The sequence below is a fragment of the Podarcis liolepis genome (assembly GCF_965112155.1).
Source record: "Podarcis liolepis genome assembly, chromosome: 4".
In the NCBI taxonomy this organism is placed as follows: domain Eukaryota; kingdom Metazoa; phylum Chordata; class Lepidosauria; order Squamata; family Lacertidae; genus Podarcis; species Podarcis liolepis.
Window position 1 is genome coordinate 99322976 of NC_139558.1, and position 259729 is coordinate 99582704.

The following is a 259729-nucleotide window of genomic DNA, read 5'->3' on the forward strand; positions in this document are numbered from 1 at the left end:
AGCTCACTCTGTCGCAGGGATTCAAACCGCCGACCTTCTGATCGGCAAGTCCTAGGCTCAGTGGTTTAACCAACAGCGCCACCCGCGTCCCTTGTTAATAAAATTAAGTACTAGCAAAATGTTTGTCGTTATAGTGGGGTGAGTGTGCGTGTGCACATATAGGGATGATTTGTATAGCTGATAGGACAAGATCTCGGTTGAGCAAGATCTCCGAATGGAAAACCTGGGAAGCATAGAAAAGGGCTGGAAAAGAGCTCAAATCAAGAGCTCCAGCAGATATAATCAAGCCTGAAAGGCATTAAGTGAAGACAAATGAAGATTGTAAACTGGACTGAAGGGCAGACAGAGCGCTTAGGAGGGAAAGCACATAAACAGTGTTTCCCTTTTAACAAGCTCATCATCTCCAGCCACCCAGCATTTTATGAAAGAAGATCAAAAATCCAGCCATGATTGTAGCATTTTTTAAAATGAGTCAGAAACAATTGTTAGGCTGAAGGATACACTCAGGCTGCCTAAGCAGGGTGCCTCTGCAATTGTGGCCATTTCAGGGCTTACCTGCATTTCCAAGACTGATTAGAGTGGATGAAATTTTGCTATGCTTGAGCCGAAATACTGCAGGGAGTCAGAACAGGGACAATTTTCTATAACATCCTGGGTTGTTGCCTAAGAGATGTTTTGTGTTCTCGGACAACAGCAATTATTCCTCACTGGGATTTCTCAATTGTCGGAAAAGTATAGAGGGCCATCAATGCTGTTCTCTCTTTTGGGGGAGGGGGGCATACCAACCATTATATATTTCACACACAAAAAAGTTCATTACAGGCAGTTTTTCTTTTTAGATGTACTTTAGTCAAAGCTCAATCCGACAAGTGACACAGCAGCATTTGAATAAAGAAACTGACAGGTGCATTATTCAGCCTCACTAGAGAAAAATAATCAAATAGACATTTCACATCATAACTATGCTGTTGCTCAGATTTAACATTTAAGCTATTCCCAAGAGCTATTTCTTAGCAAATTAGTAACAAATTATTCATCGAACGAAATCTCCCTCTTCGAATCTGCTTACTCCAGTATTATTATTTGGGGGGGAATACATGGTCCAGGGTTCAAATCCCTACTCAGCTATGAAGCTCACTGGGTTACGCTGGGCCAGTCACTGTCTTGGCTATCCTACCTCAGAGGGTTGTTGTGGTGATATAATGGGGAGGTGGAGAAGCATGTTCACCACCTTGAGCTCCTTGGAGGAAAAAGTGGAATGTCAATGTAAAAATAAAATAAACTGCCATCTGGATTCTCCCCTCAATGTCCATGGTATGGGTTTGCTTTAATTTCTTCCTCCCTTTCTCGTGTGCCCATTCTTTTAAATGGAAACTGGTGAAAAAGCAGTATGTAAATGTGACAAACATATACATTAATACGGTAACCCTACCTCTATTATTTTGATGATTGCAGCTCAAGCCTATGAACACAGTCTGGGTGGAATCCAATGTATGGAAGTGAGAGCTGGACCATAAAGAAGGCTGATCGCCAAAGAATTGATGCTTTTGAATTATGCTTTTGAATCAGGGAAGTTTTTAATGTATGATATTTTAGTGTTTTTGGGTTTCTATGGAAGCCGCCCAGAGTGGCTGGGGAAACCCAGCCAGATGGGCGGGGTACAAATAATAAATTATTATTATTATTATTATTATTATTATTATTATTATTATTATGGTGCTGGAGGAGACTCTTGAGAGTCCCATGGACTGCAAGAAGATCAAACCTGTCCATTCTTAAGGAAATCACCCTTGAGTGCTCACTGGAAGGACAGATCGTGAAGCTGAGGCTCCAATACTTTGGCCACCTCATGAGAAGAGAAGTCTCCCTGGAAAAGACCCTGATGCTGGGAAAGATGGAGGGCACAAGGAGAAGGGGACGACAGAGGACGAGGTGGTTGGACAGTGTTCTCGAAGCTACAAACCTGAGTTTGACCAAACTGCAGGAGGCAGTGGAAGACAGGAGTGCCTGGCGTGCTCTGGTCCAGGGGGTCACAAAGAGTCGGACACGACTAAACAACTAAACAACAACAACTACGCCTGAAGTTTCGACAGTGCAAGGATTTCTGCTTTCACAAAGGAGTGTTTCCCCCGACCCCCAGCATGCACCCAAAATCTGTTCTGGAGCAGATCTGGGGAAGGCATTGGGGAAGAAGGGTAAAATCCCAGTGCACAATGACGGGACACAGCAGAGTACCCTCTGCTACAGGTGCAACCTACTAAAATCAGTTAGCTATCCTGACAGTTAATCTGCTAGAGGCTAGAGTATGAACAGCCTTGCAGGATCAGGGCCAAGAGGCATACTACAAAAGCAGGTGAATCATAATGTCCAAGGTCTATACCAGGGGTCAGCAAACTTTTTCAGCAGGAGGCTGGTCCACTGTCCCTTGTGGGGGGCCGGACTATATTTTGAAGAGAGAAAAAATGAACGAACTCCTATGCCCCACAAATAACCCAGAGATGCATTTTAAATAAAAGGACACAATCTACTCATGTAAAAACACGCCGATTCCCGGACCGTCTGCGGGCCGGATTTAGAAGGCGACTGGGCCGGATCCGGCCCCTGGGCCTTAGTTTGCCTACCCATGGTCTATACAGAGGGTCACGGTCCTCAAATGTGGTCCTTCTATTCACTATCACATAGGGAACAGCTTGGGATTGTTTCTTGGCATTCAGAAAATATGAAAGGCTGACTACACCACCAAAGACCAGAAAGAGCTGGAGCCTCGCGGATGCAAGCAGAGAAAGCGGAGCAGTAAAGGAGGCTGGAGGTCCCAGCTACTGCTAGCTGGCAGAATTTATACTATCAACAGCTAATACCAGCCAGGAAGGAGTGAATTGTTTCCAGGTGCAAAATGAAGCACAAAAACCCCCAGTCAATTATTTAGCAGTCTGCTATAGGGTAACTGCTTAGCACTGCACAAAGGCTACTGAACCAGATAACCTGGGTTCAAGATGTAATACCCAACCATACCCCCTTCCCAATAGTATTGTGATCGTAAGTCATGTTATCACCAGGAATAAATTCCATTGATTCAAACAGGAGTTAAAAGTAATTATGTAGATTAGCAGTGGATTGCCAATCAACAATTAATATTATTTATTGAGGGATTAACACGGAGTTATTAAGCTTATCTGCATTCCGGAAAATTGTTTACAAACATTAAATGTTATTTCTCTATGAATTCATTAGTAACTGAAATACATGTTCCAACACCTGTAAGTAGTTAATATGTATAATTTAATAAACCAGGCAGATATTGGAAAAAAGGTGGCAATTGGGAAAAAAATTTAAATGGCCAAGATGTGATTTGATGGCAGAATGATTTTTGGTCTGCAGCCTGTATTCTGCCTCATTATACTCCCCTCTGGCTCTAACCAGACTATAATCAGCAGCCACTTCACAGTTAACATTTCATCACCAAATAACACTGTTGATTCAATCAAGCCCAGCAAAATGTTTCCCTTAAGATGCTTTCATCATCTGCATTTCTTGAAGAAATGCCCTTCCTTTCACCATCGCAACTTCTCAGTGAGAACAAATACTCTGCTGCATCTGAAATCATATTTTGATTAAAACATAAATGGAACCAATTGCCTTTCCCCCTCGTTGGCTAACACAACATGCCTTTGTCTGAAGGAAGGCAGGGAGACAGATGAGAGGAAAAACTCAACCTGCTCATTTTTCCACATTTGACAGTTTTCAGCACAAACTGAATTCCTTCTGGATGAAATTCAATCAACAGGAAATACAAGCTATAACCTGAATGCTTATCACCAAACAGGGCAGGGGAGGGAGGAACTGCTAGAGCAGAAAAGCCTTTCAGCAATGAATAGGGGGTTTTTTTGCCGTATTTCATGACTGTTTACAAAGAAGGATGAACACAGGACTACTTTCACCTCAACACTATTAATCAGCAATATAATGATAAACTTAATTGCCCTTATTATTGCTGTCCTAATAAATGAACTCTTGCAGCAATCTCTTTAAATATAAAAAGCCTTTTATCCCCATTCCAGCCTGTATTCATGATAGAAAATTAATGCAGCCGAACATTTCTCAGTCTTGCAATATATCTGCTTTCAGCCCACGGATGTTACATGATGACATTTTCAATCACATCAAATCCAAAGCTTGGGTTCCAGCACATCATTAAAGACAAGGCAGAAACTATACTCATTCCCCACTACATAGGGTTACACAACACCCATCCATTTGCTTTTCCCAGTACGTACAAGGGCAGCCCTAGTTACATTTTAGGCAAATATACTGATGCCGATTTTTATTTTATGTGGTCACTACCATCCACACAATGTCCAAAGTGATTTACATGCAAAAAAAGGAACCTTGCAGAACACACACATTCCCCGGTTTCTCTAAAAGAATCCTTCTGCACAGCCCCAGAGTAACTTCCAAGAGTTGCCCTTTGCAAAGCTCAGAGGAGGTAAAAGGTTCAGAGTATTTGCCATTCAGGAACTGCAGTGATGCTAAGCAAGTATATGTGTGCTCTTAATTCTCCTTCCAGCTCCCCAGAGGAGGGGAGGCAAATTAGAATCCCAGGTCTTACCTTCCCCACGCTCTTGCAAAATGCAGCGTTCCTCTGTCTAAAATGTGCATGTAACTCCCACAGCACCTCATCACAGATCAGTCTGGCATAGTACACGTAGGAGTCATTCTCTAAGTGTGCACATTCCAATACTCTGCATTGAACATTCATGACGCTTAAGAGGTGCTATGCTTATGAAACATTGCTGCAGAAGCTCAGCTGAGGAAGCATATATTTAGGCTGCAATCCTATGCACGCTTAGCTGACAGCAAGTCCCACCAAACTCAAGGGGCACTTTTGAGCGGGCATGGGCAAAATTACACTGCACTGATCACTATTCAGCTGGATGTATGCCATCTTTACATGCTCCCTATTTTCACAGCCATTCCTGTAATTTGGTCCTCTCCCTACTGGTACTGCCAACCTCGCTCCAAAAGGCATTCTTCACAGTGCTAGAAACTGAATGGCACCTTAAACCTAGGATATGGGCACTGCAATGGAGTGTCTATGCATGCTTTTTTATAACAAGAATACAAAGCTGAAAATGAATGAACTGCAGCTAAAATCTTATGTTCATTTTTCACATGGTCGAGTCCTCCCCCTGCCCATCCCCCTAATGAGGGTCCCTTCTCCAGTCTTCAGAGAGTGGCTGGATGTGGGGAGGCAGGAAAAGGTCCTCCTTTTCTTCCAGAAATGGCAGTTTCAGTCTGAAATCTTAGGCTCAGTACTGCGCCCAGAGCTCAGAAACTGCTTGCATTAATGAAATTCCCTGTCGCAAGGCGCACCTAGAACAATGGGAGTTTCGAACGCCAATTTCTCTCAATCTCTTCCCCAAATATTAACCTTTGATATCCATGCTGAGTATGAACAAGTTTAGATAACCCATCCCAGACCCCTCCCATCAAGATGTTATCGCGCTACCCTCACCTGCCTGTTACCTATCTCACTATCAGCAATACCCCAATTTACCCTCACCATACTCCCTTTGCCTAAACCATCATATTAAACAACTGCTTCATTAAGACAGAAAACATGATGTGCCCATTCAGTTCTCTCCCAGGGGCCAATGTTTTTATGCCACACCCCTCGTGCCTATACTAGTGCCATGATCAAGTTCACTCATGGCACCATGCTGGAATTCTTTCGAAACTTCTTGCTGGCATGCCGGCTTGCAAGCCCTAATTCCCATGCACTCCTTTCATATCCTCACTCTGGCTTTTGGTGTATTCCCCTCATCCACCCCCAAAGCATGCTGTTCGATCCCTTCACAATTTCCACCACGGTGTTTCATGGTCCATCCTGCTAAGCCCCTTGAAAGATTCCCCATTTCATGCTATGGCCCTGTACTAATCCACAGTGTTCTAAAGCCATCTACTTTAAAGCCTTTATGGACAATGCATCACCATCTTGCTTTTCCTCCATAACGCCCAACAAGCACCCAGAAATTATCCCATATCCATTTAATTATCCCTTTTGTCTCACCCACAAACACATTTCCCCTTCCCAAACACAGGGCTTTTGTGATACCCCTGTACCAGCACACCGCATTCCCACTCCTGCTACGCTCCTTTGCCCCTGCTACACCAGATATCAGTGTCTTGTGTCAATGCCAGGCCAATGCCCTTTACCATCTCCCATTGCCTCAATGCCGGTTGCCATCATTTGCCTCGTCCCAACCCTTAACTCTAACAGGGACTTCCTCTGTCCCTATCACAGGCACACCAATGCCACCTGTTAAAGCCATCTTGCCCATGGGATACTGCCACTCTCTAAGACAACCAGCCTGTGGAAGTGCCAGATTCCAAACATCTTGCCAAACCCTGTATCACCTCTACATCAACCCCCCCAACCCCCACTGAGATCAGTATTCTTTTACTGTCCTGCCCCTACCCAATCCTAACATGCTATGTCCCCCAATGCTTACTGTAAAGTCCTTTTGACATTTCCATCCTTTTTAAATTTATACATATCCTGATTCTCCTCCTCCTCAAGGAACTCAAGGCACAGTTCTCCCTGCCATCTCAACCCTGTGAAGCTGGCCTAAGGTCATGCAGTGAGTTTCGTGGCTAATCAGGGGTCTGAACCTGGGGCCTCTCTGGTTCTCAGTCAACCATTCTGGATTTTCCCATTGCGCCGCCGCCGCCGCCCCAGAACACACAGAAGGACTCACAAACTTAATCTGCATGTTCCACACCACACTGAGGCATAGCTGTCAACCTTCCCTTTTTTTGCGGGAAATTCCTTTATTCCAGCGCCGTTTCCCGCTGCTGTCCCGGATTGTTAGATATCCCATAGACTGTCCCCGGGACAGGTGAGACTGCTGATCCCTTATTTTCAAATCTGAAAGTTGACAGCTATGCACTGATCCATCAACACACAAATGATCCCCGACACACTCCTGACAATTTCCCCCACCCTTCATGCCACTAGAGGTCAGGGGTCCCAATGCAGAGCCACAAACCCTGTCCTCACAAAGCACGGCATCTGTTTCCCAGATCCCCCGGCTAAAATATTTTTAAAGGGTGTATACAAATTAATAAGAGTACACAATCTCTCTCTCTCTCTCTCAAACACACACAGACACACACAGATATATATATATACACACATACATACATAACATGCATGCGCATGCACAAATTGCCTCTGCTCTCCCCCCCCCCACCTAAAAAAACAATCCTTTAACCTTAACAAAGCAAGCACTCTGGGGCAGCCCCTCCTCAGTGATTCTGGACCGCCCCCCAAAAAACCTGCCTTGAGCCCTCTCTTGAGCATACCCCCCCACACATTTCACATACACACCACCAGCATCCTCAGCATCCCCCTAAACATGCCAATACCCTGAGACTGCAGGCCAGAAATAATAAAACCACTAACAAGCCCGACCCCACATTAACTTCCCAGACACACACACCCCACCCCCCACGACTGCAGGAACTTGGCGGAGGGGGGCACAAAAAAGGGAGAGAAAACGGAGGAGACCCCTTACACTTGACCCTGCTAGGGTTTCCCCTCTCTCCCACACTCTCTGAGGCTAAGGGGGCGACAGATAGATAGATATAGATGTAATATTATGTATATATATATATTATACATATTTAATATATTTTCACATTAAATCTGTCTGTCTGTCTATCTCCCATCTTTTCCCCTGACGGAACTAAAGGTGGCTATGAGGGTGTCTCAAGGGGGTGGTTACAGAGGGGGTCCATGGGGGGATATCAAGGGGGGTTACCAAGGGGGTCTATAGGGGAATATCAAGGGGGGGTTACCGAGGAGGTCTATGGGGGGTTATTGAGGGGATCTATGGGGGAATATCAAGGGGGGGTTACCGAGGAGGTCTCAGGGGGGGGGTTATTGAGGAGGTATATGGAGGTATATCAAGGGGGGTTATTGAGGGGGTATATGGGGGTATATCAAGGGGTGTTATTGAGGGGGTATATGGGGGTATATCAAGGGGGGTTACCGAGGAGGTCTATGGGGGTTATTGAGGGGGTACATGAGGGATATCAAGGGGGGTTATTGAGGGGGTATATCAAGGAGGGTTACGGAGGGGGTCTATGGGGATCTATCATGGAGGCTCTGAGGGGGGACTATGGGGGGTCATCGAGGGGGCCTATGAGGGAGGCTGAGGGGGGTCTATGGGGGATATCGAGGGGGGTTATGAAGGGGTCTATGAGGCTCTATGAGGGAGGCTCTGGGGGGGTCCATCGAGGGGGTCTATGGGGGATATCGAGGGGGGTTACCGAGGGGCCCATGGGGGGCTATGAGGGGGTTTCGAGGGGCTCCCCCCAGCGAAGGGGGGAGGGGAACTCGACGGCGCGTGCGGGGGAGGCTGTTGTTGTTGCTGAGGGCTTTTCTGGCGGGGGGGTGTCCCCCTCCCCCCTCGCTCCCCCTTTCCCACCTGCGGGTCTGGGAGCTGGGGTCCTCCTCGTCCTCGTCGCCTCCGGCTTCTCCTCGTCGGCGGGGCTCCGGGGCTCCAGCCTCTCCCCTCGCGTAGCAGCAGCAGCAGCAGCGTCCTCCGGCGGCGGCGGCGTCGAGGGGGGAGCAGGAGGCCTCTGCGAGGGAGCCAAGGACGCGGAGCTTTGTGGGCGAGCGGCGGGCGAGCGGGGCTGTGAGGGAGCGCAGCGCCGAGGATCCTGGCTGAGGCGGGCGAGGGAGGGAGGGAGGAGGGAGCCGGAGAGGGAGGAGGGGGCGGGGGCAGCGCCAGCCGGCAGAACCGTTACGGGAGCCGGGAGGGCGGCGAGACTACAGATCCCGGCATGCCCCGCGCGCACAGGGATCAGCCCTCGCCGCGGGGCATCTCGGGGGTTGTAGTCGCCGAGGAGTCTCCTCCTCTTAGACTTCGGCGGAAAGGGGCCCGCGGGGCATGCTGGGAGTTGTAGTAGGCTAAGCACAGATTATTAATAGCTGCTGGGAGAGCTAATAAAACGGAGCTCCATCGCCGGTGATGGCGATCGCCGTCATTATAGGTTTTCCTGGGCGGCTTAAAATGTGAAAAGCACAACGTCGTTGTGGTTGTTGTTTAGAAAATGAGCAAGGAAAGGCAGCCAGAAACTTCTTTGCGCGGAGGCTCCGTGAAATGGTTTGAAGTCGAGATTTAAAACGCAGTTAAAAGGCTACTTGAATCATAAAAAAGGGTATTCACTCGGCGCTAAAAAGACCGGAGAGACGCACACAGAGAGAGATGCACTTGCCAGTCTCCACGCCGCACCATTGCACATTTATCCATATTTTTATCATTATTATACATCTTTTACATCTCTATGGTGCTCATTAATTAAGCCTTATTTGGCTTTTAGGAAGTGCTATTGGAAAATATTGTTCGTATTTATATGAATTGATAAAGGACGTTACTTTTATTGTTTTCTGTGCAGATCGCTTATTAATTATTATTATTATTATTATTATTATTATCATCATCATTATTATATAAGCGAAACGTGTCATCTGAGCGGTTGATTTGTTCTCTCCCTGCCGCTTTTCAGACCGAAGGCTCCACAGTTCGGCTCAAAGCATGCAATGAGAACCATTCTATAATATTAATAATCGCAGGATGCAATGCAAATAATAATAACAATAATATTAATAATAAAGTGGCTGCCTGGTCGCGTGGAAGCTAAGGACGGGTTATTCGAGCCTTGCGAAGTGGGTACGGTAAACAACGTCTGGAAAAAATAATAATTGCTGTGGAGGCGAGACCTGGGAAAAGGTTAGGCGGAAAACTATTCACCTTTTAATGTTCCAGGAGCTGAAAACGCCTTGCGGGGAGAGAAATGAACTTGCGCGGAGGCTCCATCGTTTGGGACCTGCTGCAAACATTGCCAAAACGATGCCCCTGCGCGGCTCTGGAGGAATAAATAAGACATTGTTCTTTCCCGGCAGCGGAGCCGAGCCGAGCTGCCCTCCTTGCAACTTGCGAGCATTGCTGTAAGCATCTCAAAATGAGCACTGAAGTGCAATAAAATGGACCGGCTGCAGAGGCTGCAAGCGAGAGACCCAATGTGGTCTCAGGCGCTTTCCCACGAGCAGAGCCCGATGGGAGATGTAGTTGGAATAATCCACCCATTTTCCTAGTTTAAGGTTTCCTCATATGCTGGGTAATGTAGTCTCTCATCTGCTTGGGTGGCTGATGGACAAAGAATATAGGCGGCAGCAAGGAGCAAAGGATGTCAGATCGCGGAGGAGATGGGGGGGAAGAGAGTCTTGTTAACCCTAACGGGTTAGTTGCTGCAAGAGTTTTTTCTATGGGGAAGAATATATTTATTTTGCAAGATGCGTTCAGGGTTGCTCTCAGCTGATACATGCATTCTGGCAGGGCGGGGGGGGGGGAGAACTGCAAGCAGTGAATGGCTAATGAAAACAAAAACAAAAAATCAGTTTCCTGACTGGTGAACGTGTTCGAGTCTTTCAGCAGAAACACCAAGGTCAGTGCTGGTTTTTCGTGTAAGCTAAACAAGCTATAGCTTAGGGCCCCACTCTCTTGGGGGCCCCCCAAAAAATTAAAGGGTGAAAAAACTGGATGTACATTTCCAAAATATAAGATAAAAAACTAATATGTACAATAAAACCTACATGCAGCAACAGTGTTTTGTGTTGTGTAGGCTCCTATGATGTAAGTCATGGTCCCCACCTGCTAGCCTGCTCCCTAAAATATCACTGGTTTGCTCATTTCTATATATAGGGTGCCTACATTCTGCATGGGACCCGGGTGGCGCTGTGGGTTAAACCACAGAGCCTCTTGGGCTTGCCAGTCAGAAGGTCGGCAGTTCAAATCCCTGCAACGGGGTGAGCTCCCGTTGCTCGGTCCCTGATCCTGCCAACCTAGCAATTTGAAAGCACGTCATGTGCAAGTAGATAAATAGGTACTGCTCTGGCAGGAAGGTAAACGGTGTTTCCGTGCGCTGCTCTGGTTCGCCAGAAGCGTCATGCTGGCCATATGACCTGGAAGCTGTCTGTGGACAAACACCAGCTCCCTCGGCCAGTAAAGCGAGATGAGCACTGCAACCCCAGAGTCGTCTGCGACTGGACCTGATGGTCAGGGATAACTTTACCTTTACCTTTTTACATTCTGCATGGACTGCTTGCATGGCATCATATGCAGATGTCGTTAGATACCTATTAAATTACCATCTAGCATATATTCCACACAAAAAACAGCGACCATTTGTTGTTGACAAAGGACAGCTAGTCATATAAAGGGCCCCATTACCTTCAGTAGCTTAGGGCCTCATCAAACCTAAATCTGGCCCTGACCAAGGAATTGTGGAACCTTAAACCTTACTAGCGTATACAAGGTATTTGTGGACTACAGCCTGCTGAAGGGGGTTCAAAGCTCACAAGGCTGACTGCCAGTTCCAGTCCACCTGCTCCTTAAGGACAAATGATTGATAATTTGTTGAAAATATTTCTGCATTATACTGCTGTCCATATGTATGGGGTGTTAGGGGAGGTGTAGTACCTCTGATGGAAGACACATTGTGCTCCTTCTGGGGTTTGCCACTCAGCTCTCACCTGTGGCTCCTGGAAGCTGCCAACATGTGGCCACACTTTGAGAAAGGCTTTGACTGGACAGCTAAACCAGGTGAGGGTAGCCAATTCATCTCAAACCTTCTGTGAGTTAAGGACTCCCCCTGCATGTGAAGTCAAGCTCCAGTGGATGGAGCGGATGAGACCTAGAGTGGGTTCAATGGTCAAGGAGACAGTTTCTGTGCTTGCTATGGATAATAATATAGAGGTACCTTTGTGGTACCTCTGGAGAGTCCCATGGACTGCAAGAAGATCAAACCTCTCCATTCTGAAGGAAATCAGCCCTGAGGGCTCACTGGAAGGACAGATCCTGAAGCTGAGGCTCCAAGACTTTGGCCACCTCATGAGAAGAGAAGACTCCCTGGAAAAGACCCTGATGTTGGGAAAGATGGAGGGCCCAAGGAGAAGGGGACGACAGAGGACGAGATGGTGGGACAGTGTTCTCGAAGCTACCAACATGAGTTTGACCAAACTGCGGGAGGCAGTGGAAGACAGGAGTGCCTGGCGTGCTCTGGTCCAGGGGGTCACGAAGAGTCTGACACAACTAAACAACAACATCTCTGGTTGCGAACGGGATCCATTCTGGAGGCCTGTTCGCAACATGAAAAGCCCGCAACCTGAAACGCTGTATCTGCACAGGTGCGTGGCGCAATTTGGTGCTCGTGCGCATGTGGGAAGCATGATTTATCGCTTCTGCACATGCGTGAGTGGCAAAACCCGGAAGTAACCCTTTCTGGTACTTACGGGTCTCCACGGGACGCAACCTGAAAAAACGTAACTTAAAGCAAACGTAACATGAGGTATGACTGTAATAATAATAATAATAATAATAATAATAATAATAATAATAATACTTATACCCCACCCATCTGGCCGGGTCTCCCCAGCCACTCTGGGCGGCTCCCAACAGAATATTAGAAACACGATAAAGCAACAAACATTAAAAACTTCCCTAAGCAGATGTTTTCTAAAAGTCAGGTAGTTGTTTATTTCCTTGACATCTGATGGGAGGGCGTTCCACACTACCTAGAAGGCCCTTCTTCAGATTCTGATGGTGGTGAACCCTCCTTCATTTGCTGTTTTTAAGCAGAGGCCTTCTGTCCGGGATTCTTTAGCTGTGATTCCTGCATCACAGGGGGCTGGACTAGAGAACCTTTGAGGTTCCTTCCAACTATGCAATTCTGTGATTCTCAGATCTCTTTGCCCTGTCTATCCAGCACCCTGTGCAATAGAGAGGGTGGTGGCAGGGAGACACGTGACTCTCGCAGATCAGATCCCCTTCTCCTAATACAAATATTTACTGCTAAGAAACCCGCTACCAGCGAAGAGCCATGCCTCCAGGGGCGCTTTCCCTGGCAAAGACACAGAGGACGATCAGCAGTCATTTAAGTGCGCCACGCTGTGGCTCGTAGCCTCCAAGAATGTTCCCCCCCCCTTTGTGTGAATTTTTTATAAAGCAACAGGCATGCAATATTTAAATGAAACCCTGCGGGAGCCATTACTTGCTGAACAAAACAAGAGCAAGCCCGGTTCATTTTGGGCACAAACATCTGCTGCTTGCATCCACTCCTCAAACAGAGAAGAGCAGGAGGATTTGCCGATGGGAAGGAGGGAGTTGCGCCTGGACAGAACGGTTGGAGCAACAAGCTTTCCGCCCTTGGTGATGTTTTCCACGGTGCGTTGCTGTGGATTAGTTCACCACAGCTATTCTTCAGATTGCGTATGTGCGACAGGAGTCCTTTTTACGGTGCATTTGTGATGATTCGTGCTCATGATGTTGCCAGGGCAGTTATATATAGCCAAACCAACAAATTCAAATGACAATTATTATTCCTATTTTATTTTATTTTATTTTTTATTGAGTTTACAGTCATACCTCATGTTACGTCCACTTCATGTTACCTTCTTTCTTTCTTTTTTTAAAATGATATTTATTACTTTTTCAACATTTTCAACACAACACTACAAACAAAGAAGAAAAGAGAAAAAACAATACAAATACAATACAAGAACGCTACATGGACTAACAAAACAAAACAAAAACCAACAAAAACAATTTAAAAACACCTCAAACATTTTCAATATCTTATATTTCATTCACTTATTTCCAGCGACCTCCTCACACCTCCCTTTTTGTATTCCACTTCTGTTAATTGTTTCAGCAATTCCTTTCCATCTTACTCTGTTTTCTATCCTATAATTATCTTAACACATTCTTGCCTTATTTTTCCTTTAATTTTCTATTAATCTATTTATACTTAATTCCTTATGACATTTCTACTAAAGCCATATAACTTCATTCCAACATTTTTCTAACATTCCTTAATTTTACAATATTTCTATAAATAGTCTTTAAACTTTTTCCAATCTTCTTCCACTGACTCTTCTCCCTGGTCTCGGATCTTGCCAGTCATTTCCGCCAATTCCATATAGTCGTCTGCCATTGTCCAACACTTCAGTGTTTTCAAGAAGCAGCCATTCTCTCAACCAGCAAAAAGCAGATGGTTCATGTTACCTTCTTTCAGGTTATGTCCTGCGGCGACCCAGAAGTACAGGAAAGGGTTACTTCCAGGTTTGCCACATGCGCAGAAGCACAAAATGATGTCATGCGCAGAAGTGGCAAATCGCAACCCGAACATGCACAGATGTGCCGCTGCAGGTTGCGCTCTTTTCATGTTGCGAATGGGCCTCCAGAACAGATCCTGTTTGCAACCAGAGGTACCACTGTATATTCCCGCTTGGACTACTGCAACACGCTCTACGTGGGGCTACCTTTGAAGGTGACCCAGAAACTACAACTAATCCAGAATGCGGCAGCTAGACTGGTGGCTGGGAGTGGCCACCGAGACTACATAACACCGGTCCTGAAAGACCTACATTGGCTCCCAGTATGTTTCTGAGCATAATTCAAAGTGTTGGTGCTGACCTTGAAAGCCCTAAATGGCCTTGGCCCAGTTTTCCTGAAGGAGCGTCTCTACCCCCATCGTTCGGCCCGGACACTGAGGTCCAGCTCCGAGGGCCTTCTGGCGGTTCCCTCCCTGTGAGAAGTGAGGTTACAGGGAACCAGGCAGAGGGCCTTCTCAGTGGTGGCGCCCGCCCTGTAGAATGCCCTCCCATCAGATGTCGAAGAAATAAACAACTATCAGACTTTTGGAAGGCATTTGAAGGCAACCCTGTTTAGGGAAGCTTTTAATATTTGATGAATTGTTTTAATATTCTGTTGGAAGCCACACAGAGTGGCTGGGGAAACCCAGCCAGATGGGCGGGGTGTAAATTTTTTTTGATTATTATTATTTTTATTATTATTATCATTATTATATATTATTATTATTCCGCCTTATACCTGGAGGTCCCAGGGCGTTTCACATAAAAGATCACAACATCAAACAATAACCCAATAACACTCCCCGCCCAGAAAAGAACTGCATTTTAAAAAGGCATAGGATGTCAATAAGATCAACCAAAGGCCTGGTTAAAAAAGAACATTTTTGCTTGGCACCTAAAGGTATGTAATGAAGGTGAGAGCATTCCACAGACGGGGAGCCACCGCAGAGAAGGCCCCGTTCTCGTGTTGCCACCCTCTGGACCTTTCAAGGAGGAGGCACACGAAGGAGGACCTCAGAAGGTGATCTCAGGGTCTGGGGAGGTTCATCTGGAAAGAGGCGGTCTTTGAGGTATTGCGGTCCTGAGCCGTTTAAGGCTTTATAGGTTAAAACCTATAATCTGCACCAGCTGAAGTTTCCGAACCGTCTTCGGAGGCAGCCCTACGTAGAACGCAAGAAAGCAGATTCTAGCTAAACACCTGGAAGAACTTTCTGAGGGAAAAGTCGTTCGAGGGTGGAATGGGCTCCCTCAGCAGGTGGTAGCCTCTCCTTCCTTGGAGGTTTCAAAACAGAGGTTGGATGGCCCTCTGTCAGGGATTTTAAAGCTGAGATTCCTGCGTCGCAGAGCGTGAAAGAGTTGGCTTCTTAGGCGACTTGTTCGCGCAAGGTGTTAAAAAACAGATGCTCAAAAAGTGAAGGGAGATGGACTCATCATAGGTGAGCTCCAGGTTGCCCATCTCCCCTCAGCAAAGCAGCATGAGTTTCATTTCGGCACATTCTGGTTATCTCCCGCTTGGACTACTGCAACACGCTCTGCGTGGGGCTACCTTTGAAGGTGACTCGGAAATTACAACTAATCCAGAATGCAGCAGCTAGACTGGTGACTGGGAGCGGGGCTTATTGCTGTAGATCAGGGGTCAGCAAACTTTTTCAGCAGGGGGCCGGTCCCCTGTCCCTCAGACCTTGTGGGGGGCCGGACTATATTTTGAAGAAGAAAAAATGCCCCACAAATAACCCAGAGATGCATTTTAAATAAAAGCGCACATTCTACTCATGTAAAAACACGCTGATTCCTGGACTGTCCGCGGGCCAGATTGAGAAGGTGACTGGGCTGGATCCGTCCCCCAGGCCTTAGTTTGCCTCCCCATGTTGTAGATCCACTGATCTCAGGTTAACCCTTTGAAGCACACAAAAGCTTTGTTGGAACGCCTCTGAACACGTCATATGCATATGCTCCCAGTCAAGTATTTTTATTATTAAGTGAGAGGCTGCAAAGTCATCTGAAGTGTTTTCCTCTTCTGGCTTCCCTTCCTGTGTTAATTGTCTCCGGAATATATTTTCTGAGCTGCTCCGACTGTGTTCTCTGTGTGCTCTAATAAGCCCAATAAATAAATAAATGCTAATAGCGGCCTTGGAAAAAAAAAAGATTGCCTGCACAAACATCCCTAAATGTGAATGCAAATTTATTTAGATGCTAACATCAAACGACCATTTAGATACACCAGAAATGGCAGTGCGCTTGTTTCAAGCTATTAGCAGCTTTGCTGATGTGAAAACACCAGCCTTTGGAGAGAAAAAATGTGATTTATGCACAAAGAGGGCTTCATAAAATATGGAACGCTTGATCATTTCATTAGGGATATAGTAAGAGTGATACCGGCTCCTGAACCCTCTGATTTAAAACATTATTGCCCTTTTTCAAACGTGCCCTTTTGAGGCAAGTGCCCATTGGTCCATAAATTCCACCTTCTCTTGGACGAAACTGATATTTTGTTTTAGATCCCTGATTACGGTCTGGTTTCTGGCCGGTCCTACTCTGCAAGCACTGACCTCAGCAGAGGCAAGGCCACAGCGAGATGCCTGCTCTGCGACCGACAGGACGGACCATATTAAATCAATTTCATTGGCTTGCAACACGAAATGGCTCAGGGTATCATATTTTTACCCGGAAAGCCCGAAATGACCTGGGATCAGGGTATCTCAAACAGCTTCATGGACCTGCATTCCTGAGGCTCTCCTCATTTCACCTTCGCCAACAGAAGTGGGGACTGAGGGTGAAATATACCCGGAGTTGAGTGTTGATTTCATGCTCTTTCTTTGAGCTCATGGTAAACAGGGAGTGAGTTCTTTCTCCCAAAACCGCTGGCTATATATACATTTTTTACACAATAGGTCCCGTGTGATTGGCTGATTCAACTCCCCTCCTGAAGCCTGATTGGACTGTTCCTGCAGGCCATTCAGGTTGCTGATTCACTTCCTCCTGGAGCCTGTTTGACTGTGGAATGGCTTCCCTCTGGAGATGCTGGACTCTCCTTCCTTGGAGGTTTCTAAGCAGAGATCGGATGGCCATCTGTTGTGGATGCTTTAGCTGAGATTCCAGCATTGCTGGGGGTTGGACTAGATGACCGTTGAACCCCTTACAACTCTAAGATTCTAGAAACCCCTAATTTTCTTTAAATATATAGATATATGAGGGCACCAACATATTTTCACTGCTTAGGGCCTTAATCCGGCCACTGCCTGTTGCCAGAAACCCACCCCATGCATGCGTATTCTTATCATTTTCAAAGCTTCATCCTCACCGTCGGGCAATTTTTGGAATTTTTGATGATTTTCCATAAAAGAAGTTAGGTGACTCTGAGTTTGTGTTTTTATCTATTAATTATATTCATATGTATTTATTACTTTTTCCAATGTGTTTAGCTGCTTCTATCCCAAATATAGGCCGCCTTGAGTCCCTGTCAGGGAGAAAAGCAGGATATACACTATTATTATTATTATTATTATTATTATTATTATTATTATTATTATTATTATGTGCTCTTGCCCATGCTCCTGTGCTCCCCCAAACTGTGCACCAGTGAAGGTTGCTGTGATCACAGAGTCAGAGAATGGTAGAGCTGGAAGGGGGTCATCTAGTCTGCCGGGGGGGGGCATCCCTTGGCCTAGGGCTTTATTGCAGAGGGAGGGAGGAATTCTGCTTCCTCCTATATTCAGAACTTTTGCACTTGCATTAAGAGATTTTTCCATATTGTCTCTTGAAGAAAGGAATTGATGGTCGGTTTTGTGCAGAAGTTAGTTTGCTCCTCCTCAGCTCTGTAACTTAAGAGGAATACAGTGGTACCTTGGTTTGCAACCGTTTTGGATTACAATCTCGTCAAACCCTGAAGTGTGTGTCCCTTTTTTGGGATTACTACCCATTTTTTTGGGATTACAACCAATTTTTGGGGGGAGGCCCCATTGGTGAAAGCGCACCTTGGGTTACAACCTGTTTTGGTTTACAGTGGTACCTCGGGTTAAGTACTTAATTCGTTCTGGAGGTCTGTTCTTAACCTGAAACTGTTCTTAACCTGAAGCACCTCTCTAGCTAATGGGGCCTCCTGCTGCTGCTGTGCCGCTGGAGCCCAATTTCTGTTCTTATCCTGAAGCAAAGTTCTTAACCTAAAGCACTATTTCTGGGTTAGCGGAGTGTGTAACCTGAAGCGTATGTAACCCGAGGTACCACTGTACAACTGGACCTCCGGAACAGATCATGGTTGTAAACCAAGGTATCGCTGTACCAGTTACAGATGCTTCGGGTTGCGCAAATTCAAGTTGCGCACCGCGCCAAACCCGGAACTACCAGAACAGGTTTGGGCACATGCGCAGAAGCTTCAAATCGCAACCCGTGCATGCGCAGACATGGCGCTGCAGGTTGCAAACGCTGTGGGTTGCAAACGTGATTCCCGAACAGATCACATTTGAAACCGTATTCCTAGGAAGCTGCCTCGGACACAGCCAGTCCTGTGACCCATCTACCTGCGCCTGCACTGACCCGCAACAGCTCTCCAAGGTTTCAGACGGGGGGGGGCATTCCCAGCCCCCCCGGAGATGCCGCCCAGGACGGAAGACCTGCATGCAAAGCACATGGTCCAATCCTGCGCTATGGAGACCCCTGGCCTGCCTGGGAGGATGTGGGGATGGTCTCCCTTTGGGAATGGGTCTGCAGGAGGAAGGATGTGAGAGGAAGATGGAGCCCAGCTGCAGGAGGAACAGCAGGGGCCTCCGAGTTCTGAAGGAGGAGCATCACCTCTCGGGAGGGGCCAGGTAGGAGGGGGTTGCCACGGTGACAAGGACCCGCCCTCCTTTGTGACCTCTCTTGCTTCTCCCTTAAAAGCCACCGACTTGCAGGTGGCCATTGTGGGTTAGGAGTGAGGCGAGTGGAGGAGAGAGGAGTTGGTGGTGGTTGGCAGATTAGGAGAGCTGTTGAGTTGATTATTTTCTCAGTTTCTTATTTTGATTTCATTTATTTGATTGATTTGATTCATTTTGATTTATTATTTTAGTTTTTTGTTTTAACACTTAAATTTTAATTTTTTGTTCTTTATTTTAATATTTTTTATTTCACATGTTTATGTTGTGCACATTTGTGCACATTTTGTATATATTTGGTATACATTTTGTACATAGAGGAGTAGTAAGGGCTAGGTGTCGGGTTGGGGTTAGGCTTAGGCTTAGGGCTGGGGTTGGGGCCAGAGTTAGGCTTAGATGGGCATTTTAGATAGCTAGTTTAGAGAGGAGGGTGGGTTTTTTCCTGGACAAAATGGGCAGGCTGTAAGTAGGATTCCTCCCCTTTCTCTTGGTCTCCTGGGGGGGGGGGTGAGTCCTGGGGTCCCCTGCACAGTCTTGGCTCTCTGGAAATTGACCCGGCCCGTCTTCTCCAGAGAGCTCAGCTCCTCCACACTCTTTCCCTGCCTTCCCCATTTCTCTCCCCTCTCATCCTCCACTTTTATTCGGTCATTCCTAGCCCACTTTCCGCCCAGGGGCTCAAAGTGGCCTTCACGGTTCTCCCTGCCACCAATTTTTATCTTCCCAGCAGCCCTGCAAAGTTGGCTATGCTGGCCCAAGGTCCACCAGGGAGCTTCATGGCTCAGTGGGGATTCGAACCCTGCTCTCCCCAGTTCCTCCTAGTCCAGCCCTCCAACCACTACACCTCTCCCTGGCTCCATCTTGCATCTCTCCAGCTGCCCAATGCCATTGGCCTTGTCCCTATTCCTGGGGGTCTCTCTGGTTCCAAGGAAGACTCCACCACCTTCCTCTCTTTGCCCCCCACACAGACACAAACACACCCCACCCACTGGGGCTCCTGAGTCGCGCTCTCCCTGCTGCTGCTCCTCTTAATAATAATAATAATAATAATAATAATAATAATAATAATAATTTATTATTTATATCCTGCCCATCTGACTGGGTTTTCCCAGCCACTCTGCACGGCTTCCAACAGAATATTAAAATACAACAGTCTATTAAACATTAAAAGCTTCCCTAAACAGGGCTGCCTTCAGATGTCTTCTAAAAGTCTGGTAGTTGTTTTTCTCTTTGACATCTGGTGGGAGGGCGTTCCACAGGGCGGGTGCCACCACCGAGAAGGCCCTCTGCCTGGTTCCCTGTAACCTGGCTTCTCGCAGCGAGGAAACCGCCAGAAGGCCCTCAGAGGCAGCGTCTAACCCCTTCCCTCTCTTTCTCCAGCATCGTGAGTCCAACTCCCTGAAATGCAAGAATCTTGGACTACAACTCCCATCAGCAGAGCTGGAAACTAGCATCCAGAACATCTGGAGGGTACCAGGCTGAGAAAGGCTAAGCTGTGCGAAGGCAGGGGTCAGCAACATGCAGCCCATGGGCCGGATGTGGCCCCCCAAGATTGTTTTACCAGCCCACGAGCTGCCTGCAAACCAAGCCGCCCGCTCAGCAAGTCCTCCGTGCGCTGCGCTAAAGTAGCGCATCGCAGCGCGGGGACTCGCATAGTGGCGCCGGAAATGGCGTCTGCGCATGCACAGATACCAGAAATGGCGTCTGCGCATGTCCAGACGCCGAAAATTGCTGCTGCACAGGCGCAATTTTCAGCGTCTGGGCATGCACAGAAGCGATTTCTGGCATCATGCTGCGCCAGTCCAGCCCACAATCTCCGTGGGAGTGATCCTGCCTGTCAGATGCTGTTGTGGTTGCTGGAGAGCAAACAGGCGAGACTCCAACCTGTCTTTTCCAGGCGTTATTATCAATACAAACTATTTACAGTGCAGAGCATCGCAAGTCCATGCCTGCTCAGTCGCTAGCAGAATCTGGGTGTGGCCGGTCTTTGTTCCTCCCCCAGCATAACAATTGTCTGACCCCCATCCTTCTCCTCCCCTCTCTGCGCCCAGACCTCCTGCGCAGAGTGGGCGCTGGCAAAGGGGGACTTCCCTGAGGAGATTTCACCCCTCCCATACCCAAGAATCTCCTGATCATCTCCTGATGGTCTCTGCTGACTCTCCAGAGAGAAGGAGGCGTGTCCTGCCTATCTACTTATTCTGCCCAGCAACATATCAGTGTGTGTGTGTGAGTGAGAGACAGTCAGTCAGTGTATCGGAGAAAGTGAGAGTGTTAGAGATTCTAGAGATAAGATTGCTGCTAAGTGCAGCTGCAGACTCTCAGTGTAGCATTGATTTATGCTTAGAATATTCAGCTCTGTATATAGTTTTGTATCATAGTTGTAGTTACAGAATAAAAGGAAGATATTCTACAGAGCTTCTCTCCGAGTGGTTTATACTCTGCAAGACTCTGCAAAACTCTGCTGCGCAACGACTGTATTACTGAGACAGTGAATCCGGTGCTCTCAGCTCTAAGCTGTGAGTCCACAGCACTGTGACCGTTTCCTGTGAGAAGGAGGTCTCTGGCGGTGCTACCCAGCTCGCCTAGCCCAGTCGGGGTTGAGGTGCATGAGTCCAGTTGGTGCACTGGCTCTAGGGCGATGCTGACATTCCCTCCTCTCTGGTTTGCATAGGTTCAGTGTTGGGGGTCTCCCTAGCACCCCCTGGTTGCTGCACCTCCTCTCCACTAGAGGTGGGGCTTTCCTCCTCGCCAGAGGAGGAACAGCTTCCCAAGATCTTCCGAGGCTCCCTGTAACACAACTGCCCTTCCACCTCTCTCCTCTGAGCTGATGGCAGTTCCCTGACACTGCCCATGGCCGGTAAAGCTTGTGGCCCCTTTGCTAAGGCAACAACTTATTGCAGCGCTTAAGCAAAACCTGCAATTCTGGCAGAGGAAGGACGGTTGAGAATAATTGGACCCAACCGCAGAGCCCACATCCCTGCTGAGTTTTGAGCTAATAGTCAGCAGATAGCCTGGAGCGGATAAAAAACCCTGCTAAAACTTCTGCACTCCTTGCCTAAGGGAGTGACTTTAATTATTGTTATAAATTCGCTTTAAGGGTGGGGAGGGGAGCTCAGCACTTCGCTTAATTCCAAGCCGTGCAAAAGGCTGGCATGTTTAGAGGCTTGCCCGCCATCCCTCAGCAGAAGATAACACACACACACGCATCCCGCTTTGTAATCAACTGGTTATGTCGCAGGGTTAACCTAATTCCTTCTGAAGATTTCACTTGGCAAGTCCCGTCAGCGCACAAAATGGGTGGGGGGAAGCTTTAGACAGCGAGACTGCTTGCCTGGAATAGAGGGCTTAAGTATTTAAGAGTTGCCAAGTGGTTATTAAACAACTTTATTATCAAGCCAGGCTTTGATTGACTATAAATAATTCCACCAGGGGATTCATTTTTAAGGCTTGGAGTCATAAGCACCCGTGTGTGGGTGGGTGTTTACTGTATGCTTGTGAAACATGGACCACTTATAAACGCCTTCTCCAACTCCTCGAAAGATTCCATCAACTGTGTCTCCAAAAAAAATTGACACATCACTTGGGAAGACAGGCGAACTAATGCCAGTGTACTGGAAGAAGCAAAGATCACCAGTGCTGAAGCAATGGTTCTTCAACATCAACTTCGTTGGACTGGTCATGTTGTGCGGATGCCTGATGATCGTCTTCCAAAGCAACTACTCTATTCCGAACTTAAAAATGGGAAGCGTAATGCTGGTGGTCAACAAAATATGTTTAAAGACTCTCTTGTAAGGCAAATCTTTAAAAATGTAGTATAAACACTGACAACTGGGCATGTTTAGCCTGGAGAAGAGGAGGTTAAGGGGTGATATGATAGCCATGTTCAAATATATGAAAGGATGTCACATAGAGGAGGGAGAAAGGTTGTTTTCTGCTGCTCCAGAGAAGCGGACACGGAGCAATGGATCCAAACTACAAGAAAGAAGATTCCACCTAAACATTAGGAAGAACTTCCTGACAGTAAGAGCTGTTTGACAGTGGAATTTGCTGCCAAGGAGGGTGGTGGAGTCTCCTTCTTTGGAGGTCTTTAAGCAGAGGCTTGACAACCATATGTCAGGAGTGCTCTGATGGTGTTTTCTGCTTGGCAGGGGGTTGGACTCGATGGCCCTTGTGGTCTCTTCCAACTCTATGATTCTAACTGGGAAACACTGGCCTGTGAGCGCTCCAGTTGGAGAACAGCCTTTCCCAAAGGTGTCATGGACTTTGAAGACACTCAGGATGCAAGGGAGAAACGTGCTAAAAGGAAGGCACGCTTGGCAAATCCACACCGTGATCAACTCCCGCCTGGAAATCTATGTCCCCACTGTAGAAGGACGTGTGGATCCAGAATTGGCCTCCACAGTCACTTGCGGACTCACTGTTAAGATCACATTCATGGAAGACAATCTTACTCAACTACGAGGGATCGCCAAAGAAGAATGTTCTTAGGAAGAATGTTCCTGAAGAGGAATCTGACGCCTCATCCCTGACACCAGGTTCCTGGGATGAGCTTCTCATACCTCCCAGCTGTTATTTATCAATCTCTTGCTGGCCTGAGCAGTTGGCTGGTATCTTTGGTCCTGTCCTGGTGGGCAAGATGGACCCAAAAGTATAGAAATCTCACTGCTGGCCTGAAATTCTAATGCTTACAGCATTAGGATGAATAACTTTCAGGCTGTCTCCTGAGCATGACAGTGAGCTATGACAGAGCATAAACTGAGCTGACAAGGTGGGAACTAAAAATAGCTGCAGTGCATTGCTGGGACAGACATATTGTCAAGAACATGGAGTCATTGTAGTGTAGAATTGTTGAGCTGGAAGGGATCCCAGGGTCATCTAGTCCAACCCCCTGCAATGCAGGAATCTCAACTAAAGCATTCAAGACCCAACCTTTTCTTAGAAACCTCCAAGGAAGGAGAGTCCACCACCTCTCATGGGAATTTGCTCCACCACAAACAGCTCTTACCATCAGAAAGTTCTTCCTGGTGTTTCGTCGGAATCTCCTTTCTTGTAACTTGAAGCCATGGGTTCGAGTCCTGCCCTCCAGAGCAGGAGAAAACAAGCTTGCTCCATCCCCCATGTGACAGCCCTTGAGATACTTGAAGATGGTGATTATATCTCCTCTCAGTCTCCTCTTTTCCAGGCTGAACATACCCAGCTCCTTCAACCGTTCCTCATCAGGCTTGGCTTCCAGACCCTGGGTCATCTTGGTCGCCGTCCTCTGCACACGTTCCTGCTTGTCAACATCCTTCTTAAATTATGGGGTGCCCATAACTGGACAAAGAACTCCTGCTGCATCACATTGTTGACTCATGTGAACCGTGTGGTCTACTAAGATCCCCTCCAGTGGCTCTCAACCTGTGGGTCCCCAGATGTTGTTGGACTACAACTCCCATCATCCCTGACCACTGGTCATGCTGGCTAGGAATGATGGGAGTTGTAGTCCAACAACATCTGGGGACCCACAGGTTGAGAAACACTGCCCTAGACCCTTTTCACATGTAATTAAAAATGTCCTAGAACATCAATGCATGAATATTAAACATTTGTTGCAACATCAAATGTGAGATAATTACTCTTCTTCTTCTTCTTCTTCTTCTTCTTCCAAGAACTACCCAGAATCCTCATTTAGGCTTCAAGTCATTGTGTCAGCTTTGTAAATCAACTTTTGCTCCGCAGCTCCTTCTTTCCAGCTTAAACTTTAATCATTACCACTCTTACTCTTCTCCCTATGCTAGCAAGGGGCTCTACAATCAGAGAAGGTCTGGGAATACTGAAATCTCCCTTCATTGGACACCCAAGTAAGCTGAATCCTGGACAATTCTGTATTAACTATTTATTTGTGCTTTTATCTTGTGTTTTTATCTTGTGAACTGCCCTGAGATCGTTTGAGCAGTATATAAATCTAATAAATCTAATAAACATAGGTATTGCCCTACTGTCTTGTACATGTTCTCTCTAAAGCATTGGTTGTGCATGACCAGAGATTGCAAACACTGCTGCTTGTGTTAGAGCCTATGTGTTAGAACAAGGGTGGCCAAAATGGTGCTTTTCAGGTGCTATTGGTCTGAAATAGCAATCAGTCCCAGCCAACATGGCCAATGGTCAAAGGAGTTTGTTACAGATTGCATCTGTCAGGCAATTTGCCCAAGAGATGCTCATAAACCTCCTCCTCCTCCTCCTCCTCCTCCTCCTCCTTCTTTGGCGATCACTCGTAGCCAAGTAAGATTGTCTTCCATAAACACAGTTTTAACAATGAGCCCATAAGTGACTGTGGAGGCCAATTCTGGATCCACACGTCCTTCCACAGCGGGGACATTGGTTTCCGGGCGGGAGTTGCTCACGATGTGGATTTGCCAAGCGTGCCTTCCTCTTAGCACATTTCTCCCTTTTGTCCTGAGTTCGAGTGTCTTCAAAGCCCATGACATCTTTGGTAAAGGCTGTTCTCCAATTGGAGCGCTCACAAGCGAGTGTTTCCCACTTGCTGGTGTTTCTATTACATTTTTTTAGATTTGCCTTGAGAGAGTCTTTAAACCTCTTTTGTTGACCACCAGCATTACGCTTTCCATTTTTCAGTTCGGAATAGAGTAGTTGCTTTGGAAGACGATAACTGGGCATCTGCACAACATGACCAATCCAACGAAGTTGATGTTGAAGTCCAACAGTTAAACACAAAGAACCTGCCTCGCTTTATTGGTGGTGGATTCTCAGACGGCTCAGCAATGGAAGTCGTGTGCAACGCTCCCTAAAGAGGAATGTTTCTTCAGTGATGGGATATAGCCTTGTCTGAACATCTTTCACAATGCAGAGGATTAGTCAGAGGTGAAACAAAGAAAGAGCAGTTCCAGGAAGTGTTTTGTTATTATTATTTCCCCTTTTAAAAAAGGACTAAAAAATGATCAGCCCTCCAAACACCTGTGACTCACTTTGGAGGGGCTGCACAGATGCATAAAAATCAAAAAATTGGTAACGACTCTTCTAAGATCATTTAAACCAGCCATAGGCAAACTCCGGCCCTCCAGATGTTTTGGAACTACAATTCCCATCATCCCTAGCTAACAGGACCAGCAATCAGGAGTGATGGGAATTGTAGTCCGAAAACATCTGGAGGGCCGGAATTTGCCTATGCCTGATTTAATCATTTGCTGCAAGCTCGCCTGACTCTGTAGAATGCATTATATAATGTGTGTCTGTAACTAGGTTGTGTTATGCATGTTTACTCAAAGTTGTTTTGTTTTTTAATTTGTTTTTTTTAAAGCCTGCTAGACTCCAGGATGCCTGTCCAAATCAGACACGTCCTGATTTTCAGGTGTAAAAAAGGCGTGGGGGGGGGGGATTTTGCCGAATCTGCAGAATGTCAGGGGGAACCCGACTGCGTATCAACGTGGTGGGAAAAGCACTGGGAAGCTCAACAACTTTGTGGGCGTCAGGAATTTTACTTTTTGAAATATGGCAAGCCTACCCCTGACCGATCAGAAGGTTGGCGGTTCGAATCCCCGTGGCGGGGTGAGCTCCCGTTGCTCAGTCCCTGCTCCTGCGAACCTAGCAGTTTGAAAGCACACCAGTGCAAGTAGATAAATAGGTACCACTGCAGCGGGAAGGTAAACGGCGTTTCCGTGCGCTGCTCTGGTTTCACCAGAAGCGGCTTAGTCATGCTGGCCACATGACCCGGAAGCTGTATGCCGGCTCCCTCGGCCAATAAAGCGAGATGAGCGCCGCAACCCCAGAGTCGGTCACAACTGGACCTAATGGTCAGGGGTCCCTTTGCCTTTACCTATCCCTGACCGTGGGCCTTGTTTGCTGGGGCTGATGGCAGTTGGAGTCCATTAAACCTCCAGAGGGCCAGAAGTCCCCTGCCCCTGAGTTAAATCTTATTTTTAAAGCAAAAGGGCCACAGACGTTGGGACTGAGCTCTATTATTTGAGCTGCAGCAACAGTGGCCGCCTGTTTGTTAACTGAGCCCTGGGAGAAGCCTCTTCTGCTGTTCCGCTAGCAAGACAAACAGGCCTTTGAAACAACCAGAGAGCAGGATGGACATTAGCATCCACGCTGAGCAGCCAAAGTAAACGGCGAGCTCATTGTAAAATATGATTGCAGATAGAATCACAGTTGGAAGGGACCACGAGGGGCATCTAAGTCCAGCCCCCTGCAATGCAGGAATCTTTTGCCCAACACAGGGATCAAACCCACGGCCCTGACACCAGGAGTTTCGTGCTCTACCTACTGAACTATCAGGGGTTGCTGTAAGGAACCCCTGTAAGGGAATAAAGTTACCCATGACCGTTGGGTCCAATCATGGCCGACTCTGGGGTTGCGGCGCTCATCTCGCTTTATTGGCCAAGGGAGCCAGCGTACAGCTTCCGGTCATGTGGCCAGCATGACTAAGCCGCTTCTGGCGAACCAGAGCAGTGCACGGAAACTCCGTTTACCTTCCTGCTGGAGTGGTACCTATTTATCTACTTGCACTTTGACGTGCTTTCGAACTGCTAGGTGGGCAGGAGCGGGGACTGAGCAACGGGAGCTCACCCCATCGCAGGGATTCGAACCGCTGACCTTCTGATCAGCAAGCAGTGGTTTAGACCACAGCGCCACCCGTGTCCCTTGTAAGGTTGAAGTTATTGGTGAATTTCTGACCAGAGCTGAGTCTTGATACTCCACCTTCCTGCATGGAAGCCTTCTTCCGATGATTTCCAACTTTCTGACTCTTGCCTGCAGCTGCATCTTTACCAGACAGACAGTGTGGCATAACGGTTTGAGTGCTGGACTGCGACTTGGGAGACCAGAATTTGACCACCGGAGATCAGGCATGAAGCTTGCTGGGTGACCTTGGGCCAGTCCCTATCTCTTGACCCAAACTACCTCCCCAGGTTGTTGTGAAGGTAAAATGGGGAAGGGGAGAAGCACATGCAACACCTTGGAAGGGAAAGGTGATATATCGATGTAAAAAATACAAATGCAATCAACCACGGCTTGAACTTCAGGCATCAGCAGCTGATCCTGCTGATCTCCCATGTCGTTAAATAAGTTGGAGTTCTTGTTATTAAACATACAGTGGTGCCCCGCAAGACGAATGCCTTGCAACACGGAAAACTCGCTAGACGAAAGAGTTTTCCGTTTTGGAGGTGCTTCGCAAAACGAATCTCCTATGGGCTTGCTTCCTAAGACGACAATGTCTTGCGAGTTCCTGCTGGTTTTTTCCCCTCCCCCCTCCCTTTTTCTAAGCCGCTAAGCCGCTTATCAGCTGATCCGATCAGCAGATAAGCCGCTAAAAGCCGCTAATAGCGCTAATCCGCTAATCCGTCAATGGGCTTGCTTCGCAAGACGAAAAAACCGCTAGACGAAGAGAATCACAGAACGGATTCTTTTCGTCTTGCGAGGCACCACTGTACCAAGAAAAAAGCACACCAAGAACTCTGGCCAATATAAGTTTCAATAGTGGGAGTGGTCCCTACTCGCAAATCAATAGTCAATTGTAACAAAAACTAATCCATTCAAATGCATGTATTCTGACAAGGATTACAAACTCAAATAGAGATTACAAACCCAAACTCATAAGAATATGTATAATACAATAATTCGTTACAGTATTAAAGCTAAGAGTTTGTGAGTAGAGATAAGTTCATGTTAGTCCATGGTCAGTTTTGACGTAAAGATCTTAGTTTCAATCACTGACCAGAAGTCAGAAGTCAATTATAGATCAGAAACCAGGACAGGGCCCTGTTTCGATGTATTCACCTTCATCAGCTGGAAGTATCAAACATTACATGAAAATACATTTAAATTCTAAATTATCATAAAGTATAAAACAGTCGTGCAAAATGTTGCCTGCTGATTTCTGCTGATCAAGCGGCGTAGCAGCCACAAGAGAGGACAGGATGGACGCAGACACCCCCCACCCCCGACAGCTGGTCATCGTGGACTTCCTTCCAAATTCCTAATATGTCCGCAATGCCTGTAGCTAATTGGTAGGACGGTGAACGAACACCATCCGTGCTCGGAGGTAATTCTCCCCAGTTGTTTTCAGCAGCAAAACTCCTGTGCTGGCCCCGGGGGTAACCCACGAAACGCAGTCCAGGTCTGGTCCAGAATCCGAAGGTTCCGCTGGCAGTCAGTCCGACAGGGTCAAGGCAGGACATGAGGCAGGAAACCAGGCAAGGACAGGTACAGGATCTCAGACAGGATCTAGCATACAGCAATGTTGCTCCTGCAACCTGGGGCAGGGTCCGACAGCCTTTTATCTTTGTCAGGGTAGCAGCCGGTCCTGATCCTCCGGCGACTCACCTCCCTGTTTCGCCCGACGGCGAGCACTCCTCCTGCGAGTACTCAGGTCTCTCCTTCTCTCAGACCTCAGTCTGGGCAGCTCGGGAGACGTCGGTGGGTTACTAGACCCAGGGGCCGCCTCAGCCTCCCCTGACCCAACTGGTAGTGGAGCAGCTGTAAGTGGTGGCCCAGCTGAAGGCAACGAGGTAATGCCCGCATCTGGAGCCAGGGCAGGCTCAGGCCCCTGACTCGGCCCAGCTGGTGTTTGTTGCAGGGGAACCTGTGCAGGCTGGGACTCTTCAGGATCAGGCCCCAGACTTGGTTCAGGTGATGCCTGAGGCAAAGGATCCGTTGCAGACTGAGACTTCTCTGGTTCCGAGCCCAAGTCCCAGGCCATCACAACTCCAATGGAAACAATTGCACACCCGGTTTCTCACACAGCTTGGTGCAACGGCGCTCTTGAAGATTCCTCTTCCCAGCTGCCCCTGTGCTCTTCCTCCTTGTAAAATGAGCCTTGATATCAACAAACTCGTTTTCTTCACGACGTCAGAACCGTTTGGATGCAGATTGCAGCTCTGGGGGAGAGCGCAGATTCCCCAGTGTCTCATTCATGCGCATGGTAAATAAGCAGATGGCATCAGTGTCTGTCCGTGGAAAGGCATGAGCAACACTGTAGTAAATTCTCCCTGTTCAATCTTTGCTCTTGAACGAAGGGGGATCTGTTTTTTCCCCACATCCCGGAGGGAGAAACAGGTCAATCTCTTGGCTGGGCAAGGAACAGGCCAGGTAACCACAGGTTATTGATCAGTTCCTGGGCGCAATTCAAAGTGCTAGTTAGGTCCAGACTATCCACAAGACCATAGTTTCTCACAGGAATTTGCCCAGGCTCTGAGGTCTTCAGGGAAGGCCTTTCTTTCATCCTCACAGGGACGCAGGACAGGGCCTTCTCGGTGGTGGCTGCTCCCAGACAACTTTGGAATTCCCTCCCTAGAGAAGCCAGACCTGCTCCCTCTTTGTGGTCCTTCCACCAGCAGGTGGAGACTCTCTTATCCCAAGAGGCCTTTGGGAACTGGCTCCCCCCCCTCTTTTTTTTAAAGGGCTTTAAATAGTACTGTGCTGTTTTCATCACCTATATTTCAATAGGCTGGGTTTTTTAAATATTATTAAATATTATTTTTATATTATTTTAATTCCATTAGAGTTCAATTACTTTTAAACGACTGTTTTTAGCGAGCCGGGGTGAGCAGTGGTGAAAACAACTTGGGGCGCCTCCTCCCGAGGAGACGCATGCCTGGCACACGCCTGGTTGTCGTGGCCCCGAGGCAGAGGAAAGATGCCTTCGTCTGCTTTATCGTGTTTTCCTGTTTTGCCAAAGCCTTACGTAAGGAGGGACAGAAGAGTGTGGGTCTTGGTGGGCTTCTCTTTTGGCACGGTCAGTGCCTCATGTCCTTTCTCTAAGCCAGAGGGCGGCGTGGAGGGGGGGGCGCAAGTCACCGGAGCATCATTTGAGCAGCCGATGTGCTGAAGCGCCACTAAAAATAGAGCAAAATGAGAAACATGCTGCGGGGAACAGATGGGAGCATCGCTGCTGCACACACTTCCAGCTGCTTCAACTGCACCTGCCCAGGCTGCGGATGCATCCTGCATTTAAAGTGCATCTCCTCCCCATCAAGAACCCCGGGAACCGTAGTTCACCCCCTAGGAGAACTACAATTCCCAGCACCTTTAAAAAATCTATAGTTTCCAGGGTTCTCTATGGGGGTGGGGTGTGCGAGGTGTCCTTTAAATGTGTGGCGTGGACACAGCTTGTGGGTCTTTCCTGTCTAAAACCTGCTACTCAGCCAACAAAAGAACAAAGTCCCACTCGGACTGGAAGATTGGAATGCCCAGTGCTTTTTTCTGGGGGGGGGACGCAGGGGGAAGCATTTGTTGTTGTTTAGTCGTTTAGTCGTGTCCGCCTCTTCGTGACCCCCTGGACCAGAGCACGCCAGGCACTCCTGTCTTCCACTGCCTCCCGCAGTTTGGTCAAACTCATGCTGGTCGCTTCGAGAACACTGTCCAACCATCTCGTCCTCTGTCGTCCCCTTCTCCTTGTGCCCTCCATCTTTCCCAACATCAGGGTCTTTTCCAGGGAGTCTTCTCTTCTCATGAGGCGGCCAAAGTACAGTCATGCCTTGGGTTACAGACGCTTCAGGTTGTGTTTTTTCATGTTACGGACGCTCCAAAACTCGGAAGTACCAGAACGGGTTACTTCCGGGTTTTGGTGGTCACGCATGCACAGAGGTGCTAAATTGCTCTTTGCGCATGCGCAGAAGCGCCGAATCACAACCCGTGTGTGCGCAGATGCACTGCTGCGGGTTGCGAATGTGCATCTCACATGGATCACGTTTGCAACCAGAGCGTCCACTGTACTGGAGCCTCAGCTTCAGGATCTGTCCTTCCTAGTGAGCACTCAGGGCTGATTTCCTTGGATAGGTTTGATCTTACCGTCCATGGGACTCTCAAGAGTCTCCTCCAGCACCAAACCCCTAAACATTTTGTGAATCTTTGTACAGTGGTACCTCGGGTTAAGTACTTAATTTGTTCCGGAGGTCCGTACTTAACCTGAAACTGTTCTTAACCTGAAGCACTATTTTTGGGTTAGCGGAGTCTGTAACCTGAAGCGTATGTAACCTGAAGCGTATGTAACACGTGGTACCACTGTACTTTTGTCCATTTACTGTATTTATTTTCCCCCGATTTGAACTATAAAACTCTGATTTTCTTGGGTCAAGATGACGACGGAGAGGAGATCTAGCTCCCCAGTTTTCTGTTTTCTCCAAGGCTGCGGACCCTAGATGCCCGTATACCTGGGGGTCAGCCCCATGCGAAAGCAATGGGGCTGATTTCTGAGTAGGCACCAGAGAGCATTAATGACCTTCCTCCCCTTTGCAACGGATGCACAACGAAACAGTGGGAGTCAGGTGAGGGGGGCCTTGGGGAGGGGGAGGCGAGCATCTCCTCCTCCTCTTGCATCCTGGGAGCTGAAGTCCATCCCGGGCTAAGCTGCCCAGTGCAAACTACGACTCCCAGAATTCTGTGCAAAGAGAGAGAGAGAGAAAGAGAGCTGGCGTTTGAAGGGAGGGTGTTGTGTTTCCATCTGCCAGAGGTTTGATGTGGCTGCCCGGCGAGTCCCGGGAAAGGTGGCAGCGCGCGGCGGGGGCTCTCTAGGTAAAAAGCAGGGTGAGGTGGGTGGGTGGGGAAGAGAGGACTTGGACCTGATGGGCTGGGCGAGGGATGGTGCAAAGGGGTGGCGCGTGGCGGAGTTTCTTTGCGCGCAAGAAGGCAGGCAGGCGCGGGCGCACCTGGCCATCGCGTGCGCATCTTTGCAACCCCGGGAGAGGCGGCGCAGCTTCTTATTTGCAACGGATCCACCAGGTGGGAAGGGAGGAGAGAGAGAGAGGCGACAAGGCAGCCCTGTAGCCACCCGCCCCGATCCCAGGCTTGGTGTGGGAAGGAGGGAGCGGAGCTGATCCACCTTACCCAGCCCCAAGGCGCATCCATCCCCTTCGTTCAGGAGAAATGTGAGTGATCTGAGCGGTCCAGCAAGCGGGTGTAACCGAACCCTGGTCCAGGCAACGTCAGAGCGCGGCGACCCGGGTTCATTTTGAGTTCTCTTTCCTCTGCCGGAGGTGGAATCGCAAATAGAGTTTGGGTCCAGTTTCAAGCTCCAGATTAGCGGAGCAGATTTGTGCGGGCAGAGACGGGAACGCAGAGATAAACTTTGGGGATCCTTTCCCATCCGGCTTTGGGTTTCTCCTGCCGCCACTGGAAAAAAAATATATCTCCTCTCTTCTCCACATTTATCCCTCGCCTTGCAGGCTTCATCCAGCCAGGTAGATCCGAGGCAGGTTTACCTGGGGGGAAGCGCCAGATGAGGCTTGCTCCCTTATAAGTGTATATTGGGCGACAGCCTCAATGGTACTTTTTTGTAGTATTTTTGTTGCCCTGTTTGAACGAAACTCCTGGACTTTTCACCGCTCGTTTTTATCTTCATTATTTCATAGACTAAAAACAGATTTTTTTGTTATTCTTAAAAATTGTTTAATTTCGGATTCCATGTGCTTCCATGTGCTCCTATGATTCTGCAGACCCGAATCTTCCTTCCCCTTTCTGCTCTGGGTTCCTGGCCACCCACCCCGTTCATTGATTGATTGATTGATTGATTGATTGATTGCATTTATATCCCCTCTGATTGGCTACAAGGAACTCCAGGTGGCCTACAGGGTTCTTCTCTCCCCCCTCCCCCCTTATTATTACTGTTTCAAATATTATTATTTTTTTGAAAGATTTCCCATAAGAAACAAGAGTACATTCGGTGTCTCTGTTTTCAAATTGTAGAGTCTTTCATAAAGGTCAATTACAGTCAATATGAGGCATTTTTTGTTGTTGTAAGCAATGTGGGGTTGAGGGGGGGCGAGAAGGGGGGAGAGAGAAGGGGAAGGAGGATTGTCGTGAGAGATGGCAGTGGCTGGGTCCAGGCTCACCCAGCGAAAGGTTCGTGGCTGAGTGGGGGGATTTGAACCCTTATCTCTCCCAGGTCCAAATCCAACTCTAACCATTATACCACATTTCCCCCAACCCCCTTGCCTGGCCGCTTTGTGGCGCCATGCTTATATTCCCCACCGTCTTGATTCCATTTCTGTACTTCTGCCAAGTTCTGCGCTCTGTGTGTCTGCGCAAATTAGTGAAATCATATGCTTTCAAGCCGTGTGGGTTTGTTTATGTGGCAGAACCCGGAATGGGTGGGTGTTTATACTCTCTGTTTCCCCCCAACCTGGTTTTCATTGTGAGCCTGACTGCACAGTGAAGGGGTGTTTTGCAACAGCTCAGCAGCAGAAAGGAGCCGGGACGTTTAGAAAGCAGTTTAAAGCAGCCTTCTCCAACCCAGGTGTTTTGGACTACAATTCCCACCAGCCCCGCTAGGGGTGGAATGATGGGAATTGTAGTCCAGAACAGCTGGAGGGCCCCAGGTTTGGGGAGGCTGCTTGGAAGCGATGCCCTGCGCTCCAGGTATGTTCTAGAGAGCTTCAGTTAAAGATAGAAGCAAAATGCTAATCTCTAAATCCCGCAGAGGGAAAAGGCGCCGCAGCCTCCCCTCCCCACCCTTTTGTAATTTACATAACAGAGATAATTCGAGAGGAGAATTAAAAAAAGATCTGGTTAGCCGCACACTCTGTGCCTTTATTTAGAAGTCCAGTGACCCCAATTGCCGCTCTCCTCCCTCCTCTCCACCCCACGGTTGGAAAATTCCCACTAGCAGAAAAAAACAAGTTGTTTTCTCGGACAGGAGAGAGAGGAGTGAAGGTGATCTGATGTTACATCCTGATAGTTCTGCATTCCTAACTCCTGCCTTTCCTCTCCTTCTTAAGTTCTTCTCCTCCTGGGATAGATCAGCCTGGAGATCGCTGCAGAAATGGCCCTGCTGAAATGCGGTTGGCTCTGGAGACAGAGTAAGTCTTAGCCTGGGAATTTACGACTATATAATAGCCCCTTTCTTCTTCCGAAGAGAGGCGGGCAAGCTTCTGGGACTGCTGCCTTTGCTGGGTTCATGATGGGGTGCTTGAGAGACCAGTTATGTCTTGGGATTCCTTGCACAGTTCGAACCCCGAGCCCCGAATCAGTACACAGCCCGTTTGTGTCTGCTTGGGAGCAGGGACTTACTCCCAGGTAAGCTTGCAAAAGATTGTGAAAAACCAGCTAGAGATGGACAAAGCTGTCTGCTTCCCAGACACAGCTGGCTGACTACTGTCAAAAATGGGAAGGTGAACCAGGTACGGTCCAGAAAGGCTCTTTTCATACTCTTATCATGTTTTTCATATTCTGTTGGGTGGGGTATAAATAAATAAATTATTATTATTATTATTATTATTATTATTATTATTATTATTATTATTATATCTTAGGGCATTTGGTACCAGAAGCAGAAACTCCATCAGCACTCCCCCAAAGGTGGTGGAATGCAACAATCCCTTTAACAATGTTCACTTTGCTTTGCTGTAATGATATTCCAACTGCCCAATGGTAGGACAGGCCCAGAAAATCCCTGACCACTGGTCCTGTTAGCTAGGGATGATGGGAGTTGTAGTCCCAAAACATCTGGAGGACCGAGTTTGGGAGTTCCTGTTTTACATGGTCTTAAAACACTGACAGTCCATATTGATTCTCCACAGGCAGTTTTGTGAGGTTGGTGGGAGAGCTTCTTCCCTTATGTATAAAAAGAAGGGAGACCAGGTTTAATCAGAGGCATTTTCCTTTGTCGGCGTGTCTACTTAGGAGCAAGTCCTGTTGCATTTGGGACGTGGGTGGCGCTGTGGGTTAAACCACTGAGCCTAGGGCTTGCCGATCAGAAGGTCGGTGATTCGAATCCCCGTGACGGGGTGAGCTCCCGTTGCTCTGTCCCAGCTCCTGCCAACCTAGCAGTTCGAAAGCACATCAAAGTGCAAGTAGATAAATAGGTACCACTCCGGCGGGAAGGTAAACGGCGTTTCCGTGCGCTGCTCTGGTTCACCAGAAGCGGCTTAGTCATGCTGGCCACATGACCCGGAAACTGTCTTTTGGCTCCCTCTGTTTTATTGGCTCCCTCAGCCAATAAAGCGAGATGAGTGCCGCAACCCCAGAGTCGGACACAACTGGACCTAATGGTCAGGGGTCCCTTTACTTTTACCTGTTACATTCACTGGGGCTTCCTCCCAGGTAAAGGGGGTCAGGATCGGAACCTTACTTGTTTGCTCGCTTCCGTCCTGCTTCTCTGCCCAGGCAGTTTGCCACTATTAAATAAAAAAAATAATGGGGGAAACCAATAAGAAGTTACAGCAGGCAAAGTAATAATGAATTTGATGCAGCCTCTTGACATTGCAAGACTCTGACCCCCATGAGCTCCAGCTAGCAGCCAGGGAAGATGTCAGTTATATTCCATTTTGGCTACACTCGTTCCAAAAGCAAAGGTCTCCCCCTTTCCCTCGCTTGGCCTCCTCCTCTCCTCCTGTTTACTTGGAAGCAAGGCCCGTTGCTTTCGACAGAAGGTGGGCTGAGGACTGTAGCCTAGGCAACATTTTGTTCCAAACCGCTCTGCTCAAGGCAATCATCCACCTGAATAACTGCTGAAGCCACCCAGGCAGAAGAAACCTCTCCTCGCTCTCTGCGCTGCCGTCCGTCCCCTTGAAGTTGGACCACCTGTTCCTGCTCGCTGTCTCCAGAGAGATGCACGAGTGAGAGCAAACACATGGGGTCCCCTCTCCTCTCGTCCTCCAGAACCTTCCTCGGGGTCCTTGTTCGACGCCTGCTCTTCTCTAATGCAGAGAGACGCGGGTGGCGCTGTGGTCTAAACCACTGAGCCTCTTGAGCTTGCCGATCAGAAGGTCGGCGGTTCGAATCCCCGCGACGGAGTGAGCTCCCGTTGCTCTGTCCCAGCTCCTGCCAAACTAGCAGTTCGAAAGCACACCAGCGCAAGTAGATAAATAGGTACCGCTCCAGCGGGAAGGTAAACGGCGTTTTCGTGCACTCTGGTTTCCATTGTGGTGTCCCGTTGCGCCAGAAGCAGTTTAGTCCTGCTGGCCGCATGACCCGAAAGCTGTACGTCGGCTCCCTCGGCCAATAAAGCGAGATGAGTGCCGCAACCCCAGAATCGGTCACGACTGGACCTAATAGTCAGGGGTCCCTTTACCTTTACCTGTCAGCCACAGGATAGCGCCTGACGTCTCCCCCATCTGGAAGCGCAGGCCTGGAGAGCCTGGTGTTATGTACTGAAGTTCTCACCCTGGGCCAGCAGGGGGAATACGGTAGATAGTTCAGGTCCACATATGCAAATAAGGGATTGAAAGTGACGTTCAGTGATAGGATAGTTACAGAAAATGGTTACTGTTGCATTGCAGTGGAGCTCTATATAAGCAGGCAGGCTGAACCCTTCAGTTCTTTTCTGGCCTGTGAATAAACAAGAGTTGTTTGAAGAATCGCTGTGTCGTCTGATATGTTCACCCACAACTTAACACCTTGGATCTCGACTGTTTTCGCACACTAATACCCCGTCCTGTAGAATTCCATCAGTTATATTTTATCTGCACGTTCGGAATTAATTTCTGGGACCGAAATGCTTTTTCTGGGCGGCCTTGAGCAGGAGAAAAAGAGGTCAGAATAGGCCAATAGATACATAGACAGTCCCTCGATCAAGCAAGTTTTCTCCTTTGAGAGAATTCCCCACCCCACCCGACCCCATTGTATGACACCCTCAGTGGGGTCTCCTAAAACCCGAGAGAGGCGAGATGTGGAAAAGGGCCTGATTCTGTGTGATGATATTGTTGTTGTTGTTGTTACAGTGGTACCTCAGGTTAAGTACTTAATTCGTTCTGGAGGTCCATTCTTAACCTGAAACTGTTCTTAACCTGAAGCACCACTTTGGCTAATGGGGCCTCCTGCTGCCGCCACGCCACCAGAGCACAATTTCTGTTCTCATCCTGAAGCAAAGTTCTTAACCTGAAGCACTATTTCTGGGTTAGCGGAGTCTGTAACCTGAAGCATATGTAACCTGAAGCGTATGTAACCTGAGGTAACACTGTAATATTATTATTATTTATGAATTTATATACCGTCCTATACCCAGAGGTCTCAGGGCGGTTCACAGAATAAAATCAAAATATAAAACCACAAAATACATAATCAAAATAAAAGCAATAGCCTCCCCACCCCCGCCGACATTTTGATGTAACATCAGTGTTGTATATCTGCAATGTCTGCCTGTCCCTTGTTACTGTGATTCACACATTTATTCTGGGAATCTTCTTGGGATCAGGAACTGTTCTCCCAAACGAGTAAGATCCCGTGCTCCTTTGTGGTCGAGCAAGGGCTGGCTTCTCCATCCTGCTTCCTGGTCAGGCAGTGTGGAGACATGTGTGGTTAACAGTCGTAGAATCGTGGAATTGTTGGAAAGGGACCCAAGGGTCATCTAGTCCAACCCACTGCAAGGCAGGAATCACAACTAAAGCATCCCTGACACGATGCCATCCAACCTCTGCTTAAAAACCTCCCAGGAATGAGAGTTTACCCCCTTCCTTCGCATCTGCTCACGAGAGCAACTTTTTCATTCTTTCTCAAAACACCATGAGGACTAGATTCATGCCTGGAGGAGAAAAGCTTGAAATAATTTGTCAGTTGTAAGGCTTGCTGATGCACTGAATACAGTCGTATCTTTGTTTTTGAACAGCTTAGTTCTCAAATGTTTTGGCTCCCGGACGCTGCAAGCCCGGAAGTGACTGTTCCAGTTGGCAAAGTATTTTGGGCCTTCTGCGGCTTCTGATTGGCGGCAGGAGTTTCATGCAGCCAATCAGAAGCCACGCTTTGGTTTCCTAACGTTTTGGAAGTTGAATGGGCTTCCAGAACGGATTCCGTTTGACTTCCAAGGTACGACCGTATTCAGGTATTATGTTGGGGTGTTATCCAGAGTAGGAACCCTGGGTAGGTGAACAAGGCAGGAGATTATTAATAGATTATATGGTGCGCTGCTCTAAAAATGGTGGGTTCCTTTTTCCTTAAAATTAATCGTTTGAAAAGGGACACGGAACAACTCAAAATCACATGCATGTTGTTCGGAAGAATTGTACACTTTACACGTTCATACTGCATATTTAAAGCACTGTGTCGTGCCGTCTCCCAGAGACTTCTGGGAGCTGTAGTTTGTTAATGATGCAGAGATAATAATAATAATAATAATAATAATAATAATAATAATAATAATTCATTTATACCCCGCCCATCTGGCTGGGTTTCCCCAGCCACTCTGGGCGGCTCCCAACAAAATATTAACAAAATATTAAAAATACAATAAAACATCAAATATTAAAAACTTCCCTAAACAGGTCTGCCTTCAGATGCCTTCTAAAAGGAATTGGGAGTGGCCGCTGAGACCACATAACACCGGTCCTGAGAGATCTGCATTGGCTTCCAGTACATTTCCGAGCACAATTTAAAGTGTTGGTGCTGACCTTTAAAGCCCTAAACGGCCTCGGTCCTGTATACCTGAAGGAGCGTCTCCACCCCCATCGTTCAGCCCGGACATTGAGGTCCAGCTCACAGGGCCTTCTGGCAGTTGCCTCATTGCAAGAAGTGAGGTTACAGGGAACCAGGCAGAGGGCCTTCTCGGTAGTGGCACCTGCCCTGTGGAACTCCCTCCCATCAGATGTCAAAGAAATAAGCAGCTATCTTATCTTTAAAAGACATCTGAAGGCAGCCCTGTTCAGGGAAGTTTTTAATATTTAATGCTGTACTGTTTTTAACACTTGATTGGGAGCCGCCCAGAGTGGCTGGGGAAACTCAGCCAGATGGGCGGGGTATAAATAATAAATTATTATTATTATAAATTATTATATATGTTAGGAGTCTCCTGTTCGCCTCGCAGAGCTACCATTCCCAGAGTTATATTTTGGAAGAGAGATGGGTTGTTAAACCACCCTGGGAATTTCACCACTTCAAGGCTTCCTCTGCTCCCAAATCCCTTTGGTGCTTTAGTCATCCTACCTGCAGCTGCCCACAAAAGCAAAATATAAACTGTATTTCTGTCTCTTTTTTTTCCAAAAAGGCAAGCAAAAGTTTCCCATCACTCCCTGCCCCTCAGCGAAACCAGCTTCTTTTCTCGTGTCAAATGCTTTTAGTAGACATTTGATCCCGGAGCCTCTTTGTTTATATATATAAAAAAGCAGAACAGAAATCCAGCCGACGGGGCAGAATACGAGAGGAATATGGCTGGGAAACAGAGTCAGCAAACTGCGGAGGGCATCAGAGCCCCACAGGAAGCAAGGCAGCCTTTCTCTGTGGATCGTGCCCCTGGCTTTGGCTTGGGGACAGCTTTTCATCGCTTTTTCTGGCTCCAGAGCTGGGCGAGGGATATGTAAATAGAGAGGCGCATTGACCTCGGCACTTCAAGAAGGGCTGGCAGAAAAACGAGGCATTATATTTGCATACTGCTATATCATCTCCACTTTTTTCGTCTCCGTAGTCACCTTTCTCCACCCTTCCCCCTCTCTCTCTCTTTCTCTTTTTTCCCCTTCACAATAATATTTATTATTTTTCATACAAAAGCATAACAAAAGCGAGAATAAACAGTAATAAAAGAAAAAGAATAAGGAAAAGAAAAAATATGAAACATAAAATACTTCAAATTTCCCATATATCACCACATAAACTAAAACTTGATTGAAATCCATCTTCATAAACATATTACTTGACTTCCTCTAATCTCTTCCATCTGAATTTCTTAGTAATTAAATGTAGCAGTTTCCAATATCGTTATTTCATAAAACCGTATTACAGTCATAATCAAATTTCCTAACTTTTCTTATCGTGCATTTTCTTATTTATTTATTTAATCCTAATTTAATCCTATGCCTAATTAGTTCTTTCAAGTAGTTACATATCTTTAATATTACAATATTTATTCAAATAGTATTTAAATTTCTTCCAATCTTCTTGGTGTTCCTCTTCTTTCTGGTCGCGGATTCTCCTGGTGAGATCAGCCAGCTTCATAAACTCCACCATCTTCATCTGCCGTTCTTCTACCATTGGTTGTTCTTGTGTTTTCCATTTTTTTGGCTAGTAAAATCCCTGCTGCAGTTGTTGTTATGTACTGAAGTTCTCACCCTGGGCCAGCAGGAGGATACTGTAGATAGTTATGCAAATAAGGGATCCAATGTGACGTTCAGTGATTGGATAGTTTTAGAAAGTTGTTACAGTAACGTTGTACTGGAGCTCTATATAAGCAGGCTGGCTGAGCCCTTCAGTTCAGTTCTGTCCTGGCCTGTGAATAAACAAGAGCTGTTTGAAGAATCGCTATGTCGTCTTATATGTTCACCCACAACTTAACAGTTGTGGCATACAAAAATGCTTTTACATCTTTTTTGGGCAATTCAGAACCTCTCTCTCTCTCTCTTTCTTTCTCTCTCTCTTTCCTCCCTCCACAGGCTCCATCCTGAGACGCTGGAAAAGGAACTGGTTCGTCTTGTGGGTCGACGGCACCCTCGTCTACTACCACGACGACACCGGACGCGATATGGACGGCCGGATCAACATCAAGTTCAACTGCCGGGACGTCCGGACGGGCCGCGAGTGCCGCGGTGAGTGTTCGCTCGTCACTTGTGAACCGCGCCGACGCGCGTGATCCCGCAGGAACAGAGAGCACTGGTGTTTTTCTGACGCCGGGATGGAAACCGCCTGGGGAGCCGCCGTCTATTTTTCCCTTAAACAAGTTGCTAGTTCTTAAGACTGCATCTGTTTGTTCCTTGTGTTTATATCCCACTTTCCCCTTAACCCAGCAAGGAGCTTAAAGCCGTGTGCTTGTCTCTCCCCCCTCCTCATTGAATCCCCACTGTGAGGGAGTTTGGGCTGAGAGGCAGCGACTGGTACAAGGTTGCCGGTGAGCTTCGTGGCTAAGTGAGAATTCGATCCCTGGTCTCCCTCTGGTCCTAGTCCAGCACTCTAACTGCTACACCACACCGGGTTTTCGACTGTGCAAAGGGGCTGAAAAATAGGGCTGAACTGAATTGCTTCCCACTTGCACCAAGCCTTGATGATGATGATTTATTATTTTATCATTTTTATTATTTTCTTCTTGGTTTCCCCAGCCACTCTGGGCAGCTTCCGACAGATACAGAAGCATAACAAAACACCAGACTTTAAAAACTTCCCTATACTGGGCTTCCTTCAGATGCCTTCTAAAAGTTGTAGACTTATTTATCTCCTTGACATCTGATGAGAGGCCTTCAGACTATCACAGAGGTATATTGGATCTCATTGCATATGTTTATAGTAAGCCGGTTTGCCAACATACTTAATATTTTTCATCATCTGTTCCAAGAGACCACGTTACAAACCCTTCTCGGAGTCCTTCCGTTGAATTGCCTGCCTTCCCTTTGCCTCTGGGGACCCACCTGATATTTACAAAACAGCTCTGGTTACATAAAAGAGGCTCAGAGGCACATTCTCTGCGGCAAAACATCCTCGGGGGATGGTGCTGTGTTGCAGCAGAGAGACGGTGGCTGGGAGGGATGCTTCACCCTTCCCCTGCTGGCTGCTTTCCCCCATAAACCCCTCCTCTTGTTAATAATAATAATAATAATAATAATAATAATAATAATAATAATTTATTATTTATACCCCACCCATCTGGCTGAGTTTCCCCAGCCACTCTGGGCGGCTCCCAATCAAGTGTTAAAAACAATACAGCAATTAAATATTAAAAAACTTCCCTAAACAGGCCTGCCATCAGATGTCTTCTAAAAGTCTGGTAGTTGTTTTTCTCTTTGACTTCTGGTGGGAGGGCGTTCCACAGGGCGGACACCACCACCGAGAAGGCCCTCTGCCTGGTTCCCTGTAGCTTGGCTTCTCGCAGTGAGGGAACCACCAGAAGGCCCTCAGCGCTGGACCTCAGTGTCTCGGTAGAACAATGGGGGTGGAAATGCTATATATTGGCCGAGGCCGTTTAGGGCTTTCAAGGTCAGCACCAAGACTTTGAATTGTGCTCGGAAACATACTGGGAGCCAGTGTAGGTCTTTCAAAACCAGTGTTATATGGTCTCAGCGGCCGCCGAGGTCTGTGTCAGCATCAGGCATCCTTCCTACGTTTATTTTTTGACTTGTCATTCCTGCCTAGGGGCAGGTGGTGTTCAGAGGAAGGCTTGGAGAGATGGAAAGGTGCAGGAAACATAGGGTTGTCTACAGCAGTGGTCCCCAAACTCTTGGCTCCACAAACTCATCCCCAGGGCCCGCTACCCTGTTTAAAAAGCATAATTCAGAACAGCGGCCTGCACGACCCACTAAGAAAGACGATGCTATGATGAAATTCAAAGCGGGTGGAAGTTCTGCGTTCTCTTGTTTCAAATGGATAAACAAAATTCCAGTTCTTGCATGATATTCCTTGTTGCCCTTCATAGCCAAGGAAGCAACGTCCCTCATCACCTTGCGAATCTGTGGATACTCCTTCCTTGGAGGTTTTTAAGCAGAGTTTGGGTGACCATCTGTCATGGATGCTGCAGCTGAGATTTCTGTCCCAGGTCCCTTCCAAATGTACAGTTCTGTGATTCAGTGAATTGCTGTTGTTGTTTAGTCGTGTCTGACTCTTCGTGACCCCATGGACCAGAGCATGCCAGGCACTCCTTTCTTCCACTGCCTCCCACAGTTTGGTCAAACTCAGGCTGGTAGCTTCGAGAACACTGTCCCACCATCTCGTCCTCTGTCGCCCCCTTCTCCTTGTGCCCTCCATCTTTCCCAACATCAGGGTCTTTTCCAGGGAGTCTTCTCTTCTCATGAGGTGGCCAAAGTCTTGGAGCCTCAGCTTCACGATCTGTCCTTCCAGTGAGCACTCAGGGCTGATTTCCTTCAGAATGGAGAGGTTTGATCTTCTTGCAGTCCATGGGACTCTCAAGAGTCTCCTCCAGCACCAGAATTCAAAAGCATCCATTCTTCGGCGATCAGCCTTCTTTATGGTCCAGCTCTCACTTCCATACATCACTACTGGGAAAACCAGGGCTTTAACTATACGGACCATTGTCAGCAAGGTAATGTCTCTGCTTTTAAAGATACTATCTAAGTTGGTCATTGCTTTTCTCCCAAGAAGCAGGAGTCTTTTAATTTCGTGATTGCTGTCACCATCTGCAGTGATCATGGAGCCCAAAGAATTAATTGCACATTTTTTCAAAACCCCATTTGAAAATGTTAGTTTAATCAATTCAGCTTAACTGATCCAGTTGTACCAGCTTTCCTCCCTGGGGCAGAAGCAACATTCCTCCCTCTGCCCTCTTCCTGTCTCTCCTCCCTCTGTTGGCATGTTTTTGCTCTTGCACTGCTTGGTACCACAGTGCTGAGTCACACAGAGCATTCTTTCGCAGACAATGGATGGAAAGAAACAGCCCAAACAAAGGGCTGGTTCATGCAGCTCCATGCCTCTCCTTGCTGAGTCTTCCAGCAGCAAAAAATTAAAATTAAAAATTGCAACGCTCTGCAGTTGCCCAAGCTGCCTGCCAGTTTGCAGCTCACTCCCTGCAGGGGATTCCGGGATATTGATGCATAATGTTCAATAAACTTTAAGTGACCTGTTCATCTCATTTTTCCTCCCTGGCTACAGCTGGGGCTGAAAGGGAACTCGCCGCTCTTCCAGCCTGAACGCTTGAAAAAGTCAAATTCCTCTTCCCAAAATGTGACTTTTAAAAAACAACAACTTTATTACATTTTTGAAATTTACAAAGAATAAAAAAAATAAAGTGATCCTAAATCACATATTCTGAGATAAGGAAAAAAAATTAGTGCAAAATACAGAATAGAAATGTATAAAGATCTAAGGCAGTGTTTCCCAACCGGTGTTCCGCGGCACACTAGTGTGCCGCGAGAGATTGCCTGGTGTGCCGTGGGAGGGAGGCGGGCGAGGCGGGCGGCGAGAGGCGGGCGGCGGCGGCGAGGATCCGCGTCGAGCCGGGGCGGCTCCGCGGTGGTGGTGCCGAGGTTTCTCTCTCCATTCTCCCCTCACACACACACACAGGAAATAACACAGGATCAGCTGACAGGACCCGGCCAATGGGGCGGCGGCGGGGCAGCGCGCGCAAAAGGGAGGAGCGCGAGACAGCGGACGAGGAGGAGGCCGGCATGTCCGGGCAGCAGCAGCAACAACAGCAGCAGCAACTCCCGGCGACGGCTCCTCAAGCCCCGGGCAACCCTACTCACTCACCAGCCTCGGCCGCCCTCTTGCTCCACCCGCCGCCGCCTCCCCCGCCACCGCCGGCCACCTCGGCCCCGCCGCCGCCCCCTCCTCCGCCCGCTATCGCCGCCGCCTCAGCTGCCCCCCCCCCGCCGCTGCGGCTGCGCTCCACTCACTGCTCGCAGGAGGAGCAGCCGCTGCAGCAGCGCCGACGCTGTGTGTGTAAGCAGAAGCAGGGATGGTTTGTGCTGCTGGAGTGGCTTCTCCTGCTTTTGCAAAGCAGCGCAGGCGGAAAAAGGGGAGCGAGAGGCTGGGCAGCGGGCGAGGCAGCGGGAAGTGTGTGTGAGCGAGGCGCCGCCGTTGCGAAGCATGTTGTTTACATGCCAAGGGGTGCCTTGTGGAAACAGGGTGGCGAGGGAGCGCGCAGGAGAGGCAGCAGCAGCGCAAGGCTGACATAGGCTGAGTCAGCAAAGTTGGGGGCTTGGAGCAGGGATGGGGTTGGGGGGTGAGAAAGAGGCATGCGGAAAAGGAGCCACGGGGGGGGGGCAGCACAAGTGTGTGAGTGTGAGAGAGGAAGTGTTGGAAATAGTGAACCTTTAACAGCGCCTGGGGCAGTGCAAGTGTGTGCGTGGGAGCCACTAGGGAAAATTGATAGTGCAAGACAAACAGGCTGTGTGCTTGAAGCAGGGCAGGTGTGAGTGTGTGTGTGTGTGTGAGAGAGAGAGAGAGAGAAATGAGATGGGACACTACAAATATGTGTGTCTCTATGTTGTGAAATGAAAGCATAATCAATGCACATGCATGCTCTCGCTCTCTTTCTCACACAGACACACATAGAGCATGTGTGTTGAAACTGGCAAAGAGGATGTGAAAAGAGGGAGAGAGGAATTTTGTGTGTGAGAGACAGCAAGTGCATGGGTGCGAGTGCGAGTGCTTAAAAAAAAATGTTAAAAGATAGTTGCATGCCTGACGCCAGATGTGTGAGGGGGTCGCTCTGTGTCCCCAGGATGCTTTGGGGGAGGAAGCCATGTTGCTTTACATGTATGGTACACAGAGCCTCAGTCGCTAAACCTAACCTACTTCAAGGGCAGGCTGTGTGCGTGGGAGAACCATGCATGCCAACTTGAAGTGCTTGGGAGGATAAATAACTAACTAGAGGGGAGCAAGGGAGAAACACCATATAGTGATTAAAAAACAACAACACATGGAGATTGTGAATACATGTAGACACCAATTTCTTTCCATACATCCAGTGGCGTAGCGCCACCGACGCGTGGCCGGGCACAGGCAGCCTCCGCACCCCGACACCGACGCCATCCCCTCGGCCCAGCCACAGGCGGTGGCTGCTTCTGCCGACTGGGAGGGAGGAGAGCTCCGAGGGGCCTCGCCGCGCCCTGCGCTCCCCAAAACCCTCCGAGAGGAAGCCGGCGGGCGTGCGAGGGTCTCCCAGCGGAAGGGGGCGCCGCTGGCTCCGGCTCTCAGCGCAAGTCTCAGCCACAGGGGTGGGGGGAGGACGGAGCACAGCTGGAAGCCCCCGGACCGGCCGGGAGGAGGAGAGGCGCTCGCCAAGCCCGGATCTGGAGCTCCACCTACAGCCCAAGGAGAGGAGGGGGCGGGGAGGCGCCCGAGGGGAGGGGGCTTCGGCTGCTTCGGCCCGCGGGGGCTCCGCAAATAATAAATTTAATAAATTCATGCTGAGCCTTTGGGGGGGGGTCCTTGGCTCCTTCGCTCGCCCCCAGCCCCAGTGGCGTAGCGTGGGGGTGCAGGGGGACCCGGGCGCAACATCTGGGGGGCGCACGCTCGCACTCAAGTGCTAAAATCTACGGGTTAGGGGGCGCAAATTACTTGCCTTGCCCCGGCTGCTGACAACCCACGCTACGCCACTGCTTGGAGGTTCCCCGGCAAGGGGGAGGGAAAAAATTTGAAACTTACACTTTCGTGCGTCCCTCCCGGGGTGACGCTGAGCGCTGACGTCACAGGGCTGTAATGGTGGTGTGCCTCGAGATTTTTTTCATCAAACAAGTGTGCCTTTGCCCAAAAAAGGTTGGGAAACACTGATCTAAGGTAAACAGGACAACAATGAAAAGGAAAATAATACAAAAAATATTAATAAAAAAGAAAAGAAAGGAAAGGAAAAATAAAAACTCAACAAAAAAATCAAAACAAAACAGAAAAATATTTATCAAAAACAACATTATTTAAAGTGTACAAACCATAACTTAAATATTCTATACACAAAATCCTAAAAAGAAATTACCTTCATACTGGTTTGAGTCCCTTATAAATTTGTTGACTTCCCTCTATCTCTTTGCAGTTTCAACTCAACTATTACATTTAAATTAGCTGTATTTAATTGTTTGTCTGGACAGGATGAAAAAAATTTCCTCTTCCCAAAATTTGAGAGTCTTTTTGTCCCAACACCATTCTCAAATCTGTTTGATTCAGAATCATTTTTCATGCATGAAATTGGAATGCCTTTGAATTGCTTTATTGTTCTTGGTTTTCCCATGAAGTTGCTTCAAGGTATTTCATGGGAAGCGGAATAAAATCGATTCAGCACCTCGTTTCTTACATTTATATCCCACCTTTCCTCCCAGGATCTCAGAGTCGGGGACATAATTTTTCTCCCTTCCGTTTTATTCTCACAACAACCCTTTGAGGTAGGTCAGGCTGAACGAGGCCGTGACTGGCCCAGGGTCACCCAGCGAGGTTTGTTGCTTGAGTGGGGATTCGAACCCTCCTCTTCCAAGTCTTAGTCCACTGCTCTCTTTCGGAGGAAGAGAGGAGAACTAGCCCTGAAGAAGAGTTTGGATTTGATATCCCACCTTTCACTCCCTTTAAGGAGTCTCAAAGCGGCTAACATTCTCCTTTCCCTTCCTCCCCCACAACAAACACTCTGTGAGGTGAGTGGGGCTGAGAGACTTCAGAGAAGTGTGACTGGCCCAAGGTCACCCAGCAGCTGCATGTGGAGGAGCGAGGAAGCGAACCCGGTTCACCAGATTACAAGTCCACCGCTCTTAACCACTACACCACACTGGCTCCCTGCTGTACATCGGGGAGGGCTGTGTGGAGAGAGCCTCTTCCTTTAAATTCCTAGGAGTTTATCTTAGTGAAGACCTTACTTGGAAAATAAATACAACCCAAGTGGTTAAGAAAGCCCAACAGAGACTCCATCTCCTCAGAGTACAGTCATACCTCGGGTTGAAGTAGCTTTGGGATAAGTATTTTCAGGTTGCGCGCTGTGGCGACCAGGAAGTAATGGAGCTCGTTACTTCTGGGTTTCGCCGCTCGCGCATGCGCAGACAGTAAAAATGATGTCACGCGCATACGCAGAAGCAGTGAATCATGACCTGCACATGCGCAGACACGCGGACGTGGGTTGTGTTCACTTCTGGATGCAAACGGGGCTCCGGAACGGATCCCGTTCGCATCCAGAGGTACCACTGTATTGCGGAAGAATGATGTCAATCAACATTTGATGATCTCCTTCTACCGGTCCACAGTAGAAAGTGTCCTTTCCTACTGCGTCACGGTGTGGTACCCTGGTTTGACATCAACGGATAGGAAGTGCCTACAGAGGGTGGTGAATACAGCACAAGATATTATGGGCTGTCCGGTGAATCCACTGGATGAAATAGCGGAAGAACGTTGCCTCAGGAGAGAGAGGAAATTTCTCAGGGATGATTCACACCCTGGCCGGCACTTTCTTGATTTCCTGCCCTCGGGCAGAAGACATAGAAACATGATTAGTCGCCCCAACAGGGTAAAGAACAGCTTCTATCCGTGGGCTGTCAGGATGCTGAATGAAAAGATAACAACAGGGCAACTGACTTTGGGGTTTGGTGGGTGTGTATCAGTAAATGAGGGGAATTAAGTCTAAGAGAGCTGGGTGGGGGGTGCTCGTGTAATCTCACTGTATACAAGTTGTACAAGTGACAATGAAGTAAAGGTAAAGGGACCCCTGACCATTAGGTCTAGTCGTGACCGATTCTGGGGTTGCGGCACTCATCTCGCTTTACTGGCTGAGGGAGTCGGCGTACAGCTTCCGGGTCATGTGGCCAGCAGGACTAAGCCACTTCTGGTGAACCAGAGCAGCACACGGAAACGCCGTTTACTTTCCCGCCGGAGCAGTGCCTATTTATTTACTTGCACTTTGACGTTCTTTCGAACTGCTAGGTTGGCAGGAGCAGGGACCGAGCAACGGGAGCTCACCCCGTCGCGGGGATTCAAACTGCCGACCTTCTGATCGGCAAGTCCTAGGCTCTGTGGTTTAACCCACAGCGCCACCCGCGTCCCGGCAATCAAGCATTTCAATTCAATTCTAACCATCAGGGACAGGGGGATAGCAAAAGCCCAACAGAAATCTCTGAGGCAGAATTTCCCCCTCCCTTCACCCCACTGTGACCTCCAAGCGCAAAGAAGATTTGCTTCCAAGCCCAGCTCAGGTCAGGGACAGACAAGTTTGCTCTCTGCGTTTTTGACTCGAGGCTGGATTTCCTACTGACGTCAAGCAGAGAATTTGGGGCAGCTGAGACCCAGCCAAGTGTATCAGACCTCTGTCCTGGTGCAGTAGCCTCCCTCCCAAGCACCACATATGGAGCTGGTTGCGGAGATTTTCAAAACGGCAGTCTTGCCTAGTGGCAAGGATACTCTCATCACAGGTTTAAGGGCAGGGCCCCAATAACTGGAAATAGATATGGGGGCTAATTCGCCTGGGTCTAATTAAAGCTTTGTCAATTACACGCCCCGGAAGGTTTCACAGTCAGGCAGAGAAATCCAGAGACATCCTTGCCAAATCTTGGAAGTTCTTTAACCTTAATAATTTAGATCGCTGGTATCCAAGGGTTTGGCAAATTGCCCTTCTTGAAAAGAGATTTCGTATGCTAAATGTCTCTAAAGGGCAGAGCTCAAACAACCCCTTTTTTAAAAAAAAATGGCATGGTTTTATTTCTTATGCAAATATTGAGGCATGTGTTTCCTTCAGTGCTATCAGCCTATGCAAATGGTTGGCTCCTTAAGGACTACATAGAACCTTTAGCTTCAGGAACGATGGAACCTATGGATGGAGAATATTTTCATTTTTGCAAATCTTTATGATTTGAAATGGGAATCTCTGTTACGAGTAAATACTTTTCGATCCCTTTTGGAGCTGTGCTGCTTCTTTGTCCTTTTGTCCTTCCAGGCTGTGACACTTTACGGTTTTGAATTTTGATTCCCTGTTTTCTTTCTTTCTGCTAAGTTTGCACTTTTCTTTTTATAACAAATCAATGCTTTTTATTTTTTTCCTGATCCGTTCTTTCCCATGCCAAGAATGGAACTTGGATGGAGTTTTTTTGGGGGGGGACACTGTCCTCTCTCTCTCGTCTGGTCTCTTCTGAACGCTGCCCCATCTCCTGAGTGTCTCTGGGATCCTTGCCAGATCTTGCACCGCCGTTAGTTTTGTTGTGGTTTCAGCAGGAGCCACCAAGTCGGCAGCTTCTCCCCAAGGTCCCAATTACTCCGTCGGTTGCAGCAGCTAATCTGACATGCAGAGGCATTCGGCTCGCTCGACTGCGTGCGGCTGATTCCTTGCTTTGCCACAGACTTTCCCTTCCAAATCGGCATGTTTTTTGGTTCTCCAGCAGCGGGAAGCCTTGGGCTGATTCTGGGGCTATCCGGCGAGTTTTTGGGCGAAATGAGCTGCGGGAGCTTCCTTGCGCAACCCACCTTTGAGGCTTTGAGAATTCCTGCTTTCCTTTATTTATATATATTTTTATTAATTTTTTTAACATATCATTTCCTTTTTAAAAAAATGAATTAGTTTTTTTAACATATCATTTCCAACAATCATTGAACATAACTTCTTATCTTATACAATATTTTAGACTTCTGTCAACACCTCTGATGATTTCCTGTTTTTATCACTTATTTTGCATTTCTTAATTTATCTATTACTAATTATTATTATTAATTTATCTATTATCATTAACTAATAATTCTCCTCATAGTCTTTCTTGCAATATTTCATACGATCCTCCTTACAAAACCTCTTGCAGTCCTACTAGCGTAATCTGTTCATTACTATTACTTTTCAAATAGTTCGTATATTTACTCCAGTCTTCTAAGAATCTCTGATCCCGCAGGTTTTGAATCCTTCCTGTTAATTTATCCAATTCTGCATAGTCCATCAATTTCATCTGCCATTCTTCTTTCGTCGGTAATTCTTCTTGCTTCCATTTCTGTGCCAATAACATTCTTGCTGCCGTTGTTGCATATAAAAACAATTTGCTATCCTGTCTCTTAATGTCCTCCCCTACAATGCCAAGTAAAAATTCCTGCTTTCCTTTAAAAGGAAAAGAAGTTCTCCAACTGCAGCGCTCGCAGGCCAGTGTTTCCCGTTTGTCAGTGCTTATACTCCATTTTTTAGATTTGCCTTGAGAGAGTCTTTGAACCTCTTTTGTTGACCACCAGCATTACGCTTTCCATGTTTAAGTTTGGAATAGAGCAGTTGCTTTGGAAGACGATCATCAGGCATCCGCACAACATGACCAGTCCAACGAAGTTGATGTTGAAGAATCATTGCTTCAAACCTGGTGATCTTTGCTTCTTCCAGTACCCTGCCATTAGTTCGCCTGTCTTGTTGATCCATCTAGCTCAGTATTGTCTACACTGGCAGGCAGCATCAGAACATAAGAAAAGCCTACCAGGTCAGGGAAAATGATGCTGTCACACTAAAAGATCTGTCTCTCTCTCTCTCTCTCTCTCTCTCTCTCTCTCTCTCCCCCCCCCCTAGATGTGCCCTTTTAGTATAGTGTACGGTATTCAAAAATCGTGTTCCCTTTGTATTTATGGCAGTCCTGTGTCGAACATCTTTGGAAGTTGCTTTGTAAAAAGCGATGGATGAAAAGCTAAACGATAGGAAAGGTAGCATACAGGCATCCCAGCTGCCTCTTAACGGTCCATAGATGGGGCCTTGGACGGATCCGGACCCTGTAATAGCAAGGGGCCAATCTCTCCAATCTCTGCGCTTCAGCCCATCTGTGGGAAGACCATTTGACTACCAAGCACATTGAGTGTGGTTTTGTGGGAAACTGAATTCTGAGGGGTTTTTAAAAAAACAGAACAAGAGGGATAATAACTCCTTGATTAATTACAAGGTCCTTTGAACCTGATCCCAGGCAAAGTAATGGGAAATTAATAAAGATATTCTGACCAGGCGTTTTAATCAACACGTTGAACGCAGTTTAATGAACACGATTAGAGCAAAACGTCTCATCTATTATTTTATTAAATAAAGACCACGTTTAGTGTAGTTTCTGGTTTCCGTCTTCCCTGCCCAAGGGGTGGGTGAGCTTGTATAGAATCCACAGGCTTTGGGCAAGGGGGGTCCTGGGAGTGGGAGTGGGAAGGGGTCCCGTAAAGGATGCTGCCTGGCACCAAGGTCAGGATGGCATCTCTCCCTCCTCCCCCCCCCCCGATTCCAGGGACAGAAGCCGAGCAAGGCTGGCAGTCGAATGTTCCTCCAGCTTCCTCTGGATGTGGGTTGCGCTGTGGTCTAAACCTCTGAGCCTCTTGGGCTTGCTGATCAGAAGGTTGGTGAGCTGCCGTTGCTCTGTCCCTGCTCCTGCCAACCTAGCAGTTCGAAAGCACACCAGTGTGAGTAGATAAATAGGTACCGCTGCGGCAGGAAGGTAAACGGCGTTTCCGTGCGCTCTGGCTTCCGTCATGGTGTCCCATTGCACCAGAAGCCGTTTAGTCCTGCTGGCCACATGACCCGGAAGAACTGTCTGTGGACAAACACCAGCTCCCTCGGCCTGAAAGCAAGATGAGCGCCACAACCCCAGAGTCGCCTTTGACTGGACTTCACTGTCCAGGGGTCCTTTACCAGCTTCCTCCAGTTCACCAGTTGGGGCTTGCAGCTGGAACCTTCTGCAAGCCAAACAGCTGCTGTTCCACTGAGCTCCTCTCCACCCAGTAGTCTACTATGTCTTGGTGCACAGCTGCTTTTCCTGCTGTGTCGCTTGAAAACTTTTTCCGAGAAGTATCCACGCTCACTCTGCAGACCTTCTGAATGCAAAGCAGGGGAGCAGACGTTCATTTCTGACGCCTTCATCGTCTGAACCTACTTTCTTTCCTAATTCGTTTATTTGGTTTTCAAATCAAAGTTTTACTTTGTGTAAAATAGGAAAATTTGATAAAACGGACAGTAAGTCAGACAACAGGGAGAAACTTTAGGCAAGTGCAAATTTAAGGAATTTAATCAGGGGACGCAATGGGTGGATCGGAGGTCAAGTTAAATTGAATCACAAAAAGCAAGTATCAGTTAAGGAATGAAAGATTGTATACTTTTATTTTTAGCTTAATGTCAGTTGATCATCTTTGTTATGTTATGCAATTTTCAATCAATAAAGCATTTATTTTTTAAAAATCAAAGTTTTACAATCACATATCCAATAGATAACATAGAAACTAGATTCCAAGGAATCTCCTGGACTTCCCTCCTCCCCTTTGTGGGTCCTTTTTTGAATCATTTCCTCCTGCATCTTTTATAATAATCCAAATCTTTCCATCTCCATTATGTCCAAAATTCACCATTAAACTACAAGTGTTATTCTGGTCCTGCTAACAGTTTACAATGGTTTTTAAGATAAATTATAAATTTTTCCCATTCCTTATTGAAATTTTGGTCTTCTTGATTTCTGATTCTTCCTGTCATTTGAGCCATTTCGGCATAAATCCATCTGCCATTCTTCTCTGTGTAGGAATATTTATCTTCTTTCCATCTCTGGGCCAATAACATCCATGCAGCTGTGGTCGCATACATAAATATTTTTTTCTGCTCTCTTGGGGTTTCGGCATCTAGAATTCCTTTTTTAAAAAAAGATTTGGTTTTTTAATGAAAAAGTTGTGCATTTTAAACATTTCCCCCCCAACTAATCCCCCCCCCTTTTGTCTGCCTCTCCTTTGGCTTTCCAGACATCCCTCCTCCTGAAGGCAGAACCCGCGAGTGTCTGATGTGCATCGTGCAAAGAGACGGCTCCAAAACGATGCTGTGTGCCGAAAGCGAGGACGACGCTGTGTAAGTTGCTGCAATAACAATCCCATTTTACAGGTGGACAATTGAGGCCAAGACTTGCCCATAGCTGCTCAGTTTAATATGAGTTAGTATTAAATATTCTGCATTTCATATAGTTGTTATTGTTATGAATTGTCCCCCCCCCTTCGCCCCAAGGTTCCCAGGTGGGTTCCAGCATTAAAAAAAAATTAAAACAACTTGCGGCCGTGAAAATAAAGTGCGTCCTTACAGCACACACCTCAAGCCCCTTCACCATCCTCTGAAAAAATACAATGAAGGTGCCAGGTGTATCCCTGTGAGGAGTTGCACGGCTTAGGGGCTGCCACAGAGAAGGCCATGTCCCCCTGGGCTACTGTCAGGAGTTCAGCCTACACTCGAGTAGGACCCTGGCAGAGACACATGCCCAACTGGCATGTTCTCTTGCTCCTGGTCGATCGTTCGGGAGCTTCAAAAGCTTTCTCCTGTCCGAACATCACAGCGACCGATGCCAACAGACACCAGCACACTTAGGGATCCGCAGAGTCTTCGCAGTTTGCGTGACAGAGCTCAGCATTTTGGCTAATCTACTTTATTTACATATAAACACACACGGAACACTGCAACATGGCTCCCTCTCTCTCTAACATCAGACAGCAAAGAAAAAAAGAATAAAGGACAATAGTCCCACTTCATGGAACACAGTAACATAAACATCCTCTCTCCGTCACTTCCCACTCTGTGGAGTCAAAACACATACCGTCGTGTGATAGACAAAAATCCCATGACTGCAATCATGGAGCAGGAATTCTAACATCCTCCCCCAAGCCTCTGAGGGCACAGGAACTACCAAGAAGATGATCCCAGCACCTGAGAGGATCTGTAGGGAAGGAATCAAAGAATTGTAGAATAGGAAGGGACCTTAGGGTCATCTAGTCCAACCCCCTGAAATGCAGGAATCTCAGCGAAAAAGTCCATGGCAGGAGGAAGAGGCCTTTCAGATATTTGCAGCCTGGGTCAATTAGGACTTCAAACACCAATGTGAGCCCCTGGAATTGGACCTGGAAACGAGCCAACGACCAATACAGATTAAGAACTTAATTAATTCTGGAGGTCTGTTCTTAACCTGAAACTGTTTTTAACCTGAGGTACCACTTTATAGCTAGTGGGGCCTCCCGCTGCCGCCTCACGATTTCTGTTCTCATCCTGAAGCAAAGTTCTTAACCCGAGGTACTATTTCTGGGTTAGCAGAGTCTGTAACCTGAAGAGTCTGTAACCTGAAGAGTCTGTAACCCGAGGTACCACTGTACGTATTAATTAATACTGTTAAATATGGGAGCTAAGAAGGGGGAAATGGGTCTGCAGCCCTCTTTCCTCCACAATGTCCCGTGACTCTGGTTCCACGATCTGTAAAATGGGAACAGACGGGCTCGACTGTCAAAACAATCGCCGGCCACTGAACCCTGAGAAAACTGCTGGAAAGGGCTTCCCTGGGATGAAGTGAGGCTGTAGCATTGGAGCTGGGACTACAAATCCCACGATTCCTGACCATTGGCTGGGCTTTTTGCAGGGGCTGCTGGGAGCTGGAACCCAGGGCACTGGGGAGGGGAGAGATGCCCCAGTTCTCTGCCCCTGAGCTTTTGGAGCATCATTTCCTTCCTTCATAGCTGTCAACTGTCCCTTATTTGGCGGGAAAGTTCCTTATCCCAGCGCTGTGTCCCGCTGCTGTCCCTTATTGATGATGCCCCTTAAATTTCCCGGGTTTCAAAGGAAGCAGCTCCTCTCCCTCCCTCCCTGCCGGCCAGGGAGGAGGGAGGCTCCAACTGTGTTGCTTGGCTGCGTTGCTCACCCAATAAGGAGTCTAAGAATGACTGGGGGTGGAGCTTGCATGCCTTGTGCCAATCAAATCGGCTGCATTGCCTGGGGACTTGCCTTTGCTCAGCGCTTCCCAGCGGAGAGGTGACGGTGGTTTTCCTTGCTGCATCCCCTTTGGCGGGTTGCTGCGCTGTGGGAACCACCGCTTGAGGCTTCGTTTGGCTGCTGGCTGGACTTTCTGCCTTTGGCTCGGGAGCTGGTTGACTAAAAACCCTTATTTTGGCTGCTGATCCCTTATTTTCGAGGCTACTGGTCTCTTATTTTCAAATCTGTAACTTGACAGCTATGCCTTCCTTCCTTCCTGTCTCTGAGACCCAGCCGACTAAAGGTTTGCCACCAGACCTTGTTAATGATGTTTACTCTTGATCCCGGTGCTGCTGCCTCCAGGCCTCGGGGGAGCACTGTTTGGAAACAAACCGGCTTCCTCCGGGGATCTGGTAGCTCTTGAAAGATTTCCACCTCCTCGCATCACCTGCTGTGTTTACAAACTGCGTTTCTCCCAGGCTCCCCTGGCAACAGACCGGTTGGAAATATTCCCCCTCAGATTCATGCAGTGTACGGAAGCCAGGTGTGCAAGCTGTTCACACTTAAAGCATGCCGAGGGTCCTGGGTTCAAGTCCTGACATTTCCAGGGGAGACTTTTGAGGCCCTGGAGAGCTGTTGGCAGTCATTGTAGACAATACTCAGCTAGGTGGATCTCCTGTAATCCTTGTGATCACTGTAGGGCCAGATGAAGCCTATGGGGTCCAGCTGTGGTAGAGGTGGGGTGGTGTACGCAGGGGTCAGCAAACCTTTTCAGCAGGGGGCCGGTCCACTGTCCCTCAGACCCTGGGGAGGGCGGACTATATTTTTTTGGGGGGGAAGAACAAATTCCTATGCCCCATAAATAACCCAGAGATGCATTTTAGATAAAAGCACACATTCTACTCATGTAAAAACACCAGGCAGGCCCCACAAATAATCCAGAGTTGCATGTTAAATAAAAGGGCACATTCTACTCATGTAAAAACACGCTGATCCCCGGACCGTACACAGGCCGGATTGAGAAGGTGATTGGGCTGGATCTGGCCCCCGGGCCTTAGTTTGCCTACCCATGGTCTATACAGAGGGTCGGACTAGGAGCTGGTGGAGACCAGGGTTCAAACAGGTTGGAGAGTTGGGCCCAGGCTAACAAAATGAATTTCAGTAGGGACAGATGTAAGGTTCTGCCCTGAGACAGGAAGAAGCAGATTCCAAAATATATGATGGGGGACATCTGGCTACTAGCAGTACCTCGGGTTAAGAACTTAATTTGTTCCGGAGGTCCGTTCTTAACCTGAAACTGTTCTTAACCTGAAGCACCACTTTAGATAATGGGGCTTCCCACTGCCAGAGCGCGATTTCTGTTCTCATCCTGAAGCAAAGTTCTTAACCCAAAGTTCTATTTCTGGGTTAGCGGAGTCTGTAACCTGAAGAGTCTGTAACCTGAAACGCCTGTAACCCAAGGTACCACTGTACATGTGAAAGGGATCTAGGGGTCTTGGTGGACCATAAGCTTAGCATGAATCAACAGTGTGATGCAGCAGCAAAAAAGGCTAATGCTATTCTAGGTAAAGGTAAAGGGACCCCTGACCATTAGGTCCAGTCGTGACTGACTCTGGGGTTGCGGCGCTCATCTCGCTTTATTGGCCGAAGGAGCCGGCGTTTGTCTGCAGACAGCTTCCGGGTCATGTGGCCAGCAGGACTAAGCCGCTTCAGGCGAACCAGAGCAGTGCACGGAAACGCCGTTTACCTTCCCACCAGAGTGGTACCTATTTATCTACTTGCACTTTGATGTGCTTTCAAACTGCTAGGTTGGCAGGAGCAGGGACTGAGGAAGGGGAGCTCACCCCATTGCGGGGAATTGAACCGCCGACCTTCTGATTGGCAAGCCCTAGGCCCTGTGGTGTAGACCACAGCACCACCCGCGTCCCTAATGCTATTCTAGGCTGCATCAAAAGAAGTCTAGTGTCCAGATCAAGGGAAGTAATAGTCCCACTCTATTCTGCCTCGGGCAGACCACACGTGGAATGCTGTGTCCAGTTCTGGGCAATACAATTTAAGAAGGATATTGACAAGCTGGAATGTGTGCAACCAAGATGATCCTGAGTCTGGTAACTTGAAGGAGCTGGGTATGTTGAGCCTGGAAAAGAGGAGACCGAGAGGAGATAGGAGAGCCGTCTTCAAATATCTAAAGGGCTGTCACATGGAAGAGCGAACAAGCTTGTTTTCTCCTGCTCTGGAGGGCAGGACTCGAACCCGTGGCTTCAAGTCACAAGAAAGGCAATTCAGACTAAACATGAGGAAGAGCTCTCTGATGGAAAGAGCTGTTTAACAGAAGAATGGACCCCCTCAGGAGGTTGGGGGCTCTCCTAAGAGGTTTTTAGGCAGAGGTTGGATGGACACCTAACATGTATGATCTAGTTGAGATTCCTGCATTGCAGTGGGTTGGACTAGATGACCCCGAGGTCCCTTCCAACTCTGCAATTCTGTGAAACCCATGGAGCTCTCTGGGCGACATTGGGCCAGCCCTTACCTTCTCAGCCCTAACCTGGCTCACAGTGTTGTTGTGAGCATTAGATGAGGAGGGATTGAACCACGTTCACCACCTTTGAGCTCTTAGGAAGGAAGAGTTGGGTTGTAAATTCAAAAAGTTCAAGTCATCTCTGTGCTGGAGAGACATTAGTAACCCAATGTCCATCTGGGCTGTGACCAAAGGCCACCCGTTATTTCCCAGCTGCTTAGCAGAGCAGCTTGGGCAGATAATTAAAGATGACTTGAAGACGTCAAAGGCCGCAGAGGTCAGAGAAGGGCCAGAAGAACCCCAGCTTAGCTGGGGCGGGGTCATTTGCTGAAGTGATGCTCCCCCTTCAAAATCCAATTAGAAAAATCCCTGGCCAGTGAAGGCAGTAAGAATGTTATTGGCACAAAAAGGGAAGCAAGAAGAATTACCGACAAAAGAAGAATGGCCGATGAAATGGATGGACTATGCAGAACTGAACAAATTAACAGGAAGGATTCGAAACCTGCGGGACCAGAGATTCTTAGAAGATTGGAGTAAATATACGAACTATTTGAAAAGTAATTGTAATGAACAGATTACGCTAGTAGGATTGCGAGAAGTTTTGTAAGGATGATTATTTGAAATATTGCAAGAAAGACTATGAGGAGAATGATTAGTTAATGATAATTAAGAGTAACAGAGAAATTAAGAAATGCAGAAGAAGTGATAAAGAACGGAAAATCATCAGAGGTGTTGACAGAAGTCTAAAATATTGTATAAGTTAAGAAGTTATGTTATATGATTGTTGGAAATGGTATGTTAAAAAAACCAATTAAATGTATAAAAAAAAAAGTATAAAAAAATAGAAAAGAAAAGAAAAATCTCTGGCCAGGAGCTGCAGCCTCGGTGACTCCTCTAGAGTAGTCGCCAGGTGGCATCATCAGGGTGAAGTCTAGTGGCACAGAATCATAGAACTAGATTCAGGTAGGTAGCCGTATTGGTCTGACGCAGTCGAAATAAATTTTAAAAATTTAAAAATTGTCCAGTAGCACCTTAGAGACCGGCTATGTTTGTTCTGGGTATCTGAAGAAGTGTGCTTGCACACAAAAGCTTTTACCCAGAACAAACTCAGTTGGTCTCTAAGGTGCTACTGGACAATTTTTTTATATAGAATAATAGAACTGTAGCGTTGGAAGGGACCCCAGAGGTTCTCTAGTCCAGCCCCTTGCAATGCAGGAATCTCAACTAAGGCATCCATGACAGATGGCCGTCCAATCGCTCAGAGGCCTCTGCAAGGTCTTGCAAGACTCTCACGAGAACTTAACAGAACAGGGAAGTCTGCCAGTAGGGTGTGGAGTGGGCAGCCTGCAAGGTGGGGTTGTGTGTGAAAATTCACACACAAGGGTTGTTGAGCTTTCACAAAATCTGGAAGAAAAAACAATAGTTTGGGGCCAAAGTTGTTGAGCTTCGAAGAAGAAGAAGAAGAAGAAGAAGAAGAAGAAGAAGAAGAAAAAGAAAAAGAAGAAGCAGCAGCAAAAGGAAATTCGCCAGAATCTACACTACTGACATGGGTTGCCACATCCTGATTTTCCCGGACGTTACAGTGATTTTCACCCAGACACTGTTTCCGATGGCCAAATCCCACCTATGTCTGGCAATTCTACTGCAATAATAATAATAGTAATAATAATAGTTTATTATTTATACTCCGCTAAAGTGAGGAGGAATTAAAGAACCTTTTAGTGAGGGTGAAAGAGGAGAGCGCAAAATATGGTCTGAAGCTCAACATAAAAAAACGAAGATCATGGCCACTGGGCCCATCACCTCCTGGCAAATAGAAGGGGAAGAAATGGAGGCAGTGAGAGATTTTACTTTCTTGGGCTCCATGATCACTGCAGATGGCGACAGCAGTCACGAAATTAAAAGACTCCTGCTTCTTGGGAGAAAAGCAATGACAAACCTAGACAGCATCTTAAAAAGCAGAGACATCACCTTGCCGACAAATGTCTGTATAGTTAAAGCCATGGTTTTCCCAGTAGTGATGTATGGAAGTGAGAGCTGGACCATAAAGAAGGCTGATCGCCGAAGAATTGGTGCTTTTGAATTCTGGTGCTGGAGGAGACTCTTGAGAGTCCCATGGACTGCAAGAAGATCAAACTGATCCATCCTGAAGGAAATCGGCCCTGAGTGCTCACTGGAAGGACAGATCCTGAAGCTGAGGCTCCAAGACTTTGGCCACCTCATGAGAAGAGAAGACTCCCTGGAAAAGACCTTGATGTTGGGAAAGATGGAGGGCACAAGGAGAAGGGGACGGCAGAGGACAAGATGGTTGGACAGTGTTCTCAAAGCTACCAGCCTGAGTTTGACCAAACTGCGGGAGGCAGTGGAAGACAGGAGTGCCTGGCGTGCTCTGGTCCAGGGGGTCACGAAGAGGCGGACACGACTAAACGACTAAACAACAACAACACTCTACCCATCTGGCTGGGTTTCCCCAGCCACTCTGGGTGACTCCCAACAGAACATTAAAAACACGATAAAACATCAAACATTGAAAACTTCCCTGAACAGGGCTGCCTTCAGATGTCTTCTAAAAGTCAAATGGTTGTTTATTTCCTTGACATCTGATTAGGGCGTTCCACAGGGCGGGCGCCACCACCGAGAAGGCAGCACCTTCCTGTTTTGCCTCAGACAGCGAAAGAGGGCGGTCTGTAATGCAGAACATCCGAAGGGCGTCAGGTTTGCAAAAACAGCTATGGAGGCTCCTCTAGGTCTTGCTGCTGGGCCGAACGGCTGCTTTTCTGCTCCAAGCTGGGCAAGCGGAAGGAAAACAGGCCTCCTTTTGTGTCTCCCAGATCTGCAGAGCCCATGCAGCCACGCGGGAGGGACTCTGAATTTCTGCCTGGAATTTCTGTATGTGCGCCTTCCTCCCAGCAGAGGGGGAAATGGAGAAGTCCTGAGGACCCTGAAAGTCGTGGGTGCGGCTGCTGGACCTGCACATTCCAGGCAGAGCATGGGACAGAGTCACCCGGGTGGGTGAAGGTCGCAATTTGCCTTTGCGAAAAAATGCGCTCATTGTGATCTGCGGGTCTGCAGAAGTTATGGGCACAAACTTCTTATGAGAAGTTTCTTTAGCGATCCCTTGTAGCAAGTAAGATTGTCTTCCATAAGCACAGTTTTAACAATGGGTCCGTAAGTGACTGTGGAGGCCAATTCTGGATCCACACGTCCTTCCACAGTGGGGACATAGGTTTCTGGCGGGAGTTGATCACGGGGTGGATTTGCCAAGCGTCCCTTCCTCTTAGCATGTTTCTCCCTTGCGTCCTGAGTTCGAGTGTCTTCAAAGCCCACGACACCTTTGGTAAAGGCTATTCTCCAACTGGAGCACTCGCAGGCCAGTGTTTCCCAGTTGTCAGTGTTTATAGTACATTTTTAAAGATTTGCCTTGAGACAGTCTTTAAACCTTTTTTGTTGACCACCAGCATTACGCTTTCCATTTTTAAGTTCGTAATAGAGCAGTTGCTTTGGAAGACGATAATCAGGCATCCGCACAACATGACCAGTCCAACGAAGTTGAAGAATCATTGCTTCGACACTGGTGATCTTTGCTTCTTCCAGTACACTGGCATTAGTTTGCCTGTCTTCCCAAGTGATGCATAAAATTTCGGAGACACCGTTGATGGAATCTTTTGAGGAGCTGGAGATGGCGTTTATAAGTGGTCCATGTTTCACAGGCATACAAATAAGAGAAGCTATAGCTTGCGGCTGAGTGTGCATTCATAATAATTGCACCAGGCAAGCTCAGAATTTGGAGGCTGCGATCGGGTTCCAGCATCCTGGAAACATCCGTTAGCGTTTGTTTTCTCATGAAATCAAGTTTCTAGTCCTTTACAGAAGCCACAATAGGCTTAGAAGTCAGGAGGAAATGCAGAAGTAAGAGGAGGCAGATGAGCAGGTCTGAGAGTCATGGCAAGAGGGTACAGTGGTACCTCAGGTTACATACGCTTCAGGTTACATACGCTTCAGGGTACAGACTCCGCTAACCCAGAAATAGTGCTTCAGGTTAAGAACTTTGCTTCAGGATGAGAACAGAAATTGTGCTTTGGCGGTGCGGCAGCAGCAGGAGGCCCTATTAGCTAAAGTGGTACCTCAGGTTAAGAACAGTTTCAGGTTAACAACGGACCTCTGGAACGAATTAAGTTCTTAACCTGAGGTACCACAGTACTGTATAACTGCATGCCACAAGCATGAATATAGTCACACAGCATATTTGGGCTGCAAAATTTGCATTTTTCTTCCCCAGAGTACAACACAGACTGGGCTGTTGCCAGCAGTAACCACCCTCCAGATTTTGTTGGTAGACTCCGAATCCCATGTGGCCCAGGCAGCAGGTCCAATAGTGAGGGATGATGGGAGTTGTGATGCCACAACATCTTCAGGGCATTCCATTTGTCTCCCATCCCTGGGCTACACAGTGTTATCAAAGGGAGGGGTCCTACGGACCACTGAGTATTGCTGAACTACAACTCCCATCATCCCTCACCTCAGTCTTGCTAGCTGAGGCGGATGGTTTCTGGAGTGCAACAACTGGTGTTGCAGTTACCTGAGCACAGGTAGCTGTAGCCAGGCTCTCTCTCTCTCTGCCCAGATGGCCTCCTTCAATAGGGACGAAGATAACGCGTTTGTGTGTCTGTACTGTATGTGCACACACACAAAGACACACACAAATTAATAGCTCCACCACAGCAGCTCGAATGGTGTTTGCCCAAAAAGTGGAAAGAAGAATCTGCCCCAAATACAGAGGACCAGCAGCAAAAGTTTCGCAGAAATGGCGAAACTTACGGGAAGATTAAGAAATCAATAAGATAATTTTTTTAAAAATTAAAACAAAAGCAAGAGTGGGGGTTTGGTTATTGAATGTTTAAAGAACTATTGCAAACAACTTAAAACATTAGCAGGACCACTGTAAACACGTGCAAAGGGCCATGTTGAAATGGCGACTTCAAGAGATGAATTATAGTTAGGTTTTGATGTTGGAGGTGCAGGAAAAAGAAGAGACAGCTTATGTAACTGCCGAAGGAGGGAAGTTGATAGCAAAATTAAATGTGTAAAAAGAATGTCTGATGTATTCTGCAAAATGTGAAAATAAAATTTATTAAAAAATGAAGTACCATATTTTTCACCCCATAGGGTGCACCGGCCCATGGGGCGCACCTAGTTTTTTTTGGGGGGGAATAAAGGGGAAAAAATTATTCCCCCCCCCGGCCCGAGCTTCCCCAGCCCCCAGAACAGGCTGCTATCCACAAGCATAGGGAGCCCGGCGGGAAGTCGCGCCAGTCTCCCCAGGCTTGCGGATATCTGCCCGAAGTTGCACAGTTCTCCCACGGCTTGCTGAAAGCTGCGCGAAGCCCGAAGCCTGCAGGCAGCTCTCCGCAAGCCGTGGGAGAGCTGTGCAACTTCACGCCGGGCTCCCACGGCTTGCGGATAGCTTCCTGAAGCCTGGAGAGCGAGAGGGCTTCAGCGAAAGCCTGCATTCGCCCCATAGGACGCACACACATTTCCTCTTCATTTTTGGAGGGGGAAAAGTGCGTCCTATAGGGCGAAAAATTCGGTAGATAACTACAAAAGGGACTCCTAATTTAAACACAATCAAAATCCAGTAATATAGCTGCAAGTGTTATTCATGTTTCCCATGGTTTCTTTTTGCAGCAGTTGGGTGGGAGGGGAACTTGGGGAAAAGGGGGAAGGACTTTTTAAATTGTCCATCTCTGCTGGTGACACTTTGCTTTAATTGCGGCCTCTCTCTTTTTCTTGACAGAGCTTGGAAGATAGCGATTCTGGAGGCCAAAGCTACTCAGGTGAGTCTGCCTTGCGTTCCTTGTCCGGTTTTCTGCCCGGATTGTGAACCGTTCCTGCCCCTTTAAATGCTCCTTATGGGCAAGAGCCCTGCAAGTCTGAGATTCTTCAGGTTTCTAGTTCTCATTGCTTCCCTGAAAATGCGGGAGAATGAAAAAGAACAGAGTGCTGGACTATATGGCCCATTGTGTTGAATAAATGCTCTATGGTAATTTATGGACCTAATAGGTATCTAAAGCCATTTGCACATAACAAAATATGTATTTTATCAAAGTAGTTGTGGAACTGAAATACAATTAGGAAGAGGTATTTCAATAAAAAAAGTTAAAGGACCCCTGACAGTTAAGTCCAGTCAGAGACGACTCTAGGGTTGCGGCGCTCATCTCGCTTTACAGGCCGAGGGAGCTGGCGTTTGTCCGCAGACAGTTTTTCCAGGTCATGTGGCCAGCATGACTAAGCCGCTTCTGGCGAACCAGAGCAGCGCACGGAAACACTGTTTACCTTCCCGCTGGAGTGGTACCTATTTATCTACTCGCACTGGCGTGCTTTCGAACTGCTAGGTTAGCAGAAGCTTGGATTAAGCAACGGGAGCTCACCCCGTCGCGGGGATTCGAACCGCCAACCTTCTGATCAGCAAGCCCTAGGCTCAGTGATTTAGACCACACCGCCACCCGCGTCCACGAGTATATCAAAAGTTAAATACAATTAAGAAGTATATTAAAAGTTAAATTATTATTAAGCTCTAACGTAAAATGATTTTTTTATTCATAAACTTTTTTATTTATCACAAACTTAATAATGCAAACACATTGGCATTTGGCAATAACAAAAGTTCCTTCAGAAACACAATTTACAAAGACTTATAATCTAGCCTCTAGAAACTTGTTATAACGTGAAATAATAATAGGTGTAAATATATCATGCAAACTACTAATAATTATAAATAGCAGACTGTAGGCACCCTATATGTAGAAAGGAGCAAACTGGTGATATTTTAGGGAGCAGGCTAGCAGGCGGGGCCCATGACTTACATCATAGGAGCCTACACAACACAAAACACTGTTGCTGCATGTAGGTTTTATTTTATTTGTTTTTTATCTTTTGTATTTTGGAAATGTACACCCAGTGGGTTTTTTTCCTTTAATTTTTTGGGGGGCCCCCGAGAGAGTGGGGCCCTAAGCTATAGCTTGTTTAGCTTATACGTGAATCCGGTGCTGTTCCCATGGGGCAAGAGGCAGGGAAAAGTAATTCGCACATTAAACCGATTCGCCAGTCGCCTGGTTGCCACGTCTTCCTGCTCCAAGTGGCTTTGCTCTGGAGCCACGCGGCTCAATTCCTCTCCTGCTGAGGCAACTCTATTTTTAGCCGAGCCTTCCCCCAATTTCCCGGCCTGGCCAGCCACACAGATCAATAAGCGCAATCAGGCTGGCGATCGATGGCTCTGACGCCGCAGGAGGGCTTCGAGTGCTCCGGACTGAACTCGGAAGTCTCCGGCCATTGGGATCCAAAGACTTGGCGAGCTGTTCAGGATCTGGATGGGAAAGCGCCCCCCCCCATCTTCTGCATTGCTCCCCTCCGTCGACAGACTGCTGCCCCTCTCTCCTTTGGGGTCTGGGTGAGCATCTCTCCTTCACAGCTGCCAGCTGTGTTCACATCTTGCAGGAGGTCTTCCCTTCAAATCCACGTTCTTCCCCCCCCCCCCCACATAGCTGCTCCATCAACAACTTAGCAAAGGGAAACGAGCAGCAGACCCAACCAGTTAAAAAAATCAGAATGAAAATGGGTTTCCGCTGGCATACGCAAGAGAAGGACCAGGCAGGCCTCCCTGAGCAGGGAATTCCACAGATGAGGGGCCACCACCATGAAGGCCCAGTTTCCGGCTGCCACCCAAGGCACCTCAAAATGCCAGGGGCACTTTGAGCCAATCTGGGTGCAGAGGGCGGTTGCTATGGGGAGCTGCCTCCTGCCCCCCCCCCCCCGGTTTCCGGCTCAGGTTTTTCAGCTCTGGCTGCCAACGTTCTCGTTTCTCGCTTTCTCCAGGTGCACCTGTACGACCCGTACGACGACTATTACCAGACGGTTCCCCTCGACTCCCACCAGGCAATGTACGTCAGCTCCGATTACTACGGCACCCAGTATGGAGGTATGTGTTCATCCATCAACGTCCCTTTTCACCTCCCCCCTGGGCCAGTTCAGGTTTGCTCAGCTGGGGGCTGTTTTCAAGCCCTCCCCCAAGGCTGGGTGGCGATGGGCCTCTTTGTGACGTTTTAGGCGCTGCAGCAGAGGGCCAAACATTGGAGCTGGTCAGACGGGATGCAGCGATGGGTGTCACAGATACGACGCTTCGAGGCTGTTGTTGCACACCAGCCCAGTCTCCCAAAGGTTCAAGACTCCAGGGGTTCTGGGCTTTGAGGAGAAGACAGACTATCTCCCTGCTTGCTGTCTGTTGGCCAGCAGATTAAGACTTTTCTTGTTGAAACAGGGTTTAAGGAACTGACTGCTTTTATGAAGGGCTCGTGCCATGCTGTTATTGTGATTATTTGCATCAGAGATAGATAGCTAGATGATAGATAGATAAATAGAGAGGTAGATCATCTATCTATCATAATCAATAAGAAACAATTAGAGATAGATAGATAGATAGATAGATAGATAGATAGATAGATAGATAGATAGATAGATAGATATAGATGATAGATAGTGTAGTTTTAATTATATCATCTATCTCTAATTGTTTCTTATTGATTATGATAGATAGATATAGAATTAAAACTGCACTATCTATCTATCATCTATGTATCATCTATATCTATCTATCATAATCAATAAGAAACAATTAGAGATAGATGATAATTATAATTAAAACTGCACTATCATCCATCTATCGATCTATCATTGGTCAATCCATCTATCTCTAATTGTTTCTTATTGATTATGATAGATAGATGATAGATAGATAGATAGATAGATAGATAGATAGATGATAGAAAGATAGATAGATGATAGATATAGAATTAAAACTGCTCCATCTATGTATCATCTATATCTGTCTTTTGGGGGGGGGATATAAATAATAAAATCATTAAATTGTAGAGTTGGAAGGGAACCAAAAGGGTCATCTACTGTTAATCTCTGCAATGCAGAAATCTTTTACCCAATGTGGGGCTTGAACTCACAACCCTGAAATTGAGAGTCTCACGCTCTTACTGACTGAGCGATCCCCTTTCACATCAACTTTTCATTTGAGCTTAAACATCCTTGTCCTCAAAAGCCAGACCAGCTTACTTACCCCTTCCCAAGCCAGGTCCAAATTCTCCCTGCAAGTCTGCTGCCTCTGACAGTGGAGGTGGACCATAGCCTCAATTGCCCTCCACTCCGCGCATTCGTCTAATGCAAGTTATTAGCCATCACTGCCTCTTGTGGAAGGGAGTTCCGTAGTTTCACCACGCAATGTACTGCAATGTACTGCGAGATACAGAACACCCAGAACTAAAAGGATAGCCAGGTGAAGATGACAGATTTTGCAGAACTTGCCAAATTGACAGGGAGGATCCGGGACCAAGAATACAAGAGATACAAAAACAATTCGAGTAAATTTATCAAATCAAATAGAAGGGAAAGAAATGGAGGCAGTGAGAGATTTTACTTTCTTGAGCTCCACGATCACTGCAGATGGTGACAGCAGCCACGATATTAAAAGATGCCTGCTTCTTGGGAGAAAAGCAATGACAAACCTAGTCAGCATCTTAAAAAGCAGAGACATCACCTTGCCAACAAAGGTCCGTGTAGTTAAAGCTATGGTTTTCCCAGTAGTGATGTATGGAAGTGAGAGCTGGACCATCAAGAAGGCTGATCGTCGAAGAATGGATGCTTTTGAATTATGGTGCTGGAGGAGACTCTTGAGAGTCCCATGGACTGCAAGAAGATCAAACCTCTTCATTCTGAAGGAAATCAGCCCTGAGTGCTCACTGGAAGGACAGATCCTGAAGCTGAGGCTCCAAGACTTTGGCCACCTCATGAGAAGAGAAGACTCCCTGGAAAAGACCCTGATGTTGGGGAAAAAGTTTGGGCAGCCCTGATGTAACCATTGCTGGCTTAGGAACATCCTGAAGTGTAGGGTGACCTCTGGTGCGAATTTCTCTGTATTGCACAAAAAGCAGAAGAGACTGCATTGTTCAAAAGTCAGGCACTACCAACCAAAATTTCACAAAACATTGAAAAGCCTTCTGATTGCTGCATGTGGGTTTTATTTTATTTGTTTTTTATCTTATATTTTGGAAATGTACACTCAGTGGGGGTTTTTTCGTTTACATTTTTTGGGGGCCCCCAAGAGAATGGGGCCCTAAGCTATAGCTTGTTTATTTAGCTCAGGGGTCAGCAAACTTTTTCAGCAGCGGGCTGGTCCACTGTCCCTCAGACCTTGTGGGGGGCAGGACTATATTTTCGGGGGGGGGGGATGAACGAATTCCTATGCTCCACGAATAACCCAGAGATGCCTTTTAAATAAAAACACACATTCTACTCATGTAAAAACACCAGGCAGGCCCCACAAATAACCCAGAGATGCATTTTAAATAAAAGGACACATTCTACTCATGTAAAAACACACTAATAATTTATAATAATAATAATAATAATAATAATTTATTATTTATACCCCGCCCATCTGGCTGGGGTTCCCCAGCCACTCTGGGCAGCTTCTAACAAAACACTAAAATACAATAACCTATTAAACATTAAAAGCTTCCCTAAACAGGGCTGCCTTCAGATGTCTTCTAAAAGTTTGGTAGTTATTTTTCTCTTTGACATCTGGTGGGAGGGCGTTCCACAGGGCGGGGGCCACAACCGAGAAGGCCCTCTGCCTGGTTCCCTGTAACTTGGCTTCTCGCAGCGAGGGAACCGCCAGAAGACCCTCAGATCTGGACCTCAGTGTCTGGGCTGAACGATGGGGGTGGAGACGCTCCTTCAGGTCTACTGGGCTGAGGCCATTTAGGGCTTTCAAGGTCAGCACCAACACTTTGAATTGTGCTCGGAAACGTACTGGGAGCCAGTGTAGGTCTTTCAAGACTGGTGTTATATTCCCAGACAGTCCATGGGCTGGATTCAGAAGGCAATTGGGCCAGATCCGGCCCCCGGGCCTTAGTTTGCCTACCCATGGTTTAGCTTATACGTAAATCCGTCACTGGCCGTGTTTCCCGCGTACATCGCTTACTGCATCTGTTCCTTTTCCTCTCTCCGCAGCACCCGGAACGACCCACGTCATTTTCCGCGAGGATCCGTACCGCGTCTCCGGAGACCAGATGGCCTTGGGCCTGCTGGCGGGGGCCGCCTCGGGGGCCGCCCTGGGCTCGTTCATGTGGATGCCCTGTTGGTTCTGAGCCCCCTCTTCCGCAGACCCAGCCCAGACGCTCAGCTAAGACGCCGCTGCGATTCCCCACTGGAGAGGGAGGGCCAAAGGGGGACCTGCTTTGTAGGGGGGAGTCAGGGGTGGGCAGAAGCAAAATCGGGATCCCCCCCGAAAATCTCTGGGCCGTTTGCGGGAGGCTGGCGGCCGTCCCTTATCACTAAATCGTCTTAACAAAAGAGTTAGCACCAGAAAGGCTTCTTTCGTCGCAAGGAAGCCATTAGCATCCCTGATGTGCAGGTAAGCCCAGGGGGGCATGGCGGGCAGTAGGCCCTGCCCAGTCCCAGCCGCCATTCTTCACCTAGCCCCGCCCCCTGTGCCGCCATTTTGCACTTCGCCCCGCCCACCCGAGCCACCAGTTTGTCTCTGCTCTAACAAACCATAGCTAGCAAATATAATCAGAAATGGATCCTACCAGCCTGGTTATCTGCCCACACCTGATGTCGACTCCGGGTGATATTTGCTTCTGCCGTCAATCACAAGAGCAGCTTTCTCCACTGTTACACCCTCCCCTCCGCATTTCGCTTTGCTAGGCATCCTCCAGCTCGGCTTACTCAAATCGGTCTTTGTGTATTTTGGGGGCGTAGCTGCCTGCTACGTTGTCCTGCCTCCCCAAACAACACCTCAGTTTTGTGTTGTTTTTCCTGGCACCCTGGAAATTGCAGATGATTTCCCAGCTGCAAGAGGGCGCTTGTAGAAAAGGGCAGATTACACAAACACACCCTCCAGTGCCCAGAGGCTACAAACTTTTCCCACTGTTCTTTCTCTGCATTTTGACGCTTCCACGGCAGGCCGGAATCCAGCAGGTCAAGCCTTTCCGCAACAATGGGGAGCGGCTGCACCTGCTGAAATACTGCGTCTCCAAGGCACAGAGCCCTGCGGGGAAGGAAGCCGCAAACCTCCAGGTTACAGATGTCAGCTTTCAGCTTGACCTTATTTATTCCGGTGAAACGAGCTCCTGGGGGGCTCGTTTCAGATTGCTGGTTGTTGTAAAGGTGGGTTTCCATCTCTCCCAGACACTTGGAGGTGTTGGGGCTACTCTCACTGGGATCTGGCCTTGGGACTCTGGCTGATTTCTGGGATGGCAGCCGTTTTTAAGATGCCTGGCAACGGAGCAGCTGTAGCTCAGTGTACGCAGAAGGTCCCCGGTTCAGTTCCCAATGGCATCTTCAGGTTTCTGCCATAAATCCAGCAGGGCTGCTGCCTGCCCGTGTAGGCAGCACTGAGCTCAATGAACCAATGGTCTGGCTCCGTAGGAGGCGGACTTCCTAGCTTCCTAATAAAGAGTCATAGGACGCTTTTGAAAACTGCCCAATTTATTATGGCACAAGCTTTTCATGCAAAGAAGTCTAGTCCGTGGAAGCGTCCCACTGAGTTCAAAGGGGGCTGGTGTCCCCGATATGTCTTGCTTTTGCAGGTTACAGTGGTGGGTTTGTGCTTTTTGGTTTATAGAAGTGTAAACCACTATGCACGCAGTTAAGACGGTGGAATTCCTTGCCACAGGAGCCAGCGATGGATGGCCACCAGCTTGGCTTTGACAGGGGACCAGGCAAACGCATGGAGGATAAGGCTGTGCTTAAGCCCTGCTCTGAACGCCAGTTGCTTGTGGGCTGCTTTCCCATCAGGCCATCTTCTTGGCCGCTGTGAGACCGAGGTGCTGGCTAGACAAGCCTTTGGCCTGATCCCTAGAATCATAAGAGAGTTGGAAGGGTCATCTGGTCCCTGCTGGAATTGCAGCAGGACGCTCCTCGCGCCCTTTGCCCATTTGGCGTGAATTTTTTCCAGGTCACCCCGCCAGATGGTTGCCCAGCCTGAGCGTGGACAACTCGGAAGCAATAGTTTAAAAGCTGCAATCTGCGTGTAGAGGAGTGCTGTGTGTAGAGGAGTGCTGAGAAGGAACAGCGTCAGAGAGACCCCCCAGGTTGCCCCTAATAACACCCTGCCCTAGAGCAGTAGCTTGGCAAGGCCAAGTGGCAGAAATGCTTGTGTTTTAGCAAGTGAAAGGTAGATTTTGTGAGGTTGCTAGCCACAAGGCCCAGCCCTTGAACAAATGCTTAAAATAAAAACAGGTGAAAGCAGTAGATGCAAGCTCTCTCAAGTGCCACAATACTAAAATCGCAGCAATCTTTTTTTCTTGGCCGTTTCAGAACTTGCCCTCTCTGCAACTTGAAAGCACAATTATGTGACCAAACCACAACCGATTGCACTTCACAGCTAACAACGCAAATATACAGCCTCTCTCCTTCTTTTTTGACTGTTTATTTCCTTTCCAAAGTTATTTATTGACCATTCCACCACCCCCGCCCCAGAAATTCCCCAAGCAGCATACAAAATTAAAGAAAAATAATCTCCCCTCCTTATGGATCGATAACATTACTGTCATTAAAACAGTCCAAACGGGCGAGGGGGGTGACTGTAGGGACTCTGCACACTTAGCCGCAGCAACATTACAGAGACCACAGCGGTGGCTGGTTCCTTTGGGCACAGGGAACGTTGCCCGCCAACCTCAGACTACACTCTGCCAGCCTCCGCTGCTTGCTTCCTTTATTACAACTATTCCAGGGGGTTGCACTGCCAGCCAACTTCCTTCCCCCTCCATAGTCTCAGCTTTGAACTCAGCAAGGAAGCTGGGGAATATGTGATGTCTGCTCTGGCGCCACCTACTGTTCAGCTCCCTGCCTTGTGCCCTACCGGTTGACACTACTCCCAGAATCCCAGAACTGTAGAGTTGGAAGGGAGTCATCTAGTGCAATGCAGGGATCCTAAGTGGGAGGCTTCTTATCAAAGATGGAAGTGGGGTCTGGGAGCATCGCTTGTGGTCCTGCTGTGCATCCCTAGGAGGTGAGCATTCACCAGGGCGCACACTCCCGTTCTGCTTCCGCTCCCGTTCATTGTAGTAGCTCAAAAGTTCTCTTGGGGCCGTTCTCACATTCTGGAGGCAGAACTGCAGGTTGCATCTAGTTCCAGGATTCCATAAGCACACATTGCACCAACTGACAAAGCAGAATGTGAGAACGCTGCAAAACAAGACATTTAGACTTCCAGCTGCTCAGATGCAAATCGGAGGTGCCCCGTAGCCAAGGCTAAATGTTTTAATTTAAATCTCTCTGGGTTGTATTCCATAATTTCTTCCTGCATGATGGAACATTCCCCTCTCCCCCCCCCTTCTGTACACACCCCCTAAATCTCTGGCAGAGTTTTAGGGATGGCGCACAGAGCACTGGCGCAGGGGAGAGGAAACATTCTTGTACGAATGCAAAAAGTCTGATTACTGCCCCGTTTCGTTACCCTGCGTAATAAATATGGTTTACGTGATTCTCTGTGGGTGACTCTTAAGCAGATTAGTCAGAGTGGGGAAAGACTCCCTCCCCAATATGCTTTAACACCCGGGGGTGGGCATTATTTCTGGCTTGTGGGATGCAGTGCGGTTTGCGCAATGTGCAAAGAATCGTGGAACGAGCCGTTTGTGTTTAGTTCTGCCTTTTCTGAGGGGCTTTGGCCTGTCCTGTCAGGCCTTTCTCATTAGTTAAAGGCCATTTCAAACGAGAGTCAGGTATTTTTGTACTTGGGTACACTGTCATGTTCACAGATCGCGCCTCTTTTAAAAAGAAAACAGCCCGGAATAAATCCATGCACACTTCACCTCTGGATTTGCAGGAAAGTGCGCTGTACCTAAGCACCAAAATATCTCTCGTCGGTGAGAGTGCAGCAGCCGAGGGGTCAGTGAAGCTGTTAGCCGCTGCCGGGAGGGGGGTGCCCTTCAGGGCCCTGCGGTCCTCGGCTGGGAAATGGGGGTGTCTGGAGCCCCTCACTATCCACAGCACAAGCAAGACCTCGCTTAGGCTCGCTTCACACACCACACATTTCAGTGTTGCTCCTGTGTCAGTTTGCAGTTTGGTTCTGTCAAGTGTTGTTCAAAGCACTAATAGTTATGTATATTTTTTGGTGGGGGGGGGGAAATAAAAGCTATTTACGAATAATAAAAGTTGCTATTCACTGCACCAAAGTCTTTGTTTCCTTTGTGGGGAAAGGGTCTGTAGAGTCCCCCCTTTGATGGGTCTTGGCCAGGGGCCAGCAAACTTTTTCAGCAGTTTGTCCCTCAGACCTTGTGGGGGGCCGGGCTATATTTTTTGGGGGGAAATGAACGAATTCTTATGCCCCACAAATAACCCAGAGATGCATTTTAAGTAAAAGGACACATTCTACTCATGCAAAAACACGCCGATTCCCAGACCATCCACGGGCTGGATTTGGAAGGTGATTGGGCCGGATCCGGCCCCAAGGCCTTAGTTTGCCTACCGAAGGTCTTGGCCAACCAGGTTTTTGGACTACAATTCCCAAAAGCCCTAGCCAGCATGTGATGCTAGGGCTGATGGGAGAGAAGAGCTCTGCTCGCTAGGAGTGATGGGAATTGTAGTTCACAACATCTTAAGGGTGGCTGACTCCAGAATTGGGAGCGCCGGCTGGCTTTTCCCTTCTGGCCAGGCTTTAATGCCTTCAACCGGGCACAAGATAAGGGAAGCTTTCACCCTAACAGCAAGAAGGGAATGCCTGCTCTAACACAGAAATAACTCTGAACTTGCGTTCTAATTCTAGCAAGCAAGCAACCAGCAGGTGGCACTATAGAGACATCTAGCATCTCAGGCCCCCGCCCCCCCCTCCTGGAAAACTGGACTCCCAGATCAATAAGAGCAGTTATACAATCTAGCAATGTCCTTGACGTAGCAACACACAGAGTATGTTTTAGATTGCTGTTATTGTTATACTTATTAGTCATTTTTTTACACAAAAGTGACTCAACAGCATCTATATCCAAAACCCAGGCGCGGTCCCTGCAAGTTCTGTATCTGTATATGGTACAAATTACAATTCAGGGCCCAGTTCAACCGCCCAGCTGTATTATCGAAAGCCAGCAAAAGGATTCCTGCTAGTGCAGCTGGAATTTCTGTTCTCGTGCACCACACACCTGGTGTCATCCCAAAATCTGTTCCAGATTTAGAGGGCACCAAGGGATGGGAAGAGATGTTGTTGTTTAGTGGTGTCCGACTCTGTGTGACCCCATTGCCCAGAGCACGCCAGGCACTCCTGTCTTCATGGATCACCACTGCCTTGCCGTGGCGAAGGGGCTTGAATAACTCAGAGAAGCTATGAGCTATGCCACGCAGGGCCACCCAAGATGGACAGGTCATAGTGGAGAGTTTTGACCAAACGTGATCCACCTGGAGCAGGAACCGGCAAGCCACTCCAGTATCCCTGCCAAGGAAACTCCATGGACAAAGACAACAGGCATATAAGAGAGAGATAGAACCATAGAATTGTTGGAAGGGGCCTCAGATGCCATCTAGTCTAACCCCCTTGCAATGCAGGAATCACAGCTCAAGAATCCCTGACGGAGGACCCTCCAAACCTCTGCTTGAAAACCTCCACCACCTTCCGAGGGAGACCATTCCGCTGTCAAACGGCTCTTGCTTCCAGAAAGGCCTTCCCAAGGTTGAGTCAGGGAGAAAATTCCATCACGCACAAGGCAAATTCTCCTTAGCTGTGGAGCTACCGTATTTTTTGCACCATAACACTCACTTTTTTCCTCCTAGAAAGTAAGGGGAAATGTCTGTGCGTGTTATGGAGCGAATGCCTGCGGGTGGCGGGGGGGATCTGCTGCAGTCGTGAGCAGAGGATCCATGGTTCCCCTTCCTTCCCTCCTCCATGGTTACAAAGCATGGATCCACATGGATCCTCAGGATTTTTGCATTGGGCTACTCCAAACTCACTGTCAGATCACATGTCTGTGGCCACAGCATGAACCACAAAAATCATATATCCACTATTTCGTTTAGAATATTTTTTCTTGTTTTCCTCCTCTAACTACGTGCGTGTTATGGTCTGGTGCGTGTTATAGAGTGAAAAATACGGTATGTTCAATACAAACCTTACTGGCCTTAAGTTCCATTTCCACCCAAATGGCTTTGGACTCTTTGGCAATTCTGCTCCCTGGGGAAGAGAGGTGGCGATGGAAAGCAGAGGGAAGGCCTCGGGCTGTTGGGGTTACTGGCAATTTTCCTTTCTCCTGGAAGAGAACACGCACAACCCAGGCTCCCACTGGCAAAAGCTCCCCGTCTCCCTATGAACTGGATAGGGCAGGGGTTGGCAAACTAAGGCCCGCGGGCCGGATCAGGCCCAACTGCCCTCTGGACTGGCTTGTGGACAGTCCTGGAATCGCCGCTTGGATTGGCGTGATCGGGCTGTGCAATATTATCATTTTTGCAATTTGGGGGGGGCGCCATCCCACACACACCGCGATGGCGCCTCCTCCTGGCTTCTCCCTGCCCTGCAGAGGAAGCGAGCTGGGATTTCATTGGTGCCAGCGGCCAGCCTATCCGAAGCCTCGCCGCCCACCCGACGGCCGGCCTCTCCGTCCATGGCCACGCTGTGGGCATCGTGACTGGCATGATAGTGATGGCGTCGCAGGGCTTTGGCTGGAGCTTGGCACACCTGTTGGCCTCGTGATGGGCGCTTGGGAAAGCTGGCCCGGAAAGGAGAGGCGCCACCACCACCGCTGGCCCCCAACCGAAGGCAGAGCGGCGGAGGATGTAGGAAATTAATTTAATGATAATAATAATAATTTATTATTTATACCCCACCCATCTGGTTGAGTTTCCCCAGCCACTCTGGGCGGCTTTCAACAGAATATTAAAATTGTTGTTTAGTCGTTTAGTAATAGTCTATTAAACATTAAAAGCTTCCCTAAACAGGGCTGCCTTCAGATGTCTTCTAAAAGTCAGATAGTTGTTTATTTCCTTGACATCTGAAGGGGGGGGCGTTCCACAGGGTGGGTGCCACCACCGAGAAGGCCCTCTGCCTGGTTCCCTGTAATTTGGCTTCTCGCAGCGAGGGAACCGCCAGAAGGCCCTCAGATTGGGACCCCTGTGTCCGGGCTGGATGATGGGGGTGGAGACGCTCCTTCAGGTATACTGGGCCGAGGCCATTTAGGGCTTTAAAGGTCAGCACCAACACTGGGAGGGGAGGGGCTGGGGAGAGAGTGCACATGCAGTCCAGCCCATCGAAAGGTCCGAGGGGCGGTGAACCAGCCCCCGCCTTTAAGAGTTTGCTGACCCCTGGGATAGTGTTTTCCCTGTATTTGAGGGAGGTCACTGACGCCTTTGCAACCAGTCCCAATAAAGGTCTGAGATTCATTTGCTTGGCCAACGGACCAAACCCAAAGAACGAAAGGCACTGCAGCAACTTGCCTCAGCTACTGCCACCCGAACTGGCCCTCCCCACCCTCCTAACACCGTCGTACCTACAAGGAGGAGCGCTAGAGGCCAGGAAGGAAGGCTGGGAGACGGGGACCGTAGCAGCAGGACAGCTGTCAACTTACAGATTTGAAAATAAGGGACCAGCAGCCTCGAAAATAAGGGATCAGCAGCCAAAATAAGGGATTTTAGTCAACCAGCTGAAATACGAAGTTAAAGGGACCAGATAATTTGGGAGAGCAGCGCCGGTTTTTAGCCCTTCGTTTCCAGAGGTTGCTGCTCAAGACACCAGCCGATGAAACACTGCAATTAAATAACCTCAAGCAGCAACCACTTTTCGCGCAAAACGAAGCCCAAGCTACGAAGATGCTGCTGCAGTTCTGTATCTTTTCTCTCGTGCTCCATCTGCAGCTCTCAGTTCCATCAGGCAGGCAGGGCGGAAGGGGGGGGAAATAGCGCCCGAAGTAAACCCACAGATCAGACCATCTATGCTAGTCTACCACTACAAATCTATGGGAGAAGCGCTTGCGGTCCTTCCTCCGCTTTCCCCCTCTACGGTTAGCCCTTGGAACACCTGCCCGCGCCTCCGCCTCCACCTCCGCCTCCTCTCTCTGAACTGCTTTCTCTGTGGTTGCCCTCGCTCTCCTCTCAAGGCTCCTCAGCAATTCATAGGGCGCGCCAGGCTGCCCATCTCATCCGGGTCCTTCGGTGGAGCAGCCGCAATATGGCCTAGTGGGAGCGGCGGCGGGCAGAGGGGAAGCCCCAGGCAGAGATGCTCAGTTCGGCGGTCGCGAGGAGGATGGTGGCGGAAGGGCCCGAGGCTCCCGCCAGTCCCGGTGGGGAGGGGCTCCTGGGGGCCGAGGCTGGTGAGAGGAGGCTGGAGGGGGGCGGGCCGGGCAGCCAAGCAACACAGTTGGAGCCTCCCTCCTCCCTGGCCGGCAGGGAGGGAGGGAGAGGAGCTGCTTCCTTTGAAACCCGGGAAATTTAAGGGACATCATCAATAAGGGACAGCAGCGGGACACAGCGCTGGGATAATGGAGTTTCCCGCCAAATAAGGGACGGTTGACAGCTATGAGCAGCAGCGTAAAATGAGCAGAGGCGAAGGCCTGTCGATTTTAGTGTTTTGATTAGATACTTTATTGGAAGCAAAAAATTCTGTGCATGTTTAAAAAAATCCAACCCGTGTACACATTTTCATTGCTTTAAGAACCCAAGCCACGGAAAACTCAATATTAAAAAGCAGCAAGATGGATCATGTTTTTAATTTTTTTGTGGGTTTTTTTTTTCTTTTTTTTCTCTTCGCACACATAGAATACAACAATACAGGAAAAGTAGCCAGGCCTTCCTTCCCTTTCGTTTTTCTTTTCGGGGGGAAAAGAACACATCCACCTGTCGTCGCCATATTTAAATGCTTTAATTCCAGACATGCTACTTCCAAAAAGGAAAAGGAAAGATAAACCACCTCTTCAATATTGCATTAAAAGCATTTGGGTGTCTTGTTCCGCCCTTGAAACATACGATGACATTGCTGGTATATGCAAAGTTACTGGAAACTCAGGTCAAAGTGATGAATTTGCCATTCCAATTCCACAATGCAGGAACAGAGAGATTTTGCGGGTGCACATCCGAAGCTGGGGTGCTTGGGGAGGGGGCTTCCTCCCCTAAAGTGAGGGGGGGCATTGAAGATAGAGAGGGAGAGCCAGTTCTCCCCATCCTCCCCGCATTTTAAACGATCACTTAGAAAAACGGAAATTCAAGAGGCCTTTCCTGGATTGTACCCCTCCCCAGCCGCAAACGCTCCTCCCACAAACAATGTATTTACAGTTGTGTTAACTTACACAGCAACTTCACAATGACTAGTACAGATTAAGAGAGTGCGCTTCTAGAGTGAGCATGTGAATGTGTGTCCCCACTTCCCAGTGTGTTTCTTGGATTAGCTATATCTCGTGACGTTGCCAAAGCTCTAAATAGATTAACAAACACCTCCCCCCCCCCACAAAAAAAAATACCCTTGAAGACAGTAAAAAAAAGCAAAGAAATAAATATTGAAGGTTACCACGGTTAATTGTAGTCCAGTTAAAACATAATACTAACCAATTATTTAACCAAACTACGCAGGAATAACAAATACACGAGACTCCGAAGACCCAAAATAATAATAAAAAATGCTAAAAACGAAGGCAAAAGTCTGCATAATTTTAAGTTTTGTTTCCGTCTTTTGTTCCCTTCCTTTTTCATCTAAGGGACTTTTAAAATCTACTTTTATAAGTACCCCCCTCCCTTTCCAACTGAGGAATAGTCTCTTCTGCTCTGTCTCCTCATCTCCCTCATTACGTATTAACTTTATGTTGGATCTTTAAATGGCTGGCAGCGTAGGTGTCTCTGTTCAGAGACAGATTCACAGCTTGACCAAGTTGTCTATAGCGCCAGAACCTGTTTGAAGCCTCTGTGCCTGCCCCATCCTCATTCTGAAGACGGTCCAGCCTAGTGTAGCAGCCCCAAAGGTGCACGGCAAACGGGTTCATTTGTTCTGTGGGGCTCCTATGTAGAGCGAACGGTTTCTAAACCCCGAGATCAGTATCTTGCAACTTTGCCCCTTTACAAAAAGCATCTTATTAGCATTTCAAAAAGGCTACTGTTTAGGGGAAAAAATGGCCAGAGGATCTCAACCGAAAAGGCAAAGCAGGCTAGTTTAGGTTTGTTTTTTTTTGCAAAAGAACAGGCTGAACATCGTAGGACTGCTCCACAGTGCCTGCCTTGGGTGCCGATGCATTTTTACCCTGCACACTCCTTTTCACCAAATCCAAACGTTCTACTCCCATTTCCACTAATTCTGTAAGTGCAATATTGAAACATTAAAAAAAAAAAAATATTACCAAATTATGTACCTATCTTTCTGGCGGGACTGCTGTTTTCAAAAGAATCACTGAAATACGCTAGGATCGTTTTGGCTCGTTTTTGAAACTTCCTTATAAATAACGAAGACACCGACTTTTCTTTTGTGCTTGTGAAGCTAACAGATCATCTTCACGAGACAAGCAGCAATGATGAACCGCGGCTACGTTACGGATGGGGTGGGTGGGGTGGGGGGTGGGGGTGGGCAAGCCAATAGTCACATTGCTGCCAATGAGTCTGGGGAGGGGAAAGGGGAAAGGGGGTGGGGGGTGGGGAAGGAAGAAGCAGTGATGGTCTGGAGAAAGGTAAGAGAAAAGCAATACACTATATTAGCACGAACAGCCGCCTTCACTGACTGGCTGCTCCTGAGGCTTTTCAAGTTTGATGTCGATCACTGTTGGGGGAAAGTAGTTAAGGGAAATAAGAGCAGAAAGAGGAAGACAGCCTTCCAGGATGAAACCGTCTCCCCTCAAGTCTCATTAAATGCCCAAACATTCAGGAAGGACATGTGGCTCACCCCCCACTTCAAAGTTCTCCATATGCAGATTGCGTGCTCTTTTTGGTAGCCCTCATTCCTATAGAATAAGCCCGTCCACAGTCTCTGGCATTGCATTCCCCGCAACCCCTTCCTGCAAGAAACATTAATTCCCCACTGGGTGAAAACTGCAGCTCCACCTGCAACTACAGTGGTTGTCGAACGTATTCTGTTCCAGAAGACCATTCGACTTCTGAAACGTTCGACAATCCCGGGTACAAAGTCAACGGAGAAAATTGAAAGGGGAAAAAACGCAGCGGAAGCCGTTCGACCTCCGAGCCGCATTCGAAAACAGAAGCAATTGCTTCTGGGTTTTCGGCGCTCGAAAACTGAAACGTTTGGCTTCCAAGATGCTCGAAAACCGAGGTACCACTGTATAATACTGCAAGCTGCCCTGTGATCCTCAGATGAAGGGTGGTATAGAAATTTAAACTACAGCAAGTGCTGGCAACTGTTTTCCAAACAATGGGAATGCCTGGTGAAGTTTGTGATGGTTGAGTCTGCTTGGGAAAGCCACAGGGTCTGAAAAGGTTGTCCTTTGCTTGTAACCATCAACACTGAGAAAGAATGAAGCTTCCGTTGATTTTCAGCAAGTGTTGATTTCCTTGAGGTTTCATCACAGAAAGAAGTATCACCCATCTCCTGAAGCTCTGAAAGCCTAGGTATCCCTCTCAAGTGTGACTGAGAACTAGCCTTCCGGTTTGCTCTCTTTTCTCCTCCCTCCCCAACCTCTTTTCCTTCTGTGTTGTGTGCTTTAGAGTGTAAGCCTGAGGACAGAATCTACATTATTACTGATCTTTGTAAGTTTGATCTGGGAGGCTTTTTGCAGCCTTTTTGCAGGGGGGAACACATCTAATTAAGGGAAAACAAGCTAAAAAGCTTTGTATGCTGTGGGTAATACGACACACATGTGGCAATAGAAGGACCTTTGAACCTTTGTCTTCCAGCACTGCATGTCGTGTTAACCCACCATATCATAAATGCCTCCTTTATCAGTCTGATCAGAACAAGCAATTCACACAGCCATGACTAGAACTAACAATTCAGAAGGGCTGGAAGGTGATTAAAGTGGCTATCAGTAGCCAGGGGAGAGGAATGACAAGCAAAGTGCCTCTGACCAAAGTTCTCCTTAGCCCATTCAGAAATCCGCTGCTACCTACATTCTAGAAGAGGCACGGTTACAAGTGCACTCTGATCTCGCCTTACTTTAGAAGACTGAACTCTGTCGACTAAAGCTGGTGTCTGACATTAACCTATTGGGCAATATCACTAGGGTTTTGGGGTAAATAAATTCATGAAGGGTTATCATGCCTTTTCTGCTCTGCTACCCTCGTCAGAAAAAAAGCTGTACTCGCTGCCTTGTGGGACATCTTTGGGTAAATCCTACGCAAATCTAGAGTGCAGTCCCTAGGATGGCATCTGCTTTCCTTTGTACCATCTCAATGGGGGGGGGGGATGTCTTGTCATCTGGGCAGCCCAGGACCTCCAAAAACACTGCCCAGGCGTGCATCCTGGGGAGGGTCACTTCTATGCTACCAAAGCAGTAAAAACATGGGACTCAGCAATCACAAATTACTGGTCTCTGCAGCCACAGCAGACGCTGTGATTCTCCACTTCGACTTCAACCCCATAGTCCACTCCATAGTCTCTCAAGACAGACGGATGCCAACAACCTTCATCAGGGTCTCAGTGGGACCAGGAAGTGGGTTTTCTTATACTTTCCCCCACAGCCACCTGTGATTGACAACTGAACTAATGGACTTTCCTTCACACCGTACGACCTAGTCGACCCAATCACTGGGTTTGAGGTCAAGTGGCAATTTCCCTGCAAAGCAAACTGACTCGTGAACTCTGGTTTGGGGGACTTTGGGCTTGCCTCAGTTGCTTCAGCTACCTGGCAGGGGTCGTTTTCAGTGGGCACACCTGCACCTTGTGCACTGCAATTCCAAGTTAAAATGCTCAACCCAAGCTTCTGATAATCCCCACCTCGAGTCTCTTCTGAAGAGCTCTCTTTTTGTACTTGCTATTCCCCAATTCAGAAGGCTATTCTTTCTTCAATCCCATGGACCTCAACACCCACTCTCCTTCTTAATCCACAGGCTGCAAATGCTGGGCTGAAAAGGATACTGTCTTCTCTGCTTTTGTCCTGCGTGCTTTCCATCCCAGGCAAGGCAGCAGCCACACGTCGGAAAAGCTAGAAAGGGTGAGGGGGTTGGGGCAGAAGAAAACAGAAGGAGTAAATCAGAAACACAAAAACCAATTCAAGAGGGAGGCATCTGTTGCAATACGTGCAGCTGCACTGGGAAAGGGTCCTGTGCTCAAAGACTCCCAAGGCCACAGACCTGTGATTCTGCACAGGGCAAAATAAAGTCATGTATATCTCCCCCACAACTTACCGTATTGTTCACTCCGTAAGACACACTTTTTCCCTCTTAAAAAGTAAGGGGAAATGTCTGTGCGGCTTACGGAGTGAATGCACTGGACGATAGAGGGATCCCTCAGCTGCCGCTGCAGTCGCAAGCTGAGGGATGCCTCCGCAGCCAGAGCCATGGCTCCCGTCCGTCACTTGCTGTGAAAAGCTCTCTGCTTTAAAGCGAGAGCTGCGAAGAGCGTGTCAGCAGCTCTTGCTCTGCTGGCTTCACAGCGAGGCGGGAGGAGGGACGGACGGGAGCAAGCAAAGCGAGAGCCGCTTACATGGCTTCTGTCCCGCTTTGCACAGCTCTCACTTTGCTTGCCCATCCCTCCTCCCGCCTCGCAGTAAAGCAAGCAAAGCACCAGTCCCGGTTGCTCCGGCATCGCCGCGCTTTACGCGCTCTGTGCAGAATATTTTTTTCCTTGCTTTCCTCCTCTAAAAACTAGGTGCGTCTTATGGAGGGAAAAAGACAGTATATTTTTTGCATCCAGGCAAAAAGAGGTGCCTAGCACATACCATCATGATAAAACTTCAGTGAACCTCCTTCTCAACGGGAGAGGTGGGCAACTGCTCATCAGTGAATTGAAGACAATTTTGTTTAACCAGGAAGTTGCTCTAAAGGTCAAGATGTCCTCAGGATGCAAGTAACTGGGCATTTAAGGGCAGTGCTAATACAGACACACATAACCAGGGGTGGGCAGCACAGAGCTTCTTGGGCGACACCCATATTTCAAAACTCAGTTTTCAAAAAACAAGATGAGAAAGCTTCGACCTCTCATTCTCAAAGAGGCCATCAAAAGAACAATGTTTGAAAGCAGCAAACCACCTCACCACTAGGATTCCCAAATCTTTCACCCCCAAGCTCTTTCCATGGGCAGCTTCTACTCTGGTTAATGGCCTGTGGCAATCTCAATCTGCGCTCTGAGGTTTGGCCCAATATTCCATTTCATGGGATTATTCTTGCTCTGGGGAAAACCAGTGGGTCCTCTGTTCACCATGGTTAATCATACTGAGTAATCCAAGGGTGGTGGGGAATACTGAAAAGGCCTGAACACACCTTGGTCTGCATCTTCCTATGCTCATCCCAACGTCACAGCTTCCGCTGCCTGCCTGAACAAAGGACTCCAAGGCCCTGGCGGTGTGTTTAAGTGATTATATTACCCTAGCTCCTTTCTCCTGCTGACTGTGCTAGAGGGCTTCCCTTTGCAGTATTTAAAGACCATACTTTTTTCTTTAGGAAATCTTTTTTAAAAACGGAGTCACTTGACAGAAACCAATTGGATTACTCCATTTAAATCCAGCTGCTGACAACAGGCGTTTTAAAATACAGTAATCACTTCTTTATATTTAAGCTGGGAACAAAATTATGCCCTGAGCAAGGTTGTCCACCAAAATTACCAAACTAAAGAGAGGGAATTGGCAAGCAAGTCAAGTCAAAGTGGATTTACCAGTCGGAGCATGCAAGAATAAATCCAATTAGGGAAACGTTACAAAAAGCCAGAAAGCTGCATAAGGAATTCGCAGTCTTCACACTCCAATGTTCCTTTCCTAATGTTTAGTGCCTATTTTATTTGTCTCTGTGGGCTACAGATTTCTATGCAGCACAAAGCAATGCTGCTGTAGCAGGACAGAAGTGCAGCCTCATCTTTCAACATGAACCCGAACATCATTTAGTGTTGCATCCTCTGTCAATATCCAAAAAACCAGGATCCCTGCCTCCCCAGCTTTTCAACAGATCTCCCAACCCAGGCTTCTCAAAGACTTGCAGCAGGTATAGGGGGTAGGCTTGCAACCCTTTCTTGGCAACTGTGAGATCTTTAAACCAATAAACCCCTGGGAAGTCAGGTTCCATCCCAAGGGGACACAAGGCATGCAAGCACACCCAGCCCAGCACATACACCTACCAAAACTCCAGAAGAATTATGTACAGTGGTACCTTGGTTCTCAAACACCTTGGTACTCAAGCAACTTGGAAGCCAAACACTGCAAACCCGGGAGTAAGTGTTCCGGTTTGCAAACTTTTTTCAGAAGCCGAACATGATCTGTTTTGAGTGTTACACTTCCATTTTGAGTGTGATGCTGAGGTCTGTCTGTTTTTTCCTATTTGTTTTGCATTTTTGATTCTGCAGCTGTGTGTGTGTGGAAGCCAGTTCAGCTACTGATTGTGTGACTGCAGTACATTTTTTATTGCTTTCATTTTATGGATCAATGGTCTCGTTAGATAGCAAAATTCATGTTAAAATCCTGTTTTAGGGGTTGTTTTTAAAAGTCTGGAATGGATTCATCCAATTTGCATTACTTTCTATGGGAAAGCGCACCTTGGTTTTGGAACGCTTTGGTTTTGGAATGGACTTCCGGGACGGATTATGTTTGAGAACCAAGGTACCACTGTATTCAGTTTTATTTTACCTGTTAAGTTTATCTGCCACTCTTAACCCCACCCCATTCCCAGCCAATAGTCTATGCTAAGGGCCGGTTCATAAAATTCTTTCAGCATACAAGAATTTGGGTGGACCTAACTCTGGCATAGTTGAGCACACTGGAGGAAATAGTTGTTTGACTGTGTTACTGTGGAACGACTGACTACTTGACAAAGCAATCCAACAACCAATGAATCCAAAACAGCATTCTGATGAAAGCGGGGAATGTTCTGCAAACTGATCTCAAGTTTTCTATCGTGACTGCAGTTATTCGAGCTGAAAACATGGCTTTACTCCTTTACTCCAAGAATATACCCCACTCCCCCAAATTTGGGGTGCTGCCTCCCCACCACTTACCTGTTTTACATTGTATCCTGCCTTTGCGCTAGTTTCAATAAACATTACATTCAGCTCTTTGGCTTTCCTCTCCCCTTCTTCAATAGATACTTGCCTGGAGAAAGAGGGAACACATTGACCAAGATGACATTACAGGCACCTGCAATCTTGACTGCCTACCCATCCTGCAGCCGCCTCCATCCCCAAAAGCATTTACAAAACCGCTACCAGCTTCCACATTTTAGGTGGTCCAAGACATTAACATGAACAAGGAAGACCTGCATTTTTATAGCACTGTCAATGCACTTAAAAAATAACCCAACAAGGGAGACAGCCCCCTGTGCCCTCAATAACTCAAGGATTGAATACTTTTGCAGATTTTTACAGAGTTAACAAGGGACGCATATTTCAGGAAGGGTTGAGGACTTGGTGGGCTAAGCCAAAAACTTCAGTGAAGAGGTGGGTGTTGCGCTAGTGTTTGGAGGAAGGCTGGGAGTGACACCAGGCCACTCTGAGAGAGCAAGGGAGAAAGAGCAAATGCATTTTAAGGGAGCAGGAAGTGAAAAGATGAATCATTTCTCTAGGAATCTTCCTAACTCTCTGGAGGAGGTTTGCCCTCTTCAAGAGTGCTCCTTGGAACTGTCAATTCATATCCCACACCTCTTTTGGGCTGTAAGCGGTACATGAATCATCAGGAGTTAACCTCTTAATACCATATGTTTCTCTTGAGATCATCTCTACTGCTCCATTACATTTCTCCTTTTGAACATCCTAATACTGGGTGGGGTGGGGGAAGGAGCATATGAGTTCAAGATGCACTGATGTTATGATTTCTATATTTTCCAGGCTTCAGCTCCTCTTTTTTTTTTTCATTTTAAAATTTTATTGATTTCCAACTATTTATACATTTTATCCATATTACAACTCTTCTTATCCATTTTGAACTTCCCTCAACGTCACTGACAATCATTCGTAGTTCTAACTTTAGTACACATTCCATTCTTTCATATTGCCATTTGTTCCTCCCTTCATACATTATTTCTAATAAACAATACTTATTGGTTCTTTACAGTGCCTCTTTACAGCCCTATACCTGGGGAGCTGCATACAGCCCAAGGGCCAAATCATATACCACCCTATACTGTTGCACAGCACAGACTCTCTCAATATAAAAGCCGGTCGGATTGGCCACAACGGCAAGGAATGAGCTGCCTTACCTCTTGTCCGCTAGATCTGTTTTGTTCCCTACTAGCATTATGATGACGTCGCTACCTCTTTCCGTTCTGACGTCATCAATCCATTTTGTGGTTTGCTGGAATGAGTTTACATCTAGGAAGGAAAAGTAAACAAGCAGGGGAAAGTCACCTTACAACATTCCCATCACTCTCAAAGCACCTGCGCGTTGTCATCTGTGCCAGAGGTTCATTAAGATTTTGGTGTGTCGAAAACTACAGGCGGGGTGGTGCAGAGATGACGGGTTCTGGACAGGGTCGGCCTCTCATATTAAGGAGCAGGTTTGCAGCTTGGGGGTAACTCCTGGGTCCAACCCTGACACTGGAGGATCAGGTCTTTGTCCAGATATAGCTGGTTTGCCAGCTATGCCCCCTTTGGGACAGAAGTGACTTGGCCCCTGGACTCCATGCTCTAGTAGTGGTTCTCAAAGGCTGTGGCAGGCTGGGTAATTCCCTGAAGTTTGGGCCACAGTGGTAGTCAAAAAGGGCCTTATGTCCGATCCGGCTAGTTACAGACCAATTAATTTGCCAGCTGTAATTAGCAAATTATGTGCAAAGCATCTTCACAATAAGCTAGTTGATTGGAGAACTGATGAAGCTATTCTTTCTGAACAGCAAGCAGGATTTAGACAAGGCAGATCCACTATAGACCATGTGCTAGCCCATTTTATAGATAGGTATGTTAGGAAACCAGGTGGTGTGCTACACACAGCTTTCATTGATCTGAAAGCTGCATTTGAGTCAATCTCTTGAATAAGGATGTGGGATAAGTTGAACTCTTCAAGTATAGGGTGTGACAGGACAGGATGGCAAGTGTGGTTGGAAGGTTCAAGGACAATCAAAGGAAAATTTAAAGATTTCAGTTTAGCATAGTATAATATAGTATCAAAATGTTTTTTTATTTATTTGCAGAATGTGGATAGGTATCGTTTCAAAATGAGAGCAAGAGCATAAAGTGATACTGCAAGCTCACGCCTCTCATTGCGTTTGTATGCATACTTTCGTATGAAAGAGGCTCGTATATAATTCTATTTTGGGAGTGATTCGTGTTCTTATGTAGCTGCACTGTTTTATACGTTCTGGATGTTCCATGATCATATTACAAAGTGTGTTCTACGTTATAACTCAAGCTCTGCTAGCGGATGTTTCTTTTCCTTTTCCAATGTATTTCTTATCAACATCTGAAGGCAGCCCTTTTTAGAGAAGCTTTTAATGTTTAATAGATTATTGTATTTTAATATTCCGTTGGAAGCCGCCCAGAGTGGCTGGGGAAACCCAGCCAGATGGGCAGGGTATAAATAAAAAAATAAATTATTATTTTAATATTATTAATATTATTATTTAAAATGGCCTGGTGCGAGGGAAAAAATTATTCTGAAAGTGAGTCCCAGAGAAAAAAGTTTGAGAGCCACTGCTTTAGACACTTCTAGACTGGATTATTGCAGTGGGCCTTGAAGACTACTTCAAAACTTTTTATTTTTTCAAAATGCCGTTAATTGTTTCAAAATGGCTGGAGTTCTGTTTAGATCTCACATAATATGTTAGAGGGGGTTTTTCCTCTGGTGGCAGATGACAGAAGCTATGACACCACGAGACCAGTGCAAAACCAAATCAAATAAAGGTTTTATTACAAAACAACAAACAGCAAAGCTTGTGGATGTTTCAATCAGCCCAAAGCTTACAGAAACAGTTCTTAAAGGTACAAACGTTTTTACTGTTTCTTTGCAGAATGACTCCCAACATAATACCCATTTCAAAAGAACTGCGCTGGTTGTCAAGTTTGTCTCTGGGCTCAGTTCAGGGTGCTCACGTGATAATTTAAAGCTCTAAATGACTCAGGTCCAAATATTGCAAAGACTGCTTCTTCCTTCTCTACAGACCCTCTTGGGTGTTTGGCTCAGCGGAGGAGGCCCTTTTAGTAGTTCTGCCATCCACAACAGCTGGGGGAAGGGAGGGGGCCTGGGAGAGGGCACCCCCAGCAGCCCCTAAGCCGTGGAACTCTATCCCCACAAGGGTGCATCTGGCAACCTCCCTATAAAGTCTTTGGTGAATACTAAATATTCACCACTTCGCCATGACCTTTGACACCTGGGGTCCCACACTATTTTTGTGATTGCAAGTTGTTTTAAATTGTTTTCAGTGCTGCATTTAAAATGGCTGCACCTCTCCCTGTGACCTTAGGGAGAAGGGTGTGTAAATGATTATTATTATTAGTAGTAGTAGCAGCAGCAGAAGTAATATTCTCAGCACGTCCAGTGGAAGTGGGCCTGAAGTGACAGAAAAACAACAGGTATTATCTCCTAGAAAAGAGCTTCTTCAAACTGCATTATAGGGAACCTCTGTAAAAAAAAAAAGGGGGGGGAGACCTGCTAGTTCTTTCCACTGCCCCAGTTCAGAGATGGATAACCCTAAGGAAGAGAGAGAATGAATCAAATCTATTTACATGGAGCTTTCTTGGGACATAGGATAAGAAAGCAAATAGGAGAAAAATAAAACCATGTAGCCTTTCATCCACCTCATGGCTGAGGTGGATAAAAAAGGGGCAGACTCAGCACTCTGCCTCCTGGGCCATCCAACATGGCAGGTGGCAAGTCAGGTTGGCATTCATATGGATGCACAGAGACTATAAACCATATCCTATTACTTACTTAAACTGTGACCTAAAAGGTAAAGGGACCCCTGACCATTAGGTCCAGTCGTGGCCGACTCTGGAGTTGTGGCACTCATCTCACTTTATTGACCGAGGGAGCCGGTGTCATGTGGCCAGCATGACTAAGCCGCTTCTGGCGAACCAGAGCAGCGCACAGAAACGCCGTTTACCTTCCCACCAGAGCAGTGCCTATTTATCTATTTTCACTCTGATGTGCTTTCAAACTGCTAGGTTGGCAGGAGCAGGGACCAAGCAACGGGAGCTCACCCAGTCATGGAGATTCGAACCGCCGACCTTCTGATCGGCAAGTCCTAGGCTCTGTGGTTTAACCCACAGCACCACCCGCGTCCCTAAACTGCGACCTACTCTCCCATTAATACATGCTTGATTCACAGTCTGTGGGCCCCCATAAAAGGATGGTCACGGACCTCAGCTTTAAAAAAAAGGAATTTGTACTGCCAACTTCTTTATTTGTTAATTTGCATTGTTGAGAAAATTACTCCAGAATAGCTGAGCTATGGAGTTCATACAAATTAAACTGGGCAGAGAACAAAACCAGGAATATTTCTGTATGCTTGTTATCTGCATGTTTCTTGGGGGGGTGGGGTAGAAATAACACCAGCCAGGTGTTTCTCTCTGAAAAATTTGCATGTAGGTCTGGACAGAGAATGAAGCAAAATGTAGTCCTGAACTTCATTTTATCTAACCTTTCTCCACCCAAAAAGTCAGGAGAGAAGGGGGGCTTGAAAGTAGTCGGGCATGGAAGAACATTGTCACACCTGCACAGAATGACAATTGCACACGAGTGGCTGAAAGCAGGATTGCAACAGCCGTGCTGCTGCTCATGGATTTATCTTTCTCAGTCCTTTTGGGGGACAGAGAGCTTGGTACATTTTTATTTCCTAGCAAACAGTGGCTGCTGAGGCAGCTCACCGCAAGCAACAGTTAAAATCCAAGACGAAAATAGGCTCAGTCCTGGCATGATATTTCTTGGCAATGTTTGGGGGGGGGGGTTAGTCAGCTGCAGAGAGCCTGAACAATTCTTCATCTGACGAGAACTGAGCCCATTCCCCAGTTGTGAGCAAGAGAGGCGCTAAGTGCTAAAACTGCTTCCGCTGCAGAGATTTCATTGGCCTACTTCCACCCGGGGTTATCTGAGGCCGGCTGCTTCCCTAGACTTAAAAACAGAGGAAGTTCACTCAGCCGACGTGGACTTAAATAGCAACTATTCAGCAAGGAATGACACGCATGCTCAAGAGTTTGGGGCAGGGGGAGTGATTGCCTGAACAACAGTTTGCATCCTAAAATAAATTAATGGAAGAAATAGCTTCCCCCCACGCCCCACTAAAGCCCTTCTTGAGGGTTAGGAAACGTACCTAAACAAATGAGTTGGGGGGCTTGGAAGAGGAGGAGATGGGGAGATTTCATTCCAAGAAATTTCTTGCGTTGGCTTACCTTAAAAATCATTAACAAACATGAGGTGTTTGTTTTTTAAATTTTCAATAAAGTTTTTTTTTTGGGGGGGGGTGCCTATCTAAGTATCCAAGCCAAGCATGCCTTGGAAGGGCTCAGGTGATTTAGAGCGTGGTGCTGATAATGCCAAGGTTGCAGGTTCGATCCTATATGGGACTACTGCATATTCCTGCACTGCAGGGGGTTGGACTAGATCAGGGGTGGCCAACTCCAGAGAGACTGCAATCTACTTTCAAAATTAAAATCTGGCAGTGCTCTACCCCCATTTGTTAGGAGTTCAGGTCAAAGTTGTTGAGCTTTTTTGGGGGAGGGGGAAACAGAAGCAGCCACTAACTTTACAATCACCAGCCAGATGACAGCAGCCTCCGTTTCTAAACTCCAGCTTCCCTTCTGTAACAATAGAGGCCGGTGCAGGGAGAGGGACCGGAGCCAGAAGGGATTGACCAGTAGATCGCGATCGATGTGTTGGACATCCCTGGACTAGATCATGGGTAGGCAAACTAGGGCCCGTGGACTGGATGCGGCCCAATCGCCTTCTCAATCCGGCCCGTGGACAGTCTGGGAATCAGCATGTTTTTACATGAGTAGAATGTGCCATTTTATTTAAAATGCATCTCTGTGTTATTTGTGGGGCCTGCCTGGGGTTTTTACATGAGTAGAAGGTGTGCTTTTATTTAAAATGCATCTCTGGGTTATTTGTGGGGCATAGGAATTCGTTCACATTTTTTTTCTTCAAAATATAGTCTGCCCCCCCCCACAAGGTCTGGAGGGTCAGTGGACCGGCCCCCTGCTGAAAAAAATTGCTGATATTTGGACTAGATAATCCTCAGGATTCCTTCCAACCCTACAATTTTATGATTCTATAATCAGAACCCAAAGAACTTTAGTTGTAGCCATTCAAGAGAAGTCTGGCTGGTTAAATAACATACATTTTGCTTTTTTTAATCTTCGAATGCCAACAATTCTGATTCCATCTGTTTGTTCCACACAGGATGATTTGATGAAGCTGCAAAAAGTTTGGTTCTCTTGCAACTTAAGTCGTTTTTGTTTTTTTAATTTAAAAAATGCTTTGCTTGTGTTTTTCATTTGTCATGTGAAGATAAGCGGGTTTTTTTGTTTTTTTAAAAATAGTTCTTAAAGATGTACATACCTCGGTTGGAAATGAAAGAGCAAAACTGATTAGGAAAGAAAGAAATGTGGCACATGAGAGGGGTGTGTGTCACAATCCTGGGAGCTCACCCCCAGCTATTAGGAGAAGCAGAGAAGCAATCAGCGGGTGACTTCAGTGGAGAAGCTCAGTTTGAGAATTACAGTTTGCAGAAGCCAAACACATGACAGTGACACCCACAGAACAGCAGATAACTAAGATGGCGATGAGGTCAGCTTGCTTTTCAGGAATTCTGGGCACACAGGGTGGGGGGTGGGGGAAGAGAAGTGAAAAATGGAACAGAAAAGAGGTAGAGGTTTTGCTTCAAGGGTGAAAACCCTAGCACACCTTTGGGCAAATGTACCACGGTCCACTCAAGAAGAGAATCTTGCAGATATAGTGCTGTGTATAGGAGACAGTGCTTAAAATTTAGAACATCAGGAGTGCCAGGGGTCTCGCTTGTGAAGCCTGGAGGAGCTCCTCTTTGAAGTCCCCAGTGTGCACATTAATTTTGTGTAGCCAGCAGTGAAGAAATGCTTTCTGCACGTGCTCAAAGACACTCTTCATCAATGCACATTGCAGGTGCACGTTCCGGCTAGCTGCAAGGTTCGGCTCGAGTGAATCCAATTCCAAACATGTCCCTACACACAAGACGTTTGGAAAACAATAGAAAGTCTCCCACTTGAAGCTCCAAGCCAGAAAATTTTCATGCCACAATGAGGAACAAGCAGGTGAAAGTGGTATGGCATGCACAGCTAGGCTTGAAGATGTGTGTGTGTGTATAGATGTGAGAGAGAAAGAGAAAGAGGGAGGGAGAGTAGAGAGTACCAGAAATGCAGAAATTTCCCCCCCACTCACTTGTGATATCATAAACAACAACTGCAACAGTGGAGTCACGAATGTAGCTAGGAATCAAGCTCCTGAACCGCTCTTGACCTGCTGTGTCCCACAATTGCAACCGTACCTAACGGAAATCAAGTCAAAACAAGCAAGAAAAAAAAAACAAAGTCAAAGCCAGAGCAAAATATACCTACTTGTGATATCGTAAACTACTACAGCAGCGGCAGAGTCACGGATGTAACTGGGAATGAGGCTACGGAAACGTTCCTGACCCGCAGTATCCCACAGCTGCAACCTGATCTGTGGGATGGGAGAAAATTAAAAAAAAAAGCCAAACTGCCACTAAAAATGAATCCATTTTTGACTGCTTTTTTTTTTTTAAGAACAAAAAAGCGAAGTAAAAATGATATAAAACTCATGCATGGAAGGAACCGCTTTAGGGTTGCGAGCGGAAGCAGAAGGGCGGGACTTTTCAGCGGCCCGCCCATTCTGGCAGGCAGGGAACAGATTGCGCAGCTGCCAATCATCAGAGGGCAGCGCCAATCTGCAGCTTTCCTTCACAGGCAGTAGAAGTGGGTGTCTCGCTGCAGCTTGCAGGGGAAGGTTTAGAAGCATTCCCTCCGCAGAGGGACCCTCTCTTGTGCCCAGGGCACGGTGGCCGAAAGATCAGACCAAATCGGATCTTTCATGAAGAACCAGTGGCTGTCCACAATCAGCTGAGCAGTGATCAAATGGGTTTCATCAGCAAAGCCAATCGCCAGCCAGCGGCCATGTAGAGAGAATCATTTTGGTTAAAAGGAGCGTGTCAAAACACAAAGAAACCAGCATTCATGGCGGGCATTCACATAAAGCGATCTGGCAATACCCCAGAAAGGACACATTGGGGCTTGGGACAGTGAGAAGCCTAGGATCATCGGGGGCACCCACACTGCTGGACACTGGTCTAGTGCTACAAGTAAATTCCATTTAGATTCCATGAACATCATCTCTGCCAATACATCTCCTAATACACCAGCCTGGGGGAAAGCAACTGCCATGTTAGGAGATAGAACCAAGAGGTGGCAAACAGTGGGGTTGCCTTTTAACTTTGTAGTATCTGAGAGCAGGCAAGCTCCCCTGCTTTTTGGTTAAAACGTTTTTGTTCTCGTGGGTCCTTGGGTATCGGGAGAGTATCACTGCTGTTTCATTCTCAGATGTGAGAGGCAATTTTGTGCTGGTCTAAGTACTGTTTAAAAAACTTCGTTGTTATGTGTCTGGCATTATTTATTATGCACAGCATCCTGCATCCTTTGGGTGAAGGAACAAGAAATAAGTGATATAAACCAACCAACTTGTGAAGCCCAAATCAGCTCGTCTTGTGTTGTATATCTGCCTTCTGTTTCCCACTTGAAAGGGGCATGGGTCTGAAGGCACAAAACGTAGCATCTTTGGCTCCATCACAGAAGATGGGTTATAATGAGATAACTAAAAAGGCAATATATATCCGCTGCCTCAGTGTTGTGGCAAGGATTAAAAACAATGTACAATAAAATTAAAAACCGGAAAGCTGTGTGTGTGTCTGTGTGTGTGTGTGTGTGTGTGTGTGTGTGTTTTAAAGGGACAACATCCTTTTGTGACAGCCAAATTTGAGCTTCTAAATCAGGCATCCAGCCCCTCTCTTTTATGGCTGTCTGTGATGGTTAGGACCTGTGTTAGGAGGGTGAAGGAACTGCTTTTTAACAGTCCATGTTTTGATATTATGCTTTGAGGCTCTTGAATATAGCAACCAATAAGCTTAAGAAATAAATAATACAATAACAATACAGTGGTGCCCCGCAAGACGAATGCCTCGCAAGACGGAAAACTCGCTAGATGAAAGAGTTTTCCGTTTTGGAGGTGCTTCGCAAAACGAATTTCCTATGGGCTTGCTTCACAAGACGACAATGTCTTGTGAGTTCCTGCTGGTTTTTTTCCCTTCCTTCCCCCTTTTTCTAAGCCGCTAACCTGCTTATCAGCTGATCCGATCAGCAGATAAGCCGCTAAAAGCCGCTAATAGCGCTAATCCGTCAATGGGCTTGCTTCGCAAGACGAAAAAATCGCTAGACGAAGAGAATCACAGAACGGATTCTTTTCATCTTGCGAGGCACCACTGTAAAATGTTATTCCTTACAAGCAGCTCTGATTGCTTGGGTTGAAGAAAGAGCAGCAGATATTGCAAATAAAGAAAAACAGATGTAGGGAGAAGAGGACCAGTTTTCCATTATGTCCAGTGACAGACCTGGAAAATGCAAAACGTCTGCATCCTCCTGGCTCGGCAGTGGGGAAGCTGTGGGGCTTCCTGATGTTGCTGGATTACAACTCCCATCATCCCTGGACATGGACATGCTACCCAATGATGGGAACTGGAGTCCAACATCTGGAGGTTGCAGGTTCCCCCTCCCTGTCTCAGCCCAAGAACAGACTATCCAATAAAGAAGAACCACCTTAATTATTCTGCATCTCTAATTATGGTAGTAAGGCAGCTTTTGCTCACTGTGTTAATTGCTAGCTGGCTTAAACGAGTTTATCTGCAAAGCAAACAAAAAGCCAATCTGTAGAAAAATGCCCCATAAAATCTACAAGTGTTCCACTGAGATCTAGGTTTGTGTTTTCACATAAAGTCTGTTCTACAGCAGTGTGATCTAATTGTAAGCCCCCAAATGCACATTGAACCATACATTTTTCAAGCCAGTGTAGACATGCCGTGTGGCATTCTGAAGAGTTTGCACTGACAGGGACAGAGGTAGCATCTCCAGCCATGACCCAATACAGACATGGTTGGAACGCCAGGCTGCTCTCGCATTTGGACCTAAGTTCCATTTAGATTGCGAATGTGCTTCCTGGACTAGAGTAGTCCAGTTACTACAAAAGTCTTACTCACTGTGCGATCTTCCAGGTACATGGTTTTTGATAAGAAGTCAATGCCAATAGTTGCCTGCAAAACAAAGTTTTCATCAGTGAGCAAATACGTTACTTTTTCTTAGGTTGCTTAGGTCATGTTCCCCAAAACCAAAGATCTACCCTGCCATTTGGAAAGGACAAAAATACCTCATATATTGGCCACAATGCCAAGACCACTTATTCCTACAATACTGAACAATGGGGGGGGGGGACACTCATTTCTGATCTCACGTAAACGGCCAGCAATAATCTACAAGGATGCAATCACAATAATCCATGGATCATGAAATTTACCCATTGGAACTGCTCGAAAAAGACTTGAACTTTCCTTTAAAAAGCATGATCAGACACGCTGTACATGCAACAAGGGAGGGCAAACAGTTATAAAGGATTTCCCAAAGGGGAGTGTCCCCAAAAGTGAAGATCCTCCTATGTTTTTCTGCCTCCACAAAAACCATTTCAAAGGTTACAGCACAAGTAGTGTGTTATGTGCCATACAGGAGATGGATGTGATCTGGCCCCTGCTCAGAGTATTTAGGAGAATAGAGCTAGCAAGGGAGAAGTGAAGGAAACCATGTGGTGGTAAAGCTGGAGTGCTTTGGGAAAGCTATACTGATGAAGGTAATTTTAGACCTGAGAGAGGGAAGGTGGTGGGGGGAAAGAAAGGAGCAGCAGGCAATGTTTCTTTCAGCCATATTGACTTTCGTGCAGAAGACTCTACTCAACACTCTATCTGGGAAAGGACAGGAAAGGTATCTTCCCCACTGAAAATTAGCTTGGGAGGGGTGGGTGGTGGGGAGACCAATGCAACAGGATTCACCTTCTTTCATAGCAACTTTGGGTGCTAATAATTCACGCCATTCCATTTTAGGTTTTCCAGATGGGCCATGGAAGCTTCTTGAACACACTTAAAAGTCTGGTCATTTCCAGCTAATTTCATTCCCAGCGTTTCATTACGGAAGTTCTAAACACACCCAAAGATCCACCTATTTGCCAAATCCAGCTGAACAAACACCTGTACCAAAATGGGTGTATCTACATCACAAACTTTTAAACTACTTTAACAAGTCAAACCCTCTTCCAGAGAAGCCTGGGAACTATACTTCGGCATGGGATCCAACAGAATTCTCAGCAACCTCTCCAAATGACAATTCTCATGAAGCTCTGATACGTTATTTGCCCAGATACGTCTCCAAGACTGCTGCTGAAGAAGACAAGCCAACAAAGAGTAGTCAATATAGCTATAGCAACTGTTTTTCTTTTGTATGCTCAACAAGTCTGCTTTAAGATTTGAACAGAATCCCCGGCACATAGGTTCCCCATTATATGACTGACTGCTAATCTGCCCTTTCTCATGACTTTAATATATCCCTGTGTCTCCACCAAACACCACTGCGGCATTCCATTCTGCCAAATGTGGTATCTCTTTGGAATTAAGCAAATGAAGGATGGGATTCACTAAAAATATACACGGTGGTCAAAATGATATGGCCCCGCATGGCTTTCTAGACAAATAGACATTTCTATGCTTGCCAAAGCAGCAAAATTTGGTCTTCGACAAGGAGTATATGTGTGTTTGCAGAGATTCATATATAAAAATTTGAGACTATTTACAAGCATGGAAAAAACCTGCGCACACTGTTAGCAATTAAAAATGGAGCCTTTTGCTCTCCGTGCTATGAGAAGCCTCCTCTACAAAATGTGCCATTTCATCTCCTTCAGTTTTTCTGACACTCAGTAGGAAATGCTGCACTGATTTGCAAGTCTGTTCTGCTGTTCTCCTGAAGGCGGTTTATTAATAATAACTGGCAGGCAACAGCTAAAGTCCTGCACAGCAGCTAGCAGGCACATGCACCACATACACACACAGCAAATTTAAAATACAATCTTCTTAATTCTTCTAGTGACTGACAACAGTATGAGGGTTATTCTGTCTAGGTGCTGAGCAACACTGATTCGCTTGCTGTCTTATTTCCACCACCAAACCCTAGATAGCCCCAGGCTTGTGAGAAGCCTTTCAGACATAGCTTTTTATCAGGAAGGAGCAGCTAAGCTAGCAGAATCTCCCAAGGGGAAAATGAAGGAGAACAACAAACAGAAGCCCATTCCCACCTGGTCTAGACAAGAAAGAACAGCACCCAATCCCAGCTTCTGATATAGAGGTCAGACCTTTATTGCATCCACCGAGGACTAACTGCCTCTAATGAAAACTGAAAAGAAACAGTGACCATTTCCTGGACTCCAAGTTTACTTTCACATCTATCAAAGCAAGGAGCATTTCTGCACAGTTAATAACATCATCTGTCCATCTGTTCCCTTTTCCATGTAATAAGATCTTAAGTTCCAAGGCATGGCAAGTCTTAAGGTTTTAAGTTGAGGTTGGAGGTCCCCCTGAAAGAGTTTGCAACTTATGAGGCAGTCTGCTCTGCCATGGAACATCTCGTACCATAAGCAAGAGTTTTGTCTAAAGCCCTTTTCTTGTAATTGGGACCCATTGGTTTAGATCCTACCCGAAGCAACAGAAAGCAAATTTGTGCCATCATCTAAGCGATAGCCACTTAAAATCTGAAGATGGCTATTGCCTCTTAATAGTCTCTTGAACACAGCTCATTAAATAGTTTTGCCCTTTAAGCCATTAATATGCTGGCCAGGGAAACTGGGATCTTCTTCCATGAAGGTGAAGAGAAAGTGAGACAAACATCTGCTTGACTGAATATCATAAGGCATGGGGATTGGCCTAAAATCATATATTGCTCTAAGACTCCAAGTATTCTATGGGACCAACATAGCAAAATGGACAAGATTGCTTCCTGCATGAATTCTGACAAGTCACCTGCCCTTTTTTAACCACATAATTCTCACCTCATCATCTTCCTGGTGGCAGCTCCCCAGTTATAGAACACTCCCATGAGATATCTGATTAGCACCCAGATTAAAAGTCTTCAAGTATAAGATAAATTCATTTTTATTTGTCCAGGCCTTAGAAGGAGTTAGCTCCCAAAATTACCGTATTTTTCGCCCTATAGGACGCACTTTTTCCCCTCCAAAAATGAAGGGGAAATGTGTGTGCGTCCTATGGGGCGAATGCAGGCTTTCACTGAAGCCTGGAAAGCGAGAGGGGTCGGTGCGCACCGACCCCTCTCGCTCTCCAGGCTTCAGGAGAGCCGCAGCACCAGCCCCACAAGGTCGGGGGACAGCGGGGAGGCGGAACGCCGCCATCCCGCTGTCTCCCGATGTGGTTTGGAGGCTGGCGGTGGGGAGACGCGTGCTTCTCCCCGCCGCCAGCCCCGCAAGCTCCGGGGACAGCGGGGAGGCGCAGCACGTCTCCCCGCTGTCCCCGGACCTGGTCTGCAGGCGGGCGGCGAGGAGAAGAGCGCTTCTCCCCGCTGCCGGCCCCACAAGCGCCTGGGGGGAAATAAATTTTTTTCCCTTTATTTCCCCCCCAAAAAACTTGGTGCGTCCTATGGGCCGAAAAATACGGTACTAGGGCTGTAAGTGACTGTTGCTGCTGATTTGTATAGATTTCACAGTTTAATTATCATTTTATTACTATATTGTTTGCTTTCAATAATTTTATATTGATAGCCACTCTGGGATCCTGTTTGAAAGAAGAGAAGACTATAAAAAATACATAAAATAGACCATTCCCTTATTTGAGAAGTGCAGCAATGCAGACCACCTATTCTCCTTACCAGTGGCTTAGATTTTAAAATTCAGAATCACAGTATTCACATTTCAACCCTTATGGCTATTAAAATCATTTATACAGTGAAGGCTTGGAAGCCACCGGGAAGGCCTTAGTACCTGCCTATACAGTTCCTGAACCGTCTCCCATGATTGCTTTTCTCCACTATGGCTAGACATAGATGCTGCCCTGTTCTATATTTCATCTTCACTAAGCATTCTCTGAAGATCTCATATTTGGTAGCAGTAAAAGTTTCTTACAAATTATGCAAATTCAGGTGAAGTTTGCGCAATTCATTATGAGCACACAACTGGAGCTCCCCCTTGGGTAAAGATGGTTTCCCCTCTCCCTAGATAGGAAAAACACACAGGACTGGCAATTATGGTTGCAGAGCAATCTGAGCATGTGCTGTACAGGCATGAGCTCATGTTAAGACTCGAATCAGAGGGACAAAGACAGTTAAGCGAGCCTTACAAGTAACTGTTCTGCAGATGCTTCTCTCCTCTCACATTGCTGCTCTCTCCCTACCACGCCCCCCCCCCAGACAGAGCTGCCTTTTCCCAGCTACAAAAGACACTGCTGCCTGTCTCAATCTCTCCTTTCCCCACCCCTATTAAAGGGAGGGGGGCCACAGAGACAGTGTGCCCCACTAGATTAGCAGACAGGAAAAGCAAGGGGTGGACGGGCACACAAATCCAACAGAACTGCTCTGTAACCATTCAGACCACAAAACATAACCAGGGTGGTGCTGGAAGGATGGGCAGATGCAATTCAGGGCCAAATTATACTCGCCCAGTGCAAATCAAGGCAAAGTGAAATACAGGGTCGAGTCTGTCCACCAGAGATGCCTTGCAGTTTCAAGCTTTTAGTCATTCACTTTACAATTGGTTCGTTCATTATACCAAGATTCCTTTCCATGGAGATAGCCCTATTATTATAGGGTCAAAGATCGAAGCCAAAATCTAGGGCACATGCTCCACAGAGAAAAAGCAGACTGAAAGAGGACCATGAGAAAGACAGACGATTACATAAAAGAACTGCTTCAACGGCTCTGTAATTACAGTGGCCGGAAATGGAAAGGATGTTTGCTCCACTGGGAGGCTTGAGGCCTCTCCAAGTCGTCCTGTGCCACGAAAGCTTTGCCAAATCTGCTGACCCAACAGGAATTTCTCTTTGGCCATTAGGTCAAGTGTTGCTCACGTTGCAGGAAAGACTAATTCGTAACTGGAAGGAAATATGTTAAGAACTACCCTTACAGATTATTTTAAATTAGGGGGGAAAGCACCCCCAAAGTGTGTTTAGCGAGCAGCCCACATGCAGAGGGACTTCTTAAGCCCTGCATGGGGGGTTTCCTTGGTGACTTAAGGTGTATTTGGAGATGGGATTCTCAGGAGCACCTTGCTGCCCGATACTTGCAATGCATGCAGTTGCTCTCTTAGTGACGCCTGGGCTCAATCCTAGAAGCTAGACTCACTCATCTGCAGGTTGCAGAGAGTATTTCCTCACCAAGAACAACCAACAATATCAAAATAAAAAATTCCTTCCAGTAGCACCTTAAAGACCAACTAAGTTAGTTCTTGGTATGAGCTTTCGTGTGCATGCACACTTCTTCAGATACCAAGTGTGCATGCACACGAAAGCTCATACCAAGAACTAACTTAGTTGGTCTTTAAGGTGCTACTGGAAGGAATTTTTTATTTTGACTATGGCAGACCAACACGGCTACCTATCTGTAACTGCAACAATATCAAGTGTACCAAGCCCGAATACCACACGCTAGCCCTACATAGAAAGTAAAGATTAACGTAAAGGGACCCCTGACCATTAGGTCCAGTCGTGGCCGACTCTGGGGTTGCGGCGCTCATCTCGCTTTATTGGCCGAGGTAACTGGCGTACAGCTTCCGGGTCACGTGGCCAGCATGACTAAGCCGCTTCTGGCGAACCAGAGCAGCGCACGGAAATCCCGTTTACCTTCCCGCTGGAGCGGTACCTATTTATCGACTTGCACTTTGACGTGCTTTCGAACTGCTAGGTTGGCAGGAGCAGGGACTGAGTAAAGGGAGCTCACCCCGTTGCGGGGATTCGAACCACCAACCTTCTGATTGGCAAGCCCTAGGCTCTGTGGTTTAACCCACAGTGCCACTCGTATCCCACACATAAGATAGTAGGCATGTGAATTTACTGTGTGTGTACCCTGCACCCCATAGTCACCTTTGACTGGTCTTAACCGTCCAGGGGTCCTTTACCTTTACCTTTCCTGATTTATAAGGCAAATCAGCATGATCTGGGTAAATTCTTATGTCTGAGCTGGATCAAGCTGTTAACAAGGTGTCTTGTGGCAGATCAAGGACCCCCTAAGCTTCCAAGTGGCTTTGGTTATCCAAACAAAATGTACGGCCATTTTTTTCTCCCCCTTTGAAAAAGTAAACCAATCTCCCAGTGCACAAATTATTATTATTTTTAAAAGCAAGTGGAAGGGGTCTATTGTCTCCCAGCTGTACAGTGTTAAAATCACATAAAAGTCTCTATTATTGGGAACCCGCATTGGATAAATCCCTGCGTTGTGTAAGTTGACATTTGTAAATCATGAAACAAATACTGTCTTACCTGGTAGGTGTTGTCAAAGCTGTCGTACATGAACCTGGTGATCAAAGAGGTCTTCCCCACTGGAAGACAAAATTGAGAGCGTATTAGTCACATCCAAAAAATGCATTCCAGGTGTTACACTTAAGTTGTAGCAGAAGATTGGCATACAGTGGTGCCTCGCAAGACGAAATTAATCCATTTCGCAAGTCTCTTCGTCTTGCAGTTTTTTCATCTTGCGAAGCATGGCTATTAGTGGCTTAGCGGCTATTAACGGCTTAGCGGCTTTAAGAAAAAGGAAACAAACTCGCAAGAACTCGCAAGACGTTTCGTCTTGCGAAGCAAGCCCATAGGGAAATTCATCTTGCGGAACAACTCAGAAAACAGAAAACTCTTTCGACTTGCGCGTTTATCGTCTTGCGAGGTACCACTGTATAATCAAACCAACAAAGAGGAAAATCGTCCAGTACAGATAGCATTTGAGAGTGAAGATGCTTCAGGAGGGGGAGGCAATACCAGATCAGAGCAAGAGACTACAAAAAGTTACTAGCTTTACTCTTTTTTTACCATCTTGTGGTTGCCTAGAACCTCAAAGGCGTAGGGTTCTTAGATGCCGTTTTTCGGGGGGGGGGGGAGAGAATCTTTGACATATTCTATAAAAGTATTTATATACAGCGCCACTCAAGGTGTGCACAATATAAAATATAAAACCAGACAAAATATACTGTTATCTACTCAGTATATTCAAACAGGGGAAAATATATAACAAGATCTTAAATTATAAGCTCTTACATTAGGATTGTTATAAAAGACTATCATTTGCAAAACCTTTAAAGTACATTTCATCCACGTTTTCCAAGATTTTGATCTGTGAGTTTCACGAAGCTCATTTCAGCCTACATAATGACTATTTGTGTGGCTCACATTGGACGCACTTCCCTATAAGGTGACAAAAGGATCTCTTTCATATGAATGTCTTCAAGTACTGGGATCTCACCATTTTAATTCAGTGAGGACTGTTAATGTGCAAGATTGCAGAAGTGATAGCACAATGAAGTACCTTTCCTGAGATTATAAGAATCAACACTAGCCGCTTCCTGCTGTGTCTGTAATTAAAGAGAAGCAGTGGGCTCAGTTCTTAATATGCACAGATTTACATAATGCAAGAACACCCACTCAAAAGTTCGAGTACAGTATTCAGAGGAATGGGACCTGAAGATTCGGTGTCACAATACATTCCTATGTTCAAAGCACTCCACCCTTTGTAACAGAATACCAGCCAGTACAGCAAACAAGTAATGAAAGCTGCACTGTTACTAGTATTTACTCTCACTGTATTAGAAGGGCATTATAGCCTAGGAGGACCCAAGAGGAGTGTACTGGATCAGGCCAGCGGCCCATCTATGTTACATTCAATCTCACCTTCTGTGGGAGGAAATTCAATATATGAATCCCTGTGGGCCCACGTGTGTGGGTGAACAACAAAAGAATTGGTGGGGTGCTTGGATTCAAAACATGGGGCTAGCAAAAAGAGAGCCCCAGTGGCAAAGTATTAAACTCATAACAATAACGCTATAAAGCGTTAGGAATACAGGTTGCTAAACCTTTTTATGCCGTCGAGCTTCTAGCTCTCTTGCAATGTGCAGGCCACACACTGTTAAGTTTAAAACGTTTCACTTGCAGACTCAAGGTATTAGTCATGCATTGTTCCGTGCAGCAACACAGGTAGTACAGGCTGAAAACCCTTGGGTAGAAAATACAGAATATAGTTCCAAACCTGTGCTCAAAGTTTGGGAGCAAGCTTTCACATGCTATCCAAAGGAGAGGGTTGTGCCTAGCTGAGTCTGTCTAGCAATACAATTCTATTTTCCTCTACCCTTTCATGCACTAATTAGCGGTCCTGTGTATACAGTCATACTTCATGTTATGTTTGCTTCAGGTTTAGCGTTTTCAGGTTGCATCCCGTGGCAACCTGGAAGTACCGGAATGGGTTTCGCTGCTCACGCAGACGCGCAAAATGATGTCATGCACATGCGCAGAAGCAGCGAATCACAACCCACACATGCGCAGACGCAGGTTGCGTTTTTTTCAGGTTGCAAACAGGCCTCTGGAACAGATCCCGTTCGCAACCAGAGGTACCATTGTAGTTACATTTGTCTGCAATCTCTCACACCCAACGGGTACACAGGAACACCATTCAACATTCGTTATATGCTATCATTAAGATAACCTAATACAGTGGTGCCCCGCAAGACGAATGCCTCGCAAGACGGAAAACCCACTAGACGAAAGGGTTTTCCGTTTTTGAGCTGCTTCGCAAGACGAAATTTCCCTATAGGCTTGCTTCGCAAGACGAAAATGTCTTGCGAGTGTTCCGATTTTTTTCCGCTTTCCCCCCCTTTTTCTAAGCCGCTAAGCCACTAATAGCCTTTTAGCCACTAAGCCGCTAAGCCTTTAATAGCCGCTAAACCACTAATAGCGCTAATCCACTAATAGGGTTGTTTCACAAGACGAAAAAACCGCTAGACGAAGAGACTCGCGGAACGGATTATTTCCATCTTGCGAGGCACCACTGTACAGCAGTGGCATTCTGCGCCTAGGGACTGTAATCAACAGTAGGCCAGGCTTGCAACCAAGAATTCCCAGGTCTGATCACCAGCATAGCCAGATGGAGCTGGGGAAAGGTGGCTTCCTAAGTGCCTGGAATTGCTGGATCAGTGGTTTTCCAAAATCCTACCATCAGAGAATCAATGTAAGAAAAGGGCTCGTATATGCAGGAATCCTTGCATAGCTGCCATGAAACCAACGTACGTTGCAGCAGGGCATTCTGGGAGTGATCTTGAGTCTACACTTGAGGTTACAGGGAAACAGGCAGAGGGTCTTCTTGGTAGTGGCACTCACCTGTGGAACGCCCTCCCATCAGATGTCAAGGAGATAAGTAACTATGCAATCTTTAGAAGACATCCGGGTGTTTTTTTGTGCTTGATGCTTTATTATGTTTCTGGATATTCTGGAAGCCGCCCAGAGTGGCTGGGGCAACCCACTCAGATGGGTGGGGTACAAATAATAAAATAAAATAATTAAAGTAAAATAAAAATAATAAGATGCTCTCTGAAAGCAAAAGTGCCTGGAAACTTAATGGATGCCAAGATTGTGGATTCTAATGAATACTGTTGCTGAAATCAGAGTGTGTTTTCAGCATGGCCAAACCAAAAGCTAGAAGGCAGTTAAGGTGCGTTTTATTCTGTAAGAAACTATTTCTATTGTTTGTTATGGAAAGCAAGCTTCATTTTACTACCACTATTCTGAGTGCTCCTTTAGAGCTCTGCCAACAATCTTGGGGGTTCGCAGGTCAGGTTTCATAAAATACTTAAACTTTTATGAAACTTTCTCAATTGGTGCTTAGTTTCAAATAGCCATTCAGCCTGCTACCTTAACTGATTTCTGCTACTCTGTTACCTACTGCGAGGGCTTTGTTTTAGTTCCATTTAATGAAATTTAATGAAAAAATTCTTTCCCTAGAAAAGATTCAAGGAAAATTCAAAGAAAGGCTTTACATAAAACAAGATGTATCTTTCAAAAAGACCCTTTCTTACAAACCCCAAAGGACTAAGCTAAATCAAGGGAACTAAGCTAGATCAAGGGAAGTAATAGTGCCACTGTATTCTGCTCTGGTCAGACCTCACCTGGAGTACTGTGTCCAGTTCTGGGCACCACAGTTCAAGAAGGACACTGACAAACTGGAACGTGTCCAGAGGAGGGCAACCAAAATGGTCAAAGGCCTGGAAACGATGCCTTATGAGGAACGGCTAAGGGAGCTGGGCATGTTTAGCCTGGAGAAGAGGAGGTTAAGGGGTGATATGATAGCCGTGTTCAAATATATAAAAGGATGTCACATAGAGGAGGGAGAAAGGTTGTTTTCTGCTGCTCCAGAGAAGCGGACACGGAGCAATGGATCCAAACTACAAGAAAGAAGATTCCACCTAAACATTAGGAAGAACTTCCTGACAGTAAGAGCTGTTCGAGAGTGGAATTTGCTGCCAAGGAGTGTGGTGGAGTCTCCTACTTTGGAGGTCTTTAAGCAGAGGCTTGACAACCATATGTCAGGAGTGCTCTGATGGTGTTTCCTGCTTGGCAGGGGGTTGGACTCGATGGCCCTTGTGGTCTCTTCCAACTCTATGATTCTATGATTCTAAATTAACATATGTTAACTACTGGAGATAAAGCTAGCATACAGAATATTTAAGAGAGTCCAAAAAAGTAGTGGCTGAGCATGGAGGTACTTTTGACTCCACAGGCCAGAACCCAGCTTGTGGAAGGCTAATCTTTGCAAAAGCAGATATTTTTCCACTTCCCCATCTAATCATTAGACAGAGGGGGAAACAAGCAGTGGTGTCCAAACTTTTTTTCAAAGAGGGCCAGATTTGATGAAGTGAAGGGCCGTGATGGCCGACCCAAAGGCCGACCAAAGTTGTTGAGCTTTTGCTTTTTTTAGGATTTTACCCTGAAGTTGAGTTGTTGAGTTTCTTTTAGGATTTTACCCTAGGAAATGAACTGCCACAGGGCCCGGAGGATAAACCGACCAGTGGTAGAAAGGATACAATGCCCAGCTAGTCTGAGTTTACATGTTTAAGAACTCTCTTCTGCTTACATTACATTCTACCAGGTAAATACTCTGGGGTGGGTTCAGCTAAGAAGAATTCTAAAAGCCTCGTGCTAACCACTTTCATCAGAGGCTGCCCAGCGACTTTTAATGCCGAGGGCTTATCCGCACAACGTTTGCCCCACTCTTTCCAGGCACAGATGTAGGCTTCAAAGCTCTTCAGTGCTCAGTTGGAACAAATTTGGGTTTTCTGCAGTTTGCCATTTGCTCCGATCGAGTTCTGAAGAGCGGGTTTTTGCAGGAAAACTCCAGAGCAAAAAGAGGGGGAGAGGGTGTCTGGATAAAGAGCTTTAAAGTGCATACCATGCCTGGTAAGGTAAGTGTGGATAAGCCCGAAATGGAAATTTAAGCCTGGTTCCCAGCTCTGCCTAAATCTCACAGCAGCCAATGCATACACAACAGGATAGCCTATGGAACAGCTCTTTCACATCAGCTAAGCACATCAAGTACTGAGTGGAAAGTTCAATGTCTAAATATCAGACATTTAAGAGTATATTTCTGAAAGCTAGCAAGGAAAGCTAAAACAGCTATTTCTAGCGGGAGCAGCTGCTCACATGGATCCAAGCAGCCAGGAACATCATGTACTGCTAGGAGAGCAGGAGGGGAGTCTACTGCCTCAGTCGTCGTTCAGTGGCTTGCATGTGCAATGGTGAGCTTTTAGGCAAATGTTCACACAAAATGGTGACATCTCATAATTCTGCACACCAGTCAAATTAAAATGTAAGGAAATGTGGCAATTAGCCAGTGGCTTGAGGAAAAGAAAGGTCCTGTCTTGGCAAGGAATTTGGTCGCATTGCCCTCCAACAGCTCTAGGACAGAACATAGGCAAGCTTTCAGGGTTAGCACTTATCTACATGGCTACACTGCTATAACTTTAGTTCAGCTATTTGAAAGCATTCTTTTTGCCAATGATGACTCTGGTGTTGGAAAGCTAAAATGCAAGTCTTGCAACTATTTCCCTGGCTACCACTACATAATTGAGGAGTTTGAACTGCACGCTTTGTGCAAAGAATTGATGCATGGATGGGGGAAAGGCAAATATGCAACCCTGCTTTGATTCCATTCCATTGGGAGGAGCCAACAGGTATTTTCTGGGAACCTTCTCCCCCCCCCCGCCCTGTTTCCATCTAGAAGCTCCTCTGATTGGATTGAACAGTTGAAAATTTATTTTAAAATGTATTGACAGCTTTCCAAAAGTTCAAAGCTGAGTGCAATAGGCACCTTAAACAGAACCTCGGTAGACAAAATGAGTAACCTTAAACTGAAAGAGTAATAAAATAAAATTAGAGGGCAATAGGATGCACCAACATGAAATCACACTAAGAGGTAAACTGGCATTGAACCAAAGCCCAAGTAGCTATTCCCCACACTGCATATTAAAAACAAACACAAAACAATACATATACTATTTTGTACTCAAATAAGGGCAAGAACCTCTATATTTTGCTTTTTCAGTTCTCATTCCAACAAAGTAAAGTACGAATAGGTTCATCATTCAAATCAATCTTGATCCCTGAATCAACTGGCTGGTGCCAGCCAAGCGCTGGGTGCAACTGCAAAGAGACCTGCATTGCAGCTTCCAAGTTGCTTGTCTCGCTAGCTACAATGAGCACATACCTATGATGTGCCAGGACCTGCTGATGAGAGCCCACTCAGAAAGCATGGGCAAGAGCTCTGCTCATCATCTCTGTGGGCTTAATTTGATCCATTAGCGCTACAACCTGTTCTCAACACCAAGCTTCTGCTCTGGAACACAGGTAAAAGAGTTTCTTTGCATAAGTATGCACAAAGTGCTGTTCCTCACCAATAAGTAATCACTACTAGGCCCCACACACCTATTACAGAGGACTTCCAGTCGTGCTTGTGATATATGGGCTTGAACTGCAGCACTTCCCACCAGTGATTCTTGGTAACCTGCTCACCTGCTTCTAATCACTGGTGTTCCAGTTCGCTGTTACATTAAGAATAAGCAACTATGAGTTGATTCATTTGATCAGCCTGCTGTCCAAAAGTGAGATACCGCATTGGCATGAATATAAGCCACACCCACAAATAAGCTGCACCTTTAAAATTCAGTGTCTTGGGGGAGGCTTGGGAGCTGCAGATGGGATGGGTGCCATTGCCCTGTGCTCCCGGGATACTGGGGGGGGGGGAGCTGTGCCGCTTTGCCGTTGGCCTCCCCCCCCCCCCCGATGGCTATGGGGAGGCTTGGGAGCAGCAGGTGGGAGGCACACCGTTGCCCTGCACTCCCAGGCTGCAGGGAGGGGGGGGGGGGAGTCACACCACTTTGCCAGCGGCGTAAGGTTGCAAATAAAAGCCACACTTCAACTTTTCACCATCAGAATTTGGAAAACAGTGCAGCTTATTTTCGGGCCAATACAGTACAGTGGTGCCTCGCAAGACGAAAAGAATCCGTTCTGTGATTCTCTTCGTCTAGCGGTTTTTTCGTCTTGCGAAGCAAGCCCATTGACGGATTAGCGGATTAGCGCTATTAGCGGCTTATCGGATCAGCTGATAAGCGGTTTAGCGGCTTAGAAAAGGGGGGGGAGGGAAAAAACCCGCAGGAACTCGCAAGACATTTTCGTCTTGCGAAGCAAGCCCATAGGAGATTCGTTTTGCGAAGCACCTCCAAAACGGAAAACTCTTTCGTCTAGCGAGTTTTCCGTCTTGCGAGGCATTCATCTTGCGGGGCACCACTGTACTGAGTTTTACAAAACAATGGCAGCCCTGTCCATAACCATGCTGTGTTAAAATGTACTGGAGAGTACTGGGGAGTAACAATAATGAATAGCAACCACCACCACCCTTAGAGTGAAACTTACAGGGCAGGTTGCAACATTAAAACACATAGTTGGACCTTTCATGGTTCCGCAAACATATATGAATATAACAAGGAGATAAGCACGTCTCATTAACATCTCTTCTGGTTTGCTGAATTCTACATTCGAACCAAAATGAGACACCAAAGGCACAGAAGTGTTTATGAGAGGTTGGGTTAACATTCACCTGCCTGAAATGCATGTTCTGCTTCTTTCATTACCGACTAGGCCAGTTTCACTGCTGTTCATTCTTTTCTCTTGCCTTTCGGGCACACAAACACTAACCTCTTTCCACATTGGTCAAAATTCTGTATTTGTCATATTGTTTCTCCCTACTTTATTTGTAGGCAGCAAATTGCCTGACAGTGGGACTAATTTACAGTGGTTCCAATTAACATGCTCTTTTATTTGCTGCTCCTGTAACTGTCCATCCAACAACACGCTGCCTCAGCACTGTGGAAAAGGAATCTTTGTTGTAATTGCAAGTCATTGCCATAATTGCTCTGGGCAGCAAGATCAGGAATTTTAGGGAGTGGGAGAAAAGAGCAAAAGTAAAACTTGAGGAGGGGGGAAATGAAATTTATCTGCACAAATAGTCTTGCTCTTTCTGCTCTTTAACTGGTGCTTTGGCCAATTTTACATTAAGGTTTTGAAAATTGGCCTTTTAATCACTTCCTTGGAAAATTAGTCCCACTGTGAGGCAATTTGCTGCCTACAAATAAAGCTGTAAATTACCGTATTTTTCGCTCTATAAGACACACCAGACCACAAGACGCACCTAGTTTTTGGAGGAGGAAAACAAGAAAAAAAAATATTCTGAATTTCAGAAGCCAGAACAGCAAGAGGGATCGCTGCGCAGCGAAAGCAGCAATCCCTCTTGCTGTTCTGGCTTCTGGGATAGCTGCGCAGCCTGCATTCGCTCCATAAGACGCACACACAATTGCCCTTACTTTTTAGGAGGGGAAAAGTGAGTTTTATAGAGCAAAAAATACGGTATTTTTTATCAGCTCCTCAAAGTTGGTTCGCTGCAAATGCTTTTCGATTCTCTTATTTTAGATTCACAATGACTCTGCTCTTTAGAGAACGGCTACTTGTAAGGAACGTGCCTGTACAGCCCATAGGCTGCAGGTAGATTCCTATTGTGATTTTAAAAAAATACATTTTAGTCCTCTGGACTGTTAACACAGAGGAAGAGGAAAAGCTATTAGCATCCTGCAATTAATTGCCAAATTCCCCACCAATGTTTCTTAAAATGGCACCAAGGGCAATTTCCCAGATTAAAACTGGAGACACACTTTCTGTTCCACTCAAAAAGGTATTTCCCCCTTGATCAACTCCTTGACCCCCACCTGAGACATTCGTGCAAATGAGGGACATACAGTGGTGCCTCGCAAGACGAAAAGAATCCGTTCTGTGATTCTCTTCGTCTAGCGGTTTTTTCGTCTTGCAAAGCAAGCCCATTGACGGATTAGCGGATTAGCGCTATTAGCTGCTTTCAGCGGCTTGTCTGCTGATCGGATCAGCTGATAAGCGGCTTAGCGGCTTAGAAAAAGGGGGGAAGGGGAAAAAACCAGCAGGAACTCGCAAGACATTGTCGTCTTGCGAAGCAAGCCCATAGGAAATTCGTTTTGCGAAGCACCTCCAAAATGGAAAACTCTTTCTTCTAGCGAGTTTTCCGTCTTGCGAGGCATTCGTCTTGCGGGGCACCACTGTACCAGTTAGTATTGCCTCCTACCCTCCTCTTTTACATTATCAGACCATTCTTTCTGAGCACTGATGATCTTCTGAGCTTCTACAATTCTCTCTCAAGTAATCATTGGTGCAGCATTTGTGTGTCATTATTTTTTAAAAAAAACACACACAAATGTATAGAATGGGAGTTCTCCTTGGTGCTCAAATTGGGGGTGGGGGGGTTGCACTGGACAGACATCCTGAGAGTGTAAACAGTGGACGCTCGGGTTGCGAACGTGATCCGTGCAGGATGCACGTTCACAACCCGCGTCTGCACACGCGTCTAGGGAGTTCGTGGGATTTTGGAGTAGTATTTTGTACATTGCAGATACCATCCCTCTACCATGTCCCTTTGTTGTTAGGAGGAGGTCTTCGAAGGTTGTCAGGAGCCTAGTTGCTACTGATTTTACTACTGGATTGTTTAAGAGGCCATGTAATTGGTGATGTGTTAACCAGGGCATTTGGGTGTCTTCTAGTTTGTCTTGTATTTCTTGTGTTGCCAGAGGTTTGTTATTTTTATAGAAGTCTACTAGGCGATATAAGCCTTTGGTTTGCCAGGTTTGGAGGTTTTGTGCTGCGTGGTGGAATAATGGGTGGTACGCCAGGGGAATTAATGGGGATGGGACTGGGGATAGTTTGCCTATTACTGTTTTACATGCTTTGAGCGTGGTCTGTGTGTACCTGTTAAGTGTTGTGGGAATTTTCCTTAAATTTGTTTGGGAGGAGAGGGTATGCTGTGGTGCAGGTATTTTCAATTGTGCCCCTCTCTAGGTGTATCCATTGTTTTGTCTCATCTTCTAGTATATATGGGATTATATGGCGTATTTGGTTGGCAATGTAATATGTTTCTATGTTGGGGACTCCCCATCCTCCTTCTGAGGTGGGGAGGTGCGGGTATTCGGGGCTTATTCTTGGTTTTTTGTGTGAGAAGATAAAGGAGTGTAGCTTTCCCTGCCATTTGCGGAGTTGGGTTTGGGGAATCCAGATTGGGAGGGTTTGGAATAGGTAGGTTAGTTTTGGGAGAGTGATCATTTTGATCATGGCTATTTTGTCTGAGAGAGTGAAATTCGTGTTGTTCCATCTCTTTAGGTCTTTGTTTATTTGGCGCCACAGGGGCTTGTAGTTGTGGAGATATAATTTATTGACGTTTCTGGTTATTTGTACCCCTAGGTATCTGAACTTGGTGTGGCAAAGTTTTATATTGGTGACATTAGTGAGTTCTTTTTGGGTGTGAGGAGGGGTGTTGAAGCACATAGCTTCTGATTTTGCAGATGTCCTAATGGCCACAACACCAGACACCTTAAACACAGCAACCTCTCTAATCAGAGAACTCAACCCATTTGCAATGGTGTCGGGCCTACAAGTAAATTTAGCAAAGAGCCCTAATTTATAGGTTCTGCCTTTTATTTCCACTCCCTTGATGTCTGTGGCTGCTTGGATTCGGATTGCTAAGGGTTCCAGAGCCAGGATAAATAAGAAGGGAGACAATGGGCATCCTTGTTTTGTGCCTCTTTGGACTGCTGTGGTATTAGAGTCCATATTGTTAGTTCTGCATTTTGCTGAGGCTTGGGGGTATATTTGTTTGAGGATTTGTAGGAAGTTGGGGCCAAATTTCATGCTAGTTAGTACATGCCCCTGTTTTTGTAAGTTAAACAGCTTAGAGAGATATGGTGAGACATGCTAGAGTCACAGCAAGAAATGTATATTTAAGAGTACAGAGTATACTGTGACTTGTATATAAAGTGGGTGAGATAATATGGAAACTCACAATAAAATTCAGTTAGACGGAAGAATGTTTAAAATTCTCTAGAATCATCATCCAGATGCAGCAACTGATGGTTAAATTTCCAAAAAAGACCTGCAAACACAAAGCGAGTCTGCAGCTCTCAAAAGGGAGACTGCAAAGCCAAGAGTCTCAAGCATTAGTACACTAAGCAGCCCTCTCCACTGGCATGCTAAGACAAAGCCCTTTAAAAAAGTAGTAGTAACAGGCCATGAGCTAAGTATACAAGACTAAAGGGATGACGGAAGCCCGCATGAATATTTATGACTGTCTGGTGTAAAAGAAGCAGAAATGGAAGCTAGAGTAGAGTGAAATGGCATGAAATAATGAGGAATGACACCCAGCTAGCAGGAGAGCATCCTCAGAAGAGAGAAAATTCTGCATACTCTGGCTCCACTGGAAGAGGGGGTGGGGTGGGGAAATCAACCCTAAATTAGCCCCATTCTCAGCAGCACACAAATATCAACACCAACATTATGGTAATGGAAGTAGACTCTTGATAACCGGATCACACCAAATGCAAAATACATGCAGAATTTTGCAGATATCGTCACTGAAGAAGATCCAACACCCCACACAATTAGATTCATAGCCTCTTCCACTTCTCCTCAAGAGAAAGTGGGGAAATGCTCGTTTATTATGTCGTCTGGAAAGCAAGAAGTTGCTGAATGAATGCTTGTATGCTACTTCCCAACCATGAAGTCCTTGTTGGTGGAGGATGTACATTGGGAGTTCAAGGCAGAGTCTTACTCCTGTTCCCCCTTCCTCCATAGAAGCAAATAATACAAATCATTTATATAGAAGAAGGAAAGGTATGTTTGTCAGGCCAAGTTTAAAAATATCTGGTGGCTGGGACAAGAGGCAGGCATTGCTCTAGTTCAACTCTGATACTATATCCCATTTACTTGTTGTTGTTTTTTAATCTTTTAGTTGTGTCCGACTCTTCGTGACCCCATGGACCAGAGCACGCCAGGCACTTCTGTCTTCCACTGTCTCCCGCAATTTGGTCAAACTCATGCTGGTAGCTTCGAGAACACTGTCCAACCATCTCGTCCTCTGTCGTCCCCTTCTCCTTGTGCCCTCCATCTTTCCCAACATCAGGGTCTTTTCCAGGGAGTCTTCTCTTCTCATGCGGTGGCCAAAGTATTGGTGCCTCAGCTTCACGATCTGTCCTTCCAGTGAGAACTCAGGGCTGATTTCCTTAAGAATGGATCGCTTTGATCTTCTTGCAGTCCATGGGACTCTCAAGTATCTCCTCCAGAACCATAATTCAAATGCATCAATTTTTCAGCGATCAGCCTTCTTTATGGTCCAGCTCTCACTTCCATACATCACTACTGGGAAAACCATGGCTTTAACTATACGGACCTTTGTTGGCAAGGTGATGTCTCTGCTATTTACCCATTTACTTAGTTCCACTGAATTTCAGCGGGAGGCACTGAGAACAGAACTTGCTCCTACAAGCATATTCTTATCCTCAGTTTCTAGACCCAAAGTGTGATGAGCCCAGGCTGCCAGGCCCTGGTGAAATGCTTACATTTTTTTACACTGCTAATGAAATAGCCTAACCCATATTCTCCATATTCCAAATGGAAGAAACCAATGTTTTAAAATCTATTGTCTAGCCTTATGAGAATTTCCTTCCTGCCTTTATCTGGGAATAACTTGTGCGCATTTTCAATGCAAACGTATACAGATGGATTTCAAAGCAATACTGAAGTCTCTGGTTTCTGACTTTACATCAGCAACCTATGCAGTCTTCTGTACAGTGGAGAGCTTACAAAAAAAAAGAAAAAGCAAGCTCCACCTGCAGATAAGCCTGGAAAGGCAGCAGATCCTATTCTCCCATCACAATTTGTCTGCCTCCAAGTGCAAACTGGAGGGCTTAGTTCCAGTCAGGCATGAAAAATCTTGTTTACTTTAGATATTGCCTGTCAGACTACTTGCTGGCTGCTGGTGCATTCCTAAGAGTGCTCTCCTAGCTTAAGAAAAGCAGCAGGTTTATCACCTCTACAAGAGCCAGATTTCAAGCAAGTAGTACTCAGATCACACGTTTAGAGAAAAGATGATTGGAAGAAGATGCGGTGTTGAGTTTTAGAGATCCTTGTCTTGTGTTGTGATCTTTTGGAATTTTCATCTATTATCCTAGCTAGGAATGCATGTATTCTGCACCCAAAAGTGTCAAAAACCTAGCGTCCCACTGGGGAAAGGTCCCCCCCCCCAATTATCTGTATTTCAAAATTATGCACTCAATTGTATTTTTAGGTTTCATATTTCCTTCTTTTAGTAAACTGCCCTGTGTATAAAATTTAAGGGCAACAAACATACTTATTGAAATATTAAAAGCTGCTTAATTTGCGCATCTTTTTCACAATCCATAGTTTATATCTCAATGATCTTTTTTTTAAGAAACAACCCCCCAAAAAAAAATGATAGAAGGAAAGTTTGTAACAGCGTTTTTTAAAAAAAGGGTTTGTGGGGTGTGGGTGGGGAGTTCAGGAAATAACAAGCCAATTAGCTCAATGTCCATTTCAGGTCAATTAGTTAAAATCATTATTAAAGATATTATTAAAGACGTATATAGCGTCTACAACAGGACCATGGGTGTAGCCAAGGGAGGGGCAGCTGCCCCCCACAAATCAATTAAAATATATAGCAAACTGAGGTTCTGCCCCCCCAACAAAATGTCTGCCGCCCCTAACAAAAATCCTGGCTGCAGGACTGTGGAATGAGTTGTAGTCCAAAACATCTGGAAGCACTAGGGGAAGGCAACAGTAGTCCAATTTGGATGCAACCAGGGCATATTAATTAAGTTCTAAGTATTAGCAGATGGCCAGATAAAATATATTGACAAAAGGCTCCTGGGAGGTTGCATCCCCTGCCTCCAAGAAATATAATCACAGCTGTCCTTGCATCCATTGGTCAGAGAAGGAGAGGCTGCAGGGACTGCCAGCTACGCTAGAAATGTAGAGTACTTTGTCAGATCAGTAATACTGCTTATATTAAGTAACTTTAAAATACAAACCCAGAGCAGACCCCAAGGAGCACAACTAGCTTTTTGGGTGGGGAAAAATCTTATCTGGAGATGTTAGATAGGCTTGCTATTCTGCTCAGTGTCAATATGTATATCTTTTTTTCAAAGTGCTTTTTTCCTTTTCCTCTTGATGCTGCTATTATTTGAGAGATTATACCATTTGTTGTAGTTCTTTGTCAAGTTGATGGGGTTTTTTTGTACTATGCTTTTCAAAAATCAAATAAAAATAATATCAGATAATCTTTGCCTGAAGATTTACAGTCCTGTTCCCTAATCTCCACACAGTGCTTGTTATATTTGAAGCACTTGGAAAGCGATAAATAGTTCAAACTGAATTTTATTTAATTCCACATGTCATTATTGGTAATACCACTTGAGATTTTAGTGCAAGAGTAGTCAGATCACAGAAACACACAGCAGCAGGCGCTAGTAGCATGCAAAAGGAAGTATTTCTAAACCTTTTTAATATCATAGGTAAGGTAAGCCACTCCTGCCCCCTGAAAACAGACTATTAACAATATGATAAGCTCTTTCAAGTGGCAAGATATTTGAGGGTGCATGTTTTTTTCCACAGCCTGAAGATTACATCTATTATCTTTTCCCCAAAGATAAGAGGAAGAGCTAATCAGCAATTACAGACAACAAATGCCAGACACAAAGGCTCCAGAACCCCTCTGAGCTGCACCTGCCATTGCATCCTTAAGCACTATTTCAGCAGCAATCCACACCTAAGATGCAATCAAGTACATAAGCAATAGCATTCCCACCCCAACATTTAGGGACAAATGTGTAGCTCTCTGGAAAAAGTATCAACAGGGGGCTCATCCCCATGCTCAAGTCTGGACATTGATGTTAACTTTAAAAAAATATTGTCTGTCTGAAATTGGGATACAGAAAGTTAAGCAACCAAGAGTTAACTGTTCTTTAAAAAAGAAAATACATCAAAATAATAGAAACTGACCAGAAAAACCAATCCAAGCCAGATTCCTTTCAGGAGATTCCCTTTACAATATTCTTGTAAATACCAAGCAAGAGGCATTTTTACAGCTTGAAATACAAATTTTAAAGGTTTTTAAATTATGCAGGGTGGGCAGATTTCAGGATACATTTCAACCCTAGCAAAGCAACAGTTAAATCTGAGATCCAACTTTTGGTTGACATTTGTAAGACTACTCAGTGTAATCTCTCTCCCCTAAACTTCTTGTCATTATAAGCAACCTTTAGAAGATTACATTGTGGTGTGCAATCCCTTGGGCTGTGGAGGACCTTGAGCAAGAGATCCTAGGGAAGCAAAGAACTTTCCGAAAAGGCAGCTAGGTTTGCCCCATGGATCTCCACCACTGCCAAAAGAAGGAAGGAAGGAAGGAAGGAAGACTGCCAAAGGAAGGAAGGAAGGAAGTTAGCCGGGTAACACTTGGCTCCAGAAAGTAGCAACTGATATAGGTTGCCGGTGTGTGTGCACGTGCGAGCGCAGGCATCTTGCTAAGAAGCGTGTCTTGTGAACATCCACATGGCAGAAAGAAAGCAATTCCAATTAGATTCTGCAGTGAAATATGCAATATCTATCTATCTATCTATCTATCTATCTATCTATCTATCTATCTATCTATCATTAAGTGCAAGTAAGAGATCCAGAATCACTGAAAATCAGCTACTCTTTATCTCCATCTGCTACCAACGTTTTCTGGACTTAAGGGGCTACTGGGTCTTTAAAATCAGATGTGGGGAAGTCACATTTAATTGTCACAGAACTGCCAAGAAAAGAAACACAGGACTATGCTGGCCACTGGGCTGAGCGCTAAAGGGCTGGGACAGACACCCAGGACAGTGCTGAAGCACTGGAGGAAGGAAAAACGGGAGACAGAGGGGCAGGTGTTGCTTCATCTTGGCTGCTTGTAGAGGGACCAAACAGTCCTGTCCAAGGATGAGCAGATAAGTGGCAGATACTGGGGTTTCAACATCTTCAGAAACACCTTCAAGTTTGTAGTGTATATCACAGTGCTCTGACATTAAGACCATCGTTATTATCTTAATAAAGGTTTGTTTGTTACGTTTCAGTTAGCATGAATTTCAAACCCTTTCATTCATTAACTTCAGTTACTCCAAGGAAGCCAAACATGGAGAGAAATCAGTGTTTTATATATGAAGTGCAACAGAAATATTATGTGCCAAAAACAGGCAAACACAGTCTTGGCTAGCCAAATACAAACAGCTATAAAGGTAAAGGGACCCCTGACCATTAGGTCCAGTCGTGACCGACTCTGGGGTTGCGGCGCTCATCTCGCTTTATTGGCCAAGGGAGCCGGCATACAGCTTCCGGGTCATGTGGCCAGCATGACTAACCACTTCTGGCAAACCAGAGCAGTGCACGGAAACGCCGTTTACCTTCCCACTGGAGCGGTACCTATTTATCTACTTGCACTTTGACATGCTTTCGAACTGCTAGGTTGGCAGGAGCAGGGACCGAGCAACGGGAGCTCACCCCGTCATGGGGATTCAAACCGCCGACCTTCTGATCGGCAAGTCCTAGGTTCTGTGGTTTAACCCACAGCGCCACCTGCGTCCCTACAAACAGCTATATGATGCTACTAAGTCACCTGTTCTAGTTCCAGCAACCATCATGCCACACTTAATGTGAAACGTAGGGCTTTAACTGGATGATTGACATGCATCTGTATTGGAAGCCAATGGAAATGCCTAATTAGGGCAACCTTTGGAATGTTGAAGGTCCTTGAGTTACTACTGATAAGACAAAAGGACATCATAAAAACTTAAGCATGCCTAGAACAGAATTTTTGCTTCTCCCAGCAGCAAATCACACCTCAATTTGGGGAGGAGGGGTTTAAGCCCCTAGGTTTTTCAGGGTCTTTTATTTGTTCGATGGTACAATATAGCAAAAACTAAATTTGGACCTCCTGCTCTCTACCTATAGCCAGAAAGCTTGCCCTTATTATTACCGTATCAGATTGGAGAATTAGTGTGGTCAAACATACCTGAACTCATATTTAATAACAGTAAAAAATGATAGCAGACAACAGCTCCAGATGGTTTGCTTGTTGTAAATTTGAAAACTATTATTTGAGTTCAAGCCTATGAGAAGTACATGTACCACAATTCAGTGTGATGTCTGAAAGGAGCCAGTTTCCATATGATTAAGTGGGGAAGGGGGAGAACCATATGCTTTTGAGCAACAGTACACCTCATCAAGCAGCAACACTTTTCAGGTCACTTGGCGTTAATTTTTTTAGTAATAATTCACATGACAAAACCATAACTGCAGCAATATTCACTCTCAAGAGAGTAATTTAATGCAATGGCCAATGGAGCAGATTCTGCTTCAGGTGGGAAAGTTCAGATCTTTTATTAGAGAGTCTGCTTAAAGGAGAAGAAACCTTCAAATTAACAGTTTAACACAGGCTGGGATTTTAAAACCTTACACATCTGTTTTATCTATGAGGGTGCTAAAAAAAAACCAACCTGTCGCCAGAGTTCCTTTCTTGAAAAGCCAAAGCAAGTCAGATACTTTCCTGAGAAGGCTATCGGTACATGGGAGCATCGCCAAAGAACATAACGTTTAGGAGCAAGGGCCATTTTTAAGGGGCTGCTCACTTCTTTTAATTCTTCTTGCACCCAGTTAAGGTATTTTTATTCCATATTTTGACCATCTGTATACCACTTAATCACCATAGTCTCTAAATTAGACCACATAACTGGCTTGTTACCTATTGTTCTGAGAATATCTAGCAATCACACGTGTCAAAAGGTTTTAGGCAGCAGATACAAGTGCATGTTGTGGGTACAGGGCTGGCTACTGCTAGCTGGCCACATTTTCAAGTAGAGGAATTTGGTGGAAATGCAAGTTTCAAAAAGGCTGCCACTAAGCGTGAATATTTTAGTTACATAATTAACATTGCATGCTCACAGTCCTTGTAGACTAGGAGACATTTTGCATTTCTTCTACAATGCTATTTATGCAATTTCCACTACAAGTCTAAAAAGGATTGCATTTAAAACGAGACAATAAACAAAAGTATCAGCTTTATATCCTTTTGGTCAGATCAATTTTCGAAGGCATGTACATGTTTTAAAGGCTTTTGTATTAAGGCATTCAAACTCAAAGAACAGACATCTTTAATTTGAGGCTTGAGCTAGTTCTATTATTTATACATACCACTTCATAATTTATCCCCTATTTTGTCCTGCCTTCCTCTTTCCCCATTCAAAACTGTTTTCTTAATCACGTGGTAGCTTTTCAATGGATGTCTCACTTGCATGTCAGGCATCTTAAGCAAAATAAAATCAGGTATTCAAGAAGTGAGGCATCTGACCGAGTATGTGGCTATAGAAAGATTTGTTTGATGCCAGAGCTACTTTGCCATCTTACTGCACAAAACAACTGAAAATATGGTGAAAATCCCGTAAGAGAAGGCTTAGATAGTTTTCACAATATAAATGCCCCTCACTGAGTAATTAAGAAGGCATGTGATCAATAAAGGCACTCCTAAATTCTGGAGGCTAACATAGCTGAAAGGAGTTTAAAAATTATTTTAAGTGTAAATATTTCCATTTTAAAAGACAGTATATTTCTTCAGAACGTAACATTCTCTTTGCTTTATTTAACAGCTGCCCTGTGGTTTCCAACCTAAACATCACTTTTGTCTTTAATGCAGTCATTGAAGAAAGACTAGCTTTTCATGAGAGGCAGAAGCGGAAATGACTAGGTTATCCCATCACATAGGGATTTTACCAAGTAGATGCCTTATTCTCAATGGAACTGTGCAAGGCAATGCTTTCAAGCTATGCGGATCATACCAGTTTAGTCAGTTTCCAACAACAGCAGAACTTCAAGGATAGGCTCATTAAATTGTAATCCGTATATCCCAATTGAATAGCTCCCCATTTACGTTCTGCCAGACAAGAGTTTTTAAAGGCTGTGACTGCTCTGCCGTTAATCTTACAGCTTTAAGTAGTTATCCAATACCAGTAATCAAATGCCATAATAAAAAGATTCTTCATTTTATATTTTGTTCTTCTATCAGGATACTGAATACAAATCTCTCTTCTAAGATGGCCTAGAGCAGGCTTCCTCAAACTCGGCCATCCAGATGTTTTTTGCCTACAACTCCCATGATCCCTAGCTAGCAGGACCAGTGGTCAGGGATGATGGGAACTGTAGTCTCAAAACATTTGGCGAGCCAAGTTTGAGGAAGCCTGGCCTAGAGAGGCAAACCATCAATGAGGCACTGCGCAAGAGAAAATACTGGCCTTCCATTTAAGCGCATCTTCAGATATTAGGCACTACCAAGACAATATTAAAGACTTTAAGTGGCCATGCTTATGGAAACTTTCCGCAAATCAGAAAAATCTAACACAACCGCTTAAGCCACCTGCAGGGCACATCAAGGCCTTGAGGTCCAGTTAATCATTTATGATGCCCCCCACTTTAGTGTGTCACATTAATATAACTTTAGAAACCTATGACATTGTAACACATGCCAGACATTACACAACAGGTCAAAGGTAATGAAGTTACATGCCAAATCTGCAAGTGGGTGATGTCAAATGAAGAAGGAGGATGAGTGACATGGAACACAGGCATACTTGCAATAGAGCTGCTCTCAAGCAACCCAATTTGACAGGAAACTCCACTGCTTAGAATTCACACAGCACTGTGAAAGGCACACATACACATTCTCTCTCTCTCTCTCTCTCTCTCTCTCTAGTCAGCACAAAGCACTGAAGTAGTGCAAGACATTACAGGAGATCCATCAAGATCCCATTATGATTTACTCTGGTTTCCTTGCAGTGGAAGTAGCTACTCTCTCACTGCTTTGACTTACAGTGGGAGCCATGCAAGAACTACCAGCCCAAGGAGCTATCAAGCAACTACCAATCTAGGGAAGATATAGTTACAGATAACTGGACTTGCCCCACTGGCCTGTAAGGAGTCATATCGCTGCAGTATCATCATCTGGAGGAAGACTAATATCCTTGAGCTTTGGTGACTTTTCTATTTCCAAACAAGGGTGACATATGGTAATAACTCAAAGCTATAGTCTTCGTCCCTAAAGTGAATTAGCTTTATATTTGTGAGCAAAATTGAGGACAGTCTGCTACAGTCTCATAAAAGTCGCAAGGTTTTTATGGGAAAATGTCTAGCTCATTTTAAACAAAGCTACGTGGTTCCTGCTTTTAAAATCTCACAGCTCATGCATCCCCAAAGAGCCAATGGTTAACGACATAATGACTTTCACTGCAATATCAAACTAATGGACACATTAACTAAGGCAGGCCATTCCTACTGACATCTGATTACCACCCATAGCTGTGTATGCAGTATGATTTACTTGCTAGTAAATCAAGTAGGCTATAATGATAGTTCCACACTGAACACACTTCTGGATGCGAAGAACTGTCCTTTCTCTACCTGCAGTAATTGAGAGGAGGCTGCACTACGAGTACTGGACCACATACACCAAGTAATGGTATCAGCAGGCAAAGCAAATGGCCAAAACTTACGGACTTAATCCGTTCCGGAAGTCTGTTCTTAAACCAAAACCTTTCTCAAACCGAGGTGCGCTTTCCCTAATGAGGCCTCCTGCTGCCAGTGCCCTTCTACCATTCGGATTCCGTTCTTAGAACAAGGTAAAGTTCTCAAACCAAGACACTATTTCCGGTTTTGCAGAGTTTGTACACCAAATCGTTCTGAAATCAGATTGTTCTTAAACCGAGGTACCACTGTGGAGCTACATCAGCTAACAAGAAGCATGCACAGGACAGAGAATGAACTGAGCCAGGAAGCTGGTAATTCAAATGTCACATCAGCCATACACTTACTAGGTGGTCTTAAGCAAGAACAATGCCCTGCTTGATAAAACTCTGTAAATCTGTTTGATGCTAATTTACAAATCAGGGTTAGAGGCAGCACTTCAGCTAGTTTCACAGTTTTGGGCTCACAGGAAACTATGCTTTAACAAACATGAATTCACCAGGAACACAAGGAGGTTGGGGAAGAGAAGTGCAAAAGGTGGCTTTGTTGCAACACCAATAAACCGTGATTTGTTGAATGAGCAGCACTGTCCCTAAACTGAGCCACTGATGCTTAGCCTCAGCCATTAGCAGTACGTTAACATTAGCAACCCACCTTATCCGTTTGTTATAAGGATTACCAAGGAGGCATTTGAAGTGCTTTGAATGTTTAAATAGTGTTTTCTCCAAGTAGCACTATAATTAGCACAATGAAGACACAGCTGCATAAACAGTACCAACTTTAGAATGCTCTCACCACGTTACCCGTATTTTGTAGCCAGAGACTAAGGCTGGGGCAGCAGAATCCAGCCTTCGATTGTGGGGATCCTCCCCCCTTCCAACCTCACCATTCACGATCTGTCTGGACATGATTCCATTGCCTCTATGCAGCGCCTAGAACTCTTTAATTGGATTTCTTTAATCCAAGGTAGGTGGAACTACAAACAAGGTGGTCTTCCAAGTCTGCCTGAATGCACAGAATATCAGCCCTCTTTGGACCCAGGAGGTCAGAATTTGAAACTTCCAGAAACTTGTACAACAGGGGAATTTAAAAAACAGGCTTTTAAAAATGAATTCCACATACCCATGACCCTAATAATCCCGGACACAACTATGTCTAAAAACTGACACTTCTTAAATAAGGGACTTCCCAATTCTACAGCTACCCGCCGTTATAAACATTCACTAGTAACTACACTCAAACGGCAAATCAGTTCTTTTGTCAGATCATACAGATCCATGTAGTGATTTTTTCAACCAATGTGACTAACTTCCTGGGAAGATCAGTGGTGTGCTTCCCAATGGTGAAGGATGGAAGGGAAGAGAATGGTATAGGTAAGAACTGAGGCTGTAGACTGGGAAAGGCCATGTTCATCAATCCAAGTAAAGCAGCTATAGCTGAAAGGGAGGAGGATTCCACACCATTCTTTGGGGGCCTGGAAGCTTTTGTATGGGACAATTGTAAAATGTTAATCAGTTGAAGAGGCATTGGAGCCAAGAGTCTTTTCTTCACCAAGGGTGAGAAGTTAGGAGATCCATGAACTGCAACTAATCAGAAAGAAGGCACATCAGGGAACTATATGATGCTAATTAAGGTTGGATCTATGAAGCTGTTTCATGAGAAGAGAAGACTCCCTGGAAAAGACCCTGATGTTGGGAAAGATGGAGGGCACAAGAAGGAAGACAGAGGATGAGATGGTTGGACAGTGTTCTCAAAGCTACCAACATGAGTTTGACCAAACTGCGGGAGGCAGTGGAAGACAGGAGTGCCTGGTGTGCTCTGGTCCATGGGGTCACGAAGGGTCGGACACGACTAAACAACAACAACAACATCAGCAAGATGCTAGAAGAGAGTTGATATGAGATTCCAAAATAAGAGCGAGTCAACATTTCTGGAAACCCCTCTCCAATTGATCGGTGTATGTACATTATTTGAATTCAATTTTTTTTAAGCAGTCAAGGTCTCATGTGTGCAGAAGTGACTGGTTGTGACAGCTATAAAGACAGTTTCTCTGTTTTTTGAACATACCTGTACCAACAGTAAAAGGGCAAGAACCCATTGAACACCCATATACATATTACAAACACACCATGTACACGTTGTAAGCCTACTTCAAATCAGCAGATTGTTTTGTCACTTAAGCATGCTTGCTCAAAAGGGAGGATTATCTAATCTGTAAAAATCCTGCTCAACAATCCACAAGCATTTAGGTATTTTCTGATAGCTAAGGAATAGCAGTTTAACACAGCAGGATAGTTTCAGATCTTTGGATTATACAAATGTTATTAGACTAATGCAAGATGCAGCTGAGTTGCCTAACCCAAAAACTCAAAATGAAACGCATAGAAAAAGGCCTACAGCTCAGTTACAGACCTTTATAGCCAGAAGATCCCAAGTGCAATTCCCAACATCTCTAGGTTAGAAGGATCATGTGCTACAAGGGTGAGAAAGAACACTGCCAATTGTTTGTATGGTGTATGTTCTCTGCCTTAAATCTGCTTCCAGGGTACACAGTATTGCTGTCAGGGTACACAATACTGGTCTAGAAGGACCAAAGGCCTGACTGAATACAATGCATCTTGCACACCATGGGGCTGTCTCAATTTGCACAGAGCAAGGCATTACGCTCAATTGAAGTCTTTGCCTTGTGTTGTGAGGGGATGGTCTGGATATTTGGTAGTGGAGAAAATCACCTTGTTATTATCATGATCACACCGCTACCAGGTGAAGTTTGGTCTTACAGCAGGTTGCCTCCATAACCCTTGCATGGTAGGAGATCCATTAGGATGGTCGCCACTGGATTCCTAGGATAGTCTAGATAATTTTTGGGTAGCTGAAGTCGGTGGTTCTGTTGAGGTTTAGTCTCGCTATGGAACGGTAAATCACAAAGGACTATCAAAAATATCACTTCTGGGTTCCCTCTCCAGTGCTATGGAGCCCAGCATGCCCCTGATTCTCTAAGCAGCTCTAGGCAATGAAACAAGCCAGACTACTATTAGAACACAAAAGGCATTAAGACTCAATGTGCGACTGACCCAATGTGTTCAGAATGCATAATTTTACCTACCTAGCAGTAAAGGCAGAGAAGGACTACTTTACTGTCTCTGTTGCCTCCTGAAATAGCCTGTCAGCAGAGCTATCCGGAGTGGCGCAGGGCTTGTTGACATCTACCCCTGTGAATGGTTAATTGCCTACTGAGACAATTTTGCTAGGTATTTTGAGGATGAAATTGCTCACCTTCATGCCAGCTTGAATACTGTCATTAGTGCAGTACCAAGCCATGTGTCCAATGCACCATTTTATCCCATTTTTGTGGAATCAGCTCGTTTTTGTGGCCTGAGGACTTGCAGCTGTCCTGCCTACATCCTATCATTTCAATATTTGCCTGTCATGGCTTACTCAAGTCATAGGGGGCAACGGCTGAGCAGGCGTGTGGGAGTGGTTAATGCATTTTTATGGCGTGGAGTGCAGCTCACCACTTTTGAGGTGGTGATGAATACACTCCTGTAAAAAATCTTACACAGTAACAGCTTGACCAACTGTGATTCATGGCCTGAACTCCTCTAATGGGCTCTTTGTATGGCTACCCTTAGGACTGGTTTGGAAGCTGTAGCTGGTACAGAATGCAGCAGCCAAGGTACTGAGTGGAGTGCCAGTTGGGCTGGGGGTTTTTTCTTTCTGCCAAAGTTGCTGAGTTAAAAAAAAAAGTTTAGAAAATTGGCAGTATGGCAACCCTGCCTGTGCTGATATTACTTGTGTTGAAGGAACTGCATATGCTGCCTGTCAGGTACTGAGTCATATCCAGGTTCTTGTTATTAACTGCTCAGGTCCTTGGAGAGGTCTTGTTGGCTGCACAACTTCATCTAGGGACAATGCAGAAACTGGCCTTCTCCATGGTAGCACCTATATTTTGAAATACTCTGCCCCCATTTATGAGAGGCAGTAGAATGCTTCCAGCATTTATTGATAACCTCTCTCTGCTCAGGCACTTCACAATCATTAATACTGGATGTTACAGGCTGGAATTTTTTACCACTATATACAGAGAAAGGGCCTGAATATATGTTTTATTGCTGTAATGTGCTCTAAAGTTTGTTTTTAATAGAAAGTTGTGTAGAATTTTTAAAAAATAAGATACATATACAATATTGGGTAAATGCAAAACACATACAGTCCTCTAGCCATAGCTGCCCAAATCCTAAACAATTTACAATTATACAAAAGATACAGTGTCACTCATCTACATACTCTGAGGTAGCAGTAAGTGATCTAGAAAAAAAAGTTGGAGAGGATGATCCTCAGGGTCCTTTCCAACTCTATCATTCTTCAAATTATCATCCCTGAACAAGAGTCCTGAAGTTCCAGTTTGTGTCCTCGAGTACCTTTAAAATGTTTTCATATGATATGGTCAATGATAACAAAAGAGACTTTATGACAGTACCATAAACACGGATTAATGTAGTCACTCATACTAACTCGAAGCAATGTGCTAGGAGAAGGTAGATAAGAGGTGCTGACACAGAAAATGATTCAATGCAAGTGACTCGCACACTCATGAGTATGATCAAAGTCTGAATGGCGTAAGTCAATGGGATTCTTTGCCTTGAGGCAACCCTTAGACATTTGATCCTTTCAGCTTTCCTTAGATCGAAGGGTGAGTTTTAATGGGGGTGCACAAACCAATTCTGGGAAAACAAAAAACCGAGTTTTTAAAACGTGAAAGCTAAAACTGAAATAATAAAACAAAGCTTAGAGTTACATGAGAAAAAGCTGAAGGAACTAAACAGACTAAGGAGGAATGATGATGATATTTACTTACTTACTTACATGCCACCCATCTGACTAGGCTACCCCAGCCACTCTGGGTGGCTTCCCAGATTGTTTCAGTTATCAAAAAAGAATGAGACCAGTTTTAAATGGGCCACTTCCATGTCATTTAACCATTGGTGCCTATTTGCTAATGTCCCCAATCTGATGTGCTGTTGCTGGCATACAGAACTATGAAACTCGCGGCCTGGATATCTGCTCCCATATAGGCCCCGCTGCCCATCAAAGGTGGGCTTGCACCACTTGAAGTCCCTTCAACTTCTGATTTTGCAGCAAACTCTACAGCAAGCAGTTAAACATCTGAACCAACAAATTCTGGTTTGCTGCAAAATCTAAGCACATGAGCCCAAATCTTGCTCCTGTAGCACCAAGGCATAGAATCACAGAATGTAAATCACCCATAATGTTGGTGTTCCTCCACACACACACACACACACACACACACCAAAAAAATCTTGTTCCCAGATACTATCAAATATCCTAGCACACCACATGAGCTCAAGAAGCAGTAACTAATGCAAACTTATCCTATTTGAATCACATGGCGGAATTGCTATGAAGCTAACCACAACAGTGTACAATCCCTTTGTATAGCCATACACACAAACGCACATGTTTAGTCAATATGATGCAATTACTCAACAATACCAAAAACAACCAAACAAACAGTTGGGAGTCAGCTTAGAAGATCTATTAGATATGTTGGGGTCAAAGCATTTTAAATGCTTGTGGGATGCTCTCCCCAGAGAGGCTCCTTCAGTGCCTTTGTCACATATCTTTAAGAGCCAGTCAAAATAATCCCCCTTCTCTCAGGCCTTTGGCTATTAAACAATCAATGTCCTTTTAAACTGGGTGTGGGGAATATTGTTTTTATTCCGGGCCCAATAAAGCTTATGCCATACCATTCCCAAATTATTTAAATAGGCACTAGTGTATAGTATCCACACATGCAATACTTACATTAAAGGTAAAGGTACCCCTGACCGTTGGGTCCAGTCGCAGACGACTCTGGGGTTGCAGCGCTCATCTTGCTCTATAGGCCGAGGGAGCCAGCGTTTGTCCGCAGACAGCTTCTGGGTCATGGGGCCAGCATGACTAAGCTGCTTTTGGCGAACCAGAGCAGCGCACAGAAACGCTGTTTACCTTCCCACCGGAGTGGTACCTATTTATCTACTTGCACTTTGACGTGCTTTCAAAGCTAGATGGGCAGGAGCTGGGACTGAACAACAGGAGCTCAGCCCGTTGCGGGGATTCGAACCGCCAACCTTCTGATCGGCAAGCCCTAGGCTCAGTGGTTTAGACCACAGCACCCTCCGCGTCCCTAGCAATACTTACATTAGATAGTTCTTAACTCTCTAAATACAATTTATCCACTAAAATATTCTTGATAGCTTGTGGAAACACCCCCATAACCATACAGCAAGATATTGGGGGAGCAAATCAACCCCTAAATGCCCCCAAAGCCAGCAGAAGATGAAGGCTGCACATCTGCAGTACCCTCATGGTGCAAGAAAACTTCAGGAGGAGACTGCATGCTGCTGACAACCACCAAGGGCTGTATGTTGAAAGGAAGCAAACAGCCTGGTACTTGCTTCCTTTTCAGTCTGGGCCAAAAGTAGAAGAAGGGAAGCTGTTTTGAGTCTTCCAAGGGCACTGTACTGTATTTTTTGCTGCAACAGATCCAACACCAGTAGACTTTCTTCTTGCTTTCTCTTGCAGATAGCCATAAATTTCCAACAGCATTCTCATGATCTAAACACTAATCAATTAACTCATCAGGGAAGGCTATTCTAATCTACTGGATTAAAGTGGGAAACAAACAGCAAGCACACCCTTTTCAACCATTCCTGCAGGACAGGAGCTGTTGGTTTTGCAATATCATCTACAGATCTCAGCTGCCTCGTTGACCTTTGAGCAACTACATCACCGGAAAGGATTGAAACTTGCACAGTTTATACCTGTAACCTGACTTCCAAGCAAATGTTGGCAGTGACAGATGGCATTGGGAGCTTGACATCCAGGTTAGAGGGTTTCGTCCCGTCCCCCCGTCACTCCACCTCCTCCTGGTATTCACATCTGCAAAGATTCCACGTGGAAGTGGATAGAGTAAGTCAACAGTCCTCCCCACTCTCCTCCCCACATAGGCAGGACGAAAAGTTTCAATTTATTTTTTTTAACCAAAGATTGCCAATGTACCCAACTGTTCTTTAAAAAACTATTCATTAGGAATTAGGTTCTTTCCCCAAAGAGCTAACTTTTTAACTTATTATTTGCAGTTGGTAAAGCAAAAAGGCCTCAATTTATTTTAAGCATTTATATCCTGCCTTTATGTTTTAAATTTCCTTGGAGGCTACATCTAGTTAGTCTCAAAACTGAATCTGCCCACTGCATCAAGAATAAGCCACACATTATTCCAAACAACTTTGTATAGTGTACAAAGATTATACACCGGCAGTCAGTCTCAAACTGCTATCGTAACCTGAACAACAACAGTAGCTGGACTGGGCTGACAAACTGAAAAATCATTAAGGCCGCATTATTTATTTATATAAATTATATACCACCTTTCATTTCAAGAAAAAAATATACCAGTATGGACATCTTTAGTCTTAAGCATACAGTATTCATATGTGTTGATATAGCAAAAGTGTTAAGAAAAGGAATGCAACAATGTGGTTCAATCAGACACTATAGCTTAAGAAATAACCACAGTCCAAGCAGATATAGACTGGAAGATAGAAAAGCCACAATATTATTTAGAGCAGATTCAACTTGCATCTCCAACTAGAACACACTTCTATTTTTGAAGCATATGTAAAAATAGAATTGCTGCAGAGCATCCAATCTCAGGCAGCATCCTTGATCACATGGTATCTCTGTGCAGGCATTTGGGGCTTTAACAAACTTAATTAAGAATTAGAAACACATAGTTAAAGGGAAGATTTATGCAGCCTGCACAAGAGGCCAGATCAGAGCCTTGGCATACTGATTTACAGTAACTCCTAATAACCTGTCAGATGCTTCAGAAAATGGCAAATAGGCCACTAAAAAGAACAAAGGTGTAGCAGGAGCATATGGCTCCTGCCTGACAATGCAAAATTAACTAAAGCATGAAATGGAAACCACTTCTTTCTGTTTTTAATAGAAAAAATCCTGACAGATGCTTATCATGGCTAATATTCACTTACAAACCAAACGAGAACCTCCTGAACGATACGCCACTGATTACTAGTAGATGGGGATTCACAGTGAGGGTTAGTACCCTGCTTGTGAGCATCTTGGATGCATCCAGCTGACCAGTTAGAAAGACGATTCTAGACTAAATCTTCTAAAGCCTGCAAAGTAGTTGGATTACGTCATCTGCTCGCATACTTTTATACAGCATCTTATACAGACTATACAAGCCATATGGGAGTTCTTACCGTCTCAACATGTAATTTTGCTACATAAATAAGGAACTAAAGAAAGGTTAAATAGCAAAATTACAGCTTCCATTAATCAAAGCTATTCCATTTTTCTACATAAAATACAATCAACGCAGCACAGAAGAATGAGTAACATACAGTAACCAGGGTGAAGTAGTGGTTAGCACATTAAACTCAGACCCAGAGGACCTGGATTCTAATCGCCCCCTTAGCCACAAAGCTCACGGGGTGACCTTGGTTTAGTCTTGCCCTCTTAGCCTAATCCAAGTCACAAGGTTGTTAGGACTGAGAGTGTGTGTATACTCTCTCTCTCTATATATATATATGTGTGTGTGTGTTATGAGAGCAAAATTTAAACAGAAGATACTGTACACCTTACATTGCTTTACAAAACATATCCATCACTTCAGAGTTGTACCAATTTCACTGCAAATTTCACAAACATTGTTTTCAGCCTACACAGAGATGTTCAATATCTAGGTCAGCCATCTTTATACCACCTTGGCCACTGCACCATGTGGATCAACCTATCAATTTACATGAAATATACAAGAAGTTTTTGGTGTGAGAAGAATTCTACTAAGGTGGGGGAGAAACTACTAAAAGAAAAGTATTTCTGAGATGCCAATCCCAAAGGCTTTATTCAGATTTATGCATCACATTATATCAAACAGCTATATCCAAAAGGCCCGAGGCCAACACTTTGCCTTCATTTTATCAATAGTTTCTTGGCACAAACAACCATCTTTAAATACTAGCAAAAAGCTCCTTGATTGCTCAGATCTACGTGACCTTTAGCATGGGCATGCTATTGCCCCCAAATGCACCACCTCTATACAGAAACACTAAAAAGCACACTCAGATATGGATTAATTTCCTTTCCATCATTTCTAAAGCAGAAGACAGATGCAAAGATTACAAGGATGCCAAAAGGGAATAATTTTCAATTATATATTTATATGTTATTATTCAATGTTTTGAATAACATATAGATATATTAAAAAATTGGAATCGCCCTCTCAATACCAACAGTGGTTACAAGTTCTCATTCGACTGACCGTGCAATCCTATAATGCCTATTCTGAAGTTTGCTGGCATCCATCTGTCTCGAGAGACAATGGAAGAGTGTACCTTTGGCTTCCAGGATAAAGTCAAACCATAGAAGAGTTACAGCGCCTGCTATGGCTGTAGAGACTGATACGGGCATGTTTTATTGCCCCACTGAATTCAAGGACTTACTCCCTGTGTAGGCTGAAAACATGTGCACAGTATTGCGATCTCTTTGATGGGAAGCCAAAATTGCATATCCAGATAATGGCCAATGAAAGTGTTTGAACATAAAAAGGTGCTTTATATTGACACCAGACCGCTTTTCATTTTATCCAGTTTAACTTGCTGATACCAGCGCTCCATGGTGTAAGACTACCTCCCTCAGCTCTGCTATCTAGATATGCCATGACTTAACTATGGTCCCTGTCTTCTAGACTAAAATAACCAACTGCAAATTGGTTGGGGGAAACCAAAGCCTAGTCTCCTAAGAAGCAAGTGGGCATGTAGATAAAGGAAGAGTAAGTGAAAAGAAGGAAGGTTTACTATGGTAAATGTCTAGACTACTAGAATCATTGGATTAGGTTGTTTTTCTGTGAGGGAACAGCATTTAATTGTGAAAACATGTATTAAGAAGAACTGGCCGCCTTCTCACCTCATTCCACACCCAGTAAAGCCACAGAAACTGAGAATTCATCAATCAGCAAGGTTGTGGTTTCTTTAAAAATAAAGTGCTTAATATGCTATTATCTAAATCTTTTATTCTACTTGAAGCTTTTCTCTTTCCCCAAGACCACTATTTTTTTCTTCTACTAAATGGAACGTGTACCATACCAGGACCAAACCACTCTGCCAAGCCCACATCTGAAAACCATGAATTGCTTGTTCCAAAAAATTATCTAGTCAGGGATTAAGCAGTGGGAAAGGTCTCAATTCTTACAGGAGCTTACAAAGGTCAATCACCTAGTGTTGAATTCAATTCTTAGAATATTGACAAAGGATCAGGGTTGCCATTGAGGGAAAAAATAGTGGTCCAAAAAGCAATTTGCACACAACCCTTAATGAACAGGAATTCCTACCATCCTTACTCCTTTATCAGATTCAGGACCTCACATAGACTTGAAAGCAGGTACACACACTATAAACCCTCACATTTCCCCATTTGAGGAACAACAGCAGGGGGGGGCTTTTGAGCCTCGAAGTTCAAAATGAATTATCTCATGCCTAGGAACAGCTGAAATATTGGAGATTTCCATAGGGTACTATTTTTATTTTTTGCATTTTTGTTATCTATTCCTGGCAGGGAAAGGGATGGAGAGATATACAAAGAATATGAGGAACCGGGTGCAATCAGGGAGAGATAACATTTCAATGGACTCTGGTTTCTTCTACACTGGAATGGAAGGGGAAGATTTAGGTGGCCCTGTTCGTTCCTAGAAATGAGAAACAGCAAGGCTCCCCTTTAGTGACCCTAAATATGGAGGGGGAAAATGAAAAAATCAAAGGAGAAAATCAAGGTCTCGAGGACGACGACAACAACAACAACAACAACCAGGAGTGGCAGCAGGGAAGGAGGTGCTGGATGACAGAGGCACAGAAAAAGACAAGTGTCACCCGCTTTAAGCACCTGGCCATGCTAGAGAGAGCACCAGACAGGCTCTCCAAGCTTCAGGCCTGGAGAGATCCGTGCCTGGGTTGAATGACTCCCTCCATCTGCACCAAAGCCATCTTCCCCACCACGACAGGAAGAAGGTGGGAAGCAGGGATTTGGGCTGCTGGCTTGGGGGCCTCGATCCGAGGGAGGGGAGGTTGCTTAGGAATATGCAAGCAACGTACAAGCAAGAGGGGGAAGATGGCTGTTTCTGGGGAGGGGGGGATGTTGTTTTTGGGAGGGGGGTGTTGGCCCCCAAGGGATTCAAGAGGCGGGGGGGGGGAGAGGATATTCCCTCCCTCTCTTTCCTTTTCCAGAAGAATATAGAGCCAAAATCGGTGGCGTCAAAATCCCGAGGGTGGAAAAGATCCAGCCGCACCCACGATGAAGGGGGCAGGAAAGGAGGAGGAGGGCGGCGGCGGCGGGGAGCGATCCGAGGTCTCCTCCTGCGCCTGGATCGGGTCCAACAGGACCGGCCCGGGGGGGGGGAATGATGCGACGCGGTGTTGCGGGGTGGGGTGAAATAGGAGGCAGCCAGGTAGGAGATTTGGGGGGGGGGTGTCTCACCGTTGATCACCCAGCCCCAGCCCCCCACCCCGGCTAGGATCGGGGCCTGACTCACCGCTCTGCTCCCCGAGGAAGACCAGCTTGAATTTCCGCAGAGGGTTGCCGAAGTCTCCGCCCGCCGACATGATGAGGAAGAGGAGGAGGAGGAGGAAGGTGGGGAAGCTGGAAGAGGAGGAGGAGGGAGGAGCCGCCGCCCGTCCTGGGGCTCCCCTGGCTGGGCTCCCTCGGGGGCGGAGAAGGGGCGAGGGGGCTGGAGGGGGTGAGGGGACGGGGGAGGGAAGGGAGGCCGCCGCCGCTGCTTCTCGCTCGCCCGCTCTTCCCCCCGCGGCGGGTCTTTCCTCCTCCTCCTTCTCCCCTCACGGAAAGGCAGCGGCGAAGGCAGGCAGGGAGCGGCCGGCGGGGCTCGGGGCTCTTCTCTCCTCCGGCGACGGGCGGCCGTCCGTCCCTCCGCCAGCCAGGCAGCCACGACGCAACGTCGCCCTCTGCGCCCGCTGAGGCAATCCCGGCCCCGCCTGCGGCCTTGCCTCTCCTCCCTCAGGCTCGCCGGCGCCGCCTCTTCCCCGGCTCCCTCCCCTCACAGCTTGTTATTCGCTTCGCGAGGGAGCGAGCCCGGGCGGAGGGAGGGAGTAAGGTGAAGAGCGAGCGTGGAGGCCAATCAGAGGGCAGGGAGATGAGGCACGTCCCGCCCCTGCCTCGCGCCTGACGGACGGACAGGGAGGGGGAGGGCGAAGAGCGAGACTGAAGGCCAATCAGCGGGCAGGGAGGGGAGGCACGTCCCGCCCCTCTTCGCGCCTGACGGAGGGAAGGAGGCGCGCCCGACTGGCCTGCCACTCATACCGCTAGATAGAAGAACCCAGGCGGCGGCGAGCGAGACGAGCCCCCGCGCATGCGCGCAAAATGAAAAAGGGCGTGGCCCGAAAGGAACAGCGGGGTGGGGCTTGAGGTTGGCGGCGGCTGCAGGGTTCTTGCCTTGTTGCGCGTGCGCCCCCGGCCAGTGTTGATTGGATAAGGTACCCTCCCCTGGGGAGGCGGGGTTTTCCCTCATATATTTCGTCTTCGCGTGGCATTTATTCTGAATACACCGCGGTGTGTGCAGTCCAGGCAAGCTGTGCTGTATTTATGTACAGTATAAGCTAAACAAGCTGAAGCTTGGATGTACTGGATGTACATTTCCAAAATATAAGATAAAAAAAGAAATCAAATAAAACCTACATGCAGCAACAGTGTTTTGTGTTGTGTAGGCTCCTAGGATGTAAGTCATGGGCCCCGCCTGCTAGCCTGCTCCCTAAAATATCCCTGGTTTGCTCATGGAGGTTCCATATAGTGAGCATGACAAATGTATTATATAGCCATGGAGTGCAGATTGGGCGTGTTTCCTCCTCCCACATTCACATTACTCAGTGACACAGCTGTGGTAAAGCCTTTTTTCAAATTGGCCCCATATGCATACCAGAAGACAGATGGACATTTAACAAGGAAGCTCTGCCCATCATCGCTGCTGCGAAAAAGCTCCCCTGATAACTATATGGCTGCTTTGAGGCTATTGCAGGCACAGCAGTTCTGACAGAGGAAACCCCTAAGTACAGTCCATCTTGGTATGTACTGAGTTGAATAGGATCCAAAATGCAGCAGTCTAATTGGTCCTAGAACAATAGGATTCAGAATGCAGCAGTCTGATTGGTCCTAGAACAATGCAGCAGTATGATTGGTCCACAGGAGCCACCCAATCCAGCTCCAGGTGAAAGTGAATCCACAACCTGATTGGCCTACAGGAGAACCCCGGAATTAGCCAATCACGTGCAGCCCATTGTGTAAATAATGTATATAAAGCAGATACTTAGGGGGAACTTCCATTCCTCCTCACCACTATGAGCTGAATAAAGAGCATGAAATCCACTCTCGACTCCGAGTATATTTCACCATCCCAACAAATATGGGAACAGGAAGCAAGGATGCCTCGTCAATAAGGCTTGAACACCAACACCACTCTTTGGGCCCTTACAGTCTGCCACTGTTTTGGAGTGGGATCAGGGACGCGGACTTATAAAAAATATTGGGGGGACCCGGGAAAGCTCATGAATAATAAATAATCTCATGAATATGCAAATAAAGTGGCACCGCCTCCTCGTGAGCGAATAGGGGAGAGCGTGCTGCGCCTATTAATCAGCTCCGAAGGAAATTGGGTGGAGCTTTTGCTCGGGAGGGAGGGCAGGAGGCATGCAGCCCGACCCTGTGCATTTTGGGCTGGGGGAGCAGCGACGATGGCGCTCTGCTGGAGGGGCGCCGGAGATTATTGGGGGGGCTGAGCCCCCCCAAACGAATTTTTGAGGGGGCTCGGGCCCCCTCAAGCCCCATGGAGTCGGCGCCTATGAGTGGGATTCAATCACATACTGGCAAATTCAGGTTACACCTCCTTCCCCAGAAGATCACACTTGTTACACTATGGAAAGTGATGGGGAAATGTACTGGAAATTGCAAGGCAACATTATCTAACATCCCTGTGAACTCATAATGGATGCTCAATAATTAAGCAACTTTACCTAACATCCTTGCAAACAAATCAGCACAAATCCACAATAACCGTGTTGTTTACAAAGCGATGGTTCTAAGTCAGGGGTAGACAATGTCGGAGCCTCTGCTACGACCGAGCTGGAAAAGCTCATCCTCCGGTTGAGTCCTTCGGAATCACCTCCGACGATGATTAACGACCTGAGCCCCTGATAAGGCTCCAGGCACGTTCCCTCATTACGCAGAGTATCCAGCAGCAGGGAAGAATGAGAAATATGAGCTACATTGCAAAGATTTTTTCTAACTACGCAGCAGAAAAGAAACATCCTCTCTCTGTGAGAGCAGAGAGACAACTGGAAAAACAAAGGAACAGGAAACCAGTAACATCACATCTGTCTCCCGTCTTCCAAGAGACTTCCAACAGTCTGGAATGTCTGGAATGCAAAACAGAGTCTTGTGACTCCAAGCACTGCACAGTGGCAACACACAGAAACCTAACAGGTAACCTAAGGCCCGGGGGCCGGATGTGGCCCAATTGCCTTCTCAATCCGGCCCGCGGATGGTCTGGGAATCAGCGTGTTTTTACCTGAGTAGAATGTGTCCTTTTATTTAACATGCATCTCTGGGTTATTTGTGGGGCCTGCCTGGTGTTTTTACATGAGTAGAATGTGTGCTTTTATTTAAAATGCATCTCTGGGTTATTTGTGGGGCCTGCCTGGTGTTTTTACATGAGTAGAATGTGTGCTTTTATTTAAAATGCACCTCTGGGTTATTTGTGGGGCATAGGAATTCGTTCATCCACCCCCCCAAAAAAATATAGTCCTGCCCCCCACAAGGTCTGAAGGACGGTAGACCGGCCCACGGCTGAAAAAGGTTGCTGACCCCTGTTCTATGTTAACCGGTGGATGAAGTCAAAATAAAATATTTTTTCCTTCCAGTAGCACCTTAAAGACCAACTAAGTTAGTTCTTGGTATGAGCTTTCGTGTGCATGCACACTTCTTCAGATACGGAAGTGTGCATGCACACGAAAGCTCATACCAAGAACTAACTTAGTTGGTCTTTAAGGTGCTACTGGAAGGAAATTTTTTTTTTATTTTGACTATGGCAGACCAACACGGCTACCTATCTACTACGGTGGATGAAGTGACATACATTGTGAAGAAAGTATACCAACTGACCAGAAAAAGCTGACATGACCTGCTCTTTTCTGCCTTTTATGGCCCTAAACAGCCTCGGTCCAGTATACCTGAAGGAGCGTCTCCACCCCCATTGTTCTACCCGGACACTGAGGTCCAACTCTGAGGGCCTTCTGGCGGTTCCCTCAATGTGAGAAGCCAAGTTACAGGGAACCAGGCAGAAGACCTTCTTGGTGGTGGCACCCGCCCTGTGGAACGCCCTACCACCAGATGTCAAAGAGAAGAACAACTACCAGACTTTTAGAAGACATCTAAAGGCAGCCCTGTTTAGGAAGCTTTTAATGTTTAATAGGTTATTGTATTTTAGTGTTTTGTTGGAAGCCGCCCAGGGTGGCTGGGGAAACCCAGCCAGATGGGTGGGGTATAAATAATAAATTATTATTATTTGCTATTATTTTATCAGCAGCTTCACTTGCCGGAATCGGCAGGTGACATTTTCACAGAGGAGCACGAATCCACCTGTTAGGTCTGCGCCGTAAGCTATCTGCTAAAGCTATCACCGACTCGAGTCTAGTCGAAAAGCCAGGACCCCTAGCAACATCTTGATTTATAAGAACGTAGAATGCATCCAGAGTAATTACTGTTCCTAATACCCGCTGTGAAAGAACAATAAAAAGGGCGACTTCTCCATAAATAAGCACATATGTACCTAAAGCTATCTGCTGGCATGAGGGGCTTCCACTGTGCTTTCTGCTACGTTCCTGCACATTCCCAAAGGGCAGCCAGAATAGGATCCATTTAAATCATTTTGTGACTAAGGGTTTTCTAAGTGGCTTACTGGAAGCGCTTTTGTCGTGGTGAGTGAGCTTCAGTGGGCTGGAAGGAGTGGGAATGGCAGCAGGGCTCTTTCTGCAAGAGGGAGGCTGCTGGGGGCGGGTAGCTGGTGTGTCTTTTTAGAAAACCAGCCTTGCACCAACTGCGGGAGCCTGGAGAAGCTTGCACAGGAATGCTCCTGGTCACCATCTGCTGAGAATGTACGTTTCATAAGCCCCTGCCTCCCCCCACCCCGGCTGAAATGAATGGGAGCTGCCTGTCTTCCTACACAGGAACACGACCCGTGCTTTTTTATTTCTTTCTTTATTTTCTGCACGCCTCCCATTCATTGCAAGCAGGCGTGCAACCCCAGGGGAACTCCCTGACTCGGAGCTGAGTCACGGGTTGCCAAGCACCTGTCCCCGAGAACATAAAAGCACGTCCGCTCCGCAGCAACAAATGTTTGCTGGTTCTCTCGCCCACCCAGACCCACTATAACCAGCCGGTGGTTTGTGGTATGTTTGGTGTTTAGTTGGGGCCAGCAGTTATTTCCATTTGGGCATAACTGTAAACTGTTTATTCCTATTGTTATTATTGGTTTCTCTTGATATGTTTGTTTGTTGTTGTTTTTTTGAAATATATTTATTAACTTTTCAAGGTTTATACAAAAAAAAGACATAAAAACAAAACCACAAAAATTAAAAACACATATAATTTCATTCACTTGTTTTCTTTTGACTTATTTCTCGGACCTCCTCATACCTCCCCTTTTTGTATTCCAAATTAAATTATTCATTCAGCAAATCCTCACCCTTAATTTTCACTTAGTTTTACACCTTTCTTTCTTCTTTTTTCCCCAATTGCCTTAATCATTACAGCTAGTAACCACTTAGATTCAGTCCAACATCAATCTAACATTCACTAATTTTATAATATTTCCCAAGATAGTCCTTAAATTTCTTCCAATCTTCTTCCGCCGTCTCTCTTCCCTGGTTTCGGATTCTGCCAGTCATTTCTGTTTGTTTGTTGCTCATATAGGATATTTGGGTTTTTAAAAAAAATGTTTGATGCTTTGTTGTGTTTTTATATACAGCGGTACCTCGGATTACAGACGCTTCAGGTTACAGACTCCGCTAACCCAGAAATAGTACCTCGGGTTAAGAACTTTGCTTCAGGATGAGAAGAGAAATAGCGCCGCGGTGGCACAGCGGCAGCAGGAGGCCCCATTAGCTAAAGTGCTGCTTCAGGTTAAGAACAGTTTCAGGTTAAGAACGGACCTCCGGAACGAATTAAATACTTAATCCGAGGTACCACTGTATGTTGTAAGCCGCCCAGAGTGACTAGAGAAACCAAGCAAGATGGGGGCGGGGATATAAATTTTAAAAATATTATTATTATGTGCCCCTAATGCTATGGGGTTTCATGTATACAGTGGGTTTAAGAACTTAATTCATTCCAGAGGTCTGTTCTTAACCTGAAACTGTTCTTAACCTTGTATCTATGGGACCGCCTCTCCTGGTATGCCCCACCTTAAGGTCCATGAATAACCATAGTTTAGAGGTCCTGGCCCCTAAGGAAGTCAGATTATCCTCCACCAGGGCCAGGGCCTTTTCAGTGATGGCTCCGACCTGGTGGAATGCTCTGTCCCAGGAGACCAGGGCCCTGCAGGATTTATCCTCCTTCCATCGGGCCTGTAAGACAGAGCTATTCCACCTGGCCTTTAATTTGAACTTAGCCTGATCTTTTATTCCCCTTCCTTCCTTCCCTCCCTCTCCCCTTTTTATGAAGATTCCCCGCTCTGGGATCCCACAGCTAATTCTCCCCTGGCCTCCTCGCTGGCCCAAGTAGGACCAATTCAGCCAGCTAGCCCTGGGGATTATCTAATTGATTTTTGAATTTTGAATTTTACTGTTATTCATGTTTTTATACTGTCTTTTATGCTGCTTTTATAATTAAGTGTTTTAAATTTGTTGTTAGCCACCCTGAGCCTGGCTTTTGAACCGGTAAGGGCGGGGTATAAATGATGATGATGAAGTAATGAATGGACCTAAATTAGCCATGTGCACTAATTTCAACGGATCTGCTCTGCTTGTGGCAAATGTTGGATTCAGAAGCCTTCTGCCTCCAACCGATCCCAGTTGCTCAAAACCACAGGAGGGGAGAGTTACTCTTGTGCAATGGCCCTGCTTGCGAGTTTCCTGCAGGCATTTGTGAATGTGTACAGTGGTGCCTCGCAAGACGAAAAGAATTCGTTCCGCGAGTCTTTTCGTCTTGCGATGTTTTTCGTCTTGCGAAGCACGGTCCGTCGCAACTGCGCCTCTTCAAGCGGCTTTAAAAAAAAAGCGCAAGACGTTTTCGTCTTGCGAAGCAAGCCCATAGGGAAATTCGTCTAGCAAAGCAACGCAAAAACGGAAAACCCTTTCGTCTAGCGAGTTTTCCGTCTTGCGAGGCATTCGTCTTGCGGGGCACCACTGTATTTTAATGAAGAGGCTGAACAGAGTGAAAGATTATGAGTCATCGGGGAAGAAGGTGTGTAAACCTGTGTGTGTGTTTAGCTTCATTTTTCTTGCTATTTTGTTCATAACGGTTTTACACGTTATCAATGCTTTGTTAGTCATATAATGGGACATGCTGCAGTTGCGATGTTTAGCCTGTTTCTTTGTTGCTGCTTTGCTAATAGTGTTTTATAGGTTGTAATTGTTTTATTGATGCTCTGCTAATTATATATGATTTAAGCTGTACTTGTTATGTTATTGTTCTTTATTGTTTGGAAGCCGCTTCAATCAAGAAATCACTCCGGTTGGACACTGTGAGACAGGATGCTGGACTAGATGGGCAAATTGGCCTCATCCAGCAGCCTCTTCTTATGGACTGAAATTAAAAAAAATTAAGGTCATATGTGTGTGTGTGTATATATATATACATAATGTTCAATGTTCATAAATGTACCAAGAAAACCGGTACATAAATATATAAACCACATGTCTGAACCAGCATAGGAAAACAGCCCCGAAAGTGTTTTGACTCCCAAACTGACCAAATGATTTCTCGGCAAAGTCAAGGAAAATGGAAAAGCCTCCCCATTGTCTTTTCATTCACAAATCCTGTCTTAAGGGTATGTCTGTGTATGAACAGTGACATGGCTCAGCCTGTGACCTGGCTCAGGAACTAAGTATTTATCATTACAAAAGACTGGCCAGGCATCCCAGGGTATCCAATCAAGTGACCATTAACAGGTAACCTGCCAGACAGGAGATAAACAACACACTCGGATTTATGTTGTAGACCGCCCTTTCTGTGATGTAGGTATGATGTTTCTGGGGGTGGTCTTGGACTCCAGGGCTGGCAATTTAAAATGTCTATATAAGGGCAGGCACACCTTGGTTCGGGGTCCTCCTCCTCCTGCGTGTGAAGGGGACACCCTGCTGCAACAGTTCAATAAAGATCAGGCTTACTGGTTGCTTTGCTTCTCCATATTCTCTGGTTGGCCTCTGTTATTTTCTCTGACCGATGGAGAACCTACAAAGGACTCTATAAGGGCTCTTGTGTCCCTCATAAGGGAATAAGGGCAGATTTATGTTTATTACAGACACAACTTATTTTGTGGTGATCTGCCGCCCAGCTTTGGGCCAGGTGGTTTCCCGTAAGATGCCCAATGTCATGTCTGAAGACCCTTCATTAGGCTTCCTCGTTTGCCTTTCCACTCCGGTGACACTTGATTAATAAGGTGGGTTCAGTAGCCCTTCTGCTTAAGGGACTCTCTTCACACAGGTCTTGCTGTTTCTCGAAAGCCTATTAATAATGGAGGAAGTGAATGCATAGCTATTTTGCAGACTGGGGAGTCTATAGTTTCTATTTTCGGTCTTTTCAGTCCTCGATGTAATGAACTGGGTCTCCGAGGGCTGCTCCAGGCCACAAATGACAGATAACAGAAGTGAAATTACGGCTGTAATCGGGCAGCTGTTTTCAAAGAACTGGTAAATAGCGAAACGGAAGGTTCTTGTCATTTTCTTCACACTGATATTAGAATATCTTCCTCCTTTGTCCAGCAGAAAAATAATACCTGTATCTCCGGCTTACTGGTGTCAGTAACTTGATCGACAGTGAAATCTGTGAAAGCCACTCTCTGGTTCAACATGGATTGGAATAAACGGGGGTGGGGGGGAAGACAAATTAAGCAACATTAATCTTTTACAGGAATCAGTAGAGGTTGGCAGTGGACTCAAGCTGTGGGTGGACTAAAATCTATTGTTGTTGTTGTTTAGTCGTTTAGTTGTGTCCGACTCTTCGTGACCCCCTGGACCAGAGCACGCCAGGCACTCCTGTCTTCCACTGCCTCCCGCAGTTTGGTCAGACTCATGTTGGTGCCTTCAAGAACACTGCCCAACCATCTCGTCCTCTGTCGTCCCCTTCTCCTTGTGCCCTCCATATTTCCCAACATCAGGGTCTTTTCCAGGGAGTCTTCTCTTCTCATGAGGTGGCCAAAGTATTGGAGCCTCAGCTTCAGGATCTGTCCTTCCAGTGAGCACTCAGGGCTGATTTCCTTCAGAATGGATCGGTTTGATCTTCTTGCAGTCCATGGGACTCTCAAGAGTCTCCTCCAGACCAGAATTCAAAAGCATCCATTCTTCGGTGATCAGCCTTCTTTAGGGTCCACCCCTTCATGGATCACTGCCTTGCCGTGGTGAAGGGGCTTGAATAACTCAGAGAAGCTATGAGCTATGCCATGCAGGGCACCCAAGATGGACAGGTCATAGTGGAGAGTTTTGACCAAACATGATCCACCTGGAGCAGGAACCGGTAAGCCACTCCGGTATCCCTGCCAAGAAAACTCCATGGACAAAGACAACAGACATATAAAATCTATTACAAATCTTTAACTACTCAATGCTGATATTTCAGTTATCACTTCTACCTGATGTACATGTTACGATATAGAAGCAATGTGGCCGCGAGCTGGTAGCTTGAAAGCAAAACATAATGGGAATGTTGGGACTGGTCCGTGGGAAACAGAGGGACAGTCAATTCACAGTGCAGAGGGCACCGGAATTAGCTCAGAGTGTAATATGAGCTGTACAGGAAGTACAGGAGGAGTTTGTCTCTCGGCTGTTGGAGTTTGAAGAGAGCAGTCATGATTTTTATAACGCTGCAAAGACAGAAATAAAGGCATGTAAATACGTTTCTGTCTATCTCTTTCCCCTGCCCGGGGGGGGGGGGCAGGAAAGAGGGGGGGTGTTCTTCTCACGCCGAGAAGGTTCGCCTATCGCGACCTAGCCTGTATCCTGCCGGGGAATGCAGACAGGGAGGTCAACAGGAGATCAAGCTGGGTGCCTGGAGAGTGGCCAGTTTCTCCTGATAAAGGCTTGATTTCCAACATCACATCCCAGTCATTTGCATTTCTATGCATGCTTACTTGGTGGGGAGAAGAATCTGATTGATTTCAATATGGCTTACACCTAAGTAAGGTTGCATAGGATTGAAGCCTTAAACCTCAGTACTTTGATTTCAGCTTGTTCATTTTAATTATTATTGTTTCTTTGCTTCTTGTGCAAACCTTAGCAGTTAATAATAATGCTTATCTTGATGTTGTGAAAAGCTTCACCTGCTTACAAATCAAGCTACTCCTTAAAAAGCATAAGAAGCCAGGCCTTCTTTCCTGATCAACTGACAGCTGTAATTCTAAGTAACTTTTAGGAAGTTGCACAAAGCAGCCTACATGCTAAACCCACCCTGGATCTAAAAGCCTTGCAAGAAGTTTCAAAAAGCACGGGGAAAATGCAGAGAACACTTCACAAAACAGTGCCCTAAAATACATAACTGGACTTGTTTCGATTAATGTCTGCAGGAGACTTTGTGGATATTTAAGTTATAATTAGAAAAATCTTAATAATTATTCATAAAGGAAACAGTTTATAAGAAGTAAATAAGGAGGCCAGATACAGGATAAAGGAAGTCTTTTACTTGGTTGTTTGTATTGTTGTATGTTATATTATGCACACTGTATGTTATGTTCACGTTTAATGAGGGTGGATTTGTGTATTGGGGGTGGGGGGTTGTGTTATTTTTTAAAATATTTTCTTTTTTTTGTTTGTGTTATGTTGTAAATAAAATTCCAATAAAAAATATTATTATTATTATTTTAAAAAAGCCATGTAAGAGTGCCCACTTGATTAGCAGGAGTGGTTAGAGAAGTGAGCAAAAGCACGTTTTTTAGCTTACTTGAAAGAGTAGCTTCTTAAAAGTCTTATTGTCATATGACACACACCCGACAAAAAACAAACAAAATTAACAGCTGAAATATTTAATGGACGAGATAAAAATTATCAGCTTCTAATGTCTGATACAAGGGGGTATGGAATTGAAATAAAAAATGTAAGGTCTTACATATATAATAAATGTTCATAAATGTACCAAGCAAACACGTACATAAATATACGAACCACATGTCTGAAGCAGCACAGGAAAACAGCCCAGAAACCATTTTGACTCCCAAACTGACCAAATGATTTCCCCGCAAGGTCAAGGAAAATGGAAAAGCCTCCCCATTACCTTTTCCTCCACAAATCCTGTTTTAAGGATATGTCTGTCTATGAATAGGGTGAGCCTGTGACCTGGCTCAGGAACAAAGTATTTATCATTACAAAAGACTGGCCAGGCTCCCCAGGGTATCCAATCAAGTGAGCATTAACAGGTAATCTGCCAGACAGGAGATAAACAACGCACTCGGATTTCTGTTGTAGACTGCCCTTTCTGTGATGTATGTATGATGTTTCTGGGGGTGGTCTTGGACTCCAGGGCGGGCAATTTATAATGTCTATATGAGGGCGGACACACCTTTGTTCGGGGTCCTCCTCCTTCTCCTGCGTGTGAGGGGAGCACCCTGTTGCAACAGTTCAATAAAGATCAAGCTTGCTTCTCAATATTCTCTGGTTGGCCTCTGTTATTTTCTCCAACTGATGGAGAACCTACAAAAGACTCTGTAAGGGCTCTTGTGTCCCCCATAAAGGAATAAGGACAGATTTTCGTTTATTACAGAATGTTAGGGTAGTACCTCTGGTAGTGCTCCTTATGTGGTAGTTTCCCTACCTTTGGTCCTCAACCTCACATGTATCTTCTAGAAGATGTCAGTATGTGACAGCAGCCACATCCTGGGAAACAGCCTTGACCAGCCTGTTAAACCAGACGAGGGTAGACGAGGACAATACCAAGAGTGGCCAAGCAGGTGGTTTCTGCACGTATTGCAGAGGAAAGTGAGGGGCAAAGGGGGCTTGTCCACCTGGGAAAGGAGCCCATCTAGGAGAGGGCAAACTCTGATCCTAAACCTCCTCTGCCTTGTGAGATATCTTCATCATGTTCTAAACATGCCTCTTCAAATTTTGAGACCTTGCTTTTTATATATATTTTGCAGAATGTGGGCATACAAGTTCCCAACTCTCCAAAGTCATGCAATCTAGAGCCCAAGTCTTAATAGGTGTCAGCATTCCAGAAATCAGCTGGAACCATAGCTGTCAACTTTTCCCTTTTCTTGCGAGGAATCCTATTCGGAATAAGGGAATTTCCCTTTAAAAAAGGGAAATGTTGACAGCTATGGCTGGAACACCATTAAGCACATTGCAAATCACTTAAGAGGAGCCTTGCAAGAGGTAATTCATTAAGAAGAAGAAGAAGAAGAAGAAGAAGAAGAAGAAGAAGAAGAAGAAGAAGAAGAAGAAGTTGCAAACATTAACAAGTAAAAATTGGGAAGACAGTAACAAATAAAAAGTGAAGGCATCCAGTACCAAAGTGACATAACTAGTTCTAAATGAGCAAAGACCGAGCTGATATATACTCTGCTTTTAAAACCAGATTTCCCTCCCCGAAATGCCACACTCAATATGGCTCTTTCTCGGGGCTGAAAGTATGGGCCAATCAGAAAACTAGTTGTTAGGAGCTGGCTCCAGGGGTTCATTGCTTTGATTGATGCTTTTGCAACCCAGTGACAGAGGCAGCAGAGAGGCCCAATCACTGTGGAATGGGCGGGGAATTCCTGCCTATAGGGTAGGGCGCCCTGCAGTTTGGCTGCACCGTGCAAGCTGTTGCCACGTTTGAGATTTGCTGCTTTCTTAGCCTCCTGCGGTTCTCCCAGTGCTGTGCACCGGCCCTATGACTGAGGAAATATGACATCCTCTGGACTTATAGGGAAGACCTTGCAGTGCAACACTATGCACAGAGGCCAGTAGGAATAAACCCCATGAAAACCCGCACTGGGTTTAATAGGTGTTGTTGTTTAGTCGTTTAGTCTTGTCTGACTCTTCATGACTCCCTGAACCAGAGCACGCCAGGCCCTCCTGTCTTCCACTGCCTCCCGCTGTTTGGTCAAACTCATGCTGGTAGCTTCGAGAACACTGTCCCACCATCTCGTCCTCTGTCGTCCCCTTCTCCTTGTGCCCTCCATCTTTCCCAGCATCAGGGTCTTTTCCAGGGAGTATTCTCTTCTCATGAGGTGGCCAAAGTACTGGAGCCTCAGCTTCAGGATCTGTCCTTCCAGTGAGCACTCAGGGCTGATTTCCTTCAGAATGGAGAGGTTTGATCTTCTTGCAGTCCATGGGACTCTCAAGAGTCTCCTCCAGCACCATAATTCAAAAGCATCCATTCTTCGGCGATCAGCCTTCTTTATTGTCCAGCTCTTCATGGATCACTGCCTTGCCATGGCGAAGGGGCTTGAATAACTCAAAGAAGCTATGAGCTATGCCGTGGGGGGCCACCGAAGATGGACAGGTCATATGGAGAGTTTTCACTAAACGTGATCCACCTGGAGCAGGAACCGGCAAGCCACTCCAGTATCCCTGCCAAGAAAACTCCATGAACAAAGACAACAGACATATAAAAGTTTAATAGGTAGGGGTGCATATATAGTGTTGCAGCATGGTTCAGTCTGCCAGCAGATGGAGCAGCTTAAATGTGCATGCCTGCAGCCGCTGAGTCACTACTGTATCGAGTTCTGCCTCTGCCTCATGCAAGGTGATTCAGACAGTGCATTTGTCCTATGAGAGTTCTGTCTTTTGTGCCAGCTGGTGTGTCAGTCAAAGAGATGCTGGAACCCACTGGTTTCTGGAAATCTCCTCCTGGCTGCTTCCAAGAAGTGTTCTTTCCCCATAAACTGGTGCATAGATTTATTTTTTTTTAGACAGAACAGATTTGAGTCTGGGATCTTCTAATGCTCTTCCTCTGAGCTCAGAGATTACCTAATCGCTCACTGTCAAAGAATATTTTGTTGTTGTTGTCGTTTAGTCGTGTCCGACACTTCGTGGCCCCATGGACCAGAGCACGCCAGGCACTCCTGTCTTCCACTGCCTCCCTCAGTTTCGTCAAACTCATGCTGGTAGCTTTGAGAACACTGTCCAACCATCTCCTCCTCTGTCATCCCCTTCTCCTTCTCTTTCCCAACACCATAATTCAAAAGCACCAATTCTTCGGTGACCAGCCTCCTTTATGGTCCAGCTGTCACTTCCATAAATCACTACTGGGAAAACCAGAGCTTTAACTATACGGACCTTTGTTGGCAAGGTGATGTCTCCAAGCCTCAATTTTAAAGGAGCTTGGCTCATTCATATGAAACAAGACGCCACGAAATCAACAAGGACACTTTGCAACCTTCCTTCCTTACCTGTGCTGATGGTGCAAAGGGCAAAAAGAAAAGCAATCCCAGTGGAAGAATCGAAATAAGTTGCAAGTCCAGCCTTACAAGCTCTTTAAAGCCACTTCAGATGTTGCTGAACTCTTAGTTCCCATCATTCCCAGCCAGGATGGCCAATGGTCAGGGAGAGTGGGAGTTGAAACCCAGCCACTTGTGGAGGGCACCAGGTTGGCTATCCCTGAACACACTAGGTACACTACAGTGAGGTATAGGCTTGCTTTGTTTTTGTTTTCTTTATGTATTTTGTGTTTTTATGCTGTGAACTGCCCAGAGATCTTCGGGTGAAGAAGGGTATACAAATTTAATAAATAATAATAATAAATTCCAGATGCAGATTTAGCACATAGCAACCATAGCTTTTATACAATTATTATACTATTATTATTTTATTATTTATTGAATTTATATACCGCCTTATATACCCAGAGGTTTCAGGGCACTTCACAGAAAAAAACAGAAATATTAAACCAAAAATATATAATCAAAATAAAAAATATATAATCAAAATAAAAACAACCCAATAACCCCTAGATAGATAGCTAGATAGAGGCATGTGTATTAAAATGAAGGGAAAGAAGAATCATGCGTCTATTTGGTAAGTAGAAGCGGGAAACTATTAAGTAGTGCTGATGAGGCTTGCTTTTTGGGTAACGACGGATACAGGGAAACTCTCGAGACTCGCAAAGAAAAAACTGATTTAAAAGCCACCCAGACATGAGACCCCGCCTTCCTCTGTCGGTCTCCAGGCTCCCTGTCCTTAACCAATCGGAGCAGCCGTGGGGAGGAGGACGCCGCTGATTGGCGGCGGCGGCCGTCTCCTCCGCGGCCTCGGCCACTTTGATTGGAAGGACAAAATTGCGGCGGAACCCTGTGCGGACGGGCCGGGTGAGCGAGGGGGACCCGTTTTGTCGTTGCACGCGAGAGGCTTGGGGGGCGTGTGTCGGCGGTGGACCCATAGAGACTCGTGCTTCTCCCGCTGCGTCGCCGTGGTTACCGCCTGGAGGGGTTCTAGGAGCGGCTGGGGAGCATGAACGCGGCTCTGGGCAGAGTACGTAAGCTTTTTTGGGTGGGCAGAGGGATGAGGAGAGAGACGGGGCGTTTTGACCTTCTTACTGCACTCCCAGGAGTCTTTGCTTCTGCGTCGATTCTCATTAGCCTCCCTGGTCAAAGCAATAGCTCAGGGTGGTTCTCAACCTGTGGCCCCCAAATGTTGTTGGACAACAACTCCCATCATTCCTAGCCAGCATGACCAGTGGTCAGGGATGATGGGAGTTGTAGTGCAACATCTGGGGACCCACAGGTTGAAAACCAGGCATAGGCAAACTCAGCCCTCCAGATGTTTTGGGACTACAACTCCCATCTTCCCTGACCACTGGTCCTGTTAGCTAGGGATGATGGGAGTTGTAGTCCCAAAACATCTGAAAGGCTGAGTTTGCCTATGCCTGCAATAGCTCTCTGCCATTCCCAGAATCCATTTTGGTCGGTGCTAGTGATTCTAAGTTGTGTCCATATGTTCTCCATGGGGCACCTTGTTCGGTATAGGATTGCATTGCGATTTCCCTTTAATTTGCCGTGGATCCTCTCTTGAGTGGGGATGAGCTGACTTGCAGGGTTTGGGGAGGTTAAAGAAAGTTAAAGGACCCCTGACCTCTAATGGTCAGGGGTCCCTTTACCTTTAAAGGACCCCTGACCGTTAGGTCCAGTCGCAAACGACTCTGGGGTTGCAGCACTCATCTCCCTTTACTGGCTGAGGGAGCCAGCGTACAGCTTCCGGGTCATGTGGCCAGCATGACTAAGCCGCTTCTGGCAAACCAGAGCAGGGCACAGAATCGCTGTTTACCTTCCCTATTTATCTACTTGCACTTTGACGTGCTTTCAAACTGCTAGGTTGGCAGGAACAGGGACCGAGTAATGGGAGCTCACCCCGTGGCGGGGATTCAAACCGCCAACATTCCGATCAGCAAGCCCTAGGCTCAGTGGTTTAGGCCACAGCGCCACAGAGTTGAGGTCTATGGGGTGTTAGGAGAGGGTTGGTACCTCTGGTTGGTGCTCCTTTGGGTTTGTTTGACCACCTTTGTTAAAATTTATTTATTTAGTTTTTCAAATTAAAATTTTAACACATATATCACACATAAATCATAGAAACAAGATTCCAAGGAATCTCCTGGACTTCCATCCTCCCCTTTGTGGGTCCTATTATTAATTCTTTCCTCCCACATCTTTTATGATAATCCAAAACCTTAACCTCTTCCGTTATGTCCGGAATTCAAGCTTAAACTACAAGTGATATTCCAATCCTACTAAAAAATTTAACTGTTTACAATGGTCTTTTAGTTGTAAATTTTCCCCGTTCTTTGTTAAAATGTTAGCCTTCCTGATTTCTGACTCTTCCGGTCATTTTAGCCATTTCAGCATAGTCCACTAACTTCATCCGCCATTCTTATCTGGTGGGAACTTTTATCTTCTTTCCATCTCTGGGCCAGTAACATCAGTGCATCCGTGGTCATATACATAAATGGTCTATTCTGCTCCTTTGGGATTTGGGTTTTTCCACCTTTGGTCCCCATCCTGCACTCAGCTCTCACCTATGGCTTCTAGAAGCTGTCACCAGGCGACAGCAGCCACACCCCGTGAAACGGCTCCCACTAGCCGGCTAAACCAGGTGAGGGTAGCTGATGGGTCTCACACCAACAATGAGTTAGACACTTCACCTGCATGTGAAGACGGACTCCAGCTGATGGAGAGTTGGGTATGGTGGGAGAGAGTTGGGTACGTTTAGCCTGGAAAAGAGGAGACCCGAGTGGAGATACGTTGTTGTTGTTCAGTCGTTTAGTCGTGTCCGACTCTTCGTGACCCCATGGACCAGAGCATGCCAGGCACTCCTGTCTTCCACTGCCTCCCGCACTTTGGTCAAACTCATGCTGGTAGCTTCGAGAACACTGTCCAACCACCTCGTCCTCTGTCGTCCCCTTCTCCTTGTGCCCTCCATCTTTCCCAACATCAGGGTCTTTTCCAGGGAGTCTTCTCTTCTCATGAGGTGGCCAAAGTATTAGAGCCTCAGCTTCAGGATCTGTCCTTCCAGTGAGCACTCAGGGCTGATTTCCTTCAGAATGGATCGGTTTGATCTTCTTGCAGTCCATGGGACTCTCAAGAGTCTCCTCCAGCACCAGAATTCAAAAGCATCCATTCTTCGGCGATCAGCCTTCTTTATGGTCCAGCTCTCACTTCCATACATCACTACTGGGAAAACCATAGCTTTAACTATACGGCCCTTTGTTGGCAAGGTGAAGTCTCTGCTTTTTAAGATGCTGTCTAGGTTTGTCACCTTCAAATATCTAAAGCAAAGCTTTCCAAACCTTTCATGCTGGTTACACTCTTTTTATACAGGCATTGTTTTGCAGCACAGCAATTCAATTTTACTAGCAAACCGGAGGTTAAACTAACCCCTTCCCACCCCTCGGAGGAGTGCGGGGGCATCTGTGTGACACGCCTACACATTGCAGCTGACACATGAATGTGTCGTGTCAGTTTGCAAAGCTCTTTTCTAAAGGACTGGCACATGGAAGATGGAGAAAGCTTGTTTTCTCCTGCTCTGGAGGGTAGGACATGAACCCATGGCTTGCAAGAAAGGAGATCCTGACTAAACACCAGGAAGAATTTTCTGATGGTAAGAGCTGCTCAGCAGTGGAACGGACGTCTTCAGGAGGTGGTGGGTTCTTCTTCCATGGAGGTTTTTAAGCAGAGGTTGAATGGCCACCAGGGATGCTTTGTTGAGATTCTTGCATTACAGGGGGTTGGACTAGATGACCCTCGGATCCCTTCCAACTCTACAATTCTATGACTACAAAACCCTACAAACGGTTTGGAGGTGATCCCAAGTTTTGGAGTTTGTAGTTAATGAAGCTTCCTTCCTCCATTATTTGCCTGATGTTGGTTGCCTTTTTTGTCTTGGGTTTCTCTTCCCAACAGGAATCTAGGTCTTTAAATGTTTGTCTCCAAGGGAGCACAGTTGTTCAGCCTTTTTTAGGGTTGCAGTATTTCATAAAGTAACATTGTTGAGCTTTTGAGGGGAAACCTACCCCAAACATAGTGATTTTAAGCTTTCTGAGCTGTTTCCGCTGATTTTTCCATCGCGTAGCCGTACATTCCCTGACATTTGGCCAATTTGGCAAAATCCCTCCAATGCCATTTTAACACCCTAAAACCAGGACATGTCAGGAATTTTCCTGACGTATGGCAGGCCTAGCCTTTTTGATCTTTGTAGGTGATTTCAGAGCCCTCGCTAAGGTACTCAAAGCTGTTTTAATCCATCCAGGAAACTTGGAAGTTCAAGCCTCATGGGACCCTTCCTTTGATTGCTTGTTTTAACCCCAGGTAGCTTCCCCCACCTTCTCCCTTCTCCCGCTGTTTCCTTGCCACCTTTCCATTGTTGTTATTTTCCTCTGGTTAGCAGGAACCTCAAGGGGACGTGAAGTCATGTGTTCTCCCTCTTCTATTTTTGGAATTGTCTTGGGAGCCTTATAAGAAACCCAAGTTGCTTACACAGCACAGGACTCAAAGGTGACCTACAAAGGCTTGCCTATCTCCTCAACCAACCTGTCCTCATTCACTGATGCAAATAGATAACTGCTTTCTCTCAGGGAAAACTGCTCTTTAGCGCTCAGTCGGAGCAAAAAGGCAATTCAGGTTTTTCATGGATTGCTGTTTGTTCCAATTTAGAGCTAAAGAGCAGGTTTTCACTGGGAAATGACTGGGGCAAGGGGGAAATCACTTGGACCCATGCCTAAAAAGCACAAGTCAAGTGCAAAACTGCTCAGACTGTGCTTCCTAGACATGGGACAAGCAGAAGTGTGGTAGGTCCAATAGGGGCTGTTCCACCCTTACTCTGCCATGCCCACTTACCCCATAAAACACCGTGTGTGGATGGGTAAAGCCTTGGCTGCAAAGGAACAATTGAAAGCTGCAAAGCATGCTCTTGAATGTTGCTTTGCCAGCACGGCTTGCCTTTGGCTCCTTTAAAATTCAGCACCGATTGCAAGCCTGATGGAATTGGTTCCTTTTCGGAGCTCCAGATCAGAGACAGTTGGTGCAAAGGAACGCTTTTCTTTTGCAAACTAGCCTTTGCGGTACACTCTGTTGCCTTGATCCAAGCTCTTGGGTCCTGGTGATCCCAGGAAATCCACTCCTTCTCTCTCCTTGGAACAAGTAAGAGTGACTCCTCCATTTTCTCTCTCTCTCTTATCACCTCCATTTCCTAATTCCCACCTTTCATTTGCCCTTGCATGGCCCAAACTCGTGCCACCTTCCTCATATTTTGGATTGCAACTCCCATCATCTCCAGTCAGGTTGGCCAATGGTCAGGATTGATGGAGGGCGTCAGGTTGGCCAAAGCTTCCTGGATGCATCTACGCTTCCATTTCAGCCTTCCCGTTCCTTAATTTCATTCTTTATACAGCAATAGTAGATTTTCAGTCTCCCATCTATCGCTGTCCGTATCATCAAAACAAGTTAAGTGTAAACTGTTGTTCTGGGCAGAATGGGCTTAAAAAAACCTCTTCTGTACTATTCTCAAAATATGTCACCAGGGTTATGTATGTAGACATGTTTGTTGGCATGTAATGTATGATTAGGGACAGGTGCAGACTTGGGAACTTCCTCCCAGATTTGCTCTTTCCTTTTTAAAGATTGAAAGCCAGTGGACAGATTTTGAAATAGATTGACTTAATTGCTTAATTAATTAATTAATTGCTTAATTAATTAATTGCTTAATTAATTGCTTAATTAATTAATTGCTTAATTAATTAATTGCTTAATTAATTAATTGCTTAATTAATTAATTGCTTAATTGCATGTGTATCATCTTGAGCTGAAGACGAGTCTGTGGCTTCAAGAGTAAATCCAGCCTAGCGTGTTCCCCATCCCCCTGAAGATTACGCTGTGGAAATACACAAGTACAAGTGACAGAGTATGCAAAAATAGAAATTGCACTCATCTGTCTTCCTGTTGTTCTTTTGTGAACACCAGCCTTTAGGGCTTCTAATAACAGGTTGAGAAGTTTGCTGGTGGCTTGCAAATGTGGAGCTTTGAAGTAGGAGGTGAACACTGGAATAGATTGCCGGAGAGCCATCGATGCCCTGAAAAACTCTCTGCGGTCTTTCTTGACATTTTAAGGGTATTTTTCTCTCCCCCTTCTCCATCCCACTAGGCCTTCTACCTGGGAAAGGAACCCCTTTTAAAACAGACGCCTGCGCTTATCAGGTAAGGTGAATAACGTGGAAGCAAACATGACATCCTATCCTGAACAAATTTATTCTTGTCGGTAGGGCGGTAGCAGTAAAATAACCAAAATAGGTCAGGGATTGTGGCCTGGTCTTAAGGCATGTCTACACTGGAGGAGCAGCCTTATGTTCTCATATTCCACAGTCAGATGTACAACCAGGGAAAAGGGAAGGAACGACCCACCCTGACCCTCTGTCAGTTTACTCAGAATTAAGTCCATTTTGATGTTTATTTTATAGATTGATTGCATTTATATTCCACCTTTCTTCCAAGGGGACGCATGTGGCACTGTGGGTAAAACCTCAGTGCCTAGGACTTGCTGATCGCATGGTCGGCAGTTCAAATCCCCGTGACGGGGTGCGCTCCCGTCTTTCGGTCCCAGCGCCTGCCAACCTAGCAGTTCGAAAGCACCCCCGGGTGCAAGTAGATAAATAGGTACCGCTTTATAGCGGGAAGGTTAACGGCGTTTCCGTGTGCTGCGCTGGTGCTGGCTCGCCAGAGCAGCTTCGTCACGCTGGCCACGTGACCCGGAAGTGTCTCCGGACAGCGCTGGCCCCCGGCCTCTTAAGTGAGATGGGCGCACAACCCTAGAGTCGGACACGACTGGCCCGTACGGGCAGGGGTACCTTTTTTCTTCCAAGGCATCGAGTGTGGTCTACAGTTTTAAAATACTGTATTGTTCCATGTATCAGACGCCCCCGTGTATAAGACGCCCCCCCCCCTAATTTTGGGGACTCCAATTGAAGAAAATGGGGGGAGATGGCCCAGAGTTGTTGACCTTTTGGGAAGGGTTGCAGAGAGATTTTGAGCTTTTCTGGGAAAAAATCACTCACCGCACTTACAAGCGCTGCCTATCGCACCCGCCATAGACAGTCTGCCCAATCGCAACCATCGGCCGGCAAGCACACACACAATTGACACAGCAGAAGCCAATCAACAGCAGTCCTTGCCACATCCAACAATCACCATCGCAATTGCCGCTGACAACTTCCTGCTCGCGGCTGCAACCAGTCGCCAGTCGCCCCTCTGCACTATCTGTGTATAGGGCAAGCCCCAATTCTGAACAATCCTCAGTAAAAAAAGCTAGTCTTATACACGGAAGAGTATGGTACTTTGATCAATGGGACTTACTTCTAAGTACAGTCGTACCTTGGTTTTCGAACACCTTCGTTCTTGGACGTTTTGGCTCCCAAACGCCGCAAAGCTGGAAGTGACTGTTCTGGTTTGCGAACTATTTTTGGAAGCCAAACGTCCGACAGGGCTTCTGTGGCTTCCGATTGGCTGCAGGAGCTTCCTGCAGCCAATGGAAGCCGCACTTTGGTTTACGAACATTTTGGAAGCCGAACGGACTTCCGGAACGGATTCTGTTTGACTTCCAAGGTACGGCTGTATGTACACTTGGCTTTGGAGGCCAGCAACTTCCTACTGAGAACCTTTTTGCTTGTGTCATCCGCCACCTGTGCTGACTCCAAAATCCCCCGTGCTGATCAATGGGGAACAGAGGAAGCTGTTTTATACAGAGTCAGGCCAGTGGTCCATCCTTCTCAGCATTTTCTAGAGTGATTGAAAGTGGCTTTCCAGGGTTTTTGGCAAGGGACATTCCAAGACGCTGGAGATTGAAGCAGGAACCTTTTGTGTCTAAAGCAACCTTTGGCCCTCCAGATGTTTTGGACTACAGTTCCCATCATCCCTGACCACTGGTCCTGTTAGCTAGGGATCATGGGAGTTGTAGGCCAAAACATCTGGAGGGCCAAAGGTTGCCTATGCCTGCTCTATCCTGTCTGCAGGCAAGACCTTTTGGGCCCTTCCATAACATGCAGTTTTGTCATTATGCTTAAGAAGGCGCTAAATGTCAGCCTTAGGAAAGTTTCGAAACACGAAACACGCATGTGGGTGAAGGAAGTCACATGGGTATTTGGGTATAAGGGGAGGTGGTTGCAGGGTTAGATGTGGGAAATTTGCAGAAATAATATATTCATGTTATGTACAGTGTTGAAGGTGTATGGCCATTAACATGTCATGTGAATTCATTGAAAATAATAAATTTTTTATTAAACATAAAATAAAATGGACACAGTAAAAAAAGAAAGAAATTTTCAAAACATTTTGCAGGCGGAGACATCAAGAGCCTTTAATGATGAACATTCTTCTCCTTTTCCTCTAGTCTTGCCTTAAAAACGTCCAGAAGGAATCCTGTATGTTCCGTAGGTAAGAATTGATTTCCAGGAACATCTGCGCCAATAGCCTGAGTGCTGTGCTCTGCTTTGTTGAGTGGAAGTTATAATTTCCCCCTCTCGTGTAGAGAGGCAGCCTGAGAATGGACAGAGCAGGCCTTCCACTGACAGCGTTCACATCAACATTATTAATGACAAGAAATGACAACACATTGCTAGACTAGCCTTTGACTATCCCAGATGTTTTAGACTACAACTCCCACCAGCCACAGCCAGTGTTGGTTGAGACTGATGGGCACTGCAGTCCAAACACCTAGGAGATGGTTGAAGGCTAGTCTAGCACGCGTTAGCATAACGATGGTTTGAATGTTTTGCTAGATGTGATACAGTGGTGCCTCACAAGACGAAAAGAATCCGTTCTGTGATTCTCTTCGTCTAGCGGTTTTTTCGTCTTGCGAAGCAAGCCCATTGACGGATTAGCGCTATTAGCGGCTTTTAGCTGCTTTTAGCGGCTTATCTGCTGATCGGATCAGCTGATAAGCGGCTTAGAAAAAGGGGGGGGGGAGGGGAAAAAAACCAGCAGGAACTCGCAAGACATTTTCGTCTTGCGAAGCAAGCCCATAGGAAATTCGTTTTGCGAAGCACCTCCAAAACGCACCTCTTTCGTCTAGTGAGTTTTCCGTCTTGCGAGGCATTCGTCTTGCGGGGCACCACTGTACTGACAAATCTTCCCAAGTTCTTGCCTGCAGGTTTGCAACCTAAACATTTCTCACATGATTGCTTCAAGAGTAGGGGTGCATACCCTCTTTCTAACAGTAGTCTGTAATCATCCTTTTTCCTCACTTGATCTCCTTGTTTAGTGAAAACTGAAGCTGAAGCATACCAGCTGCTTGATCCTGTGCATGTTTCATTGTGCATTAATCACAGGGTGGATAAAAATCAATGATTTATTTTAAAAAAATATAAAAAATCGGATTTTTTAAAAATTTAAATTGGATTTTTAAAATCAAATGCTTTTGGGCGAAAAGTCTTTCTAAAGATAGTTTTCTATTTAAGTTACATTATAGTCCAAAGGCTATTCATCAGGAAATAAGGATTTGTTTTAAGTTTTTCATATGTGTAGTCTTTTTTTCTTTTAATTGTTTAACCACATGAGTTAACAAACATGGATGCATATGCTATAATGTTATTGTTTTAGTTAAATAAATTGTTTCAACTGTTATTCAGGAAATGGTTATTTTTCTCCTTCCAATAAAGTACAGCAGAAAAGTTGTCCAAATATAAACAGTTAACTTATTAAACATCACAATAATTCCATAATTATCTGTCTATGTATTTCTAAGAGTATAACCAAATCAGTAATTTTTGATAAAACTGTAAAAACTACTCTGAAAATTTATTGTTCCAAAAATGAAACCTTCATTTGGTTGTAAATATGCAAGATTGAGTCTTTCTGTAAAAAAAAATGATTTAAATCAAGTCTTACTGACTAGTGATTTAAATCAATTTTATTTAAATCAAATCCACCCTAATTAATCATTTTGAGCTTGGGGTTTTGAATAAACATGCATTGGATAGGATTGCAAGGGCTTGTTAAAGCAAATAGCTTTCAGATACCCATCCACTCTCCCTCTTCCCAGTGCCCAATGTCTTTGCTTCTTCTTCTTTTAATAAATTTTTATTCACTTTCTTTTCTGTCATTACAAACACCTCTTATCAATAACATACATATTACACATCTTCACCCCTTCCCTCCCGGGCTTCCCTCAGCTTCCATTCTGGTTTGTTACGCCCTTATTACATACTGCTGTTTCTTACAATCCACTATATCATTTCTTCATTATTTTAAATGTTCTCTATTAATAAAGATCTGAGTGTTTATTTAAATCCTGCCATCAAGTCAATGTTCTTTCTTTGCTTCTGTAAATATATTATAAAAGGTTCCCACGCTTTTTCAGAGTCACTGTTGTCCTTTTCTCGTAGTCTATCCGTCCGTTTTGCCAGTTCTGCATAATTCATCAATTTCTCTTGCCATTCTCTAGTCTTCCAGTTTTGTTCTATCAAAGTTCTCGCCGCCGTAGTAGCATAGATAAATAACGTCCTCTTCTCTTTCGGCATATCTTGACCTAAAATACCTAACAGGAAGGCTTCTGGTTGTTTAACAAATGTTACTTTCAACATTTTCTTCAATTCATTGTATATCGTTTCCCAATATATTGGGCAGTGTCTTTGCTTCTTGATGCAGCTGCTGTGAGCGTCTAGGCAATGCTGTGCAGCTCCTGCCGTCCCATTGTGACACCTGTGGCTCATTTGTGGTTTCATTTGAGCGGTTGGAGAGAAGAACGACACAGAAGGCAGCAGCTCCTGCTTTCGCCCGACACTGTCTTTCAGGAAAACGTGTTTGCCATGGTGAACCCAATTTGCTGGGTTCCTTGGAGCACAGTTCAAAAAGCGCTTGGCTAGTGGGTTTAAGGTTTCTGAAGGGACCTGTCAGGGAACTGACATCAGAGGCACGGGAGAAGGAGAGGGTCTCTGATTCTGCAGGAGAAGGTCCCAGCGCTAGGGGGAGACTCGGCTGGGAAGAAGGGGAAGGGAATAAGTGTAACACCAGGGATCCAGGAGAGCAACGGGACGAGGAGGTGCAGGGGCTCCAGGACTCTTCGATGGAAGTTAGTGAGGAGAGCCCAGGCACCCCGCTACCCACGCCCACCCTGCGCAGGAGACTCCCGCGCAGTGAGAGGCGGAGACGATTGGGCGTCAAACAGCTCTTATGTTGGCAGCGCTTTAAGAAACGCCCACAGACAGATTCTACGAGTGACTAAGGGCAGCCACGCTGAGATGGGCTGTGCAGTCCGAAGGGTTTAACCAGGCAATCTAATGCCCAAACGGGGCAGGATTACGCACGAGTAACTCCCAACCACTACAGGACCTAACTGTGTCTGTTTTGTTTCCCAAAGGTAGCACGCTGCTGGACTGCCCCAGGCAGTACAGATCCCAGCCTACTCATCGCATTGGCCGGTTCAAATACCTGCTCCCCAAAGAGGTAAGCACCTCTGATCTTGGACTCTGCTGACTGGGCAGTTTCTTGAAAGAAAAAGAAAAAATCAGAGATTGATGGGAAAACCTTCAGTGTAAACCATTTGATGTAGATTGGTGGAGTTGAGGAGCGCCTGTTGTATTTCCTTTCTTTCCCTCTCAAAATATTTTTATTGATTTTGATGTGAAGAATTAATAAAAAGAAGGAAAATAAAAAAGGAAAAGGGAGCCGGCATACAGCTAGGTTGGCAGGAGCAGGGACCGAGGAACGGGAGCTCACCCTGTGGTGGGGATTCGAACCGCCAACCTTCTGATTGGCAACTCCTAGGCTCTGTGGTTTAACACACAGCGCCACCCGTAGGATGAAACGTAGCATGAAGCAAATGCAACACAAGGTATGACTGTATATGGGCAGAGCAATCCTAAACCCCAGGCGACCACTTTAGGATTCGTCTCACTGAAAAGTGGCATAGAGATACAAACAAGGAACAATACAACAATTGTCCCAAGCCTTGCTGCTCACTCTGACCAAGATGGCAGGTGATTTTTTTCCCTCTTCTTCCTTTGCTGCACCAGCTCCAGATTGGCACTTCTGCCTGACTCCAGACGCCCTCCAGTAGCAGAAAGGGGCGTTAGGATCACACTCGAAGTAGCACAAATTGAGTTGTGTGCTGTTGCCAAGCAGCAGAGATGGAAAGCCACTCTTGGAACTTTTCGGAGAACGAGAAGTCTGAAAGGGGAGGCCTTTGCAATTTGGAAAGATAATGAACCAATCATTCATCTGGGCAGAATGTCTTGAAGGCAGAAGTTGAAATAGGAGCAGTTTGTCCTAGCTTGTCAAGAGCAGGGAAAGATTTTAATTGTTCCAAGACCATTTCAGCTCTTCCCCACCCCCTCTGGTCCGGTACTGGAAACATAAGAACATAAGAAGGGCCTGCTATATCAGGCCAATGGTTCATTTAGTCCAGCATCCAATTTTCACAGTGGCGAACCGGGTGCCTGTAGGAAACAAGCAAGGAGGATTTGAACACAAAAGCAACACTCTGACTTCCTGTGGTTTCCAGCAACTGGTATTCAGAACTGTTGCTGCCCCTGACTGTGGAGGCAAAGCGTAGCCCTTCACGGCCTAGGACCCTCGTACCTACGGGACAGCCTCTCCTGGTATGCCCCGCGGAGGACCTTAAGGTCCACAAATAGCAACACCCTAGAGGTCCCTAAGGAAGTCAGATTAGCCTCAACCAGAGCCAGGGCCTTTTCAACACTGGCCCCGACCTGGTGGAACGCTCTGTCTCATGAGACTAGGGCCCTGCGGGATCTGATTTCTTTCCGCAGGGCCTGTAAGACAGAGTTGTTCCGCCTGGCCTTTGGCTTGGAATCAATTTGATCCCCTCCCCCTCTTTCCTTTTTCCTTTCTCCTTCTGTGATGGAACTCCTATTTGGGGACTTTCCTGGCTTTTTTCTGGCCAGTGTAGGACCAGTCTGGATAGTTGGCCTTGGTGAAGATTTGACGTTTTCATCCCCCAAAAAAGGTTTTGATTTGAGTTTCTACTGAATGTTTTAATGTTGTGTTTTAATCTTGTTTTTAAGTTGTATTTTAATCAATTGTTTTTATACCTGGTGTTAGTCGCCCTGAGCCCGGTCTTGGCTGGGGAGGACGGGGTATAAATAAAATTTATTATTATTATGGCTAGTAGCCATCAGGGACGCGGGTGGCGCTGTGGGTTAAACCACAGAACCTAGGACTTGCCGATCAGAAGGTCGGCGGTTCGAATCCCCTCGACGGGGTGAGCTCCCGTTGCTCGGTCCCTGCTCCTGCCAACCTAGCAGTTTGAAAGCACGTCAAAGTGCAAGTAGATAAATAGGTACCGCTCCGGCGGGAAGGTAAACGGCGTTTCCGTGCGCTGCTCTGGTTCGCCAGAAGCGGCTTAGTCCTGCTGGCCACATGACCCGGAAGCTGTATGCCGGCTCCCTCGGCCAATAAAGCGAGATGAGCGCCGCAACCCCAGAGTCGGCCACGACTGGACCTAATGGCCTTTACCTTTACCTAGCCATCAGTAGCCCTCTCCTCCATCAATTTGTCTAATCCTTTTTTAAAGCCTTCCAAGTCTGCCTCCTCTAGAGGGAGTTCCATAGTTTCGCTACGCACTGTGTGAAGAAGTCTGTCCTTTTTATCTGTCCTGAACCTTCCGGCCTTCAGCTTCGCTGGAGGAAGTTCCAGCGTAAGGAGGAAGAAAAGCTCCACTCGATCCATTTTCTCCATGCTGTGCTTCAGTTAGATGCTTTTACACTTGCGGGTGCTCCCAGCTGCGTTTGAGACAATTCTGCTTCTTTCTTCTCAGGTTCCCAAGAAAAGGAGGTTACAAATGAAGGAGATTGACCCTGGGACAGAACACGAGTATGGAGTCTTGAACATCGTCATGACCGGCTACGACATGACCTTGGTCGAGCACTACGCGCAGTACGTCCACAAGCTCTGCAACCGACACTCCATCAAAGTGGAGGAAAGGTATAGATTTCTGCTGGATCCCTTCCTGTGTTCTCCAGTGAGAGATCTACGCTTTGCCTCGTGCGGTTGAATGTTGTGGGCTGGCAATCCTGAGGCCCTCCAGATAGTGGGACTCCCACTGCCCATCAGCCCCAGCCAGCTTGGGGCCCAGTGGTCAGGAAGGATGGGTGTTGTTGTCCAATGACATCTTGGAGCTGCTTGTTGTTGTTCAGTTGTTTAGTCATGTCCGACTCTTCGTGACCCCCTGGACCAGAGCACGCCAGGCCCTCCTGTCTTCCACTGCCTCCCACAGTTTGGTCAAACTTATGCTGGTAGCTTCAAGAACAATGTCCAACCATCTCGTCCTCCGTCGTCCCCTTCTCCTTGTGCCCTCCATCTTTCCCAACATCAGGGTCTTTTCCAGGGAGTCTTCTCTTCTCATGAGGTGGCCAAAGTCTTGGAGCCTCAGCTTCAGGATCTGTCCTTCCAGTGAGCACTCAGGGCTGATTTCCTTAGGAATGGAGAGGTTTGATCTTCTTGCAGTCCATGGGACTCTTCAGAGTCTCCTCCAGCACCAGAATTCAAAAGCATCCATTCTTCGGCGATCAGCCTTCTTTAGGGTCCAGCTCTCACTTCCATACATCACTACTGGGAAAACCATAGCATTAACTATATGGACCTTTGTCGGCAAGGTGATGGAGCAGGGATTGGCAAACTGCAGGTGAAACCCGAAAAAATAGAATATCGTGGAAAAGTTTATTTCAGTAATTCAGTAAAAGGTGAAACTAATATATGAGATAGGCTCATGACATGCAAAGCGAGGTATGTCAAGCCTTTATTTGTTATCATTGTGATGCTGCTTGTTCACCTTTTTCTTCCACACTTTTCCCTTCCGCATAACCTTCCATTAATGTGCTTCAATACAGCACTTTGGGAACATCCAACCTCTTCTGCAATTACCTTTTGAGGCTTTCTCTCCTTCTGGAGGGTCTCAGTGATGGCTTTCTGTACAACTGTCAGGTCAGCAGCCTTCCCCATGATTGTGCTTCCTACTGGACCAGACCGAGAGGCCATTTAAAGGCTCAGGAACCCACTGCAGGTGTTATGGATTGAATAGCTACTGCACATTTTCACAATATTCTAATTTTCTGAGATTGTTAATTTGGGGTTTTCATCAGCTGTACGCCATAATCTTCACAATTATAACAAATGAAGTCTTGACATATCTCGCTTTGCATGTCATGAGTCTATCTCATATATTAGCTTCCCCTTTTAAGTTGAATTACTGAAATAAATGAACTTTTCCACGATATTCTAATTTTTCGAGTTTCACCTGTAAGGCCAGGGGGCCAGATGCTGCCCCCCCCGGCTTGTAAATCCAGTCCGCAGACCCTGCCACCTGCTCAGTCAGTCCCCGCGTGCTGCGGACGGCTCGCCGCACAGGGACTGACTTCTGCGACGCTGACACAGCTTCTGGGCGGGCGGTGACGCTGGCGCGGCTTCGGATTGGCTACAGGAAGTTCCTGCAGCCAATCCAAAGCCTTCCTGCCCATGGCTGAGGTAAACCCAGCGCAGCCATGGACGCCAGCGGGCAGGACTATTGGATCAAAGGTCATGATGACGCCTGTGCTTGATCATTCAATATGTGCGAAGAGGAAACTGCAAAATGGAAAAGCCAAATTGCTGAGTGAAGAATCTTAATTATTCTCAGAGGATTTGTCACTGGAGGAAACCCCAGAATGCCTCAGGGCATCCCCACCTTTGTTGTCTAGGTGGCCACCTAAATGCGTTCTCTGGCTGCTTCTCTGGCTGCTTAACCTGCTGCGATTTGTCCTGATGACATGGCTGCATTCTTCGGTTCTCATGCAACTTAAAAAACCATCGCTGGATTGCATCTGTAGCATGTAGTCACACACACTCCCTCCCACCCCCAAAATTGGATTAAAATCTGCTGGGATCCTACCATCCACTCTTTCCTGCCACTTCAGTGCTTACTTTCCAAATTCTGCTTGACCAATCAGGCTGGCCCTCTTTCTCCACCCCCCCCCCCAGCACCGATGCTTCCTGCTGATACAAACTGGCTAGAATATTGGTGTGAAAGAGAAGAGAGTGCCTTTAATAGGCACTCAGAATCCACAAATGCACTCTGGTGTCTAGGTCAGGGGTCAGCAAGGTTTACCAGCCATGGGCTGGATCACTCCCACGGAAATTGTCTGTGGGCTGGACTGGCGCAGCGCAATGCCGGAAATCCCATATGCGTATGTGTGCGGTGCCGGAAATTGCTTCTGCGCATGCCCAGATGCCAAAAATCGCACCTGCGCAGAAGCAGTTTTCTGCGTCTGGACATGCACAGGCGCAATTTCCGGGATCTGCGCTTGCGCAGACGTGATTTCTGGCACCGCTCAGCGAGTCCCCGCGCTGTGCCGCGCTGGTTTAGCACAGTGCGCGGGGGACTCGCCGAACAGGCGGCTCAGTTCGGGGGTGGCTTGGGGCCCGGTAAAACGGTCTTCGTGGGCCGCATTCGGCCCATGGGCTGCATGTTGCCGACTCCTGGTCTAGGTCCATGAAACATCGTATGATCTTTGAGGAAGAAAGGGGATTGTCTTCCATTGTAGTATTCTGAAATCTGTTGGGTGGTTGGTTGGTTTTTTTAAAAAAACTATTGTACTCTATTCTGGACATCTTAGAAAAGACTGGAGGGTTATGTTCAGCATGAACCTGCTTCTCTCTCTCTCCTGAGTTCCTCCTGTTGTGTGAATAGACCTCTTTTTTTCCTACCCAGCCCAGAGACAAAGGTCCGTTCAGCCTCTGCAGCTTGACCTTTTCCCTCTGCTTGGCTCTTTGAAAATCCCAGGAGCTGATCAGATCAGGCAGAACAGCAAGCTGGCTTTGTTCCGCCGCAAAGAGAAGCCTCCCAAAATAAGATATCTTTAAAAGAATGTGTGGAATGGGCTTTTGAAAGGTGGTAGATAACATCGGAACGAAGGCTCGCTGGATTGTGAGATGGAACAGAGGAAGCTGCCTGCTATATATATGAAGTTAGACCTTTGGTCCATCTTGCTTAGGGTTTTGTACGTTGATTGGCAGCAGCTCTCCAGGGTGTCAGACGAGGCACTTTTCGTATTGGAGTGTTTCTTCCACCCGCCCTGATTGTGTTTGATTTCTAAGTGTTTTACCCAGTCCTTTAAATTGCGTTTTTATTTTCACAGAATGTGCATTGGAAGGCATTGGTGTAGTAGGACAATGTGACTGGAGAGGATAATGGATGGGCAGGGCTCAGAATCTGTAACCTCTTGAATGCTAGACATATTTTCAAACTTCTGTCTCTATAATAATGAAAGCTAGAAGCGTCTCATGAATCCAGATTATGTGCTTGGTGTCGCTTTTCTGCATGGGTCACACACATTAACAGCCCCCCACTTTTTTCCAGTTCACAAACAGCGGAAGCTTGCTTGAGCCAGTTGCAGCCTGTGCATTGAGCTAACTGCACATTGGTGTTTGTTCCTTTGAGACCTTTGAGCCAGTGTGGTGCAGTGGTTAAGAACGGGAGACTCGTATTCTGGGGAACCGGGTTCGCGTCTCCGCTCCTCCACCTGCAGCTGCTGGGTGACCTTGGGCCAGTCACACTTCTCTGCCTTTCACTCCCTTTAAGGAGTCTCAAAGCGGCTAACATTCTCCTTTCCCTTCCTCCCCCACAACAAACACTCTGTGAGGTGAGTGAGGCTGAGAGACTTCAGAGAAGTGTGACTGGCCCAAGGTCACCCAGCAGCTGCATGTGGAGGAGCGGGGAAGCGAACCCGGTTCCCCAGATTACGAGACTACTGTTCTTAACCACTACACCACACTGGCTGAATGAATTCCTATGCCCCACAAATAACCCGGAGATGCATTTTAAATAAAAGCACACATTCTACTCATGTAAAACACCAGGCAGGCCCCACAAATAACCCAGAGATGCATTTTAAATAAAAGGACACATTCTACTCATGTAAAAACACGCTGATTCCCAGACCGTCCGTGGGACAGATTGAGAAGGCAGTTGGGCTGGATCCGGCCCCCGGGCCTTAGTTTGCCTATCCATGTGTTTAGACATCTACTGAATATGTTTTTCTTTAAGGAGGCTTTCCCTGTATTGTGACCAAGTCACTTATGACATATTACCGTAATCATACATCTGCAGGAACGGTTTTATTGGAAAGCTGGTAAAAATGATACCGCTTGCTTATAGAATTTGCATGGTGGGTTTTTTGGCATTTCATCTTATTTTTATCTTTTTCTGTATCACTTTGATTGCCCTACACTGCAAATCAGTCTATAAATTTGTAAAATAATAAATAAACCGCAGACATCATTTTTTAAGATGGCAGGAGATGGCAGCATCTTAGAATTGGAACTTTCACTTCAAGTCAAGTTCCTAGGCATTAATGCTGTGGCAGATAGCATGTTCAGATTGTTTAAACCAGAGGGGAAGTTGCACAGGGCATCTGGGTTTAGTTAATGTTGCTTCTCCCGGGCTACTAGAAAGAGAGACGCTTTATAAATTATATGCAAATCTGCATTGTTTTTGCAAATTGCAAAAATCAAGCTTTCTCGGCATCAAATTTTAATGAACTTTCTCCCAGTTGAAGCCCACTCAGGGAACTTCAGAGCTCAACGGGAATGTTGCTGTCTCATGAAATCACCCAACCGAGCGCTCTGTGTCTCCTGCAGCACTCTGGTTATCTTGAAAATCAACCTACGGGGCACGTACTTGCTTTTTCTTGCATTGCACCCACCCCATGAGCCTTTGGGACGAGACCTGTAAACAAATACGCCTTGCTGGTTTTTGCAGAAACCATTTTCAATGCAGATTTCCCAATTCCACTGGCACAGAGGTAGGAGTTTAGCGCCAACAGGCCTCATTAATGCAGGCGGCTGTGCTCCATTTAACGAAGGCAGCCAATCTTGTCTGCATCGCTAATTTGTCATGAAGGCTCCCTCTCAGGAGCCTCGCTCCCTGGGGCTGGAAGTTCGGTTCTTTCTGCTGAATAGTGCAAAAGTCTCCTTTCTCTCACTCACCCCTTTCGTGCCTGTGGAATGCTGATAACAGCCGCTGTTTCCACAGCTATGCGATGCCCACCAAGACCACGGAGGTGATGCTGATGCAGGAACAAGGCTCCAAGGCGCACCTGGATGCTGTTCTTACAACCCACCAACGTGTTGTTCAGGTAGGAGGTCTCACCTGCCCAATTTCCTCTTCGTTTTTGTCTTTTTAATAGTAGAATCATAGCATCATAGAGTTGGAAGAGACCACAAGGTCCATCGAGTCCAACCCCCTGCCAAGCAGGAAACATCAGTATGGTGACATCATGTTGCCCGGCAGTCTTTCAGCTGAGTTCTCTGTGACTTCTTTGGAGGAAAAGGTAAAGGACCCCTTGACGGTTAAGTCCAGTCAAAGGCGACTATGGGGTTGTGGTGCTCATCTCACTTTCAGGCCGAGGGAGCCGGCGTTTGTCCGCAGACAGCTTTCTGGGTCATGTGGCCAGCAGGACTAAGCTGCTTCTGGTGCAACGGGACACCGTGACAGAAATCAGAGTGCACGGAAACGCTGTTTACCTTCCCACCGCAGCAGTACCTATTTATCTACTTGCACTTGCACTGGTGTGCTTTCAAACTGCTAGGTTGGCAGGAGGTGGGACAGAGCAACGGGAGCTCACTGTGTCATGGGGATTCAAACCGCTGACCTTCTGATCGGCAAGCCCAAGAGGCTCAGTGGTTTAGGCCACAGCACTATCCGCCTCCCTCTTTTTTGGAGTACACTAAAAACAACAGGGGCAGTGCTGGAGATGCAGTCATTTTAAAGCCCCACTGCTCTACTTTGATCATCTTGGTGGAACACTTCTGCACACATTACAGTAGTGGATAAAGGTAAAGGGACCCCTGACCATTAGGTCCAGTCGTGTCCAACTCTGGGGTTGCGGCACTCATCTCGCTTTATTGGCCGAGGGAGCCGGCGTACAGCTTCCGGGTCATGCGGCTAGCATGACTAAGCCGCTTCTGGCAAACCAGAGCAGCGCACAGAAATGCCGTTTACCTTCCCGCTGGAGTGGTACCTATATATCTACTTGCACTTTAATGTGCTTTCGAACTGCTAGGTTGGCAGGAGCTGGGACCGAGCAACAGGAGCTCACCCCGTCGTAGGGATTCAAACTGCTGACCCTCTGATCAGCAAGCCCTAGGCTCTGTGGTTTAGACCACGGCGCCACCCGCATTGTAGTGGGTAGAGGAGGTCAGTTCCCCACATTTGGAATAGAGTGTTTTACAAGGGAGACCAGAACAGAGATACGCCGCTGTGGAGCTCAGTAGCTGGCATAGATCAAGTCTTTTCCTCAATGTATAAAACGGGGGAAGACACATCTATCTCCTTCAGAGGAAGGTTTGGATATGACAGTAATAAAGAAACGCGTCTTTTCAGGCCAGCCACAGACCTACGTAAGAATCCTGGTTTCACACTGTGCCTTTGGTTCCTGCTGGAAACAGGCTCTTTCCCCCCATAATCTTTTGTATTTGATTTTCCAAAATATAATCATACAACATAAAATAGTACAAAATCCAGATATTGAGATGACTCTGAATCTCCTGACTTTTCCCATACTTTAAAAATTGATTTTCTTATTATATGATTCTGAAAGCCTTTGTGTTACTTTTATCTTATCATAATGATGTGTACTGATAACATAATAAGCCTGGTTTTGTGGGGGGGGTTGCTCTCTTCCGCTTCTCCGACAACGATCCATTCCGCTTCTTTTTTCTTTTTTCCTCTTCCCCTTCAGATCAGCGGTTTGAATGCTGCATTCGCTCCTATTCTCTTGGAAATTGTTCAGAATAATCGGCCGGAAGGAGTCCATCTGTTACTGAAAGAGGTATGTGGATTCTTACTGAAGCGTTCAGGTTTAGCATTGTGGCTCCTGGCTTTTAAGCTATTGTTAAAAAACAGGTTCTGAGAAGTGCTCCAGGGGACACACACACACACACACACACACACACACACACACCCTCTCTCATGCACATCCTTCCTCCCTCCTGAATTTGGTAGTTGGACACCTCTTTGGAATAAACTCCCCAGCAGCCATGATACAGAGCCTCCCTGATCAGACGCAGTTTGCCTTGGAATACCAGGGGCTGGAGACAAATTACAAGCCTGGTAGATGAAGGGAACGCAGTGGATGTAGCCTACCTTAATTTCAGCAAGGCATTTGACAAGGTGCCCCATGATATTCTTGTAAAGAAGCTGGTAAAATGCGGTCTTGACTATGCTACCACTCAGTGGATTTGTAACTGGCTGACTGACCGAACCCAAAGAGTGCTCATCAATGCTTCCTCTTCATCCTGGAGAAGAGTGACTAGTGGGGTGCCACAGGGTTCTGTCTTGGGCCCGGTCTTATTCAACATCTTTATCAACGACTTGGATGATGGACTCAAGGGCATCCTGATCAAATTTGCAGATGACACCAAACTGGGAGGGGTGGCTAACACCCCAGAGGACAGGATCACACTTCAAAACGACCTTGACAGATTAGAGAACTGGGCCAAAACAAACAAGATGAATTTTAACAGGGAGAAATGTAAAGTATTGCACTTGGGCAAAAAAAATGAGAGGCACAAATACAAGATGGGTGACACCTGGCTTGAGAGCAGTACATGTGAAAAGGATCTAGGAGTCTTGGTTGACCATAAACTTGACATGAGCCAACAGTGTGACGCGGCAGCTAAAAAAGCCAATGCAATTCTGGGCTGCATCAATAGGAGTATAGCATCTAGATCAAGGGAAGTAATAGTGCCACTGTATTCTGCTCTGGTCAGACCTCACCTGGAGTACTGTGTCCAGTTCTGGGCACCACAATTCAAGAACACTGACAAACTGGAACGTGTCCAGAGGAGGGCAACCAAAATGGTCAAAGGCCTGGAAACGATGCCTTCTGAGGAACGGCTAAGGGAGCTGGGCATGTTTAGCCTGGAGAAGAGGAGGTTAAGGGGTGATATGATAGCCATGTTCAAATATATAAAAGGATGTCACATAGAGGAGGGAGAAAGGTTGTTTTCTGCTGCTCCAGAGAAGCGGACACGGAGCAATGGATCCAAACTACAAGAAAGAAGATTCCACCTAAACATTAGGAAGAACTTCCTGACAGTAAGAGCTGTTTGACAGTGGAATTTGCTGCCAAGGAGTGTGGTGGAGTCTCCTACTTTGGAGGTCTTTAAGTAGAGGCTTGACAACCATATGTCAGGAGTGCTCTGATGGTGTTTCCTGCTTGGCAGGGGGTTGGACTCGATGGCCCTTGTGGTCTCTTCCAACTCTATGATTCTATGATTCTAGGAGGGCTGTTGTCGCTGTGCCCTGGAAGAAGCAAAGATCACCAGTGTTGAAGCAATGATTCAACATCAGCTTTGTTGGACTGGTCATGTTGTGCAGATGCCTGATGATCGTCTTCCAAAGCAACTACTCTATTCTGAACTTAAAAATGGAAAGTGTAACGCTGGTGGTCAGCAAAAGAGGTTTAAAGACTCTCTCAATGTAAAATGTAGCACAGTGGTACCTCGCAAGACGAATGCCTCGCAAGATGGAAAACTCGCAAAACGAAAGGGTTTTTGGTTTTTTGAGTTGCTTCGCAAGACGATTTCCCCTATGGGCTTGCTTCGCAAGACGGAAACGTCTTGCAAGTTTGTTTCCTTTTTCTTAACACCGTTAATACAGTTGCGACTTGACTTCGAGGAGCAACTCATAGCACGTGGTGTGGTAGCCTTTTTTGAGGTTTTTGAAGACTTTGGTGATTTTTGAAGCTTTTCCAAAACTTTTCCGACACCGTGCTTCGCAAGACGAAAAAACCCACAAGACGAAAAAACTCGCGGAACGAATTAATTTCGTCTTGCTAGGCACCACTGTATAGGTAAAGGTAAAGGGACCCCTGACCATTAGGTCCAGTCGTGTCCGACTCTGGGGTTGCAGCGCTCATCTCGCTTTATTGGCCGAGGGAGCCAGTGTACAGCTTCCAGGTCATGTGGCCAGCATGACTAAGCTGCTTCTGGCAAACCAGAGCAGCACACGGAAACGCCGTTTACCTTCCCGCCGGAGCAGTACCTATTTATTTATTTGCACTTTGGCGTGCTTTTGAACTGCTAGGTTGGCAGGAGCAGGGACTGAGCAACGGGAGCTCACCTGTCGCGGGGATTCAAACCGCTGACCTTCTGATCGGCAAGTCCTAGGCTCTGTGGTTTAACGCACAGTGCCACCCACGTCCCTAAAATGTAGTATAAACACTGACAAAAATGTAGTATAAACACCGACAACTGGGAAACACTTGCCTGCGAGCACTCCAGTTGGAGAACAGCCTTTTCCAAAGGTGTCCTGGGCTTTCAAGACGCTTGAACTCAGGATGCAAGGGAGAAACGTGCTAAGAGGAAGGCACGCTTGGCAAACCCTCACCATAATCAACTCCCACCCGGAAACCTATGTCCCCCACTGTGGAAGGACGTGTGGATCCAGAATCGGTCTCCACAGTCACTTACTCATTGTTAAAACCGTGTTTATGGAAGACAATCTTACTTGGCTACAAGGGATCGCCAAAGAAGAAGAAGAAGCTTGTGGGGTTCCAGGATGCACCTGCCTGTCCATTGCTAGGAGGAGGATGCCAGACCTGATGGATCTTTTGCTCAGACCCAGCAGGACTCATGTGGAAATGGTGACTTCTTGAGACAAGCTTCACAGCAGATTTGAACCTTGGTGTCTTTACTGCCTGGTCCCTTTGCACCACAGGAAATTTGTTCCAGAACAAACGAGGGGGAAGTTTAAACCAAATGGCTGTGATTGCAGTGGTAATGGAAATGACCAGAATCAAGCAAAACAGGCAAATTACCACGCACCCCACGTATTTGCATACTTTGGCTTTGAGCACAGAATCTGAGGGCATAATTGATTTTACAATGTACAGTCATACCTCGTGTTGTGTTTGCTTCAGGTTGAATGTTTTCAGGTTGCTTCCGCGGTGACCTGGAAGTACCAGAAAGGGTTACTTCTGGGTTTCGCCGCTTGTGCATGCGCACTCAAAATGACGTCATGTGCATGCGCAGAAGTGGTGAATCGCGACCTGCACAGACGCGGGTTGCATTCTGCTCGTGTTGTGAACAGGGCTCTGGAATGGATCCCATTCGCAAGCAGAGGTACCACTGTATTCTCAGTCTTATATGGCCACCCATGTCCTGGTGCTCAGGAGGGGCGCAAGGTATGTGGTTTCTCTGCCAGGCAAGGTGCAAAGCCCTTCTTTTGCACCCCTGTGAATCATAAATGCACAGTTTTTAAAAAACTGGGGAACGGCCACCCACCCATGACTCCCCCAGTCTGTCAAAACAAATGGGGAAGGGGGCAAGAGATCAGGAAAGGCTTGGGAGTCATGGGCAGGCGGCAGACCATTGTCCTGTTCTTTAAAAACTGCGCATTTATGTTTCACAGGGCGCAAAAGAAGGGCTTTGTACCTTTATACAATATGCATGTGTGCTTGGGCCCAGGGTCTTTTGCCTCACCATCCCCACTACTGACTCCCTGTTGCTAGGTAAAGGTAAAGGTACCCCTGCCCGTACGGGCCAGTCTTGCCAGACTCTAGGGTTGTGCGCCCATCTCACTCAAGAGGCCGTGGGCCAGCGCTGTCCGAAGACACTTCCGGGTCACGTGGCCAGCGTGACATCGCTGCTCTGGCGAACCGGAGCCGCACACGGAAACGCCGTTTACCTTCCCGCTGGTAAGCGGTCCCTATTTATCTACTTGCACCCGGAGGTGCTTTCGAACTGCTAGGTTGGCAGGCGCTGGGACCGAACGACGGGAGCGCACCCCGCCGCAGGGATTCGGACCGCCGACCTTTCGATCGGCAAGCCCTAGGCGCTGAGGCTTTTACCCACAGCGCCACCTGCGTCCCTGTTGCTACTCAGCTTAAAAAAAAAGTGTCCCCGGATTCATTGAAAAAAAATCTGGCAACCATATGCTAGTATCTATAACGTCCTGCTGTTGTTGTTTTCCCTTCCCTGTCCCTCCACAGCACACGGAAGAAGACTTCAAGGTTCGGCTGAAGGCACGTCCAGAACTGGAGGACCTGCTATCTCAAATGAGCTGAGTCAAGCACATTACAAATACCCATTTTACATCGGGGTTTGTGGCCGATCGTCGACCTTTTCGCAACGTTCCACGACACGGTGGAAGTGGACCTCTGTGTTTGCTGCAAAAGCCAACACTGTCATAACGAGTCTGTTTTTTCATAATAAATGGTTTGATCTTTATGGCGTGCTTCTACGCTGTGCTGTAACATGAGGCAATTTCTGCTGCTGGAGTTAAGCAAAAGTTCATTGCGTCACCTGTACCAATTTAGACTTCTGCTTACAGAATCTGGGTAGAGTTTTCTGGGTATAGTACTGGCAATTCAGCACTGTGTACAGGGCAGGCCCAACCAGTTTATTGAGTGTTTGTGTGTGTGTATTGAGGGGGGGGGGGAAGAGGGAGAGAGAAAGAGAGTTAAGGTGTTATCAAGGCCTGAGCTGTAATGTGCCCGTGAGCTGGGCTGCTGCTCTCATGTCTGGTGGGGGAACTTTCCCATCCTGTCGTGAAGAAATATTCAGCTTTTGGCAGTGTTAGACACTGGGATAGAAAAGCAATTCCCCACATGGCTCCTGGAACCTGGGTTGTGAGTGCCAAAGCAAATTGTCCAGTAGTGTAGCCTCAAAGACAACATCTGGATTTTGAAATCAGCACAAATGGAGCTCTCTAGCAGATTTCTTCCCCATTCTGTGAATTGGTCTTAAAAGCAGTTCCTTGTGCATATACAACACCAGTCTGACCTGCCCTAAACTATTCCCCCCCCCCCAGTCTGGTTGAACGATAGACTCCTGAGCAATTATCAAATCCAGTGTGGGACAGGGGCAGGATTCATGAATGCCAACTAAGCAGTCTGGTCCAGGACCGCAGTTAAGTTTGTACACATTAAGGGACAGAAAATAATTGAGAGTGATAAGGATGTGCTAATCTATCTCTACAATAACTTCATCTTTAGAAAACCCCTAAACGACAGAGAAAATGAAGAAGACATATAAATTCCACCTTTTATTTTTTGGCAAGAAAGTTTTGCTTGTTCTGTTAAAAAACCAGAAGAATTTAGCCAGGGGATTACTGCAAGAGCAATGCATGCAGTTACATCCCATCTCTTTGAACCACCTCCCACAGCAACCGTTTCCCAGAGCTCAACCTCTGTGCTGCACTGCCGTTATTTAAATACTTCCTCCAAGCAAGGGAACTGCCCTTTGTGCAAAGCTGGCTCTTGTCAGCTTGTGGTTTGATGCTGTTTCTGTCTTCTGAGCAGCTCTGCCATCCTCTGCTTCTCATGTTCCATCATGCAATCCTTGAAGCTCTTCACCTGCTCCTGGCACTTGCGCCAGTCCTGGTGTTCAGCCATGCACTCCTGCACTGCATAGTGGAAAGAGGCGCAACCGGTGCGGGAGATCATTTTGTCGAAGGGATCGTCCTCTTCCTCCTCCGCTTTTGGCTTCCGGTTCCAGTTGTGACCCGAGGGGTTGGCACTTGACATCCTGGTGGGTCTGGAGGGAGGATGAGAGAAGGAAATGGGCATTTTAAAAAAAGCAGAGAAGGGAAAGAGATCACCTTGTTGTCATTAACAGCTGCTTGAACAGTACCTCCTAAAGACTTGGAGCTGGATAAAGGCATTTTATAAAAGCAGTACAATGTCTCTTAGCCTCTTAAACATAAAATAATGCAAGAGTTTTATTCACATTTGTGAAAGTAACCAGGGAAGGGCCATATGATTAGTAGATTAAGATTGCAGTCCTAACCCCATTTACCTTGGAATATGCCCCATTGAATTCAATAGGACTGAGTAAACATGGAATGCCCTCCCACCAGATGTCAAAGAGAAAAACAACTACCAGACTTTTAGAAGACATCTGAAGGCAGCCCTGTTTAGGGAAGCTTTTAATGTTTAATAGACTATTGTATTTTAATATTCTGTTGGAAGCCACCCAGAGTGGCTGGGGAAACCCAGCCAGATGGGCGGGGTATAAATAAATAAATTATTATTATTATTACAGATAGGTAGCCGTGTTGGTCTGCCGTAGTCAAAATAAAAAAACTAAGTTGGTCTTTAAGGTGCTACTGGAAGGAATTTTATTATTATTATTATTATTATTATTAGCAATGTGCTGTGTGTTTTGTTACCTGAACTGCAGCCCTACTTTCTCTTTGTCATCTCTTATTACTGTTTATTGAGTTTATATACTTCCCTATACCCAGAGGTCTCAGGGTGGTTCACAGAAAAGATAACATATATAATCAGAATAAAAACAGCTACCCAATAACACCCCCCCCGAAAATAACCACATTTTAAAAGGGTATAGGATGTCAAACAGATCAACCAAAGCTCTTAAAGGTAAAGGGACCCCTGACCATTAGGTCCAGTCGTGGCCGACTCTGAGGTTGCGGTGCTCATCTCACTTTACAGGCCAAGGGAGCCAACGTTTGTCCGCAGACAGTTTTTCCAGGGTCATGTGGCCAGCAGGAGTAAGGCGCTTCTGGCGAACCACAGCAGCGCACGGAAAGCCCTTAGGTGGTAGTTATTATTATGCCCTATACCAGGCTTCCTCCACCTCGGACCTCCAGATGTTTTTGGCCTACAACTCCCATGATCCTCAGCTAGCAGGGCCAGTGGTCAGGAATGATGGGAATTGCAGTCTCAAAACATCTGGAGGGCTGAGGTTGAAGAAGCCTGCCTTGTACCCAGAGATCTCAGGGCAGTTCACAACATAAAATTACAAAAAAAAAAAACACAAAATACATAATAAAAGTAACAGAAACAAACCAATCATCTGCTCTGCCACAGCACATTTAAAAGGGCATCGGATGTGGTTATTTTGCCTTATGAATGGAGGGAATGAGAAAGAAAGATGGGAGCACAGTGCATAGCTGTCAACGTTTCCCTTTCTTTAAGGGAAATTCCCTTATTCCAAATAGGATTCCTCGCAAGAAAAGGGGAAAGTTGACAGCTATGGCACAGTGTCTTTTGCATGTGCAATATACTGAATTTGTCACACTTTGCATTCAAAGGCCCTAGAGTTTCTCCCCCACTTTCCTGACAATTCTCCTGGATTACTAAAAAAGTAATAACTGAAGCTTTTCCGGCAAGTTGATGTGAAGAAACTTCACTTGCGGATCCTTAGGCTGACATCCGGAGAACTTGTCTTATTTATAAATAGCCTTCCTGCAGGAGGAGGTGGGGGACCCTTCTCCTCTGATACTCCTGGACGGCTATATAACCTTACTCGGGAGGAGTCTTTGGCCAGGTGCTCTGCGGAGAAAGGCCAAGCACGCGCGAGCTACGCGGAAATGACGACGCCTCTACTCCGGTCTCCCATCCGAGAGCTGTCCGGGGCTGAGCCTGCTTAGCTTCCCGCGCGCGCCGGGCGCCCCGCCCACCGCGCTACGCAGGCAAAAAAAGAAGAGACCGCTCGACCGCCCACGCCCGGCGGCGGCCTTCCCACGCCCGCCCGGCTCCCCTCGGCCTTGGGCTCCCCTGAGGCCTCCTCGCGGGCCAAGCTGCTTCCCTGGTGGGCGGCGCCCGGGCCTTCCGGGGGGAGGGCAGCGGGATGCGCTTTCCGGGGAGGGGCCCCGGGCAAGATGGCGGCGGTGGTGCGGATCCAGAGCGACTGGGACCAGGTGCTGAGGTGGGCGAGAGGGCCTCCACGCGCCTGCCCCCTCCTCTCGGCCACGCGGGGGCACCTGAAGTGGCGGGGGCACCTGAAGTGTCGGCACCCCCGTTTTCAGTGCCCCCCTCAACCTCTGCTCCCCCCATGACCCCTCGCCCCCATTTTCAGTGCTCCCCTCAAACTTACCCCGTCCTCTTCCCCCTCATTTCAGTCTCTCCTCAAACTTGCCTCTTCGCCCTTCCTCGCCCCCAATTTTCCGTGCCCCCCTCAAACTTGGCTTTTTTCCTCCCTTGGCCCTCCATTTTCAATGCTCCCTCAAACTATCTCTCTCTTCTTCCCCTTTACCCCCATTTCAGGGCCCCCCTCAAACTTGGCTTTCCCCTCCCTCCAATTTCAACGCCCCCTCAAACATCTCTCTCTTGTTCCCTCTTGACAACCCCCATTACAATTCCCCCCTCAAACTTGGCTTTTCTCCCCCCAGCCCCTCATTTTCAGTGCCCCCCTCAAACTTGGCTTTTTTTCTCCCTCGCCCCTCCATTTTCAATGCTCCCTCAAACTATCTCTCTCTTCTTCCCCCTTGACCCCCATTTCAGTGCCATCCTCAATTTATTAACTTGTCTCTTCTCCCCCCTCCTTACCCCTCCATTTTCAGTGCCTCCCTCAAACTTGTCTCTTCTCCCCCCTTGTCCCTCATTTTCAGTGACCCCCTCAAACTTGCCTATTCCCTCCCCCCATTTTCAATGCCCCCTCAAACATGTCTCTCTTCTTCCCCCTTGATCCCCATTTCAGTGCCCCCCTCAAACATGTCTCTTTCCCGCCTCCTTGTCCCCCATTTTCAGTGTCCCCTCAGATACATCTCTTATTCCCCCCCCCCCTGAACTTGTTTTTCAGCCCCCTTCACATCACCTGCTGCTGGTGGTCCTTTCAGCAGTCATTCTCCCCACCTCAAAGTAGGGCAGACCATTCATGGGGCTCCAGGAGTTGAGTTTCCATCTTGGGCTCACCTTTTTGAGTCAAGCACAAAGGAATCTGCCTGCCTGCCTTCGCCATCCTTTCCCCCCACCCCTCGAGGTTTTGTTTTTTCCTTCCAGAAGGGTTGCCTGCTTTGACTTGAAAGGTTTTGCCCGTTTTCTTTCACTGCCCTCTCCTTGGGTATGGTGCCAAGGTCCTCCCATAGTCTGCCCTCCACCATCTGTCATTTGCAACCTCCCTTCTCCCACCCCACATCAAATTTTGGTGTTTTTTTGTCCCTTAAATGCTCTCCAGTTCCCCCAAATACTTCAGCCTGCACTAATAATGATAAAGAAGTGGTCCCTCCAACCCCTTTAGCCTTGAATGAACTCAATAGCTGCTCCTTTCCAAACCTTCATCTACTTCAGTTTCATTAATGTATAACCCCAAAATTTTGCAAATGGATGCCAATGTTTTGTGCTCATTTTGGTCTTGTGCTTCCCCACAAACTGAGTAATTGACACAGGAAACAGGTTGCAAGTTAACACCCCCAAATCCAACGTCCTCTGATCCCCTCCAAACTGATGCCAAGTGAACATCTGATCCTTCATGCTAGGGATAGCCAACATGGTACCTTCTGATGTCGTTGGATCACAACTTCCCTCAGCCCTAGCTAGCAAAGTCAGTGGTTCAGGATGATGGGAGATGTAGCCTAGCAACATTTGGAGGGCACCACGTTGGTTGTCCCTGCTTTATGCTAACTGGAGTTTCTCATCTTTGCAGGAAGAATGAGGAGCAGGCTTGGCTAAGCTGCAGCAGCCCAGGTGAACAAGAAGAGTCCTCTGTCCCTTTTGTGGTGATAATGTACAGTTCCATTCTCTTTGTGTCTAACCAGCTCTCTCTCCACACTTTAGCTTAAGCACCAAGCTCTGAAATTCTGCCAATACAGTGGTGCCCCGCAAGACGAATGCCTCGCAAGACGGAAAACTCGCTAGACGAAAGAGTTTTCCGTTTTGGAGGTGCTTCGCAAAACGAATTTCCTATGGGCGAGTTCCTGGTGGTTTTTCCCCCTCCCCCCCCTTTTCTAAGCCGCTAATCTTCTTATCAGCTGATCCGATCAGCAGATAAGCCGCTAAAAGCCGCTAATAGCGCTAATCTGCTAATCCGTCAATGGGCTTGCTTCGCAAGACGAAAAAACCACTAGACAAAGAGAATCACAGAACGGATTCTTTTCGTCTTGCGAGGTACCACTGTATTCAGAGTTAGAGAGGCTTTGCTTTTCCACCAGCTAATGCCATTTGTGAAGCAGAAATAACAAATTTATTTTTTAAACAAGCCAAAATCAGTTTTAGATGAAAGTACTACGGACAAAAAGCTTCAGAATTATAAGCCATTGGTACTTGGTGAACAAGTGTGTTAAGACTATAACAAGCCTCGTTTTCTGATTTTCTCTTATTTGATTACTGTTTATTTATGTTAGTTTGCTACAAGTGGGAGTCGAATAATAAACCTGACAGAGAACTGTTTGTGAATCATTAACTAAAAGTGGATCACATTTGTCTCTAGCTAGAGGAACTCATGTTGAAGGTCTCCATTAAAAATAAAACCTAAATAGATAAGGATGGCTTTATAAAGTACTGTCTAAAGTATTTAACACCTTTTAAGTTTTTCGTTTGTGTTTTTTGCATGCTGTAGGAAAACCTACTTTGTATGGTAAGCTGACTTGTCAGGGGGTGAGCTCAGATGGAATTCCTGAAGTTGTAGCCTCTGAAGGATTTGTTGTCAGTGAAATAACTAAGGTACGGTCACTTCCATCTATGGAGTTGAAGGGCAAACTAGTGGCTCGTAGCAAGAACTAAGATAACTCTATGGTTTTCTATGTCAGATTTATAATCTGAACTTGATCTGGATTAAATTGAGGTGGGGAGATACGGGATGTTATTTTGACGAGGATGGTGTCCTGTGCAGATTACACAAAACATACATCCATGAGCAGCACTGAATTCACAAGAAACTGCTATGTGGAAGTGCCCTCTGTCATAACTGCATTTTTTTATTTGTTGGATTTATATTGTGCCTTCTGACTGTCACAGCCCCAATTCAGATTACTGTATTATATTTTATGGGTTTGGGCTTCTACTGGAGGAATAAAATGCTCTCTGATGGCCTCAGAGCAACTTAGAGCTCATTTTCTTAAACATTAATATTTTTTCCCCTTGGGGCTCACAGTATAAGGCAACGCTCAAAATTACTCGTTACTGCAATGATTTATTTCATATCTATGATATTTAATAGAAACATCCAAAGCCATTGTGGCTACCTGCTTTATTGTCTGGAGTTTCCACCATATTAGTTTTTGGGTTTTGTGATGATGGGTCATAATCAGCTTCCAGTAAATGTTATCTTCTCCTTTCTGGTCTACCTACTCCAGAAAAGTCTGCTTGTTTCCTGCCCTCGTGAAAATGCCTCCACCAAATTTCTGGCGCCCTACACAACCTTCTGTAGAATCCATCAAAAAAGTGTAAGTATTTTTACAAAGTGGTTTTTCATAAGATGACTTTAAATGATGATGCAGCTTCAGTTAATTAAATGAGTTGCAGTGTTCTTCGATAACTTGTCAGTGCTGGGTGTATATGCTGTGGAAGCTTGCCACAGAAAACAGCTGTACACCACACTACATACACACCCTAGTTACAGGTGGTACAAGAAGTCTTCTCTCAGTCCAGAGAGGATTCTTTGCTTCAAAGTCCTTGCTGTGTTAAATTCCACAGCCAAGCTCCACGTTCAGCTTCTTTGAAGTCCTACAACTCTTCAGAAAGTCTTCAGGCTTTCCCACAGTTCCCTCTTCTTCAGACTGTTTCACAATCTCTCACACCAGTTATCCATCCCACCACACCAAATGCTAAATTTCCAAGTACAAACTTGTCTATATGCTACACAGGTAGGTATGTCAGATGAGTGACAGCAGAAATTCAAAGTCATCTAGGGAAGGAGGTGGTCAAGGCTGGGGAGGATATGTTGTGCCAGGGGGGCAGGGGGACTGAGATTTTGTTGCATCATTTGCTCCTGAAGGAGCGTCTCCACCCCCATCGTTCAGCCCGGACACTGAGGTCCAGCTCTGAGGGCCTTCTGGTGGTTCCCTTGTCACGGCTAAAATGGCCGCTGTTTCTTTAATGTGAATAAAGCTGGGTCAGCATGACTCAGCGGTCTGCATCAATCTGTATATATATAAGTGAGAGATGTTAGTTTGTTGGTGTGGCTGGTGTTTGGGTTGGTTGGTGCTGGTGTGTATTCAGTCGTGTTTTGCACAAAGACTTTTAATAAAACTCTGCAAGGATATTCCCGTGGACTCTTTTTGTACCGACAAGGAGACTGAGAAGATAAAGGGAGGTCAGAACCCTTTCCTTCTTTTTTTTTGCTTTCTACAAACACTGACATCCCTCACTGCAAGAAGCGAGGTTACAGGGAACCAGGCAGAGGGCCCTCTCGGTGGTGGCGCCCGCCCTGTGGAACGCCCTCCCATCAGATGTCAAGGAAATAAACAACTATCTGACTTTTAGAAGACACCTGAAGGCAGCCATGTTTAGGGAAGTTTTTAATGTTTGATGCTGTATTGTGTTTTTAATATTTTGTTGGGAGCTGCCCAGAGTGGCTGGGAAAACCCAGCCAGATAGGCGGGGTATAAATAATGTTATTAATTTATTATTATTATTATTATTATTATTATTATTATTATTATTATTATTCCCTATAAGCCCATGTAAGTTCAAAATGGTTTTTGCCTGCTGTTTCATGCACAGTTGTATATCATCTGTATTAGAGGTACTCAAAAACCTGGCAACCATTTTTGATTGCTTAACTATTTGATTTGATCTTTTATATGTCTCCTTGAATAGCCTGTGTTTTACAAATTGGCAGTTTAATTATATGGAATAGAGATTTCTCAATAAACTCATTAGCCTATACATCGTAATACATTAGTAATACATGGACTGAACTGTATAACATGCCAGTGCCCATGCCAGTGCCCATCAATATTTCACTTTTCTAGATTGTGGTCATTTATTCATTTTCTCTTCCTCTCCATCTTAGATTACTTGCCTTGACATTTCTAGTGGCGGAGGACTTGGAGTATCAGCCAGTGCTGATGGAGCTATGAAAATTTGGCAGGCTGCTAATGGAGAAATAAGAGTAAGACCAGTATTGAGGTTGAAATTTGCCTTTAAGAAACCTGCAGTCTAAACCCTTGAATGTTGAACTAATCCCTGCCCTCCTCAAACTGCTGTTCAAACTCCAGAGTTTTAATAGTAGTTTGATATCATTGGGAGAGAGAGAGAGAAACAACATGATAAATCTTAAGTGCATGTGCATACCTGCGAGTGCACCTGTGGATCGTGGCAAGGAAGTTGTTTCTGATATTTATCTTAACCCTCCTTCCCTGTAATGTATTATTGCTGCATGTCCTGTCTTCTCAGTGGGTAGAGAAATCCATTTTCCCCCTACTTCTTTCCATAAAGGAATTGGGATCTGGTCACCTTCACCACGTTGAGGATCAGTTGACTTCCATGTCACAGCACTCTGACAGGATAAAAATCAGTTCAGGAAGTCATCTATTATCTTACTTCTGATCCACCCCCTTCCGCCTGACTTCTTTCTGTATATTGAGTTTACTAACAGTGGCACAACTCTCACTGTGATGCTAACCCTGTGTCTAGACTACAGTTTCAGGTAGCAGGTAGAGTCTCACAAAGAGAAGTATATTGGGGAAAAGGCTAGATTATGACACTTCTTTCTGACATGCTAGTTGATGTAGAGGTATTTTTGTTTGTTTGTTTGTTTTAAATCAAGCTCCCACCTGCAGTCTTGATGTAAGTTTAGCATCTTAGTGAGAAATAGGTCTTCTGTGTCCTGGAAATCTCAGGCATATGTGTACCTTGTTTGGGCAGCTGGCCTAGATTTAATTACCCTTGATTATGGTTTTAGGATACTTCCAGAACCTCAATGATACAATCTCTGCAAAGAAACAAAATAGATTATGACAATCTAGGATGCAGTGATGTCATGGAGGCAGTCCAGCCAGCCGGTGTGCTTGGCAAATAAGATGGCTGTTGCTAAGTAACAAGGCAGAGGATGAGATGAGGCTTTTAACTAGCACTCAATTCTTTTTGTCTTCCCAGAGATGTCTGGAAGGCCACGTCTACGATGTGAATTGCTGCAGGTTTTTCCCGTCAGGCATTGTGGTCCTGAGTGGGGGGATGGATGCCCGGCTGAAGATCTGGTCTGCGGAAGATGCCAAATGCGTGGTAACATTTCAGGGTCACAAAGCAGGTACAGGAAGTTGGCAACTGAAATAAAATGTAGTTGTGATAGCAGCTGAAGTTGAGTTAAGCTCCAAGCTGGAGAAAGAGGCCGTGTTTCTCTTTTGTGGCTGGGCTGATAAGGTGTTCTGAGCACCTCTACAGCTCACCACCTAAACGAACTTGGAGGACAAGGGCAGTTGTACCTGGTAGCTGCGGCATTCCAAAGCTCAGTGCAACTATAAAGATGGCTCCCACTCTACTCTCCAGTTCCAGACTTTGAGGGGAGGAAGTCAGCATGGGATGGTCCCTGCCCCTCGCGCATATGCACAGTGTGAGGTCAGGGATAAAGGCACCGGCAGGACCCTGGTGAATACAAGCTAGCTGTCAGCCAAAAACTCCTGATCATCTGTCCTGAAAAGCTCAAAGTTACAGATTGCCAAAATTATTCAAATTCCTCTTACGTACACAGTTATCAGAGCCAGCTGTCTCTTGCTGGAGAGATTTACCACAGCAGAATTGAGCAGATACAAGAATTTGTAGGATTGGATTTCTTTTGTTTTATACGTAAATGTATCAGCTGCTGTGGACAGCTGCGTCTATTAGAATCAATGGTGTTATTGGAAAAGAGTGAATGCTCTTCCTTGCTCGTTTCACAAAGGCACTTGGTTGGCCACTGTAGGAATAGGATGCTGGACTAGTTGGGCCATTGGCCTGATCCAGCAGGCCTCCTCTTACGATCTTATGTTCACTTGTAATCATTTGCTCTTGACCTATTATAGCTAAGTGCTAACACAGTATGGAATTTTGCAATTGCACAACAACAACAAATACATTTGAGGCCCCAGATATCTGAGATTAGACTGGATTTTCATCTAAACTAGGCTCACATCCACACCATACATTGAAAGCACATGGCTTCCACCTAAGTATCTTGAGAACTGTATCTTACCCCTCACAGAGCTACAATTCCCAGCACCCTTAACAAACTGCAGTTCCCAGGATGCTTTAGGGGGAAGCCACATGTTTGAAATGTATAGTGTGGTTGTCACCTAGATGAGCTGGCAAATCTTCAACCTCATAAGACGATCCGGATGGTTGCCAGATTCTGTGTACAGATCTGTAGGCACAGACCATCCCCCGACTCAAACTAGTTCGTGAAGAAAATCCCCAAACTCAGTTCCATGGGTGACTCTGGGTCATATCTATGCGGTAGCTTATCTTAAAGTTTTAAGTGTCTATATGCTTATCGCATTTATAAATTTTGAATTTATTGTTGTACATTGTTTTAACTGTTTGTTTTCTTTCTGGGATTGTACCCCCAAGTGTGTTTTATAAGCTGGTCTCCGACTGTAATAAATTATCTATCTATCTATTATCATCTTCAACCCTCTCTTTGGTTCCCTGAGGCTGTCTTAGCTGCTGACTCCTTTCTTTTTCCTTGTGGTGTGCTTTGGTCAGGATTATGGCGGGGGATGGTGGAATTGTGTCAGAGAGCGTGGATAGACTTCTTTTCGCTTTCCCACGAGCGTTTCCTTTGCCGTCCTGCAGGAATTCTGGACACAGCCATTGTGGATCGGGGAAGAAACGTGGTCTCAAGCTCTCGGGATGGCACTGCCCGCCTCTGGGACTGCGGGACATCGTCCTGCCTGGGTGTTGTCGCAGATTGTGGCTCTCCAGTCAATGGTGTTGCTTTGGGTGAGGCCGACAACACCTTAAACTTGGGCTCTCCCGAAAAAATACCCAGTAAGTTAACAACATTAAGCAAGTGTTCTCTTCTTTAAAAAAAAAAAAAAAAGCAGAGGCACGTTTTATGGTCATAAAGTCATTCCAAAAAGTTGCACACCTGAAAATAACTCCAGGTTTTATTTTGGCTGTAATTCATTGCTGGGAGAGCGGAGGATGTTTTGTATTGGCGGATTAGGCAGGGCCAGACCAGCAGGGGAGGAACTATAGCCATGTGCTACTGACCTTTGAGCACAGGAGGACCCAGGTTCAGTTCATGGGTGCTTAGTGCTGCATTGGCCATGTTTACAATATTGGGCTCAGTCAGACTTTCCCAACCTGGTGCTCTCTCTCCAGCTGCTTTGGACTACAGTTCCGACCAGCCCCAGCCAGCACGGCCATGCGAGCTGCGGCTTAAGGAGGTTGGTAGTTCAATAACATCTAGAGCAGGCACGTCCAACTCACAAGAGACTGCAATCTACTCCCAGTATAAAAATTATGGAAGTGATCTTCCATGAAGGGGTGGGGGGATGGGATGCCAAAGCTGTTGACCTTTTAGGAAGGGAGCAATCCAAAGTTGTTGATTTTTTTTAGGAGAGGAAAATTGCTCACCTAAAAAAACGATGCAGTGCTGACAGATACTTCAATTTTCTAACCCATTTGACGCGTCGGACTAACACAGTGGCAGAGCAGGGGGGCGGAGAATTCCCTTGCATTGCTTTTCACTTCCGCCAATAGAGAGGGATCAACCTCTCGATCGCGGTCAACCGATTAGACACCCCGGATCTAGAGGGCTCCAGATCTGGGGGAAAGCTGATAGACCAGCCCTCTAGCTCAGTATAACGGAGTTTCATATGACAAGTGTAATAATTAAAATGTATTAAAGATAAGGCAGAAAGGTAACATTGATGCTGACCTGTTAACTTTTTATGGAGAGGTTTGTGGTCCAACTTTGTTTAAAAATAAAGCCTTTATATTCAATCAAAGTTTGAAAAAGCATACTGAGAGCAAGGACAACCTTACGCACATCTATGTATGCACTCACTCATTCCTTCTCACTCCCTACCGTTCAAAAAAATATGTTGTCAATCTTTGACCATTGCATCTGGGCATAAACACACTGCGCTTAGTGAGCAGAACTGAAGGGACAAATTCAACTCACTAGGTTTGGTCATTCACGTGTCTGTCTGTTCCAAATACATGAAAAGCAGAATGTTGCTTCGGGAACATTTCTCCTAGTTTGGCTCACTTCCGGCAATGTGGAGCAGGGATTAGGGAGGTTCTGAATCTGGGATGGCAGGGAAGTAAAATAGGCGAGGGTCCTTATATAAAAATCAACCATGTAAGACACAAACATGGCTGCTCCCATCACCCCTAGTTTGGGCATGATTCTGGCCTTTAACAAACGACAAGGTGAGCAGCTGCTAACCCTAACCATGTTTCTTTCTAACACAGGTGAGCGTGAAATCGGAACAGAAGGGAAACTCCTGCTGCTGGCTCGAGAGGACAAAAAGCTGCAAGGGGTGGGGTTGCATAGCAGGCAGCCGGTAAGATATCACCATGACCATGTTTAATGTTGCCTTTTCTGCTGTTATCTGTTTTGAACCTATCGGCCGACACACAATGCAACAACCCAGCCAGCAAAGCTGAGGGGGAAGATTCGGAATCGCTGTGATGATTTGTTCCAAAAGGACTGGGGCAAATTTATACTCTATATGAAAGAAAATTGCAAACAGTTGAATACGTTTGTAGGTTTAAGTTGAAATGTTTGGTAATGGAAAATTAAGGAGCTGATTTACTTATAAGTAGGTGATTGTTAAAAGATCGATTCAAGGTAAAAAAGTGAATTTAGGATTGTGGAGAAATTGGTAATGAGATATGGAAGTCTGCTAGAGGGAAGGAAGGAGGTCGATGCTTTATTTAAGCAATGTCTTAAGTCATGAATTATTATTTTTTGATATTGAAATGTAATAAAATATGAAAAACTTAATAAAAATTATATTTTAAAAAAATGCAACAACCCAGCCACATCTACCTCTGGTCAGGCCAGTTAGGAACATGCTTTTTTCAACAGAAATTTCAACTGCCGTTTTTCCTAGCTGCTCTCTCTCTCTTTCTTTCTTTCTCTCTCTTTCAGAGTAGCATCGCAATATCCTTTTCATTCCCTCTTGCTTGTTTCCTCCTCAGGTTTTTCTGTTTGTTGGCTCGGATGCATTTAATTGCTGCACGTTCCTCTCCAACATCTACCTCCTTGGCGGCACGCAAGATGGAAATATATACCAGCTGGATGTGCGAAACACCAAGTGAGTAGAATTGAAGGGCAGCTGTTAATGTGGCCTCAGGAGCCTTGTTGCTGCTTCCCATGTTGCTCCAGTTATGCATGTCCCTGGGGAAGGGCTGTAAGCTCAGTGGCAGAGCCTCTACCGAAAGCCCTGGGTTCAATTCTCAGTGGCATCTCCAGGTAAGAGTAGGAGAGACTCCCTGCTTGAAACCCTGGAAAGCCCCTGCCAGTCAGTGTAAGCAATATAGAGCCAGGTGGACCCGTGATCTGGCTCTGATTCAAGGCAGCTTCTTATGCTCCCTATACAACATGGCCCAGGTTATTTGTCTCTTTAAGAAGAATTCTGACAAACTTGTTATAATGTGAGCGACTCTTTGTGATAAAGGTTCCCGCTGCTCTCTCTAGGGCTCCAGTTCGTGTTGTCCATAGATCAGGAGCACCAGTTCTTTCTCTGCTCCCTTTTAGAGATGGATTTATTGCCAGCCAAGGTAGCAATCCTCTTTTCTTTCACTTACCGAGTTAGCATCCGTCTTGTCTTGGGGCACAATGGAGGAGGGTGCTTTTGGGGGGAGTGGGTGAAGTCAAATTGTTGGAACCATTAACAGACCCTCCTGAATTTCTTGCACTGTGAATTCTCAGCTGTTAAGAATAAGTCACTACAGTCAAACCTCTGTTCCTGAACAGCTTCATTTGGAATGTTTTGGCTCCCGAACACTGAAAACCCAGAAGTAAATGTTTTCAAATGTTTTTTGGAAGCCAAATGGCTTCCAGAGAGCTAGCTTCTTTTTTTTACATTGACTTTGCCAACCACCCTTCGATCCTTGGTTGTCGAACGTTTCGGAACTGTCTTCCGGAATGGATTACATTCGACAACCGAGGTTTGAGTGTATTCTCCATGGACAAAAAGCCTTACAGCACTGCACTTGAGGATCCAGCAGGTTTCTCACATTTGATTTCTCAGTATCTTGCACCGGTGGGTGGGCATCATAATGACATTGGTATGTGGAATGTGAAGGCTTGCTACGTAAACTGCAGTTTCTTGTCTTTCACATGTTCTGCATGTCTTTCCAGGTGATGGAACCTGCTTTATTATGCAGCAAGATCTGGACCATGTGGCTGAGCTCACTGGGCCAGACTGTGACCCCGTATACAAGGTATCATACAAGGGGAAATGCCAATTTTTGTCTTGGTCTCGGCAAAGGGAGTTTTTGTTCAGAGAAATCACAGAAATCGCTGCTTAACTCCAGGGGAGAAGGGAAATAGGAAAACTTGGGGAATAAAATTATGAAAAAATATTTAACTATTATTTTATCATACACGCTCATTCATATAATCTCAGAATCATAGAATTCGTAGGGACCTGAGAGCCATCTAGTCCAAACCCCTGCAATGCAGAAATCTCAGATAGATCATACATGACAGATGGCCAAGCCTTATGAGGAATGGTTGAAGGTGCTGAGTATGTTTAGCCTGGAAAAGAGACTGTGAGGAGATAGGAGAGCCATTTTCAAATATCTCAAGGGCTGTCATGTGGAAGATGGAGCAAGCTTGTTTTCTCCTGCTCTGGGGGGTAGGACTCGAACTCACAGCTTCAAGTTAAAAGGAAGGAGATTCCGACTAAACATACGGAAAAACTTCCCGGCAGTAAGAGCTGTTTGACTAACAGTCACTTTCAAAAGGTTGTTGACTCTCCTTCCTCAAAGGTTTTAATGCAGAGTTTCAATGCCTGTCTGCCAGGGATTCTTCAGCTGAGATCCCTGCATTGCAAGGGGTTGGACTAGATGACTGTTGGGGTCCCTTCCAACTGTACGATTCTATGATTCTGTGACCTTCTAGCTTCTGCCAAAAAACTTCCAGTGAAGGAGAATCCACAAGCTCTCATGGGAGTCTGTTCCACTGTTAAACAGCTCTTACCGTTAGAAAGTTATCACACACTATTCTTAGTAACTATTTGAATAATCCTGTAAGGATGTTACTAGGCCCATATTGTAGAGTACTTCTGAGATGGTAATGTTCCCGACACCCTAAGTTCAGGAGAGACTCCCGCTTTACCTTCTGACACAAAACACCACTAAATTAGAGTTGTATAAGTTTGCCTCTTACACAGCAGTAAGGCAGCAATCAAGGGTATATAACTTAGTTAAGGGGAGGCGCCAGTTGTGGAATCTTCCCCCAGAAAGCAATGCACCTAATCAAAGAATGTGATTGTAACAGAAAGCTACTTTCCATTGTGGTCATGTAACACCAGTCCTGAGAGATCTGCATTGGCTCCCAGTACGTTTCCAAGCACAATTCAAAGTGTTGGTGCTGACCTTTAAAGCCCTAAATGGCCTCAAAGGCCCAGTAGACCTGAAGGGGCGTCTCCACCCCCATCGTTCTGCCCAGACACGGAGGTCCAGCTCCGAGGGTCTTCTGGCAGTTCCCTCCCTGCGATATGTGAGGTTACAGGGAACCAGGCAGTGGGCCTTCTTGGTAGTGGCGCCTGCCCTGTGGAATGCCCTCCCACCAGATGTCAAGGCAATAAGCAACTATCTTACTTTTAAAAATATATTTAAAAAATAAATAAATTGTCCAGTAGCACCTTAGAGACCAACTAAGTTTGTTCTTGGTATGAACTTTCGTGTTCTAAGGTGCTCTAAGATGCTACTGGACAATTTATTTATTTATCTGATATATTTCTACTACATCAGACCAACATAGGAAGGTTAAGGAATGAAGTAATTCAGCTTCTTACTTGATTGTAATACCACTTCTGAAACCTCTTTTGTTACCATCTTTTTAGGTGGCCACATGGGAAAAACAGGTGTACACGTGTTGCAGAGACGGAATAGTGAGGAGATACCAGCTTTCAGATCTCTGACTTTACGAAAGCCATGAACACTGCGCTATGAATGCTGGACGCACTTCAGGGATTACTTAAAACACCTATTTGTCATATATCCGTGTCCCCCGTTTCCAGGACTTTGTACGGTAGCGTGAATGGAGCACGCAGGCGTGAGATGTAGGGACCACGTTGAGACAGCACCCAAGGCCAACCTGTAGGTAACCTTCCAGCCGAGCGATGTGAACACGGCAGCTCTGAAAGTTTAACGCCGTTTCCCTGCACCGAACAGCACGGAAAGTTTGTTGGGTCGATTGTGCCCTTTTTGTGTTTGCAAAAGTGTTTTTGATATCCACTGTGTGGCTGGTGGTTGTTCCTAAGTGAGGGGAAAGGAGCTGATGTGAGCGAGGAAAAGGGAGGCCAGCAGATGTCAATAGAAAGGGGTGTTTTGGAATAACCCCTGCTCAGGCTCGCCTGCTTCTTGTCTTGAGCTGCAAACTGCAGCAACCTTTTGTTTCCATCCTTGCAGAATGACTCCTCTGTGGCAATTCTCACTGCCCACCAGCAAGCAGTCTGTTAGTTGTAAGTTTCCATCTTCAAATAAAGCTGCTTTGATCTCAAGCCGTTTGCCCAATGAAATTGATTCTCTCGGGAGCAGCCCTCATTGATTTCCTTTTTAATCCTCTTCTCTTACCATTCTTCGCTTGCCATTCATCTTTGATTCCCAATTACAGAGGGTTATTTTTTGTCATTTGAGGCTCTCACCAGGCCTCCTTTCATCTTTGACAAGACGAAATTAGGGTTCAGCTCTCTCATCTGACCTCATAACACAAAACGCAAAAATTACTTTTCAGGAGCTACGCAGGAAGAGCAGCTTGTGGGGTCTATTGCAGTCTGGTGGGACCGAAACACTCTGTTTTCACTAAACTATGTTTATACCCTGCCCTATCCAAAAGACAAGAGTAGATAACAACAAAATAAAAAGAAACAAAATAGTTAATTCAAATGAAACAACTAAAGATATGAGAATTAAATTCCTCAATCTGCCATTATGTTTGCTAGTGCTGACGGGAGCTGGTAGTTAAGCAATATCTTGCTAGAGGGCCAAGGCTTCCCCACCTGCTGTAACTTAACAAAGACATAATCGCAACATCAGTTCCTGTAACTTCTTTGTTGATGGAGAGAGTGATCGGTCAGGAATCTGATACAGTACAAGATGCCAAGGCAGTGAAAGTTGCTCCCAGTACTTGTCACCACAGGGAAGCAGCTTAAGGTCCGAATGGTTTTCTGTTGTGGAAGATAAGGCTCAGTCAAACACTTCTGGATATAGATACAGACATATACAGATACATACAAGTATATATGTTCCTCCATATAAATCCTAGCAATTCACTGTACAACACCGGACAAGTAATACCAACAGACTGACGACTCAGACTTACAGAAAGACAACTGCATTGAACAGAGATGGAGTCTGAGCACTGGGCCACTGCTATAGCAATTGGCTTGGCTTGTAGTGCGCCTACGATTAGCTCATCCACTGAGTGATTTACTCTCATGAATGTTACCATCCCCTTCTCACGTCCAGTTACTTCAACGTGATCAAGTACATGTGTTTGAAGTGGAAGACAGGACAGGTCAGAACATTTGTCCGTTTAGCCAGATTTTTATTATTTACAGTGGTACCTCGGGTTACATATGCTTCAGGTTACACACACTGCTAACCCAGAAATAGTGCTTCAGGTTAAGAACTTTGCTTCAGGATAAGAACAGAAATTGGGCTCCGGCGGCGTGGCAGCAGGAGGCCCCATTAGCTAAAGTGCTTCAGGTTAAGAACAGTTTCAGGTTAAGAACGGACCTCTGGAACGAATTAAGTACTTAACCTGAGGTACCACTGAACACAAAATACAGTGGATGCTTGGGTTGCGAACGTGATCCATGCAGGATGCACATTTGCAACCCGCAGCGTTCACAACCTGCAGAATGGACCTCTGGAACGAATTACCGGAAGTACGGAACCAGAGGTACCACTGTATTAGATTTATATACTGCCCTTTTATCAGAAGATTTTCAGACTGAAAAGCAGCTCTCCAGAATCTTGAAGCAGAGGCCTTCTGATTCTTTTCTCGAAGCTACCAGCATGAGCTTGACCAAACTGTGGGAGGCAGTGGAAAACAGAAGTGCCTGGCGTGCTCTGGTCCAGGGGGGCACGAAGAGTCGGATACGACTAAACAACAACATATTGAGATGCTTCATAATTACATTTGTTAGTCACTTCATATGGTGGGAGCGCCCTGATGCAACTTCACAAGATAAAATACAACAGATAGAAACTAATGAAACCAGGAAACTCAAAGCAATATATAATGCAACAAGCTTAAAATGCTCATGCATTAACAAAAATCCTACCCACTCCACTTCTATATTTTTTTTTATTAGGGGTACAAGTAACATTAAAATGCTGCATAATATATGCTGTTGGGATTGTCTAGCAATGTAGATTTGCCAATCCTTTCTTAAAAGTACGAAAAGTAAGCTCTGGAGAGAAAAACCCCAGCATTTTGGCCATTATTGCTGCAATCGTGCCCCTAATTCCACTTGTGAAATGACATTTAGCTTTTTAGTCTCTTCCCCTGGTACTTCGATAGGAGCAGATGGTGGGAAGACATTTATATATGCATTTGCTGAATTAAGAACCGTCCCAAACCCCAAAACCTTTCCTCAAAGGGGAGTTGCTCCTTCCTCTTGAACGTTTTCGGAGGCTCTCAAAAAGAAGAGTCTGCTGGATCAGGCCAGTGGCCTGTTTTCACAGGGACCAAAGGGATGTTCTTTGATGGGAAACCAGGAAGAAGGACCAGAGCCCAAGAGCAACTCTCCCCTTCTGTGGTTTCCAGCAACGGCGTTTAGAAAGAAGCATTGTCGCCTCCCAACTTTGGAGCGCAGAGCTATCCTGGCCAGTGGAGGCCGATGTTGTAGCTCTCCGCTCCATATATTGGTGCGCTTCTCTTTTAAAGATCTCTAGCTAGGTTGGTGGTCAGCATTGTCTCCTGCGGGAAGGAGTTCCGCAGTTACACAGTCCTCCCCTTCCTTTGCCCCGCGCGCTGGAGTCTTGCTCTCCCTTCGCGTCGGACAGAGAAGCTCCGCAGAAAGCCACAGCTCCCGTTGCCAGCGTTGCTTCTGGGAGAGGGAGAAGCGCGGAGCTGCCTGACGGGGTTTCCAAAAGCCACCCTTTCCCCGTTGGGGCTTCCTCGTCCCGAAACAACCCCGGCGCCGGCGAGGGAAGAAGGGGTGCATGCGTTTGCATTTGCTGCACTGCCGCATGCATTTGTTGCAAATGCACGCGGCAGTTGCAGCAATTGCAAACGCATGAGCCGGGGCGCAAAATTGCAAGCACGCAGCAAATGCGCGCGGCGATTGCGTGCGGCAGCTGCAGCAATCGCGAAACACGCGGCGGTGCACAAAATTGCAAGCACGCAGCAGTGCGGAAATGCAAGCATGCACCAAGCGCATGTGGAGGTTGCGTGCAGTGGCGCAGCAAATGCACGCGGTGGTTGCAGCCGCCGCAAAACATGCGACTGCACAAAATTGCAAACATGCAGCAGTGCGGAAAATGCAAGCACGCAGCAAGTGCATGTGGTCGGTGCGTGCGGCGGCGCAGCAATTTCAAGCATGCAGCGAATTGCGTACGGCAGCGCAGCAATCGCAAAACGCGGCAGTGCACAAATTTGCAAGCACGCAGCAGTGCGGAAAATGCAAGCATGCAGCAAATGCATGCGGCGGCGCAGCAATAGGAAAGCTTGCAGAGAATGGAGCTCCGGGCGCGGCCAGCTGCGCAAAAGGACTACGACTCCCGCCATGCACCGCGCCGGGCGGGGGAGGCGGGGCCGGGCGGCGTCCCTAGCAACGGGAGAGGCAGCGGGGTCGAGTAGGCAGAGCAGGCGGGCCGGACCTGGCCTGGCCCGGGAGGAAGCGCCGCGATGGGTCAGGATTACTACGCCGTCCTGGATCTCACCCGCAGCGCCAAGGATGCGGACATCAAGAAGGCGTGAGACCCGGGAGGGGTTGCGGGACACGGATCCCTGCACGTGTGTGTGTGTGCGTGCTTGGGGCACATGCGGGATCCACGCGGTGGCGTTTGCGTGCACACGTTCCCCTATCTATGCGCGCGATGCACTGATTATTATTATTACCAGTGCTTTTTTCCTTTCAAAATGTTTAGGGGTACCTTACATTGCGCACCGCTTTTCCAGGGGATGTTTGGCCCCTGATTCCTGCCAGCCCCCTCTCCTTGCCTCTCCAAACATCGCCTCCCAGCTCTGGAAACAGATCCGCTTGAGATCAGTGGGCTGGATCCTTACCTTCCCCTGTCCTCCCCAGGCCACGCACCTTGTCAGTCACCACGACGTCAGGGTACCCATTTCATAGCATCATAGAATTTCCTCCCATGAGGACGACAAAGTGATTGCCAGGACTTGCTATGCGCTGCGCGCGGGAAACTGCTTTTGCCCCAGCAAAAATGGATGTTTTGGGTCTATTGGGTCTTTGCATTAAGGCATTTTCTGATGCTGATAAGATGCTGGAGGTGTAACGATGGAAACGTCTCGTTGACGCATGATATGGGCACTTTGTAGTGTTGCCATGTTTCAAAAAGTAAAAACGAGGAGACCCCAAAAGTTGTTGAGTTTTTTCTTTTGTTTGCTTGTTTTGTTTTGTTGAGCTTTTCTTAGGAAAAGCTGAAAGTTGTTGAGCGATTCCGCCTTTGAAAACCCGGACATACGGCAGCCCTAATTTTCAGTGATGTAATCTGAAATATACTCAGAGTCGAGAGTGGATTTCATGCTCTTTATTCAGCTCAGAGTAGTGAGGAATGGACGTTCCCCCGAAATGTCTGCTTTATATACATTATTTACACAATGGCCCCCACGTGATTGGCTAATTCTGGGATTCTCCTGTAGGCCAATCAGGTTGCAGATTCACTTCCACCCGGAGTTGGATTGGGTGGCTTCTGCGGACCAATCAGACTGCTGCATTCTGGATCCTATTGTTCTAGGACCAAAAAGTCTGCTGCATTTTGGATCCTATTCAACTCAGTACATAACATAATCTTCTTCTTATTAATTAAATTTGTATACCACCAGTGCTTTCATTCTTAAAAAATCTTTAGGGGTCATTCTGACTCAAGAAAAGCACCATTTTTTAGTTCAAATCGGGAAAAATAAATGCAGTAAGTGGACAAAAGTACAAAGATTCACATAATATTTAGGGGTATGCGTCCCCCCCCCCAGAAAACAGCATTGATTACAGTATTACACTTCTTGCCACTCCCTTTTCCTTTGAGAAGCGCTCATGCTGCTCTCCCCCCCCCATTGCATCCTCACAACAACCCTGTGAGGGAGGGAGGTTGTCAGGCAGAGAGACCACCACCGGCCCAAGGACACCCCAGGGTGCTTCACGGCCAAGTGGAGATTTTAACCTGGGTGACTTTGGTAGCAGCCCACCCTAGGAAAGGCCAAAATTTGATGCCCCTCCCAATGGATCTTCTCAATTAAGGATCTCCTCCGTTTTGTGCCTACTCAACTCAGCACCCTGTACAGGGGAACCAGCCCAAAATCCAGCCCTGCTGGGTCTGTCTCTCTCTCTCTTTTAAATACCTTTATTGTCAATGTACCACCTGTGTACAATGAAATTAACCGAGCGTCCCCCCAAAAAACACTCAGTCTCATCGCACTCTGTGTGCTTGTCACACAACACACCAACCCCGAAAGTCAGTTGCACTATATTATTTTCCGTTCAGCAGCCTAACAGCCCACGGATAGAAACTGTTTTTTAGCCTGTTGGTACGATTGAATTATGGTGCTGGAGGAGACTCTTGAGAGTCCCATGGACTACAAGAAGATCAAACTTCTCCATTCTGAAGGAAATCAGCCCTGAGTGCTCACTGGAAGGACAGATCCTGAAGCTGAGGCTCCAATACTTTGGCCACCTCATGAGAAGAGAAGACTCCCTGGAAAAGACCCTGATGCTGGGAAAGATGGAGAGCACAAGGAGAAGGGGACGACAGAGGATGAGATGGTGGGACAGTGTTCTCGAAGCTCCCAGCATGAGTTTGACCGAACTGCGGGAGGCAGTGGAAGACAGGCGTGCCTGGTGTGCTCTGGTCCAGGGGGTCACGAAGAGGCGAACACGACTAAACGACTAAACAACAACAACAACTGATTATACTTCTATATCTCCTGCCCGAGGGTAGAAGATTAAAGAGGTGCTGGCCGGGGTGTGAATCGTCCCTGAGAATTTTCCTCGCTCTCCTAAGGCATTGATCCCTTGCGATGATATCATGTGCTGTGTTCACCACCCTCTGTAGAGACTTTCTGTCCACGGCTGTCAAGCCAACGTACCTCACTGTGATACAATATGAGAGGACACTTTCTATTGTGCACCGGTAGAAGGTGTTAGTCCAGCACATTACAACTTGCTGGAGATACTATCATAGAATCAGAGAGTTGGAAGAGACCACAAGGGCCATCGAGTCCAACCCCCTGCCAAGCAGGAAACACCATCAGAGCACTCCTGACATATGGTTGTCAAGCCTCTGCTTAAAGACCTCCAAAGTAGGAGACTCCACCACACTCCTTGGCAGCAAATTCCACTGTCGAACAGCTCTTACTGTCAGGAAGTTCTTCCTCATGTTTAGGTGGAATCTTCTTCCTTGTAGTTTGGATCCATTGCTCCGTGTCCGCTTCTCTGGAGCAGCAGAAAACAACCTTTCTCCCTCCTCTATGTGACATCCTTTTATATATTTGAACATGGCTATCATATCACCCCTTAACCTCCTCTTCTCCAGGCTAAACATGCCCAGCTCCCTTAACCGTTCCTCATAAGGCATCATTTCCAGGCCTTTGACCATTTTGGTTGCCCTCCTCTGGACACGTTCCAGTTTGTCAGTGTCCTTCTTGATACCCATATGCTTCGTGTGTTTTTGTACACACATATGCGTAGAGCTTAACGGTGCTGCTGTTGCTGTTGTGCTGCTTTTTAATGCATCGCTGGGCTCGTTTAAAAGGGGATTAGGCAGTTTTATGGAGGCTAAAGCTAGCAGGTGGACCACTGGCCTGATGCAGCGGTGCTGCTGCTGCTGCTGCTGTTGTTGTTGTTGTTGTTGTTGTTGTTGTTACAATGTTTATAAATAAATATGCAATTATTATTACTACGCTCTCCGGTTGGCCACTCGTGCACATTCATTTTGGCGGAGGAATCTGACTCACAGATGGAAGTCGATGGGTGTGTGGATCTGACCCCCGGTTGGGATTAACCGAGTTGGTCTTAAAGGAGGGTGTGGGTGTGTGTAGCAATTGCTGGTAACCCAAACCAAAAGACAATGCCCCCCCCATTTCCTTGCCCAGAGACAACGCCAGTGTAAAATGTGAATAACGATTCCTATTTTTTTTTTAGTTGAATGGAAGGATTACACACTTGGCCGGTGCTTTCAAGCCTGTTAAAAACACTTAGCGAAAGAGACTTTAAATGTATATATTTAGGGGAGCAGGGGAGCATGCTAGAGAGAGAGAGAGAGAGAGACTCCAGGTGGACATATCCAGGTAAGCCTGGTAATATCCCACACCTGAAACCCTGGAGAGATGCTTGCTGTCTCTGCCAGGCATGACCAAACTCGGCCCGCCAGATGTTTTGGGACTACAACTCCCATCACCCCTAGCTAACAGGACCAGTGGTCAGGGATGATGGGAACTGTAGTCCCAAAACACCTGGAGGACCAAGTTTGGCCATGCCTGGCACTGTAGACAGTACTCAGCTCAATGGGCCAGCAGTCTCGGTTGGTACAAGAACGCTCCCCCTGGTTCAGTGACCACAGCAGTTGCTCTGTGTTTTTTGTTTTTTTTTTTTTTGTTTGTTTTTTTTTTGCAGCTATCGGAAGCTGGCCTTGAAGTACCACCCCTATAAGAACAAGGAGCCGTGGGCCAGAGAGAAGTTTAAGCAGCTTGCGGAAGCCTACGATGTCCTGAGCGATCGTGAGTAGGACGGGATTCGCTTCATCTGTGTGTGCTGCGCTCTTTGGAAAGGCTTGCCTTAGTATTTAATGACACATCTCTTTGGCTGTCGTTTCTTTTATCAGAAAGCTTTTTAATGTCTGGTGCTTTGTTGTGTCCTTTTATATTCTGTTGGAAGCTGCCCGGAGCAGATGGGAAAAACCCAGAAAGATGGGTGAGGTGCAAGGACAGTGGTACCTTGTTTACGAACTTAATCCATTCTGGAAGTCCGTTCTTAAACCAAAACCGTTCTTAAACTGAGCCGCGCTTTCCCTAATGAGGCCTCCCGCCGCTGGTGCCCTTCCGCCGTTCGGTTTCTGTTCGTAAACAGAGGTAAAGTTCGCAAACTAAGACACTACTTCCGGTTTTGCAGAGTTCGTAAACCGAATAGTTCATAAGCAGGGCTGTTCTTAAACTGAGGTACCACTGTATTGGTATTAGTGTTAGTATTAGTTCACTGTAGATGGTGACAGCAGTCATGAAATTAAAAGACGCCTACTTCTTGGGAGAAAAGCAATGACAAACCTAGACAGCATCTTAAAAAGCAGAGACATCACCTTGCTAACAAAGGTCCATATAGTGAAAGCTATGGTTTTCCCAGTAGTGATGTATGGAAGTGAGAGCTGGACCATAAAGAAGGCTGATCGCTGAAGAATTGATGCTTTTGAATTCTGGTGCTGGAGGAGACTCTTGAGAGTCCCATGGACTGCAAGAAGATCCAACCTCTCCATTCTGAAGGAAATCAGCCCTGAGTGCTCACTGGAAGGACAGATCCTGAAGCTGAGGCTCCAATACTTTGGCCACCTCATGAGAAGAGAAGACTCCCTGGAAAAGACCCTGATGTTGGGAAAGATGGAGGGCACAAGAAGGGGACGACAGAGGAGGACGAGATGGTTGGACAGTGTTCTCGAAGCTACAAACATGAGTTTGACCAAACTGTGGGAGGCAGTGGAAGACAGGAGGGTCTGGCGTGCTCTGGTCCAGGGGGTCACGAAGAGGCGGACACGACTAAACGACTAAACAACAACAACAACAAGATTTCAAAAGGAAGTCACAGAAGAAGAAGTGAAGCTGCTGAAGAGAGCATATAGCATCTTGCTAGAATGGGAAACAAAAGATGAGGAGGTAAAATCGGTCATGATCAAATGGGCACAAGATATAGGACATAATATACAATTTGAGGACTGGGAAAAACTGGAAAACAGATTTAAAATGTACAGACTGTTCCCTTCTGAAAGAAAATTATATGAAAATGGTGTATAGATGGCATATAACACCAGTACAGATAGCAAAAATATATAAAACTGGCTCTAATATTTGTTGGAAATGTAAAGAGAAAGAAGGGTCTTTTTATCATATGTGGTGGGAATGTAAAGATTTTTTTTTAAAAAGGGAAATGATATATAATGAATTGAAGAAAATGTTTAAAATGACATTTGCAAAAAAAACAGAAGCATTTTTGTTAGGGATTGTAGGACAAGACCTGCCAGGAAAAACAAATAATTTATTTATGTATGCTACAACAGCAGCAAGAGTCTTGATAGCACAAGGACGGAAGAATGAGGAAACCCAACAAAAGGACAGTGGCAAGAGAAATTGATGAGCTATGCAGAACTGGCTAAATTGACATACAAATTGTGAGACAATTGTGACTTCAGGGAAGAATGGGAACTTTTTACAAATTATTTAAAAAGACAGCAAAATGAACTGGACTCCTTGGCAGGTTTTGAATAAACATACACAAATTTATTGTCGATAACGTGAAGGACAGATATGTAAGGATATATATTATTTTATAATATGCAGAGAAAATATGTGCAAGCGAAATCAGGGAGAGGAGCTGAGGGAAGTCATTGGGGGGGAGGGAAAGGGGGGTTATGTAGGTGACTGTATGGTTTGATAATTTGTTATTGGAAATTGAGCAATAAAAATATTTTTTAAAAAAATAAAAAATAAAACCCTCCCCTCCCCACCCGTTGTCTCCTTCTTCCTTAGCACTGAAGAAGGGCATTTACGACAAATTTGCCGAGGAAGGCCTCAAAGGAGGGATCCCCTTGGAGTTTACGGTGGACACCCCCTGGACAGAAGGCTATGTGTTCCACGGAAACCCCGAGAAGGTCTTCCGGGACTTCTTTGGAGGAGACAACCCCTTTGCCGGTAGGCCCAAGCGCCGCGTTTTGTCAAGATACTCCACTCATCTCAGATCTCCCCTGTTTTCGAGCATTTTCCAGATCAGAGCCCTTTCCACGGGGTGAGGGACGGGGGGTGCGGTTATCAAAAGCCAGGCGGCAACTCCCTTACTCTCTTTACAGGGGAGTAAGGGAGCAGGTTAAGAGCCCTAGCGCTGTTAGTGATGTGTAAAGAAATAATAATCACTACATGCCTGTTCCCCCGACACTGACTTTTTTCTTGCTTAGAGTTCTACACTGCAGAAGGGGCTGAAGTCAACATGGCGTTTGGGGGGCTGCGAGGGAAGGGGGTGAAAAAGAAGGACCCTCCGATCGAGAGAGATCTCTACCTTTCGCTGGAGGACTTGTTCTACGGATGCACCAAAAAAATCAAGATTTCTCGCAGGGTAAGGGAAGGAACTCCTTAGGCATTTATTTCATTGACATCTGATAGGAGGGCATTCCACGAGCTGTGCCACCACCGAGAAGGCCCTCTGCCTGGTTCCCTGTAACCTCACTTCTCGCAGGGAGGGAACCGCCAGAAGGCCCTCGGAGCTGGACCTCAGTGTCCGGGCAGAACAATGGGGGTGGAGACGCTCCTTCAGTGCCAGATTTACATATAAGCTAAACAAGCTTTGAGGCCGTTTAGGGCTTTCAAGGTCAGCACCAACACTTTGAATTGTGCTTGGAAACGTACTGGGAGCCAATGTAGGTCTTTCAGGACCGGTGTTATATGGTCTCGGCGGCCGCTCAGCCAGGGACTTCCATGATTCCTCTCTAAAACCTTCAGGTCATGAATGACGATGGCCACGCTTCCACCATCAAAGACAAGATCTTGACCATCGATGTGCGCCCAGGGTGGAAACAAGGAACCAAGATCACCTTTCAAGAGGAGGGAGACCAGGTAATGCTACCTTGGGCGCGAAGGGAGGAGAGAGGCTGCTTAAATCTTGGCGAGACCCTGCCCACGATTGCATCTCAATATTTGCTGTTATGAAAAGAATGATTCCGACTCGAGGGTTACCTCGCATGCCCCTGTGCTAAAGTTAGTCCCCACGAAACTGGAGAGGTACCGTATTTTTCGCTCCATAAGACACACTTTATTCTTCCTAAAAAGTAAGGGGAAATGTCTGTGCGTCTTATGGAGTGAATGTGTGGTCCCTGGAACCGAATTGCCCAGGGGCTAAAAGCAGATCATGCTTTATTTTTTTGAAAGAGGGAATGGGGTGTTGAAGCAAAGCCGCTGATCGGCAAGCAATCGGGAGCGAGATAAGGGAGGCTAGCGATAAAGGAGGCTGCCTGGGAGGGGGGAGGTAAAAGCCTATGGATCCTCAGGATTTTTACATTGGGTGACCCCAAATTCACCATCAGATCAGATAGCAGATCCATGGCTACAGCCTGCACCAAAAAAATCACGCACCCACTGTTTTGTGGGGCGCAAAAACTTGGTTACAAAGCACAGATCCACATGGATTCTCAGGATTTTTGCGTTGGGGTACCCCAAACTCACCGTCAAATCACATGTCTGTGGCCACAGCATGAACCACAAAAATCATACATCCACTGTTTTGTTCAGAATATTTTTTTCTTGTTTTCCTCCTCTAAAAACTAGGTGTGTCTTATGTCAGGTGCGTCTTATGGAGCGAAAAATACGGTAATTCTCACAGGGCTTGCTTCCAGGCAGGGGCAACACTCCTGCCCCCAGCCTCAATAGCCTATGGATCCTCAGGATTTTTACATTGGGTCACCCCAAATTCACCATCAGATCAGATGAGCAGTTTTTCTCTGGACTGCAGCCACGGGTTTTATAACATCAGGTCGAAATCCAACCGGTGCAGCACTTGGTTATTTTGGGGGTGGGGATGTGGGACCGGCCTTGCCCCTGTGTGGGCACGCTTCCCACCTTGCGGTGGGCAAAGGGGGTCAGTGGTTCCTAACTTCTGCCCTCCCTGCAAATGCCGGGGACAACCATTGCGTCTGTACCCCACACGCCCTTTGGGCTTCTTCCTGCGTTTTGTTCCAGGGCCCAAACATCATCCCGGCAGACATCATCTTCATCGTCAAGGAGAAGATCCATCCCAGGTTTAAAAGAGAAGACGATAACCTGATCTATGTGGCCCCTCTCCCTCTGGGGAAGGTAAGGAAGGCATTCTGGGAGCAAACCAGCCCTCTTTTCCTCCCCAGGTTGACTAATAATGCCCCTTCCACTTACTATATGTTACTGGGGAGTCTAGCAGACTAACCCTCTTCTCAGGATCCCTCCTGAGCTAACGGAAGACTGCCTAGCAGAGACTCGCAGAGAGGGGCAGCGGGCAGCCTCTTCTGAAGGCCAACGCCTCAATTTCCTTTCTTTCTCACCAGTGAGCCCTGGCAGCTTGAGAACGAAATGTCTCACAGGGGAATTTCAGTGCCATATTTGAAGAGCACAGCTAGAATTGAATTCCCGCAGCATGCCTGCATGGAGGGAAGTGCTACGGGGGGCGAGAAGTGCGTGTCCCTTCCTGCCTTTGTCGACGTTGCCAATCCTCACCCGTCCGCATGCTCAGTGTCACTGCAGAGCCCATTCATTCTTAGGATTGTAGCCGCCGCCACCCCTCCAAGGAGGCCTCCTGTCGCTTCTCTGTGTGAAGCCCCGTTCTGCTTCCAGAGGCAGGCCCAGCACTCACGCAGGGAGAGGGAGTAAGACTCCTCCACAGAGCCAGCCGTCCTCAAAATGCTGAACGTAAGCCAAGATCCAAGCTTCTCTGTGCGCAGGAGTCAAAGTGTGACTCCAATAGGATACAATAATCTTTATTGTCCTTGTCCCATACAGAACAACGAAATTGAAAATCTACATCAGACATTCAAAAACCAACAAGCCTGCTATGCCAGCCTGGTTAGCCCCCTAAAAACTCTGATACCCCATAATTAAATACAATATACTCCCATAGAGACTACCTTAAAGGTAAAGGGACCCCTGACCATTAGGTCCAGTCGTGGCCGACTCTGGGGTTGCAGCGCTCATCTTGCTTTATTGGCTGAGGGAGCCAGTGTACAGCTTCCGGGTCATGTGGCCAGCAGGACTAACCAGAGCAGCGCACGGAAACACTGTTTACCTTCTCGCCAGAGCGAGAGTGATCTACTTGCACTTTGACGTGCTTTTGAGCTGCTAGGTTGGCAGGAGCAGGGACTGAGCAATGGGAGCTCACCCCGTCGCGGGGATTCGAACCGCCAACCTTCTGATCGGCAAGCCCTAGGCTCTGTGGTTTAACCTACAGCGCCACCCGCAGCCTTAAGACTACCTTACACTGTGTTTAAAACCAAAATCGCATTTGGATAGAAACTGTTTCTCAGGCGGCTAGTCCTTTATAACCCTGTATCTTCTTCCAGAAGGCAGAAGCTGAAAGAGATCGTTTCCGGGGTGCGCACTATCCTGCGCTATCTCTGCAGCTTTCTTATGGCACCTGGAAGCATAGATTTGGTCCAAGGTGGGAAGAGGGCACCCAATTATTCTCCCCGCAGTCTTTACAACCCTGGACAGCATTGTGTTTTCCCTGACCACACATACAGGAGACTCTGATTGTAATTCAGAAATTAAGCATGCCTCGGCTGCCCAAAATTTAGGCTACCTTAACCTTGGTATTCTGTGAACCGTCCTGACATCTTATGATGAAAGGCAATTTTTAGATCTAATAAATATTGCCTGCTCTCAGCCTCCGGCACTTTGCTTTGCAGGCTCTGACCGGGTGCACCGTGGATGTGAGGACCCTTGACGAAAGGCTGCTCAACATCCCTCTCAATGACATCGTACAGTAAGTGCCTGCAGCCCACAGTCCTTATCCCAGGAATCCTAGGAGTTGTAGAGCTGGAATCCAGAATGCGGCAGCTAGACTGGGGACTGGGAGCAACCGCCAAGACCACATAACACTGGTCCTGAAAGACCTACACTGGCTCCCAGTACGTTTCCGAGCACAATTCAAAGTCTTGATACTGAACTTTAAAGCCCTAAACGGCCTCGGTCCAGTATACCTGAAGGAGCATCTTCACCCCCATCGTTCAGCCCGGACACGGAGGTCCAGCTCCAAGGGTCTTCTGGTGGTTCCCTCCCTGCGAGAAGCCAAGTTACAGGGAACCAGGCAGAGGGCCTTCTCGGTGGTGGCGCCCGCCCTGTGGAACGCCCTCCCATCAGATGTTAAGGAAATAAACAACTATCTTACTTTTAAAAGACATCTGAAGGCAGCCCTGTTTAGGGAAGTTTTTAATGTTTGATTCTATTTTAAATAATAATAATAATTTATTATTGATACCCCGCCCATCTGGCTGGGCTTCCCCAGCCACTCTGGGCGGCTTCCAACAAAATATTAAAATACACTGATGCATCAAACATTAAAAGCTTCCCTAAACAGGGCTGCCTTCAGATGTCTTCTAAAAGTCTGGTATTCTGTTGGGAGCCGCCCAGAGTGGCTGGGGAAACCAAGCCAGATGTGTGGGGTATAAATAATAATTTATTATTATTATTACAGATAGGTAGCCGTGTTGGTCTGCCATAGTCAAAATAAAAAAATTCCTTCCAGTAGCACCTTAAAGACCAACTAAGTTAGTTCTTGGTATGAGCTTTCGTGTGCATGCACACTTGAGTGTATCTGAAGAAGTGTGCATGCACACGAAAGCTCATACCAAGAACTAACTTAGTTGGTCTTTAAGGTGCTACTGGAAGGAATTTTATTATTATTATTATTATTATTATTATTATTAAGCACCCACTTCAAATGCAGAAGGCATTTCAATCCTCAGCGGTGTCTCCCCTTTCTGCCCCCCCCCCAACCAGCCGCTGAATCTGACTAAGGCCTCTCTTTTCCCTTCAGCCCCAAGTACTTCAAGGTGGTGCCAGGAGAGGGGATGCCCCTGGCCTGCGACCCCACCTGCAAGGGGGACCTCATCATGTACTTCGACATCCTCTTCCCCCAAAGGCTCACCCCGGCCAAGAAGGAGATGCTGAGACACGCCCTCCTGACCTGAGCAACACCCCCTCGCGAAAGCCCATCCCTTTGCCCCTTTCCTTGACCCCCGTTTCTTCAAAGAAATAAAAGCTGACTATTTTTGCCAGATTTTGGTCCTCCCTTCTTTGTGACTGCTGGTCCGGGGAGAAGCACCCACAGCCCCACAACCCGCACAATTGCTGACAAACCTAGACAGCATCTTAAAAAGCAGAGACATCACCTTGCCGACAAAGGTCCATATAGTGAAAGCTCTGGTTTTCCCAGTAGTGATGTATGGAAGTGAGAGCTGGACCATAAAGAAGGCTGATCGCCAAAGAATGGATGCTTTTGAATTATGGTGCTGGAGGAGACTCTTGAGAGTCCCATGGACTGCAAGAAGATCAAACCTCTCCATTCTGAAGGAAATCAGCCCTGAGTGCTCACTGGAAGGACAGATCCTGAAGCTGAGGCTCCAATACTTTGGCCACCTCATGAGAAGAGAAGACTCCCTGGAAAAGACCCTGATGTTGGGAAAGATGGAGGGCACAAGGAGAAGGGGACGACAGAGGACGAGATGGTGGGACAGTGTTCTCGAAGCTACCAGCATGAGTTTAACCAAACTGTGGGAGGCAGTTGAAGACAGGAGTGCCTGGCGTGCTCTGGTCCATGGGGTCACAACTAAATGACAACAAGTTGAGGCCGACAATGCAGAGGCGTATTTACAGATCTGTAGTACAGTGGTACCTTGGTACTCAAACAACTTGGAACCCAAACACTGCAAACCCGGAAGTAAGTGTTCCGGTTTGCGAACTTTTTTCAGAAGCCAAACGTGCTCCGTTTTGAGTGTCACACTTCCTTTTTGAGTGTTACGCTGAAGTCTGTCTGTTTTTGCTATTTATTTTGGTTTCTGTTTTTGCGGCTCTTTTTTCTTCTGTTTTTGTGACTGTGTGGAACCCAGTTCAGCTACTGACTGATTGATTGTGTGACTGCAGTACATTGATTATTGCTTTCATTTTATGGATCAGTGGTCTCGTTAGATAGTAAAATCCGTGTTAAATTGCTGTTTTAGGGGTTGTTTTTAAAAGTCTGGAACGGATTAATCCCTTTTCCATTACTTTCTTTGGGGAAGCACGACTTGGTTTTGGAACGCTTTGGTTTTGGAACAGACTTCCGGAATGGATTAAGTTTGAGAACCAAGGTACCACCTGAAGGTTGCTTCCACCTGCAGATCTCTCTTCCCACATCAGGACCTGGTCCATGGGCCAGGGGGAGGTATTTCACATTTGCTCGGTCGATTTGAGCCGCCTTGTGGAATCAGATACGCACCCACGATGGAAAAACCCAAAGAGACACTGCAGGAACGAGCACAGGGGCAGCTTTGTACTTTAGCTTTATTTTTAAAAAACAAGTCATGCACAACACAAAAAAGGAGCTTAAAATAAAAATCCACCGCCACTTTCCACCATCACAAACAGCGCCACCGAAATGTTAAAACACACAAGAAGCCTCACAATGCATTTTCCTCTACTTGGAAAGTTTTTAAGGTTGTGCACCATTAACCGAGACACAAGGTGTTTTATTAAGCTCTGCAGAAAATCCTAAAGGAGAGAGTCGCTTTCCGGAACTGAATGCAGACTGCAAGGACCACCTGGGCTGGTGGATTGGGGCCCGGAAAGGTTTCCTGTTTGCCAGAGATGCCTTCAGCCAAGGAGGGTGAGGATGCCAAATTCCCTCTCCACCAGCCAGCATCTCCTGCCAGCAAGCTTGATGCCAAGGAGACAGAACCGCTGGGCAGGAGGCTTTGCCAAGTCGCAAACAGGCAACCCCAATAAAATAAAATAAATACAGGCTTTTGGGGGAGCCTAGGAAAGGTCTACTGTTTTTTCTCTCTGCCCAATGGGACAGCCACACAATTAACTGGAGCTACAGGGCTTATGCCGACAGCCTTGTGAGATGCGTAACGGTTTCCAAACAAAACCCAGGTTGCCTGAAACTGACCTTGACTCAAGAGGGACGTGGCAGTGGCAGTGGCTAGATGTTTGTGTGCAAGCAAGACAAGGTCCCTTGCCGATTCGCTATAAAGTGGGGAGACACCGTGCCGCATGAAGGGTGTTTTCCTCCCCTTCTGGGGGGGGCTCTAAGACTGGAAGCAATCCTTGCACGGAATAAACAACTTTTAAAAACAAAAGTTTATTGAAATGCAAAAGCACGGGAGGATTGCTAGGCAGCTCAAACTCTGCTTGCAAATCACCAGCACTTTATAAATAAATTGGCAGGAATCTGCACCTTGCTTGGTCAGAGCTACCCGCAAGCAGCAAGCGCTGCCTTGCCCCAACCTGGTGCACTCCATTTGTTTAGGACTACAAGTCCCATCAGGACGCAAGCCAGGCTGGGGCAAGGCTGGGCTAGTCACTTATGAATTATTCCAAGCATCTCTGCTTGGGAAAAAAAAGCACAGCCCTGCGTAACGGGGGTAACTGACGTTATCTAGTATAGAATATCTAAAGCACAAATTTATAACTCTGTGCGGATGTTAAAGATAGAAAAAGGGAACGGGAGCTCTCTTGCAAGTTGAGCCCCTGCGGTCTAAATTCCTCAGAGCGTAATAAAGCACTCGTGTCCTGCAGTTGAAAGGAGAAAGGTAGACCGGACCGTAACACGTTAAGAACAAATCACTTTGTAAAAGCAGCCAAGAGCTTCTGTTTGTAACGAAGCGGAAGCCACATAAACGTTAAGACAGGAGTAGTTTTTTAAAAATGATACTAAGGGAGAAAAGACGAGGGAGAAGGTTCTGCGAGGGGGAGATCTAAATCGAGGATGCGTTGCGCGTGCGTATGCGCGAGATCTGTGAAATGCGCCAGCCCGCTAGCTCAGAAGGGGGCCTCCCGCGATCCGCGGGCCGCCATCATGGCTCGCTTCAGCTGCTCGTAGGTCACGAACATCACCACGTTCCAGGATCCCAGCCGCAAAAACGAGGGCGTGAAGCTGAGAGACGGAGAGAGAAAAAGGAGAAAAACAGAGCTGGTGTTAGAACAAATGGAAAATGAGAGGAGAGCCTGTTATTGCTTTTGTTATTAGGAGATGTATTTTTGGTTTTTTAATATTGCAAACTGTTTATAAAGGGTCAGGGCCTTCTCAGTGATGGCCCTGACCTGGTGGAATGCTCTGTCCCATGAGACCAGGGCCCTGCAGGATTTAACCTCCTTCCATCAGGCCTGCAAGACAGAGCTATTCCGCCTGGCCTTTAATTTGAATTCAGCCTGATCTTTTATTTCCCTTCTCTTCCCTCCCCCTCCCCTTTTATGAAGACCACCCGCTCTGGGACCCCACAGCTAATTCTCCCCTGGCCTCCTCGCTGGCCCAAGTAGGACCAATTCAACCAGCTAGCCCTGGGGATTATCTAATGCTTATTTCCCCTAAATTGATTTCTGAATTTTGAATTTCATTGTTATTCATGGTTTTATACTGTATTTTATGCTGCTTTTACAATTAAGTGTTTTTAATTTGTTGTTAGCTGCCCTGAGCCCAGTTTTTGGGCCAGGAAGGGTGGGGTATAAATAAAAAATTATTATTATTATTTATTATTTGTGAGCCTCGGATGAAGGCTAACAAAGGAATTTAGCAAATGAGATAAAAGGTAAAGGGACCACTGACCATTAGGTCCAGTCACGGACGTCTCTGGGGTTGTGGCGCTCATCTCGCTTCATTGGCCGAGGGAGCTGGCGTAAAGCTTCCGGGTCATGTGGCCAGCAGGACTAAGCCGCTTCTGGCAAACCAGAGCAGCGCACGGAAACGCCGTTTACCTTCCCGCCAGAGTGGTACCTATTTATCTACTTGCACTTTGATGTGCTTTCGAACTGCTAGGTTGGCAGGAGCAGGGACCGAGCAACGGGAGCTCACCCCGTTGCGGGGATTCGAACTGCCGACCTTCTGATCAGCAAGTCTTAAACTCTGGTTTAACCCACAGCGCCACCCACGTCCCAGCAAATGAGATAGGACCACCTAAATTCAAAAGCAGCATGAATGGGTGAATGAGGAGGGCAAGGGTTTTGGGGGGCACCTGAAAACCCAAGCAGTGGCCCCCAGATTCCACCTTGCCTTAAAAACTAGGTGCACATCTGACCATGAAATGGAGATGTCTCGCACGGACATCTCTCTACCCTGGCCTTTGACGCCGGATGGATGTATTATTCATTATATCTATTCACCACCCTGCCTTTTTCGCAGGCCAGGACTCAAGGCGGCTTTTGCACAAATTCAAATAGTGCAGATGAAACACACACACAAAAAGCTAAGAACCATATAAAAGATAATGGCTAAGAAGCAATTTAACAGAATTAAAACAATATGGAAAAAACCCAAATCTATTAGAATATTGATGATGATAATAAAAAACCAGCACAGCATTATAAAAAACGAATAATAATAATAATAATAATAATAATAATAATAATAAACAAGACAGTTCCCAAAGGTCTGTTGGAACAAACAATTTGACCAGGAGACAAATCTCAAGAGTGGCAAGTTGCTCAACTGAGCATCTTCTTCCCCAATTCAAAGGCTAACCGTCCTTTGGCAGCCAAGGGATCTGCAGCCTTGGGAGGCATCTGAAAAACCCAGAGTATGGATCCCAAGGTACAGGTAGCCATGGGCAAAGATGGCTGGTGCCCTCTGAGACTGGTAGGGTAGAAGGCAAGTAGCCTGCCACTAGGTGGCAGCAGAGCCCATAAAAGGCAGAGCCAACTACTGTATTTTTCCATGTATAAGACTTTTTTTAAAAAAACCAAAATTAATAAATCAATATTGCTTGAGTTGTTGAGCCTTTGGGGGGGTTCCTTTAACTTGATGCCAATCACACCCCCCCGCATTCACTATCCGTGTATAAGCCAACCCCCCCAATTGTTGATAATAATTTTTATTTGTTTTTCAATTACAATAATCCAATGATGGCTTCATAATAACAGTGCCCAATTAAAATACCATTCCCTAATACAAATCGCTAAGGTGCCAAATTATATAATTTAGGTGGCCTGCCGCGTGCTAGAATTGACGGTTTGATGATTCACTTTGTGTCTGCGTTCCAAAACCTTATTGATTTCAATTCCATTACAGTCGTAATAGCAAGCCCTTATGCACCAGCTGCGATATTTATAACTTCTATTCGTGTTAACGCTTTAAATAATTTATATGAGATCTTCACTTGTAGACCCCCAATTTTTGCCATTTTTTTTAAAGAAAAAAATCGTCTTGTGCATGGGAAAATATGGCAATTCTTTGTCTTGTCCCCATCTTCCTCCTCCTGTTTCCCACATTGTACAAAGGGGAACATCAAGACTGAGGAGGAGGAGGAAGCTGAAAGGCGGAATCGCCCCCTGGGCTGGTTGCAGGGCCAAATTTGGGTTTGATGAGGCCCTAAGCTACTGAAGGCAATGGGGCCCTTTCTATGTCCAGCTATCCTTTGTCGACAACAAATTGTCACTGCTTTTTGTGTTGAATATATGCTATATCAGGGGTCAGCAAATTTTTTCAGCAGGGGTCCGGTCCTCTGTCCCTCAGACCTTGTGGGGGGCCAGACTATATTTTGAAAAAATAGTAATGAACGAATTCCTATGCCCCACAAATAACCCAGAGATGTGTTTTAAATAATAGGGCACATTCTACTCATGTAAAAACACGCTGATTGCCGGACCGTCCGTGGGCTGATTGGGCCGAATCCGGCCCCTGGGCCTTAGTTTGCCTACCCATGTGCTATAAGGTAATTGATGGACCTAATAGGTATCTAAAGCCATTTGCACATGACAAAATATGTATTTTATCAAAGTAATTGTTGAACTGAAATACAATTAAGAAGTATATTTTAGGGGAAGGACGCGAGTGGTACTGTGGGTTAAACCACAGAGCTTAGGGCTTGCTGATCAGAAGGTTGGGGGTTCGAATCCCCGCAACAGGGTGAGCTCCCATTGCTCAGTCCCAGCTCCTGCCAACCTAGCAGTTTGAAAGCATGCCAATGCAAGTAGATAAATAGGTACCACTCCGGTGGGAAGGTAAACGGCATTTCCGTGTGCTGCTCTGGTTCGCCAGAAGCGGCTTCGTCATGCTGGCCGCATGACCCGGAAGCTGTACGCCGGCTCCCTCAGCCAGTAAAGCGAGATGAGCACCGCAACCCCAGAGTCGGCCACAACTGGACCTAATGGTCAGGGGTCCCTTTACCTTTATATTTTTTTGGGGGGGGGGCAAGAGAGTGGAGCTCTATGCTATAGCTTGTTTAGCTTATATGTAAATCTGGTTGCAAGGAAGAAGACATGCCAGCAGGGGCTGGATGAAGGCGGGTTGAGGCTGGCGGGAGCATTGGCCTCCGTTGCCCAGGGGTCCCCAGCCCCAAATGGCTGCAGACATCCCAGTTGCCTTGCCCTAATTCCCAGCTCCCGCCAACGTCCTGCCCTGTGGGGGCCGTCAAGGGAGATGGAGACTCACCCTTTGTAGAAGGCAAGGGGCCCCTCCTTCCTCAGCATGGCGAGGGCACACTTCACGGCACTTCCGTATTGGCCGGGGGCAGAGTTCATATATCTGGTCTTCACTACGTCGACAGGGGAGGCGATGACAGTCGTGCAGAAACCAGCTCCAAACGCAGAGGTGAAGTGGCAAGGGAGGTTGTCTGAAAGGACAAGCGGGAGGGAGGCATCGTGAGCTGGGAAGAAAACCAAATCGCTTCCCCAAAACTAGCCATTGCGGAATATGTGGCTGGACAACAACACGAAAAAGCTAAAGCCGAAAGCTCGTGACGTGGAAGTTGCACAAAACAAACGAAATACCGTGAAAATCCCTGGAACGAGATGTAATCGACTATAAATATCTTGTGGAAATCAGGTAAATAATAAAAATCAAAAAGCTTAAGGGGAAAAAATAGAAAAAACCTAATTTTCTCCGTTAAAGGTTTTGTTCTATTTTAGGTTTTTCATTTGTTTTGTGCAATTTCTCAGTTCGTGACTGTCTTTTTTCTATTTGGGACATTGAAGTTAGCTGCAGGCGAACTCACGCCATTGCCTTTGTCCTGAAATACACCCTGGCAGGTTTACGCAGCTTCCTTCGCAGGTTCCTCTCCCATCCAATAAAAGGGTTTCTTAAAAAAAAAAATTGTTTTCCTTCCGCCTGATTGATAAAGATATATAAAAAATCAAAACTTGCTTGCAAATGGTCAATGTTGGCTTAATAATGCAAGTCCAGTAGACCTGAAGGAGCGTCTCTTCCCCCATTGTTCTGCCCGGACACTGAGGTCCAGCTCTGAGGGCCTTCTGGCGGTTCCCTCACTGCGAGAAGCCAAGTTACAGGGAACCAGGCAGAGGGCCTTTTCGGTGGTGGCGCCCGCCCTGTGGAACGCCCTCCTGGCAGATGTCAAATAGATAAGCAGCAATATGCAATTTTACATGGTGATATTAGACTGTCAGAACCCTTTGGTGATCCGCGGTAAGGATCCACCATAGCGTGGGCGACTTTTGCAGGAACCTCGCAAGAAGTGGACTCTCCACGCATCTCAAAATCCAGGAGCTCAAAGCAACAGCCCAGTCCTGTCCATCAATCCTCACCTGTCATGAGGTTGTACTTGAGCAGAGCATCCTTGATCAGGTCGTAGGTCACCAGCTCAGCGCAATTCACAAGCGCATTCCGGGTTATATTAGGGGAGGTACCTAGACAAAGCGGAAGCAAAAATTATTTGATGTGTTAATGCGAACGGAGGTCGTCAAAATTGAGCTGAGGTTTGTTCTCCGGACTGGCAGATCTAACATATAGAATAAGAGAACAAGAAGAACATACGTTTAAAGAAGATTGGAATATTTTATTGAATATATGGGGGGGGGGGGATTGTGCACACTTGAAAACGTTGGCAGCGTTAGGATAAATTCAACAGTGTACGTTTGATGGATGTAATAATGGAAAACTGAATGGTTTAGTTTATGTAAAATACGCAGGGATTCATGTTATGCAAAATGAATCAAGGAAAGTCATTGATATTTTAAGGTTGTTTAATGAATTTTTTTTTCTGTTTTACAATTTAAAATAAACAAAGCAAAAGAAGCACTAAGGCAAAGTCTCTTTGTAACAGGGCATGAGTTAGCAATTCTGAAATGAGCCACCGTGATATAGTGCTCAGAGCGCTGGACTTGGACCTGGGACACATCAGGGTTCAAAAACCCACTCGGCCACAAAGCTCACTGGTGGCCTTGGCCCACCTCACAGGGTGGTTGTGCGGATGAAATGGGGAGGAGGCAACAAGGATTAAGGCTTTCTGGGAGATGATATATAATGAATTGAAAAAGGTATTTAAATATACCTTCTTGAAGAAACCAGAGGCCTTTCTCCTGGGCATAGTCGGCCAATTGGTGCCAAAGAAGGACAGAACTTTCTTTATGCCACAACAGCAGCAAGAATACTTATTGCAAAGTATTGGAAGACACAAGATTTACCCACCCTGGAAGAATGGCAGATGAAGGTGATGGACTATATGGAATTGGCGCAAATGACTGGCAGAATCGGAGACCAGGGAGAAGAGTCGGTGGAAGAAGATTGGAAGAAATTTAAAGACTACCTACAGAAATATTGTAAAATTAATGAATGTTAGAATGATGTTGGTTAGAAACTAAGTGGTCTTTAGCTGTAATGCTATAAGAGAATATGAGAAAATGGTTATTCATAGGTAAAAACTTAATGTTATAATATTTTAAAATTGAAGATTAAGATGATTGAAGAGGGGAGGGATTTGCTGAATCAACAATTTGAATTGGAATACAGAAAAGGGAGGCGTGAGGAGGTCCGGGAAATAAGCAGATTAAAATATGTGATGGAAAGACTGAATTGTTTTTAACTATTTTTATTTTGTATTTTTCTTTTTTCTCTTTTTCTTTTGTAATTTTTTGAAAATCTCAAATATTAAAAAAAAAAAAAGAAATGGGGAGGAGGCAAACTGTGTTAGACCACCTTGAGCCGCTCGGAGGAAAAGATGGGATAGAAATGCAAGAAGCAAAATAATAATGGCTTGGAGGATTTTGGAAGCGTCGGTTCCCCCTTTGCCAAAACCCAAATTTACTGACCTTTCCAGAGGCCTCGAACCCCTTCCTCTCTCGCGATGGTCTTGTAGGCGTCGAGGGTCCCTTGGTACCGCCGGCCGCCCTCCATCCGGGCTTGGGCTTGGAATCTCACTTTGACCACATCAGTCGGCTGGGCCACGGCAACAGCCATCGCTCCGGTGGTGCAGCCAGCGAGAAGTCGGCTGCCGATACCAGCATCTGCCGAAATCAGAGAAGGCAGCCACATAAGAACAGGATTCATTCCCAAAATAGGATTATAAACAAGCCTCTTTCACATGTACCATAAGTGTACAAAGTCACCGAGAGGTGTGCGCTCGCTTTGGCCGGGTAATCTCATTTATATTAGGTCTAATTGGAGGCAAACAAACTCCTTATCGACCCAAAGAACCTCGTTGCTGATCTTTCCTATTTGTCACAGAGTTGTTCACGACAAAAAGTCGTAGAGAACTGTAGAAGAATAGCCAACGCTCTGGAAGAGAGGCTTAGATGTACTGTTTCTGGTTGTATAGCCATTTATCTTTTTACTATACTACGGTGGTACCTTGGTTCTCAAACGCCTTGGTACTCAAACAACGTGGAACCCAAACACTGCAAACCCGGAAGTTAAGTGTTCCAGTTTGCGAACTTTTTCCGGAAGCCGGAAGTGCTCTGTTTTGAGTGCCACCCTTCCGTTTTGAGCGTTATGCTGAGGTCTGCCTGTTTTGCTATTTATTTTGCGTTTTTGCGGCTCTCTTTTTTGTGTGACTGTGTGGAACCCAGCTCAACTATTGATTGATTGATTGATTGATTGATTGATTGTGTGACTGCAGTACATTGTTTATTGCTTTCATTTTATGGATCAATGGTCTTGTTAGAGAGTAAAATCCATGTTAAATTGCTGTTTTAGGGTTGTTTTTTAAAGTCTGGAACGGATTAATCCATTTTGCATGACTTTCTATGGGAAAGCGCGCCTTGGTTTTGGAACAGGCTTCCGGAATGGATTAAGTTTGAGAACCAAGGGATCACTGTACTAAGTTATAGTCCAGTGGTACCTTGGTTCTCAAACTTAATCCATTCTGGAAGTCGGTTTATTGTGTTTTAGCAAACAGCTATTATACACATGAAAATGAGAGCAATAATAACAGTGATTTACATTTATTCTCCTTCAGCTTTAAATGATAAATCACTTCCCATACACCCTTTAATTTTTATAGCACAGATTTATAAGGCCTTAGCAAGAAATTTAGACCTCCTGAAGGTTATATACTATACCACACTGAAATGTTTCTTTGATTGCCCTTGAATCTTCCCGCCACCCTTTCCTGCCCGACCCTTTGAGAACCACTGTCTCTGGGGTTAGGAAGGAAGACCCCCATGCTGGCCTTCAGGTTCTTCTGTCAGGGATTCCATAACTGCGGTCCCTGCACTGCGGGGGGTTGGACTAGATGGCCTTTGGGGGTCCCCCTCCCAACTCCATGATCCTTGGCCCCAGAGGCCCAAGCCCACTTACGCTCGGAGCCCTTGGTGTAGAAATGCTTCACCGAATCGTACAGCCCGATGCGGACAGAGGCGAAGCTCATCTGGCGCTGCAAGCCAGCCACCAGCCCGTTGTAGAGGCTCCTGGGCCCCTCGTTCTTCACCATCGTCGCCATGGTGCCAAAGACCCCTCTGTACTGCGCCATCCTGGCTTCCACAGCCACCTTGTTCTCCCCTTGGATCTGCTCAGGAGGAGAAGAGACGAGGGAGAGGGAGAGAGAGAGAGAGAGAGAGAGAGAGGATGAAGAAACAAGAGTGAACTGGAGCCTGCCTGCCTGAGCTCAAAAGCAACATTCTGGTGCTACTTTATCCCAGGTTCAATAGCAAGACTTCTTCAAACACTCACTTTTCCCTACAAGGGGGCTTTGCCAGCTAGGAAGATCTCCTGCATGTAAGTCCAGCGAACTTTGCAGACGTATGTTTTGGTAGGTGTTCAGCGACGAGTGTCCCACTTCTGACACCAAAGTTGCTCCCTGACCTTGACTTCTGGATGACAGATGCTGGCTGACTTAACTGATTTCTCTGCAGGGTTATATACAACTCCCCGGAGGGGCTTCCTAGCACAAGCCTGCAACAGGGCTTCTCCTTCGCTAAGGAAAGGGGAGTTCTGGGCTGTGCGGGGAAAATGTCGCTTGGGGGCTCAGGTACGGAGGCTCACACCAAATTCTCAATTGGCCAGGCTTTGTTCGGCAGTGCATTGCAGGACAGAGTCCAGACAGCCTGCAAGACCTTTCATGGAGACACACTCTATAATGGAATAATATATATGCCATCTTAGCTATTCATCCTCTGGCCAACTCCCTCCTGCCACCCATTGCCCCATCTCTCCATCTAACTGCGGACCTTGAAAACATTTCCTCAACCCATTTTTTTTTACTATACATGCAGAGCCCTCCTTGTATCTTAACTGGCTCTGTTTTTCACTTTTAACAGAGTGTTAAGTTCCTCTTAACCTAGACAGCATCTTAAAAAGCAGAGACATCACCTTGCCAACTGTCCAACCCAACGATTCTATGATTCTATTGTTGTTGTTTAGTTGTTTAGTCATGTCTGTCTCTTCGTGACCCCCTGGACCAGAGCACGCCAGGCACTCCTGTCTTCCACTGCCTCCCGCAGTTTGGTCAAACTCTTGCTGGTAGCTTTGAGAACACTGTCCAACCATCTCGTCGTCTGTCGTCCCCTTCTCCCTGTGTCCTCCATCTTTCCCAGCATCAGGGACCTTTGTCAGCAAGGTGATGTCTCTGCTTTTTAAGATGCTGTCTTGGTTTGTCAGAGACATCACCTTGCCAACAAAGGTCCATATACTTAAAGCTCTGGTTTTCCCAGTAGTGATGTTTGGAAGTGAGAGCTGGACCATAAAGAAGGCTGATCGCCGAAGAATTAATGCTTTTGAATTCTGGTGCTGGAGGAGACTCTTGAGAGTCCCATGGACTGCAAGATGATCAAACCTCTCCATTCTGAAGGAAATCAGCCCTGAGTGCTCACTGGAAGGACAGATCCTGAAGCTGAGGCTCCAATAATTTGGCCACCTCATGAGAAGAGAAGACTCCCTGGAAAAGACCCTGATGTTGGGAAAGATGGAGGGCACAAGGAGAAGGGGACGACAGAGGACGAGATGGTTGGACAGTGTTCTCGAAGCTACCAGCATGAGTCTGACCAAACTGCGGGAGGCAGTGGAAGACAGCAGTGCCTGGAGTGCTCTGGTCCAGGGGGTCACGAAGAGTCGGACACGACTAAACAACTAAACAACAACAAGTTCCTCTTATGCTGGTTCCCACCAGTTTTACATACATGACACTGATCTTACCGATAACGGGTTTTGCAGAAATCCCACACCAGCCATTCCCAAGCAGACAGTGGGCACCATTAATTCAGGGTGCCTGACCCTAACTTGGGAGCTGCTCCCTGCCCACAAAGGCATAGTAGGGAAATATATGGAAAGTCGACCTCTGGGTGTGGCATCTGCTGGGGCTCACCTGCAGCCGGACTTTAGCCGTGTCCAGGGGGAAGGTGATCAGGTCTGCAATGCAGGCAGCCGTCCCGGCTCCAACGAACTTCACAGCAGCCGTCGGAGGCACATCGGTGGGCTTGAATCCAACCATTTTAAACCAGCTTCACGCCTGTTTTTTTCGGAGGAGATGAAGGAAGCAGCGAGGGTCGCTGCTGGGTGCCGATGTAGGAAGTGGACAAGACCAATGAACTCTGCCCCTGTCTGGGGAGAAGAGAAGACACTCTTAAAATCCAGGTGCAAAACATGGAATAAATAAATAAATAAATAAAATAAAATAATAATAATAATAATAATAATAATAATAATAAATAACCATAGTTTAGAGGTCCCGGGCCCTAAGGAAGTCAGACTATCCTCCACCAGGGCCAGGGCCTTCTCAGTGATGGCTCCGGCGTGGTGGAATGCTCTCTCCCAGGAGACCAGGGCCCTGCAGGATTTAACCTCCTTCCGTTGAGCCTGTAAGACAGAGCTGTTCCGCCTGGCCTTTAATTTGAATTCACCTGATCTTTTATTTCCCTTCTCTTCCCTCCCCCTCCCCTTTTATGAAGATCACCTGCTCTGAGACCCCACAGCTAATTCTCCCCTGGCCTCCTCGCTGGCCCAAGTAGGACCAATTCAGCCAGCTAGCCCTGGGGATTATCTAATGCTTATTTCCCCTAAATTGATTTTTGAATTTTATTGTTATTCATGTTTTTATACTGTATTTTATGCTGCTTTTATAATTAAGTGTTTTAAATTTGTTGTTAGCCGCCCTGAGCTCGGTTTTTGAACTGGGAAGGGCGGGGTATAAAATTATATATAATAATAATAATAATAATAATAATAATAATAATAATAAATGATTTATTCCCCAGCCACTCTGGGCAGCTCCCAACAGAATAATAATAATAATCAATCAGTTTATTACAGTCATAGACCAGCAGTCAGAGAATAGAATATTAAGTGGATAAAAAAACAAAAACTGATAATTAAAACAGATAAAATCTAAAAACAAATATAACATTCAGTTAAAACAACTGTAAGAGCATAAGGACTAAAAGACTTGCAGTTAAAATAATAGTAGTAGTAATAATAATAATAATAATAATAATAATAATAATGCGACAAAACACCAAACATTAAAAACTTCCCTAAACAGGGCTGCCTTCAGATGTCTTCTAAAAGTCAGGGCAGCAAATTCCAGTTGTTATTGGACTACAACTCCCATCATCCCTAGCTAGCAGGACCAGTGGTCAGGGAGGAGGGGAGTTGCAGTCCAAAAACAGCTCAAGACCCAAGTTTGGGAAATGCTTCTGTATTGGCTGATTTGGAGATAACAAAACCAGCCTAGTTGCTGCCTGGGCTCACTCGCTATAGCCTATTCCTGATCCTCGCCTTGTCTGATACACAATAAGATTCGAGGCTTCGTATTTAGGTTAAGAGTTCAGCATGCCGTCCACTCCCTAAACTGTGGTTCATCTTCTTGACGCTTTCTGAAAAGCCACCTTCCTAAATGACGGTTCGAAGTTTCGATCAAGGCACAGTTAATTTTAATCACTGTTTGTCAAGACTGAACAACACAACAATCTGCAATTAATCTAGAACAGAGGCAAAAGCTTCCTGTCTCCTCCACAATTACAGAACTAGGGCTGCCGGACGTACGGACATATCCAGGATTTGTCCATCCAAAACAGTGTCCAGCGGAATTTTCTATAATCAGCTAAAATGTCTGGGGAAACCCATATCGGAAGTGTTGGGGTTTTTTTGGCAAATTTCCTTAAGAAAGCTCAACTATTGTGTCTAATCTAATCCAGAATAGCTCAGCAACTGGTATTTGAAAGCACTGCGGCCTCTAGAGCGATGGAGTCAGTACAGTGCCATTATTAATTATTATTATTAATAATAATAATAATAATAATAATAATAATAATAATAATAATACCCCGCCCATCTGGCTGGGTTTTCCCAGCCACGCTGGGTGGCTTCCAACAAAATATTAAAATACAATAATCTATTAAACATTAAAAGCTTCCCTAAACAGGGCTGCCTTCAGATGTCTTCTAAAAGTCTGGCAGTTGTTTTTCTCTTTGACATCTCATGGGAGGGTGTTCCACAGGGCGGGCGCCACCACCAAAAAGGCCCTCTGCCATGGTTCCCTGTAACCTCACTTCTTGCAGGGAGGGAACCGCCAGAAGGCCCTCGGCGCTGGACCTCAGTGTCCGGGCAGAACGATGGGGGTGGAGACGCTCCTTCAGTGCCAGATTTACATATAAGCTAAACAAGCTATAGCTTAGGGCCCCACTCTCTTGGGGGCCTCCAAAAAACTTTAAAGGAAAAAAACTGGATGTACATTTCCAAAATATAAGATAAAAAAACAATAAAACCTACATGCAGCAAGAGTGTTTCGTGTTGTGAAGACTCCTGTGATGTAAGTAATGGGCCGTGCCTGCTAGCCTGCTCCCTAAATTATCACTGGTTTGCTCATTTCTGTATCAATTACTTTGATAAAATACATACTTTGTTATGTGCAAATGGCTTTAGATACCTATCGGGTCCATAAATTACCATACAGCACATATTCAACATAAAAAAAAACCAGGGACAATTTGGTTTGCATCCAAATTGCAGACAGTCAGGATACAAATCTGGCCGTCCTAAACGTGGAGAGTGAAGAAGACATATGCAAAAAAAGTATTAAAAAGGCACTCAGGCAAGGAACTTTGGCCTGCTGACCTTTGATGCACGGGTCTGAAAATCTGATAAGTAGAAGCCATCTCCAGATAATAGAGATAAGACTCCAGTCCGCCCGGGTCAAAGCAGCCGCACCCGAATGCTGCCTCAAAATGCTGCAACAGCAGCCTGGTTGCTAGCAAGGAGACAGACTCTGCTGCAATGACCTTTGCCGAAGTTCCCTTTTCTATTTACTGCCAGGACTGAGTCAGCGATAACCGGAACCCGGCTGAATCACACATTGCGCGTGGGAAGCAGGGACAGCCCACCCATGTCATTTTGCAGCTTTCTCGCTGAGCAGACTAATTGGAGAGCCTGGGAGGGGACGCAATTTATCCTTTATTAGCCTTTATCTAGGAAGCTCAGGCTGCAACCCTCACCAACCCACTCTCTGCTCCCATCTCAACAGCTTTCGCTGGGCTGAAACGCAGCCTTGTTGTCACACCCATCATCGCAACTTCTGCTTCCCCCCTCTGCCGCTGGCATGTGGCCCCCAGGAAGTTATGAGGCCCTCGATCTCAAAAAGGATACTGTTATCTACTGAGTTGAATAGGATCCAAAATGCAACAGTCTGATTGGTCCTAGAACAATAGGATTCAGAATGCAACAGCCTGATTGGTCCACAGGAGCCACCCAATCCAGCTCCAGGTGGAAGTGAATCCACAACCTGATTGGCCTACAGGTGAATCCCAGAATTAGCCAATCACATGGGGCCCATTGTGTAAATAATGTATATAAAGCAGACATCCTGGGGGAACTTCCATTCCTCCTCACCACTATGAGCTGAATAAAAGGTAAAGGTAAAAGGACCCCTGACCATTAGGTCCAGCCGTGACCAACTCTGAGGTGGTGGTGCTCATCTCACTTTACTGGCCGAGGGAGCCAGCGTACAGCTTCCGGGTCATGTGGCCAGCATGACTAAGCTGCTTCTGGAGAACCAGAGCAGCGCACAGAAACGCCGTTTACCTCCCTGCCAGAGTGGTACCTATTGATCTACTTGCACTTTTGATGTGCTTTCAAACTGCTAGGTGGGCAGGAGCAGGGACCGAGCAACGGGAGCTCACCCCGTCGTGGGGATTCAAACCGCCGACCTTCTGATCGGCAAGTCCTAGGCTCTGTGGTTTAACCCACAGCACCATCCACTCTCGACTCTGAGTATATTTCAGATACCCTCCCCAGATTTTGGCCATTAAGGAAATCACGGAATGGCCTTTCCCCCACGGCAAACCGGAGTTGGTTCACCCCCTCCACTTTCTTCTTCCCTGTCTTTCTATATCACCCGATTGGTGCAATACAGAATGGAATATATAGTTTTACAACTTTCACACTGGTATTGCATGGGTGGGGCACCCAGGATCACCCCACCCCATAAAATAAGAATTGAGCTCAAAAGTGCACCTTACAATGAGACGGTGCCTGCAATATCCTGGAATGATGAGGGCTCATTATCACAGAGGCAGGTGAATTAGAACATAGAGATCTGCGCTTGGCACTTTTATGGCACAATAATGGTGCCTTAGGGCTCCAGTGTTCTCCCTATCCCATGATTCAGCGCAAGTGCGTGATTTTTAAATAAAAGCCCACTATTGTGACTATCTTGAAATAAACTCTCCAAAAGCACTTGGGAACCTGGTGCCATCCAGATGTTTTGGATTATCACTCCCATCAGCCCAGACAGCTCCATCTCCATGCATCGTATTTGCTGAGAGTGATGGGAGTTGTAGTCCCAAACACCCAGATGGCAAAGGCTGCTCTGTGGTGAGGTATACCAACACCATGGATTTTAAATGTATGTTTGGTGGAAGCAAATTGATACACTCAGAGAGGAACAGGAAGCCCAAGTTTTGGGGGAAAACACAACTTCTGCAACGGGTACTCTGATGACTCCCCAAATATTTATTTTCTTGCAACTGCTTCTGCAGCACATATTCTTGCAGGGATGGTCAAACCCATCAGTGACTGCAAACAAGATTTTTGGGAGTTATTGCTTGTTAAGTACTTGATGAGGCGGCTTTGTCGATTTGCAAAAGTGCCAGTGCTTTGCTGAGAGACCGAGATAACTTGGCCTGGCAGAATTGGCTGGAAGAAAACTGGCTTAATGATCAGAGCCAGAGATTGTATCATTAGGGTGAAATACCATTTTGGAGGGCAAAAAACCCCAACACGGTTTGCAAGCAAGGTGTAAACGGATCAGCTACAACAAGCTAATAATATGGCAAGGAAAAACTGAATGGATTTTCCTTTCATCCTGTACACATTATGGAAAGAGCAAGCAAATGTTTCCTTAAGTTATTCTGCTACTTGGGAAGAGAGGTGAGGAGTTATCCAGGGCAATGAGAGCCCTTCTGGGACAATTAAATCCCATCCCACACCAAGTGAAAATCTCCAGAAGCCGAGCTAGAAGCCAGCTAGATTAAAACAGGTGCTGTTTGTACATTTTCAGACCTACATTTGTATCCCAGGGGTCTCTATGCCTACTCCATTGTTAAAAATCAAAGCAGGAACGCTGTTTTCAGAATTCTCAGGAACCAAAACCAATTTCTGCAACTTGTGCAATATATTGAGAACCAACGTGGTCAGATATAAATGCAGTTAATATACCCAAATGTAAAGGTAAAGGGACCCCTGACCATTAGGTCCAGTCGTGACCGACTCTGGGGTTGCGGTGCTCAGCTCGCTTTATTGGCCGAGGGAGCCGGCGTACAGCTTCCAGGTCATGTGGCCAGCATGACTAAGCTGCTTCTGGCAAACCAGAGCAGCGCACAGAAACGCAGTTTACCTTCCCACCAGAGTGGTACCTATTGATCTACTTGCACTTTGACGTGCTTTCGAACTGCTAGGTTGGCCGGAAGTTAATATACCTAGAACTGCACTGCAGAATACATAAGACTTCTGAATTGTCAGTTTGACAAGTCTCAGATAGAGAGGATTCTAAGTTTTTTCTCTCTGCATGATTTTTCTCCTGGTATTCAGAGCAAGCAACAAGATATACAGTGGTACCTCGGGTTAAGAACTTAATTCATTCTGGATGTTCGTTCTTAACCTGAAACTGTTCTTAACCTGAAGCACCACTTTAGCTAATGGGGTCTCCTGCTGCTGCCGCGCCGCCGGAGCACGATTTCTGTTCTCATCCTGAAGCAAAGTTCTTAATCCGAGGTACTATTTTTGGGTTAGCGGAGTCTGTAACCTGAAGCGTCTGTAACCTGAAGCATCTGTAACCCGAGGTACCACTGTACCAAGTATCCCCCAGAAATCTCATTAAAGCAAGCCCTCTACCATTTTTGAGATTTCTTCCATATATTTCCAAGTGTATCTTTACAACCAAACAGGACTAGAAACTTAAAGCTTATTCAAAAACTCAAATCTTTTGGAAGAACAGTATTGCACCCAGCACCATATTTCCCTGCACTTGTGTACTGTTGCAACACACAGAGCTGAGATTTTACACCATAGTGGTTCTCAAACTCACAGCTTGAACCTGAGCTTCGCGAGAAACCGTCCTCACCTTATTCAAGTATTTCAGGATGCCGGCAGGTCGATCAGGATTCTCTAAAGGTGTCCCGTTCGTCGAAGTTGCTCAAGACCACCACAGTCTGAGTCCCTTTACTTTCCATAGAAAGACGGTTTGAAAGACGACACCTAATAATCATACTATTTATCCTGCGGAAAAAGAACAGAGGAGAAGCTGTCTGAGAAACTGGGGCAACAGCTCAGGTTGAGGTTGTCAGGATTATAGAAGGATGCCAGAGAGCAGCCGACTTCTAAGATGCCAGCCTGCCAACGCTAAACCCTTATCTGGCCTTGCCACACCTCAGATTTGCATTAGACGCCAACAGCTTCTAATTCACAGATCGCTGGAGTCCAGCAATCCTCAAAGACAGAACCGGTTTAGACTGGCACCCAATAATTGCAGAAGCACCGGAAAAAACCAAGAGTCATCTTCAAGTCCACCGATGCAAAGCAGCACCCAGATAAAAACCGTTTAGGTGAACTTTGCAACGAGAGGACATGTAACAGCAAGAAGCATCGTAATCGCCCTTGTGGAAGGGAATCCTCTTTTTGCAAGACGGGCACACACCTGTGCTAGCCACGCTTTAACACACCAGGGAGGAAGGCAACAAGATCTTACAGATCTCCACCAAACCAGGCCATAATCTGCAATGAGTCCCAATGAAAAGAGGCGTAAAACAGGCCCCAGCAAGCTTTGCTAAGCCTCTTTCCATTGGCAACACGGAAAATAAAATTAACTGGCAACAGTGGCGTAGCGTGGGGGGTGCAGGGGGGGCCGGCCGCACCGGTCGCAACATCTGGGGGTTAGGGGGTGCAAATCCACAGGTTAGGGGGCGCAAATCCACGGGTTAGGGAGCACAAATTACTTGCCTTGCCCCGGGTGCTGACAACCCACGCTACGCCACTGACTGGCAAGCTTTCCGAGTTAGGTAGAACTGTAGCTTCTTTTTTTTTTAGCCAAGGAGAGAACTTTTGGGTCACCCTCCTCTCCCCCCAGGGTTGCAGATGGCAATTTGCAAGGAACAAAAGTTAGAATCAATTGCTTAAAAAAAGTAACAGATTTGGAAAAGGGGAAAGGGGCAAGTGCCAAAATTTGGAGAGATGCAAGTGCCAAAGGATGAGTGCGATTTGGTTCAGGGATTGTTTCGGAAAACAACAATTTAAGGTTGCCTTTAAATGGGAATTGAACAACACACACACACACACACACACACACACACACTCCCATCCTGCAAAAACAATAACCCTATCTAGAGCAGAATCTACAGCTCAGTCTGGTAGCTGCCAAATGTTTTGGATTGCAGCTCTACTGACCCCAACCAGCAGGATGGTCAGTGGTCCGAGATGAGGGCCAGAGTGGACTGGGGGGGGCAGGGGTCTCGCAACATCTGAAGAACCCCTGGTTTGCCATCCCTGTCCTAGAGAACTGAACTTATGCCCCAGCAGTGCTGGCCACACAGGGCTCCAAGTTGACTAATAATAATAATAATAATAATAATAATAATAATAATAATACGTATATTTATATGGGTGCCTACCAAAAGTTTGGAACACCAAATTTTCTCCTTGCTCAGGGAGAAAGCCTGCCCCCAGCAGCCTTATATGCAGAAGAAGAAGAAAAAATGGTGATAGCTATAAGCAGTGCAGTGTAGTGGTTAGAGCAGTGGTTTTCAACTGGTCGGGATGCCATGGGCAACACTGTCCTCTGTGCCCCTTTCCTTCCTTCTCCCCCTCCTCTGATGCCCTCTGGCACCTCTGCCTCCCAAAGGCTTGCACAGCTGTTTGTTGCAGCAGCCCTGGCTACAAGCTCCCTAGGCGAATGGTGGCTCTGGCGCTGGCCAGGGGGTGCTGGTTGCCAGGAGCTGAGGCAGCCTTGGAGTAAGCAAGCAAGTGGGTGAAGGAAGCCCAGCCAGCCTGTCTGCCAGGCCCTGCTTTTGGGAATGGACAGAGAAGTCCCAGTGCCCTGTGGGGCAGTGTGAGGGGGCACCTCTCTCTTTGGGGCGAGGACGGGGGCAGCTCAGAGAACAGGGACAGCAGCAGCAGATACCCAGAGGACTCCCAAGGAGAGGGGAGAGGAGAGGAGCCTGAGGGAACCCTCCCCAAGGGAGGGTGTTCGAAAAGGGGTGAGGGGCTGCCAGCTCTGCTGGCAAGGGGTGACCTAACTGGGCTCCTGGGTCCCACAGGGGTGCCAGAGAAAGAACGCAGTTGGTCAAGGGAGCCGTGGACTCAAAAAGGTTGAAAACCTCTGGGTTAGAGTATCAGACTAGGACAGGGGTAGGCAAACTAAGGCCCGGGGGCTGGATCTAGCGCAACTGCCTTCTAAATCCGGCCCGCGGAGGTCCGGGAATCAGCATGTTTTTACATGAGTAGAATGTGTCCTTTTATGATTTTAAAATGTTGTATTATTTTATTGTTGTTAGCCACCCTGAGCCTCCTCAGTTGGGGAGGGTGGGATATAAATAAATTTTATTATTATTTATTATTTATTTAAAATGCATCTCTGGGTTATTTGTGGGGCCTGCCTGGTGTTTTTACATGAGTAGAATGTGTGCTTTTATTAAAAATGCATCTCTGGGTTATTTGTGGGGCCTGCCTGGTGTTTTTACATGTGTAGAATGTGTGCTTTTATTTAAAATGCATCTCTGGGTTACAGTGGCGTAGCGTGGGTTGTCAGCACCCGGGGCAAGGCAAGTAATTTGCGCCCCCTAACCCATGGATTTTAGCACTCGAGTCTCTTCCGCGCCCCCCTCAGATGTTGCGCCCGGTGCGGCCGGCCCCCCCTGCACCCCCCACGCTACGCCACTGCTGGGTTATTTGTGGGGCCTGCCTGGTGTTTTTACATGAGAAGAATGTGTCCTTTCATTTAAAATGCATCTCTGGGTTATTTGTGGGGTATAGGAATTCATCCATTTATTTTTTTTTCCAAAATATAGTCCGGCCCACGGCATAGTCTGAAGGACGGTGGACCGGCTCACGGCTGAAAAAGGTTGCTGACTCCTGGACTAGGACCTGGGAGACCCAGGTTCGAATCCCCCACTTTGGCCACAAAGAGCGACCTTGGGCCAGTCCTTTTCTTCTCTCAGCCCAGCCTCCCCTCACCTGGTTGTTGTGGGGATTAAATGAGGAGGGAGGGGAGAGCCAAGAACACCCCCTTGAGCTCCGTGGAGCGAAAAAAGTTGCATATAAAAATAAATAACTTTACAGTTCTATGTGGTTTTTATGTAGGCAGCCCTGCTCAAGGAAATCTCTAATGGTTGTTGTTTCACTGTTTTTATTACTTTGTTGGGAGCAGCCCAGAGAGGCTGGGGCAACCCGTCAGATGGGTGGCATAAATACAAATTATTAATTGTCATTATTATGTGTATGATTATTGTTTGTGTGTGTGCTGTAAATTGCTTTGATATTTTCTGTGCAACTGAGATATGCAAGTATCAAAAGAAGATTCAAGGTAAAAAGTGGCTACAGAAATGCGAAGAATTTGTAAAAGATGTTGGGGAGTCGGAAAGAGGAAGAGAAGGCGGTTGATGCTTTGCTTGAGCAATGTTTTATGTTAGATGGGCGGGGTATAAATAATAAATTATTATTATTATTATGGATTTGTGTAATGAAATATGGAAAACTCAATAAAAATTATGTTTTTTTAAAAGAGATGTACAAGTATACATATAAAATACTTGTGCATCTCAATTGCGCAGATAATGTCAAAGCGATTTACAACAAACACACCAATAATTATCAATATATACGCGTAAAGCTTTTGGGAAGGCCGGGCCAGCCCCCTAACAAAGGCGCGCAGAGATGCTTGCAGCCAGGCAGGCGGAATAAAGGCGGCGGCAGGAAGGGGGTGATGAAAAAGGATTTGGGGAGCGAGCGCAAAGGAAAATGAATGAATGGATGAGAAGAAAACACATCCCCGGGTATCAAGGGGACCCCGGAGAGGAAACCCCACCCATGGGAGCAGGTTGGAGCGGGTAGAAGGGAAAAGGACCTCCCCACCCAAATACACCCCCACCCAGCCACCCGCTCACCTTATACCGAGGGGGAGAACAAAACACCCGCGAGGGAAGCAGAGGCGGCTGTCGGCAGCGAGCGCCCAGATGCGGCGGCGGTGATGGAGGCGCACGGAAGGGCGACGGAGAAGCCGGGCGAGCGAAGGCAGAGCGAGGCAGGAGCGGCCGCCTCTTTATACCGCCTCCGGCGCCGCCTCCTGCCCGCTGGCCGCGCCCCCGACCCGCCCGCTTGCCGGTCCGCGCCCCCTCCGCACCTGCGGAGCCCAAGCGCCCGCAGGATCCAGCCCGCCGGGAGCAGAGGAGGAACCGGTTGGGCGCCGGAGCAAAGCCCCAGGGCGCACGGATGATTTACGCATAAGCTAAACAAGCTCTTTTGACTTCTGGTGCTGGAGGAGACTCTGGAGAGTCCCATGGACTGCAAGAAGATCAAACCTCTCCATTCTGAAGGAAATCAGCCCTGAGTGCTCACTGGAAGGAGGACAGATCCTGAAGCTGAGGCTCCAAGACTTTGGCCACCTCATGAGAAGAGAAGACTCCCTGGAAAAGACCCTGATGTTGGGAAAGATGGAGGGCACAAGGAGAAGGGGACGAAAGAGGACAAGTTGGTTGGACAGTGTTCTCCAAGCTACCAGCATGAGTTTGACCAAACTGGGGGAGGCAGTGGAAGAGAGGAGTGCCTGGCGTGCTCTGGTCCATGGGGTCACGAAGAGTCGGACACGACTAAACGACTAAACAACAACAAAACAAGCTTTAGCTTAGGGCCCCACTCTTTTGGGGCCCCAAAAAAATTTAAAGAAAAAAACAACTGGAAGTACATTTCCTTTTTAATAATTTTATTGCATTCTCAATTTTATCATAATCACAGTTTCCGTACATAGTTCAACAAACTCAAGCATTGCTCTAACAGAGCATGGACCTCTTTCTGACATCCGTACATAATTACTTTATTCTTAGCATTTCTATAACCACTTTTTTTACCTTCTCTCTTATTTTGGTTTTCCCCCTCATTAAATGTAAATCAGTTCCTTATATTCTCATTACATAACATTTCAACTCAAACCTACAAACATTTTCAGATGTTTACAGGGCTGGGTGTACATTTCCAAAGTATAAGATAAAAAGCAAATAAAATAAAACCTACATACAGCAACAGTGTTTTGTGTTGTGTAGGCTCCTGTTTGTTATGTACAAATGGCTTTAGATACCTATTAGCTCCATAAATTACCATATAGCATATATTGAACAACAACTAAACAGGGACAATTTGTTGTGGGCAAAGGACAGCTGGACATATAAAGGGTCACATTGCCTTCTGTAGCTTAGGGCCTCATCAAACCTAAATCCAGCTCTGCACATGTCCCAGCCCTGCTGCAAATTCGTTGCGAGCTGGCGGGAGCGCCTCTGAGCATGTGCAGAGTGCGTTTCTAGGCCAGCACCAGAGTCTGCATTCTGGACCAGCTGGGGAAGTCCTAGTATACCCCACCGGATTCAAGGGTTAGGTGCTGCTGGCCCCATTGCACAGAAGGGTTTTGCTTCCAAATAACTAGGGAGAAGATGGGGGGCTTGTGAGCCCACTGACTCATGAGTAGGCCCCGTTTAAGTCAGTCGGGGAAGCAGGATTGAGCAAATCCGTGGCACAGCAAGCCTCCATCATCTCCCAAATGTGACACCCTCAAAACCAACGTGACCCACTTTCTATAAAAACCAAAAATTAGGATTGATTCAGCATCTTTCTGGGTGGGAAGACAAGAGCTTAGCTGTCAACTTTTCCCTTTTCTTGCGAGGAATCCTATCGGGAATAAGGGAAAAGGGAAATGTTGGCAGCTATGGACAAGAGCCCCTCCTCTAAGACCCAGGACCTCATTTGGGGCATGCATTTAACCTAACCACGGTCTACTCGGAAGTAAACCCTGCTGAATCCAGTGGGTCTTGCTCCCAGGTAAGCGGGGCTCGGCTTGCATCCTAATGTGGGGGGAAACATCAGCAAGAAAAACAATTCAAAACAAAACCGCACGTGAAAGCAATTCCACCGAGGCAAAACAATTAAAAACAGCTCCGTGTGGAATTGACAGCAATGTCAGAGATAAAAACAATTTCAAATCCACTTAAAAGGGCTGCTGAAGGTGTTGGATAAAGACATGCAAAGGGAGAGAGTTTGCAAAGGGCAGGTACCACCCAGTGCTTTTTTCCCCTTAAAAAAAATGTTTAGGGGTACTCTCATTTTCCTACTCATATTGAAATACTGCCCTTTAATAAGGCCAAATTTAGATTCACAAAATGTTTAGGGCTATGCGTCCCCCCAGGAAAAAAAGCACGGGTTCCACCACACTAAGATTATTTGCAGTGATTTGCACCTTCTTTTTCTTTGCTTTGCTTCTCCCTACCTGAATTCGGTATGTGCCTGCCGCAAAACTCTTTTATTATGTTTTCCTCCCCTGCTGCTTGACTTAACACAGCTTCTCCCTCTCTGGAACCTGCACATGCTCAGGAGCCCTCTTGCCTAATTCCTTTGTGTTATTTATTTCGTAAAATGTATACAGCGCTTGCTTCTAGGAAACACTCAAAAGTGGTTTCCTCCAGCTTTATTCCACAGCTGAGTCCTGACCAGGGCCAGATTTAGGTTTGATGAGGCCCTCAGCTACTGAAGGTAATGGGGCCCTTTATATGTCCAGCTGTCCTTTGTCAGCAACAAATTGTCCCTGGTTTTTTTGTGTTGAATATATGCTATATGGTCATTTACGGACCTAAGAGGTATCTCAAGCACATAACAAAATATGTACTTTATCAAAGTAATTGTCGAACTGAAATACAATTAAGAAGTACATTAATAGTGAAATAATTATTAAGCTCTAACTTAAAATGACATTTTATTCAGAACAAACTTAATAATGCAAACAGTTTACAAAGACTCTAGTCTCTAGAAACTTGCTATAAGATGAAATAAGAATAGGTGTAAATATAGGATGCAAACTACTAATAATTATAAATAGCAGAATGTAGGCACCCTATATATACAGAAAGGAGCAAATCAGTGATATTTGAGGGAGCAGGCTAGCAGGCGGGACCCATTGCTTACATCATAGGAGCCTATACAACACAAAATAACTGTTGCTCTATGAAGGTTTTATTGTTTTTAACTTATATTTTGGAAATGTACATCCAGTTTTTTTCTTTATTTTTTTGGGGGGGGCCAAGAAAGTGGGGCCCTAAGTTATAGCTTGTTTAAAGGTAAAGGGACCCCTGACCATTAGGTCCTGTCGTGTCTGACTCTGGGGTTGCGGTGCTCATCACTTTACTGGCTGAGGGAGCTGACGTACAGCTTCCGGGTCATGTGGCCAGCATGACTAAGCAGCTTCTGGGGAACCAGAGCAGCGCACGGAAATGCCATTTACCTTCCCGCCAGAGTGGTACCTATTTATCTACTTGCACTTTCACGTGCTTTCGAACTGCTAGGTTGGCAGGAGCAGGGACCGAGCAATGGGAGCTCACCCCGTCGCGGGGATTCGAACCACCAACCTTCTGATTGGCAAGCCCAAGGCTCAGTGGTTTAACCCACAGCACTGCTTAAACGTAAATCTGGCACTGGTCCTGACAAGCTCTGGAGGTGAGCTCAATCCCATCCATAGCTGTCAACTTTTCCCTTTTCTTTCGAGGAATCCTATTTGGAATAAGGGAATTTCCCTTAAAAAAAGGGAAACATCTATGATCCCATCCCATCTGCTGTGAAATTCACTTTAAGCAACGTTTCCCCCTTATACACTGTGAGGCTCCCTTCCATCATCATTACCGACAATTAACCACAAGGAGGCAAAACAAGCCGGAAAGCACCTCTACAAAACTCTAATTTATAACAGTGGTTAATGCTTTCTCGGGGAATTAGTCAATCCTTTGGACCTCTCCTCTGAAACACCTGTGACCACTGGCAGACCAAATCGCTGCTGAATGCATGCACCTTCCCACAGCAAACTCGTTCCCTGCGTGCAGTGGCAGTGTGGTGCAGTGGTTGCAGTGCTGGATTTTAGAACCGAGAAAACGAGGCTTCCAATCCTTACTTGGCCATGGGGCTGGCTGGGTGACCTGGGCCCAATCCCCATCTCAGCCTAACTTACCTCACCTGGTTGTTGTAAGGCTACAGCGGGGAATCGCTGCCTCGCGCTTCCTTGGGAGAGGAGGTGGGAGATAAATGCAGTAGTGGATTTTTAAAAAGACATATTCCTATCCATGCACTAGATATTGGCATGTTTAATACCAAGTGTTACAAAGGGTAAGCAATAATATCCTAAACACCCCCTTCTGTTCTTTTTATTATTAATTAAATTTGTATACCACCCTAAACCCAAAGATCCCAGAGCAGTTCACAACCAGGCAGAGGGCCTTATCGGTGGTGGCTCCCGCTCTGTGGAACACCCTCCCATCAGATGTCAAGGAAATAAACGACTATCTGACTTTTAGAAGACATCTGAAGACATCGACAGTGGAATTTGCTGCCAAGGAGTGTGGTGGAGTCTCCTCCTTTGGAGGTCTTGAAGCAGAGGCTTGACAACCATATGTCAGGAGTGCTCTGATGGTGTTTCCTGCTTGGCAGGGGGTTGGACTCGATGGCCCTTGTGGTCTCTTCCAACTCTATGATTCTAGGATTCTATGATCTGAAGGCAGCCATGTTTAGGGTAATTTTTAATGATTGATGTTTTACTGTGTTTGCTGTTTTCATTTGTTGGAAGCTTCCCAGAATGGCTGGGGCAGCCCAGTCAGATGGGCGGCATAACAACAACAACAACAACAACAACAACAACAACAACAACAACAACAACAACTAAATAAATGAGCCTAACCATACCCAGGTGCCATCTCACACAGATCCCCTTATCTTTGTTCTCTTCAATGGCCCATCACCCAGGCAATCACCTGACCAGAAAGCTAGCCTGGCTTATATTTTAACTTCACACACAGCCTGCTTCGTCCCCGCCAGTTTTTAATGGTTGATGTTTTGTCGCATTATCATTATTATCATTATTATCATTATTATCATTATTATCATTATTATCATTATTATCATCATTATGTTGGGAGTTGCCCAGACAGATGGGCGGGGTATAAATAATAAATTATTATTATTATTATTATTATTATTATTATTTATTATTATTATTATTATTATTATTATTATTATTATTATTATTATTATTAATTATTATTACTGTATTATTACAAAGGGGAGGAGAGAAGTCCAGGAGATCCTTTAGAATCTTGTTTCTAGGTGACTGTAAAATTTTAATCTGAAAAAGCAAATAAATAAATTTATTTCTTAGAAAACCCCAAACATCCTGCCCTTTCCCTGAGCTCCTTTTCTTGCGTCGGATGGTGTCCTTGAGTGGAGATAGTGGCCTTTGCTTCGGCGGATGCAGAGATGTGGGGGGGGGGGGGTTTGAGGAATCTCCCAACCGTGCATGTTGCTGGAACGTTGCCTGTGGCTCGGTCACGTTTGCAGTTCGGTGCGCTGTACTTTTTGATCTGGGACAATCCGGCCTCTGGAAGGTCGCCCACCCACACCGGCGAGAAATCTCGCCTGCTCAGCCCTGTTTTATCAGAAATTCTCCCAAGGATTCAACAATGCCGGGTCTGGGTATAAAATGCATTGACCGCTCTTCCTGTCCACAAAATATCACAAACCGTTTGGCAGCAAGGTGTGGGAATCTTGTCCGAATGCTTAAAAGGGTCTTTCCACGCTTGCTGCATCAGCTGATCAATGCCGGGTCCCAGGATCGGAGCCATAGCTGTTACCGTATTTTTCGCTCTATAGAACGCACCCGACCATAGGACGCACCTTGTTTTAGAGGGGGAGAACAAGAAAAAAAAATCTCCCCCTCTCTGCTCAGCGCCCCTTCAGCGAAGCGGCAGGAGAAACAGAGCCCCTTCCATTTCTCCTCCCACTTGGCTGAAGGGGCGCTGCGCAGAGAGGGGGAGAATTTTTTTCTCTTGTTCTCCCCCTCTAAAACAAGGTGCGTTTAAGGTGCGTTCAGTCGCCTTCAGTGAAGGCAACCCGAAGCCTCCGGAGATCCCCCCCACCGCCAGCCCCACAAGCTCGGGGGGCAGTGGGAAGGCTGCGCGCAGCCTTTGCACTGCTCCCCGACCTTGTCTTTGAGGCTGGCTGTGGGGGAAAGCTCGGGGAGCAGCACAAAAGCGCTGGGGGGAACTGCCAGCCTCAAAGATCCCTGAAGCCTTCGGAGCGCAGCTCTCCCGGCTTCAGCAAAAGGAACTTGAAGCCTGCGGAGCACAGCAGGAACTCGTGCTGCGCTCCGAAGGCTTCAGGCGGCTATCCCTGAAGCCTGGAGAGTGCGAGGGGTCGGTGCGCACCTGACCTTGCTACGCCACTGGGCAGAAGCGGAACTGCCTTGCACCTGCTATAACCTGGCCAGGAGCCGCCAGGTGTCCTTAGTGTTAAGTCGTGGGTGAACCTATCAGACGACACAGTGATTCCTCAAACAGCTCTTGTTTATTCAGAGGCCAGGCCAGAACTGAGCTGAAGGGTTCAGCCAGCCTGCTTATATAGAGCTCCAGTACAACGCAACAGTAACCTCTTTCTGTAACTAGCCAATCACTGAACGTCACTTTCAATCCCTTATTTGCATATGTGGACCTGAGTGAAAACTATCTACAGTATCCCCCTGCTGGCCCAGGGTGAGAACTTCAGTACAGTGGTACCTCTAGAAGCAAACGTAATCCATGTCCGCGTGTCTGTGGGTCACGTTTCGGCACTTATGCGCATGCGCGTGACATCATTTTGAGCTCCTGCACATGCGCAAGTGGTGAAACCCGGAAGTAACACACAAATTGCGGAGCGCAACTTGAACGTGCTCATCCCAAAGCACATTCAACCCGAGGTATGACTGTACATAACACTTAGGGGTGCTGCTATCCTGAGTCACCTCTCAGTCCAGTCACATTCTAAACATGGAGGAGACGCGTTTGTGTTTTGCCACAGGCAGCAAAATGTCCCGGGCCAGCTCTGCAAGGCCCCCCACCATTGCAAATAGGTTTGTGGGCTGTGCATTTTCCGGGTTTGGCTTCCGACCATCCGGGTCACCTGCAGTCGTTTTGGTGCCAGGTGATTGATAGGTGGGCAGGCCCCGCCGGCCGGATCCTGTCCCCTACTCCCACAGAAAGGTGTGCCAGCTTCTCTCTCTCTCTCTCTCTCTCTCTCTCTCTCTCTCTCTCTCTCTCTCTCCCCCCCCCCTTTTCTGGCAAAGTTTCTGCATCTGATCTGACAAGGAGAAAGTTAATGGCCTGGAAAAGCTTTTAGTGCAAGTCGTCCAGCGCTTTCTAGGAAGAACCAATGTTTCGGGAAGTTCCTGCTAAATGAGAAATGCTATTCATTTCCTCCTACGTGTAAGGAGAGATCGTTGTCTTGCTCTCCCTTGCCTGACTTCCCTCGAATTTCTAGCCTTTCACCTGGATAATTAAAAGTGCTATTAACAGTCTAGTGGTGTATTGGTGTGTGTGTTCCTAAGAGTTATTCTGTGGGTGCATATTAAGAGAAATTCTCATTACAACGCTGAAGTTTCATGAGGACCTTTCCCTTCCAATCTGGTGTGGAAATCTGGAGAACTGAATTTTAAAGGTGGAATAATGAGAAATGGAGATACAAGCTGAATTCGACGTATATGTCCATCTCCATCTTTGGCCTTGTAGCTGGTAGGAATAAATCCTAGCCCAAATCCAATTATCTTCCTGATTATCTCAGCAGGGCATTCCTTTAAAAAGGTCTATGACGAAGGTGCTGTACAGAATAGAATGACCCTTCTGTATTATGGTCATTAGAGGGTCAGGTGATTTTGGGGGGGAGGCAGGGGAATAATGGGGTGGCGCATGGCAAGATTTGGGGAGCACTTCTAACTAGGACTGTGTTTCATTTCCTTCTGGAAATTTGATTGCAGACTTCCTGCAGGTGCCCCAGGAAGCAGATGTTATATAAAAGTAAAACCCGTGTTCTTATTTTTGATGATAAATTCTATTTTAGAGCCCTTCTGAGATGCTGCTACAAAAAACACAAAAGCATAGTCTAAAATAAAGTATCTTTATGAGTTTAGCAGGGAGGAAGCAGGCTGTGTGTGAGGTTAAAACATAAGCCAGGCTAGCTTTCGGGTGTGGTGATTGCCTGGGTGATGGGCCATTGAGGAGAACAAAGATAAGAGGCTCTGTGTGAGACAGCAACTGGGTATGGTTCGGCTCATAATAATATAATAATAATAATTATTATTATTATTCCGCCCATCAGACTGGGTTGCCCCAGCCACTCCGGGAAGCTTCCAACAAATGAAAACAGAAAACACAGTAAAACATCAAACATTGAAAACTTCCCTTAACAGGGCTGCCTTCAGATAGTTGTCTATTTCCTTGACATCTGGTGGGAGGGCATTCCACAGGGTGGGCGCCACCACCGAGAAGGCCCTCTGCCTGGTTCCCTGTAATGTCACTTCACAGAATAATGGAGTTGAAAGGGACCCCTGTGTCATCTAGTCCAACCCCCTGTGATGCCGGAATCTCAGCTGAAGCATCCATGACAGGTAGGCCACCCATGTTTCATCTTCAGATTGTATATATGTGTAAATAAGCCACGTATTCTAAAGGCACTGCAGTCTCTGCTGTGCCTCATTCCTAGAGACAACTTGAACCCTGAGTAAGCGCTGAGAACCCCTGGAATCTCACGTTGCTTGGAGACTGGAAACGCTTCTTGTTTCAAAATTATTATTAATATGCAAATCTGATCAATAAACCAGTGGATTAATCAACTAACGCTTGTATGATTAATCAGTGTGCAATCCTATACAGTCGTACCTTGGTTTTCGAACAGCTTAGTTCACAAACAACTTGGAACGTGAACGTCGCAAACCTGGAAGTAGGCGTTCCGGTTTGCGAGCTTTGCCCTGGAAGCCGAATGTCCGGCACAACTTCCGATTGGCTGCAGGACACTCCTGTAGCCAATCGGAAGCTGCGCCTTGATTTCCGAATGTTTCAGAAGTTGAGCAGACTTCCGGAACACATTCTGTTCAAAAACCAAGCTACGGCTGTACACAGTTACTCAGCCCTGTTGAACTCAATGTGGCTTACTTCTGAGTAGACATAGAGGAGAGAAATGTGAAGATTTCTATCATCAGGTGTCCCACAGAGCGTCTTTAGGTGTTAGTAAGGGATTTTTGATATTTTTTTCTGGGAATAGCAGACTTCCTACCTCCGCCACCCAGATTACAATTGCTTCTGAAAGTCCCCACAATGCTAATAATAATAATAATAATAATAATAATAATAATACCATTTTGTCAACTATCCTACCCTTCCCCAGTTGGGGACCACATTGCTTTGAGAATCTGGGTGTTGATGGAAGACAGAGATATCTTTTCATTATTTTGCATTCAGCCTTGGCTGGAAAATGTCAAATCGTGGGTCAGCTGCTAAATTAAATGAAACTGATGTAGATCTGAAAGAGAAAGTTCTGCAAAGTAGGAAAAAAAAGCTTTATTTGGGGTGGGGGAATGCTACAAAAATGGGAACATGGCAGAAGAGCTTTGATTTCCTCTTGAGTAGGGGGGTGGAGGGGAATTTGCTGCTTCTTCATCGAATCTGTATTTACAGCCGGAGTTCCATCTGCCAGCAGATTTTCCGTGGGTTCAGTAGGGCAGGCGCTGGTGTGTTGCAGAAGCCATCTCTAGGCAAAGGAGAAGGAAATTTAAGTTAGTTGTGGGAAGAAGGTTCTGCAGGAGTCTGCAAGCACAGATATCTCTTTAATGTTCCCACCCAGACAACAGCTTCTTCCCTTTCCTTGTCTGTTCATGTCCAACCTGCTTCAGGCAGCAGAATGCCAGTAAAATGTTGCATTATCAGACATGTTTGCTGGTAGACTCGGATGGTATTGCGGTCCCCTGTTTCCTGCAACCTATAGCCACTGTAGTTTTATTGGTCCACTTTTTCCAACTATCACCCAGAACTAAAACTCCCTTTAACCACATTTTCCTTTAGGAGAGGAAATTCTTCTCCCCCTCCTCATTTTTTGCCCGCGACTCCTCCCTGTTCAGTGTCATTACGATTGCAAAAACAAGCTGTATTTGTACCACCTTAAAGACTAAGGGAGAGACGCGGGTGGCGCTGTGGTCTAAACCACAGAGCCTAGGGCTTGCTGATCAGAAGGTCGGCAGTTCGAATCCCCACGACGGGGTGAGCTCCCGTTGCTCAGTCCCAGCTCCTGCCAACCTAGCAGTTCGAAAGCACGTCAAAGTGCAAGTAGATAAATAGGTACCACTCCAGTGGGAAGGTAAACGGCGTTTACATGTGCTGCTCTGGTTCGCTAGAAGCGGCTTAGTCATGCTGGCCACATGACCCGGAAGCTGTACGCCGGCTCCCTCGGCCAATAAAGCGAGATGAGCGCCGCAACCCCAGAGTTGTCCACGACTGGACCTAATGGTCATGCGTACCTTTTTAAAGACTAAGGGAGCTTCCAGACTGTTGCCATTTTCAGGTGAGATTCAGTCGCAAACTGGCAAATTTAGGTTGCATAATTATGGATGACTGGGAGGTCTTGTGCAACAACAACAAGAAGAAGAAGAGTTTGGATTTGATATCCCGCCTTTCACTCCCCTTCAGGAGTCTCAAAGTGGCTCACATTCTCCTTTCCCTTCCTCCCCCACAACCAACACTCTGTGAGGTGAGTGGGGCTGAGAGACTTTAGAGAAGTGTGACTGGCCCAAGGTCACCCAGCAGCTGCAGGTGGAGGAGCGGAGATGCGAACCCGGTTCCCCAGATTACGAGACTACCGCTCTTAACCACTACACCACACTGGCTCTCTTCTCCACAAGATCAAATTTTTAGTGATAAGGAAAGAGATTGGGGGCGGAGGAATGCAATGGAAAGTGTGGTATAACATCACCTAAGATCCCTGCAAACAATTCAGAGCGAAGGCTCAAAAAGGAGCCAACATTGTCAGATTCCTTGAGAATAAATTGGGACGAAGGTTCTGTAAACAAGGATGTCTGGAAGTGCCGTTATAAATGTATTATGGCTTAAATCAGGTGTGGCTAACCTGGTGCTTCTAGATCTTTTAGACCAGAGTTTCCCAAACTTGCGGTCTCCAGCTCTTTTTGGACTACAATTCCCACCATCCCTGACAACTGGTCTTGCCAGCTAGGGATGATGGGAGTTGTAGTCCAAAAACAGCCGGAGACACAAGATTCGGCAACACAGTTTTAGATACAGTGTTACCTTGGTTCTCAAACTTAATCTGTTCCAAAACCCAAACGTTCCAAAACCAGGGCACGCTTTCACATAGAAAGTAATGCAAAATGGATTAATCCGTTCCAGACTTTTAAAAACAACCCCTAAAACAGTAATTTAACATGGATTTTACTATCTTACGAGACCACTGATCCATAAAATGAAAGAAGTAAACAATGCCCTGCAGTCACACAATCAATCAATCAATCAATCAATCAGTAACTGAACTGGGTTCCACTCAGTCACAAAAACAAAATGAAAAAGAGCCACAAAAACAAAAACGCAAAATAAATAGCAAAAACAGACAGACATCAGCGTGACACTCAAAACAAAAGTGTGGCACTCAAAACGGAGTACGTTTGGCTTCCGAAAAATGTTTGCAAACTGGAGCACTTATTTCTGAGTTTGCAGTGTTTGGGTTCTAAGGCGTTTGAGAACCAAGGTACCACTGTACAGTGGTACCTCAGGTTACATACGCTTCAGGTTACAGACTCCGCTAACCCAGAAATAGTGCTTCAGGTTAAGAACTTTGCTTCAGGATGAGAACAGAAATCGCGCGGCGGCAGCAGAAGGCCCCATTAGCTAAAGTGGTGCTTCAGGTTAAGAACAGTTTCAGGTTAAGAAGGGACCTCCAGAACGAATTAAGTACTTAACCCGAGGTACCACCGTAATGGCAACATCATTGCTACTCTGTAGGTCTCTTTGCAGTAAGATTGAACTAATCACTTTTTTTCCTTGTGAAATTAAGTCCTTCTCCCTAAAACAATGCAATGCTATTAATATTCCCCATTGCATATTTACCTGTCAGTCAGAACCTTTGGACCAGGCCACACGAGACCCTATTCAAATCCGGATAAACCTCTTGGGTAAGGAAGCATCAGAGTTTCACAGCAATCCTTTGCTGGGCAGCACCCAGAAGTCACGGGCACATTTGTCCTTTTCAAAGCCTCCTTTTCTCAGCTTCAATATTATGCGCCGCTGAGCCACACAAGCCCATTCCGAAGCAATTAAAACCATTGCCGTTTGTGCCTTGCCGCCGCGACAAGAGTGTTTCCTAAAAGCTTCTTGGCCAAAGCTGTCTCTCTGGTGTTTTCCTCTCCCGTGTTTTCCTCTCGGGGAGTCCTTGGCGCGATCCACCTTCTCCTTCCCGGAGGTGGCTTCCGGTGTCAGAAAGGGGATTCCCAGGTCACCTGGGCCAGAACCATCAGTCTTTTCAGCTGCTCAAAGGACACAAACATCACCACGTTCCAGGATCCCAGGCGCAGGAAGGAGGGTATGAAACTGAAGAGGACAGAGGCAGCCAGTTAGACGTGGGCTGCCCTTGGAAGACATAGGAAGAAGCTCCCATGGGCATCGTGTAGGCCAGGGGTTGGGAACCTTAAGCCCGGGGGCCAAATCCAGCCCGGCAAGCTTCTGGCTATGGGGGGCTGCCTTTGAAGGTGACCCAGAAACTGCAACTAATCCAGAATGCGGCAGCTAGACTGGGGACTGGGAGCGGCCACCGAGACCACATAACATCGGTCTTGAAAGACCTACATTGGCTCCCAGTACGTTTCCGAGCACAATTCAAAGTGTTAAAGCCCTAAACCAGGGCTTTAAAGGACCAGGTGCACAGCCTGGGAGTCATTTTGGACTCCCAGCTGTCCATGGAGGCGCAGGTCAGTTCTGTGCCCAGGGCAGCTGTCTTCCAGCTCCATCTGGTACTCAGGATGAGACCCTCCCTGCCCACAAATTGTCTCACCAGAGTGGTGCATGCTCTGGTTATCTCCTGCTTGGACTACTGCAATGCGCTTTACGTGGAGCTACCTTTGAAGGTGACCCGGAAACTGCAATTAATCCAGAATGTGGCAGCTAGACTGGGGACTGGGAGCAGCTGCCGAGACCACATAACACTGGTTCCAAAAGACCTACATTGGCTCCCATTATGTTTCCGAACACAATTCAAAGCGTTGTTGCTGACCTTGAAAGCCCTAAACGGCCTTGGCCCAGAAGACCTGAAGGAGCGTCTCCACCCCCATCGTTCTGCCCCGAGCTCCAGCGGAGGTCTCGTTCGGAAACACGTCGGGCTTTCAAGCGTCTCCACCCCCATCGTTCTACCCGGACACTGAGGTCCAGCGCTGAGGGCCTTCTGGCAGTTCCCTCGCTGCGAGAAGCCAAGTTACAGGGAACCAGGCAGAGGGCCTTCTCGTAGTGGCGCCCGCCCTGTGGAATGCCCTCCCATCAAATGCCAGACAGCAAACAACTATACAACCTTCAGTAGATGTCTGACGGCAGCCTTGCATAGGGAAATTTTTCGTGTGTGATGTCCTATTGTGTTGGGAGCCACCCAGAGTGGCTGGGGAAACCCAGTCAGATGGGCAGAATAATAATAATAATAATAATAATAATAATAATAATAATAATAATAATAGTCTTTTAAGTTAATTGCTGCATTTTGAAACTTTGCTTTGCGATTTGATTCTGTTTTAATATATATTTTTTTAATTGTACACTGCTTTGAGACCAATTTAAAAGGTGGCATAAAAATGTGTTTAAGATAAGGAAACTGATACCAGAAAAGCATAGATGATGGCAATAATAATAATAAATTGTATTATTTATACCCCGCTCTTCTGGTTGGGTTTCTGCAGCCACTCTGGGCGACTCCCAACAGAATATTGAAAACATTAAAAACTTCCCTAAACAGGGCTGCCTTCAGTCAGGTAGTTGTTCATTTCCTTGACATCTGATGGGAGGGCGTTCCACAGGGAGGGAGCCACTACCGACAAGGCCCTCTGCCTGGTAGTGAACTGCTCTGGGCTCTTTGGGTATAGGGTGGTATACAGATTTAATTACTAATAAAAAGAACAGAAGGGGGTGTTTAGGATGTTATTGCTTACCCTTTGTAAAAAGCTGTGGGTCCCTCTTTCACCACCATGGTGAACATACAGTTCAGAGCGTTCTTGTACTGTCCTGGGATGGAGTTCATGTATCTCGTTTTGACCACATCCACGGGAGATGCCACGATGGTGGCGCAGAATCCGGCTCCGAAGGCAGCAACAAAATGGCACGGGAAATTGTCTGTTGGCGGTAGGGAACAGACACGAGATGGTTCAGGTTTGGGATAGCCCCAAAACTGGGAGCCTCCTTCCCTTAGAAAGCTGCTCCAGAAGCTACCTTTTGAGGGTTGCCCTCCAAGGCCAAAGGCTGGTTAAATGATCTAGGCTTGTGAGGTAGTTTGGTGCAGCGGTTATAGTGTCTGATGAAGGACACCGGGAGACTTGGGTTCAAATCCCACCCCGCAGCCATGACACACACCGGGTAACCCCAAGCTTATCTCTCTCTCTCTCTCTCAGTCTAATTTGCCACACATCATAAAAGAGGGACACCATGCAAGGTAAGAGATAAGAAACAGGAATTGCAAATGCTAATTTATATGTCTGGATAATAGAATCATATAATCACTGCAGATGGTGACAGCTGTCACGAAATTAAAAGACACCTGCTTCTTGGGAGAAAAGTGATGACAAACCTAGACAGCATCTTAAAAAGGAGACATCACCTTGCCGACAAAGGTCCGTATAGTTAAAGCTCTGGTTTTCCCAGCAGTGATGTATGGAAGTGAGAGCTGGACCATAAAGAAGGCTGATCGCCGAAGAATGGATGCTTTTGAATTATGGTGCTGGAGGAGACTCTTGAGAGTCCCATGGACTGCAAGAAGATCAGACCTCTCCATTCTGAAGGAAATCAGCCCTGAGTGCTCACTGGAAGGACAGATCCTGAAGCTGAGGCTCCAAGACTTTGGCCACCTCATGAGAAGATAAGACTTTCTGGAAAAGACCCTAATACTAATAATAATAGAAGGATCGCTGAAAGGGAGCGGGGAAGTAATGAGATTCAGAGAATCTCATGAAATTAGTATATAAATGTTGATATAAAGTTGTATCTGTAAAAACCAATAAAAATATTTCAGGGGGGAAAGGAGAGAGACTGAGCCGCCATTTTGAATCCCACCTCCTTCATTGGCTGGAGACTCCATAATCTTTAAGACTGCAAGTTAGGTAACTGGAGCAGACCTAGATTTGAGGCCTAGATTTCCAGCATCTGGGAAGAGGAGGCCTCCCTACCTGTCATCAGGCGATATCTCAGCAGCGTCTCCTTGATGAGGTCATAGGTTACCATCTCCCCACAGTTCACGATAGAGTTTCGGATGATGTTCGGCAGGGTCCCTGTAGTGGGTGGAAGCAAAGGGTTGGGGTGTGTGTAGAGATTCTGGATTTTGTGATCTCCTGGCTGGATCCCTGGAGCTGACCAGGAGGTCTTGGTGGCTAGAATTATCTGTTTCCACGACTGTAGTTCAATAAATGTTCTTGCTGTTATCGCTGCATCTTGCCTTGTGGAAACCCACCTACACTTCAGAGAGAATTTTAGGCTCCGATTTTAAAATTGCTTGAACCGATTATAATTTTGCATTTTCATATTGCGGCATCTGACACCCACACCCTGGGACCTTAGGGTGAGAGGCGGGTAGGAAATAAAAGCACCGTATTTTTCGCTCTATAAGACGCACCAGACCACCAGACGCACCTAGTTTTTGGAGGAGGAAAACAAGAAGAAAAAAAATATTCTGAATCTCAGAAGCCAGAACAAGAGGGATCGCTGCGCAGCGAAAGCAGAGATCCCTCTTGCTGTTCTGGCTTCTGGGATAACTGCGCAGCCTGCATTCGCTCCATAAGACGCACACACATTTCCCCTTACTTTTTAGGAGGGAAAAAGTGAGTCTTATAGAGCAAAAAATACGGTAATAAATAGGACAATCATACTAAATATCATGCAAAAAGGGAATGAATGGCGGAAGACAACACACCTTTCCAGAGTCCTCGGACCCCTTCCTCCCTGGCGATGGTCCTATAGGCGTCCACAGTCCCATTGTACTTCTTTGGTCCACCAACCAACCTGATGTGCGCTTGGAAGCGGACCTTAACCACATCCGTGGGCTGGGCGCAGGTGACGGCCATGGCTCCGGTGGTGCAACCGGCGAGTAACCGGGTGGGGATGCTGGCGCCTGAGAGAGCGAGAAAGAGGCGGAAGATAACGTCCCTACCAGAGAAGAAGGGCAAATCAAGTTGATGAACTATGCCGAAATGGCAAAACTGACTGGAAAGCTCAGGAACCAGGAAGACCAAAACTTTAATAAGGAATGGGGAAAAATATATATATACAATTTACCTTAAAGACCATTGTAAGCAGCTGAAAACACGAACAGGACTATAACACCACTTGTAACGTAACGAGAAATATGGTATAAGGGAGTTAATTTGTTTTTTTGGGGGTAATTATTGAAAAAAGATGCAGTAGAAAAGGTTTAACCTCAGAACCTATGGGGTGGGGGAAGTCCAGAGATTTGGAGGAATCTTTAAACTGTGGCTATGTTGTGGTGCGATTATAATTTTAAATATGTAGCACCAAACAAAACTAATTTTTAAAAAGAGAGTGAGAGAGCGAGGCAGACAGAGAGACAGAGGCTGTTTTTGTCATTATAACGGATTGCTATCCTTGTTCCATCTCTTCCCCCAGTTATACAATTTGGGCTGTGTTCACAAGGCAGTTTATTTCATTTCCCCGATGATGTTTCCCTAGCTGTTAACTGCCACGTTTATTCTATTTATTTGTTATCCTTGTTTATTCTACCGCCCATCCCAACTTTTTTACTCCAACAGGATCATTCCCGTCCCGGAATAATACCTTGTCTTGCCCTGCTGGGCTTCGTTAGCCGTGCATACTCTAAATAATACAGATAAACACAAAATATGGTATGTAGATCCATTGTTCAATATGTGTGTTATGTGTTTTATTTCCTAATTTGTTTTAAAAAATACATTATTATGTTTATCTGTATTATTTAGAGTATGCACAGCTGATGAAGGCCGGCAGGGCGAAACAAGGTATTATTCCGGGAACCCTTGTCTTAAGTTCTTTCGTCTGATACCTGCATACAGCAACTATATTTTGCAAAGGCATATGTGGAACATTACAAGGAACAAGTTCATTTTCTGCAGGTACTGCTTCTTAAAATTGTCGTGTCTGACACTTGTATTCGTAAAGACATACGTGGAACACACAAAAAGCTTCTATAAGAATATTTGTATTTCCTGTTCAAAACGTTGGTCTTTAGTTGCTTCTACTTAATTTGATGATGTGAAAAGAGGTATGTTTATACGATGTATAAAGAATTAATATAGTTAAACACAGCCAGTTGCATTGTGGGTATATTTGTTAGTTGAATTTACGTAACTATAGGTTTGATAGTGTAGCGTAGGATGACAGGCCAATGTTCTGTCAATGGGATAGCTCATAATAATAATAATAATAATTTATTATTTATACCCCGCCCAGCCACTCTGGGTGGCTTCCAAGAGAACACTAAAATACAACAACCTATTAAACATTAAAAGCTTCCCTAAACAGGGCTGCCTTCAGATGTCTTCTAAAAGTCAGGTAGTTGTTTATTTCCTTGACATCTGATGGGAGGGTGTTCCACAGGGCAGGTGCCACCACCGAGAAGGCCCTCTGCCTGGTTCCCTTAACTTGGCTTCTCGCAGTGAGGGAACCACCAGAAGGCCCTCGGCGCTGGACCTCAGTGTCCGGGCAGAACGATGGGGGTGGAGACGCTTGGAAGCCCGACGTGTTTCCGAACGAGACCTCCGCTGGAGCTCGGGGCCTCCAGAGGCAGCGGGGAACTTACTGTCTGACCCCTTGGGGGTGTAGAACTGCTTCACCGAGTCGTACAGGCCGATCCGGATGGATGCAAAGCTCATCTGGCGTTGGAGGCCAGCCACCAAGCCATTGTAGAGACTCTTTGGCCCCTCCGTCTTCACCATGGTAGTGATGGTGCCCAACGCCCCTTTGTACTTCTTCGCTGCCCTGGAACCCTTGCATTCCCCTTGGATCTGAAAGGAGAAGTTGACGAGAAATCGACCACTCATCACACGGCACAGCTCCATTTTGTAGCACTTCTGCGCATGTGCAAAGTGCGATTTAGCGCTTCTGCACATGTGTGACTGCTGAAACCTGGAAGTAACCTTTTCCGGTACTTCCGGGTTTTGGTGGTCCGTAACCCGAAAAAATGCAACCTGAAGCGGCTGTAACCCAAGGTATGACTGTATATAATTAAAGCAAATGGATAAATGAGCAAATGAAGTGTATTTGGATATGCAGAAGATATTAAGAAATAAATTGAAGGAATCGCAGAAAGAGGGGGAAGGAAGTCAAGTCTTAAAATGTCCAAATGATTGTAAAGTCAGTGAAATGTATATATCTGAAAAGTATATATATATATATTTTTTAAGTCTGCATTCATACCACTTTAAACACCTGGGAGTGCTTCTTGCTTGTACTCATATTCCACCTTTTCCCTCAAGGAAGTCAAGCTGGCATGCATAGTTTTCCATTTAATCCCAAAAACAACAACCCTGCGAGGTTGGGCTGAGAGGCAGAGACTGGATCCCATGGTCACCCGGCGAGTTTCATTATGGCTGAGTGGGGGATTCGAACCCGGGTCTCGCTGGTCCCAGTTCGGCACCCTAACCCAGAGGTTCTCACCTGCAGCCTGACTTTGGCCGTGTCCAAGGGGAAGGTGAAGAGGTCAGCAATGCAGGCGGCCGTCCCGGCGCTGAGAAACTTGACGGTCGCTGAGGGGGGGATGTCCGTGGGCTTCAAGCCGACCATCGTGCCACTGTTGACGGAGGCGTTTCAGCCCCAGAAAATGTCCTCAAACACCGAGAAGGAGGTTTTGCCGTCCTTGGCAATATAGATGAGCCTGGGGAGGGGAAATAAATCTTCAACATTCCTGTCCTTTCTCACTGTCCTGTCCAATTCATGACCTTGAAAGCCCTAAACCAGGCATAGGCAAACTCGGCCGTCCAGATGTTTTGGGACTACAACTCCCATCATCCCTAGCTAAGAGGGCCAGTGGTCAGGGATGATGGGAGTTGTAGTCCCAAAACATCTAGAGGGCAGAGTTTGCCTATGCTTGCCCTAAACGGCCTCGGCCCAGGATACCTGAAGGAGCGTCTCCACTCCCATAGTCCAGCCTGGACACTGAGGTCCAGCTACGAGGGCCTTCTGGTGGTTCCCTCCCTGAGAGAAGTGAGGTTACAGGGAAGCAGGCACAGGGCCTTCTCGGTAGTGGCACCTGCCCTGTGGAATGCCCTCCCACCAGATGTCAAGGAAATAAACAACTATCTGACTTTTGGAAGATATCTAAAGGCAGCCCTGTTTAGGAAAGTTTTTAATGTTTGATGTTTTATTGTGTTTTTAATATTCTGTTATGGGACGCGGGTGGCACTGTGGGTTAAACCACAGAGCCTAGGACTTGCCGATCAGAAGGTTGGTGGTTCAAATCCCTGCGACGGGGTGAGCTCCCGTTGCTCAGTCACTGCTCCTGCCAACCTAGCAGTTCGAAAGCACCTCAAAGTTTAAGTAGATAAATAGGTACTGCTCCAGCGGGAAGGTAAACGGTGTTTCCGTGCGCTGCTCTGGTTCGCCAGAAGTGGCTTAGTCATGCTGGCCACATGACCCAGAAGCTGTACGCCAGCTTCCACGGCCAATAAATCGAGATGAACGCCTCAACCCCAGAGTCGTCCGCGACTGGACCTAATGGTCAGGGGTCCCTTTACCTTTAATATTCTGTTGGGAGCCAGCCAGAGTGGCTGGGGAAACCCAGCCAGATGGGCGAGGTATAAAGAAATCATCATCATCATCATCATCACTGAATGGATAACAGTCCACACGTATTGAGAGCCTAAGAACTGACTCCTGGATCTGGAAAATGGCTAGTCTAGACCAGCATCCTGTTCTCACAGTAGCCAACAGGGAACCCACAAGCAAGACGCGTCTCCCCTCCTGTGGTTTCCAGCAACTGGGATCCAAACGCATTACTGCTTCCAGCTGTGGAGGCAGAGCAGAGCTACTGTGAACAGTAGCAATTGAGAGCCCTCTCTCCTCCATGAATTTGTCTCTAGACTTTTGCTTATCACTGCTTCCTGTGGCAGCGGGTTCCCCAGTTATCTACCAGGATTGTTGGTAGACCTGATATCAACAACATTGTGATGGCCTGGGATTCGGACTCGGAGGCTGAACCTGAGGGATCCCAGCCTGCACAGGAGTCCCTGCCTCCAGAACCAGCTGAGGGAATGAGCCTGAAGGGCCCTCACCTGTGCTGGATCCTCAGGTGCAGGCACCAGCTGAGTCTGCTCTGGCTCCTGAGGTGATGGAGGACCCATTGCCTGCAGGTGCTCCACTCTCAGCCCCGTCAGGGGAAGCTGAGGTTGCCTCTGGGTCCAGTGACCCTCCAGCCTCTCCTGAGCTGCAGAGGCTCAGGGCAGAGAGGCGGAGGGAACTAAGTTCCCGCAGGAGGAGTGCTCGCCTCCAGGCCAGGAGAGGCAAGTCACCTGTGGACTGGGGCCACCCTATGCCTCGTGGCAGATAAAAGCCAGCCAGCCCAGTCCCAGGTTGCTGGAGCAACATTGTTGGTAGCCTGTTCCTGCCTGCACCCTGTCCTGCTCTTCTGCCAGAGTTCCTGACCTCACCCGACTCCCTGCCTTGGACCCAGCTTCAGCTTTGATGGACAGCCTCCATACCGCACCCTTGACCTTGGACTGGACCTCGCTGCACGGTTAACCCTCGGGACCAGCACAAACATAAAGCTAAATCAAAACAGACACCAGTAGACCACTGTGGGGTGTATACTCTTCCTTGCCTGCGTAGGCCTGGCAGAATAGAAAAGTTTCCTGCAGGCGTTTTAAAGTTGGCACAGGAGGTGACTGCTGAATCTCTAGTGGCAGCATGTTCCACAGGACTGGGTCAATTGCCCAATATACCCGAATACCTGAAGGAGCGTCCCCACCCCCATCGTTCAGCCCGGACACTGAGGTCCAGCTCCGAGGGCCTTCTGGTGGTTCCCTTCCTGCGAGGTTACAGGGAAGCAGGCAGAGGGCTTTCTCGGTGGTGGCGCCCTCCCTACAGATCTCAAGGAGATAAAGAACTACACAACCTTTTGAAGACATCTGAAGGTAGCCCTGTACAGCGGATGCTGGAGTTGCAAATGTGATCTGTGCGGGAAGCACATTGGCAACCCACAGCACCGTGTGTGCGCATGCATGGGTTGAGATTTGGTGCTTCTGTGCACGCACAAAGTGTGCTTTAGCGTTTCTGCACATGCGCAAGTGCCGAAACCCGGAAGTAACAAATTCCACTACTTGTGGGTTCGGTGCAGTGCGCAACCCAAAATCGTGCAACCTGAAGCGTCTGTAACTCGAGGTATGACCGTATTGAGAAGTTTTTAGTGTTTGACATTTTAGTACAGTATGTTTTATATGTACTGTAAGCTGCCAAGAGTGGCTGGGGAAACCCAGCCTGATGGGTGGGGTATCAATAATAAAATTATGATTATTATCATTGCCTTACAACAATGTGTTATTTTATTGTTGGAAAGAGGGAGAAAGGAAGAAGGGGAACAAGGAGGATGGGAAGAATTGTTATGGCAAAATGTGCTTCTCACATGCCAAATCATTTAATCTCTGGGCAAGGTGGAACTTGTAGGGTGACGGGAAACAACAGAAACTAGCCTGAGCTTGAGGGCCAGTAATTTAAGCCAGCAACTATTTGCATGAAGATTCCTGGAACGTACCTGAGAATTAAGACCGCTTGCCAAGACTGGGAAATGAAATATTTTGCCAGTTCTGAGTGCTAAGAGAATTTCGGAGAGAAACAAACTGGATGTTGCGGACGGCAGCAAGAGTTGTGGGTCGTTTTAGGGGGAATTAACAATGTTAGTTGTGTGAAGCTGGCGCTGCCCAAACATTTGCTTCTCAAACGCTCCCACTTCATAGCTGCTTAGCACGTGTTGCAAAAAAGCGAATTATGACAGACTTAAAGACATCTTAACTTCCCAGTGCCTTTCTAAAGCATCATGGCTCCTTAAAGGCTGCTGTGAATTCCGACTACGTTGGAAGTTGGAGGAGAATGTAATAATAATAATAATAATAATAATTTATTATTTGTACCCCGCCCATCTGGCTGGGCTTCCCCAGCCACTCTGGGCGGCTTCCACAGAAACCAAAAAACACAAAAATATCATACATTAAAAGCTTCCCTGAATAGGGCCGCCTTAAGATGTCTTCTGAATGTCAGGTAGTTGTCCATCACCTTGACATCCGATGGGAGGGCATTCCACAGGGCGGGCGCCACCACCGAAAAGGCCCTCTGCCTGGTTCCCTGTAGCTTTGCTTCTCGCAATGAGGGAACCACCAGAAGGCCCTCGGTGCTGGACCTCAGTGTCCGGGCAGAACGATGGGGGTGGAGACGCTCCTTCAGGTATACTGGGCCGAAGCCGTTTAGGGCTTTAAAGGTCAACACCAGCACTTTGAATTGTGCTCGGAAACGTACTGGGAGCCAATGTAGGTCTTTCAAGACCGGTGTTATGTGGTCTCGGCGGCCGCTCCCAGTCACCAGTCTAGCTGCCGCATTCTGGATTAGCTGTAGTTTCCGAGTCACCTTCAAAGGTAGCCCCACGTAGAGCGCATTGCAGTAGTCCAAGCGGGAGATAACTAGAGCATGCACCACTCTGGCGAGACAGTCTGCAGGCAGGGAGGGTCTCATGCTGCGTACCAGGTGGAGTTGGTAAACAGCTGCCCTGGATACAGATTTGACCTGTGCCTCCATGGACAGCTGTGAGTCCAAAATGACTCCCAGGCTATGCACCTGGTCCTTCAGGGGCACAGTTGCCCCATTCAGGACCAGGGAATCCTCCACACCAGCCCGCCCCCTGTCCCCCAAAAGCAAAACTTCTGTCTTGTCAGGATTCAACCTCAATCCATTAGCCGCCATCCATCCTCCAACCGCCTCCAGGAACTCACACAGGACTTTCACCGCCTTCACTGGTTCTGATTCTTGAACCAACGCAGTGCCCCTAGCCCAGCAGCCTAGTCTAACAGTGGGAAGCTTGGAAGCAGGATCAGAGCACAAGAGCAACTCTCCCCTCCTGTGGTTTCCACAGTTTAACCATTCGCTGCTTGAAGAAGGACTTTTTTGGGGGGTGGGGAACTGACTGCTTTGAGAAAGCTGGTGCCATGCTGCTTTTATTGGTATGGTTTTAAAAGATTTTTTAACAAAAAAAATTTAACAGATTTTTATATACGTGTATCTTTTTAATTCTATCAGTGTTTAATTGCTTTTCAATTATTGCTTTTTCCCTGTTTTCAGCAGTTCTTATTTTTATCTATAAGCTGCCCTGAAAAGACCCCAATGACTCCAATTTCCATTCCTAAGGAAATCAGCCCTGAGTGCTCACTGGAAGGACAGATCCTGAAGCTGAGGCTCCAAGACTTTGGCCACCTCATGAGAAGAGAAGACTCCCTGGAAAAGACCCTGATGTTGGGAAAGATAGAGGGCACAAGGAGAGGGGGACGACCGAGGACAAGATGGTGGGACAGTGTTCTCGAATCTACCAGCATGAGTTTGAGCAAACTGCGGGAGGCAGTGGAAGACGGGAGGGCCTGGTGTGCTCTGGTCCCTGGGATCACGAAGAGTCGGACACGACTAAACGACTAAACAACAACAACATGAATCCACTACCTTTCCTTCCAGCTCTGAATCCTGTGATCCCAATCCCGTTGTGGAGGATGCCACGGAACAATTCAAAGATGCTCCGTTATTCAGAAAACTGTCCCGAATCTTCCGCTAAGGCCCTGATCCAGTGACATTCAGAATTGTAGAAGTGTAGAGATGGAAGGAACCCAAGGAGTCATCTAGTCCATGGGTAGGCAAACTAAGGCCCAGGGGCCGGATCCGGCCCAATCGCCTTCTCAATCTGGCCCGCGGACGGTCCGGGAATCAGCTTTTTTTTACATGAGTAGAATGTGTCCTTTTATTTGAAATGCATCTCTGGCTTATTTGTGGGGCATAGGAATTCGTTCATTTCCCACCCCCCACCCCCCTGAAAATATAGTCCGGCCCCCCACAAGGTCTGAGGGACAGTGGACCAGCCCCCTGCTGAAAAAGTTTGCTGACCCCTGATCTAGGCCAACTCCCCTGCAATGCAGGAATCGCAGCTAAGTCCCATTAAAAGTCCCAATAAAAGGAATTCAAAGAAAGTTTCTTGCTAAATGAGTCCAGGGTCTGAAATCACCCATGAGGCAAGTGCATGCGTAATACGGCCCTTCTCATCCTCTTATGCAGGCACAGGCAAACTCGGCCCTCCAGATGTTTTGGGACTACAACTCCCATCATTCCTAGCTAACAGGACCAGTGGTCAGGGATGATGGGAGTTGTAGTCCCAAAACATCTGGAGGGCTGAGTTTGGCCATGCCTGCTCTAGTGCAACTTTTGCCAGCCTGGCAAAGAGATTAAAAACACATTAAAACATCAGTGATTAAAAACTTTCCTAAACAGGGCTGCCTTCAGATGTCTTCTAAAAGTCAGGTAGTTGTTTATTTCCTTGACCTCTGGTGGGAGGGTGTTCCACAGGGCGGGCGCCACTACTGAGAAGGCCCTCTGGCTGGTTCCCTTGTAACTGTGCTTCTCGCAAATAAGACCTTTCAATCCAACCAGTGCTATTTTTCTAGAAAAAGAGGTGCCGGAACTCACTACAAACGCCTCCTTTGCTCTCTTATAATGGCAACGGCGTAGGGACGCGGGTGGCGCTGTGGGTTAAACAACAGAGCCTAGGGCTTGCCGATCAGAAGGTCGGTGGTTCGAATCCCCACGACTGGGTGAACTCCCGTTGCTTGGTCCCTGCTCCTGCCAACCTAGCAGTTCAAAAGCACGTCAAAGTGCAAGTAGATAAATAGGTACCACTGCAGTGGAAAGGTAAATGGCGTTTCCGTGCTCTGCTCTGGTTCGCCAGAAGCGGCTTAGTCATGCTGGCCACATAACCTGGAAGCTGTACGCCGGCTCCCTCGGCCAATAAAGCGAGATGAGCGCTGCAACCCCAGAGTCGGTCACGACTGGACCTAATGGTCAGAGGACCTTTAATGGCAACGGCGCCCACCTGAGAGATGGCATAACAAAAAAGTCCTGAACAAAAAAGCCCTGAATCCGGCCAACCAACTCCATGCAAACAAAGATAACCAGAAAAAGCCCCCACACCTTACTTGGCCCCAGATGTTTTCTGCTCGAATCCCTTTGCGGGCTGATCCGTAGGCGTTCCTGCCGAAAGGCGGTGATGTGAATTTTGCAGAGAAAAGTATTACTAAATCAGGGGGTTGGATCGACAGCCTAGGAATCGCAGCAGCAGCGAATGTTACGTTCAGCTCAACCATCTGCTGCTCACGAAGCTACTCTGTTTGGCATCTTCTCATCGAGACTCTCATTTATAAGATTTGCTGCGGCTGGCATTTCAGCAGGGAGCAGACGGGTGAAAACAGAGATCGCGTCTCCTCGGGTCAGTCAGTTCAAGAAGAGCACATGCCCCAGTCGCCATGTCCTCATGTGAATTAAAATAGAAACGGGCGACTTCTGTTTGGTAATATCCCCGGTGGTGGTGGGGTGTACTATTTGTGGTAAAAGGTAAAGGGACCCCTGACCATTAGGTCCAGTCATGAGCGACTCTGGGGTTGCGGTGCTCATCTCGCTTTATTGGCCGAGGGAGCTGGCATACAGCTTCCAGGTCATGTGGCCAGCATGACTAAGCCACTTCTGGCGAACCAGAGCAGCGCACGGAAATGCCGTTTACCTTCCCGCCAGAGCGGTACCTATTTATCTACTTGCACTTTGACGTGCTTTCAAACTGCTAGGTTGGCAGGAGCAGCGATCGAGTAATGGGAGCTCACTCCGTTGCGGGGATTCGAACCACCGACCTTCTGATCGGCAAGTCCTAGGCTCTGTGGTTTAACCCATAGCGCCACCCGGTAAAAAACCATGCAATGAGGTTGAGGGTACGTTCTATCATATGTGGCGGACTTGTAAAAGGGCAAAAAAAAGAGTATTGGGAAATAATTCATAACAAATTGAAAAAAAAAAGTTTAAAAGTACTCCCCCCCCAAAAAAAACAGAGTACTTTTTGTTGGGGATAATTCAGATTGAAATTCCCAGGTGTCAAAAACGGTTATTTATGTATGCCACTAACGTGGCTCGTGTTTGGCTAGCCCAAAAATGGAAAACGAGCGAGGTCCCAACCAAAGAAGAATGGCAACTTAAACTGGTGGAATACGCGCAGCTTGCAGACTTAACATATATGGAATAAGAGAACAAGAAGAATATATGTTTCAAGAAGACTGGAAAATGTTTGTTGAATACATGGGGGGAAATTGGGCACACTTGAAAATGGGGGCAGCATTATGATAAATTCGACAGTGTAAATCAGGCACAGGCAAACTCGGCCCTCCAGATGTTTTGGGACTACAACTCCCATCATCCCTAGCTAATAGGCCCAGTGGTCCAGGATGATGGGAGTTGTAGTCCCAAAACATCTGGAGGGCTGAGTTTGCCTATGCCTGGTGTAAATAAGTTTTGACAGATGTAATAAAGGAAAACTGAATGGTTTGGTTTATGTAAAACACGCAGGGATTTAGGGTATGCAAAATGAACCACGGAAAGAGAAGAAGGGAGGGAAGCCATTGATATTTTAAGGTTGTTTATATGAATATTATAAAATGCAAAACAGAAAAATTTAATAAAAAGTATACCAAAAAAAAAAAAAGTCCCCAACACAGGGGCCTGGCTTGCAAATGTATCTGCGGAGAGAGTAGGACCCCATTACTGCTTACAACCCGGCTTTTAACCTTACAAAGCGATTTAAAGTCTGGTTGTCAACTTACAGATCTGAAAATAAGGGATCAGCAGCCAAAATAAGGGATCAACAATTACTTTGATAAAATACATATTTTGTTGCGTTCAAATGGCTTTAAATACCTATTAGGTCCTATAAATTACCATATAGCATATATCCAACACAAAAAACCCAGCAACAATTTGTTGTTGACAAAGCACAGCTGGAAATAGAAATGGCCCCATTACCTTCAGTAGCTTATTTAAGGGTCATCATCAATAAGGGACAGCAGCGGGACATGGCCCTGGGATAAGGGACTGTCCCGCCAAATAAGGGACACTTGACAGCTACGGTGCCTGCCCTTACAACAGCTTTGCAAGGTAGGACCCTGCTGTTCCCATTTTACAGATAGCTGTGACTCCTGAACTGCAAGGGGGGACTGGATGGACCCCTTTCAGCTCTGCAGTCCCAAACGTCTACGCTAGCAAGCTCCTCCAAATAATCAGGTTTTTTGGGGGAGGATTTTTCCTGATTTGCTTGAACAAAGTTTACGAGGAGATTAGCAGCGACAGGCGTTTATCTCATGTCCTCACTTGACCTGGGGAACTTGTTATAAGCTTTGCAGACGGAGGCCAGCTCTCCTACGTAACTTTGCTAACGCCTCCGAAGTTTACGTCCCCCCCGTTTCCTTGTAAACCGAGGACCTGGTGGTCCGGTCTGGATATTGGCGCATTAAAAATAGATACTGACGAACATTGAGAGGACCTGGAATTTGACCAGGGCCCGGGGCTATCCACCTGCTCTTCTGCTATTTAGAGAAGCCACTTCCGTGAAACGAGCGAGGGAACTGTGGCCTTTGCACCAGATAGTTCATGTGTGTCATGTGTTTTTTTGGGGGGTGGGGGGGTCACATGCTGCAGCTTCTTTTGCAATTAGGGCAAATTGCTTGCAGGCCACGGATTGAGACGTCTAATCGCTAGTTCAGGGACGTTGCTCAGTTTTGACAGACAGCAGAGCTTGGAGGTGGAACAGACCTGTGGATTTACTGGGATCTGTTATGTGGCAAGTAGCCCTTGCGCCACCTCTTGGTTCCAACCTCACAAGGATCAAATCTGCTGCAATTTTGGGTATCTAACACCAGCCCAACTTGCTAAAATGTACAGGACAAGAACTAAAGCGTGTTGGAAATGTAAAGGAAAGGAAGGAAGTTTTGATCACATGAGGCGGAACTGTAAAGAGGTAAAAGCTTACTGGGAAATGATATATAATGAGTTAAAGAAAATGTTTTTGCTATGTTAATGGAGAAATCTGAGGGCTCCCTTGGACAAAAAACAAGGACACCAGCCAGGAATACCAGAGCAAAACAGCAGCCAGTAGGCTTGGTCTTTATTGAAGACTGTCGCGACAGGACTCCCACCTGCCACAAGGTGGAACAAGATGGACGCTGCGAAGAAAAGAGCCCCCAAACTTTTATTAGCTGCTAATCCCCAAGTTACACCCCCCAAAAAACTACATCACTAATACATCATGGTTACATCATGAAAGGAGAGGTCTGATGATAGTAATCTGAGCATCCTGGACCCTGCCCCATGGTTCTCCTTGCCCTCCACCAAACACCCACAAGTGTAACAGAAGAGATCTTTACATTTCCCTGTTTCCCAGCCAAGTTAATCACACCCTTTTGTCTTCGTCTGGGTTTGTTATTTCTGGAATGGCTACCTGTCTGGCATTCAGGTATCAGGATGCCAGGAATTATCACTCAGGTAGAGGGGCTGCTGAGTAGCTGAGCTCACATGTCTATATGAATTTCTGAAGTTTTCCCAGTGAGCCAGTACATAGATACATTTATCAGTGAATTCTTAATTTTGCTATTGTGCAGCAAAGGCCCTTTGAATAGATAGGAAGAAACTGTGAAGTGTTTTGTGGGGACAAATCACAAAAGTCACAAAAGCGATTGTGTTGATTTTGGTAGTGGGCTCCATGTGCATGATATCTGCTGGAGGGGCAACCGCCCCCCCCAAACCTATACATAAATTCCTGCAACAGCTAAAACACCAGAAGCTTTCTTATTGGGTATGGTGGGGGATGAGATACCAAAGGGAGATTAAAAGAAACTGTTTATGTATGCAACAACTGCAGCAAGAATTCTTTAACCCCAAAATGGAAGCAACAGAAAGTACCAACGAAAGAAGATGAAGATGATGGACTTTGCAGAACTGGCGAAGCTGAGGGACAAAATCCGAAGCCAGCAAGACCAAGCATTCCTAAAAGACTGGAGTAAATATATACAATATTTGAAATACCATTGCAAGCAATTACCAACACTAGCAGGGTTGTAAGAGGACTTGACCCTTTTATATTTATTTTAAAATTGTGAAATCTTAAAGGAGTGAAATGTAAACTGGAAAATGTATAAAATGTATAAAATAAATGTATAAAAGCTCAACATAAAAAATACTAAGATCATGGCCACTGGTCCCATGACCTCCTGGCAAACAGAAGGGGAAGAAATGGAGGCAGTGAGAGATTTTACTTTCTTGGGTTCCATGATCACTGCAGGTGGTGACAGCAGCCATGAAATTAAAAGACGCCTGCTTCTTGGGAGAAAATGACAATGACAAACCTAGACAGCATCTTAAAAAGCAGAGACATCACCTTGCTGACAAAAGTCTGTCTAGTTAAAGCTATGGTTTTCCCAGTAGTGATTTATGGGAAGTGAGAGCTGGAACCTAAAGAAGGCTGATCGCCAAAGAATGGATGCTTTTGAATTCTGGTGCTGGAGGAGACTCTTGAGTGTCCCATGGACTGCAAGAAGATCAAACCTCTCCATTCTGAAGGAAATCAGCCCTGAGTGCTCACTGGAAGGGCAGATCCTGAAGCTGAGGCTCCAGTACTTTGGCCACCTCATGAGAAGAGAAGACTCCCTGGAAAAGACCCTGATGTTGGGAAAGATGGAGGGCACAAGGAGAAGGGGACGACAGAGGACGAGATGGTGGGACAGTGTTCTGGAAGCTATGAGCATGAGTTTTACCAAACTGCGGGAGGCAGTGGAAGACAGGAGTGCCTGGCGTGCTCTGGTCCAGGGGGTCACGAAGAGCCGGACACGACTAAACAACAACAAATAAATGCTATGATATAAAGTTTAATTTTGAAAACCAGGAGGCAGGAGAGTCGACAAGCTCGTATGAGCAAAGGAAGACGCACACACATTTCCCCTTACTTTTTAGGAGGGAAAAAGTGAGTCTTAAAGAGCAAAAAATACGGTAGATAATGAAGATGTGTCTAAATATGTTAAAATGCAAACTTAATAAAATTCAAAAAACCCCAAACTGCTGCAATTTTGGATGTTGTGTACGGCCTTGCAGGTATTTGTTGTTTGTTTGTTTTTTTACCGAAAAGTGAGATGTGGGACAACGCACAGGTGTTAAGTCCTCACCATTAAATGTTTCCACCTCTCTGCCCTGGAATGGATCTCCTCCCATTTTCTCCCTGCTGCTCCCCCATTTGTGTGGCCCTGACTTTTGGCTTTTTCTCACCATTCAAGCGTCTGGTCCTTATTCTTATTCTGCAGCAACACCATTGCAAGACTCACTGCAAAACAGCTTATCTGTTCCTTTTCTCGGGAACAGTGTTGCAAGCGTGTTCCTTGGATCGTGGCCCTGCTGTCAGAAGGCAGGAAGGGGCTGATCTGAGGCTCGTCTTGCCAGCCAGCCAGCCAGCCAGCCAGCCAGCCAGCCAGCCAGCCAGCCAACCCCTTACTGGATTTCTGGGACATCCAGTCCAGGAGAAGGCGTCATCACTTGTTTATAGAACTCCCTGATATTTGATAGCTTCACAGCAATCTGGCCTTGTATCTGATGAGGCAGCAAATTCATATTGCTCCATTGTTTGAGCTCAGAGAGGAGGGGAGGAGAGTGAGAATCCAGGCACTTAATGTGATGTTGGATGGATGGAAGAGGAAGTCCAAGGATGGGCAAAGGGGCATAGCAAAAGTGCCAAATGTTACAGCTGCAGTTTTGAAGTTTGCAGAGGGCAGAGAGGGAAAGATCCACCAGTATCTCTGACAGTGGCACATTCGCACAAAATATAACAGAATATTCGCACCGGGGGTGTTGGGGTGTGTGTCCAGCAGTGTGGAAAATTAAAACTTGTTGGAGGAGTGTAAGGATCATAATGGAGCTATCTATCTTTTCAGTCCAGCAAGGTCAAAATATTTAACAAAGGGATTAGCTTGCTAGGTATCAGGCCAGTGTCCAAATACCACTTGCTGCAAATACCACAGCAGGGGAAGAGATGCTCCTGAGCTCAGATTCTGCTTGGTTTCCTGACTGGCCACTCTGAGAAGAGGACGCTGGACTGGACAGGGCCACTGGTCTGATCCAGCAAAGGCTGTTCTTATGTAGTCCACCTAGTCTAACTTCAGCACAGCAGATGAAAAGCCCTGATGGAATGTTGAACCCAGGGATATGTTCTGAGCACCTCAATGGAACTGAGCCGACAGTCTCTTGCCCTGCTTATTTAGATTATGCATTATATTTGGAAGAAAGGAAGGGAAAGAATCATCTTTCCGCTGCTCAGTCGGCAGAG

The 259729-nt window shown here is 46.4% G+C and overlaps 8 protein-coding genes and 1 long non-coding RNA gene across 23 annotated transcripts in view; 5 read left to right on the forward strand and 4 right to left on the reverse strand.

Moving 5' to 3' along the window:
- FAM168A (family with sequence similarity 168 member A) overlaps nt 1-8736 on the reverse strand; it is a 188231-nt gene extending 179495 nt beyond the window's left edge. For 3 of the 5 annotated variants that reach the window (XM_083499985.1, XM_083499983.1, XM_083499982.1), the window contains exon 1: nt 8490-8736. The gene's annotated coding sequence lies outside the window, so the exon portion shown is untranslated. Of the gene's footprint in view, nt 1-4606; nt 4729-8489 lie in introns of those variants that run through there. The other 2 variants (XM_083499984.1, XM_083499981.1) reach the window with 2 other exon arrangements.
- Nucleotides 8737-19459: 10723 nt separating this feature from the next.
- On the forward strand, nt 19460-20948 carry LOC310705496. The gene is made up of 2 exons (XR_014525343.1): nt 19460-19530; nt 20446-20948. It is a non-coding gene; the product is annotated as an uncharacterized lncRNA (long non-coding RNA).
- An 11486-nt stretch (nt 20949-32434) lies between these two features.
- Nucleotides 32435-73760, forward strand: PLEKHB1 (pleckstrin homology domain containing B1). 3 transcript variants are annotated; one of them, XM_083500058.1, is made up of 7 exons: nt 32435-32574; nt 34776-34856; nt 41352-41504; nt 54031-54133; nt 64318-64357; nt 66396-66498; nt 69597-73760. In XM_083500058.1, exons 2-7 carry the CDS (start codon nt 34820-34822, stop codon nt 69731-69733), a joined length of 573 nt encoding a protein of 190 aa, XP_083356184.1. In that variant the 5' UTR covers nt 32435-32574; nt 34776-34819; the 3' UTR covers nt 69734-73760. The 3 variants fall into 3 exon arrangements, with proteins under 3 accessions (XP_083356184.1, XP_083356185.1, XP_083356186.1); XM_083500059.1 differs by lacking the exon at nt 32435-32574 and adding an exon at nt 32613-32927; XM_083500060.1 differs by lacking the exon at nt 32435-32574 and adding an exon at nt 34059-34416.
- Nucleotides 73761-78122: 4362 nt separating this feature from the next.
- On the reverse strand, nt 78123-134822 carry RAB6A (RAB6A, member RAS oncogene family). 3 transcript variants are annotated; one of them, XM_083500037.1, is made up of 9 exons: nt 134269-134782; nt 102162-102220; nt 95850-95903; nt 93137-93250; nt 92969-93074; nt 86826-86937; nt 85630-85723; nt 82567-82633; nt 78123-80298 (listed from the first exon to the last, which is right to left on the reverse strand). In XM_083500037.1, exons 1-9 carry the CDS (start codon nt 134336-134338, stop codon nt 80234-80236), a joined length of 741 nt encoding a protein of 246 aa, XP_083356163.1. In that variant the 5' UTR covers nt 134339-134782; the 3' UTR covers nt 78123-80233. The 3 variants fall into 3 exon arrangements, with proteins under 3 accessions (XP_083356163.1, XP_083356162.1, XP_083356161.1); XM_083500036.1 differs by lacking the exon at nt 92969-93074 and having other exon boundaries at nt 93145-93250; nt 134269-134822; XM_083500035.1 differs by lacking the exon at nt 93137-93250 and having other exon boundaries at nt 134269-134794.
- A 14416-nt stretch (nt 134823-149238) lies between these two features.
- Nucleotides 149239-173625, forward strand: MRPL48 (mitochondrial ribosomal protein L48). The gene is made up of 8 exons (XM_083500033.1): nt 149239-149395; nt 154553-154605; nt 156791-156834; nt 159758-159843; nt 162176-162342; nt 167426-167528; nt 169134-169223; nt 173388-173625. The coding sequence occupies exons 1-8, from the start codon at nt 149375-149377 to the stop codon at nt 173460-173462; spliced, it is 639 nt and encodes a 212-aa protein (XP_083356159.1). The 5' UTR covers nt 149239-149374; the 3' UTR covers nt 173463-173625.
- Nucleotides 173626-176668: 3043 nt separating this feature from the next.
- PAAF1 (proteasomal ATPase associated factor 1) lies at nt 176669-190747 on the forward strand. Of its 4 annotated transcripts, none has more exons than XM_083499827.1 (12): nt 176669-177069; nt 178786-178826; nt 179698-179801; nt 180434-180523; nt 182095-182193; nt 183180-183330; nt 184851-185045; nt 186480-186571; nt 187212-187327; nt 187711-187793; nt 188377-188459; nt 190088-190747. In XM_083499827.1, the coding sequence occupies exons 1-12, from the start codon at nt 177023-177025 to the stop codon at nt 190163-190165; spliced, it is 1179 nt and encodes a 392-aa protein (XP_083355953.1). In that variant the 5' UTR covers nt 176669-177022; the 3' UTR covers nt 190166-190747. The 4 variants fall into 4 exon arrangements, with proteins under 4 accessions (XP_083355953.1, XP_083355955.1, XP_083355954.1 ...); XM_083499829.1 differs by having other exon boundaries at nt 176669-176952; XM_083499828.1 differs by having other exon boundaries at nt 176758-177061.
- Nucleotides 190748-193899: 3152 nt separating this feature from the next.
- Nucleotides 193900-205421, forward strand: DNAJB13 (DnaJ heat shock protein family (Hsp40) member B13). Of its 2 annotated transcripts, none has more exons than XM_083499932.1 (8): nt 193900-194171; nt 198047-198150; nt 200164-200325; nt 200586-200743; nt 201127-201240; nt 202360-202473; nt 204051-204127; nt 205181-205421. In XM_083499932.1, exons 1-8 carry the CDS (start codon nt 194104-194106, stop codon nt 205332-205334), a joined length of 951 nt encoding a protein of 316 aa, XP_083356058.1. In that variant the 5' UTR covers nt 193900-194103; the 3' UTR covers nt 205335-205421. The 2 variants fall into 2 exon arrangements, with proteins under 2 accessions (XP_083356058.1, XP_083356059.1); XM_083499933.1 differs by having other exon boundaries at nt 194010-194171; nt 204029-204127.
- Nucleotides 205422-206667: 1246 nt separating this feature from the next.
- LOC310705312 (dicarboxylate carrier UCP2) lies at nt 206668-228292 on the reverse strand. The gene is made up of 8 exons (XM_083499945.1): nt 228151-228292; nt 224118-224272; nt 217869-218104; nt 215867-216074; nt 214381-214575; nt 212878-212979; nt 211769-211949; nt 206668-208279 (listed from the first exon to the last, which is right to left on the reverse strand). Exons 3-8 carry the CDS (start codon nt 217992-217994, stop codon nt 208165-208167), a joined length of 927 nt encoding a protein of 308 aa, XP_083356071.1. The 5' UTR covers nt 217995-218104; nt 224118-224272; nt 228151-228292; the 3' UTR covers nt 206668-208164.
- Nucleotides 228293-237632: 9340 nt separating this feature from the next.
- Nucleotides 237633-253727, reverse strand: LOC310705314 (putative mitochondrial transporter UCP3). Of its 3 annotated transcripts, none has more exons than XM_083499949.1 (8): nt 253527-253727; nt 246976-247192; nt 246119-246323; nt 244241-244438; nt 243501-243602; nt 242274-242454; nt 240196-240675; nt 237633-237835 (listed from the first exon to the last, which is right to left on the reverse strand). In XM_083499949.1, the coding sequence occupies exons 2-7, from the start codon at nt 247099-247101 to the stop codon at nt 240561-240563; spliced, it is 927 nt and encodes a 308-aa protein (XP_083356075.1). In that variant the 5' UTR covers nt 247102-247192; nt 253527-253727; the 3' UTR covers nt 237633-237835; nt 240196-240560. The 3 variants fall into 3 exon arrangements, with proteins under 3 accessions (XP_083356075.1, XP_083356073.1, XP_083356074.1); XM_083499947.1 differs by having other exon boundaries at nt 253522-253727; XM_083499948.1 differs by having other exon boundaries at nt 237633-239842; nt 240061-240675; nt 253522-253727.
- Nucleotides 253728-259729: the final 6002 nt, after the last annotated feature.

Excerpts from the sequence above, each read along its gene's own strand:
- PLEKHB1 (XM_083500058.1), top strand. The coding sequence starts at position 34,820 with ATGGCCCTGCTGAAATGCGGTTGGCTCTGGAGACAGA. Across the intron at positions 41,505-54,030 it reads GACGGGCCGCGAGTGCCGCG|ACATCCCTCCTCCTGAAGGC; the intron begins GTGAGTGTTCGC and ends TTGGCTTTCCAG. Across the intron at positions 64,358-66,395 it reads TGGAGGCCAAAGCTACTCAG|GTGCACCTGTACGACCCGTA; the intron begins GTGAGTCTGCCT and ends CGCTTTCTCCAG.
- DNAJB13 (XM_083499932.1), top strand. The coding sequence starts at position 194,104 with ATGGGTCAGGATTACTACGCCGTCCTGGATCTCACCCGCAGCGCCAAG. Across the intron at positions 198,151-200,163 it reads CTACGATGTCCTGAGCGATC|CACTGAAGAAGGGCATTTAC; the intron begins GTGAGTAGGACG and ends CTTCTTCCTTAG. Across the intron at positions 202,474-204,050 it reads CCCCTCTCCCTCTGGGGAAG|GCTCTGACCGGGTGCACCGT; the intron begins GTAAGGAAGGCA and ends TTTGCTTTGCAG.
- RAB6A (XM_083500037.1), bottom strand. The coding sequence starts at position 134,338 with ATGTCGGCGGGCGGAGACTTCGGCAACCCTCTGCGGAAATTCAAGCTG. Across the intron at positions 93,251-95,849 it reads TGTACCTGGAAGATCGCACA|ATCAGGTTGCAGCTGTGGGA; the intron begins GTGAGTAAGACT and ends CCCATCCCACAG. Across the intron at positions 80,299-82,566 it reads GGACAAAAGCAGAGAAGACA|TGATCGACATCAAACTTGAA; the intron begins GTATCCTTTTCA and ends TTCCCCCAACAG.
- LOC310705312 (XM_083499945.1), bottom strand. The coding sequence starts at position 217,994 with ATGGTTGGATTCAAGCCCACCGATGTGCCTCCGACGGCTGCTGTGAAG. Across the intron at positions 216,075-217,868 it reads CGGCTAAAGTCCGGCTGCAG|ATCCAAGGGGAGAACAAGGT; the intron begins GTGAGCCCCAGC and ends CCTCCTGAGCAG. Across the intron at positions 214,576-215,866 it reads CTACACCAAGGGCTCCGAGC|ATGCTGGTATCGGCAGCCGA; the intron begins GTAAGTGGGCTT and ends TGATTTCGGCAG.
- LOC310705314 (XM_083499949.1), bottom strand. The coding sequence starts at position 247,101 with ATGGTCGGCTTGAAGCCCACGGACATCCCCCCCTCAGCGACCGTCAAG. Across the intron at positions 246,324-246,975 it reads CGGCCAAAGTCAGGCTGCAG|ATCCAAGGGGAATGCAAGGG; the intron begins GTGAGAACCTCT and ends TTCTCCTTTCAG. Across the intron at positions 240,676-242,273 it reads CCCACAGCTTTTTACAAAGG|TTTCATACCCTCCTTCCTGC; the intron begins GTAAGCAATAAC and ends TGTCCTCTTCAG.
- PAAF1 (XM_083499827.1), top strand. The coding sequence starts at position 177,023 with ATGGCGGCGGTGGTGCGGATCCAGAGCGACTGGGACCAGGTGCTGAG. Across the intron at positions 179,802-180,433 it reads TTGTCAGTGAAATAACTAAG|AAAAGTCTGCTTGTTTCCTG; the intron begins GTACGGTCACTT and ends TACCTACTCCAG. Across the intron at positions 182,194-183,179 it reads CTGCTAATGGAGAAATAAGA|AGATGTCTGGAAGGCCACGT; the intron begins GTAAGACCAGTA and ends TTGTCTTCCCAG.
- MRPL48 (XM_083500033.1), top strand. The coding sequence starts at position 149,375 with ATGAACGCGGCTCTGGGCAGA. Across the intron at positions 149,396-154,552 it reads TGAACGCGGCTCTGGGCAGA|GCCTTCTACCTGGGAAAGGA; the intron begins GTACGTAAGCTT and ends CCATCCCACTAG. Across the intron at positions 154,606-156,790 it reads CAGACGCCTGCGCTTATCAG|TCTTGCCTTAAAAACGTCCA; the intron begins GTAAGGTGAATA and ends CTTTTCCTCTAG.